At 32.4% G+C, this 288,358-nt stretch overlaps 11 protein-coding genes and 2 long non-coding RNA genes across 25 annotated transcripts in view; 6 read left to right on the top strand and 7 right to left on the bottom strand.

The window, feature by feature from the left end:
- Positions 1 to 6,167, bottom strand: part of LOC141457491 (NADH dehydrogenase [ubiquinone] 1 alpha subcomplex subunit 9, mitochondrial-like) — a 12,190-nt gene extending 6,023 nt beyond the window's left edge. Inside the window, exons 1-6 of the mRNA XM_074134560.1 lie at positions 5,868 to 6,167; positions 3,735 to 3,937; positions 3,356 to 3,649; positions 2,710 to 2,843; positions 2,101 to 2,262; positions 1,794 to 1,980 (exon numbers count right to left, since the gene is read on the bottom strand). Coding sequence (XP_073990661.1) covers positions 1,794 to 1,980; positions 2,101 to 2,262; positions 2,710 to 2,843; positions 3,356 to 3,649; positions 3,735 to 3,937; positions 5,868 to 5,922 — 1,035 coding nt within the window. The 5' untranslated portion in view covers positions 5,923 to 6,167. The remainder of the gene's footprint in view (positions 1 to 1,793; positions 1,981 to 2,100; positions 2,263 to 2,709; positions 2,844 to 3,355; positions 3,650 to 3,734; positions 3,938 to 5,867) is intronic.
- A 1,354-nt stretch (positions 6,168 to 7,521) lies between these two features.
- On the top strand, positions 7,522 to 17,252 carry LOC141457497 (uncharacterized). Its single transcript, XR_012460392.1, has 2 exons — positions 7,522 to 7,724; positions 14,021 to 17,252. It is a non-coding gene; the product is annotated as an uncharacterized lncRNA (long non-coding RNA).
- A 5,546-nt stretch (positions 17,253 to 22,798) lies between these two features.
- Positions 22,799 to 37,792, bottom strand: LOC141457495 (3'(2'),5'-bisphosphate nucleotidase 1). 2 transcript variants are annotated; one of them, XM_074134567.1, is made up of 7 exons: positions 37,536 to 37,792; positions 36,238 to 36,398; positions 35,126 to 35,253; positions 30,512 to 30,721; positions 28,230 to 28,278; positions 27,794 to 28,086; positions 22,799 to 23,901 (listed from the first exon to the last, which is right to left on the bottom strand). In XM_074134567.1, exons 3-7 carry the CDS (start codon positions 35,246 to 35,248, stop codon positions 23,653 to 23,655), a joined length of 924 nt encoding a protein of 307 aa, XP_073990668.1. In that variant the 5' UTR covers positions 35,249 to 35,253; positions 36,238 to 36,398; positions 37,536 to 37,792; the 3' UTR covers positions 22,799 to 23,652. The 2 variants fall into 2 exon arrangements, with proteins under 2 accessions (XP_073990668.1, XP_073990669.1); XM_074134568.1 differs by lacking the exon at positions 36,238 to 36,398 and having other exon boundaries at positions 37,536 to 37,566.
- Positions 37,793 to 38,747: 955 nt separating this feature from the next.
- On the top strand, positions 38,748 to 44,366 carry LOC141457496 (deoxycytidylate deaminase). The gene is made up of 4 exons (XM_074134569.1): positions 38,748 to 39,015; positions 40,859 to 41,082; positions 42,988 to 43,201; positions 44,043 to 44,366. The coding sequence occupies exons 1-4, from the start codon at positions 38,912 to 38,914 to the stop codon at positions 44,104 to 44,106; spliced, it is 606 nt and encodes a 201-aa protein (XP_073990670.1). The 5' UTR covers positions 38,748 to 38,911; the 3' UTR covers positions 44,107 to 44,366.
- Positions 44,367 to 45,677: 1,311 nt separating this feature from the next.
- On the bottom strand, positions 45,678 to 80,402 carry LOC141457490 (F-box/WD repeat-containing protein 9-like). Of its 5 annotated transcripts, XM_074134559.1 has the most exons (11): positions 80,183 to 80,318; positions 75,099 to 75,290; positions 71,925 to 72,132; positions 70,479 to 70,612; positions 69,181 to 69,404; positions 67,700 to 67,961; positions 67,473 to 67,592; positions 66,294 to 66,452; positions 57,596 to 57,726; positions 57,397 to 57,499; positions 53,597 to 57,318 (listed from the first exon to the last, which is right to left on the bottom strand). In XM_074134559.1, the coding sequence occupies exons 3-9, from the start codon at positions 72,079 to 72,081 to the stop codon at positions 57,646 to 57,648; spliced, it is 1,137 nt and encodes a 378-aa protein (XP_073990660.1). In that variant the 5' UTR covers positions 72,082 to 72,132; positions 75,099 to 75,290; positions 80,183 to 80,318; the 3' UTR covers positions 53,597 to 57,318; positions 57,397 to 57,499; positions 57,596 to 57,645. The 5 variants fall into 5 exon arrangements, with proteins under 5 accessions (XP_073990657.1, XP_073990658.1, XP_073990660.1 ...); XM_074134556.1 differs by lacking the exons at positions 53,597 to 57,318; positions 75,099 to 75,290 and adding an exon at positions 45,678 to 52,264 and having other exon boundaries at positions 80,183 to 80,402; XM_074134555.1 differs by lacking the exon at positions 75,099 to 75,290 and having other exon boundaries at positions 80,183 to 80,402.
- On the top strand, positions 78,859 to 83,931 carry LOC141457488 (uncharacterized). Of its 3 annotated transcripts, XM_074134553.1 has the most exons (5): positions 78,859 to 78,989; positions 80,568 to 80,747; positions 82,337 to 82,607; positions 83,576 to 83,696; positions 83,773 to 83,931. In XM_074134553.1, the coding sequence occupies exons 2-5, from the start codon at positions 80,705 to 80,707 to the stop codon at positions 83,878 to 83,880; spliced, it is 543 nt and encodes a 180-aa protein (XP_073990654.1). In that variant the 5' UTR covers positions 78,859 to 78,989; positions 80,568 to 80,704; the 3' UTR covers positions 83,881 to 83,931. The 3 variants fall into 3 exon arrangements, 2 of the variants coding, with proteins under 2 accessions (XP_073990654.1, XP_073990652.1); XR_012460391.1 differs by lacking the exons at positions 78,859 to 78,989; positions 80,568 to 80,747; positions 83,773 to 83,931 and adding exons at positions 80,844 to 82,163; positions 82,707 to 82,895 and having other exon boundaries at positions 82,337 to 82,611; XM_074134551.1 differs by lacking the exons at positions 78,859 to 78,989; positions 80,568 to 80,747 and adding an exon at positions 80,846 to 82,163.
- Positions 83,932 to 84,540: 609 nt separating this feature from the next.
- On the bottom strand, positions 84,541 to 95,119 carry LOC141457493 (ataxin-10). 2 transcript variants are annotated; one of them, XM_074134561.1, is made up of 6 exons: positions 94,397 to 95,118; positions 93,393 to 93,551; positions 91,805 to 92,124; positions 91,118 to 91,290; positions 88,891 to 88,954; positions 84,541 to 86,186 (listed from the first exon to the last, which is right to left on the bottom strand). In XM_074134561.1, the coding sequence occupies exons 1-6, from the start codon at positions 94,717 to 94,719 to the stop codon at positions 86,044 to 86,046; spliced, it is 1,182 nt and encodes a 393-aa protein (XP_073990662.1). In that variant the 5' UTR covers positions 94,720 to 95,118; the 3' UTR covers positions 84,541 to 86,043. The 2 variants fall into 2 exon arrangements, with proteins under 2 accessions (XP_073990662.1, XP_073990663.1); XM_074134562.1 differs by lacking the exons at positions 84,541 to 86,186; positions 88,891 to 88,954 and adding an exon at positions 90,150 to 90,369 and having other exon boundaries at positions 94,397 to 95,119.
- Positions 95,120 to 106,770: 11,651 nt separating this feature from the next.
- vri (nuclear factor interleukin-3-regulated vrille) lies at positions 106,771 to 198,869 on the top strand. 3 transcript variants are annotated; one of them, XM_074134490.1, is made up of 4 exons: positions 106,771 to 106,911; positions 123,915 to 123,968; positions 182,273 to 182,677; positions 186,115 to 198,869. In XM_074134490.1, exons 3-4 carry the CDS (start codon positions 182,289 to 182,291, stop codon positions 186,929 to 186,931), a joined length of 1,206 nt encoding a protein of 401 aa, XP_073990591.1. In that variant the 5' UTR covers positions 106,771 to 106,911; positions 123,915 to 123,968; positions 182,273 to 182,288; the 3' UTR covers positions 186,932 to 198,869. The 3 variants fall into 3 exon arrangements, with proteins under 3 accessions (XP_073990591.1, XP_073990592.1, XP_073990594.1); XM_074134493.1 differs by lacking the exon at positions 123,915 to 123,968 and adding an exon at positions 172,324 to 172,441 and having other exon boundaries at positions 106,794 to 106,911; XM_074134491.1 differs by lacking the exon at positions 123,915 to 123,968.
- A 1,748-nt stretch (positions 198,870 to 200,617) lies between these two features.
- Positions 200,618 to 252,455, bottom strand: LOC141457468 (uncharacterized protein KIAA2013 homolog). Its single transcript, XM_074134489.1, has 12 exons — positions 252,221 to 252,455; positions 251,714 to 251,817; positions 249,657 to 249,912; positions 248,757 to 248,993; positions 248,057 to 248,180; positions 207,090 to 207,203; positions 206,263 to 206,528; positions 203,416 to 203,503; positions 203,187 to 203,326; positions 202,133 to 202,282; positions 201,932 to 202,056; positions 200,618 to 200,826 (listed from the first exon to the last, which is right to left on the bottom strand). The coding sequence occupies exons 1-12, from the start codon at positions 252,274 to 252,276 to the stop codon at positions 200,639 to 200,641; spliced, it is 1,848 nt and encodes a 615-aa protein (XP_073990590.1). The 5' UTR covers positions 252,277 to 252,455; the 3' UTR covers positions 200,618 to 200,638.
- Positions 252,456 to 254,848: 2,393 nt separating this feature from the next.
- On the bottom strand, positions 254,849 to 257,673 carry p130CAS (Serine_rich_CAS and FAT-like_CAS_C domain-containing protein p130CAS). The gene has a single exon (XM_074134329.1). The coding sequence runs from the start codon at positions 257,519 to 257,521 to the stop codon at positions 255,992 to 255,994; it is 1,530 nt and encodes a 509-aa protein (XP_073990430.1). The 5' UTR covers positions 257,522 to 257,673; the 3' UTR covers positions 254,849 to 255,991.
- Positions 257,674 to 258,575: 902 nt separating this feature from the next.
- KrT95D (phosphofurin acidic cluster sorting protein KrT95D) lies at positions 258,576 to 275,780 on the top strand. Of its 2 annotated transcripts, XR_012460372.1 has the most exons (10): positions 258,576 to 259,397; positions 260,378 to 260,465; positions 262,753 to 262,842; positions 268,420 to 268,545; positions 269,263 to 269,416; positions 271,452 to 271,576; positions 271,658 to 271,766; positions 272,789 to 272,956; positions 273,053 to 273,258; positions 273,386 to 275,780. XR_012460372.1 is itself a non-coding variant. In XM_074134330.1 (9 exons), the coding sequence occupies exons 1-9, from the start codon at positions 259,291 to 259,293 to the stop codon at positions 273,064 to 273,066; spliced, it is 981 nt and encodes a 326-aa protein (XP_073990431.1). In that variant the 5' UTR covers positions 258,576 to 259,290; the 3' UTR covers positions 273,067 to 275,780. The 2 variants fall into 2 exon arrangements, 1 of the variants encoding a protein (XP_073990431.1); XM_074134330.1 differs by having other exon boundaries at positions 273,053 to 275,780.
- Positions 261,930 to 279,080, bottom strand: LOC141457402 (uncharacterized). 2 transcript variants are annotated; one of them, XR_012460373.1, is made up of 5 exons: positions 278,203 to 279,080; positions 264,937 to 265,134; positions 264,653 to 264,679; positions 264,159 to 264,522; positions 261,930 to 264,064 (listed from the first exon to the last, which is right to left on the bottom strand). It is a non-coding gene; the product is annotated as an uncharacterized lncRNA (long non-coding RNA). The 2 variants fall into 2 exon arrangements; XR_012460374.1 differs by lacking the exon at positions 278,203 to 279,080 and adding an exon at positions 265,205 to 265,449.
- A 408-nt stretch (positions 279,081 to 279,488) lies between these two features.
- On the top strand, positions 279,489 to 286,808 carry LOC141457401 (uncharacterized). The gene is made up of 2 exons (XM_074134331.1): positions 279,489 to 279,941; positions 284,006 to 286,808. Exons 1-2 carry the CDS (start codon positions 279,629 to 279,631, stop codon positions 284,107 to 284,109), a joined length of 417 nt encoding a protein of 138 aa, XP_073990432.1. The 5' UTR covers positions 279,489 to 279,628; the 3' UTR covers positions 284,110 to 286,808.
- The last annotated feature ends 1,550 nt before the right edge of the window (positions 286,809 to 288,358 follow it).

Below are 288,358 nucleotides of genomic sequence, written 5' to 3'. Positions count from 1 at the left end.
AAGTGTAGTTTACCAGGGGCTGGGAGACTGTTTTTTACCTAAACGTTGCTTTAAATTATAGTGATCGTACACAATATAGAAGTCAACTATCAACATTTAAATACAAATCAAATGAATAAACAAAATTTTTGAGTAAGAACTTTCAAAAATAAAAAGACAAATGAGAATTTTAGTCTACTTTTTTATATTAATTTACCTTAAAATTATTTTAATTCTGTACCTCTGTATGAACTATACAGGGTGACCTAAGTTATACGCTCCACCCACTTTTTTTTTTAACGGCGGGAAATTTCGAAAAAATAAAAAAACACGTATTTAATCATTTTTAGTTTAGTTTATTTTCAGTGATTGACCCATTTTTTTAAACCCTTGTATCTCGAGATACAGCATCCAACTTTTGTTTTTCAAATGGAACGTTATATTTTTTGTTGCATATTTTTGTAGTATTTGATCTCCTAAAAACAACAAATTTTTTTTTTGAAATCGGTTAGGTTTTTCAAAAGTTATGGGTATTTAAAATATGAAAAACAAATTTCAGTTTACTGTCAAAATTACGTTATTTTTTAAAGAATCTATTCCAACAGGGCACAACCAACGGATAGGCAAGCCAAAACTCTGGACGCCCACGCTTTGCTTGTAGCAGCACTTATCGTGGCGAAGTCAAGATCTAGGCAGGCTAGAAGTATTCGACGTTCAGGTTGCTTTTTCTACAAACGTTTAGGTGGAGTTATAGGAAATCAACTAATCGGCACGTACTTCTACAGAGAGAACTTAACTGGTGAAAGGTACTTTTTTTTCAGAGATATTTTGCCAGTTCCGCTTGAAGATGTTCATCTACAACGTCGGATAGATACGTATTTTCAACAAGATGGTTGCCCGGCGAGAGTGGTTCGAGGTTAGCTGGGCAGAAATTTCCATTAAAAGTGCGTAAGGACTCATTGTCCCATCCAATGGTCACCTCGATCTCCGGACTTGACCCAAGTGGACTATATTTTGTGGGGATACCTAAAAAATAAAGTGTAAAGTGTCCTTAAACCCGTGGCTTCAGTCGATGATCTGAAACGTCGAATTACTCTAGCCTGCCTAGATCTTGACTTCGCTACCATAAGTGCTGCTACAACCAAAGCGTGGGAGTCCAGAGTTTTGGCTTGCCTATCCGTTGGTTGTGCCCAGTTTGAACAGATTCTTTAAAAAAAATAACGTAATTTTGACAGTAAACTGAAATTTGTTTTTCATATTTTAAATTACCATAACTTTTGAAAAACCTAATCGATTTCAAAAATTTTTTTTTGTTGTTTTTAGGAGCTCAAATACTACAAAAATATGCAACAAAAAATATAACGTTCCATTTGACAAACAAAAGTTGGATGCTGTATCTCGAGATACAGGGGTTTAAAAAAATGGGTCAATCACTGAAAATAAACTAGACTAAAAATGATTAAATACGTGTTTTTATTTTTTCGAAATTTCCCGCCGTTAAAAAAAAAGTGGGTGGAGCATATAACTCTGGTCACCCTGTATACAAATATTTCATAAGAAAGATACATCTCCATTTTAGCAGTTTTCTTTAATTTTGCATAGTTTCGTAACTGTGATTAGTTGTGCAGAGAATTTGAAGAACCAATCTCTGAATAATCTTGAAAATCCGAAAGTGGGCAAAATTAATTAAAAAAAAAAAGTGAGTTATTTTCCAGCACTGTGGATCTGTGAATTTACACATGATTACGTCAAGAAGCATAATCGGTAAATGATAACTATAGGATTATGAACAATATATGGTGATCTGTGCTAACCCTTTCAACGCGTTCCCAGTGCAGATCAGCAATTGGATGTCCAAGCGTCAACAGTGGCATCAAGGAGACTCTAGCTTGAAAAAACGGATCATATTTGATGTCATATCTAAAATAACCCCATTTATTAGCTTTTCTTGTTAGGCGATGAAACCAATCTACTAATTCTGACAGAAGATATCTATTAGGACTGAAATGAACCAAGAAAAATAAAATATATTACTTAGATGTACTTATTATAATAACCACAATGGTTATACTAAAATTTTGTAAGCTTTTATATGGATAAGTTGCGTAAAAGTAGCATTACCCTACTGCTTGATAAATCTTTCCACTACAGTTACGATCTCTGCAAGCGGCTGCTATGCCGGCAGCTACATCGGACACAAAAACCGGCTGCTTTTCTGTAGTTTCACCTTTCTGATATAGCGGCATCCACTTCAAGTTGTGTCGCCAAACACTGCTGTAATATCTACAATAATTAAAAAATAAGTCATTAATGTAAAAACTTGTATTAGTCTTAAAAGTATTTACACAAGCTGCCAGAAATGTTGTTTTTGGCTGAACAGAAAAGTACGTGTGCCTTCCAAATGAGTACGCCCAAATGAAAAGAGAACACTTCTCTAATCCTCATCCTTAACCCTCACAAAAACAAAATGAGGCCTGAAGAGTCTCTTAGGTTAAAACATTCTTTAGCTCACTAACATCACTCACACAAAATGTCATTTTACCGACGACTGTCTATGTAAAAATGCTGACATTGATCTTGGGAGCCACAACAAATTTTGAGTTTAGATGCAATGGTTTTGGTATTGTAGCCACTCCCTTTACACATAATAGTTTTTGGGTGCATAATTGCATGAAAATACAAGAACAGAGTTAAGAAGCATTTTAAAGTAATTTATATCGAATAACTTACCTTAAAAACCTATCTTCCTGACCATATATGTCAGAAGGTCTAAATACTATTGCATCGGGAAACTCGTCCAATACAGCTGCTTCTCCTTCATATTTACTAGCCAACCACTTTGATCCATCTTTCAGCATGTAAGGCTGAAATATAATTATACATTTATTAGCAGCTTATTATCAGTAGCAATTTTAGAATGAAGGATAATAAAGAAATGTGGTCAAGTGCTATTAAAGTCGGAATGATATAAGTTGCAGAAAGAACGAGTGACAATCTAAGGCAGGTTAAAATAATTTTGGCTAATTCAGACTGAGGAAGCGAATAAGCCTGGTACATAGATAGCTTTTGCAGGTTTGAAAAAATACCACTGCCCGTCTAAGGTAGTGTAAAGGGTTTGGACGGTTGGTACAACCGATCTTCGAAGAAGTAAATTGAAGGTTGCAAAAGCTTTGGCCAGGGACCTATCTCGAGACTCATGATTAACTTAAGAGAACGGGAATAGGCATTCTATTTATGGATGCCTATAGACCCATAACTTATTGAGACGTTAGCAAAAGCTACTAGCTTACTAGCCAATTGACCGGAATTAAAGTTGAATTATACTACACCATTAGCACAATTATAATTTGGCAAATAATTTTTTGCTTAAACTTACCTCAGGCGTTGGATGTGCATTTAAGGAAGATACATGTATTAAAGTTTCTACACCAGCCTGTTTGGCTACCTTAGCAATCCGACGGGCGCCATCTACATGTACATCTTTAAATGTAAAATTTTTTGTCTCCCAGTCTCGTCCTACTAAATTTATAACTACATTTGAATATTTTAAACATTTATAAATAGATTTTTCATCGGCAAGATGATACGGTTGGAACAATACTTGTCCAAGATCTCCAACTAATTTTAGACGTAATACTTCGTAAGCGTCCCCACGGTATGGTATAACTAACTGAAAATAATAATTTTAAAATATCATTATTGTGGCGATTAGAGGAAAAAATGAAAATTAGCAACGTAACTGTAGTATCATTTACCTGCGAACCAATCTTTCCCAGCCTATTCGCTACATAACGCCCTAGAAATCCAGTAGCACCAAATATAGTAGCTACAATTCCATTAAAAGATGATCGTCCACCAGTTCCACGTTTCAAATCCGATGGTGATGTTCTTTTTAAGGCTTGAACATCAGTTGAATATCCACAACAGCTATGGTAGCGTGAATATAGCTGGGTTGTCCCTGTAAATAAATTGAAAATTTAAATATTAAACGTTCCCTTCGGGGGAATGTCGGCTAGTCCTTTTACAGAGATCCTAATTCCTAATAAGCATTATTGGATTAAACTCGAAGGGCATGCTTAATCTGACAATCAAAAGAACCATTTTACTAAATGTGGCTTAAGTTTTCATGAGTTTTCATAAAAATCAGAAACCATTTTTCGGTAGTTCGAGTTTAAAAAAGGGGACACAAAATTGACAAAGTTAGGATTTTTAAGTTCGTTTTTTCGTGCAGCTTTTGACCATCAACTGTAACCGGACAGTTTGGGTGCAGACTAGATCTCAAGAGTGGTGGCTTGCCACCACGGGGCTGAGACAAGCGAAGGAGTTCATAACGGGCTGTTCGGCAAGGCTGACTGCAGTATTAATCCCTCAAGGCCGTAGGGCTATAAGGATAATTACAGGCCTATTAACCGGGCCTGCAGGCTCAGAAAACACATGCATCGCATGAGCCTGGCGGATGATAGCCTTTGTAGGTTGTGTTAGGAAGAGAAGGAAACGGCACTGCACGTGTTGTTAGTGTGAGGGGCTTGTCTGGCTAAGGATGCTTCTCGGGGAGGAAAAACCGAGGCCTGTGAGCTTTACCCAAGAGTCGCTCTCTAGAATTAGAGCCTGATTAAAAACGGAAGGGTCTGGAGAACGAGCTCTAGAGTGGGGGAGCCACGACAGATCCAAAGGGGTCGCAGTGGCGTAGGCCTTGGGCCGCCCTACTAGAATCTTATCTTATCTTAACCGGACAGTTTTAAAACATACAAATATAATCCTATCACCTTAATTTGGTAACCTTCTTTTTATTTTTCAACAGATAAAAGCAGAAGCATTAAATGCCATCAATATAGAGTAAAATTTAAAAGAAGAAATTTATAAGCATAGATGCTCGAACAGAACATGCTTGACAAATATTTGCAAAAATTACGTATTGTGCAGCTGGAATATTACATTGGCACACTAGGTTAGAATTCATGTGTTATTAATTTCGACCAGATGTACGGACTGGAGACTAAAGCACTATGTACTATTTCTTAGGCGCGTTGAAGACGATGAAATATGGGTATAACCAGGGCCGGATTTTCCTATAGGCTAACTAGGCTTCAGCCTAGGGCCTCAAGATCATGAGGGGCCTACATTCAAATTGTTAGCAAAATTAAAACTACACTATTCTAAAAACAGTACAAATAACCATATGTTTCATTTAACATATTGATATATATCACGGTAGTGATGTATTTTATTATCTCTCATGTAATTTACAAACTTAAAAATGGTATGTGAAAGGGCCTCATAAGTGGAATAGCCTAGGGCCTCTTTACATCTAAATCCGGCCCTGGGTATAACGAAGGATATTAAAGGACTCATGGATGAGAAGAGTGATCTAACGCAGAAACAGTCTCTAAGTAGACAAGGTGATTTTATATCAAAAGGAGAAGAAATTTAAATGCTTAAGAAATATTCCCTGATACATTATCCTCTGGATCATATAATTTTTCTTCCACAGACTGAGCCAAACACACAACTCTCAGACGAAAGTACTGAGTTAATCAGGATAGCATAACCTTTTCACAGAAAACTGAGAAACACATTAATCTAACTATTCATCTTCATTTGTTACATTTAAGCCTATTCATGCAACTACTGTACAGTAGCATTTTCCAACGTAAAATGTCTGTTTCTCAACTTTTGTGGCACTCCCAAAACTGTTAAACATCTGATGATTGTACAAGACCTAAACTTAGATTAAAGCATAATATTGAAATTTAAGCAATAATTGAGAAAAAAATACAAAACTAAGATAATGTAATGCACAAACAAGGTTATTTTTAGACTATCTATAGAACTAATTAACTACAACAGCAGTATTAATTCTGTAATTAATTGTTTGAAATTATACGTACTAAATAACTGTTGGGACCTCATGACCCAGCAGATCACAGCACTTAACACTGGCATTTGGCACTGAGCATTATGACAACGAACCTCGTTGTGCAGACATTCGCCATTCGTCTCGGTACTTGACAACTTGATTTCTAAAACTCTTATGCAGAGAATATTTTAAACAGAACTTGAATAAACAGAAAAACTAAAATATAAGAAAGAATAATCAATAAAATATTTTTAATTTTTGAGTTTAATTTTAGTATATGAGGCCAACAAAAACAGAGCAATATTTAGATTTACTTTCACAGTTTCAACAGTTTGAGATTAATAAATTACTGTTGGTTATATGAATGAATATATGAATTAATGAAAAAAAAAAAATTGGCTTCCACAGTAGGTTTTTACCACCCATTGGTGGCAACATTGCTTTACCGCTTAATGCTGGGCAAGTTCTTATTAACATTTTTTTTTTTTTTAATACTCTCAGCATCTTAAATGATACTTTAGAAAAAAGTATCGGTATATTTCCCTAAGAAATTGTTTAAAAAAAAATCACAAAAATAATTAAATTAATAGTTACGGAAATATTTGTATTATAATTTATAACGAAGTTTAGAGCAAATTGTAGGAGTATTTTTGAAAAACTCTCAATAAAACCACTGCACAGTAAGTAGAGTACTTCCATTTAGGGAAATACTTCGCCAAGTTACTGTTAGGTCTCATGGAGGTACATAAACCAAATTTTGTACATTTGCATATTTAATTCTTATCACTTTTTAACGAATATCACCCCTCTCACAGATGTGATGTACGTTAAAGGAATAATAGGATAATTTTTAAGAAAGTTGTTGATGTATCTATTCGTAATCACTGGACACAGTTTAAATAAAATCTTTGGAGTCGTTCCCAATAAAATCTCAAATACGAAAAATCTATTCGTAAAGTGGTACATTTGATTTGCCGGTTTTCTTGAAATTTAGAAATTCAATCCCAAATTTGATTCTTATTAGTACTAAAAATAAATAAATAAACCGTAATGGCTTTAACAGAAAGCCTAACCACCAAAGTTCTCGGAAAAATGATTCAAATAAAAGTTAGAGGTGAATAGTTAATATACATGTAATTAGCATTCCAGTCTGAAGAAAATCGTGGCGGCTGTACAAAACGTGGCGATCGTTAGAACATAAAACACACCCACACAGTGTGAGAGGGTATAGAGAGTGAGTCAGAGGTGAGAAAAAACCAATTAATTTGTAAAAAACAATTTTGAAGCTTAGGCTTGAGGTGTTGTTAGAAGAGTTCGCACGCTCAATATGAACGCACCTTTATATCTTTAGAGTAGCTCCAGTACTGAGGATGTGCCCTCATTTTCAGCTCCTTCGCACTTCTACAAGAATGCTTAGGAGTTATAGTCGACGGTATCTTTCGATTTTGTACGTGGTAGGCAGATGGGTTACTACATGGGGAGGCATTTTTATGAGAATGTTTATTGCATTTGTTTGGGTTTGACATTAGCTATTTTAGGCTCGAGTCCTGCGCGTTTGGAGCATCCGTTAATAATATCTAATTATCTAATAGAAAATTATCTCTATCGATAAATATACAATCAATTAGTTAAAACTCGATTGTTTTAATATGAACATTTTATCATATTTGGAGTTCTGACTCCAAAGGTAAGGTTACATTGTTTCATTTCGTATTGTCAAGAAGCGAAGTTCAATACTTGACACACATTAGCACCAGTTTTTACTAGATTTAGAAAAGTTGATTTGCAATGCTGAACAACGTGAAATCTATATTGGCATATTGGTTTTTACAGTATGAATTAATTACTTGCACGTATATGTTTGAACCGTGGGAAAAAATATTATTTCGTATCCTTTACAATGCTAAATTTTGTCAGTTACTTGAGTTCTTTAAAATAATTTTTTTAAATGGATTGAGTAAGTAAAACCTCAGTTTCTTCTTAGTGAAGTCCGGGTTAAGTTGTATAGTTGTCAGTCAAAGGAGATTGTTCACGAAAAATAGAAATAACTGTCATTGACTATGCATTGTTCTCTTGGCAACCCTAAACGTTCACACGAAACCAAACGGCATGCACAGGTAGTTTCGGATCCTCATTCATATATATAATAAATAGGGCTTTTTAATTTAAGGGAAAGCTACGAAGCCCAATCTCCTGCATCCTATTTGATTTTTGATGGTTCTCTTAATTTACTGTTGGTTCTAGAATATGGCTTTTAATTTTTGTCAAGTACTACACATACAAGAGTGGTAGAGAGCTAACAGGCTGTGGATCTTAGCGGAGTTGGTTTCCACAACTTGGTATCACTCCCTTTCAACTTTTCTTTCAGTCCGAATCTTATTTCCACTAACTTAATACTTTTACATTCTACACCTACCTTCCACTAATTTGGTATCAGGTATTAAAGAATTACAAGTATAAAAGTATTGCTTATCCAAAATGTTAAGAAACCTGTAAACCAGGTAAGAAACTTAACGGAATAGGCATTTAAAGATTTGGAATATTTAGGAAATAGTTATTATCGATTATTTTTAAAGTTATAGCGATAATTAAAGAATTATTCTTGTATTACTTTGACTATTAAATTGATGCAAAGGTATGTAAGATTAGACTCATCTGAACTAAGTAAGATAAGGCTAGATCCACAAGGTATTGATAAAAACTTGCTAACTTCTAAACCCGGCGTAAATTAGGCTAATTATTCCCGATACCCGAATATTAAAAAAATCATTAGATATATCAATTTGTTCCAATCAAGGAACAAAAAGAAAAATGTATTCAAAAGGTACAAAAATCTCCTTAACAAAAACTTAAGTTTTAAAAGTGAAATATAAGGGTTGGTTAAACGCCAAAAGATACTCAAATCAGCAAATCACCAACATTTCATTCATGCATCTAGAATCACATTTTGTAGAATGTTTTTGATGTCACAGACTTTGTTACTATGTGTAATTTGTGCTCTTGTATTCTGCTGTTAGATGAATTCAAGACTGAACTTTAATTTTAACAGAGTTGAGTTTGAACTCTGTGATTCATATCACGCAAGTAATAGACCAACTCCAACTTCCCCAATTTCTTTTTAATGTGCGAGTGAATGTGATGATATTCAGAATAAAGATAAATCGCAAGAATAATTTGGAATTGAGTTAAAATGAAGTGCATTTTTAATACTAACTATGATAATGAGATACATCTTTTGTTATTCTAACAGAAAAATATTTGTTGATGAAGAAAGGCCAGCACAAGGGTCTGTGACATCTAAAACATTCTAAAAAATGTGATTAAAACTGTCCGGTAGGACAGTTGTATAAGGGTTGATCGTCAAAAACTGCACGAAAAAGTGTAACGTTGAAAAACACCCAACTTTGACAGTTTTTTTCTCTTTTTTATAAAAGATAAAATTCTCAAATTTTCTTTAAAATATACCAGAAATATGAATGAAATGTTGGGCATTTGCTGATTTGTGTACCTTTTGGCGTTTAACCAACCCTTATACTTTACTTTTAAAAGTTTTTGTTAAGGAGATAATAATAATAATCTGTACTTATTAAAACTGTCTGGTAGGACAGTTGTGTGAGGGTTGATCGTCAAAAACTGCACGAAAAAGCGTCAAGGAGAAAAACACCCAACTTTGAATGTTTTTTTTTTTTTCTATAAAAGACAAAATTCATAAATTTTCTTAAAAAAAAAAAAAAAAAAAAAAAAAAAATAGGGCAAATCTTCGTTTATAATAGTAATTTTTTTGGAACAACCCAAATCTAATAGATTTCGAGAAAAAACTTGCTAAAAATGAGCAAAAAAATTTTCAAAAATTCTTCTGGTTACTATTTTTGTAAACGTAGCGCCTAAACGCGTGAACCGATTTTCATTAACCGAATTTCATGTAGATGTGCCTTTTGGGGGTCTCGACGCTGTACATCGAATGGGAGAGGAGTTAGCCCCATGTATGTACGACCCTTCCAAAATTATTACCAATAACTCTGTAAATCTTAGCCCGATTTCGTTGAAATTTGGCAGGAAAGGGTTAGGGCCCCTTACGTAACATAGCGTTCTGCTCTTACACGTACTAAGCGGAAGTTTTGCAATCATTTCAAATTATCGTCACGTGACCGTTTTTCGTGAATGAAGTCTCATTTGATTCAAAATTTTATGTAGCTTTGCATTTTAGAGGTCTCGAAGCTGTGCATATTTAAGAGGGGAGTTAGCCCCACGCTAGTAAGGTTCCATGTAAAACAATTATTACTAATAACTATCTCCTTAACAAAAACTTACAGTTTAAAATGTTAAGTATAAGGGTTGATTAAACGCCAAAAGGTACACAAATCAGCAAGTACCCAACATTTCATTCATGCTTAGTTGATATAATTTAAATAATTTTGCTGCATTAACTTTTCCTTCACATTTTTTAGAATTTATTAGATGTCACAGACCCTTATGCTGGCCATTTTCATCTACAAAATATTTGTTCAAGTAGCACTGTAGATTGACTTTAATCTATAATAATCAAACTATTAATTACATGTTAAAAAGAAAACTATGAGGCTAAAAAAATTCACACATTTTTAAAAAATGCTTACACCAACATACATCAATGATTTTGTTTATTTTATTTATTTATTTTATTTTTTAAAAAAAATCGTCGGTTTAAGTTCATTCTTCGATTAAAGTAATTGTTATTTTATGTAGTAGTCAAACGTTTATTACAATAGGTAATAATTATCTGGCTTAAACGCAAATAATATAGTTTTCTTCAATTACATTCTCAATCTAGATGTTCTTCCCACAATGTTGTATGTATGTAATATAAAATAAATAAAATATGCATATTTTTAGGACAGTAATTATTCCAGTATTTTACTATAAGTAAAATTAGGGGGACTAAATTAAATTACAATGGAGAGATGAATGTTTAATAATCTACTTGTTATTAACTGTAAGTCATTTGTGCTCACGAATATTTCGGTAAGACGAATTCAAGACTGAAATATTGTTTTAGATCCTCCGTGATTCAAATTTAAACAGTAGCCGACTCTAACTTTGTCTTTTTTTACTTTTAACAAGCATGAATATGTGTCAGAATAAAGGGCATATTAAAGATAAATCAGAAGAATAATTTGGAATAGAGTTAAAATAAAGTACCTATTTAATAACGAAGATATAATAAACATTTTATCATAATTATAACAAAAAAATATTATAAACGAACTGGCCAGCATAAGGGTCTGTGACATCTAATAAATTCTAAAAAATGTGAAGGAAAAGTTAATGCAGCAAAATTATTTAAATTATATCAACTAAGCATGAATGAAATGTTGGGTACTTGCTGATTTGTGTACCTTTTGGCGTTTAATCAACCCTTATACTTAACATTTTTAACTGTAAGTTTTTGTTAAGGAGATTTTTGTACCTTTTGGATAGATTTTCATTTTTGTCTATTTTGCAAAGTTACATATCTGCTTTACAGATTTTTTTAAAGTTTGGAATAAGCAATTCTATCATTATAACCTGATAAGGTGACCGTAATTACCACCGGAGAGATCTTTCTAAAGAATGATTATAGTTGCGGTCCCTAAACCATCCTCAATAACAATTCTTTTTTAGAAAGCGTTTTGAATAAAATAGTAAGGTATTTGTACGTAAATAGCAAAATTAAACTGCGATTTCAGAACTTCCTTTATGAGGAGCAAGAAAAATAAACTGCGATTACAATACTTTTCCATCAAAGGCGAAGAGGGAAAGATTTTGAATCGAACGACAATTCATTGATGTAAATCGGTTCACTCATTGATAATTTTAACGATTGTAGTACTTCCTCTTAGTAGGTGTAAGAGCACGATGGCACTTCACAGCCACGTAGAGGAGCTTTAATCACTTCTTCGTGCTAAATTTTATCTAAATCGGACTAACCGTTATAGAAATATTGGTAATAATAGTTTTAGAAAGGGCCTTACTTGGTGGGGCAAACTCCCCTCCTTAAAAGGCATAGCATCGAGACTTTTACAGTGCAAATCTGTTCAAAATTTCGATTCGAATGACACTTCATTCATGAAAATCGGTTCACGTGTCGGTAATTTGAAACGATTTCTATACTTCCCCTTAACAAGTGTAAGAGCAGATCGTCGCTTTAATGTTACGTAGGGAAGCCATAAACCTATCATCCTACCAAATTTTATCAAAATCGGGCCAAGATTTACAGAGTAATTAGTAATAATAATTTTGGAGGAGGCCTTATATAAAGGGGGCTACTCCCCTCCCATTCGATGTACAGCGTCGAGACCCCCAAAAGGCACATCTACATAAATTCCTGAATCGAATGACACCTCATTCATGAAAATCGGTTCGCGCGTTTAGGCGCTACGCAGTTTACAAAAAAAGTTTACAACAACAATTTCTGAAAATGCCGTTTTTGCTCATTTTCAGCAACTTTTTTCTCAAAACCTATTAGATCTGGGTTGTTGCAAAAAAATTACAGTTATAAAGGAGGGTTTGCCCTTTATTTTAAAGAAAATTTGAGAATTTTATCTTTTATAGAAAAAGAGAAAAAAATTGTCAAAGTTGGGTGTTTTTCAACGTTACACTTTTTCGTGCAGTTTTTGACGATCAACTTTTATACAACTGTCCTACCGGACAGTTTTAATAAATCCTCTTAACCCGAGTTTGATAAAATTTAGCACGAAGGGTGATTAAAGCTTCCATAATTGCATTAAATTGTCATCATGCTCTTACACTTTCTAAGGGGAAGTACTGCAATCATTCAAATTGTTGACGTGTGAACTGAATGAATGAACTGTTAGTGAATTGTCATTCAATTTGAAATTAAATGGAGATACGGCTTTTTCAATCAAGTACTGATCGTACTTGGTGATTTGTATACCTTTTGGCGTTTAATAAATCCCTAATACTTTACTTTTTAGATTGTAAGTTTTTGTTAAGGATCACATACAGAGATATTAGATCATAAGCAAATCTATTAAACTGCCACTGCCGACTCGACACTATTGTGTAGGATACCATTTTAGCTGACTCGGTTTGCCCTTCCCGTTGCCTTCCGTTTGGTAGCAGTTACTTCGCCGAGACTTGACTCTTTTCCTACTTTACCCGCCATTGTGAATTTCCGGTATGTTTAATGCTTATTCCAAGCCTTGAGCGCAGCTGACAACTAGAATTCTCATCTCTGCAATCTCCAGTAAGACTTCTTTCGTAGGTACTGCATACATTTATAGAAACTCAGCTTGGAATAACTTGCACATATTTTCTAGTTCTCTTTTTTTCGTCGTTCTGCTTTTACACCTGATAAGGGGAAGTACGGCAATCCTTTCAAATTATGGACGCGTGTGCCGATATTCCATGAATGAAGTGTTCCTGTAGCCAAGGTCCAGACCGCCCCAATTCGTCCTGCTTGGAACCATCAGAGAAACAGTAAATTGCGGCTTTACTCTTCAACATCTCTTTGAAGGTCACCCTCCCTCAAACGAATGACGCTACCATAAGGTAGTGCCCTCTTAAACCCATTTCTTTATCATCATTTTGGTTTTGAGAATAGAAATTTGTTCTTTTTTCTTAACTTATCCCAATTTTAGCATTAACTCTTACGAATATTTTAAATAATTCTTCTTTGCAGATCTTAACGTTGTTGACTTAATGAGCTCAATTCCGAATTGGCTGTGAGTTGTTTCTCATTTTTAGCTCTTGCAATAATTAACTTGGTTGAGCTCAAACTGCTACATATTCTTTTTTCTTCCTCTACACTCGACCCTCAATCCCATTTTCCTCTACATTCTGAGATAAAGGCATTGGAAACGATTTAATAAGGCTGCTTGTGAGATTAATAGAACATCTGCTTCATTTGGAACAATTCAATGTAAATTTTAAACAATGACGGTGAAATCTGATACATGAACATCGCGTCATTGGCGCATGGAACGTTTCATGTATTGTTGATCTTCCGAAATTGTTCTCTCGCTACATTCAGCACTTTCAATTATTTTAATGGCTTGAATGAAGATATCTAAGGGCAACCAACTAGATTCGAGACCACTTCGTCCTGAGTCCAGTGCACTGCCACTTAGCTAATTTTGTACCCTTATTCAAAACAAAGTAGTTCTCATAAATGAAATTTGTATATTCCTTAATAATCATTGTCAGATACAATAACACTATTTCTAATATCACTAGTTATTTATTCTAGTATAACTTATTTACCAACATATACAGTTAGTTTATGGTCAAATATAAATTTATGGCTGAAAGCGTAACATGTGGTTTAATTATGTAATATTTTAGACTCAATTCATAAAAATATAAAATAAATGAAATATTTTTCTATGAAAACTTTTGTATTGTACTGTATAATATTTTTTAAAAAAAATCATAGTTATTATTATTCTTTTTGTTATATCTTCCTTGAGGTGCTAATTTTTACATTTAAATATAAGACACAGATTGTGATGTTATTTTGTCAAATTTATAAACTTTTAATTCTTTCAAATTACAAAGCTACATCTATAAATTTAGTATGTTTTATATGTACATTATAAAGTTATGTATAAGTGGGTGTCGTTACGTTTAAAAATTGTTAACAGCAAAGTATTAAACAAGATTAACTTGTTTTATTGTGTACTCATATTATTAACATAATGTGCATACAGCAATGTGCTGTAGAAGCCCTTTATGGTTGCAAATTAAAACTGTCCTCAGGACAAATGTATAAAGGTTGATAGTCAAAAACTGCACGAAAAAGCGTAACGTCGACACTAAACTTTGACAATATTTTTCTCTTTGTCTTTAAAAGATAATATTCACAATTTTTTTTTATAATATTGGGCAAATCCTCTTTATAACTGTAATTTTTTTTCCAACAACCCAGATCTGATAGATTTTATGAAAAGAAAATGAGCAAAAACGGCGTTTTCAAAAATTGTTCTTGTTGTTACCTTTTTTTTTTTTGTAAACAACGTAGCGCCTAGACGCGCGAACAGATTTTCATGAATCCGAATTGTCCGATTCAGAATTTTATGTAGATGTGCCTTTGGGGGGTCTCGACGCTGTTAATCGAATGGGAGAATATTTAGCCCCATGTATGTAAGGCCCACTCCAAAATTATTATTACTAATAACTCTGTAGATTTTAGCTCGATTTCTTTGAAATTTGGCAGGATGAAAGGGTTAGGGCTCCCCTACGTAACATTAAAGCGGCGATCTGCTTTTAAACCTGATAAGGGGAAGTATGGCAATCCTTTCAAATTATCGACGCGTATACCGATTTTCCATGAATGAAGTGTTTATAAATTTGCATTTTAGAAATCTCGATGCTGTGACTCAAAAGAAGGGGGGTTTTCCCCACGAAAGTGAGGGTCTCTCTAAAACTATTACTAATATTTCTATAACACTTAGTCTGATTTAATAAAATTTAGCACGAAGAAGTGGTTTAAGCTTCCCTACGTGACTCTAAAGTGCCATCGTGCTCTTACACCTACTAAGAGGAAGTACTGCAATCGTTCAAGTTATCGACGCGTGAACCGATTTACGCCAATCAATTAGATTCAAAATTTGTGAATCTCGATGTCTTCAACTTGAGAAACGGAGTTTGCCCCACTTGAGTAAGGCCCGCCCTAACAAACAATATCTACGACCAATTTTGATATTTGTCAGAAAGAAGTGGTTCGAGTTTTACTGCTTGACATTAACGTGCCATCCTATTCTACAGCTACTTAAGGGAAGTATTGCAATCGTGCGTATTTGAAGATTCATTTCTTTTTGCCTTTTAGGGAGAAGTACTGTAAACGCACTTAAAAAAGGAGTACTAAAATCGCAGTTTAATTTTGTTATACATACAAATACCTTCCAATTTTATTGAAACGTTTTCCCAAAATAATCGTTTATGTGGATTCCTTGGGGACCGCACCTCTAAGCATTCATTTAAAAGATTTCTCCAGTGGTAGTTACGGTTCAGACTTAACACCATTTCAGGTTGTAAAAATCATTGCTTATTCCAAATGTTGGGAAAATGGAGAAATGAGTAATTATTGTTGAATAATATATTTGTTATTGTGTGTTATTTGTACTTTCGAATACCTCTGTTAGATGAATTGAAGATTGAAATTTTGTTTTAACTCCATGATTCAAATTCCAACAATAACAAACTCTAACTTTGTATTTTTCTATTGTAATGTGCATGTGAAAGCGACTACTAAGAATAAAGTGCATAATAAAGATAAATCAGAAGAATAATTTGGAATAGAGTTAAGTTCATATTTAATTATGAAGATGTAATGTACGAAGATGTAATCCTCGTACATTTTATCATTATAACAAAAAATAATATTGTGAATGAACTGGCCAGCATAAGAGTCCGAGAAACAAAATATAATGAAAAGTTAATACAGTAAATTACTCAAATGATATCAATGAAGTATTAATGAAATGATGGGTACTTGCTGATTTGTGTACCTTTTGGCGTTTAATCAACCCTTATACTTAACTTTTTGGACTGTAAGTTTTTGTTTAGGAGTATATTATTATATTCATAGTGGACCTTCACATATAATTGAATGTAATGTATACTTACATATGTATATCGAATCTTTGATCGTTTTAATCGCTTCTTATTTCTTTTTTCCTCCCGTAGATCCAACTGTAATTGTCCTCAAACCTGGTATCAGAAGTTTGTAGTTGGTTGACTTTTTTTCCCCTGTCATCAAGAGCTAGTGATGTAAGCGTCTGGATATGTTGCGAATAGCCGCAAGTCATAGCTTGATTTATTTTTTCTTTCCCATACGTATGTTAATTAAATATTTTATCACCTCCATTAATAATGCTTCACTATCATTATTCTAATATTACTAACATAATGCGATTATTACCAGCGGAAAAATTCTATCACCAGCAGATGACGTACCATTGGTTGCCATGAAATACTTTTTTGTGTGTTTCAATGTTTCTTGCAAATCCTTTGTAAATGTAAAATATTATTTTACATATTATAATTTGGTGTAAGCATAAAACATTACTATTTATTTTATTTTATTCTGTTACAGTTAGAGACATACAGAAGGGGTTGGCCCGATTATAAGTATACATAAAACAAATTAATAAATGATATAAACATAAAGTAACATAAAAGAGTTATAATCAAAAGAAAATACATAAAAAGTAAACTGAAGAGTAATAATAAATAAAAATATTTCTCCATCAAATAAGAATCAAACAATGTTTACAAATTAGCATACCTATCTCGAGTAAATTGAAAGTTTTCTGAATTAAATGTGAACACTTAAAGAAATAAAAATAATGAAAATAAAGTAAAATAAATATATTAATAAAAAAAAAATTACCATAATACAAAATGTATAAGAAAAGAAAAATAATAGTAATAATAACAGTAACAAATTAAAAATAATGATAGAGCAATTTGCAAATAAACATTCTCCTAACAAAAAATTAATATTAATAATCATTGTACAATGCGACAATAAGAAAAAAGTAAATAAAATAAATGTGCAAATATATGCACAGAAAAACAATAAATTGTCAGTAATATCGTAATGAATATCAACTAATTAAGCTAAATAACAATTTTCTGTATTTCAACAAGTTAGTAAAAAAGAAGAAAATGTCATTTAATTTAGACAAATGCACTGGCTCCAAGGTCAATAAATTTATTAATTGTTGCTCATTACCAATAGAAGGCAGAAAATGTTTAATTATAAATTTATTTCTTATCGAATCAAATGCTGTAATGTTATGAACTAAATCATCAGACTGGTTCAGATTACAAAATTGAGTGGTGTCAAAGCGAAATTATAAAACATTATTATTACATCTCTCAACCAAGACTAAACTTCGTACTTATTTTCTACCAAATTTTTTTGAACTTAAGAAGATGCCTCATGATAGGATTCCAAGAGTGCGTGCTACTCCTAGTTTCCTCTCCTATTTTCCCCCATTTCGACTATGGTTGCTTAGTGTATGGCGGTCTTTCTGGTGATATTGAAGCTAAGCTCAAGCGCCTCATGAACTGCTTTATAAGATTTATTTTCAGCATTTCCAGAGACTCCCGCATTTCGCACTGCTACGATGAGTTGAAGTGGCTTTTCCCTGTCTATCGCCGCCAGTATTTTTTAGCTTCTTTCCTTTTTCAAGTCATCTAGTCTCAAAGACCAAAGACCATTTTTCAACTCTTGTAAGTTTAAATTCTCGATCCATTCCCGTAATGCTAGATCTCGCTCATCTGATCTCTATATTCCCTCACACCGTACCTCATCCTTTGACAAATCCTTCCTTATACGTGCTACCTCTCTCTGGAACTCCTTGCCATCATCTGTCCGCCATGCTCCTACCCTTTCTATCTTTAAATCTCGTCTATTCAGTTATCTCCTTTCTATCCAGCTTCCTCCGAAATTTTAGTTGTTTTAATTTCTATTGTTATTTTTATTTTCACATTTTGTATATACTTACGCATATTTTCTGTTTAATCACAGGCCAAACTATTAAGGCCTTTAATTGTACCTGTTTTTATTCTTGGCGACAATTGTCCCAGAATAATAAATTTATTTTCTATTCTATTCTATTCTACTACAGAGCCAGAAGGATGAAGTTTAATTGGTTGCGGCTTGGCTTGAAATACTAGACAACGAAGAGGAAGGCCCTCTATCAGTAGGAGTACGGAGGTGGTGCCGTAAGTTTAAGACTGAATTGAATGGAATTGAGACTGGTTTCAGGTCCTGCTTTATGTTATAAGGAATATCACAATTAAGTACAATTAATTTGGTTTGTAATAAAGTATATATTTTTTCAAACATCTAATTCTTCAACAATATTTATATATATATATATATATATTTCCTCTTTTAATTGACAATTCATTTGTAGAGGTAATAATACAAAACTGAGTACAAAGACTTCAGTACATCAACGTAATCAAATTTAAAATAAGTTTCTCATATATATATATGGCTTAACAAATATATTATAATTTATATTTATATATCGTCAATACAACCTTTGGCTTGTATACTCGTACATATAGTTTTAGGTAGAATTTACTCATTTGGTTTGTAAATTTGATCAATCAAGCAAATGCAAAATAAACGTAAAAATTTAGATAAAAATGATATGGTAGATTTAACTCACAGATAATTCAAAGATACTCAGCCAAATAAATGCAAAGCAATACTTTAATTGAACATTCATTTGTAGAGATAATAAATCAAAAACGAGTACCAAACCATGAACGCTTCCATGGTTATACCAAAATCATGATATTGAGTGATTAAACATGCGCTCCTAGGAAAAGACTACCATATTGTTTGTATGCTGATACAGTAGCACACAAAAAAAAAAAAAAATCATTTATTGTATATATCTTCTAATGTATCACAATGGAAAAATGGCCATTCAAATTAAGAAAGACAGTTTAATGGTTACTAAAATAGCATTCGCATTATCCTAAAGTACCTTTTAGGCGCTACTTATGCGTAATATAAACCCTTATACAACTGTCCTACCGGACAGTTTTAATTTCCTCAAATTGCGTCGTCATACACAGCGGAAGTATTAGTTATCTGGAAACTCGAGAGTGGCTTTACAGTCAATGATGAAGAAGTCGATGTCTTGACAAAAATCCATTAAATTTGATGAAAACGTTCCTAAATCTTCAACGACGACAACAAAACTTAAATATGCTGCATATATTCACTGGCTTAATGCTAAGACACATTCTGCCAATCAGTCAGAAGGATTTCTGTAAGTAGATTAGATTAAACTAGAGCGGCCTCATGGCCCCTTTGGATCTATTGTGGCTATTTCTGTAAGTATTTTGATCATGATAAATTTTTTAAACAAATTTCCAATGGCAATATTTGTTCAGAGGTCGATAATATCAAAATAGAATGCGGAAAGCTTAATTATGGCAATCCGTCTGAATGCCATCGTCGCCTCCGATGCTAAGATTGGGCTGCAATCCGTAGGATTACTTTACATCATCGCTTGTGTTCCAGTTAATCAAGATTTAACGGAAAGCAGCTACAAAATTATTTTCTTTTAACTTTCGAGGATTTTTCTTTCTTTTAACATGAAGGTCTGTCTGTCAGTTTTATTTGAAATATTTTCTGAGAGATTTATTTTTTGATTTCCCACAGAAGTATTCGTGTGAATTCTCATATCAGAAAAAAGTTCAGTTCTCTTAGGTGTATAAGATAAAGGTACATTTGAAATAATTAAAAAACAATAACGTAAATAAAAACGGTAGAACAGATTCTAGAGAATAACATTCAGAATTGTTTAGCAATTTTCAAGAGACCAGCTCCACCACATTTCTCTTTTTTTTGTCTTTATTTAAGAATTTTACAACCGTACAGTAAGAACGTATCATACAACAAAAAAGTATCATACATCATACAACTCCTTAACAAAAACTTACAGTTTAAAAAGTTAAGTATAAGGGTTGATTAAGCGCCAAAAGGTACACAAATCAGCTAGTACCCAACATTTCATTCAAGCTTAGTTGATATAATTTAAGTAATTTTGCTGCATTAACTTTTCCTTCACATTTTTTAGAATTTATTAGATGTCACAGACCCTTATGCTGGCCAGTTCGTTCATAATATTATTTGGTTATAATTATGATAAAATGTGTATTATATCTTCGTTTTTAAATAGGTACTTTATTTTAACTCTATTCCAAATTATTCTTCTGATTTATCTTTAATATGCCCTTTATTCTGAAGTTGTCACATCTTATACATGCATGTTAAAGTAGAAAAAGACAAAGTTAGAGTCGGCTATTGTTTAAATTTGAATCACGGAGGATTTAAAACAATATTTCAGACTTGAATTCGTCTTACCGAAATATTCGTGAGCACAAATAACACACAGTTAATAACAAGTAGATTATTCAACAACAATTATTCATTTCTCAATTGTAATTTAATTTTACTTATAGTAAAATACTGGAATAATTAGCTGTCCTAAAAGTATGCAATACTTATTTATTTTATATTACATAACATATATATAACATTGTGAGAAGAACAGCTACATTGAGAGTGTGATTGAAGAAAACTATATTATTTGCGATAGAGCCAGATAATTATTACCTATTATTATAAACGTTTGACTACTACATAAAATAACAATTACTTTAATCGAAGAATGAACTTAAACCGACGATTTTTATTAAAAATAAAATAATCGAAATCATTGATGTATGTTGGTGTAAGCATTTTTTTAAAAAAGTTTTTAAATTTTGTAGCCTCGTAATTTTTTTTATTTTTTATACCGTTTTCTTTTTAACCTGTAATTAATAGTTTGATTATTATAGATTAATAGATATTAAAGTCAATCTACAGTGCTACTTGAACAAATATTTTGTAGATGAAAATGGCCAGCATAAGGGTCTGTGACATCTAATAAATTCTAAAAAATGTGAAGGAAAAGTTAATGCAGCAAAATTACTTAAATTATATCAACTAAGCTTGAATGAAATGTTGGGTACTAGCTGATTTGTGTACCTTTTGGCGCTTAATCAACCCTTATACTTAACTTTTTAAACTGTAAGTTTTTGTTAAGGAGATTTTTGTACCTTTTGGATAGATTTTCATTTTTGTTTATTTTGCTAAGTTACATATCTGCTTTACTGCTTTTTTTAAATTAGGAATAAGCAATTCTATCATTATAACCTGATAAGGTGTTAAGTAGGAACCGTAACTACCACTGGAGAGATCTTTTTAAAGAATGATTATAGTTGCGGTCCCCAAACCATCCTCAATAACAATTTTTTTGAGAAAGCCTTTTTATATAAAATAGGAAGGTATTTGTACGTAAAAAGCAAATTTAAACTGCGATTTCAGACCTTCCTTTTAAGAGGAGTAAGAAAAATAAACGGGCGATTACAGTACTTCTCCCTAAAAGGCAAAGAGGCAAAGATTTTGAATCGAACGACAATTCATTAATGTAAATAGGTTCACCCATTGATAATTTTAACGATTTCAGTACTTCCTCTTAGTAGGTGTAAGAGCATGATGGCACTTCACAGCCATGTGGAGGAGCTTTAATCACTTCTTCGTGCTAAATTTTATCAAAATCGGACAAAGCGTTATAGAAATATTGGTAATAATAGTTTTAGAAACGGCCATACTTGGGTGGGGGAAACTCCCCTCCATATGAGGCGTAGCGACGAGACTTTTAAAGTGCAAATCTGTACAAAATTTCGATTCGAATGACACTTCATTCATGAAAATCAGTTCACTTGTCGATAATTTGAAACGATTGCTATACTTCCCCTTAACTAGTGTAAGAGCAGATCGCCGCTTTAATGTTACGTAGGGGAGCCCTAACTCTATCATCCTACCAAATTTTATCAAAATCGGGCTAAGATTTACAGAGTAATTAGTAATAATAATTTTGAAGGGGGCCTTACATAAAGGGGGCTAACTCCTCTCTAATTCGGTGTACAGCGTCGAGACCCCCAAAAGGCACATCTACATAAAATTCCGAATCGAATGTCACCTCATTCATGAAAATCGGTTCATGCGTTTAGGCGCTACGTAGTTTACAAAAAAGGTAACAACAACAACAACAACAACAACAAGAAGAAGAAGAACAAGAACAACAATTTCTGAAAATGCCGTTTTTGCTCATTTTCGGCAACTTTTTTCTCAATATCTATTAGGTCTGGGGGGTTGCAAAAAAATTACAGTTATAAAGGAGGGTTTGCCCTATATTTTAAAGAAAATTTGGGAATTTTATCTTTTATAGAAAAAGAGAAAAAAATTGTCAAAGTTGGGTGTTTTTTAACGTTACGCTTTTTCGTGCACTTTTTGACGATCAATCCTTATACAACTGTCCTACCGGACAGTTTTAATAAGTAAGTGGATTTGAATGAGGAGATAGTTTGGAATGAAATTTTAGGTAACGGATTTTTGCATTAGCCGAAATGAAAGGAATTTTCAAGTCGGTATGGATGGTGAGGTTTGATATGCAAAAGGCAGCATAAAGGGGACTATGGTACGTAGGATTTTGGACTGGAAGGACTGAATGCGATTGAGGTTTGTGCGTTTGATAGTCCCGTATAGTTCCAAGTCCGTAAGTCCATATTGGAGCTAGCAGAGTGTTGGATAGTTGTCATTTGTTTTGTAGAGTGAGTTTGGAGCGTTTGTCCAGTAGTTTCTTTAGCATTCTGTACCTGTGGTTCAATTCACTTTGTTTTAGTCTAGTATGACGGTTCCATGAGAGTTTAATTTTTTTTTTTTAGTTTACTGGTCTTAAAAGGAAACACTGCAGATTTTACAATTCATCGTACATTTACGTTAAAATCCCTGAATTCGAGAATGAGTTTTTAGTTTCTGGCTGAGTAAAGTGAGCACAACAAAAAGGATGAAAACACGGAGTACGATTGAAATGAAAAATTTCGGGGAACCCGAAAATAAAATTTTGATCAAAAACTATCACGTGAAAATGCTGCTTTACATGGAAGAACCACTTCAGTCGATTTGACCAGTAGCCAAAAACACTTCTTCATTTTTCTTCTGCAATTAATGATGGTATAGGTGACTTCTATGTAGGACCACTATTGAAGTTAAATCGTTAATATTTTAAACAAAAACTATGATTGTAATGCTAATTATAATTTCATATAGTTAAGTTTGATGATTATTGCGATAAATTCACAGAAACATTTTAAAATTAATATAAATCCCGGTCATTTAGAATAAATATACATTATAATCCTTATGTCCCAAATATATAAAAAATAATAATAACAGAAACAAAATACCGGTTTCATGTTTTATTCGTGAGGTTTAATATATCCAAACAGCGTTTATGTATTTTAGGATCTAATGCTGCTAGAACTCCATCATTGTTCAAATAATCTGTATCATTGGAATAACTATATTTTTTCCCAAAAATATCGGTTAAAATTCCACCAGCTGCTTCTAGGACAGCTTCAGGTGCGCAGGTATCCCATCTTTTACACCCAGGTGTTGGAAACACATAGCAGTGTGCCTTTCCTTCCAATAACAGTATAACCTGAAAATAAATAATCGTTAATTAAATGAAGCTTTAATGAGCTACAAGTGTGAAACCTAACTTAGTTGTGCTATAAAAGTTAGATTGCAAAGGTATTGTTGCATCTTGTTAGAGCCCTTCCTGCCTTATTAATACTGTCCGGTAGAATAATTGTACAAGGACTGATCGTCATAAACTGCACGTAAAAGTAATAATAATAATAACAATAATAATAATGATAATAATAATAAAAATAATAATAACAATAATAATAAAAATATAAGGGAAGGGATTAGCTATGCGGTTAGCATACTGGACTCCCACGCGGAGGTCCAGGGTTCGAATCCAGCTGCTGACCCTTAGATTTTCTGTTCCTAGGAGCTTCTTACACCACACTGTCCGGTGATGGACAGTGTTGTCTGTAACGAGAGAACACTGTCCGGAGGCCGGCAGTGCACTGGAAAAAGCTCCGAGCGCTAATAACCTCAGCTGTTGATGCGCCAAAAAAAAAATAATAATAATAAAATAATAATAAAAATAACAATAATAATAAAAATAACAATAATATTAATAACAATAATAATAAAAATAATGATTTTTTTTTTAATGGAGGGGGAAAAATGCATTATGCATCGTCGTGGAGCAATACCCATGGTATGTGGGACCCTCACCCACTAAAAAACCCACCTCCTCAACAGGCAGAGAAACCCACCCTGGAACCACTTACGCATTACTTCAGGGTAGTGCCTCACAATAGCTCATGCGAGCTCCCACCGGACTTGATTAGACTTTATTACGACAGGAGCAGACGGAAGTCCAGCTCCTGCTTCTTTCTTTTTAATACTACCTTGGCAAAGGTAGCCACCCGGTCCCAGCAATCTCTAAGGGAGAGCATAATCTCAACTATATTTTCGGGTGTGATTTTCTCGATCTCTTGCTCTAAGCTCTCTCTCTCCGGCACCCATCTATCACACAGAAAGAATGTGTGACGGGCGTCATCGAGGTCAGAGTCTCCAAAGACGCATGACAGGTCTCCAACTTTCCCCATCCTGTACAGGTACGAGGTGAAACACCCGTGCCCCGTAAGAAACTGGGTGAGGTAGTAGTCGACCTCGCCATGCTCTCTTCCGGCCCACACAGAAGGGTTGCCAATGAGCCGTGCTGTCCATCTGCCTCGGGTGTCCGTCCGCCACCTCTCATGCCAGGACCGAATTGAGTGGTCCCTGGCCACCACTTTCGCCTCCGATCTTCCAAGAACTTCCCTTAAATCATAAGCCATCTTACGTTCCTGGGCCATCAAATCTATGGGGATCACTCCAGCCACCGCCAGTGCTCCGAGACCGTTCGATAGGAAGAGGCGATCCTGAACGCTCCTCTTCTTTGTACCGAAGCCATCTGCTTCCGGTACTTTTCCTTTTTATGAGCGTCGGCCCAAACTTCACACCCAATAAAAATAATGATAACAATAAAAATAACAATCATAATAAAAATAACAATAATAAAAATTCTGTTTAACTCCATATTTGTGAGCTATTTTGATGAGGAATTTCGACAGCAAAGAACGCGGACAAGTCCCCTTGGAATAATAGCTAAATGTCTAATGGAAGCGGAGGGGTTGGAATTTTGTCCAGTTGTGGCGTGGAAGTTTAGTACTTCCCCACCCTGGCAATTACCCCGCGCTCGTGTTCGCATGGACCTGGCATTATTCAAAAAACAGGAAACTCTTCCCATTGTCTGCAGACAAATATTATTAGAAATTTTAAATTTTTACTGCAACTACCGACCTATCTTTACGGACGGGTCGAAGATAGACAATGGTGTAGGATTTGCTGTATACACAGAGGGCGTCACACTTACGTGGACTCTCCCTCCAAATAGTTTTGTGTACACAGCAGAGATGTGTGCAATAATGCCAGGCCCTAAAACTTGAGAAAAATTATAATAAAGTGCTTCTGCTGTCCGATTCACTAAGTACGCTAACGGCTCTCCGGATCCCATTCTCAGCTGACCCAATGATAAAAAAAATTTACGAGATTCTGCATCAATTAAGTACTGGTGATCAAGAAGTTATATTTATATGGGTGCCAGGACACATAGGAATAACTGGCAACGAAAAAGCGGACCAGGCAGCAAAGAGTGCCGCCTGCAAACACACAGCCGTTGCCATACCCATTCGCCCCACTGACCTGCGAAGCCACATTAAAGAAAGGTTAAATAGGAAATGGAAATGAAACTAGTACGATGCATACCAGCTGAGAGCTTCCCACGGCGAGAATCAGTAATATTGACGAGGCTTAGAATTGGGCACACATGAGCCACTCATGGGTACCTCCTTCTAGGAGCTAGAAAACCGAGGTGCTCGCGGTGCAGAGAGAGACTTTCAATTTGGCATGTGTTGGAAGGGTGTCAGGCACTTCGTCAAGTTAGAGAAGCAGTAGGCCTGCCACATGATTTGCGCGCAACGTTGCAAGAAGGGTCTTCATATACAAAAAGGTTATTTGCTTTCTTGAAGAGAATAAATATGTATCACACCAAATTTAGATTAGATTAGGTTTAAGTTTAAAGGGAAGAGGAATATCGAGTTCTCTTCCCAAAGTGTAAATGTAGAATGGAAGAATTTTATTGGTATGAATGTACTTATTGGCGTGTATGTATTTATTAGCATGTTTGCATTTATTAGCGTGAATGTATTTATTAGCGTGAATGTATTTATTGGCGTGAATGTATTTATTAGCGTGAATGCATAACTCAGAGTGAATTATTGTATGAGTAACTGTATAGCATTTAGTTGTAGGTATAGCTATTGTAGCGGGTGTAGGAATATTTATAAGAGTACTATACCCAGTTAGATTTAAGGCCATTAACAGAGGAAGGAATATTTATAAAAGTACTTCCCTTCAAGAGCAAATAACCTTTTGGCCAAGAAAGAAACAAAATGAACGAGTTGAGTCTACTTGATATACTATAGGGAAGCACTTCGAAAATTTACTTTCAATTATTTTAATTTTTCTTACTTATAAGAGTCATACCTGAGAATTTGGATAACTCCGGAATGAGGAAAATATAAGGGATGGCATACATGTATCCACCCTATCCCTTGTCGACGATATAAGAGGGGATGTACGGAGGCATTGTTCGTTACCTGGAGCTCCACTAACCTTGCTGGTCAAGGTTCAGCGTCGGATACGCATGGGTTACAAGAACATCTGCCATCCCAAGTAGTGGAGTAATATAATCGAGAAAGAACAGATATAAGAGGCGCTAATAACCTCAGCTGTTGATGCGCAAAAAAAAACAAAAACAATAATTATTATTATGGCACCAGCCTCTCTCTCTCTATATATACCTCCTTCTGGAGCGCGTCTGCCCAGATCTCAGCCCCGGATCTTTAGTAAGTTCTCTCAGACTAGATACAATCTTAGATTTTATCCCATGTAGTACGCATGTTTAGTGTATCCCTGACTGATATCGAACTTTCATCCATCATTAGAATTAAATTAATCAATTTGGTACAAAGATTTTCTCTGTGCATTTTTGCACAATATGTATATTCATGCCCGGCCATTGGCTTCAGACAAAATTAACTTTTGAGCAATAAAATTAACTCTCAATTTTTGTATAAATGGTATAAAATTGGTTTTAGGGGATTCTGAGGTAGCTAACACGTTTCGCTTCCCTCAAAAGTCCAATGTTATTGCTGTGAACGTAGGACTGAATTCAACTAACACTGAAAAAAAATATCAAGTTAGTAGAAACTTTAAGTTTTAAGAATTGTAGCAAGAGGAGACATGTTTCACACATGTTTATCATTTCAACTAAAGATAAAAGAGTCATTTATTTTATCTATTGGTGGTGATTTAAAAATGCAATTAAGAAAAGTAAAAACAATTATTAACAATAATGAACGACCAACCTTATGTCCGGCACCACCAACTCTGAGGACTTGAGATGCACCAATAGCTTTAATGGTTGTTTCAACTAATTCGTTACTATGGCTACGAGTTGTAGCTAGCACTAAATTATCGCTTGGAGGAACTTCAACTTTCAAACCACCAATATTTCCACCTCTGGTTCCCCAAATAGAGCGCCCGGTATGACTACTTTTATTATCTTTTTCAGAATTACAATATGGTTGGTGTATAACGCCTCCTACTGCTTCTCCATTTACAGCCAAACCGATCAATACTGTCACATGTTCCACCAGACCTAAAATGAGAGGACAAAAAAACTAAAGACAAATTAAAATCTTAAATTTTCTGGAATATAACAAATTTTGAAACTCTACTCAATCAATACTTTTCCTTAAGGGAAAGTTATTACTACTGCTCAAAAGCGAAATAAATCATTACCTTTAGTGAACTCATTTGTTCCATCCAAAGGATCTACCCAAACAACGATCTATAAAAATTATATTTTTAACATTTAGGAACCAATCCTTTTCGTTTTAATAGGGCACTTAGATGCAAATAAATAGATAAAATAAATAGATTTAGATTATTTCATATAACGATTTAATATATTGCTCTAATTTTTTGTTTTCCATTTATCACTGCAAAAAAATCTATCATACTGACTAAAAATGGTCTAATGGTGGCAAAAAGTCCAAATTATGAGTGACGTTCGTCTTCCAAAACTTTGCATGAACAAACTGTCGGAGCTAAGTGAAACTCACCGTAACAACACAGTACAACTGGCTTTTACAATTAACATAAGAGAGAAACTGGTCACAATCGGAGCAACTTTTATATTGGAAAATAAAAATAATAATTCTTTTAAATCTGGTTTAAAGTATATCTGAAAGAATCCGGAATAACACTGTCGGAAGATATAGATTTAGTTATCAACTCTCGCTTCAATAATAGATTATAATAATTATTTATATAATTAATAATAATTATAGGTTAATCAGTAGTCTGATAGAAAAAGAAAACAATTAAAAAATTAGAAGTAGTATCAGCAAACAAAATTTGATAATCCAGCTACGATTGTGCCAGCCTAAATTCTTCCGATATTTTTAATGATGAACTGTATCGTTTTAGTGAAGATTACTGCCAGATTTATAATTTTGAGACTGCAGGCGATCTTTATCTTTTCTATTTAATTGTTCCATTTATAATAGTGAAGAAAAAATATATTAGTAAATATATCTGTAACGAATGTTGCTCGATTTTTAGAAAGCAATGACTTGACCAAAATTAATTATATTTACTATTTTATTTGTCAAGGTTTAAAAATTAAAAACTTAATTATAGATATGCAACAAATAGTTGTTTGATTTCTAAAAACACAGATGGCCTACGCCCTTTAAATGAATGTAATATGTGCGCGACTATGCAACATTATATTTTGTTAATATTTTAATGAGGATGTTATTATTTTGATTCTATATGTTACTTTTGCTTTATTATTTTTACAGTTAATTATTATTGTTTCAGTTATCATTTTTATGTATAATAATGTGTAGTATTTCAGTTCTTAAATAACATGTAATTTCAGTTATTTATTGTCGGCTATTTTATTAGTCTTAATACTTTTTTCTTTATTAATAAATTTATTTAGACTGTTAGTTTCTTAATGTGTAATCTGTAATATGAATGTAATTTGTGGACCAGACTCACTGGAACTAAAATTTTGTATTTTAAAAGCCAAATAAATAGCTCTTATCTATCCATTGTGACTAACTTTTAATTGTGTTATTATGTAATTGACTGAATGCCTAAGGGTGCGAGACCTGTCTGATGTGGCTCTTATTCCTAATCCGACTTAAAAACCTGCCCTCCTCCAAAAGCAACCTGTCGGTCAGGTTGCATTATTATAACATGCCCCTGATCTTCTACAAGCATTCCATTGAGAGAATGGCTGAACCTAACGAATCCTAGCGAAAGCAATAATATCCCGTTTTCCTTAATCAATCATAATTCTGACTCTCTATTTTAAAGAAAAGGTTAGCCACCTAAGGGTAAGGAGCATACTACTAAAACTCATCATTGTATGCTACTTCTATATAACTCCCTGCCTACTTTTTTGGGTAACCTTTTTATCCTTGATCACCTTATAAGCCACTCCAGTGCTTTTCCACTTTTTAATTTCTCGGTCAAAAAATTGCTTCACCTTGGCAATCCCTGAATCAACATTACCTATGAGATATAATTTACAATAATTTTTTTTTATGGGGGTTTTGAGAGAGCTGTAAGATTATCTTAACTCTTCATGAGGTTCACAGAGTTCAGATCAGCAAATTGTTCTTGAAAATTCAATTGAATGAATCAAATTTCAGTCACCAGCCGGAAGCGTTAAGATTTTGGAGAAGGTCAGGAGAATGATTTACTCCGCACTTTTTCTTATAAACCCTTTGAACAAGGTTATAGGACATATAAGTGATTTTTTGTATAATATGATAGTGAAGTATAGTATGGTTTGCACTGTACATTCTTGGCCTTTAGATACATTAATAAGTTTTTATTTTATTTATTAATAATTTTTGTTTACTTTGATTTATTTGTTGTAGTTTTTGTTTTGTTTATGCCAGTTTCATTCCTTGCCTTGGACTAATGTGTTCAAAAAATTGAAAAAAATATTTTTTGCACCTAAGTACCACAGGAAACCACCAAATGTAGTTTTTATTACTTACGTCTTCTTCATTTAAACCAGTTAGATTTTGTGGACATTTTTCTTTCAAAACAAGTTCTGAAGGTATACAATCAGGTATATTAGCGTCTAACTTTCCAATATCATCACCTTCTTCTGCAATAATTTTGAGTTTTGGAAATCGTTTACTTAATATTGACGTTATTGTCACTTGTGCCGAACGATCGGCTGCTGTCTGTGGATCATTTACACCCTGCAAAGCAATAAAATAATAAATAAAAGTGTACTTGTAAGTCTCAAGGAAGGTAAGGGAGATCTCTTGTTCGAGAATGGAGAGTAACTATTAAATTTTATTTGTTAGAAAAGGTTTATAGTGTGTCCATCCGAGTACAGCCAAAATCAAAGAACCAAGGTCTACAACACAGAAAGCTGTTTTTTTTTTTTTTTTGCAACAACAAAGATTAAATAGATTTCGAGAAATACGTTGCTGAAAATGGGCAAAAACGGCATTTTCAGAAAATGTTCTTGTTCTTGTTCGTGTTATTCTTGTTGCTGTTGATGTTACCTTTTTTGTAAACAACGTAGCGCCTGAACGCGTGAACCGATTTTCATGAATGAGGTGTCATTCGATTCGGAATTTTATGTAGATGTGCCTTTTGGGGGTCTCGTCTATATAAATTGAATGGGAGAGGAGTTTGCCCCATGTATGTGAGGCCCCCTCTAAAATAATAGTTACTAATAACTCTGTAAATCATAGCACGATTTTGATAAAATTTGGCAGGGTGAAAGGGTTAGGGCTCCCCTACGTGCCATTAAAGCGACGTTCTGCTCTTACACTTATTAGGGGAAGTTTTGCAATCACTTAAGTAGACGAGTTTGCCCCACGCTGGTCAGGCCCTCCCTAAAACTATTATTACTAATCTTTCTACAACGCTTAATCTGATTTTGCTAAAATTTAGCACGAAGAAGCGGTTAAAGCTTCCCTACGAGACTCTAAAGTACCATCATGCTCTTACACCTACTAAGAGGAAGTTCTGCAATCGTTCAAATTATCGACGTACGAACTGATTAAAACTGTCCGGTAGGACAGTTGTATAAGGGTTGACCATCAAAAACTGCACGAAAAAGCGTAACGTTGAAAAACACCCAACTTTGACAATTTTTTTCTCTTTTTCTATAAAAGATAAAATTCCCAAATTTTCTTTAAATCTTACTCCAAACCCTCCTTCATAACTGTAATTTTTTTGCAACCACCCAGATCTAATAGGTTTCGAGAAAAAAGTTGCCGAAAATGAGCAAAAACCGCTTTTTCAAAAAATGTTCTTGTTCTTGTTCTTCTTCTTGTTCTTGTTCTTGTTCTTGTTCTTGTTGTTACCTTTTTTGTAAACAACGTAGCGCCTAAACGCGTGAACCGATTTTCATGAATGAGGTGTCATTCGATTCGGAATTTTATGTAGATGTGCCTTTTGGGGGTCTCGACCCTGTACATCGTATGGGAGAGGAGTTAGCCCCCTTTATGTAAGGCCCCCTCCAAAATTATTATTACTAATTACTCTGTAAATCTTGGCCCGATTTTGATAAAATTTGGTAGGATGATAGGGTTAGGGCTCCCCTACGTAACATTAAAGCGGCGATCAGCTCTTACACTTGTTAAGGGGATGTATAGGAATCGTTTCAAATTATCGACACGTGAACCGATTTTCATGAATGAAATGTCATTCGAATCGAAATTTTGTACAGATTTGCACTTTAAAAGTCTCGACGCCGTGCCTCATAAGGAGGGGAGTTTGCCCCACCCAAATAAGGCCCTTTCTAAAACTATTATTACCAATATTTCTATAACGCTTAGTTTGATTTTGATAAAATTCAGCTCGAATAAGTGGTTAAAGCTCCTCTACATTGCTGATGCTCTTGCACCTACTAAGAGGAAGTACTGCAATCGTTTAAATTATCAATGAGTGAACCGATTTAAATCAATGAATTGTCGTTCGATTAAAAAATCTTTGCCTCTTTGCCTAGAAGTTCTGCAATCGCAGTTTATTTTTCTTACTCCTCTTAAAAGGAAGTAATGAAATCGCAGTTTAATTTTGCTATTCACGCACAAATACCTTCCTATGTTATTCAAAACGCTTTTTCAAGAAAAGTTGTTACTGAGGATGGTTTGGGGGACCTTAACGATAATCATTCTTTAAAAAGATCTCTCTAGTGGTAGTTACGGTTCCGACTTACCATCTTATCAGGTTATAATGATAGAATTGCTTATTCCAAATTTAAAAAAATCTGTAAAGCAGATATGTAACTTTGTAAAATAGACAAAAAGGAAAATCTATCCAAAAGGTGCAAAAATCTCTTTAACAAAAACTTACAGTTTAAAATGTTAAGTATAAGGGTTGATTAAACGCCAAAAGGTACACAAATCAGCAAGCACCCAAAATTTCATTAATTCTTCATTAATATTTAAGTAATTTTACTGCATTAATATTCATTAATATTTTTTAGAATTTATTAGATGTCACAGACCCTTATGCTGGCCATTTTCGTCTACAAAATATTTGTTCAAGTAGCCCTGTAGATTGACTGTAATATCTAGTTATTTATAATAATCAAACTATTAAATACAGGTTAAAAAGAAAAACGTTATAAAAAATAAAAAAAAATTATGAGGCTAAAAAATTCAAAACTTTTTTTTATAAAAAAAAATGTAATATGTAAAATAAAGTAAATATCTTTTATAGAAAAAGAGAAAAAAATTGTCAAAGTTGGGTGTTTTTCAACGTTACACTTTTTCGTGCAGTTTTTGATGGTCAACCCTTATACAACTGTCCTACCGGACAGTTTTAATAAGATATGTTATTTTTAGGACAGCTAATTATTCCAGTATTTTACTATAAGTAAAATTAAATTAAAATAGAGAAATCAATAATTGTTGTTGAATAATCTACTTGTTATAACTGTGTGTTATTTGTGCTCTCGAATATTTCGGTAAGACGAATTCAAGACAGTAGCCTACTCTAACTTTGTCTTTTTCTACTTTAACATGCATGTACATATGTGTGATTTATCATAATTATAACAAAAAAATATTATAAATGAAGTGGCCAGCATAAGGGTCTGTGACATCTAATAAATTCTAAAAAATATTAATGAATATTAATGCAGTAAAATTACTTAAATATTAATGAAGAATTAATGAAATTTTGGGTGCTTGCTGATTTGTGTACCTTTTGGCGTTTAATCAACCCTTATACTTAACATTTTAAACTGTAAGTTTTTGTTAAAGTTTTAATGAATTAATTGTCTTTCAATTTGAAATTTTAGATACGATAGATACGGTTTTTTGGGGTTTCGATGGTATACTTAGGAGGGGAGTTTGCCCCACGTAAAGGAAGCCCCCTTTTAAACGGTTATCAATAATAACTGTAAATCTTCGCCCATCTTTGATCAAATTAATCAAGAAGAATTTAGAGTACGTGACATTTAAGTGTCATCCTGCTCTTACACCTACTAAAGGGAAGTATTTGCAATCATGCAGTATTCGCAGTTTAAATTCTCTTTGCTCGTTTGCGGAGAAGAATTGGGATTGCAAATAAGTTTTCGTTCCTCTCTTTAGAAGTTATTGTGATCACAGCATGTTTTCTCTTACACCCCTTAAGAGGAAGTAGTATTATCAATTTTTTTATATTTTTTATTGGAAGATACTGGTCATTGCAATTTTCTTTCTATTATCCCTCTTAATGGGTTGTAATTATTCAACACTTAACTCCTCAATATTTCTCCACTCTCCGTATTCTTCCGACCAACTTGTAAACATTCCCCCATAACTTGTGTCAGTTTTTTTTTTCATCCTAGATCTTCCAAGTAATTATTCCCGATACCTATATATTTAAAAAATCATTGGATGTATAAATTGGTTTCAACCAAGGAACAAAAAGAAAAATCTAACCAAAATTTGTGTACCTTTTGGCGTTAAATCAACCTTTGTACTTAACTTTTAAAACGGTAAGTTTTTGTTAAGGAGATTAATTATAATTGATATTTTCATCCGTTTTGGATGTGGAAAAGCGACCCCGGCGGTCATCTACTCCGACGTCTTCTTGGCCATCTTGGAAACGCTTGAACCACTCAAAAACTCGCGCACGTGATTAACATTCATCGCCAGAAACTTCTTTTAATAAAAGATAAGTTTCAGTAGCGGTTTTACCAAGTATCATGTGAAATTTCACGACAATTCGTTGCTCTACTACATGTGTAGTATCATGTTTTCGGCAAAACAAAACTAACACCTCTTATACAAACGACAGTTCTGGACAGACAGATTTCTCTACAGACACGTGAGGCGCTGCAATCGAAGAAGAAGGCTTTACGATGCACAGCTGTCGGTCGTTAGGATTAGGCACATGCATAGTTCTTCTGTAGCAGCATCAGTCTCGTTATTTAATAGCCACACCTCGTATTGGTGAGCTAAAAGTTCGTCTGTTGGCACGCTAAATCCCAGTAGTTTCACACTTCAGTTGCGTGAACGTTAGTGAGTTAAATGTTTTTGACTGGGATTCAAGAACGTTAAGAAGTGGCTATTACTTCTCCTCAAGAAGCACGTAAATCTTGTACTGATAAGCACAAATTTGTTTAAATTATTAACAAAATTAAGAACAATTACTTTAAGAACAATCTCTAGGTTACCGGAACTCATCACTTGACGAATTATTTCGCCGGCCTTTTCCGCAGCTGAAACAGCAGTGGCTAACACATTCAGGTACAAATGTTTTTTTTGAAAAGCCATTCCTCCTAGAACAGAAAACAAATATTACTTTGTAGAAAATAACTACAGCTGTGTGGCACGACAGAAAACTGAAAATCACGTGCCCTCTTATGTGCCAAAAAATAAAAAATGTATTATACTATGCATCTTGCAATAATCACATAGCGTAGAAACTGTAAGAGTCAAATCTCTCTTTCTTACTGAAAGCAAGACTTATTAGCGTAAAGTGCATAAAGCTTCTGGGTATCCATTCATTGCAGTCGCACAGTAGCGTCTAAAGATAACGTCAATCGACATATGTATGCATTCTGTGCAAAAATTAAAAAGGGGATCCAAGACAGAGATGCAAAAAAAAACACATTTTAGCAGGCCGCTAGGCAAATGAATATCAGCCAACCATCTTATGAAAAAGAAAGCATTATAGGCGCTTCAATCAAAGAATTGTCACATGTTTGACATGGCGACAAACTCAACTATAGTTGAATTTACTTCATAAACTCTGTCCGGAAAACCACCTTACAATCAATACAATTAAAACTTAAGTTCCTCATATTTCAAAAAGATGGGCGAACCGCGAAGTTAAAACTTTGTATATATAACAATGATGTAACAGAAACTGTAAAGAACTATTTGGGTGTTTCATTTTCTCCATCAGCCAAATTTAATCAAGGAGCAAATTATTTTCTATGTAAAAATAGTAAGGCTAAAGCTTCGTCATGAATTGATTGAAACAGTCTAAATCAGATCATATAAATCAGGTTTTTTTTTTTTTTAAATGATGCTTTAGCTTCTAGCACATAGTGTTCTATTGTATTGTATAAGTCGGAATCTGCGGGAGTAATTATGCAAATTTATTAGAAAGAGATCAATTAGGTTTTTTAAAAAGTCGATTTCAAAGCCAATTTCGACTCCTGATGCATTTGTTATAATTGAAGTTAATAGAATACACGCACAATGTTAAGTCTTTAAAAGAATATTAAAATGAAACAACTGGCAAAAAGAAGTCTTACAAAACCAATCACAATGAGTCCACAGATTTTCTCTTCCAAGGAGCTTCTTACAACTTACTGTCCGGTAATGGACTGTGTTGCTTGTAAAGAGAGAACACTGTACCCAGACGAACAGTGCACTGAAAATAAGCTCCGGGTGCCAATAACCTCAGATGACGCGCCTTAAATAACAAAAAAAAAATAAAAATAGATCAACTTCAAATTTCTCTTATTTATTTTAAGGTACGTATGTATGTGATGATTATTAAGAACAAAAGGCATAATAACAATAAATTCACAAGAATAATCTGGAATGTAGTTAAAATGATGTGCCCCTTTATTACTAATTATGACGATGTTACACACATGTTATTATTTTAATAGAAAAATTATGTATGAAAATGGCCAGCACAAGGCTGGCTGAAACAACTAATAAATTCTAAAAAATATTAATGAAAAGTTAATACAGTAAATTTACTTAAATGATATTAATAAAGTACGAATGAAATGTTGGGTACTTGCTGATTTACTTTTTGTCGTTTAAGTAACCCTTATACTCAACTTTTTAAACTGTAAGTTTTTGTTAAGGAGATTTATTTATTACAGTTGGAAGAGTCGATGGATCTTCTGCCATAATCACTTCGTGGGCCAATTACAGCATGTAACATTTAAACATTCATTAAGGTAATAAAAAAAACTTTTTTTTCTGCTCATTTAAAGAAATTATTTTGTGATTTTTGTTTTTTAAATCGAGATTCTACAATTTAAAAATTTGGTCATGACTTTGTATTACATTACTAAAAACAAATTTATAAATTACCTTTATGTTTTTGGAATAAATTTTAGTTTCATTCAATTATACAATCATAATCATCTTAATGTGAGAAGCTTTTACCTGATAAGGCTTACTTAAATTTTTTTCGAAGCAGAATATTCTTCTAAACTTCGTTTACAGCTAAATTCGCTGAATGGAAATGCTGTGTGGAAAACTGCATGCTCTCATTACTCAAAAGAAAGGTCACAAAACCACCAAGGTCCTTTCATTTCAAATTACAGTTTTACATATTGCAAGGTTTTGAGTTCAAAGGTAGAAAGTTTTCGTTTCTATTTAATTAGTACAAAATTTGAGTCGATAGTTGCTAGGTCATAGTTATTAATCTTATCACAAAGACCTTTAAAAGAAATATAGCATTCTACATTTGGTTATTATAAGAGTTGGTTTTCAGATGAGCTTTAAATTTATTTAGTCTAAAATTTACAATATTTTTTGAATACAATAAACTCTTATACCTATAAACTTATTAAATAAGCATACTTACTAAAACGGTATATGTGTACAAAACACGCCCAGGTAATATAACCTACTGTCGATAGACTGCAAATTTGAAAGTTGTGACTAGCACAGTGTAGCCAAGTTTTGATCAAAACAACTGGACAATCTGTGCTAATTTTAATTTTTATTAACAAAATTTATTCAGAATTAATATTTTACACTTAAATACTGCATTGAACACTGCCTTCAGTGTTTCCTCCCCAAACCTTTCCCCACATAAAAGTTTCCAGTCCATCAACCGTCATCCTCTTACCGCCTAATTTAGGGGAGGGTTGTGCCAGTTAGTTCCCTACGGGAATCCATTAGTAAAATATTAAACTCATTCTTCACTCAGCAGTTCCTGGACAGCAGCTTTTGTCATCGAACATTGTATTTTACTAGTTAACATTGTCAAGTAAAAAGAGATAAGTCGTAGCATCACGGATCTTGCGAATACCACAGCCTAATAACAAGAACAATATTTACAGTAACACCCGTTACACTCACAAAACAATTTGTTCAACTACAAGGTCCTTTCATTTCAAATTACAGTTTTACATTTTACAAGGTTTTGAGTTCAAAGGTAGAAAGACAGAAGAAAAAAACAGATGTAAACTTATGGCTTGTTTGCTGTGAGTTCTGTTTCTTTTAATTCGAAATCTTTTCGGGTTTTTACTGTATTAGCAGTAAAGAATACTTGTGATGCTAGGAAGATACAACAAATTTTAAGCGTTCCAAGATGCGAACTCCAAATTGCCACTTACCTATCATCGATTATATTACACTCACAAAAATTTTCATTCGAATGGTCTATACCAGTCACATAATCCTCTATTAGTCAATTATGAAATTCAGAAATCATTCATTCATCTGACTATTGGCCACTAACAAGTGAATGTCATCTAATTATCAACTCTAAGCTGTAGCAACCTTTTGTTCCTAAAAAACTGTTTAGATTAGCGTTAGTGTTTCCTATAATGTTTATTGAGCAAATGCAATTAACTGAATTCAAAAAATGGACAGGTGGGTTACAATTTCCGAATCTCCCCCGCCCAAGAATATTTAAATTTAAGGCAGACCAACCAAGTGTAAAAAAAGCATTTCGGAGCCTGATAAATTTTTTCGTGAGCCTAAAAATTCAATTAATGTTAATAACTTCTAATTTTACAACTATTGGAGATTGGCTGTTCATGTAGAAAGATGTTTTTTTTTTGGCTGGTAACCTAATAGTCCGCTCCTCCGCGCCAAAAACAGATGTAAACTTAAGGCGTGTTTGCTGTGAGTTCTGTTTATTTTAATTTGAAATCTCTCCGGATAGTTACTGTATTAGCGGTGAAGAATACTTGAATTTGTGCTAGGAAGATACCAAAAATTTAAACAAATATGAATGAAAATGTGCTGCAAAGAGAAAGCCTACGGAAAGAATTGATTTCAAACGGTGATGGTGAACATAATTTTTTTGAAGAATCAGGCGCCTTGCCTAATGGGTAAATTGTGTGCTTTGATTATAGAAGTCTCTAATCTAATTTAATTTACTGAATGTTTAGCCATTTGTTCCGGACGACCTTAGGCTAAAAAACTCACACAAAGTTAAGTTTCACATTGTGCTGAAACAAAATCCGCCTACTGGAAGTGTTTCGCATTAGATGTGCTATTATAACAGAAAGCATTCAGCAATCTATGACATCGATTCAGTGTGCTAGCTGAGGTAATAATCGCGATTAAACATATAAAATTCGCTTTGAAAGCAGGATGCTGGAAATATTTAGTTATAGCAGAGATGTTACTTTTGCTCGATGTTGACGCAATAGGCTATTTAACACGAAACCTTTGTGATGGCACATTACTTTTAGCCCAGTAGTCTTCAATCAGCCAATTCATCTTCTGTTTTGTCTTAGATAGATACTTTCTAGCAGGGCGGCCTTTAAAGGCCTACGCCACCGAGACTCCATGGATCTATTGTGGCTCCTACTACTCTAGAGCTCACCCTCCAGACCCGTCCGTTCAATAGACTCTTCATTCTGGAGAGCGGCCCCTGGGTGAAGCTTTCAGGCCTTGGTTTCTCTTCCCCGAGAAGTAACATCCTTAGCCAGACAAGCCCTTCGCAGTGACATAACACATACAGTGCCGTTTCCTCCTCCTGACAGAGCCTACAAAGGCTGTTATCTGCCAGGCCCATGCGATGCATGTGCTTTCTGAGCTTGCAGTGGCCAGTTAATAGGCCTACAATTATCCTAACAACCACACGGCTTTGACGGATTAAGTCTGCAGTCAGCTTTGGCGAATAGCCTCTACTGACCTCCTACGCCTGTCTCTGCCCAGTGGTGGCCAACCACCACTCCTGAGACCTCTTCTGCACCCATAGTTTAATGGCCGCACTCTTAAAGCATCTAGAAACCCCTAAATAGGGTTCCGGGCCAACGAAGTCTCCCGCAGCGCCTTCACGGGTCATCAAATCTGCTGCTTCGTTACCTTTATATCCTGAATGACCGGGTACCAACACCAAAAAAACCTTTCTCTTTTGTCTTATATTATTGACAACTAGGAGACCATTGGCAGATTGTATTGCATATGGCTAAAAAGCCAAATCTACTAGGACCAGAAAAAGCTATTTTGGTTCACTTTAAGTATCCCTGGTTGTTCATTGCACCATAATGAGTGTAGTGAGTAACTAAACCCAATAGTTTACACATCAACTGCATTTTCAGGCCTTAATTATACTTTGTGAGTGTGAAGTGTTAGCATAAGTGTTTTAGGCTGAGATACCTACAGCCACCAAGATTTTGAAGAAGTACCTGATCCAATTTTCGAATTGGTAGGTGATGGCTCATTCTTCACTCAACAGTTCTACGCCAGCAGTTTTTGTTGTATCATCGAGCATAGTACTTCTCTGGTTAACACTGACAAGTAAAAAGAGATTAGTCGTAGCATCAGGGATCTTGCGAGTTTCGCAGCCCCATAAAAGCACAATATTTACAGTAATCCTCGAGACATTCGGAGTGGTAGTTGATTTGTGCAATACCAGATTTATGTTTATCAAGATGCGAACTTTACCTTGCCATACCTTCTCATTCACATTTACATAAACTTCTGTACTTTGCAATCGATTATATTTTATGCTCAAATATTTTCATTAATATAGGCCCAGCGGTTTTAGAGCATTTGTTTTAAGGTAAAATCTTCTGTAGTATTGTAAAATTTTATGACAGAATCATTCTCGCTGACCTATTTGCTTATTAATAACTGATTTTAAGTAACTGTAAATCAGCTTATGCTCAGTTAATGGTTTAAAATAAAACACCAGGACCATTTATTTTTGTTTTGTTACAGAAATGGTCGGCAAGATTATTTAAAATGGGGCGATTACTTCATGGCCATCGCTCTACTTGCTGCAAAAAGAAGTAAGGACCCATGTACACAAGTAGGTGCTTGTATTGTTAATTCGGAAAAGAAAATAGTGGGGATTGGCTACAATGGGATGCCTAATGGTTGTGATGATAACAAGTTTCCTTGGGGCAAAGATGGGGACATTTACAATTGGAAATCAATGTACGGTATGTTGTTTATTATTTCTTTAAGTACATTTTAAGAAAACAAATATATATTTTTGTGCGAAATAGAGGAAAGTACACTTTTACCATAGCGCCAGAAATGTGAGTTTACTGTTTCAATGAATTGTACGATACAGTCATTGGAATTTTAAATCAGGACTAAATGTTACGTTTTACTGTAGAGTATTGTTCATTGTTTTTTAGTACATAAACCAACAGGATACAATACCAACCTTAAATATTACAATGTAAAAAAATGTTATGTATATTATAATTGTTTATAAGTACTAGGGATCACCAAGGGTGCAGTTAGTACGGCTCTCAGAAACTGGATCTGGAGAGAGCATGAAAAGAACTGGGTGATGTTTCCGGGGTCAAATACTGCAAGAGTATTATGCCCTGGCTGTGTAAACAAAGAAACGAAGAGACTCTGGGCTTGGGTAGAAATCAGATTACTCTGATTACAGGCCTTTTCACGCGGCAAGGTAGATTCAGGAAGCACCTGTACAAGGTGGGGCTTATTACCGTTGTGCAGATTGTGTCAGGAAGAGGAGGAAACAGCCTCTCACTTGTTGTTCGATTGCATGGCAATCGAGCGGCTGCGCTATTAAAAACTTTTGGAACTTTGAGACCAAAGGAGATAGTAGCGTAGAAAGAACTAGTAGGTGAAGTCCTCAACCTTTTTAAAAGGGTAGGTTTCGTCGTTCAAAAAGGGGTAGGCACAATAAGCCTCTTGTGGCTGCGGTGCCGTGGGTCCCGTCCCGTTTTTCAATTCTATTCAATAATTGTTTATAGCATAGGCTCTGAAAATGACCTAGTTATTCCCTAGATCAAAAGCTTCGCAAAAAAAAAAATGACTAAAATTGACTATATTCTTTCTTCCTGTTCAGTAAAAATGTTTGATCTGAGTGAATTCTGAATCATAATTTCCGTGTCTTAATTTTGTATTTAAATTTTCAGTGCTAGGAATTTCTTTTTTCTTCGTTGTTGTGGCACAAATATGTCACAGTGTAAGTTAGTAAGTAGGCTTATACTCTTTTTTTTTATCCATCGCATCACGCATTTTTTAAAAATAGTTTCTGACTGATATCGGTTTCTTATGCAGTTAATGAAGTGTTGATAAAATATGGCGGAAGTCAAATCTTTTCAATTAACTTGTTGGATAAATAACCTTTGATGATGGGTGAAAATCTGAAACCGATCAAATTGATAAGAACTTACGTCTACGACGGTTGAAATCGATATTATCCAGCAGTGCGGACCCAACCACATTTTTGACAGGCTTAAAACTCCTAACACAATTTTGTTGGAATAAATAGTAAAGTAATTCTTTTTTTTGGGGGGGGGGGCTGGCTTTACCTTCATCAAATTAGGTGTCGGGACGGAGGCGATTAGCTAAGCTAACGTTCATTATTTTAAAATTGTTTATAATCCTTAAATAAAATCCAAGACCTAGTCCGAGAATCAAAGTCGAATGAAAATACATGTTAGCTTTGCGGGACACTCCTCTTACCGCTCCGCTACCGAGCCACCTACTTTATCGGAACTGTTGTAAATAAAAATGAATTGCTCAACTTTTTTGTTACACAATTCTAAACAAAAATACATTTTTCTGTCCTATCCTACTTTGCCAGTCAGTAAGAGTAGATCTGGTTCGCATGGTCAAAGCTGAATTTACATGCAATGACATGTGGGACGACGTTATTTTCCGAAGGCAAATAAATTTTCTTACATCTATTGACCATTTTATTTTCTTAATGGGAAAAATTTACTTCACTGTTCGGTTATGAACAGTTTTTCCTTATCGATAGAAATTGTATGTAGGCTCCGGACCTCAGATGTTGACATCCCTCAAATTAAAAACAAAAGTAATAATAAGTTTACCTAGTGAAAGTTTTATTGTTACAGTTTGTCATGCTGAAATGAATGCTATTTTAAATAAAAACACTCTTGATTTAAAAAACTGTACGATTTATGTGGGACGATTTCCATGTAATGAATGTGCTAAAATTATTATCCAATCTGGTATACGTGAAGTTATATATTTAACTTGCAAAGACGAAAATGATGTTAAAATTCGAGCTTCCAAAAGAATGTTTGATTCAGCAAACGTTGAATATAAGTAAGTAAGCTAAGATTTTTTTTTTTGTTATTTGTTCTACAAAGTCATTGAGATGCAGCTTCAATAATGCAATTTGATTTTCATCGTTGTCTTCAGTTGCAAAGTATCTAGGAATCTTCTGGTAAGTTATAAATAACCCATAGTCAGCAGTTTCTTGGCAGCTTATTTTGTGTTTCTTTAAAAGTGATGTTTCTTTGGCCAGTGCTGACTGTCGCCGTGACAGTTGATTGGGATCGTAGGGTTAGCACACTTCTATAGCTATTGATCTTAGATTTTTATAAGATTCTTTGTAGTGACAGGAGTACATCGGCGTTACATCTACTGTAAGGTCACTAGAGAAAAACACAGCCAGCCACTTGGTTAAAGTAAACCATCAGCTCTTCCTATAGGGTAGTTTTTAGCAGTATTTAACCTTTCGTTCAACATCTAACGCTTAATTTTATTTGTGGGTCAGTATTGGACAAAGTGACATTCGAATTTTGGAGCGGCATTATCTACTGAAAGTCTGTTGTGAAGTTTTAAGGCGTACTGCAAGGGTTTGTTAATTGTTTTTATGGTTTTACTAATGTAGCTAATAAACAAAGAGGGGTCTGACTTAGGGTTGCATTGCGCCATGAAACTCCATTGCCACAATTGAAGTGTTTAACCTACAATTGCATTGTAGTCGGAGAAATTGTGAATAGTGCAGTCCGCACTCCAGCACTGATCTGACATAAGCTGTATATTATAATAAACATACAACTAATTTATTTTGGACAAAAAACTAATAATCCATCTAATCTAATCATCACCTTTTTATGATTTATTCTTTAAATTTAATTTGGTGTTTTTTAAATTGCAGGAAACATATTGCAGAAAGTCCAAAAATTGTGATTGAGTTCCCAGAAGATAAATTGACACACTAGAGGCTATTCCTAACTTGCTTCTTTGTTACTAAAATAAGTTTAGTAATTTATATGAGAAGTCGTTAAAGAAAAACTATTGACAAGAATAAAAAATTCTTTTTAATTTAAAAAATGAAAAGGTCTAGCTCTAGTGGCCCTTGTATAAGATGAAAAAAAGGGAAGTAGGCGCTAATGACTATAGACGTCGATGCGCAAAACAAAAAAAAACACTAGGATTTTATTTGTTATTATTATATTAAAAATCTTTGTCAAATTTCTAATTGCGTTTTAATGAACAAATTATTTCTTTTTTAATCTATAAAACTACAAATTTATAAAAAAATATATTTAAATATTTACTGATATAAACATTAAATTTTTAAAAGTTAAGTCTTTCAAATACAGATTTGATCACAGTACACATAATTAAAGCTTTCAGTTTAGTAATAACGCTTGTTCACAGATCAGTTTGCTTTAATCGCCTTAAACTTTTAATCTGACTGTTTTTATTAAGCAATTGGAATTTTTAACCTACGAAATAATTCTCTTGCAAAGATTTTAATGTTAATGATAGTAATTTCAAGAATGTATATATTATTGACATGAAAAAATAAAGCAAAAAATTGAGAGGTGAAGTAGTTTCTCAGAATCAACAACTCACTACAACAGAACAATTTGCGAGATAAAAAAGAACAAAAATTATTAATGTTCCCAAACAAGAAAACGAACAGGTTAGGATTATTATTAAACAAATAAGTGAGTCAATAGACTTAAATTCAATAAATTTAAAGTACGACACTTGTTATCGGATTAAAACCAAACTTTCGAATGGTCCAATTTTAATTAAATTATAGAAATTAAGATAAATTAGAATTTCTCAAAATAAAAACGTATGCAAAAAGACATTCACGATATCGGATTATCAGTAATACCGGATTTGCTGCATATGGCACCTTCTAGTACGTAACCACTGAATTTTTCAAATATTTTTTGCACCTTTAGCAAGATTTCTGCTAATAATATATTACGTTTCACCGTTTGTGCCGCAATATTAACCAAAATATTTACGTGTCAAGTTAGAATGCCAACTTTTTATTTATTATGAATCTTCAAAATTTCTGTTTACTACCATTCGTTTGTGCCGGCGATTCGCCAAATTTTCGCGTTTTTGCTCAAAAATTAAAGTATTAAAGAAAACTTTTCTTTGTACTTAAAATTTCTTGGACGGCGTCTGACCCACATCTAAGCGGCAATTAAATTAAACTGCTCGCTTTCTCCAAAAGTGTAATCGGTCAACATTTAAATTTATTAAAACACCATAAATACTGCAGATACTTAAATTTTCTTACACTTGTGATGAACAGACTGCGTTCTACTCTTAAGCTGCGATTAAAATGTTTGTATTATACATTATTATATTGTGTTTGCATTATAGTATTATTATAATACTATAGTGTAACATGTTCATTTACAAACTTAAACTTTTTTATAAATGAAATAGGGTGCACATTTATGAAGATAATAATTTTTATTCACGAATATATGCAAATCCAGGGTACAAGGGGTATTTCAGATCTGACCTATGAAAGTAATATTTTTGGCTTATTTACAAATTAGACATAAAAATAAAATTTAAAAAAACCTTAAGGTTAAAATTATAAAAAAGTGTGGTGAGAGAATGGATTTTTATTGACTAACCATCAATTCCATTGAAAAAACAAAAACTATCAGAAGAGTATGTTCCTGTTCTCTCTGTCGCTCTCTTATCAGACATTTAGTTACGTGTAACGGCAAAAAGAGGAAGAAATGGATTTTTTAAAAAGGATTGGGAAGAAAATAGAAGGCAAAACTGTGCCTATTGTGGTCGGTAAAACAACATACAGGAAAAAAATAAAGTTTTTCAAAAATACGGACAGAAATTAGTAAATGTTTTTAAAAGATCTCAATATAGATGTGGCTCCCAGATAAGCATGGAGGAGTGGCGAGCCCATTTCCAACAGTTGTATAACCCTTTAATTGATTTCTGTTTCATTTCGTACGCTGAACCGTGGATAGAGGTTGCGCAGCTTGACTGTCCCTTTCATTACAACGAGTTGATGCACGTAATAAATAAGGCAGGCTCAAATAAGGCGCCCGGTATCGACGGAATCCCGTTCGAATATTATAAGTATGCTCCTACGTGTTTCTTGGAACTTCTATTAAAATTATTTAATAAATATTTCGCGGAAGGTAAGGTGCCGGAAAAATTTAATGATGCGGTTATCTTTCCTCTTCATAAAAAAGGGAATTTAAATGACGTTTTAAACTATAGGGGAATATCGTTTTTAAATACAGTGCAAAAGTTATACACAGCTTTATTGGGTGAAAGATTGAGCCGGTGGATGACGCAAAACAATATTCTTTGCGAAGAGCAGGCGGGGTTCAGGCACGGTTTCTCCGCTCTGGATAATATTTTCATTCTAATTAATTCTATCCAGCTGAAATGGTACCAAGGAAGAAAGAAAATTTTTTGCTTCTTTGTAGACTTGAAGTCTGCTTTTGACTCTGTGAATAGAGAAGCACTCTTTTACAAGTTGTATCAGTGCGGGATCTCAACTACGATGGTTCGCGCAATCCAGAGTTTGTACAGGGATACCAAGTCAGCAATATGGGGTTGTAAGGGCATTTCACTTCCATTCCAAACATATTGTGGAGTTAAACAGGGGTGTAACTTAAGTCCATTACTTTTCTCCATATTTATAAATGATTTAAAAAAAGCTCTTAGAGGAGGGATATGGTTAAAAGATTACAATTTAAAGCTGCTTCTATACGCGGACGACATAGTGCTAATAGCCGACGATCCAAGAGTACTTCAGCAAATGATAAACCAGTTGGAAGTTTACCTGGAAAACTGGAACCTGGTTCTTAATTTGGCCAAATCCAAGATTTTAGTCTTCAGAGCGGGTGGTGGGAAGTTGGGAAGACTAGAAAACTGGAAATTCAAGGGAGAACCTATTGAAGTAGTCAAGGAATACAAATATCTTGGTATAAAAGTAACACCTTCTTTGCAATTGAAGTCACATTGGGATGACAGGGCAAGGCAGGCTGTGTTGGGATTGAACAGTGTTTGGGCTGGCCTAATTACGAATGAGTATGTACCGATTCCTGCAAAAAATGGGGTATTTAACTCGGTAACAAGAGCTGTCCTTACGTACGGTTGTCAAATTTGGGGTGCCCAGTACTCGGAAAGATTGGAGAAAGTACAGAGGCTATACATTAAGAGACTGTATCGTCTGCCAAAAAATACACCTAATTATGTTCTCTACTTAGAAACAGGTGCAAGCCCATTACATGTTTTTACCTTCTCAATATTTTTGAGATTCATTAAAAAGATTTTGGATTTGGATGGTAATCGTTTAATTAAACATTTGGCACTGGAAATAATTAGAAAACAAATTTTGTGGTCTAAAGATTTGGCCAATTGGCTTCAAAAGTTGGAATGTGATGTTAATTTAGATTTCCAGTCTCCTGACAGGTTTGGTGCTGAAATTAACAAGATTATTAATGCTTTAAATCAGTACTATATTAACTGTAACATTTCCAAAGCTCTTAATAATACGTACCATAAAATTTATAGCAAGTTATCTTTTAAAGTAAATTCCACTTATATTGGTTTGGATGCCTACAGCGTGGGTCTAATTATGAAGATAAGAGGAGAGCTACTTGACCTAAACTATAAGCCATACATTCAAGGAAGAAACTACACATGCAGTATGTGCAATATGGGCGTCAATGAAGATGTATTTCACTTTCTTGGTCATTGTAGAATACTGGGTTTTATAAGAAAGAAATTCTTTGAAAAGGTGACCTTAAAAGAAAGTGAAATGATTCTGCTGCTGAATGGTTCCAATTGGCTGCCATTAAAGAATATTGCCTATGTTAAAGAATCTATGGCATATAGAATGTTTCTAGTAGCAAATTTCAACTATTAAACAGTAATACCAACCCATGTCTCGGATGAAGTTTTGACTATTACTATTTTGATTATTATTAATATTATTGTTATTATTATTAACTAGTTCTTCCCTTTAGAGCCCGATTCCCATTCCTTAAATTAAAAAGATTTCTTTTTATTTAAAGTATTACAAGTTTTGAAAAAGTTTTTTCTTTAAAATGATAGCCACAATTTCCTGACAGACGATTGTACTCATGTCAGTATTCATACGATTCAAATGTGTAATTTTTATTTATTTTGTATGTAAATATGATAATAAAGTATGTTTTCTATCTATCTATCTATCTATCTATTATTATATTGTGTTTGCATTATAGTATTATTATAATACTATAGTGTAACATGTTCATTTACAAACTTAAACTTTTTTATAAATGAAATAGGGTGCACATTTATGAAGATAATAATTTTTATTCACGAATATATGCAAATCCAGGGTACAAGGGGTATTTCAGATCTGACCTATGAAAGTAATATTTTTGGCTTATTTACAAATTAGACATAAAAATAAAATTTAAAAAAACCTTAAGGTTAAAATTATAAAAAAGTGTGGTGAGAGAATGGATTTTTTTTGACTAACCATCAATTCCATTGAAAAAACAAAAACTATCAGAAGAGTATGTTCCTGTTCTCTCTGTCGCTCTCTTATCAGACATTTAGTTACGTGTAACGGCAAAAAGAGGAAGAAATGGATTTTTTAAAAAGGATTGGGAAGAAAATAGAAGGCAAAACTGTGCCTATTGTGGTCGGTAAAACAACATACAGGAAAAAAATAAAGTTTTTCAAAAATACGGACAGAAGATTTCCCCCAGAAGTGCTTTTTCAAAGGAAGGAATTAAAAGAAAAGGAGAGGAAGAATGGAAAATTTGCTATCTTAATTTACGACAAATTGATAGTAAGGAATAAAAAAAGAAAATAGTGGCAAAAGAAGAAGGGTTTCAAGTATTACTCCCAAAAGAGATAAGCGGAATAAAACGGAAGCAGAAAAGATAAAAGCCCCCTCTGCTGGGACAGAGGCTACAAGAGATATTGGCAGTTTTTTTTTTTTAAGGGATCGTGCTAACTTAGAAAGTAGTGCTTCTTCGGCTTATTCTAATAGAAATCCAGCAAATGATAATAAATAGGAATTACGTTGAATTAGGCTTCCACGACGGTAACAAGACAATGGCAGTTTTAGGAATGATTCAAATGGAACAACAATAACTTCCCAGAAAGGCTGGTCACCAAGGGAACGTCAGACCACATCCTCCCAAATACAGAAAAAACAAAACACCTTCAACATTTATTTAGGTACTTATAACGTTAGGGCACTGCTTGCAGAGGATCGATTAGTGAAAGTTAAAAATCATTAAAAAAAAAAAAAAATTGATATTGACCTCCTTGGGATATCGAAGAAGAGTTGGCGAAACTATGTTACGAAAAGTAGCTACATTCTCTACTATTATGGTACGAAGCAGGAAATAAATGGAGCTGGTTTTATAGTTACTTCAAATTTAAAGCTGACAGGATCGCTATATTAAGTAGGAACCGAATAATTCGAATAACACAATTTAATCCAAGTGCACACCCCAACATCCGTATCTTCAGAAAAGGAAATTCAACATTTACGACAAATTAGAAGAAACTATTGTGGAAGTAAAAAGGAAATCGCACAGTAAACTATTAGTACTTGAAGATTTGAATAGTAGTAGGAAGTGGGGAAAAAGAAGAGGTCCACATAGTGGGATCTTTATTTATGGGTATACTACCAATAAATGATATTTCTGTTCTTACGGATGGCTCAATGATGGATAGGGCCTCTGCATCTGGGGACCCCAGTTCGGGCTCAGATGGGAACGCACCAGCCTTGATCTTGGTCATTATGCATCTGTTTTTCAGGCGGAGTTGGCTGCCATTGTGATGGCAGCTACCTTACTCCACTGGAAAGGATTGGCCGGTACTGATATTAGGTTCTTCACGGATAGCCACGCTGCAATCAAAGCTCTGGCATCGCCTAATAAGAACCAAATTTAGGTTAATACTTGCCATGCTGCTCTCAACTTATTACGGGCTTTGAATACGGTTTCGGTGGCTAGGGCCCCTGGTCGCTCTGGGAGTCCGGGTAACGATCTTACTGATGAAACAGCAAAGGAAGGAGCTGCGTTGATTACAATGACTCCTCAGCCCATTATCCCTGCATCCTATTCTTGGCCTGTTGAAAACCGCTGAGGTTGGCTTCAGCAGGTCCCGGATCCTCCAGTTGGTTCAGGTGTTGAGTGGACATGCGAATTTAGTGTATCATCTTTTTTAATGTGGACTTACCCAGTCGCCAATCTGTGCTGGCTGTGGTGAGTCCAATGAGACTGCGTGGCTCTTTGTAGAGGAGTGTCCCGTTTATTCTAAAACTAGATTCCTTGTCTTCGGGAGGTTAAACGTTTCCCTCCCGGAGATTGTGACATCTGGTAAGCGTTATGAACTTTCTAGGTTTATTCAGTGCACTGGGCGATTGAGTTGCCATGTTCCCTAGTGTCCTGTTGCTACTCTATTAGTTTATTGTATTGACATCTGGCAATTTTCAATCGGATTTGTTGGTTTTGAAACCCCGGTACCTCTTGTATGGTGGTGGGTGGGCGGGGAACAATGGGCATTTTGGATTGCCTGTTTTCCTTCCTCCTTGTGGTGGGACCGCCCTTTGTCTCAATCTAATCTAATCTTGGGTTTACTACGTTTTTGACAATAGCAAAGATTTTAATCTTTGTTTAATGTTAATTAAATTAACTATTCTTAAATAGGGAATTCATGTTTTAAAAGAAAATGTGGAAAAAAATGGACATGGCATTTCTAATCACAGGCATTTCTAATCGTTTCTTTATAACTTCTTCAATTTTGAGTAAACACGCTGAAATCTGGTGAATCGCAGGCACAAACGAATGGTAAAAACAAGATCTTCAAAAATCTATAAAAATAAAAGGTGGCATGTCCAAACTGACTCGCGAATATCTCGGTTAATACGATGAAATTGGGTGAATCGCCGGGCATGAACAATTGGTAAAAAAAAAAAAATTGGAATATCTAAATAAATAAAAAATGGGCATTCTAATTGGCACATAAATAAGTCGGTTAAGACAGCAGCACAATCGGTGAAATTCTAAAGATTATTAGAAGATATCTCGATAAAGGTGTAGGTGAAACAAAAATGTTAATATCTGCAGTATTTATGGTGTTTTAATAAGATTAAATGTAGACCGATCACACTTCTGGTGTAAGCGAGCAGTTTAGTTTAATCGCCGCGTACATGTGGGTCAAACGCCGGCCAAGAAATTTCAAGTACGAAAAATGTTTTCTTAAAATACATTTTTTAATGTTTGAGCTAAAAGCTGAAACGTGGTGAATCGCCGGCACAATCGAATGGCAAAAAAAAAAAGAAAAAAAAAAAAGTAAAAAGTGGCCATTCCAACTTGACGTCAGTTCTTACGTTTACGTCTTGTTTTCTTATTAACTTTCCTAATTTAGCGGCACAGACGATTAAACTAAAGGAATCTCCAGCACAAACGATTCATGAAGAGTAAATTTTAAAGTTTAAAATAAATTGGTGGCCATTCAAACTTGACGTCAGGTTGGAATGGTCACTTACTTTTTTCAACAACTATCCTAAATTTGCGGCATAAACGATGAAATTCAGCAAATCAGCGGTAGAAACTATAAGCAAAAAATCTTTGAATACTTCGGTGGTGGCCAGTCACACTTGAAAGTCGCCCTTCTAAGCCAAAATATATTTTTCCGAGTTTTTGTCCCACGTAATGCATGGCTTTTCAAACCACTTAAAAGTATTCAGCACAAACGTAAACTAAATTACATTTGGATAAAAAACAACACAATTATGGCTAGAGAAAATGACCAACCACCAGTAATGATTATACGTTCAGTAAAAGATATAAATTATTAACTAAACATTCTGACGTAATGTCTCAGATTGATTATTTAGGAGATAATCGTCGAATAGAAACGGATATATCAGAAGCAAGCAAAAAAAAAGTGGAACTATAGTGAAGAAAAGTTGAAACTATGGGTACTTCATCACAGCAATCGTCGTAGCGCTCTTTTTTTAATGAAGTTGTGCGACCCGGCATCCCCTCGGGCACCCTAGAGCTGTTCAATAACATCATTAAAGGATTCGTCAGAATGTGGTACGTTTTCAGTGATGGCCTGAAAAGTAAACAAAATGGTAACAACAATTACTTATTATTTACTGCCACGTCATCGATATCAACCAGTTCTTTTAAAATTAGATTCGCTATTATATACTATTTGTCTCAGTTATATGGTGGAATATAGTTTATTTATTGGAAGTGACTTTAACTGTCGAGTTGCTATCTCCAATAACGGCATTTTGGAAATGTTAAAAGATATTTTATTCGCATAGGTTAGCAATGGATAGCACAGTAAGCAACAAAGGATTAAAACTGGTTGACTTAATGGAGATGTATGATCAATTTTAAATCAATGGTGACAAGGAAGAGAAATTCACATATTTTGGTAATACAGGAAACAGTGTAATTGATTTGATTTGGAGGAAAATATCAGGTCTATCGCTAATCGATAACATTTTTGTATGCGATAACATTGCTATTTCGGAACATTTTCCATGCATTCTAAGGATACATTTCTGAGGCTGGCTTAAATTATATTTTAAGGCTGTTTAACGTAATTTTGCAAGAGAGGAAATATCCACGTCATGTAGTAAAACAAATTTATTTTTCATTTTCAACAAAAGTGATCCACTATTACCAGAAAATTATCACGGAATACAACTTTTAAATTCTATCACTGAACTGTTAACACAATTAGTTACAGAATCGAATCACTAATTGGACAGAATATTGCAATCCTCCCTCGGCAGTTCAAAGTGGTTATAGGAGTGAAAGACGGTGTCCGGACAACTTATTTATTTTTTTATTCCATCACTAATTTTGTCTGTGGAAAGAACGGCAATTATATGTGAGTTTGTTGACTTCAAGAAAGTTTTTGGCTCTATTAATCACAATTTGCTGTGGAATAAATTACGTGAGTTTTGCATTAGCAGAAAAATTATAAAATTTTTGGAGAACTTGAGAAGTTTTAGTTACAATTTAAATAAATGACTTATCTCGGAACCTATAAAAATAACTCAGGGAGATGTTTTATCGCCTATTTTTTAACTTCAAAGTATACTATAAATAACGGTTTGGAAGTAAATATTGATAAAACAAAAATTATGATTGCACAGCCGAAAAAACACAATTTTATTATAATAATAAAAAATTGAACATAGTTTACTGTTTTAATTATTTTCCAAAGCAACAAGTGTAGAAATGATAAACTAATCAACTGCAGCCATAGTGAAGTTATAGGTATATTAACCAATTCTAAATTATCTATTTGGTTACGAAAGAAAAATTATTTGAGAGTTTAATACGATCTGTTCTCGTTTATGGTGCGGAAGTCACTTCGTTATTTATAAAATTAGAATCTGTGCTCACCAATTATTTCAAGTACGTATTTCATTGGCCAGCAATTCAATTATTTTATCTCTTTAACAAAAACTTACACTTTAAAAAGTTGAGTATAAGGGTTGATTAAACGCCAAAAGGTACACAAATCGGGAAGTACCCAACATTTCATTCATACTTCATTGATATCAATATCATTTAAGTAATTTTACTGCATTAACTTTTCATTAATATTTTTTAGAATTTATTAGATGTCACAGGCCATTATGCTGGCCATTTTCATCTAAAAAATATTTGTTCAAGTAGCACTGTAGATTGACTTTGATATCTATAATAATCAAACTATTAATTACAGGTTAAAAAGAAAAACGTTATAAAAAATAGACAAAATTATGAGACTAAAAAATTTAAAAACCTTTTTTAAAAAATGCTTACACCAACATAAATCAATGATTTTGTTTATTTTTATTTTTAAATAAAAATCGTCGGTTTAAGTTCATTCTTCGATTAAAGTAATTGTTACTTTATGTAGTAGTCAAATTTTATAATAATAGGTAATAATTAATCTGGCTGTATAGTAAATAATATAGTTTTCTTCAATTACATTCTCAATCTAGGTGTTCTTCCCACAATGTTATGTATATATGTAATATAAAATCAATAAGATAGGCATATTTTTAGGAGAGCTAACTATTCCAGTATTTTATTATAAGAAAAATTAGGGGGACTAAGTTAAATTACAATTGAGAAATGAATAATTATTGTTGAATAATTTACTTGTTATTAACTGTGCGTTATTTGTGCTCACGAATATTTCGGTAAGACGAATTCAAGAATCAAATATTGTTTTAAATCCGTGATTCAAATTTAAACAGTAGCCGACTCTAACTTTGTCTTTTTCTGCTTTAACATGCACTTATATGTGACTACTCAGAATAAAGGGCATATTAAAGATAAATCAGAAGAATAATTTGGAATAGAGTTAAAATAAAGTACCTATTTAATAACCTTTTGGACAGATTTTTCCTTTTTGTCTATTTTGTAAAGTTACATATCTGCTCTACAGATTTTTTTAAAATTTGGAATAAGCAATTCTATCATTATAATCTGATTATCCTACCGGACAGTTTTAATGAGTGAACTGGGCAAAAATAAAATCAGTAACGTTATACTTAAGTTAACTCTGCATAGGTGTGTCACAATTTCAAATATGCCAGCTAATAGACTGCCTAGACTTTGTTTTAATTAGAATCTGTGCTCACCAAGTATTTCAAGTTCGTATTTCATTGGCCAGCAATTATTCAATTATTTTATGAGTGAACTGGGCAAAAATAAAATCAGTAACGTTATACTTAAGTTAACTTTGCATTGGTATGTCACAATTTCAAACATGTCAGCTAATAGATTGCCTAGACTTTGTTTTAACCAGACAAATTAGAAAATAATTCTAATCCGAATGAAAGTTACAATTGGACACACCAATTAAAAAAACTGTTTATGTTTCCTGATCATGAATGGTAATGGTCGAATCTGAATCCCAGTACAGATCAGAACATATCAATGTGTTAAAACGTGTTTGAAAATAAATTAAGCTTTGCAGATTAGGGAGAACCAAAAATTCAACCAATATCCATTATATTTTTACTTGAAAACACTGCGGGAGTAGAAGAATATTTTAATTTTGGTGTTCCAATCAATAAAACAATAAAAATTAATGTGTATCAGGTACAAATTTCTTTATGTAAAAAGATAAAATCTGTAATCTAAACTACTACATTCATCTTTTGCAATTTTATCATACATTTTAATTCATGTATGCAGTGGACTCTTCGGTAATGGTTTATAGCTTATACACAGAATAAAAAAATAATAATGATAATCTTCTTATAATACTCTGATAAAGTTATAGTATTGTTCGAGAAAATCCTACACTTGAATTTGATGAGCATTACATGTCAATTAGTTAGTGGGGTGCCTAAAAGAAATTGCTGAATAAACCAAGAGATTTTAAGTTTTTACATAATAGCTTAATCAGTTAGAAGTTTCAGGTGTTCGTCCCTTTTCAGGATGTTACGCTCCAAACTATCCCCTAGAGCAGGGTGGCCAACCCAAATGATCCTGAGGGCCACTTTGGAAATTCATTATAAGCCTGCACAGGCCGCATATAAAATTATATGTAAATCTCTATTAAATTGGAACCACTACAAAAAATATTTGCAGTGAAAATTTACAACAGAATTTATAATTTTTATTGTTTTAATTATAATTTATACATATAAACATAGATAAAATAATAATGACAATTATGAGATGGTCGAATAATATTTAATTTATTTACTTAGTGAGATATTTGTTTCTCAACTCTTACACTTTACCTCTTACAAGTCGATCTCAATGTGCGTGTTTGCTCAGCGTAATTGATGTTGCAGGTTTTCATCCGTTAAGTTCGTGCGTGATTTATGTTTGGTAAAATTCATTTTCGAAAAAAAAGATTCGCAGGTGAAAGTAGATCCAAAAGAGCTTTTTGTGCCCAATTTCTCAAATTAGAAAATTTTGCGTTTGTGTTATAAAAATCTATTTTTGATTCTGATATTTCTAAAATGTGTAATAGTGTGCATTATTACAGAATTACAGGACATGTGAAGTTCCCAAAATTTATACCTTACATCTCCTTCAAAAATACAGCTAGAACGCTGCAGGGATTGCATTAATAGGACAGGAGGTACAACAATTCGAAATATGAAAAAATACAAAACACCCAAACTTTATCGCCTTATACTTTCTTCATAAATACAGCTAGAAAGCTGAAATTGCGCACAATTGTAGAGGTAAACGAGTACTATAATTGTCTCATTTTTCGCAGAGATTAAACCAATAGAATAGGAGGCACAACAGTTAGAAATATGAAAAAAATGTAAAGCACCCAAAATTTATCACCTTATAACTTCTTTATAAATACAGCTAGAAAACTGCATTTGTGACAGTCGTACAGGTAAATGAGTACTATCCATATAATAATTAATTTTCAGAATTTCTGCAGCGTAAGTTTATGTTTGGTAAATTTCATTTTTGAAAAAAACGATTAGCATGTCTAAGCTGATCCAAATGCGCTCACAACTTTTTGGGCTAGATTTCTCAAATTAAATAATTTTTTTTTTGTGCCATAAGTGTTATAAAAATCTATTTTTATTCTGATGTTTCAAAAAATGTGTTTTATAGTTCATTATTACATTGTAAGTCAATCAATTCCATTTGGAGATAATAAACAATTTTTTTTTAAATTTGGATGAATTTCGCGGGCCATAAAATTATTCAAGGCTGGCCGCGGGTTGGCGGGTTGGGGTCTGCCCTAGAGTTTAGAAGGAACAGCAGCGTCCACTAGCTGATCAGTGGAGAAGGGATTAGTTACAGGGAGGAAATATCAATTAAAAACAATCAATATAAAAGTAATAAATTAGGCGCTACTAATTTTTATAACAGAGAATTTACGAAACCCCAATATGTAATAACATTATTAATTTAGTAGTATTAATAATAATAATAATAATAATCGTGAAAGGGATTAGCTCACTGCTAGCGTACAGTGAATTCCAACGTGGAAATCCCGGTTTCGAATCCAACTGCTGACTTAGATTTCTCTTCCTAGGAGTTTTTTTTACAGCTCTAGCCCGGTTAGGGAAAGTGTTGTCTGTAACAAGAGAACACTGTCCAGAGGCCGGCAATACACTGAAAAAAAACTCCGGGCGCCAATGACCGCAGACGTTGACGCGCCTTAAATCATAAAACATAATAATAGTAATACTCTGAAATAAATAAAAATAAAGATAATACATAGACAAATTAACCTACCAACTAAGATTCGAACCTTTAATTCCTTAAAAAATAGTGCCTTCCCACAGAGACAAATAATAATAACTTTAGGCGCCTCTTGACTACCTCAATAGTCGATGCGCTGTTAAATAATAATAATTTTTCTAAATCTTAAAATCGAAGGTTTTGTTAAATTTATTCAATAGGAAATGAGTAGTACTTGGAATAAATTTGTTACCTTTACTGATTAGGGTTCGCCATGCAGCATAAATTTTGAAATAATTTAAATTATAATTGGTTAATTGGCTTATAAAGGTTCACAGATCCCAGTGCAGAAGATGCTGCTATCAAATCCTTATACTGATCAACCTAAGAACAAAAATATGGATTAATGATGTTATTTCATAATAATGTGACCGGCCAAATTAAATATGAATAGCTTTGGAGTCCTTTAGAAGTCAAAAATTTTGCTTCAGGAAATTGTACTCTTTAATATTTCTATTTTACAAACCATTAGTGCTGCCAATCTCGGAAATTTCAGCGTTTTAGCTGCATAGTTGAGGAAGTTAATAAATAAAGCACCTTACATTGGCGTCAAATTGGAGTACCATCTAAAAATATTAATCAAGATGAATCAAACAATTCATTTGACTTTTTCAAATTTTCTCATTACCAATGGACAGTGCCACCGACACGTAAATTTTCGACTTTTGTGCTGCAATACTAACGAAAAACTTCTGGCACCCCTCGAGTAAATTTCGCAGACAGCATAACTGGTAAACAAATAGCGAGTGTCTCTATTTTAAGCACTAAAACTTTAAACTTTTTTTCCCCCCCCATTGAACGTAATAATGATGTTAGATGCACAATATTGCAATAAATAAATAACCAATTTTCCAGTGAAAAATGTTACCAATATTTGTAAATTTGAATTTTTACTTTGTTTTGATTTAGATTAAATTGGGAACATTTTTCTTTGATGTTGATTGAATACTAAATATTATGGATGAATTATTATTTCAATGGTTTATACTCTTTTTTTTTAAAGATTCGCTTCTTTTTTTTAATTTTTTTAATTGGGTAATAATGAATTAAAAACAAAAAAATAAACATAGAATTCAAAAAGAAATGAGTAAGATTTTAAAACATCAAGTGTGAACACTATGCCGATTTTCTCTACCAATAGTTTGCGTAATTTAATTTTATTTAAACTTACAAATTTGTTCTAAAAAGTAGTTGACCCCAATAATATATACGTTCGCCTTAAAGGGAATCATAAACGCTAAATCTCAATTATTTCAATTAAATGAACTAGTTCTTCCAAGTTGGAATATTGGTTGCGTACTTATCCTTATTGATATTTAATTGTTGTTCAGTCCATACATTATAAGAAAGAAAATTTAGAAGAAAGCTCAACCAGTCCGTCGACCGTAGTATCTGCCCTTAATCGAATTTGTTTCAAAATGAAAATACATATTAAATAACCCCTTTAACAAAAACACAGTTTTATGTAAAGTATGAGGGTTGATTAAACCACAAAAGGTACACAAATCAGCTAGTACCCAACTTTTCATTCATACTTCTAGAATCATAATTTTTAGAATGTATTAGATGTCACAGACCCTTGCGCTGGCCTTTAATCACCCATAAATATTTTTTTTAGTATATGTACCGCCGAAGCGAATTTTTTTATTGTTTAAAAAGGAATTTTTTAAGTTCAAGTTTGACTATTTTGTATTGTATAGATGTGTACTAAATTATAATAAAGACAAAAATAAAATAAATAAATAAATAAATATTTTTTTGTAACAACAATAAAAGATGTATCCCATCATAACAGTTAGTATTAAAAAGGCATTTCATTTTAACTCTATTCCAAATTATTCTTGCGATTTATCTTTATTCTGAATAATCATCACATTCACTCGCATATTAAAAAGAAATTTCAGTCTTGAATTCGTCTTACGTGAGCACAAATTACATGGTTAGTAACAAATAAATAATACTTGTAATTATAATTCATTCATTTTCAAACTTCAATTTAATGTAGCCCTTTTACTTTTTTACTTTTTAACCCTTTTTAATGTATTGAGTACTTGTAAAGAACTTTTATAACCAACTAAAAATATGCATATCTATTTTATATTACACATATATTACTTAGTGGAGAGAACACCTAGATTAACAATGTAATTGAAGAAAACTACATTACCATTTAACAAACTAGATTAATTATTGATTACATATTATTATAATGCTTAACTACTGCATAAAGTAAAGTACCAATCAGTTTAATTTAACAATGAAATTAAACCGACGATTTTGACTTCTTTCTGCTGTGCTTAACTTCCGTTTAAATCAGTTGTCAAAAACAAAAACAAAATAAAATCGGTATATACGTTGGTATATGCATTTTTAATTTTAAAGTCAAAACAATTATATTTTTCATTAACCTTTTTTGTTTAGACCTGTGCATGAATAGTTTAGTACCTCCTATACAATCTAAATTAAATGGGTGCTACTCATTACTGAACAAATATTTTATGCATAAAAATGGTCAGCATAAGGGTTTGTGACATCTAATACATTCTAAAAATTATGATTCTAGAAGTATGAATAAAATGATAGGTACTTGCTGATTTGTGTACCTTTTGGCGTTTAATCAACTCTTATATTTAACTTTTAAGTATAACTAACTTTTTGTTAAAGGGGATTTTTGTACCTTTTGGATAGATTTTTCTTTTTGTTCCTTGGTAGAAACCAATTTATACATCCAATGATTTTTTAAATATATGAGAATAATTATTTGGAAGATCTAGGATGAAAAAAAACTGACACAAGTTATGAGGAAATGGTAACAAGTTGGTGGGAAGAAGACGGAGAATGGAGAAATGTTGTGGAATTAAGTGATGAATAATTACAACCATTAAGAGGGATAATAGAAAGAAAATTGCAATTACCAGTACCTTCCAATAAAAGAAAAAAGATAAATTTTGATAACACTACTTCCTCTTAAGGGATGTAAGAGAAAACATGCTGTGATCACAATAACATCTAAAGAGAGGAAAGAAAAATGATTTGCAATTACAGTTCTTCTCCGCAAACGGACAAAGAGTATTTAAACTGCAAATACTGCATGATTGCAAATACTTACCCTTAGTAGGTGTAAGAGCAGGATGACACTTAAATGTCACGTATTGAAAATTCTTCTTGACTAATTTTATCAAAGGCAGGCGAGGATTTACAGAATTATTATTAATAACCGTTTAAAAGAGGGCTTCATTTACGTGGGGCAAACTCCCCTCCTAAGTATACCATCGAGACCCCAAAAAACCGTATCTACCGTATCTAAAATTTCAAATTGATAGACAATTAATTCATTAAAATCAGTTCGTACGTCGATAATTTGAACGATTGCAGAACTTCCTCTTAGTAGGTGTAAGAGCAGAACGTCGCTTTAATGGCCTAAACGCGTGAACCGATGAATGAAGTGTCATTCGAATCGAAATTTTGTACAGATTTGCACTTTAAAAGTCTCGACGTTGTGCCTCATAAGGAGGGGAGTTCGCCCCACCCAAATAAGGCCCTTTCTTAAACTATTATTACCAATATTTCTATAACCCTTAGTCCGATTTTGATAAAATTTAGCACGAAGAAGCGGTTAAAGCTCCTCTACGTGGCTGTGAAGTGCCATCATGCTCTTACTCCTACTAAGAGGAAGTACTGCAATCGTTAAAATTATCAATGAGTGAACCGATTTACATCAATGAATTGTCGTTCGATTCAAAATCTTTGTCTCTTTGCCTTTTAGGGAGAAATTGTACTGTATTCGCAGTTTATTTTTCTTACTCCTCTTAAAAGGAAGTACTGAAATCGCAGTTTAATATTGCTATTTACGTACAAATACCTTACTATTTTATTCAAAACGCTTTTTCAAAAAAAGTGTTATTGAGGATGGTTTGGGGACCGCAACTATAATCATTCTTTAAAAAGATCTCTCCAGTGGTAGTTACGGTTCCGTCTTAACACTTTATCAGGTTATATATATATATATATATATATTTTTTTTTTTTTTAAAAAAATTTGGAATAAGAAATACTATCATTATAACCTTTATCAGGTTATAATGATAGTATTTCTTATTCCAAATTTTAAAAAAATCTGTAAAGCAGATATGTAACTTTACAAAATAGACAAAAAGGAAAATCTATCCAAGAGGTACAAAAATCTCCTTAACAAAAACTTACAGTTTAAAATGTTAAGTATAAGGGTTGATTAAACGCCAAAAGGTACACAAATCAGCAAGTACCCAACATTTCATTAATACTTCATTGATATTATTTAAGTAATTTTACTGTATTAATTTTCATTAATATTTTTTAGAATTTATTAGATACCCTTATGCTGGCCAGTTCATTCATAATATTTTTTTTTATAATTGTTATAAAATGTATATTATATATCTTTGTTATTAAATAGGTACTTTATTTTAGCTCTATTCCAAATTAACATATTCTTCTGATTTCTCTTTAATATGCCCTTTATTCTGTCACATATTCATGCTTGTTAAAGTAGAAAAAGACGAAGTTAGAGTCGGCTACTGTTTAAATTTTAATCACGGAGGATCTAAAACAATATTTCAGTCTTGAATTCGTCTTACGGAAATATTCGTGAGCCCAAATAACACAGTTAATAACAAGTAGATTATTCAACAATAATTATTCATTTCTCATTTTTAATTTAATTTAGTCCCCCTAATTTTTCTTATAATAAAATACTGGAATAGTTAGCTCTCCTAAAAATATGCCTATCTTATTGAAAGTTGCCGAAAATGAGCAAAAACGGCATTTTCAGAAATTGTTGTTCTTGTTCTTCTTCTTCTTGTTGTTGTTGTTGTTGTTGTTGTTACCTTTTTTGTAAACTACGTAGCGCCTAAACGCATGAACCGATTTTCATGAATGAGGTGACATTCGATTCGGAATTTTATGTAGATGTGCCTTTTGGGGGTCTCGACGCTGTACACCGAATTAGAGAGGAGTTAGCCCCCTTTATGTAAGGCCCCCTTCAAAATTATTATTACTAATTACTCTGTAAATCTTAGCCCGATTTTGATAAAATTTGGTAGGATGATAGAGTTAGGGCTCCCCTACGTAACATTAAAGCGGCGATCTGCTCTTACACTAGTTAAGGGGAAGTATAGCAATCGTTTCAAATTATCGACAAGTGAACTGATTTTCATGAATGAAGTGTCATTCGAATCGAAATTTTGTACAGATTTGCACTTTAAAAGTCTCGTCGCTACGCCTCATATGGAGGGGAGTTTCCCCCACCCAAGTATGGCCGTTTCTAAAACTATTATTACCAATATTTCTATAACGCTTTGTCCGATTTTGATAAAATTTAGCACGAAGAAGTGATTAAAGCTCCTCCACATGGCTGTGAAGTGCCATCATGCTCTTACACCTACTAAGAGGAAGTACTGAAATCGTTAAAATTATCAATGGGTGAACCTATTTACATTAATGAATTGTCGTTCGATTCAAAATCTTTGCCTCTTTGCCTTTTAGGGAGAAGTACTGTAATCGCCCGTTTATTTTTCTTACTCCTCTTAAAAGGAAGGTCTGAAATCGCAGTTTAAATTTGCTTTTTACGTACAAATACCTTCCTATTTTATATAAAAAGGCTTTCTCAAAAAAATTGTTATTGAGGATGGTTTGGGGACCGCAACTATAATCATTCTTTAAAAAGATCTCTCCAGTGGTAGTTACGGTTCCTACTTAACACCTTATCAGGTTATAATGATAGAATTGCTTATTCCTAATTTAAAAAAAGCAGTAAAGCAGATATGTAACTTAGCAAAATAAACAAAAATGAAAATCTATCCAAAAGGTACAAAAATCTCCTTAACAAAAACTTACAGTTTAAAATGTTAAGTATAAGGGTTGATTAAACGCCAAAAGGTACACAAATCAGCAAGTACCCAACATTTCATTAATACTTCATTGATATTATTTAAGTAATTTTACTGTATTAATTTTCATTAATATTTTTTAGAATTTATTAGATACCCTTATGCTGGCCAGTTCATTCATAATATTTTTTTTTATAATTGTTATAAAATGTATATTATATATCTTTGTTATTAAATAGGTACTTTATTTTAGCTCTATTCCAAATTAACATATTCTTCTGATTTCTCTTTAATATGCCCTTTATTCTGTCACATATTCATGCTTGTTAAAGTAGAAAAAGACGAAGTTAGAGTCGGCTACTGTTTAAATTTTAATCACGGAGGATCTAAAACAATATTTCAGTCTTGAATTCGTCTTACGGAAATATTCGTGAGCCCAAATAACACAGTTAATAACAAGTAGATTATTCAACAATAATTATTCATTTCTCATTTTTAATTTAATTTAGTCCCCCTAATTTTTCTTATAATAAAATACTGGAATAGTTAGCTCTCCTAAAAATATGCCTATCTTATTGATTTTATATTACATATATACATAACATTGTGGGAAGAACACCTAGATTGAGAATGTAATTGAAGAAAACTATATTATTTACTATACAGCCAGATTAATTATTACCTATTATTATAAAATTTGACTACTACATAAAGTAACAATTACTTTAATCGAAGAATGAACTTAAACCGACGATTTTTATTATTATTCATTTCTCATTTTTAATTTAATTTAGTCCCCCTAATTTTACTTATAGTAAAATACTGGAATAATTAGCTGTCCTAAAAAGTATGCATTTTTTATTTATTTTATATTACAATTGTGAGAAGAATACCTAGATCGAAAATTTAATTGAAGAAAACTATATTATTTGCGATAAAGCTAGATTAATTATTACCTATTATTATAAACGTTTGACTACTTCATAAAATAACAATTACTTTAATCGACGATTTTTATTTAAAAATAAAATAAAATCATTGATGTATGTTGGTATAAGCATTTTTGTAAAAAGTTTATGCATTTTTTTTAGCCTCATATATATGTATATATATATATATATATGTATATATATATATATATATATATATTTTATAACGTTTTCTTTTTCACCTGTAATCAATAGTTTTATTAATATAGATAAATAGATATTACAGTCAATTTAAGTTAAATGGTGTGGTACTTGAACAAATATTTTGTAGATGAAAATGGCCAGCATAAGGGTATGTGACATCTAATAAATTCTAAAAAATATTAATGAAAATTAATACAGTAAAATTACTTAAATAATATCAATGAAGTATTAATGAAATGTTGGGTACTTGCTGATTTGTGTACCTTTTGGCGTTTAATCAACCCTTATACTTAACATTTTAAACTGTAAGTTTTTGTTAAGTTAATAATAATTTTGGAGGGGGCCTCACATAAATGGGGCTAACTCCTCTCCCATTCGATATACAGCGTCTTAACCCCCAAAAGGCACATCTACATAAAATTCCGAATCGAATGACACCTCATTCATGAAAATCGGTTCACGCGTTTAGGCGCTACGTTGTTTCCAAAAAAAGTAACAACAACAACAACAAGAACACGAACAAGAACATTTTCTGAAAATGCCGTTTTTGCCCATTTTGAGCAATGTATTTCTTGAAATCTATTTAATCTATGTTGTTGCAACAAAATTACAGTTATAAAGGAGGATATTTGCCTTATATTTTAAAGAAAATTTGGGAATTGTATCTTTTATAGAAAAAAAAAATGTCTAAATTGGGTGTTTTTCAACGTTACGCTTTTTCATGCAGATTTTGACGATCAACCCTTATACAACTGTCTTACCGGACAGTTTTAATAAGTTTTCGAAGTTTAAAGAGAATTTTAGAGCAGATCCCGAAAAAATTCCAAAAAACTGCAAAATAGATTCAGTAGAGTGGCACTTACGGTTGATTCTGATCTAGTCCTAAAGCTTATTTTTGGATTAAATGGTAGCATTTTTCGTTTGAGTAAAGCTGACCACACACTTCCAGATAATTACCAGACCAACTATTTTGGATCTCTAAAAGAACCTAAAATTTGCCCTTAGTATATAATGTTAGTGACATAAACCAAAAATTACTAGTTCGAAAGCTAGCATTAAAATATAATATGCTTAACTGGAAAATACATCTTTTCTCAGAAAGCATATGTTTCAATAAGAATAAAGGTGCGACTGAAAAACGCCATTAAAATTAAGTTCATAGTTATATTGGTAGTTGGTCCAGAACAGCTAGCACTTCTTTCTTCTTGGTGGTACAACAACGAACTTTAATATCTTTGAGGGAAGGGATTAGCAATGCTACTCGGAGATCCCGGGTTCAAATCCAGTTGCTGGCCCTTAGATTTTCCCTTCCTAGGGGCTTTCTATAGCTCACTATCCGGAGATGGACTTAGTGTCTGGAGGCCGGCACTGCACTGATTAATGCTTTGGGCGCCAATAAACTCAGATGCTGACGCGCCTTAAATCAATTGGTCAATAACAGTTTATAGGATTTGGTCGATGTCTCATTAATATTGCAGACAAACTAAATATTGATAAAGAGAACATTTTAAAAAATCAAAGTATTAAATTCCAATTTTTCTTAGAGTTTTTCTCATATCATTTGACAGCGTTTGTGTCGCAAAACTGACCAGTTATTAGGAAAAAGAACAGCAGTATGAATGCTACAGCAGGAGACATAGGTTTCCTTAGATGACAATATTCACATCGCATCAAAATCTAGCAGTTGAAATAAAGATACGTATCAGCTAAATACAAGAGGACATCCAAGCTAACAACTCTGGCATCGGTTCTTGATGAGTCTGATGCAAGTATGCAGGCCTGGCACAAAGAGAATGGTGATAAACTTCCTCAGCATACAATTTAGTTATTTTGTTCATATTGGTAGGAGTATTCCTTTCGCCAGAAAAAATAATTATATATTTTTAACTTACGGAAGTGACTTGTCCGTTAATTGTCTGATCCCAAAGAAGAACTGGTGGAGTTGTACATGTACTAATGATTCTTATATGTGCATCAAAGCTTCCAACTGTAACACATGATACATGTGGAACTACTGATGTAATCAATCGAGTTGTTCCAACGTTCAGTACCTGAAGTTAGAACAATTAATTAGACAAATTGTATTTAGAATGCTCGTATGACATAACAGCTTACATACTAATCCACTAGACAAAAGTGAAACAATTATTACAAAATTATTCACTTTCAGTTTAGAGATAAGCCACAGACAGGCAGGCAAAGAGACTCTTTACTAACCCTTTTGTCAACAAATGTACAAGTAAAAGTGTCTTTCAGCTGGATAAATAAGTACACAGAATTTAATAAAAATCATTAAATTAATTAATTAATTTAAAATCAGGAGAAAGTGTAGTTGCTCTTCTGGTTAACAGATTTTTTTTTTTAACGTGGTATTCCATCAAAGTTTTTAAGGTTCGTAGATATAATAATTAAAAAACGAAAAATTAATTTTAAAAATCAGTTTTTTTGGGGCAATTCTTTCGATTAAAAATTAATTGGCACTTGCTTACTTAATAAATAATGTATGAAATTAAAAAAAAAAATGGTTGTATTCAATCACGGAAAATGAAAACAATCGCCAAATAAAGCCATTTATCCGTTTGGTGAATTTCAAACAACGAATTTCAAACAAAAATTTTATGGAGGGAAGAGCTAACTAATCAGAAAACCATGTTTGAACATCTGTTTTATTTATTTTTGAGTTTGACCGGCATACTGATTTTATTTATTTTATTACCAAAGTTATAAGATACATAACTGTGTTCCTCGCAATCTTGCCAAAGAAGAAAGACGGAAAGCAAGAGAGTTGGTTAGTGAGAAATTAGATATACGTATATATATATATATATATACTATATATACTAGATTGAGAGAAAGAGAGAGTGATAGTGAGGCTTCGCTAATTTTTTCACATTCAAGGAACCTCATATTATTTCCTATGAAAACACAATTCAAAAAATTTACTCATCACATACTTCCTCCTCTTACTAATAGTAAGATAATACTAATTTATAGTATGGGCTACATACTATAAATTAGTATTATCTTAGTATTAGTATGGACTATTTAGAGTACTGTATTATTTTACTCACTAAATTTTCTGAAGCGTCACTTCCTACAGAAGTCATGTGAATATTGCCACGACTGTCACCTATATAAATAAGTCCTCTTTTATGTGCAATGCACCTGGGAAAGGAATTATCACGGCTAATCTGAAAGAATTTAAATGTATTACAGCAAAACAATCATAGCGTTTACCATTTACTTGTTAAATAAGCAAAACTCTAGGGGAAAAAGTCACTTAACATCCTTTACATACTGTCACAGTTTTGTAGCGCTGTTTGTGGTAACGAATGTCAAAAAAACACAAACTTTTATCTTCAGAAGTACTAAGCAGTAGATTTTGTTCCGGAAGCAACAGTACATCTGTCACTGTGTGGCCATGCATATCAAAAGAAATTAAAGAGTTCTTAGCTTGTGCAAATCCTATTCTTGGATCTAGTAAAATAATTTTTGGCGAATGTAAGCCAGCTGCAACTAAACCTCTTGTAGTAGAGATAGCCATGACAGGTTTTCCACAACTATAATTAAGACATAAGGTTATTTAAAAATATGTTTTGTACTTAACTTATGAAATAAACATTTAGGGGCAAAACGTTGAAAAAAGATTGTGAACAATGAAGTCAAATGTAAAAGTAAATCAAAAGTCGTTAATTTAATAAATTAAAAGTAGCTTTCAGAGAAATAGAGTAAAAAATTTTTCTTTTCTGAAAAATAAAATAATAATAATAAAATAAAAAATCAATTTTTTATATTAAATGCGAGACGTATTTTTTAAAGTAAGTTTCGTTTTGGCTATTATGAAAACATTCGACCGTGTTTACGTTTCTTTGTGGGTATTTAAAAAGCCTCCTTCGATTAAGAATCCCGCCGACTGTGAAATACGCGCTATGATTCGTTTTCTTAGTGCTAAAGGTGTGAAAGCGGCTGAAATTCATTGTGAGATAAGAGAAGTTTATGGAGAAAACAATGGTACGAAAATGAGTTAAAGCTTCAAAGATGGCAGCACCAATATTCATGATATGGAACAAATTGGGTGACCTTCAGTCATCACTGAAAATGTGGTGCAGAAAATTGGCGAAAAAGTCAAAGAGCACAAACGCTTTACGATTTCAACGTTATAAATGAGATTCCTCAAGTGTCAAGAAGTGTTCTCTATGAAATTGTGACCGGACGCTTAAATTATCGAAAGTTGTGTTCACGCTGTGTACCGAAAATATTGACTGAAGATGCAACAACTTGGTCGCCCTCCGCACAGTCTCGATCTAGTGCCCAGTGCCTACAATCTGTTTCTTTATTTGAAGAAGCAAGTGGGCGATCAGTGCCACGACGATGATGATGACGTCAAAACGGCCGTGCTGCAGTGGTTGTCAAATCAGGTAGACTTCTATGAGGATGGGATTCAAAAGCTGGTTGTACGATACAAGAAGTGTATTAATATTAGAGTTATTTATGTAGAAAATTAGAATGACACAGGCTTCCATGCAAAAATAAAATTGTTAAAAAAAAGTATACTTGTTTTTCTTTTATTTAAATACGATACTTACTTTAAAAATACGCCTCGTATATCGTGGTTGTAAACATCCAACGTTAGGAATGGTTTTTAAAGTTCATTGAACTTCTTGAATTAGATTTTTTTATGATTATTTATTATTATGAATTATTTTTTTACACATTATTTTATATAAACTCCATTACACGTTATTGATGGATTTAATAATAATTTATAAATTTACTCACTTAAAAGAACAAAGGCGCTGCAAACCTTCAGTAGCCCACAGCACGACTTCGTGGTCCCAGCTACATGTGAAGAATGTATCGGGTTCGTAGAAATCAATATCCCAAATCCATCCTGTATGATTTCGGTCGGCAGAATAGATAGCTTCCAAGTGCAAACTATCAGCGTTAATTTTCCATAAGTTAACCATTCTATCTCTTCCCCCGCTAACTATAGTTGATCCGTTCTACTTATAAAGAAAAAATGTCCGTCTTTAGAACCAATGATTAAAAAAGACACAGGATGTAATGAATAGGGAGTAAAAATACTCAATTAGTAAACCTTAATGTAGAGTACTTAAATAATGTTATACATTCCATTAAAACAGACCGATTAATCACTTTACATTAACCCTTACAACTATCCTACCGGATTTTAATAATAACAATTTTAATTTTCCCCATTTAAAAAATAATTTTCTGCAGAATATATTTTTAAAATTAGTGATTTAAATAGTAATTAAATAATATTTTTTTCTTTGCCACATTATGACACTTTTTTAATAAAATGAATTTGTATTTAACCAATTACAAGAAAAACTAAAAGAGAAGGCACTAAAAAAAATAATGGTATTTTATTTATGCAGTTACAATTGAAAGAGAATGTATTTAATAGAATGAGAAAACAAAATTAATAATTGCAATGTTTAAGAAAGGAAAGGTAAAAAAAGTTTCCTTTATGAATTACTCCAATTTTTCTTTGCAACAAAAAACTCTTCACTCCAAAAACACATACACACACACATACAAGATTCAAGCACATTCTCTGCACATGTACATACTGCTATACGAAAGGTCTTTAATTTAGATTAAGAAGCTTTTTTTGACTTCGAAAATGCTAGCAATGTTTGAGGCTTACAGCTTCATGGTCGTGTGGCCCATTCTTCAGACGATTTAGCCTTTTTCTATTAGTAAAAAAAACTCTCTACATACACAATTTAAAATCTTTGCTAAATCAATTCCAATTCTCACTAGACATACTTCTTCTTTCTCAATACCAGTTTCAGAAGACAGAACTCTACTTGTGTAAGATCTAAAACTCTTGAGTTGTTATTCCCGTAATGAAGGCCGAATATGAAAACTTAAATAAGAACATGTTTTGTCTCGAATCGACAGTTAAAACTGGGGTATATTTCGATTGTTAAATTACTTTTTAATAAAAGTACGTTTTTCCTAAGTGTTATTATAAATCGCATCTAAATAAACAAAAATCGTTATTTAATAAATAATAAAACAAAATTCAAATACAGTAGTATACAAACCCCAATGATTTTAGTTGTGTCCACTGGTGCGAAGTGTGGTTGACGAAACAGTTGTGAACCAATTTTCTGAAACTGCCACTTCTTCTTTATTGAACTCAGGTTTACTGCTAAATCGCGCCAAAGTACGTCTCTTCCTGTTTAACAGATGTTAATATACAATAGATAATTTTATATTTCAATATTATAAATATTCGTTCTCTAAAAAAAAAAAAAAAATACTATATTTTAAGGTATATCGCAACTTCCCCAGAATCTTCCCTTAAATCAATAGTCTATGAATAAAGTGAGAATTTACTTATGACATAAATGAAGTTCTAAATACCCTGTGGCAATTTTGGCGTAGAAATGAAGTTAGAAAAAATAAATAAATAATTTCGCACTTTCGGGCTACTTCAATTTCGAAATAATGGCAATACATTTTGAAGTCAACAGTAATAACATTATCCTCCAAACAAAAACATCAAGTTTAAAAAGTCAAGTATAAATGAAAAAAGGCACACAAATCAACAAGTATCCAAATCATACTTCTCGTAATTTCAGTAGTTAAAAACGTTGGAAAAAGTTTGTGCACTTCATTTAATTTTGTTTCTATATTTTCACTATCCTTCTGAACTTATTTCTTATTACCAAAGGGGCTTTTTAAGCCTTTAACATTTCCCTTCAAACGATGTTTTCTTGAAACCTTACAATTGTACATTATGTAGCGCTCTGTCATGCCCAACCTTCTTATGCTTTTGTGAATAGTGCTGGGGCTAAGAGTTGGGTCACTTTTAATGTAATTTGGTTTCTCGGATTATAATGGAAACACACTAAACTCTGAAAATTGAAATTTTTCAGCTAATTCGACTGATTTTTAAAAATTCTGATCCTAATCGCCTTAAATCCAAAACTTTGGTCATGAAATAAATGGGTATTTCTTCCTTTAACTCACAAAACCTCACAAACGGGGTGTGAGATGGTTCCAATTTATTCCTTACACCGCTATGTCCAATCAGGGATCTAACAGAAATATGAACCAGAACCCATGATACACAAAATCAACTTAGTATCAATCCAGACCACATCCCCAATCACCATTTCAGAACGCAAACAACACACTAAATTTATCATTACGGATACTCTGAAGTCGACCATTCCTGGAAGATAAACAGAGACACAGGTAGCAGATTCGGGACCGATAATGGTGAGAGGACCTCGCCCAATTTATCAAGTCTATTTACATTCACTGGTAACCATATTAGAATCTCAATTGTTAGAAGATTCTTTTTCCAATCTTCTGGAACGTTCCGGCACAATTTAAAGGTTAATACACAAGAATTTAAGAAATAACTTCTAAAGTTAAATTCCGTACCCACTCAATAAAAATACAAAACTTAGGATACAAATCGGTCTGGGACACTGTACTTTTTGTAATTTAAAGGTAAATCATTTAGACTCAATACTCACCGCTAAGCCAATGATCTTCTAATCCAGCGTTAAAAGGATTTCTTATCATAGTAACATTTCCCTCCAAATGCTTGAAAATGATTATATTTGTTAACATCTTTTTCCAGAACAGTTCGTCGTGTAATATTTTAGTAAAACGTAAGCAAACTCTGGTCATATTTCTTGATAAAAACTGGGGATCCAGATAGTTAAAAATTTTAAGTAGTATCTACAAAAATAAAAAATTAATTAAAAAATCTGATGAGTTACACGGACACTTCTTCTTTTACTAACATTTTTCCTTTTAAGAAGCCATATTTTTAATGTTTAATTGATCTTTGCAACACTAAATTTAAGAGGTAAAGTATTATGAGTTAGGAGAGAAGAGGTACATTATGGCTTAAATTAGCTTGATTACATTGTGTGTAGTACAATTTCTTTTTTTCCCCAGAGCTTGGAACAAAAATTTAAAAATTCAGCTTACAAATTTATCAGAAATACCTACCTAAAAAACCATTTTTTTCGCAAAAAGGTTTAAAGTAAAAGTACAAATACATATATTATAATTGGAGTTTTAAAAAAATTACAAAAAACGCACTTATTTATAACCTGGAATTTAATAAATATTCTCAATATTTTGATATAATAATGTTCACGGGTGTTAATTTGTAAATTAGATTGATAAAAACTGCTTGCTTACAATTGAACTACCACTAAAAAATTAATTTTCATAGAAATTCTGCATATGAGAATCTGAAAATTCCATTCATTTAAAGTTCCACTTCCATATAACAAAACGAAGTAACAGCTACTTTTTTAGGAGGGCTTAACTACAATCTACTATCACGTGAAATTATTGGACCACATCTAATTATATTTATAGCAATTAGTAAATTTACAGTAAACCTTTGTGTGTCGAAATTTGGGGTTTTAATTTTAGATTTTTAATATCTTGGATAATAAAAGATCACTCTGTTATTGAAAAGGTTTACGTCGGCAAAAATTAGTGCTTATTTTTCGCCGAGACGTCAACCAATCGTCCTAAGAGATCAAGAAGTTCTCCTCCCGAGTTTCACATATGTTCAAAACAAATATCAATGCCAATTTCGTCACGAAGTATTAGCCAAAAGTCCATGAATGATCTTACTCAGGTCATGTCAAATCTTTTGGACTTAAAATTGTCAACTCTGGCTTCTGAGGAAGATATTAATCATCTCCGAGAGGATTAAAGAAGAAAAAAGAAAGCTCTTAAAGAAGAAAATCGCCTTCTAAGATCTGAATCAGACTCATTAAAATTAGTTAATAAAAAAAGTGTTAATACAATGGAAGAAATAGACTTTCGCTCAAGGCGGAATAATCTCATTTTCAAGGGCATTAGTACAGTTAAACGGATGATATGGTCAAGGTTACAAGGGATTTTTGTCAACAAGTTTTGAAATAAAATATAAACTGATTTTTTCCAAGTATTTCCTTTACTGGTTATATTTTTACATTTTCATGATAAGTTGGCCATCTTGAAAAATTGTGTCTGAAAAATACAGGTTTTGTAATCCAGCAAGACTTCCCACCGAACATAAGGCCAAGGCAAATGAGGTCAATGCTGCTTTTAATCAGAAGGGAAATTTTACGTAACAAATCTGGAGTCAGAGTGGCAATATTAAATGATACTTTACTGATTCAGAATGAAAGATTTGAGTGGTCCTTGGCAAAAGGTTTAATGTTTCAAAATGAGGAAGGCACTAGAAAACTGTCTGAACTTGTGGGTGCTGACTTTACCAATTTCATCAATGCGTTGGCTTCGAATTCACTCCCGGCGGATTACTTTTTTAAGAACCCCATTGGCAAATCTGCAGTAATGTCTACCCCGACTGCTCCATCTGCTGTTTAACCATCTCCATGAGTACACACCGTCAGTCGGACATCTATCACCATGGCTATGACCTCTGCATATGTATCACTTAATTCATTGTTAATAATTTCCTATAACATATCAGGTCTTAAAGGGAAAATTAATGATTCTATGTTCTTAAATATTATCAGGTCACTTGATGTTTTTATTCTTATCGAAACTTTTATTACAGAAGAAAATATATGTTCATATAGTAACTAATTCGCTGATTTTAATCTTGTCTGTGTTCCAGCTAGTAAAACTGCCAGACATGGTAGAGCTAAGGCTGCCTTGCTATTTGGTATAAGGTCTAGCTACCAAGTAACTTAGTTCACTTCTCACTAAGTGACAATAAACATTTAAAAGGCATTAAAGTTTTATCTCATAATGTGTTAATTATTCCAGTATATCTAAATTGTACTTCCTGGGGAGGAAATTTTCAAAATTGAATTACTTTCTTGGATGGTCATTCCTTTTTTAAATTTATTCTTATGGGTGATCTAAATGTTAGAGTTCGTCAAGCTCAGACTCTCCTCCGATGAACTGTTCATAAGTAATCATAAATGCAGACTAACTAGAAATTGTAAAGATGATGTTCTGAACAATAGGGGCCACAATTACTTGAGTTATGTGAGAATTTTGATTTAGTTATATTGAATGGACGTTTTCTTGGGGATTCGAATGGTGAATATGTTTATCAGTAGGTTAGGCTGTTCTGTCATCCATATTTGCTGCGTTCCTCTTGAATCTATTTCTCTAATAGAAGAATTTAATGTACTACCGGAACAGTTTTCTGATCATTTTCCTATTAAAGTTACAATTTCTCTTCCAACCTTTAATATTGTAAACACTTTACCTTTGATACCCCAGTTAGTTTGTGCTGATAATCTTTCTGATAAATATAAAGATAATTTGAATAATATTCCCTTATTTCCTTCTAGAGATACTCAAATATGGCTCAATCTGTGGATGGATGTCGTTAGGGCATCTTGCCCTTCATCTTCTTCTAATAACTTCATTAGGAATTCCAGAAAGAACCTTTGGTTTGATTCTTCCTGTCATCGGGCTAGAATAAAATCTTTTAGTTTGCTAAAATTATTTCTGTCAAGTAATTCGATCCTAATCAAGAAAGCTTACGTGGAAGCTAATTACTCTTATAATGCACTTTGTACTGAAAGAAAGAAACAATTCTACACTTCTCTGGCAAATAAGTTCAATAGTGCTCGAGATACAAAAGAAGTGTGGCATTTAATAAATTATTTTAAATCAAAAACATTTATAAGTCATTATCTGATCTGGTTTCTCACTTCAGTCAATTACTTAATCCTCATTCCGATTCTTCTTTGATACTCTACGCTGAACCCTTAATATTTTCAGGTTCACTTGACTCTCCTTTTTCTATTGAAGAACTCAATGCAGTCATCAATAACGCTAAGCGTAACAAAACCCCTGGTCTCGATAGAATTACTTACGAGTTCTACATGTTTTCTTCTGATACCCTGAAAGAGAGATTATCATTATTTAATTACATATATATTAAGGAATATCCGCCAGACAGTTCATCTAGATCTATTTAACAAGGTGATATGAACGATGTGACCAACTATAGAGGTATCTCATGCCTAAACGATTAGAGAACTTTGTAGCTGAAAATGATTCGCTAAGCGAATTCCAGGCTGGTTTTAGACGAGGTTACTCTACTAATTATAATCTTTTCAATTTAATGAATAATTTAATTAAATTTAATTGACTTTTAGGCTGCGTTCGACCATGTCAACCATAGAGCATTATTTTTAAAGTAATTCAATATGAGCATTTCCTCAAAATTTATTTCGATTCTAAAATCCATTTACTTAAATGCTACTGCTTTTGTCCGAGGCAAAGATGGAATTTCTGACCCCTTTTCAGTGCAGAGTGGAGTAAGGCAGGGCTGCCTTTGAAGTCCATTACTTTTTTCTCTCTTCCTGGATGACCTTCCTGCGTTACTTGAGGGCGGCATTCATATTTCTAACACTTCCATCAAAATTTTAATGCATGCTGATGATGTGGTACTTCTTGCCGACAACCCAAAGAGTCTACAGAGAAATAATTATATTCTAGCAAGTTACTGTGACTTATGGAATCACTATGTCAACCTTAATATATCTAAGGTTTTAATTTTCAGAAAGGGAGGCAGACTGGCCGCATCAGTAAAGTGGTATTACAAAAATCATCTGGTGGAGGTTAATAGATATACATATCTGACGCCTCGACTTTCTCTCAATACCCATCTTGCAGAGAAGGTTGCATCCTCGTAGAGAATGCTTAATCTTATCTGGTCTGGCTAATCTCTCGCAAGGTACCATACCTTTCCCATATAAATTCCAAGTTTTTAATTCCATTTTTTAGTTCAGTGATATGTTATGCTGCCCAGGTCTGGGGATTTCAAAAGTATGATGTAGAGAGTCTCCAAAGATTTTTAATTAGAAAATTATTTGCACTTCCCTCAGCTTCGCCTAATTATATGCTATACATTGAGACCGCTGTGGACCTTTTAGAGGAATTTTTTTTAAAAGTTTTAGAACTCCCCCAGTATCGCTTACCGAAAATCATAGCTTTGGAAATTATCAATAAACAAATTTTATGGTTTCGACGTTGGATAGACTTGGCTCAGAAGTATTCCTACGATTTTGTGCCTCTGTGGTGAATATACATGCGTGGAGAGATCAATTAGCCTCCCTGTTAATTAAGATGAAAGCAGCCCATCGACGGGGGTTTCTGGACCGTCTCTCTCTCTCTCTCTCTCTCGTCCTGCTTCCTTTTATATAAAGAACTTGACCATTCCTTCAATCTTTGTCACTTCAATGAGGATCATTCCTCGGGTCTAACTCTAACTGAACTCCGCTGGAACTTTAAGTTAAGATGTGAGCTAGTCTACCTGAACCATACGCCATAGCTCCCTAGGGAAACTGAACTTTGTCCTCTTTGTAATTCAAGGTGAATTGAGGACGTGGTGCACTTTCTTGGCGACTGCTCAATTCTTTCTGAGATTCGTAGACTGAATTTCGGACATTCAGTACTTACAAGAGCACAACTTATTTGTTGTCGACCTCTCATTAAATATACTCGCCACGCCTGGTCTAATCAGCTGGTTCAGGAATTTAATTTTTAATAATTTATAATTCTGTTATATATCGGTTATTTTGTTTTATTTCTAGCTCAGATATTTTGTTTTTTTTTTCTTTTCTCTCAGTAGGTACATGAATTATATTTTTGTATAAATGTATTGTAGTAACAACGACTCCGGCTGACGGATTCTTTAAGCCGTTCAATATTTGCACTTTATAAATATTATAATTATATTTATTATAATTATTATTATCATGTGAAGTAGACGAGAGTGAAAGCACACACTTGTCTGATATTTTTCCAATGAATATAAATTTTGAAAGTAAAACAGTGGTCTCAGCTGGAGACCCAACCTCATATTACTACACCAAACTCGCCCCTTTAAAACCTTAATCTAGGAAGTGCCATCAGTATCAAAACGGAATATAAAGTTGAGTTTCCTGTAATTTTTATTTTTCAGTTATTCTCAAATGTGATTTCTATAAGCCAAAATGCACACGTCCCACTGTTGTCCAAAATATACTTGCTTTAGTTTTATTAATTAACTAATTAAAACTATCCGCTGAAAAACACCTAACTTACGACAATGTTTCCTCTTTTTGCGCAAAAGTTAAGTATAATTCCTAAATTTGCTTTAAAATAATGCGCATATCCTCGTAATTTTTTTGCAACAACTCAGATTAATTAGTTTCCGAGAAAAAAGATGCCAAAAATGAGCAAGACGGCATTTTCAAAAATTGTTTTTTTTTGTTCTTGTTACCTTTTTTGTTTAAACACGTAAACCGATTTTTATGAATAAGGTGTCATTCGATTTAAAATTTCATTTAGATGTGGCTTTTGGGACTCTCGACGCTGTACATCGAATGGGAGAGGAGTTTGCCCCATGTAAGTAAGGACCCCTTTAATATTATTCTAATAAGAATTCAGTAAATATTCGTCCTACTTTGACAAAATTTGGTACGTTGAAGAGGTTAGAACTTCCCTACGTAACGTTAAAGTGCTATCCTGCTCTTACCCCTACTAAAAAGAAGTATTGCAATTGTTTAAAATAATCGACGAACTGTCATACTAAATTGCTATTATTATAAATAAATTGCGATTATTATACATATATGTACAAATACCTTCCTCATTTATCCTAAACATTTTCTCGCGAATTTTTTTTTATGGAATTCTTTGGGTATATCAAATCTAAACATTCTTTGAAAATATCTCTCGAGTGTTTATTAACTGTTGTGCCACTGCACCCTATCTAGTTATAATGAAAATATTGCTTTTTTCAAATGTTTAAAAAATCTGTAAAACAGATATCAAACTGTACAGAATAAACAAAAAGAAAAAATCAACCCAAAACTTACAAAAAAAAGTTTAGTACTAGTAAAAATTTAAATCTACAGTTTAAAAAATTTGGTGTAAGTGTTAATTAAACGCAAAAGGTAAATAAATCTGTAAGTACCCAAGGTTTCGTTCGTAAATCAGGTCGTACTTTTAGCTATATAGAAACGTTCGTAAAAGCATGTTTTAATTGAAATATGACGAGTGACATCATTTAAGTAATAGCACCAAATTTGCGTTAATATTGCTTAGAATTTATTGGATATCATAGACCCTTGAGCAAGCCATTTTCATCCACAAAATATTTGTTGAGTAAAGAGTATCAAACCATTTACCTTAGAGTGACTTCAATATCTATTAATCAATAGTAATCAAACTATTTAGGCTAAAATAAATCACCAAAAAAAAAAAAATGCATGCACCACGATTCATTAACGATTTTACTTTACTTTTTGGCATCAGATTTATGGGCAAGTTTAGTACAGCAATAGGAAGATAAGCATTGCCGATATAAGTTCATTCTTCGATTAAATTAAGCAATTTTGTTACCTACCGTACCATCAAAAGTGGAAATCAAGAACACCTCACATGTATATTTGACTAATAACTTATTTATTGTTCTAGTTTCGCACTAATTTGATGAAACGTTCATAGTTGATAATAAAAAATAATCAGCCATGTTGTTGATGTCGTTAAGAGGAATTTTCAGAGAAAAAACTCCACTTTATGTAGTAGTCAAGCTTTAAAAATAATAGGTAATAATTAATCTAAATAGTTCAATTTTAAATAATATACAATACCTTTCTTCAATTACATTCTTAATCTACATCTTCTCCTCACAAGTTAAAAACATACATACGTATGTGTAACATAAAACAGATATTAATATGGATATTTTTAGGATAGCCAATTATTAATAAAATACTCAACTACAAGTACTACTTTAAAGGATTTACCTTTACTTTTAATTGAGAAATGAATAATTATTGTTGAATAATTTATTTGTTATTAAGTGTGTGTAATTTGTGCCCTTGTTTACTTCTGTAAGATCAATTCAAGACTCAAATTTGTTTTAACTTTGTGAATTTCGAAAGTATCCAACTCTTACTTTCTCTTTTTCTATTATAAAGTGCGTGTCTGCAGACGGACATAATGTCCATGCATTGTGTTGTTTTTCTTAGTTTTCTGTTCTTTATTTTTTTATATTATTTTGTATCGTTATTTAATATAACAAACACACATTATTATTATAATGTGCGTGTTTTATGTGATCAACCCTTTTACAACTGTCCTACCGGACAGTTTTAATTATTCAGACTAAAGAGCAAAATAAAGATAAATTAGAAAAATAATTTGGATTAGAGATAGAATAAAGTGCCTATTTATTTATAAAGATGTAATAAACATTTTATCATTATTATAACAAAAAATTATTATGAATTGGTTAGTATATACAAATGTATCGTATATTAAGTATTACTGTATACTCTCATTGTGCAGATCCGTTGTGGGTTTGATTTTATTTGCTGGATTTCTCCAAGATAAAAGTAGAGCTGTGGAGGAACGTCCCTTTGAGTAAGACCTCTGTTTTGAGAGGATGGGTGGATGTAATTCAGACATTATTTTACTGTGGAATTTTGTTTTTCGTTTTATTGTGTGTACTCAAAAAATAAATTTCGCTCAGCATGAATTTTATTTACTTCTTAACGAATTAAACATTTACTCAGATGCTTTAATGAAGGAAACACAGAATTGACAGTTTAAGACTCAGTATAAAATACTGTTCGTTGACAACTGGTTTGACAGTTCACTAAACTGGTACTCTCCAAGTAAACAGACCAATTTGCAATATATTCTTTTAATGTACACAATGGTTACCTGCATTCATTAAATTTAATTTCTTAATAAAAATAAAAAATATAAAACAAAACAAAATAGTTATTATTACCTCTAGAGGCAACTGATCCATAGATAATCTATCATTTTGCGTTTCAGAAGTAATTTGGGAGTGTTCTGGATGTGCAGACACATTGGTATGTTTCAAATCTTTTTCAGCAACTCCATTGCTTAAATCTGCCATTGGCAATGTACTTTAAATAATAGCACGGAATGACCCCACACAATTTGAAGATTTGAACAAACATGAGGTTATAACATGTTGATATACAATCGATATGGTATATCTCGTAAATGAGATTATCGAAGATTGGTCTATAAGCAATAAAACACCTCATTTTACTCTCCTCCATTAAAAGCTGCAGTAAATGGAATGAGTCTTATTAAAATTGATATTGGAGTGCTCCAATTAATTTGAATTCTTTGTTCTAAAACAGACCTATGGTTGAATTGATTGATGGGGCATAGAAGCATTCATGGCAATGAATGTCTGGAGACTGGCAGTGCACTGAAAAAAGCTCTGGGTGTCAAATACCTCAGATATTGGCGCGCTAAAAAAAAATCCTAAGGTTATATGCCGCACAAAAACCAACATACACATACATGTATAAATTCAGGTTAATTAATAATTAATTTTAATTTGTCTTTATTATAATAGAAATAAATATTGATTTTTTAATCGATGTATGTATGATTTCGATTGACCATAACAAAAACCTAAATGGGGAGGTTTTAAAAGTATAAGGAGAAGTGCAATCAGCTTGTGCTAAGAGATTTCAGATAATTTCTAACAGTTAGTTGTCACAAGACAAATGACAGTTATAGAAGATGTAATAGTAATTGTTGTACTATGCATAATTGTTTTATGTTTTTTAAGTCGTTATGCAGCAAGTTTAAATTTGGATTGTGGAATAAATTGAAATTTTCAACTTCATCGTTTGCGTTAGCTAGGCATGAAGAAACATTTCAGTACAGTGTTCTTACAAAATTTAACACGTGTAAGAAGTTTCTTACCTGGGATTTTCAAAAAACCAGTTATACCGCTGATGTTCTAGAAATGAAAAAGATGCAACATTTGAACTGTGAAGATATTGCAAATATAATGTGGACATCTAAGAAAAGGGGTACACTTTCAAAAAAATTAATATTTCAAGTGGATGTTGCTGTCGGTAAAAAGTTGTCTATTGGAATTGTTCACGAAAACGATGTACTACCTTTATTACAGTGTTTTGCATCTGTTATGCCATCACATGTTGTAAAAACTGTTACTTATAAAAATGCTATTTCATTCCTGTTAAAAAATCCACCTTCATTACTCTATCACAAATTACAAGCTATGTATTACGCAAGTTTAGCCAAAAAGAAGGTAGCGTCAAGGAAACTTGTGGGTATGCTTATGAAGAAAATATCACTAGAAGAATTGCTTGAACTATCCACAACAGAACTTGGTATACTTTGTATTTCCTTATTTCAAAGTAGCATACCAATACGTGATATAAATGTTTTAAGATATTTTTCCGAAAAAATTAAAACTGATTTGCTACATTTGATAAAATATGAATCGTACATTTTTGTAAGTTTTATCAAGTGTTTTCGTTATTCTAGATATTATGATGATTTATTCTTATATATCACTGAAATCCCTGATGAGTTAATCATCCAAATGCCACTTATTTCAAAGATTCATTTGGCCGTGTACTTTAGTGATGCTCGTTATAGTGATATAGTTTTTGTGAATAAACTAATTAAAATGTCACTGTGGGAAATTAATGATAAATTAAAGGGTTGTGAAAGTGTAAGATTAAAAGACATCGATAACATTTTGTGGTGTGCAAAACAGTTTTCATTGAGCGAAATAACAGAAGAAATCAATAAATCACTTATACCAAAATATATCTTCCACTCGGCTAATGAAAGCACCAAAGATAACTTGATATTAATATTAAATTCATTTCTTTCTTTATGGATTCTGGATTGTAAGAAAGAAGAAATAATCTCATACTTGACGAACAAGAATTTGAGTGTCACTGATGGTGAGTATTTTTTTGTTTAAACCGAGGCGCATCATGTAAAAGAATGTAAATTCTATTGAGGACAGAAATCTTAGGACAGTGTTTAGAACCTGGGACTTCCCTTTGCGCTGTCATTGAACTATTATTGCTACTTTTTTATTCAGATAAAACATTGGAAATATCTTAATTTTTAGTTTCAGGTAACTTCAAGGATGAAGCGAGAATTAGCCTACTCCTATCATGTTGTAATATAGAAGGTGAAAAATTTTTGGATGGCAAGCCATATTTTGCAATTAGTAAGAAGCAAGAACCATCAATCTCTCAACAACTTGTTGTCCGACCTAAATTTGCTAAAGTCTTGCAGTATTTATTGTGCAATGGACATTTATTTGATCTTCATAATATACAGTTTTCATATCCAGTTCCTTGTCTGTACATAGCCAGCGTAACTGCTTTGTACAATGGGTAGGTGAGTTTTATTTATATAATTTTTTTAAGGTTTTATGTATTTTAGGAATAAATTTGAGGAAAATAATAGTGTTTAACATATCTGATTCATGACAGAGTGTCAAGGTTACTAGCTTCTAATGGGAAGTGGATTGGAGCACATTTTCAGGGAACTTTACTTTCTAAAATATATACATATATTCTAGTCCCACTGCACAAATAGCACGCACTGGCTTCTCTTATAGCAGCCATACAAAGTGGACTATAGTGGCGGCTGGCCCTTTAATTTTCGCTAAAATTGAACTTGTAGGTATCATTTTTATAATCGTTTGGAATTGACGTGCTTATGAATTTATTGACTTAGTTGAAATTTCTAGGAATCTGGCTAACAATTCTTTGGCCCACTCTGAAAATCTGGATAATTTTTTAGCTTTACTTTCTTAATTCTGGCATGCGATTTTATGATTCTGTGCACTTAAAATTTGTTTTTATTATTTTCAAAGGATATAATTTTTTTTTGTATGAAAAACAGAATTCTCTAGAAATAATACGATATATTTAGTCAAAGTTAATGATACAAAAATTTTACCTAAAAAGCAGTACAAAAATTCATTGTTGTTGGCTCTTCCATTAACTGTTAACACAAGAGTATAAATATGACTTACAATGTCGGATCGAGTTTGCATGTTATGTTTGTTATATGTATGTAACGAGAATTAGCTTCTTGTTTTAATTATTTTCAGTTTTACTCTAAATTTGTAATTTATGAAATTATGCAATTTAAGTCTAATTAAATTTTAAAATTTTCTCTAAATAAAATGAAATACATACTCAGAATTAATCAGTTACGAGGGAGACCAAAGACCGTTACGAAGTAGCCGTTTTAATATCTGTGCTGTACTCAGCAAATCTTTTATCTGCTAGTCGTCAGCAGATTGCTAGTTTGTAACTTACATGTGTATAATTTCTTTTCTCTCTCTGTCTAGAGTGTTAATAAGCGTCGAAGTGATTGATGAATTTGTATGTTTGCGCAATTCACAACATTTACATGGGAACATGAAGCTCAAACTGAGACTACTGGAGAAATTAAAAATTCCAACATTTATGGTAAGTTAACCAAAAGAAAATATAATGCATCGAGAACTTGTGATTTATTTTTTTTCATGCATTGTTTCTGGGTTAGGTGAATTTGTCCGGACAAAAAGCCACAAATGATGTGTTGAATGGAATCTTTGAAGAACTGTCACATAATTTTGCTGAAATTGACTCCTCTTCATCCTCCTCTAAGTGACAGTTTTGCTGTATTTAAAAATTAGCTGAAATAAATAAAAATGGTTTTACAGTTGTGGTATTTTTTTTTTTTTGAAGACTTTTTAAGAAAAGAAGCAAAATTCAAGTCGAGTTGGGTCCACAGTGCTGGATAAAAGCTCTAGAATGTAGTGTGAGACGGAAACAGGTGAAGACAAATTCTCTACACCAAACTGATTTAAAAAACTCTGATGAAGGATGAAAGCCCGATATCAGTCAGGGATATAAAGAAAATTTGTGTAAAGGGCATGGTTGATCCATAAATTTGGGCAAGAGCGTTGTGGTGAAGAAAACTGAAAGGGCTTAGGATTTCTTAGTGAAGGATGAGTTTGGGCAACGAGGTCAAATCTGTAATAAAGAATAATTGATTTGCAATGTACAGCATGTTCCGAAAAGCGCAGAAAATTTTCTGATGATGCTGGATCACTGAAAATCCTGAAATAGCTATAACGTGGGAAAGACTGAGAGAGGGCAGCAATAATATAAATTGGAAGAGCTGACCTGAAAGAAATACTGCCTCTATTTCCTGAAAATAATAAGTTGGGTGAGCAAACTGAAAATACTATTGAAACTAATAATTCTAATATTAAAAGCGGGGAATCTAGGGAGTAGGGACTCCACCTACACTCAGAATTCCATAAAGATTAGACAATAAATATTCTTATATTTACAATTAAGACAATAGTACAAAAAATAAAATAAGGAGGTCTAGACCAGAAAAGAATGATTAGAATGACTTAGTTATATCCCTTCATAATTAAACACAAAGTTACATTAGCAAGTGCTTGGCTTTACATTACAATACAATACACGTTCCCTTCCAGTTAAACCACAGATTAAAACTTTCGACAATTTGACATGGCTTTGGACTTAGCCTCGGACTGACAAAATTCATAATTTTAAGATATTGGCTACAAGATGGCTTTTGATTTATCCTTAGACTGACACTGTCTTCACAATAAAACACTGGTTGACACTTTAGACATTGACCGCGCGACGACACAAAGGGAGAATGATCGATAAGATTACGTTACAGTCTCATACTGGACAAAGACTGGGGGAATCTGCACCAGTGTTGACGGGACGACATAGTGTTCCCTAGCTAGGCTGGGCAGTAATGGCCGACTAACAAGCGAACGACGCTTGGGTTGGGCTCTCTCCTTTTACACTGTTTTCTGCTAACTGTTTAGGTGGAGACGACCTACAGGTAACATGGCGTGAACAAATTCAAACCTCTCTTCGAAAGTGGAAAGCAGGCCAACATTCGGCCTTCGAAGATTATATTTTTACGCATTACCCCAGTTCATACCGTTTATTTACAGATGTGTCCAAAATTAACAATTAAGTCGGAATTGCTGTAAATGATCCAGTTCGTAACTGTGTAACTAAAATAAATTAGAAGATGAGGCGTTCATCTACAGCAGAGCTAATTTCTATTTTAACGGCCTTGAAATGTATATATTTATACGTTGTCGGAGAAAAAAATACTCCATCATTAGTGATAGCCAGAGTGCGTTGTGTAAACTATTAAACCTACACAACCAGTCTGAAATGAACCATATTATTGTCAGCTTTAAAGAGAATAGGGTCTGCATTAATATTTTTTGGGTAAGGGGTCAGTTGGCTGGCTGTATGCCGAAAGCCAAGAAGAAAAGAAAAAAATATATATATTTTGTGAATATAATTTCAATTAATCCTTTGCTAAAAATTATAAATTTAGTATACCATGTGAACCCTCACACAACTTTATCTTACTACGATCTCGAGTTGTTGACTCTGTAAGACTTTGTAACTCACATCATAAAATACCCAAAATGAGTTTTCCCAGAAAAATCATTCAGATTAATAAATATAGTTGGGTTTGTCATGAAGGTATTGTTAGGCTGGGATACCCGCAGAGACGCCGAGATCCTACAAAAAGTGACTAGTCCACTTTTTCCAATAAAGACAAAATTTAGAAAGAAAAATCATTGCTACGGAGAGAGAGACCAACTAAGAAAGGATTTGCCAAATGGGGAAAGAGAAGGAGTAAAATGTAATATCAAATAATTAAATGCTACAAAAATGATTATAAGGTTTTCTTATAAATATTTTAATGCATTTGATATGTATTATCTTAAGTTTGTTCTTTTATTTTGAAGTTTTCTTAAATTTTTTCTAGGTGATTGCCAATTGTTTTATTTCTTATCAATTTAGAATAGTCAATTGGCATTGACATTATAACTTCTTGGTTTTTAGGGTTGTTGAAGCACAAATTAGCAACAGCCAAGATAGACCATTGCATTATGACTAATTGTGAGTTAAGGAAGAAAGAAAATTAAAGAACCATCAGAATAAAATGCAATTTTATATAGGTGTAGTTAGGGACAAATTATTTTGAATCTATGAACTCAGATGAAAATCCCATAAGAGGCAATTTAATTTAGAGATTAGGAATGACTTGCAGGTAACATACAATGGAAAAGTTGCTGTCCAAGCAACTTGTGATTGAAATGTAAACGAACTTAACCATTGTATTGTCTATGTCAAGACTAGAGATAAATTGATGTTAAATAAGAACGTTAAAAAGCCGAATAACTGAACTATAACAAACTTATAACTAAAAAAAAAATATATACATATATATACGAATTTTACGCTCACAAGTATATATAAAGTAATTGCCTATTTTTTCAGGCGGGCTTTACGTCCAACTACCAATACACAATTTATAAGGCGAGTTTTTAGGTACCGTTTTGAAATCAGGCAAATGCCGCTTGGTCGGCATTTGACGCATGCGCCCTGTGTACCTACATCTATCAGAAAGAAACCAGACGCTATTACGGAAAATTTGGCTGTGTTTAGGTTTGGTTATGAGCATTTAAAATGCTCCGCCGATTGAGAGTTCCACCGACTGTAAAAAAACGTGGTGTGATTCGTTTTCTTAATTCCAAAGGTGTGAAAGCGGCTGAAATTCATCGTGAGATCTGTGAAGTTTATTGAGAAAACATTATGAGCAGTGGAATGGTACGGAAATGGGTTAGAGTTTTTAAAGATAGCCGCAAGAATATTCATGATTTGGAACGATTTGAACGATCATCAGTCATTATTGAAGATTTTATGCAAAAAGCTGACAAAAAAGTGAATGAGAACAAACGCTACAGGTGACTAACACCTGTTTCTGCATTTGATGAAGCATCTGGGTGGTCAGTGCCACGACGATGATGATGTCAAATCGACCTTATTGCAGTGGTTGTCAAGTCAGGCGGCAGACTTCTATTTGGATGGGATTCAAAAGCTGGTTGTACGATACAATAAAGTCCTTAACATTAGTGGAAATTATTAGAAAAGTAGATTAAGGCTTTCATGTAAAAATAAAATAAGAAAAATATACTTGTTTTTATGTTATTTCAAACAGCACTTACTTAAAAAACACGTTCGTATTTCTTGATTCTCTACTTGTACCTATAAAAAGCACAACACTATGCTGGTACGCTGACTAGACTAAGTGGGTTTTTTTAAAAGTTCACAAAATGAGTAACATTTGAGACGAATGAATTATTCATTAACTTTTTTCATTAACTCCCTATGAGATTTCAAGTATTAATCTCTTTTAAAATGCAAGTCTAATCCTAATAGTTTCTAAGTTGACTTTTTTTTTTAAATTAGCGTTTACGTTATAGCAGTTTCCTCACTAGACATTTCTGTTTAATTTTTTTTCAGAACAGATTTTTTTGAATTAATGAAACTTTATTTATTTATTGTTTATTGGACGTCTCGACTTTCATCCGCCATCGTGATCTTTTTATTAAATTCTTTCGCTCATTTTTTTATTTTTTAATGATTTAAGGCGCGTCAATATCTAAGGTTATTGGCGCCCGGAGCTTTTTTTCAGCTCAACCACATATTTTTTAAATTGTTATTTCCACTATTTTATTAGCTTCAGCATTTTTGTTCTCGTTTTTATTCTTAAAATTACGTTTTAATAAGTTTTCATTAATATCTATGAAGTTCCACATCATTCATAACCCAAATCCGAATTATGTTTGTTGTTGTCTTTTTAGAAGGATTTTGGGATCGTGATTTTTTTTTTTTTCTTCAAGTATAACTGATATAACCAGCAAATTAGTACCAAAACCACTTTAGCAGACTGCTGAGTCACACTTTTTTTATATATCTTGAATATCACAATTAACTTATTATGTTTTATGTCTTTTAAAGAAAGTTTTACGACTTCATCGAGTGAATTCTTTCCATATTACCGTTATTATTATTTTCCAAATACACCTGAAATAGACCTTTATCCCAGAGCTTAAAAATGTCGCTCTTTTTATTTTTTCTTCAGCAATATTCATATTGAACTTTCCTTTTTATTACCTTCTTTAACTTAAACTTTATTTACGTTAAGGGGCTCTAGGCCCCCTTCTTCGCTCCAATATTAATGTAATACGAACGTATCAGTATCATTAACAAAAATTAAATCACTTAAAGGAAAATCAATTCTGGAGTATAAAAGAAAAAAGAAACAAAAGTTAAATAATAACTAAAATAAATTGAGCTAAAATATATAGGTTAGGAGGCTCAAAGAACTTCGACACGTACAGCGTGAAGGTTAGATAGACTGGACAATATAAGTGTTGAATACCAACAAGTATATATCGTAATGCAGAATAAAATAATCTAGATCAATTAAAGAAACTTTTAAATTAGATATTTCAAGATTCCTTAACAAAAGATTAGACTTGGTTAGAAACTGCATTTCTTTCGGGAGTCTTAAGTAAAGTAATCGCCTATTTTTTTCAGGCGGGGCTTAACGCCCAACTACCAATTAGGTATCGTGGGCGGGGGCGGGAGCTTATGAACAATTTTTTAACAAATAAAAATTAGCCATACGCGGGGCAAACTGGGGATCTTCCACTTACAAAGCCACACTAATGACCCCTAGACTAACACCCACCCCTCGAAAGTCCATATTTGCAAATAATGATCCAAGAAAATAATCAACAAAGGATACAAGGACTTCTTGAATCGTATTTACAACAATCAAGGATGACATAAATTCCATTCATCTCACGTACCTGCAAACAAAAACATAAATAAATAAAAAAATTAAAAAAAGTTAGTATTAATTTATTAAGGAGTTATTTGGTAAAATTCATAATTATCCTTAGGAATATTGAAGAGCGGTCAAACATTTTGTAGACAAATTTCTTTTTTTACCGACGTTTTGGCAAATTTATTGCCATCTTAAGTGTAATATAAATTTGAGGAGTTGTATGCAATTACATGATCATAACATACAGCTCTACAAATTTATATTACCCTGAAGATGGCAATAAATTTGCCGAAACATTGGTGAAAAAAGAAATTTGTATACAAAATGTTTGACTGCTCCTCAATATTCCTAAGGATAATCTATTAACAACGTTCGACAACGAAACCTAAATTCATAATGTAACTACTAGTTAAAGTTTGTATCTTTCAGCGTCTAGTGCAACACATGACTTTTTTCTTACCATAAATATTTTAAACTTATATAAACTTTTATTGGTAATTGTACTGTCCACAAGTCCTATAAAAGTAATTTTTCTGGAAAAATATTTTTATAACAAAAACTTATCAAAACAAATGGAACGGAATAGTCCACTTCAAAACAATACCAAAAAATCTCTGAAACACATTCTGTAAGTTGCAATTCTAATTTAACATAATATCAATAGGATGAAAAAATAAGTGCCATGTCAGTCGAGTAAAATGCTCGACTGAAATGGCAATTATTTTTTCATCCTATTGAAAATATGAATCAGTCACCAAAAAGAATGAACAACAATTAACATAATATATTATAAGTTAAAATTATTTTTTTATTGTCTGCTTAATTTTTGTGGATGACGGGCAGTGTTCTAAACGAGTATGATAGTTGAACGGTGTAAGCGTAGAGTATGGTTTTAATCCGCGGTCGCTCAACATCTCACCGGAAGCTGATCATAAAGCTCGTCTGAAGACGTAAGCACTACTTAAATATTATTTTAGAAAAATGATGCTCAGATCAATGCAGTTCCAAAACAATTTTCTTACAAAAATGTTTCAAACATTTCTCCAAAATTTTACACTTTTAGGAACCCTTCGAGCTCATGGTTTTCTTGAATGAACCTCATTTTAAGTAGCAGACAAAATAGTTTATCAGCTGTTTTCTACTCAAATTCCCAAAATTATTTTTGTATCTTTATTTAATCTTAATACATACAAACATCTTAATAAGACAATGAATAGTGAGGTAGCGAATCAGGTTTTATTTTATTTATTTTCTAGAATACATTTTATGAATAATTAACAAAAGGAACAATATTTTAAATTATAACAAATTAATTAAAGGAAATTCTTTCAATGACTTGGCTGTGCTTGTTTTCTATCGCAAGGCATTTTTACATCGGCAATAATTGTTGAAATCTGCAACCTAATGACATTTCAGCATCCAATCTATTTCTATATTCTGTTATTGTGGCAGTGTACAAAAAAAAAGAAAAAAAAAGAAAAAGATTTTTCGCATATATAGGTTGAAACAAATGACATTAGATATTTTACACACTTTTGGCAATTTCAGGATATTCATTTCTAATGTCAATCCAAAATTTGTATTTGAAGCACGTGCCTTTTACCGAATTTCAAGATTTTATTTTATCCATAAAATATTTATTTTTTACCATCAACTGCCTCGTTCCCACATGAAAAATTCTTTGTATAGATTATTTCCATTTATTTGCTTTTGGCTGAGCAAACAGTGGTCACTTGTGGAGCCCCTGTCAACGTTCCAGGGAACCCCAGGTTGAAAACCCCTAGATTAGAGAAAGTAAAAGTTTACTTTTGCTAAAACTAGTAACCCTTATGTATGTTTTGCCAACAGTAACCCTTATGATTTGATTGTACGTCGCATACTTTGTTTGCAAGTGAGATGGACTATAACTAATGGGAATTTTTGACATAAAAGGCTGAATTTTCACACTGGGCAAGTCCGGGTTTGTGCCATTTGCAACATGTTTTCAATTGGGACCAATTTTCTGCCGTAAATCAAGATTCTAGCAATGGCGACAATGCCTAATCGGGGGAAAATACGCTAAGATGTCTCATAAGCAAATATCAGTATGAATAAATTATATTAATTGGATTCTGTTTACTCTTGAATTAACTAGTACCCATGCCATAAAATATACTGGAATTATTGCTTACAAAATTAAACTTACCGTGTCTTGGATGATTTTACTTTTATAACATAAATTTCCAATGATTCTGATTAATAAACCTTTGATTAAATGCAGCGGATGGTTATCAGTTGATTCCATTTTTTCCAATTGTGTAACTGGTGCAAAAACGTTGACACTTTCAAGTCCCATTTTATGCACAGCACTTAGTTTAGCTAAAAATAAGATATATATAAAAAAAAAAATGAAATTCAAGCATATGTTGAGCTTCAATCTATATGTACCAAACTTATGACAGAGAAAGATAAGGAAATCCTTTTAAGGAAATATTGAAAAATGTATCTTTCTCTGCCGATTCACCTTAAAAACGCGCTTCTCTAAACAAGATTTTCTGGCCCCATAAATTGGACGTTGAACTGAGAAATCGGGAAAAAGGTCACATAACCAAAAAAGTAAAAGAGTGAGGTATAATGATTGTATAACCAATCATTTGAGGATTTCATTGCCGAAGGTGCTCCATCTTTAGTGCAAAATTATCGTCTACTTATCACAGAACAGGCAAGACATATTTACACAATTGAGAAGTTTAAACGCCTAATGTTAAATAACATTTCTTGTGTGACCTTCGATTAGCACTAGTTTAGAGGAAAATCAATTCAGGATTTATATTGGAAAAATGAAAATGCTCGTCAAATTCTCAAATACACAAGAAAAAAATATTGTACAAACCTAAAATAAATGTAATAAATGGTGAATCACTTTGCAGCAAGGATTTATATTGAGGATTATATGACAGGTTACTAGTCATCTTTAAAAATTCTGCTGCAATATTTGCTTCAATAAAGGGTACAGCATCAATTTTAATAACTTTTTCCAAATATTGTTGGGTTGTTTCTTTAATGAAACTAACTGCATTGATTGATAAATACGAATGATTCTCCGTTAAACATTTGTTAACAATTTGTAATAATCGTAGACATTCATCGTTAGTTATATTCTCATATATTATTTGTAGATTATTTGCAATGATTTTTTCCATAATAAAACACCTAGAAGCAGAGAAAAAAATTAAAAATTATTTTCGACCATCTTACTTTATATCAGTGAGAGATAATAAAATAATTCTCTGCGCTGTCCAATACATTTCAAGCTCTTTTAAATAGGATCAGTAGTTGAAATGGTACATCATTAGGGCTGTTAAATAGCCGGTATATCATTAATTTTATTTGTTAGTTGGGTGTCCGTTGGTATTAAAAATTATTGTTGTGACTGTATTTTAAATAAAGTGAAATAATCCTTTGCAGGAAAGTAATTATGGTACCTATCCCATCAGGGAAAGTTATCAAGTTACACTTTTTATATTAAAGATCCTGTAAGTACTCAAGCCCAACATGTTCTGGCAGTTTCAACATTCCCAATGTACATGATCCTAAAAAAAATATAGCACACTTTGGATTTCACAAACCCACAGGCCTCAACTGGGGCTCATTCCTTCTCTTTCCCGATTCTGTTTAAGCCCTTAAACTGTATTGTGCTTATCTCTTAAACTAACATACTTGTAATTTGAAGTTAGACTAAACAAAATTTAAGCACAATAAGAACTTTCTATTTAGTTTTCAACATGTGCATTGGTGCGGAGGTCTTAAATAAACCTGATTGCAATAACACAACACTTAAGCAAATGTAGACAATTTCATGGTGATAAGTCAATATATTTACATTTCCCTTAAGTTTAGGGTTAAAACTATTAAAAAACATATCTCTCAGAAAAGACTGGCAATTTGTAATTTAGGATTAGAAAGCACTAAACCTTTTATAACTAAATTTTGCTAATGTCTGAGCTTTAAAACATTCTTTTGGTGGTTAAATCTAATCTCTTCGCAATATATTTAGAAACGAAAGTGTTTCTTTAACTGTTTCACAAAATCTACAAAAGCTATATTTAATCTAAACCTAGATAATAGTCCTAAATAAACCCTGGTGCAACAAGAGGCAGCACTATATTTCCAGTCATGATTTATGGAGACATAACACATAAGTAAAATCGCATTTAAACAGTATGCGGCAAGATTTAAAATAATGACTTTTTTTTGGAAACCTTCCGAGTTAGGGTGTAGGTGTACGCCTATACATACTTCATTTTTCATTTATCACCCTAAAGATAGACGGACTCTCTTCGGTGTAGTATGAAAGGCTTCTCTTATGGGTAAACGCCTTACGCTAAATATTTTAACAAAACTATGTTAAAGGCTCTCGAAGATCTATTTTTATTTTATGGTTTTTCAATGGGACCTTAATCATAATTTAAACAACTTACGCAAATTCTAATTCGTTGGTTGCATCTAATATGAATCGTTCCAATAACTCCGTATCTTTGCAGATATGCTCTTCAACATCTTCTATGTCCAACATTAAATTGTAAATTATCATTTCACAATAATTCCTAGTTTTTAAGTTTTCATTAAATGTCCAATTTCTGAAATAAACAAAATAAATTTCTTTATGAAGATACGTAAAAAATCAAGTCTGCTCTCAATTCACTGAAGAACCTATGCGCTATCAAAAAAAGAAAGCGCAAATTAAAGTTGAGCGTCGAGCTATCATATTATGAAGCTTAGGAGGAAGATTATGATGAATCTCTATCCATAACTTTAGAGCAAATACTAAATATGTATCTAAATAGACTGATTTAAATATTATTTCGAATATATACTAGATATACATTTTCTTGGCTAAACATCTGACCTTTTGAGAAGTTATTATCCTTTCCAATGTTGTATGGTCATAATGATGGATTCCATATTAAAGTAAGGCACAATTATAAGAGAGGACGTACTAGAAAGCCAAAAAGAAGCTGTACCACTTTTATATTATAATTATGTAATTCCCTTGCATTATTCCTCAGAACGAAGCCAAGGAGTTTTAGATATTAATCCGTAGGAGTACATTAATGGGATACAATAGTAGTTCGTGTCAAAAAGTACGTCTAGATCTTTCAATGGTCGTTATTCAAATTTACTGATTCAACACGATAACTAAAGAAATAAGGTTAGTGTTCCTGCAGAATATTATTGAACATTTATCTATATTAACATCTAGTTTATGTTGTACACTCAGAGAATGAATTTTTACTGAAATTTAGAAGTTTATCGCAATCGTAATCGTCATATTTAGAAAAATTATAAAACATTTTCATATCATTGGCATACATAAGAAAATTCATATTTCCAAGAGCTAGCTCAACAATTGCGCTCATGTTTAAAGAAACAAAGTTATTCTGAGAAATCACTGAAATTTAATAAAACTGACTTAATTCGTTACCTTAAATCATTAAAATATTTGATCCAGATGTTCGCTTTATTTATACTGTGTCCAACTAATAAATTTCCAATGAATTGAATACCTATATTAAACGGTTTCTGATATTTTTCAACATCACTATTAAAATATAACGTTCGCATGATATTCAAACAGATTTCAACTAATCCAGGACAACTGGCAATATCACTTTGTGCTTTAAAACCTTTTGTAGCACATAAATTTCTTAAATCTCTAAAATTAGTAGTGATCAACTCTAAATCCATTAAATTTATTTCCAGACTATGTTGACTTTTAAAAAAATTCAAGCACTGTTCTGCGTCCATGTCTGTTGCGCAATGCAAAAATGCAATAATAACCTGACTTTTATTACCTACCAGTTAGTTTTAAATCAAAGTGCCAACATCAAAACAGTTAGAAACTTTTTTAGGATAATCACATTTGAAAAATGCAAGCAATTTTCAAAATACTTCTTCACTGCCATTTAACTGTTTGCCTTCAACATCTTTTAGAAATAAGTAACTAAAATTGGAGGGGACCCGGTAAACACGCACATAATTTGTAAAAAATTACTGTAACAGACCATTAACGTTCTTATTTTCATATTTTGCATGAGTGTAAGTAAAGATAATTTAAATTATTTCTAAATAATTTAGACATAATACAATTTATTAAACGATGTTATCAATAGTAGAATTTGCATTTTTGTTGTATTTAATTATGGAAAATAAATGTTTTGTGATTAAAATAAGTATTTGGTTATAAATTATAATTTTCATCACGACTTAACTCGTATTTTCCTACTCTTCGCTTTATGTGTTATGAAAATTTAATTAAGGTTTATATTAAACGCGTTTTCTAAATAATAAAATAATCGAATTGGTAATTTTAAAAAGTAAATGGACATAACATGTAAGTTATTATACTAAGAATTTATATTATCTCTTAGTGACAGTAACCTATTCATATTTAGGATTGAAATAACGAGGATTCGGTCAGAATAAAAAGCAACTCCGTCTTTACGCCACTCAACCAAGTCACATAATTATGCCCTGAGGAAGACAATAAATTTGTAAAGGCGGAGTTGTTTTTTAGTTTGATTGAATCCTCGCTATTTTAATCATAAATATTTCGGCTAAGATTTTAAGAATAATTGTTTGGTAGCGTCCTATTGGATTGAAGCTCAGATCTAACTCAAATTTTCCTGGAACTCCATTAAGATCCATTTCTCCTTTCTCTTATTCACAGCGTCAAATTTTCTAATGCCTGAATTGTTATTTAACTGGAAGTACAGTTTTTGAGGCCCTGAAATAAAAAAAGGAATGTTGTTAGCGCATGGTCGGTTTGAGGGAGGGTCGTACATATGTGAACATCGGAGAAGCTTTTCACTTTTTTCTATTTCCTCAAAAATGGTTCCAACGATTTTCGCCAAACTTCGTGTATTTATTGTGCTTAGGTTGATCCACAACTTTAATTTAAAATATTTTTTCGGGAAAATTTTATTAAAATCACTTTAGGAAAGGAGGTGGTGTGGTTGGTCAGCCTTCCCTTTGAAGTACTTTTCGTAATGGTGTCCGTCTCAACCTCTTCTCCATCATTTATAAGAGGTAAATTGTGTTAGAGGCGTACGTGTCGAAAGCACGGTGAAGTGGGAGGCGCCCGACTGGAGTGGGAAGGAGACGCCGCTGCGAGCAAGATTCAGCCTGATAGTGTTGGGCGAAACTGCTAGCCAGCGTGAAAAATTGCGGCTGAATCAAAACATGTTGATGAGCATCGTTCAATAATTCAGTAATTGCTTATACCTTAAATCATCTTTTAAAATAAAAAATTAAAGAATATTTCAATTTAAAGGCAAGTAATTTGAGATTAGTAAGAGGCAGCATTCCCGAGAAACAGTACTTTCAGTGATTTTTATTTTAATTGCTTTCCTTTTATTTAATTATTTTTATTACTTCTAACGGAACCTAACTACTAATTGATTGTTTATATTGTTTAAAAAATATGAATACTTTTAGCTAACCGTGGTTATAATTTTTTATACCAACTATTTTTTTACTTCTTTAATTAAAAATTATTTTTCTCTTTATTCTAATTTCAAACAACTAGATTGGAAAGGTATCATTTTGTTAAGATATCCTATCATTTTTATGCACATGACTCAATTTTTAAATTAAAATTTAGTTTGTACAGGGTGTGTACGGAGGAGTGGTCGAAACTTCGGAAGGTGATTCAGCAGCTCAAATGCAACAAAAAATATTCTATTCTCTTTGGCCCGATTCTCAATAGTGTCCAAGATATTTGCATTTTTAACTTTTCCGTCGATATTCTCGTTTTTCACCATAAAAACGGCCGTAACTTTTCTATACTTTATCCTACAACAAATCTGATTATTCCAAACGAAAGAGCATTAAATTTCCTATAAATTTGCTCAATACAGAGCCTCAAAACGTTTCTTGTAACATGAATATATTACAGTTTTCGTGACCGCAAATTATTAAACTTAGGATGGAAGATTTGCGAGGAATCGGTCAAATAAAACAACTCGTCTTTTTGCCAACGTTTCGACGAATATATATAGTTTAGTTTCTGTAACTCAACCAACCCGCATAGCCACGCCCTGAAGAGGACAATATATTTGTCGAAACGTTGGCAAAAAGAAGTGTTGTTTTATTTGACCGATTCCTCGCAAATCTTCCATCCTAAGTTTCTTATAACAATGAAATTTTTACTTTGTCTAAAAAATTCGTTCTCGTTGATTTTTGTTAAAATTTGCTTTCAATTTTTTATTCAAATTTTATTCAAGGAGTCACATAATTTCAGAAAAAGTTGCGCATTTATTGAGCTTCAAGATCATATGGATTTTTTTGGTTTTTAACAAAACCCTGCCCCCGAACAGAGGGGTGTAAATGCAGAAAACTGGGATTTTGCGTAACCGACTTTTCACTACTAATTTACTCAAATGTCAATTTTTGGAGAAGGAACAAAAAGAAAAGTAACCATTTTAGTTTTTTGCATTTATTATTTAATAAAACGGAAGTAAAAAATAAAGTAGCAATAAAACGCAGTCGTTGACTACAATTGTTTGTGCAACTTATTTTAATGACATAATGGAGGTTTTTTTATCAAAGTTAATTAAGAATAATTCAAAAATAAAATGGTAATATTCTTTTTGTTCCTTCTCCAAAAATTGATTAGTTTTGAATTATTAAAATCCAAAAAAATCCATATGATCTTGAAGCTCAATAAATGCGCAACTTTTTCTGAAATTATGTGATTCGTTGATTCGTTAACCATTGAGAAAATGCAGTTGAAAATTTTAACAAAAATCATCGAGAACGAAATTTTTAGACATTCAAGTAACAATTTCATTGTTATAAGAAACGTTTTGAGACTCTGTATTGAGCAAATTTATAGAAAATTAAATGCTCTTTCGTTTGGAATAAGCAGATTTGTTGTAGGATAAAGGATAGACCAGTTACGGCCGCTTTTATGGTGAAGCGAATATCGACGGAAAAGTTAAAATGCAAATATCCTGGGCACTATTGAGAATCGTGCCAAAGTGAAGAGAATATTTTTTGTTGCATTTGAGCTGCTGAATCACCTCCCGAAGTTTCGACCACTCCTCCGTATACACCCTGTATATTATAATTGTAGATAAATAGATAAATATTCAGTATACAGGGTGATCCATTTAAAACGCACCAATCGCTAATAACTTTTTAGGAAAGCGGAATTTCGAAAAAACCCACGAAGTAAACTATGTTTTTTGGGGTCTAGTTTTCAAATTTTCCACCCCCGAAGCTGTAACTTCATTTTTGGCGGAGTTACGATCAAAAACCTGATTGAGGTTTCATAAGGACCACTGATTTTGACGATTATAAAAACTACATAACAAATTGTGAAAAATGACGTTGACCTCGTTTTGGGATATCCCTAATATTAGGCGAGATATTTAAGATGAAAGTTATAATTTTATCTTTCGTAATCGGTTTTCAATATTAATTTACCATCAGAAATACACGTGTCGGGAGATCCTCTGACTGCAAAAAATGTTATTTGTGACGCTAAGAACAAAAATAATAATAATTGAAGATTTTAAAAAATGTGTAGTGTAATGGTTTTGGGTGAATTAGAGATAAATTTGTTTTATCATCAAATAAAAGTAACCATCACATCGTTTTAATGCACCCCGTACGCAAGACTTCTTGACCTATGATTACGGTAAGAATATCTTTTCAGGGAGGGGTAGGAGTTGGTCTAGTGGTCAAGAGCGTGGCTTTGTAAGTGAGAGATCTCCAGTTCGAATCCCACGTATGCAGTCATTCATATTGCTTAATACTCATAATACTTTTTTAGATAAAATGTAGTCATTCACGGGATTCGAACTGGGGATCTTCCATTTACAAAGTTACGCTCTTAACCACTGGCCTAACATCCTGGCAAGATATTCTTACCGTAATCATAGTTTAAGAAGTCTTGCATACAGGGTACTTTAACATGGTGTGATGGTTGCTTTTATTAGATGACAAAACAAATTTATCTCTAATTCACCCAAAACCATTACACTACACATTTTTTAAAATCTTCAATTATTATTATTTTTGTTCTTAGCGTCACAAATAACATTTTTTGCAGTCAGAGGATCTCCCGACACGTGTATTTCTGATGGTAAATTAATATTGAAAACCGATTACGAAAGATAAAATTATAACTTTCATCTTAAATATCTCGCCTAATATTAGGGATATCCCAAAACGAGGTCAACGTCATTTTTCACAATTTGTTATGTAGTTTTTATAATCGTCAAAATCAGTGGTCCTTATGAAACCTCAATCAGGTTTTTGATCGTAACTCCGCCAAAAATGAAGTTACAGCTTCGGGGGTGGAAAATTTGAAAACTAGACCCCAAAAAACATAGTTTACTTCGTGGGTTTTTTCGAAATTCCGCTTTCCTAAAAAGTTATTAGCGATTGGTGCGTTTTAAATGGATCACCCTGTATACTGAATATTTATCTATTTATCTACAATTATAATATACAGGGTGTATACGGAGGAGTGGTCGAAACTTCGGGAGGTGATTCAGCAGCTCAAATGCAACAAAAAATATTCTCTTCACTTTGGCACGATTCTCAATAGTGCCCAGGATATTTGCATTTTAACTTTTCCGTCGATATTCGCTTCACCATAAAAGCGGCCGTAACTGGTCTATCCTTTATCCTACAACAAATCTGCTTATTCCAAACGAAAGAGCATTTAATTTTCTATAAATTTGCTCAATACAGAGTCTCAAAACGTTTCTTATAACAATGAAATTGTTACTTGAATGTCTAAAAATTTCGTTCTCGATGATTTTTGTTAAAATTTTCAACTGCATTTTCTCAATGGTTAACGAATCAACGAATCACATAATTTCAGAAAAAGTTGCGCATTTATTGAGCTTCAAGATCATATGGATTTTTTTGGATTTTAATAATTCAAAACTAATCAATTTTTGGAGAAGGAACAAAAAGAATATTACCATTTTATTTTTGAATTATTCTTAATTAACTTTGATAAAAAAACCTCCATTATGTCATTAAAATAAGTTGCACAAACAATTGTAGTCAACTACTGCGTTTTATTGCTACTTTATTTTTTACTTCCGTTTTATTAAATAATAATTGTTATAAACTAAAATGGTTACTTTTCTTTTTGTTCCTTCTCCAAAAATTGACATTTGAGTAAATTAGTAGTGAAAAGTTAAATTATGGTGAAAAACGCGAATATCGACGGAAAAGTTAAAAATGCAAATATCTTGGACACTATTGAGAATCGGGCCAAAGTGAATAGAATATTTTTCGTTGCATTTGAGCTGCTGAATCACCTTCCGAAGTTTCGACCACTCCTCCGTGTACGCCCTGTATACACTCAGTGACAAAAAAAAACCGAACACTTATATTTATAATAAAAAATGCCTCCCACTTGTATTTATTTGTTTAATTCCAATTTTTTATCTATGTATTAATTATAACGCATGTAACAATTTGTCGTTTGAAAAGTCCGTGCGAAGTCAGAGAGATAGCACTACTGGCGCGTATCGAGGTTATGTTTAGTTAGTAGCATCTCTTGGAAGAACACACACCAAGTTTCAGCCAGATCGGTCTATTTCTTTGTGTGTGGCATTCGTTTGAATCGAGGAAGTCGAGTGATTTTCAAAAAATGGACGAAAAAGAATTTTGTGTGTTGATTAAACACTACTTTATGAAAGGCAAAACGCCTCAGGAGACTAAAGAGAAGCTTGATAAACATTATGGTGACTCTGCACCTTCGATTAGAACAGTTTATAAGTGGTTTCAAAATTTTTGGAGTGACCATATGGGCACAAGTGACGCTGAACGTTCTGGACGCCCTGTTGAGGTTACTACTCCAGAAATCATTGATAAAATCCATGATATGGTGATGGATGACAGAAGAGTGAAGGTGCGTGAGATTGCTAGTGCTGTGGGCATCTCGAATGAACGGGTACATAATATTTTGCATCAACATTTGGACATGACAAAACTATCCGCAAGATGGGTGCCGCGATTGCTCACGCTTGACCAAAAACGAAATCGTGTGAAGTGTTGCAAGGACGGTTTGCAGCTGTTCCAGAAGAATCCGCAGGACTTTAAGCGTCGTTTCGTCACTGTGGATGAAACATGGATACATCACTACACTCCTGAGACCAAAGAACAATCTAAACAATGGGTTACCAAGGGGGAATCTGCGCCAAAAAAGGCGAAGACCGTTCCTTCGGCCGGAAAGATTATGGCGACTGTCTTTTGGGATTCGCAAGGAATGATCCTCATCGACTATCTGGAAAAGGGTAAAACTATTAAAGGTGCATATTATTCATCGTTATTGGACCGTTTGAAAACCGAGCTGCAAGAAAAACGCCCACGATTGGCCCACAAAAAAGTCCTTTTCCATCACGACAACGCACCAGCTCACACCTCAGCAGTTGTGGTCGCAAAATTAATGGAAATAGGGTTCCAACTCGTTTCACATCCCCCCTATTCTCCAGACTTGGCTCCCTCGGACTACTATTTGTTCCCCAATATGAAGATATGGCTGGCGGGAAAAAGATTTTATTCAAACGAGGAGGTGATTGCAGAAACGAATGGCTATTTTTCAGACTTGGACAAATCCTATTATTCGGAAGGGATCAACAAACTAGAGCAGCGTTGGACGAAGTGTATCTTATAAGCCTAAAAGGAGACTATGTTGAAAAATAAAAAAGGTTTACCCCAAAAAATTAAGTAGTTTTTATTTTTGCACGGACTTTTCAAACGACCCACTCTGACGGTCCAAGAGACCAAGAGTTAAGTCTTTAGTTAAAAAATAGAATAAGCATTCTAAGTATTTATTTATTTTATATTGTAAGTTTATAATTTTATGTTATTTATGAAGATAAATGTAAATATCAATTAATAAAGACAATTATTATTATTAATAATTTATTGAATAAGTTAATTTTAATGCAATCAGATCAGAAATTCATAAGTTACAGAAAAATTATGTAAACACCGGAAAATCTTTATAGCGATAAATTGAAATTTAAGTAACAATTATTACCTTGTTGATTTCTAATACCGCGTATTACCTCCTCTGGCCCTTCGGAGGGCTTCCAGTCTCCTAGGCATCGAGTAAATAAGCGACTGAATTTCATCTTGTGAAACAGCATCCCATAACTCACCAACAGCAGTTTCTAGCTGATGAACATTTGTTGGGGGTGACGGAAGTTGCCTCTTTAACATGTCCCATAAGTTTTCAAAGGGATTCATGTCTGGAGAATGTGCTGGCCAATTCATTGTAGTAATTGAAACATCCTCCAAGTAATGGGTAACAATTCGAGCAACATGCGGTCGAGCATTCCTGCATTAACACGAAGTTATCCCCAATAAATGGAGCAAATGGGACCACAGCTTCCTGAAGAATCTCTTCAATGTACCGTCGAGCAGTCAAAGATCCATTCTGTATAGTAATTAGTTCGGTACGGGCTTGGGTGTTGATTCCACCTCATACCATAATTGACTGCCTTTGAAAAGGTTGGGATTTTTGTATGGTACATGAAGCATAGCGCTCACCAGGTCTTCTCCACATACGGTCCCGGTCATCTGATTGCCACAAAGCAAACCGGCACTCATCTGTGAAGAGAACAGCCCCCCCATTGCTCAAGTGTCCAATGGAGATACTGCTTTACAAAAAGTCTCCTTTCTACTCGATGCCTCTCCAGTAGAAAAGGACCTGATGCGAGACGTCTAGAGACTAAGTTATTCTCTTGAAGCCTTCTAATGACTGTCCGAGAGCTCACCCTGACATTGCAGACCGTTTGTAGTTCGCTACGTATCTCGGGAGCGGTCACATGACGATTTCGCAGTACTGTAAGAGTAATAAAACGATCGTCTCTAGGCGTCGTACATCGCGGTCGACCGCTACCTTCTCTTCGATCGAGACTTCCGGTGGCCCTAAGTCGTTGAAGGCCATCTTGGATGGTAGAGCGCGGCTCACCTATGACTTGAGCGATGTACCGTACGCTATGCCCTTCGTTGGCCAAAGCATCTGCCCGGGCAAGGTCTTCACGACTTAAAACCATCCTTTTAGGGGAAAAAGTCAATTTAATTAAATTTTTGCAAAAATTTATGTTTAATCAAAGAATATAATTTGAAAAAATTAAAAAACTCACTTGATAAGCTGACTCAAGAAAAAAATGAAAAATCTGTTAACCCGTTTTAAACACTTTAAAAGAATAAGTATCACTGATAAATGGTAAACAACTAGTCTGCAATGATTAGTTTGAGCTCAAAGATCATTGCTAACATTTGTACCTAATTATTAAAGAAGATAAACAAATAAATGCAGGAGTCCGTTTTTTTTTTGTCACTGAGTGTATGTAAATAATTCATATCGGTCTCGTTCACATTCACAGGGATCATCGTTCACAACCAGCCAGTGGGTGTACTTTTACTAATTTTAACTTAACAAAAATTCAATGTGAACGTTTGGTCATTTACTCAACACCTACATTTAAATTTTAATGGGAAATTTTGTGTTTATAAGTATTTTTTGACTTTAGGTCCCGGAATATTAGTATCGTATTTCATGCATGGAAGTATAAGTTCATTATAAGTTTTTTCTTCAATATTGTTATTGCTGTTCTACTTTACGCTATTCGTGCATTTTTTTTCATTTTTGTAAGTGGTGCAGTTTATAATCTTAAATTTGTTTTTTAAAGAGGTAGTCTCAGAAACACGAACAATTTCTATATCTTATCTACCTAAAAAATTTGTAAATGTATTACATTTTATTTGTAAACCTTATCGTTCCAATTTACGAAGTATAACATTCAGATATTCGTTAAAAAGATTCATATTTTATTATGATATACCAGGAGTGGCTAACTTCTGTACATAACTATAGGATGGACTTTTTCTCTGAAAAATTTGTCGCGATCTTCATATTAAAATCAGACAATTCTGTCCATCACCGTTCAGTGAGCTGTAAGAAGCTCCTAATGAAGGGCCAGCAGCTGGATTCGAACCTGGGGGCTCCTCTTGAAAATCCAGTATAAGAAAAACATTAAGATAATCCCTTCCCTGTAGTGTCTGTTTTTAAAGAAATTATGAAAATCATGAACTCGATTGCAGAGTATATTTTGCTTAATATAGATTCATGTTTGACAATTGTTTTGATATCTAGAGAATTTCATGGCAGGTAAGTAAATGTTCAGCAGCACTTTGAATAAATATTGATCTTGTTAAGACAGAACTCCGGAGGCCAGTAGTGCACTGAAAAAAACTGTCAGAGTTGTTGCGCCTTAAATATGAAAAAAATGTATTAGCCGTATTTTTACTTTCTGAACCTCAATTAGGTTTCGGAGTTTCCATTACCTTCATCTAAAGAGAAAAGTATGAATCTGCTTAAAGGTGTAATAGAGAATTCAGACCATTCGTTTTACCTTTAGGAGGACCTTTCTATTAGTTTGCTCAGTGAATACAGTTTCCATGTCAGCTGATCATTGGTGGCGAATAGCTGCTTGTTCTTTTTGTTTTCAATCGTAAAATTATTTCAAGTGTTTTAAAGCTAGTTCTCAGGTAAGGGAATGTAACTTATCTCAATACCAGCACCAGTTTTCAGTTATTTAAGAGTAAGATTAAAGAAAGATATGGTTTTTGATAAAGACACATCTCAAAGAGAGGAGGAGTACTGCACCTGCGCGCAAAGCGGGTCCTCTGGTCCAAATAAATAACCACAAATAATTGTGTTTACTGCAGCTATGGAAAAATATATCTGCCATTTCTGAGTGCATTTTCTTCATCTGGTTAAAAAATCACGTCGGATTTATAGCATTTCCTTTTCTGATGAAAAACATTTCTATTAAGTAGAAATTAAGGAGAATGATCTTTGAAAAACATCTTCAAAAGAGGACCGTGGGTTGGGGCAGCCAAGGCCCACTCTGCCCTGTACAGTCTTTGAAAGCTCTATATTAACATTAATTTTTAAATCATTTTAAAGCATTCTATCCCTATCTCCAAATTTTCTGAAGATGACCGGTGTAGATTTTTGGGGGAAAAATTAAAAAAAAGAATGTTTTCAAAGATTTGTACAATCCTATTAACCAATAGCAAAGCAGTTATTGAGAAAATTTAAGATCAACGACCAACAACATATAGTCTCTTAGAATTACCAACGTTTCGATAAATCATGTCCTAATCAGTGTTGTAATGGAATGTTTTTTCCAGTAAAATATTGCTAATGAACGCATGCATCTGTAGTTATAATCTAGCTTTGTTTCAAACAACCGGGTAAGTGTTGCGAAGAAATAGATTTTAGAGGTAATGACAGAATTTCAATAACTGAATTGTTTCCAACAATATTTTATTATTAAATCTATTAAGTTTAATGTTTTTAGCAATACTTAGTTTATTATTTTTAATTAATTTTAATAAACTACATTCTTATAATGATTGTTACATCTTAACAAACATTTTTGGTGAATGTACACTCGGAATCTGAGCAAGAGAATTCCATTCCTTATTTTGACATTAAATCAATCTTTGTAGCGAGGATTGTATGATACTTCTCTTCTGTATTTCCATATACAGGTGTCCGTACAATTACTGCGTGCGGTGCAGAGGAAATCAATCCTGTGTGAAAACCAACACAATGCTTACAATGTGGTACGTAACCATTCGAGCTCATTTAATTTGGCGAATCCACAATTTGAAGACTGGTTTTGTTAATGCCCTAGGGGCATCAGAATGCCTAGGGGTTTTGGACCAATTGCTTTCATTTTGCGATCATATCTTGGATGAAGTAAGCTTATTGGAACCTACCTTTCTTCCTTCCTACATAGCTCGGTTAGGGACTGAATGCAGTATCATATCAGCCTAGAATTCACTTGGTAGATACCAATTACCACCTGACTAACGGAATGGAGTATAATCTCCTTAGCACATTAGATCTGGCGACCATATCTTCCGCTTGGATGCCTAGGCACACCCAGATATGGGGTTTCAGCCGGTGGCACTAAATATGAAAACCTTTCAAGGGTACAGCTGCTCCGGCGTTCGGGTCCACTCTAACCTGTCTGTTATAACGGTTTGGAAATTACTCCCAAAGTTATTACTCTGAATCGGACCATTTGTGATCCGTAGGCAAGCCTACAATCGAGTCCAAGGGTCCTTGGACATATAACACCTTACATCCTTTAATGAAGTGATGAGAGCGTCCTTGTTATAGGCACATACGATTGCTATGAGCCATCTACCAGCTTCATCTTGTATGTATATTTGGTATGATGGGTTGGCAGGTTGAGTAAGACTTCATACTTGCGTTAAGAGAGTGCTTATGGGAGACATGTTACCGAGACTCGCAAGTCGTTGCACCCTGCCGAGGACTCTTATAGATGTCTCTTGCAGAGACTTAGTCCTCCAATACAACATAAGATTTTATGGGTATGGCATAGAAAATGTCATGTTAAGAAAATACAATAGGGAATGCAAGCAAAGAAGTAACAGGAAGGATTGGGCCCTGAAGAAGGCTCCAGTTGCTGTTCACTCCAAATGACGCGCCTTACCTTCACAAAGAAAGGAAGTAAAGTGCATTTCAAAAATTCCAAGTTTTCGCAAAATCTGTTTAATGCGTCTCCACTGAGAAGTTTTTTCAGCGATTTTCAAAATAAAATTACAGTTTTAGTTTTATTGGTGTGTGCGATGTTGTCTCCTTGATTTTCTAATACTGCTAATTTATTTATTTTTATTATAATTGTATTTATTTCTTCATCCCTTCTCCCATATACAATATAATTATTAGTAGAGCTGTCCCCCACCAGCGCAACTTGAGTCCGTGGCAGAGTTACTCCCTCTTCTAAGCCCGAACTCCGACATCAGTTCAGTGCACCTTCGACAGTGTTTAAGTATATGTATCGTTGTGGAATAGTGTACAGTGTGCAATTCGTTTTATAAAAAATTATTTTTACTTTTTTTTGTGCATCACTGGTGAGTTAATATTTTTTTGTTTCAAATTTATTTATAGAGCCAATTTTTGGGAAAACAATTAAAAAAAAGAAAGAAATTTATTGCTTTTTTGTTTATTTTTATCTTAATCACTGTTTATCAAATATAAGGTTGATAATCTTTTAAAATTTGTAATCTTTTTAATACGATTATAAGAATTGATATTATTTAATTTCTTTAAATATTAATTACAATTTAAAAATAATGAAACATATTATTTATTTTGTATCGGGGACGGTACATGAGTTACTCAGGTCGGTGCCCTATTTCCGGACTGGAGTTGGCAGCCATGTTTGATTATCCTTCCTTTTTAGCAGTTTCTTTGTATTTAATTTTTTTTGTTAATCAAAATTTTGAATGAATTTTTGATAATTAATTTAATTTAAATTTGATGTGGTCTGACAAAATGCACTCTCGTCTGTCTCTAATGTCGCTATGCACATTGTCTGCTTTTTTACAACTGACAATTTTTAGTCGATGTTTATTGGCTTTCGGCAATTATGTTAAACTGGCCCTGAACCTTCCCCTTGAAATAAATGATCTGAAGAAAAAAGAAAGCTTTTCACTAAAATTGAATCCCCTGCATACTTTTAGTTAGTTTTTGAGGCTATTAAAAAAAACATGTCGTTATATATATGTATTTGTATTTATATAAAAGTGAAGAAACCGCTCGGTAGTCACACTTTTGGTCAACCGATTATTTCTTATCGATTAGTGCTATAAAGGAGTTAAAAACGCCCAAAAAAGTAAAGTGACATTCAGAACAGATGCTGACCAGAACTATGCTTAAAATGGTATTTTCCCGAAAAACTGATTGAAATGAAAGAGATAGACGTGAGTAGTACCGGTACTAAGTTTTCAATTAAAAGTGAGTGTAAAACTTATTTTTTCTGAGGAAATCGCAAAAATTCTATACAGTAAAAATACTTTCTGTTGCGAGATCTTGACTAGTTGCCAGGTTTCCTGTCGGTGCTTAAAAGTAAACTGTCAAATTTGAATTTCCTGCAAATTCGAGTATTGTACTATTGAAACACTATTTACAATTCCTAACAAAATTTTTTTGGGGTGCTCATTATAAGGTTATAGGGCAAAATAAGTAAAAAATAAAATCATTTTTATGAGATATAAGAGAAAATAACCTAAAAAAAATCTAATATTTTTTAGGTTACTAGGATGATAGGTTGTTAGTATTGCAAATAATAAAGAAAATGAATCTTTAAATGATCATTTAAACTTTTCAACAATAAATTTCAAAGACAAGACTTATGCCCTACATGAATAGATCACTTATTAAAAATAAAACATACTGGCATGAAATACTATAAAAAATAATATATCGAAAGACCAGGTTAACAAGATTTGTGACTATCATAAAGAAAACCCATGGATAAGAAAAATAAATTTCAAATAGAAGGCTACCTTCCTTGCTTTAAATAAGTCAGTAAGGCTAATAATACGGACTTATTTAAAACAAGCATATGATGGAAATTATATATTGAAGCAAACATCAATAGATGGCTCCCTAAAATGCCACAGAAAACAATAGAATGACGATTGATGAAGGCAAAAACGAAAAACTCATCATTTTCAATAAAAAACTTGTGAAGATGGCTTAGCAGGTAGGTCGGAGGGCAAAAATAAAGGAAATGGAAAACAGGCATTCAATTTAGTTAAAAAGAATCGAATGATAGACATCCATTCCTAGTTTTTAGTATTTAAAATGAGGTGGCGGAGATAGTGTATATTGGGTAATGATGCAACTTCGTACAACTGGCCTTGGATGTCCATTCTATACAGATTTGCTCTCTTGAACTTCGGTACTATTTCATTTTTTAAAATTATTTATTATATATTTTTTTACAATTTTTATTATTAAAAGCACATTACCCGCTACACAAACACCTATATCATTTCAACACCATACAGGTAAACCCAATAACATAATCATACTTATTAAGAGACATAATAATTTGGCTATTTGCTAAGTTCATAAGGTCAAATATATCACCTACACTTTAGTTGGTAAGAAGTAAGATTTTAGAGTTGAAATGTTTCCCGGAAGTACATATCTTTTTGGGCTGGGTAAGAGGAGAAAGAATTAAGAGATCACAAGATCTCGAGATCACACTCACACGTATGCAGTGATCATTTCTTCTGCCTATACACAAGTTTATTTTAATTACTTTTTAATTATTTAATTAAACAAACCTGTATTTTACTTTCTTAGATTTGGGCTTAATACAAATTTCAAAAGTTGCAATTGTAAAAGAACCTGTACATAGGATAAATAAAAGGGTCTACCTAGCAAGTAAAGTACAACCTTTGTCATAGTTCTAGAACTAGCTACAGAGCAAAGCTACATACGCTATAAAAAAAATTTATTGAATTTTTGGTCAAGTGCACTTTGTAAGTGTTGACTGTGCTTGCTGTAAGAGTTAACCCAATTTCGAGACATTCATGACCAATAATTCCTTTTAAAATCTACCAAACACAAAGAATTTAGGATGGTAGTTAAGCAGCGTTATTGTCTTTACAAAGACAATAGGCATGTTCAGTATATTTAGTCGTTTAATAGTTGGCGAGAATTTTCTTAATTATTTGGTTTTAAACTTTTTAGGACATCACCTGGTTCAATAAAATTTAATTTTTAGATGAAAATTTCGTAATTTGAATTGTATTATTGCAGCACTAGCACGCTTCTAGCAAGTCGGGAATATCTGGGTATTCGCACTGGTTTTTTTAAAAAATTAATTGCTATGAAATGTAAACTGGCAAGTATCTCCCCACTTTCCTTGCACAAACTAACTGATAACCGCTGATAACAGATATTTCTTAACCCATAATTGCTACTGGTAACTGTTTAAAAATTTAAAATAAATTTAATTATGCGTAATATTTTTAAAAATAGCAATGACCTAGATTTATCTATGAACAATTTTGTCTGCAATGGTAATAGTTGGTATTGCTTTTGTAGCTCGTGATATCTGTGGTCTGGCAGAATGACAAGTTTAAGAACTGAGCACTTGCAAAAGGAAAAATTTCACTAGAGGAGTATAAAAAGTCTTTTCAGTTGCAAGGGTACTTATTCTCCCTTATGGTGGCCTCTCTAAAGTGCATTATGCATATGAGCTCGAGTTCGCCGGAGGGTTCTCCAGACCCAGATACTGCACACATCAACTATCTTTGGCTGTGTGCATTATGTATCAGTGTGAGTGTGGTCGTTGTGTTGAGGAGGTAGTCTGAGGAACCCCAAGTTCCTCGTCTGTCCCATATGTATTTATATTTATATCCTTAAACAGTCATTATTTCTAAAATGAACTGTTTAACTGACTCTTTATAGGGGACAGACTCTCTTCAGAGTCTGAAGTTTATAATGTCGTGCCCTTAACAGGAGTGAAGAAAAGGAGGTGAACTTTTTGGTTCTGGTCACTTTTCTGTATTGATACTTCCAGCAGTTTTGGCGAGTTCGCCCAATCGCCGTAAATATTCTCATCCTACAACTTCCACATTGTTCTGCAAAAAGTAAACAATATTCTTTAAGTAATGTAATAAATTTTGTTAAACAACTCCTTTCACAAGTTTTGATCATTGGAAAGTGACCTTTCTTTGTGTAAGGTTATAGTGTAACAAAATGGGTGTCATTTTGTAAACATCAATTGTAATGCAAACCAAGAAATAACAAAAAATCGCATTGTATAAACAAAATATACTTTACTGTGAGAAGTAATATTGCATGCGCTATTGTTATAACACCTGTGTGTATCAATTACAGAGCTTTGTTTTTATTATTACGCTTAGAGCACAGGTAAGTTTCTTTTAATAACAAGTCTTTCTTTGAAATAATGTCTTACTTAAATAGTTACAAAAATGGTTACATTTAATCAAGGACTGTTTAAACTATCTGGAATTACTGCAAGATTTAGTGATTAAATTTAATTATTCGTCAAAATATTACATAAAAATTTATTAATCATTCAGATTACTATATTGCTTCAATTTTTCTTTTTAGAATTCTTTTTTAATTTCTGTTGCTTCTCGTCAGAAGTGAGTTTGGTCATAGGTCAGATCTTTGATCCAGAGTGCACCTTAGCAGCGCCGAAAAATTACAAAAAGTTTAAATTTCATTAAATATGATTGGATAAATACAGAGCACATATAAACGTAACGAAACTAGCCATATTATAATAGATAATTCCACGGAAGCCGAGCGGTTAGAGGCGAGGACCGCAAAGATACGATTTATGGTGGTACTGGGTTCGATTCCCGGTTTAGGCTTTGGATTTTATTTAGTGGTTTATATGAGAAATCTATAGTAAAGTATGTTGGCTAGTCGTCTTCGTCCCGGTCACCTAATTTTGGATATTCCAGCAGATCTACCGCTCGAAGCCACCTCTCTTCGCTATTTCACCTATATTATATGTAATATAATATTCCTATATTACCATCTTTTAAGAACTCAGGACACACTTTCAGGACACAAAGTTGGGAAAAAATTGGCGCCAAAGGCCAAGCATTGTGTTGCTTTTCAAGCAGGATTCATTTCCCTGCACGGCATTCAGTAGTCGTGCAGTCTAGAAGCACAAAAAGTCGAGTTTTACAGAATAAAATAAACCTTTCCTACAAGGATAGATTTATTGTCCAATAAGGAATAGAATTCTGTGGAATAATCATTAACTTTGCTGTATTTATTATACATTTATAAATATGTTTGTTAATCTATTAGAAATATTAAATGTAGTTAAAAAAAAAAATTCAGCTTTTTTTGGGGTTTTCAAATCAAACTTGTTAAATGTAATAGAATATGATCGGTTACTTATAAATCCATTTCATAGTTATCCACATCTAAAATTGTTTTAAAGAAAACTTTGTGTTATAACCAAAGAGATTCATTGACTTTATTTTTTAAGAAAAAACATTTCATAACAGCCTAAAGAAAAACAGAGTATTTGTCGAATCGTTGGCAATTTTAAATTATATGTAAACAAATTAAGTCTTTTTATTTGACCAATCCTCATTATTTTGGACAAAGTAACCAGCCCGCTAAGTAATCATAAACCAAGTGGTCATCTGATATCAAATTGCCTGATGGAAAGAACCAATTAGGGATTCTTTTCATCAAACGCAATTATTTCGCACGTACTCAACCATACAGTAATCGTTAGAATCACATTTTGCTATTTTTAAATGTAAAAAGTAAAAATGACAGCATGAGAAAGTCGTATCAGTTTGTCTGTTTATACCAAGTTATTTATAGATTTTAAATAATAGAAAAGATTGTATTGCAAGTGTAATGTATTTAGTTGGAGATGATAGTTTATTGTAATTTTGAAATCTTAAATTTAAATCTGTTACATACAATATTCAGAACTGCCTGTAGACTTGCATAGAAAATAAAATTCAGTGACCTTTCTAGAAAATTATCTACAAAACAAGTTCTTTAAATTGTTTTCTTCTAGGATGTAAAGAAAAAAGATCAGGTTAGGGACGATCCCATGGCTTTATCTGACTACAATGTTTCTAATGCTAATTTGCAAAATGTTGTTAAATCTAATTATAAATAGTGTATCACATAAAGATAGGTGTAAGGATTGCAGTTGGTTAAACGTGTCTGGCTGAAAGTGATGATTAAGGTTGATTTGAATTGCCAGATATTACGATCCACAGATCCTTCTCTTGGACAGTACTTAATAATAACAGCGGTAGTGTTCTCAGTGTGGTTCTTATCCTCTCCAAAACAAAATACCCCAAGATCCCTTACGTAGAAATAACCGAACGATATAGTGCTGAAAAACTTTCCTGAAACCAACACTTATGTAAATCGTTGTCATAACCTGCTTGAGAACATGTTGATGTTCCTGTAAAATGTTAATTTAGCAGTCAATAAAAATATTTTTGTTTTTTAATTTCCCGACAAAGTAATGCGAAATGGTTTTCCGGAAATGACAAACTTCCGCTCGAGCTTCCTTAAAGAGAGGTTGCAAGGAAATATTTTAGTTTTAGGTCTCCAAATCTTCCAAGCGTTCTCTTGAGAGTATGCTTTTCTCCCGGACACAAAAAACCAGCGTTATTGGCGAATTGCGCTCACAGACCTAGGCATTGGTACACCGTTCCTCCGATTCTGTCGTTATGTTTCTGACATTAAACACCAGCTGGCCTGTTTTTTTTAAGTTAAAATTGGGAACCATTCCCTTAAGAAAACTCATTGTCCATGACACTAAATTTTTCTGTGATGGCAACTACCGGCTCAGCCTAGTCTTTCGCTTTTTCTCCTACGTCGGCATGTCAAGGTACCTAGAAAAGAGTTACATTCTCTCTCTAAGCAAATCAAATTGTTCTCCTACAATCTCCCATTTGGTTTGAACTCCATTCACAGTCTGACAGTACGAAAATATTTTTACCTCTTTATTAATTTTCCTGCCACTTTTCCAACAGCGTTCTATTACCCCAATGAGCCACCTTTATCCAAACCCTGCTACCTTCTCCAGCTCCAGACCACAAAAGAATAATACAGAAATTTACACTCTAAAGCAGTTAAAAAATTCGAACTAAGCGAGCCGAAACAGTGAAAACCAATGGAACAAATACTGTGCTACATATTTTCACCAAAACGGCTGCATCGATTTTTATAAAAGTTTGTGTACTATTTTTTTAAGTGATTTTTTAAGAGAGTTCCGGACTCAGAATGTATGATTTCAAGTGTAAAGAGGGCGTAGTTTTGACTACTCGTCTGCAGTATTTATACATTTATACCCTTCATGCCTGCGAAGAAAGCACACCATTCCATATTTACAAAACTGGGTTTACTGTTTGGCTTAATTAGATTGTTTGCTGGAATAGTGGGTGAGTAAACATGTGAGACGAAGCGGGGCAGCGGCAGGAGGCGGTCTAGATAACAGTTATGTAACCAGCTATAGAATGGGAAAGACGCCCCATGTGGACTGAACTCACGTGCTGCTCCACTCTGACCTTGTGCTTCATTGTGCAACAGACCGTCGTACGCGCCCCTAACGCCACCCAAATTACGCGCCATTTTCATTACATATATACCATTCACACACAAATACTATTTATTTAAATTTATTTTTAGTTTTATTTATTTATTTTTTATCTTCATAAAGCAATGTATACAGTGTCAAAACACTTTATTAATTTAGGTGTTTCTTATCAGTTATACTATAAAGTTGACTAATAAGTTTATTGTAAACTAACCCATAAATGTGTATAAACAAGTGCGGATACAGAACCTATGAATTATATGTTTATTAAAGTGTAAATCAGCATACCACAAGTAATTATTATTTTTCTAGTTAACATTTCAGAAACGGACTCTCCCTGCCTCTCTAATGACTTCCCGGAAAAATCTGGTGTGAAGAGTCCACCGCTGTTGTGTAATTGAATTTCTTTCAAAATTAAATGTTTTACTAAAAAGTGGTTGACATTAATAATACAATTTCAGTTTTAAGATACCCCTTTTGTGGTTTAATTTCTCTTTCTCTTTTAAAAGCACTAAATGTATGGAGTTACATCGGAAAAGAACTCCAAATATATGGAGTTACACCGGAAAAGCACTCCAAATATATGGAGTTACATCGGAAAAGCACTCCAAATATATGGAGTTACATCGGAAAAGCACTCCAAATGTATGGAGTTGCATCGGAAAACATGTTTTGAGGTCCACAGATATAGGAGGGAATATTTTAGTGCATGGATCTGCGCTTATGTGTGAGCAGAATATCTCAACCTTGAAGATTCATTTGGTATTACATTTTGGTACCCAGGAGGGTACCAAACTTACCACAAATAGCATGGCTATGCAAATAGTCACAGATATCGTCCTTAGAGGTAAATTAAGGATGTTAAATTGATAAGAAATCGTTGTGCTCAGCTCACATAATTTCCTGCTGAGCCGAAGCTGTGATTATAGTAAGCCGCGGTCGTGAATGAAATCACGACAATATATAGAGGGTAACAGTTGCCCATTTTGGGAATGGTCTCCAAAAGCGTATTTATGGTATCAAGCTTCTCAATTTTCATACCGCATTGTTTGGCTAAATAGTCAATGAAATTGCTTATTATACAGCATTCCTTAGGGACGTAAATAAATTTAATAATTTGCAGTAACTATTGCTAGAGATGCATCACTATCCTAGCTAACGAGAGAAAAATTGTTCACAGAGACTGTTGGCAATCGAAGGCCAGTAGCCAAAAAATATTACAGGCGGAGAGATAATGCTAACATCGTGGAAACGATCCTGCATGGAAAACTGGCACAATATTCTGCATGCTGAAAATGAGTCCTTTTAGAAAACGGCCCACAGCCACACGTTAAAGACACTAAGTGACTCACCACGAGATTGCAATACTCGACCAAACATATGCTGTGATAAATTACCCAAATGTAGACCATCAGAGTTCTTGTCGAGGTAATCACAAGTGTAGAGGTTAGTGCGCTAATTATGTCTCGCTCATGCCACATTCTCTGCCAAAGTCGGGTCTAAGAAAAACACTGAATGCAGTTTTCCATTCTTGCCGTATCTTTCAAGATCTTGTAAGAGATCACTTACAGCGGCTCTTACATATTAACACAACCTGCTAATTATTAGGGTGCTTCCCTTGCAAACAAGCCATAAAAAAAAATAATAATATATGAATTTTGAGAAATAAAAGATACTTTAGTCTGATAAAGTGTATTAATATATCAATAATAATAAAAAAAAAAAATTACCAACTTATTTTTATTAATTGAATTTGTAGAAAACAGTAGATGTTTTGTATTTTGGTGATAAAAACCATAATTTGGAAACCTTTCTCTACAATTAAAACTAAAGATTAATTAATTTGATAAGGAAAAGGAGAAAACCAAGTTAATAACTATAGCTAGCCTTTTATGAATTATTGGGCTTAGGTAGAGGATGTTAAAGAATATGATACATGTATTTCCTTTATTGGTCGGACAGTTACTCCATTGTGGTAAATATATTTTATTATGCAGGCGCCACGGTAGCCGAGTTGTTTGAATCGAGACCTGCGAAGCTAATGTGTATTTGTGGTAATTGGTTCGATTTCCGGTCTAGGTCTTGGATTTTATTTAGTGGTTAACAATAGGAATTTGCAGTAAAGCGCGTTTGCTAGTCGTCTCCGTCCACGATACCTAATTGGTAGTTGGACGTTAAAGCTCGCCTTAAAAAAATAGGCATTCTTTACTTATTTTATAATGACAAATTAGCGTCTGACATCAGTGGAGAGCAGTTTGAAACTGAAAATATACCAAGATAACGATGTAAATACAACAACACGTCCAGGATAAACATTCGATACTACTGAATACAGGTTGGCCACAAAGATCTACAAAGCTACAGGCAGGTTTGCCCACTGTATAAGTGGGCCGCATAAAATTGAAATAATAAAAATGAACATATAATAATAATATTATCTTGAAATGGTATGAAACAATATTGAGGCTCGTAGAGGTGACGTAGTCAGCATACTTGTGTAGGATACTTTATTCTTCGACTCACTCATCGCGTGACGTCATTATAAAAACATGTTTCAATTTGTGAATCATTTAGCTTTTAGCGTCTCTCAATGTAATACTAAATTTTATTTATTGAATGTTGGCAAGTTAGAAATTTTAAAATTTAGTGCAGCTATTGAACAAAGAACGTTCTGTAAACTTATAATTGTACAATAGTAAGAAGTGCTTTTTAACCGTGCTAATTACCCTTGAATTAAAGCTCGCTATGTGCTGAATTTACGAGTAAGCAGTGAAGTGTGGTATTTGGCATTCAAGCAATTAACTGTTTCTGCGACAATGACTATTTTTAGTCAACATTACTAGTTAATCGACAGGGTCTTATTCCGTGAATAACTAGTATCTATCTCTGAATATAGTACTCAACTATTTCTCTCTATGACATTCTACGCATAGTATACCTGAGGACCATCAAAAGACACTCAGTCCATTGCAAGGCATAAGCTTGAACCGCTGACTAAACTATTCTTGTTGAGTTACTGTAGTGGCCCTTGCAGGAGTCATTTTTTATAATCTATAATCTATTTCCTCCTTATCAGTACCTGATGAAATGGCAGCTACATCTGTTAAGAACACTGGTTAATAAACAATCTTAAATGTTACCGATCTACGCGAAAGACCTAGAGAGCTGCAGGAATATTGGGCATTTCTGAAAGGTAACAAAGGTGATTAGCACAGCTACCAGCTGGAAGCCGAAGAGGCCTGTCGAGTAGTAATTTGCTATCTCCACCAAAACTCGCCTCATAAATAAAAAAAGGCCGAACTAGCGCAACTGGGACACGCAATGTGACTCCGGTAATTCAATATCTCACAAAACCGCTCATCTTCCTGGACTTAAAGCCAAGCTCCAACAGTCGTTTGCTACTACAATTGTACATATTTTCATAAAGTTACGAGTACAACGTAACTTTTTGTTTTGTAAATTTCATTATCGAAAAAAAACTGTTCGCAAGTGTAGGTCGATCCAAATGCGCTCACATGGTTGATTCTGATGTTCCTAAAATGTGTTTCTGATCTTTATTACACTGTAAGTCAATCACTTCCATTTGGAAGTAATAAACATTTGGTAAAATTAGGACGAATCTCGCGGTCCATAAAATGATTAAAGGCGGGCCGCGGGTTGGGCACCCCTGCTGTAGATAGTTATAAACTTAAGTGCAGCGGGTCCTGACTTTAGGTTGGCAATGTTATTAAAATTGAATTCAAAATCTGAGCTGCAACTTTTCGTTTTAATGTTTAGTTCTGTAACATACATACGCTGTGAGGCCTGAAAATTTTTAGTCCCGATGAAGATTCGATTTCACAACGGAAACAGTACTTCTAGAAATTGCAGCGAATGCCGTCAGTTTGATTTTTGTGAGGTTTAAATGTGTTTATGCTGGGATGTCGACTCCCGCTACCTCTTATTTTTAAATATGCAGTAAAAAATAAAACCTGCGTTTTAAGTGTATGGCAGTGAATGTGACGGTAGAAATGAGTATTTCTTCTTCTTCAGAATTATCATAGGAGTGTATCACAACGGCTAAAATTATCCCATGTTATGTAATCTGTCCTTGGTTACATATCAGACTCTCTGAAGTTGTTCACTCATACCTCTTGTTCACTAACAAACCAAAATATTATTCAACGCATCATTGCGTTCAGTAAATAATTAGTAATTCGTTACTTTGTCTCATCTCTACTTAAAGAAGTGTTGTATTCGAGCAGATTTTGATAAACAGCGTCCCCAGAAGAAGTGTTTTTAACTCAGGAGGATAAAGAAACTGGTCTGAACACTCACATGACCTTCTCTTACCGCAGTGTGACGTAATAAAAGTTTCTTGAGACTTTTTCCTCAAAAGTAGCTGATTTCAATATTTCAATATGCTTCACGAGGTACCATTTTCGAAAACATCGCTGCCAGTCTGTTGAGTGATGAAATGCATTTGCGGCAGGCGAATTTCCTTCAAATTGGAAATTTCTCGTTGAATGTTCGGTTCGATGGGTCAACATTTTTGTAAACAATCAGTAATTGCTTGGAAAATAGATTTCCTCTATTATTGTTAAAGAACCAAGTTTTAGATCGTGAATTTGAATCATACTAATCAAATCACTGATATATAACTATAAATATAGACATTTTGCAGAAAGATACAGTACTTATTAAAAGTTTAGTTTTTTCTGTTTAGTCGCTTTAAATCGAACAAATAGACGGACGTAGCAGAGTTGTAAGTAGAGCCCGCACGTTCATATCGTTGTAAAAGTTGCTAAGTAGTACAGAGAACTGTTGACACACTTCGGCCAGTTAACTCTGCAGCACACTTAAAAAAAAGTCTTTATATTGTTATAAACGACTATTTAATCACTTGGTAATCCGAAAAATATACTCATAAATTATTATTATTATTTTAAATATTTAAAACGAACTTGAGAATAATATTAATGTTTTGTGGAAACAAAATTAGAATGAATAAAATCAGGTCGGAGGTAGGCCACTTGGTGAAAGTTTCCATTTCTACTGGCCTGCTTTCTAAAAAAAGTTATTTTTTTTTAACCTAATAAAAAATGTATTGAAAGATATAATGAACTTATATTTAGATATTATTTTTAGAACGCCTAAACAGATCTATCACTCTGTTTTAGAACCAGAATAGGTACAGTTTTGCCTTCTTACCCAAACTTTAAGTTGGCACTCTTTCATTTGGTTAATGTTATTAGAGAGATGCCTAAGGGTACGAAATCTGAGCATAATGGCGCTAATTCCTCCAGCCATTCCGTTAGTCTGCAATGTCGTATCATTGAATAATGATTTTAGTGGGTTTCTTTGAAGTTGTGGCGTCACTTCAGTAGAATAAGTTTGTTAAGTAAACAGGTACAGTATTTAAAGCCAATTATAGATTAGTAGATAGTTTGAACGAGGGTTTGCCTGATAGAGACCTGCTCTGGCAGTTGTACTTTTGTGAACAAATTCTAAATTCGAACAAAATTTAAATGCGGTTAATTACTGCAGTTAAAAGGCGCCACGGTAGCCGAGCGGTTAGAGGCGAGACTTGCAAAGCTAATATGTTTTGTGGTACTGGTCTGATTCCTGGTCTTAGGCCTTGGATTTTAATTAATGTTTAACGTGAGAACTCTGTAGTAAAGTTTGCTAGTTGCCTCTGTCCACGACACCTAATTTGGTAGATGGACGCAACGCCCGCATTACTTTACCGCTATTAGAGAAAGGCATATCAGTTTTCGTACCACATTTTTATTTCATAAACAGAGCAGAGTGGAAGCAAGTGCAAGAAGTAGCAAAAAAGTGTCAAATATAACCTTATAGATAGAGAAAATTGATAATTTGGCGAACTTTTGCTTATTTATATTTGTATTTTGGCGGGTAAACATTGTTGTGTAGGATATTGGAAAGTTAAGTAAGGTAGTGGGATGGTGTGACCCATATATGATCAGTGGGGAACAGATTCATGTGTGCAAACGGGGGTACCGTGAAGGGCATTCAGGAGCCTTGACTGTTTAGGTCTGCTGTGTTGAGTTCCGTGTCTCTCTAGGTCGCATTTCCTAGCCATGACCCCCTTACCGGGGCCGCATCAACACACACACTACGCTTCTCTTTTAAATATTCAATCATAATGTAATATAATATGTAACATCCTATGTCCTTATTTACTCAAATAATTATTCTTAACGATGCAGGCACTCTCTAAGTGCAGATAAGAGGTTGTATTTTCGCGCTCATTTTTCCTCTCGCTGCGTATTCAGCTCACATAATTTGATTAGTTCAAATTTTATTTTAGGCGCCATTTCGGGATCCTTCAATGAGGTTTTCATCAAGATTTGTCTAATAGAAAATACCTCTGAGCTTAATAGATTTCCTTTAAAACCTTCAAACTACATTCATGATGTTATTTTTCCTTTTCCCCTCTTTTAACATTTATCCGGATACACTAATTTAGGAAAACATATCTATAATAGAAGCGATCTTAGCTTTTCCCTTGCTCCATCCGAGTTCCTTCTTGCAAGAGTTATAACTTTCCTTAAACACTACATTTTCTCTTCACCAATTGATTTTGTTTGATTTTTTGCTGCCTCATTTATTCGCTAGTTTTTATTGTTAACCTACATAATAGTGGGATCAATTGAGATTTAGTTAAAGTTCAAGTACGTAAGTTACACTGTTGATTAAATTAAGACCAAGAAATGCGGCAAGTTTGACATGGAGTAAGAGAGTGTGGGCAGTTTGCTCCGGAAGCACATGTGCTTTGAGTCACCTGTTGAGACCAATGGTGAATTGAAGACAAATTTATTTATTTATCAGGGCAGGCGCGGTTCCTGTTAGCAGTTTGTCATGGTACAGAGAGTTTTGTCTCCCCTCTTTGCGAGATTCAGGGTTATACCCACTAGTTGCTTTTGCGGTCTGATTTCTGGTCTTAACATGCCGATCGTTTCATACCGCAACCTAGTATTGCAATGCCGTCACTTCTCTTTCTGTCACAATGTAGTAGAGGCTCTGGGTTAGTTAACGCTGCTTAAAGACTTATTCTGCTACCCCTTCTCATTTGCAATACCTCGCCTTTCACCCGGTCCAGTGGTTTTTGAGCATTGTCTTTTCAGCTCTCCAACTGCTGAAGACACCTACAGCGGAACACTCTGGAGTTGGTTTTGCTCTGTAGGAAGGCATCAGGTCTGATTAAGTCGGCTTGGCTTAATCTGGGTCAAGACCTGCGGATATATTTCAGGCGGGATCACGAGAGGTGTGCCGTTTGCCTTGACCAGCAGCGGCTAGTGGAATGAACTGGTATAACGCATGCTGCTTTTATGTAAGCTCCGAATCCAGAGTTGAAGCACATAATAAAGCTTTATCAAAAGCCGCTGTTTCTGTCTGAGTTCTGTATTATTATTATTGAGAGTTCCACTTCTCTTAGCTTTTTCTAATTATTCTCTTTGGGGCTTCTTCTTCATTCCAAAAGAGTATTCTTTTCTTTCCACAGGGACTAGAACGAAGAGGGCATCCCATGATGTTCTGAGCAAATTCCTTTGACTGATTTCAGCATTTATGTTGGTAATGGTTTCGTTCGTTATCCCTTCCAATTCGTCGAATTTGGCTATTCTTGAATTGGCTAATGCCAACTTTTTGTGGACTTACTAAAACATGTGAAATACTGTGTCCATGACCACTTCGTGATAATAATAATTTTAACTTCTTTTTTTAATGGAAAAAAGCTTAATTGCACAAGCGCTAAATATGACTTTGACTATTCCTCTGCAGTAGAAATGAATCATTAGTCAGTAATACTTCAGTGGGGGGCCTTCTTGGTGCTACAGCGATACTTGAAGCTATTTAGCCGTTTTAGGAAGTACCTAATATCCGTTAATTTTAAATTGCTGTTTTCTCGTATTCTAAGATTTCGCGGGAAATATCCGTTTTGAGATGCTCTCGGTCCGAAGATTTCCACAAAATGGTCTCCCTTCCTTCCCCACCTACCCACTCTTCGTATCCACTCAACACTAAAACTACTGAACCACAATCACCAATATTACCTGATGGGTTAAGCATTTATTTGGCAAACTATTCCGGAAAAGATTATTTTAATGGAGTTTTGGAGAATCCGAAAAGTTCGACTCTTGAATTATTTATGAGGAAGTCAGGTGGGTGTCAGACAATTTAGACCCATTCGTCAAAAACCACCCCCACGTATTTATTTAATGTTAATTTAAAAATAACATTTTATGGAATTCGTGGCTCAGAAAAATGGCGTGATTACGTTAAATCCATGACTTTAAGAAACAACGTTGAGGAATTATAAGAAATTTTATGGCTGAATTATTTATTTATTAGTACAAAAAAGTAACCATTTAGATACAAGCGATATCTAACCTTGGTCACTTTTATATAACCTTCCTATATTCTGTTGTCCTCTAAGACAAGTTTATTTGCTTTTAACATTTCATCTACTAGTTCTGATATAAATGAAATCTTCCTTCACGTTACTTTGGAATTTCTTTACGTTGAAATATTGTTTAGAATGTTATCTCTTGCAAGTGTTGTATTCGTGCAAATTCCCGATTTTCATTTTTACCGAAAATATGCGTTTTAAGGCAATCTAAAAAATATTAATGAAAATTTAATGCTGTAAAATTACTTAAGTGATATCAAATGATTGACTTACTTTTAAGAAAATGTAATTAGATAAATACGTCCAGAGAAATTGGTTGGAGCGTTAAAATCATATTTTGAATTTATTTGACCACAGTGTGGAGATGATAGGATACACCGACTGCTCTGCACCAAGTACTTGAAGTTAGGAATTTGTATAAATAGCTTCTCGTGACTTATCAACAACATCTTCTGATGGCAGTTCTGAAACTATCTTTCTAAGGTCGTGTCACCTATATTAAATTGCCGACTCCAAAGTCCGGCATTCGCTGAGAGCAGACTAGCTTCAGCAGCTGTGCAGTTTTTTTCAGTAGTGATGTAAAATTACAAAAATACAGAAATCATTAGATACAGAATAAAAAACTCACTATTGAACTGACTATTTGACGGTACGTTGTAAGTATACTAACAATTTATAAAGCCGTCGTGTTTGATAAATCAGACGTTGGTAGTTAGGTTTTACCCAATTAGTAGGCTGAACGAACTAAATTCATAATTGTCAAGGATTGCCGAGTGATTGTGCAACATAATCCAATATTTATTTATCATCTTCAATAAGGATAGAACAAGTTGTGCGAGTGGCCATGCGAATAAAAGAAATGAAAGTTGCTTATTGTAGTTGCTTACATAAGTGATCGCGTCTCCAGGTGCTCCTACAGGGCTAATTATATAGAAAAAATCTGCCTTTCCTCAGCTTCCTCTCGGTGAGTAACCCAGCTCTTCGTACGCCGCCAAAAATGAAAATATTTGTCCATCAAATAGTACATTTATTACTTGGTTTTACTGCTCGTAATGGGAATTGTAAGAATTTTCACAGGAAATAAATAGCGATTAGAGATTTTCTATGAAAAGGAACAAACCTGGTGTGAACACTCTACAAAACTTTCTCTTTCATTCTCGACATTCTAAACTCACAAATTTTCTTCAAACTATGAAGTTTTTGAAACCATACATTACACTGAAATGTGAACTTACAGGGAAGGCCCTTCCCCCGTAGCGGCTCATCGCAGACTGTCCAAGAAGTAAACGGAAGTCGTAGAGCCTTTTTCGAGAAAAGCCTGTAAAACTAGAGAATTGATTTGGTGAAGTAGTACTAGCGGTAGCCAAAACATTGTAGCGTCTGCCGCCTTCCTTTGACTTTTCGTTTTGGAGTTATGGTAGTAAGAGAGAGATAGTAAAAAGCACTTTTGCAAATTCCACAAAGGCAAGATTTTAGGATTTACGTTAAGAAATATCCTTTTTTGATTTTTTTTTACATTTTAAGTAAGAATAATCTCTAATAACAATGAATTATTTTTAGTTTCTTCACTATTTTTGCAGGTAGTATTGACCATCCCAGTTGTCTTGAAGAGTTAGACCATGTTACCACCTGAGGTATGTCCACAAATAATATAATTGTGAAAAAAGTAAATAATAAATGTCTAGTGTCTTAGAGTTACACCAAATTTGATTTCCCCAGCTTTCATGTGACAATATTCAAAATTTGGACTGTTTATACTGGAAATTGTGTTTAATGTTACGTTGTAGATAGAAAGTGTAGGATATTTGGTTGATTGGTTGATTTTGTGATTTAGTTAAGCGGATAATTGCAGAATTTACTTGGTATTTTATCAGTTGGCTCTATTATGTTTGTTCACTACAATAAAGCGGCAGAAGAAGGATTTTAGGTTTTGTGTAGTGCTTGATAATGGAAGAACCTGGCTCTTCTGATTACTTTATAAACAAAAACTTCAATATTTATTGTAAAAGAAATAAAAAATTAACAATCACAGTATATTTTAATGTTTTCAAGGCTAAATTTATTTAGTGTTATCAACTGATAAAATCTCTCATACTATAGTTCCAAAATAAAAGAACTCATTTTAATAGCGCGCTGTGTTTATTTTCTTCATTTCTTCATCTGTCTGCAGGCCTTAGAGGACAGTTCAAAAGAATGTGTATTCAAACTTAATGGTAGCTTTTCATTATATAAATCGCATATCTCGCCTTTGTTAGTAGATCTCCTTTCTCCAATCAGAAACAACCTCAAGATATTGAAAATAGAGAAATCTCAAATGTCGAAATTGGCAAAATATCAGCTCGTTTTCGCCAAAAATTGTTAAGTATCCAAAAAATGAGTTGTGACTGGAGTTCATTACGCGATTCTTATTCTTACTTTTTAGACTGTTGGACCTCTTAAAGTATGCTTAACCCGTAGCAGAGGTTCAGTCCTATTGAAGAGAGACACCATCGCTACCGGTTTGATGTTGTGGTAAAGCAACCAATGATTTTCTGAGTCGATCCGCTAAATAGTTGATAATCACATTTCCATGAGAAATACTTCCGCATTCGTTTGGTGAAATACTTCCGAACATAGAATCAACGACACCTACCTCATACCTTTACACCCAGTTTCAATTCGAATTGAAATGGGACGGTGTATTGAATGGCAAATGGTTCAGTTGTTTGAATTAGCAATCTTATCAGTGAGTTCAAGTGACAAAGTGGCCTAAAGTTCCACGACGAAGAGAGGTTCAAACATTCTGATTTCATATTTCAGTTGCCATCTGAAAATCTTTACCTCCCACCACCTTCCTCCCCCTGCCCAAGCTTTCTGTCATTTTTTTAAGAACTTTTCAGACGCAGAACTATGTCATCCATTCAACTAAATGGCACACCCAGATAATTAAAGTTTTTCAACATACTTTGTTATAATATTTTAATTAAATGTATCTACCGAATTCCGAAGATGACCGATATCCCTCACATTAGTGTTCACCAGTAAGCCGTTCACTTTGCGAAATTCCACGAGTCATCCTGATTGATAAGAGCGTTCTAATGGGAATGTGCAAAAATTAAAAATTTCGCCTGCAAACAGGAGGCACCATAAACCATTTTCATCATCGTATATTGGTCCATTCAAACGTCACGAACTCAGAGAGAAACATGGAAAAAAGCAGTGGAAAGACTGGATTCGCCTTGAACAACACCTTTACTGGTCGTAATTAAATGTGAAAGTTGCGTTTAATTTGGAAATTAAGTGTTGCCTTACTGATGATGTTTCAGAGTTTTTAGTGAATGGCAGAATCGACAGCCTTTTGCCGATGTACCAATGCCAAAAAGTCTCTTTTATTATTTTGTATATGTAAGTGATGCAGGAGAGCGTGAACTAATAGTGTGTTCGAGGACGACCATTCCCGAATTCTGATTATTAAAATCATGATTGTTGAATTCTCATTCAACTCACCATAAGAATAATCACTTGTAGCAGAAATGGTTGTAAACCGTAAATGTTTGAAAACCGAAAAAGATATGTAACAAATTATTTTCCAATAAAACATTTATAATAATAATAAATGGTTGTGATCAGTTTAGCACAGGTATTAAATTAAGCAATACTTCTGCAGTGGCTTAGAGCCTCTTTAATCTTTCTTGAGTGAGTGGACGAGTAAGTATGCTTCCAGACCATTATCTTTTCTCTTGTTAATACATTAGTCATTGCAGCAGATGGTGCAGCCTTGAAGGAGTGTGATTTTCGGGACTGCAAACGGTATTCAGTCATCGTTGGGCTCTATTTATTTTTGCGAACTGAAGTTTTTTGAGTGGTATCTCTCAGTTAAGCAGCGGATCACCAACGTTAACGTTGTATCTGACAGGAAAATAAACGTTATAGAAATAACGGAAATAAGTTATCATTCTTCCGCCATAAATGTTTTATTAGCAGTTTTAAAAGGAGACTCTAATGTTTTCTGCATACACGTTTACAGAAATCCATGAATTATTCCTCTAAAAAATTTAAAAAAACATTTTGTGAACACACAGACGACTCTGCCTACAATTATCAAGTTAGTGGTAGCGACGTTTATTGTAGAATTCTCAAAAAATGCAATTGTAAATGCAAAAATAAATAAAATAAAATTAATGACGTTTATAAACGTCTGTCAGGAGAATTCTTGTACACAAATGTAACACAAAAATTTAAATTCAAAAATTACTTAAATACTTTGCATAAATCAATCAATAACTATTAATTCCAGACTTTTTAATTAAAAGGTTACCAACGAGGTTTTTTATAATTAGTGACTAGAGAATATTTGTCAAAACGTTCCAAATTATTAAAAAATTAAATCCTTTATCTAAAAAACATCTATATTTGTTGGTTGCTTTTATATATAACACTAACTAAAGCAATTAGAGAGAGTTCCAAAATACATCACTCTAAACTCTTCAAGTACATACGTGGCAAAATGCGAGAAAATTTTTATGAGTATTGTATTTACAAGAAACATTTATAGTAACATTTTGTAACCAAGGGGTAAAATTTAAATTAAGTAATTCGCCGTGAATTTGATTGATTTCAAACTTAAATAATCATTTCCACAGATAAGAGTTTTATGTAGTAAATGAATAGGATTGTAGGACACGAATAAGTTATTCTTGCTCTTCAATCAAAGTTATTCTTTAATAAAATTTCCTCAACATTCCTCAATGATCTAGAAAGCATGATCACAATATAGGTCTAACGTTAAATCACATAAATTAGCAATTGTAAGGCAACTTCTATACTAGACTGTAGATTCTCTAGAGCAAATTACCTGACGAGCCAAGCATTTTATCAACATCTCCATAGCCTGATTTACACTCTTTACTGCATAATGGAAGTGCCAACTCGAAGTAACACCAAAAAAGGGTGAAACGTCAGGCCGACTCCAACAGCAAAAAGCTTGAGGGTAATAAACCAAGCCCAAACAGCTTTTACGAACAAAATAGTAGGAATTTTTTTTGCTTCCTCGTGCTGCATGTGCACGCAGCCCCATAGCTGGCAAGCATAGCATGTGCATGCAGCCCCATAGCTGGCAAGCATAGCATGTGCATGCAGCCCCATAGCTGGCAAGCATAGCATGTGCATGCAGCCCCATAGCTGGCAAGCATAGCATGTGCATGCAGCCCCATAGCTGGCAAGCATAGCATGTGCATGCAGCCCCATAGCTGGCAAGCATAGCATGTGCATGCAGCCCCATAGCTGGCAAGCATAGCATGTGCATGCAGCCCCATAGCTGGCAAGCATAGCACATTATTGATGCTATGCTTTAAACGCCGAAATTGATGTATGCTTGGAGGTAAATTGAGAGTATTATCATGAAACCATATTTCAATCAAACGAAAAATAATTTTTGTTCACCAAATTATTTATTTATTTATTTTATTAAAATCTACATTGTAAAGGTTTTTAATGGCTGCATTATTTAAAAAATAATAGATATTTGTGTATTATGATCATTAACCAGCTGTAATTATGTAGATTCACTGCAATGACAAGTATCACATCAGGAATAGTCCTATAGCTTCTACTGAATAACAGTCAACTGCATCGGTCGCCGTCTAACTCTTGAATAATTGCTTCAGCACTCTTCCAATGCATAATTTTTATAATTTAAAGTAATAAAGCTCTTGCAGATTGCAATCTGTTTCTATCTATTTCCTTCATTTTCTGCAAACACATGTACAATTATCTTCTGCTCTCTGCATCTTCACATGTACGATCAGATGCAAACAAACCAGGATAGAAGTATTGGTCCGTGAGCTTCACCCTATTCTATACAGGAGTCATTAGATCTGAATAAACTTGGGAGCAAACAGAAACAGTTTCAAAAGCATTAGTTCCTTCACAATTGCCACCCTACAGGTATAATATAAGAAACTGAATCATTTCTTTTTCGATTGAAGCTTCACAAAATTTTCTATTGCTGCAGCTACCATTTTTTCAATTTCATCATTTTTAGATTTCAACAAGCGTCCTACAAAAAATTATCGATAGCTGATTGCCAACTTTTATATTAATTTTTTTTTTTTTAAAGTTTCTTCAGTATTTAGTTTAACGACGTTGAAAATTAACCAGTACTGCGGACCTAACCACATTTTCAAACAGCATATACGATACTTAGAATAATAAGTTTATAAACTGGTAGTAACTAGTTTGAATTTACTTTTTCTTTTTTCTTGACAAGAAAAACTCCAGATTGTTTAAAACAGCTTTTACTAATCACAAAGCGTTTACTGATAGCATTTCAGAATTGAGCACAGACTCGATGTGAACACTATACTACTACATCGAAGAGTGTGGATATTCGCTAACAAATATTTTTTGAGACTCAGAGTCTCCCAAAACATGTGTATCTGGTAACAACTGATATTTTAAAATCAAGTTTCTCTCATTTCTGTAAAACCTTCAATTTATTTCCTTCGACCTCAGTCTATGATAAAATCCATTCATATTGAAATAATTTCAATTTAATGTGGCCGCAGGCAAATTTAAATTTTCAACACGTCTACGATGTATTTTTATTCATTTGTCTTAAAATAACATTAAAATATGGCAGTTACTAGTTTGTTGATCGGAGCGTACCCAGTGACCTAGTTAGTCAGCGAATATGGGCATGCAGGACAATTACCAAACTTCAACCGGATACCGGAACAACGAGATCATTTAGACTTGTATTTAATGATCTGTTGTCGTAACACTTATCTGGGTATTAAATAATGTTTAGCAAATAATTTCTTGACAGAGGCAGGTTCTGTAGAATTGTTAACTGTGCATAATGTTAAGGAAAGCTAGTGGGTAACTTTTTTTATTAATGTTTGCTACGAACAGTAGTTCTCTTAGATATTCTCTTATAAAATAAATAAGATCTGGTGAGAAAACTCATGACTTTCTCTTATTTCAAATTCAACAAATTTTTGACGTTGTTACTCTATGTGGCTCCACATATTTATCTAAATATTAGCAACAGTCGTACGAAATGGTGTCAAAAGAAGCCTCTATAAAATGATTATCACCATCAGAAGGGAGTAAACTGGTTCTGCAATCTATCTCTCGCAAAAATGAGAGAAAGAGAAAATAATAATTAGGATGCGATTGAAGCATGCGATAAGCGAAGCATATCTGCAAAAATCCGCTGTAATCAGTCATACGCAATTTATCAAAAGGAAATAATTCTGGTGTGAACACTCAGGCGAGTTTCTCTTACCCCAGTTTAGGCGATTAAATTTGCCTGAAAGTTAGAACTGGCTCTAGTGAGATAGTTGATAGTTCTACAGGTTCACGTTAACAAAATATTACAATTGATGGCCAGTTGACACAGCTCCCTCATTCCATGAAAAAAGGTTTCGAACCAAACCGGTAGACAGGCCTACCTCACGTTTCATCCCTTCCAAATGAAGTCTTTTCAAAACTTCTTAAAAAATTATTAGTTTTTTTGGGATTTTCTGAAAACTTCGTACATCATTGCACACATACACATATAAGTTGAACTGTGGGGTAGATTCCCTATAACGTTTTAGAGTAATGGTTAGCAAACTTTATTAGAATTAAATACAAAATATTCATAGTTTGGAGAATATTAATGAGTTAGAACCTTGAGAATAGCAGTAAGAGAAAGTCGTGTGAGTGTTCACTCCAGATTCCCAGTTTGGAGAATATTAATGAGTTAGAACCTTGAGAATAGCAGTAAGAGGAAGTCGTGTGAGTGTTCACTCTAGATTCCTAGTTTGGAGAATATTAATGAGTTAGAACCTTGAGAATAGCAGAGGGAGAAAGTCGTGTGAGTGTTCACTCCAGATTCCCAGTTTGGAGAATATTAATGAGATAGAACCTTGAGAATAGCAGTAAGAGGAAGTCGTGTGAGTGTTCACTCTAGATTCCTAGTTTGGAGAATATTAATGAGTTAGAACCTTGAGAATAGCAGTAAGAGAAAGTCGTGTGAGTGTTCACTCCAGATTCCCAGTTTGGAGAATATTAATGAGTTAGAACCTTGAGAATAGCAGTAAGAGAAAGTCGTGTGAGTGTTCACTCCTGATTCCCAGTTTGGAGAATATTAATGAGTTAGAACCTTGAGAATAGCAGTAAGAGGAAGTCGTGTGAGTGTTCACTCCAGATTCCCAGTTTGGAGAATATTAATTAGTTAGAACCTTGAGAATAGCAGTAAGAGGAAGTCGTGTGAGTGTTCACTCCAGATTCCCAGTTTGGAGAATATTAATTAGTTAGAACCTTGAGAATAGCAGTAAGAAAAAGTCGTGTGAGTGTTCACTCCTGATTCCCAGTTTGGAGAATATTAATGAGTTAGAACCTTGAGAATAGCAGTAAGAGAAAGTCGTATGAGTGTTCACTCCTGATTTCCAGTTTGGAGAATATTAATGAGTTAGAACCTTGAGAATAGCAGTAAGAGAAAGTCGTGTGAGTGTTCACTCCAGATTCCCAGTTTGGAGAATATTAATGAGTTAGAACCTTGAGAATAGCAGTAAGAGAAAGTCGTGTGAGTGTTCACTCCAGATTCCCAGTTTGGAGAATATTAATTAGTTAGAACCTTGAGAATAGCAGTAAGAGAAAGTCGTGTGAGTGTTCACTCCTGATTCCCAGTTTGGAGAATATTAATGAGTTAGAACCTTGAGAATAGCAGTAAGAGGAAGTCGTGTGAGTGTTCACTCCTGATTCCCAGTTTGGAGAATATTAATGAGTTAGAACCTTGAGAATAGCAGTAAGAGAAAGTCGTGTGAGTGTTCACTCCTGATTCCCAGTTTGGAGAATATTAATGAGTTAGAACCTTGAGAATAGCAGTAAGAGGAAGTCGTGTGAGTGTTCACTCCTGATTCCCAGTTTGGAGAATATTAATGAGTTAGAACCTTGAGAATAGCAGTAAGAGAAAGTCGTGTGAGTGTTCACTCCTGATTCCCAGTTTGGAGAATATTAATGAGTTAGAACCTTGAGAATAGCAGTAAGAGAAAGTCGTGTGAGTGTTCACTCCTGATTCCCAGTTTGGAGAATATTAATGAGTTAGAACCTTGAGAATAGCAGTAAGAGAAAGTCGTGTGAGTGTTCACTCCTCATTCCCAGTTTGGAGAATATTACGGTTTGAAGAAGAATTTTGGAGAGATAATAATGTGTATTGAAAGGATTGTCTGAAGCTCACAATTCTCTTTGGAATGTCCGTGCAAGTTCTACATAGTAGATTTAGATCTTAGGATCTGGCTGGTTGTGCGTCTTCTCCTTTCTTGGTCGGTTCCACACTACTGGAATTTCTGCGTAGAATACTAGGTTAGTAGTTATGCGGAAAAAGATATTTTTATTTTTGCTGGTAGGTATTTGATGGTTTCCACGTGAATCAATAATTATTAGATTGAACCAGGAAAATCTGTTTTGGCCCTGGTTCAATAATTCCAATATTTCAATAATGGAACATTTAATGAAAATTTAAGTGTAAATGTCTTGAGAGAATTAAAATTATCTATGCCTCTCAAGTCGCAAAAAGGCTCATTCTGAAAGCAAAATTAATTTTTTCATCAATTTTTTATTTTGTGTACTTTCATCAATTCATTTATATTATTTGCATGTTCGACCAAATTAAATTCTCGTTGTAGAATGGTTAATGGCTTCCATTGACACCATGACCTAGAACTTCCCAACGTCCTTTTCTGCTGTCCCAGTTTCATCCAAGGCTTTTCATTTGGTTTATCAATGAGTTGATAACCTTACAGGTTAATGCATGCCTTAAAAAAGTCAAGAGATTGCGGATTGACCAGAGGAAAAGTATGGTATATAGTAAATACAAAAAGGCGACCAGCCGTCAAAAAAGGACACAATGCGACAATTCTAATGCAGATAGAAGCAGTGTCTAGGATGGTGCTGGGTGTGATATTACTGTAGTACTGTCCAGCAATAGCCGACAGATACTACTCTAAATTACGGCATCAAGGCGACTAACGTCACCAATGCACCTGAATAGGTTAAAGTGTTTTTAAATGATTATCATTTTGAGTTAATGGCTGTGAACAATTTACGTTAGATATCCACAATGAGATTGGATTTTTTTTCTTTCAATAAGGTAAGGTAAATATTTAGTCCCAGTTTAGTTAGAGTTTGCCATCGAATGACTGAAACAGGTTCAGTTACAAAGGTATTGTAGGTACTATTATTTCTACTAGAAATAGATTCCTAGTTCAGATGGCCTTAATTATTTCTCCCAAATTAACAATTTTAACGGTGAAAATATCTGCAATGAAATAATATATCTATTTTGCAAATGAATAAAGTAGTGATTCGAGTTCCTAGTGTTGTTTCTCGAGTGCAGCGAGTAAATTGACTGAGAAGAAAGCAATAACAAATTTATTCAGATGTTAAAGTTTAGGTTCTTTTTTTTGGCAACACAATAAAGTGGATAGAAAGAAAGCATAAGATGCGACTTTTGCTACTTCATTTTCTATCGGGATAATTTGAAACTAAGGGGCACCATCCAATAGATATTTTCAACTAGTTGATAAACATTTGTATGTATTTAAAAATGTGTCTTTAGTGTAAAAGATAATAATTATTTCAACTTAAGATTTTTGGCATTTATCTTCTGTAGCAAAAAAAAAATCCAAATTTAAATAACATTGGCTAATACTTTCGTTTGTCAAAAGTAACAGAAAGTAAAAAAATAAAAAATACAGATCTTCCATTTTATAATGGGCCGAAGAGGGTGTGAATTGATATTCATGAAAGGTAGGCGTGGTTTAATAAACAGTTCTCGCTTCTGATTGGCTCTTCAACCAACCTACTTTTCACACTTCCATTCTTCACTGAGATTGGCCAATTCTTTATTTCTCCTAAAAAAAAGTAAAAGTTTAATTTTTTTACTAATTTTTCTTCTGTAGGTATTTTAATGAAGTATCAAACTATGCAATAAAAACATAAATAATTAAAGATTTTTCTTGCTTAATGTCTTGTATTCTATACTACGAGAATGTGGTGATAAACAGAAAATTGGGAATAATGGCTATTTTCTGTGGAAGCAGGTAAAAGAAAATTGTGGCTCATGTTTCACCTTTTCTCCTCCATTTTATATGTTTATTGGCATTGGGCTGTTATTTAACGATTTTTAAAGATGTAATGATAATTAGTTTGATACATTTTATTATAATCAATGTAAGTTAAATGGTGTGCTACACTTTACTGAACAAATATTTTGAAAATGGCCTGCTTAAGGGTCTGGTATATCTAATAAATTCTAAACAACAATAATGAACATTTAATATAGTTAGATTAAAATTAAAATTTATTGATATAAAATTTAAATAAAACACACGCTTTACTGTTCATTATTTTTGGTGACTGAATCATAGTTTCAATAGGATGAAAAATTAATGCCAGTTTCAATCATTATAAACTTTATTATGCCGAGCTTTCGACCTAGGGACTAGGTCGAATACACTGTAAATATGTTCCACAGCCCTGAAGATGACCTAGTCCCTAGGTCGAAAGCTCAGCATAATAAAGTTTACAATGACTGAAACTGGCATTAATTTTTCATCCTATTGACACACGCTTTATTGTACGTTTCTAAATGGCTGAAATTACGAGCTGAAGTATGAATGAAATGTTGGGTACTCGAAAACGGCTTTACGCTTTCCTATGAACTTTTCAAGTACAATATAACTACATTAATACATTCTAAATATATTACAGCTTTTACTCCTACCCTTACAGCAGTAAGGGAAAGTCGAGTGAGTGTTTGCAAGAAAAATATAATATATAAACTTGTGTGTATTAAAATGAATGTTTGTAATAAGTAAATAACATTCATCTAAACGTTGAAAGCATGAAATGAGGACGATTTGGGCGTTTTGAAAGTATGGCAAGAGAAGAAGGCATGTAGGTCGGATGTTAAATATTATTATGTAGTGAGAGCATGTTATGTGTTACGTTGAACTAAGATATACTCACTAAATTAGCTTCATATGTTAGCGCACAAACACTAACGCTCTCTGAGGCATTTTTCCCTCTGTTAGTAGCATTATAGATACATTCTTTTTGATGACGTATTCTAAAAGTTTTATTAAAAGTCAGCTTTTGAGGGAGGCGAACAACTGAATGTAGGAGAAAGAGTCAAGATTGTAGTGAGAACAGTTCCGGCCCGCTTTCCAATCTCGTCGATAGCACCTACTGGCCCACTGGCCTCATGCCCTCAACGCTCTACAATCTTCCATCCTACTTATTTATTTTACATGGATTATTAGCTTTTATTCTTTCTTTTCTTTTTCTTTTACGACTTCTTTTCAACTATAAAATATATTCAGCTGGGACAACAATTACATTACCATTTGTCTTTTAACTCTCATGAAAAGAACTATCCTATCGATTTCCTGTTTTGACTGTTATAGAAATTGCATTTTTCGAAATTGTTCGAGGAGCCCTGGATATAAGTTTTTTGCTTAATCATTAATTTTGGATTCCCTTCCTCTACTATAGTAAGAGAAGTACTAATTGGTCTGTGGGTGTTTGTAGCATAGTTGCTAAAAAATACAGTTATAAAGATTTGCCCTATATTATAAAGGAAATTTGGGAATTTCATCTTTTATAGGAAAAGAGAAAAAAATTGTCAAAGTTGGGTGTTCTTGAACGTTACGCTTTTTCGTGCAGTTTTTGACAATCAACCCTTATACAACTGTCCTACCGGACAGTTTTAGTTAATATATGGTATACAAATTGAAAATTTAGACCTAATCATTACTGGATAATACAATACCTATCGTTCATTGTGAGGGTCAGGAAGTGCGAGACGGTAACGTATGTGAAGTCGAAATCTCTTCAGCAAACTGGTTAATCTACACCTGATAATGGGTGAAGGTCCGAAACCAGTCAGGAATGCATTGCGGATAAAATCAGTCACCTATATAATGTTAATAAGTATCAAATTTAGGGCTAAATTTCCAAATTCAAAGATAATAAAGATTTAAAGATGGAAGAAACAATTTTTAACATTGGAAAATTGAACTAAATTTCTTTAAATCATAACTTTAGTATCATTCCATTACAAATTGTGTGCATTATTATCAGCGTATATTAAGATGAGTAGTAACAGGTACTCTTCAAAGTTATTCAGAATGAGTAGTAACTGGTACTCTCCAAAGTTACTCAGAATGAGTAGTAACTGGTACTCTTCAAAGTTACTCAGAATGAGTAGTAACTGGTACTCTCCAAAGTTACTCAGAATGAGTAGTAACTGGTACTCTCCAGTTATTCAGAATGAGTAGTAACTGGTTCGGAGTCAAATATCCAAACTCCTCTTACTGGAGTTTTTTACTATTTTTCTAATTTATTAGAAACTGCTAATACCATTAATAATTTTTTCCTCTTTTTCTATGAAATATGAAAATCTGAAATTTTCTTTGAGATGAAAGGCATAGGTGTTTGAGAATCATTTTTGACAACGTAGATCAAAAATGTTTCCCAAAATAAAACGGATTTTTTTTGTAAACAATGAAGCGCCTAAACCTATCTCCACGCTGTAGATCAAATATGGCAGGATAAAGAGGATAAGAGTACTATACTTAAGTTCGACGGACCATCCTGCTCACTCATATTAAGAGAAAGCATTGCGATCACGCTGTAGACGCACTTTAATTTCTCTTACATCCCTTAAAAGAAAAGTTCTGTAAACCCCAGTTTAATTTCTTTTATATTACTTTCAACTGACCAAATAACCAATTAAAGTTGGTGCTTAGGTGGTATCTTTATACTAGAGTAAACGAGTACCCGAGTACTTCCTACACTTCAAAATCTCAATAAATTATCATTGATAATTAAATTGTCTTCTTCTTCAAACCAACTTGATACCATTCCCCCGCGGCTACTATGGTCAGCAAGCAATAATCCTACCTCAGGAGACCTTGAGGGGTTACGAAATTGCTACTGCACTTCCCCTCGCCGACTAGATCGATGTGATAAAAAGGGACGTGTTAAGAAGCCTGGCAAGCCTTGCACAAGCCTCCACACTATCTTACTGCACAAGCCTCCACACTATCTTACTGCACAAGCCTCCACACTATCTCACTGCACAAGCCTCCACACTATCTCACTGCACAAGCCTCCACACTATCTCACTGCACAAGCCTCCACACTATCTCACTGCACAAGCCTCCACACTATCTCACTGCACAAGCCTCCACACTATCTCACTGCACAAGCCTTTACACTATCTCACTGCACAAGCCTCCACACTATCTCACTGCACAAGCCTTCACACTATCTCTCTGCACAAGCCTCCAAACTATCTCACTGCACAAGCCTCCACACTATCTTACTGAACAAGCTATTATGTGCGACGCCAGAACGTTACATGTGGCATCCCAGCTCAAGCGGCATCAGAAAAGAGACAAGAGTAAATACAATTGGGACGCTAATGACCGCAGTAGTCGATGCGCCGGGAAAAAAAAATTATGGTCAGTAACTCTAAACATTTTTTACAAATATCTCTCCGGAGGCAGCAATAGTTCCGCCGCCTAAACTATATCCTGTTATATTGCAAACATTGCTTATACCAAATCTCCATAACAAAAGCTTTCAGTTTAAAAAGTTAAGTATAAGGGTTGATTAAACGCCAAAAGGTACACGAATCAGCTAGTACCCAACATTTAATTCATACTTCAGCTCGCAATTTCATCCAGTTAGAAATGTTCAAAACACCTTATGAGTTTTATTCGAATTTGTTTTTAATTTTTCCCTATTTATCTGAACTGATATCTGATTCTACTTTAAAGACTTCGTTAAATTTTCAATAATATTTTAAACGATTTTGATAATGCAGTAGTTAAGATATATAGCAGCTAAACCTAACACAGTTTAAACCACAACCTAAATATAACTTTTAATTTGTTACTCCACATTTATAAGAATATTATAAAATCTTAAACAATTATGTTTTATGTAAAATATAAACTCTAAGGATGTATTAGTGTAGGAGATGTTGGCAGCCAAACTCTTCACTGTTCAAAACACAAGCTACATTTGACATGCAGTATCTGGACCCACATGCATCAGAACATTATGGAATCCCTAATTCTCTTAGATAATATGACTCCTTATGTAAACGTAAAATATAAAGACTTTCCATGTATTATTTTAGGAAATAATCGCTGCTAAATGTTTGACTAAAACATGCTCTCAATTTATATCTCAGTATCTCGTTACTCTTTCATAAGATCGTATGGTTAAGATTTTGTAGATTCAAAGTGGTTTAGCAACAGTTAAACAAAGCGAAAACATTGCTTTATATTAAGAGGGGTAAGTTAAATTTTACTTTGCTTACGTTACTGTTCTTAATAGAGTGTAAAGAGCTTGAAAACAATAACTTCTTCTAACCACGGGAAAGAGGAATTTCACTGCGATTACTTTTTCACGATAGAGAATGCAGCATTTTCTCTGACTGGAAGTAAGAACAGGATTGCCTTGAATTAGGTAATCATTGAATAGAATCCTTTCTGTCCTGCCAAATTTTATCAATCCTGCTAGGATGATTGTTACTTTTAGAGGAGGCTGTTCACACGTGCGGCAAACTCTTACTTAAAGAATGTTCAGGGTCGAGATTCCCAATAAGCACATCCACTTACAATTTCGAATCGAATTTCACATTAATCATGAAAATAGTAATATAAATTCTTCGTTGATTAATAAAGGTGATAACTATTTCTGAAAACTCGTTTCCCATTGTTTGCAAAGTTTTTCTCGAAATTTATTGAACTGCGAGGTGAGGCGAGAACTTTATAGGGGGACTTCAAAACATATGTTTTCAGTGACATCTCAATTTTAAAAATTTGCTGCGATCGCAACATTTCCTTTTACTTAGAGGAAGAGAACATTAACAAAGTTGACTTAATGGAGCGCCCCTGTTGGTAGGAATTGGGACACTTTCTTCTTGTCTTTCACCATATTTTTCAACCCACCCACTAACGTTAAGTAGTCCACTGTGCACTAATAGAAACTCACTGGCAACTTTTGACGGACGTGCAGCACTAGAAACTATAGGAGTTGAGAACTGCATTATTGGTCTAACTTTTTTAACTTTTAAGCTGCTCCGAGGTATTTATGTAGGTATTGAAGATTTCCAGCTGACCCATCATCTCATAGATAATAATTAGAATATAGTTAACTCTTCCGTAGAGACAAGTTGTCCAGCAAGGAATCAAGATAAAAAGGCAGCATTCATTATTGGAACGATTGGATATTGGCAAAGTTGATTACACCATTGGAACGGTTATCAAAGGAGGTTTTTATGTAATTCGACAGTTTCTAAGATTACTTGCGAGAAATGTTAAAATGCCCAATTTACAAAAAATTTATGTTTACATTGTAATAAATGAATTTTATCCATGTTAGGTAGGTATGAGAGTGGTCTAATGAGAGAGTGAATTCGATGCTGGATCCAAAACTGACGCCATAATCGGAACTAAATGAGTCAGAAGGCGAAAAATAGTGATTTTTAAGGGGTAAGGTCTTGGTTTTAAGGAGAAACAACGCAAAAAATTGTGACTTGAATAGATTGAGTTAGGAAGCCAATTCTAGCGGGTTTTTGCTTCATTTTTCCAGGTTTTTTTTCGAAATTTTATTCGTACTCGCCCTGTATTTTAATGTGCTGTAAGAAGTTCCTAGAAAAAATAAATCTAAAGGCCGCTAGTTGGATTCATACTTAGGATCTCCGCTTTGGAATCTAGTATACTCTAACCACTGAGGTAATTCATTCCCTATGTACTATAGATTATTATTACATATTGAAGTGTTAGGCCGGAATACCCGTAGGGATGCTAAACCCTTGCGGGCAATAATAATATCTTTATTATGTTAATTTAGAAAATAAATAAAACAAAACATAATCATTGACAACATAAAAGTAATATTCTTGGTTTTATAAACCATCAGAGAGAGCTGGCATTAATAAAAAACAATTAACATTCTTTATACAAATTATAGACAGTACTTCTGACTTGATATTTTACATGGATACATTTTGATACTGAACAAACAAAAATAATAAATAAATGTAACATTAATAAACCAAACTTCTTTCTTTTTTTTTTAAATTATTTTTACTATTGACAGGGAACGTATAAGGTTCACTACAGTAAAGATTAATAATTATATTCTCGTACTAGGAAATACCTGTACTGCCAGGCCGTTTTGCAATAATTGATTAGTGTTTTTTAATCAGCACCATTTAATTCTTCCCGTGTAAGAGTAGCTTTTTTATAATTGTATTTTTTTTTTTTGGCAACAACCCAGATCTAATAGATTTCGAGAAAAAAGTTGCCGAAAATGAGCAAAAACGGCATTTTCAGAAATTGTTGTTGTTGTTGTTTTTACCTTTTTTGTAAACTGCGTAGCGCCTAAACGCACGAACTGATTTTCATGAATGAGGTGTCATTTGATTCAAAATTGCTTGTAGATGTGCCTTTTGGGGGTCTCGACGCTGAATATCGAATGGGAGAGGAGTTAGCCCCATGTACGTGAGGCCTCCTCTAAAATTATTATTACTAATAACTCAGTAAAACTTAACCCTGTAGTGATGAAATTTGGTAGGATGAAAGGGTTAGGGTTCCCGTACGTACCATTAAAGCGACGATCTGCTCTTACACCTACTAAGAGGAAATGCAGCAATCGTTTCAAATTATCGACGCGTGAACCGATTTTCATAAATAAATATTCGCATCGAAAATTTGTACAGTTTTGAACATTAAAAGCCTCGACACTGTGCCACTTAAGAAGGGGAGTTTGTCCCACTTAAGTAAGGCCCGCATTAATCATCAATAACTACGATCAATTTTGATAAGTTTTGGCAGGAAGAAGTTGTTCGAGTTTTACTGCATGATATTAAGGTGACATCCTACTCTTACAGCTACTAAAGGGAAGTATTGTAATCGGGCATATTTGAAGTTTAATTTCTCTTTGCCTTTTAGGGAGAAGTATACACTATAATTTTTCTTACTCCTCTTAAAAGGAAGTACAGAAATCGCAGTTTAATTTTGTTATTTACGCACAGATACCTTTCAATAATCGAAACGTTTACCGAAGAAAACTGTTGTTGTGGATTCTTTGGGGACCGCAACTCTAAGCATTCATTTAAAAGACCTCTCCAGTGGTAGTTACGGGTCTCACTTAACACCACATCAGATTATAATGAAACTATTGCTTATTAGAAATGTTAAGAAAATCTGTAAAGCAAAAAGGGAAATCTATCCAAAAGGTACAAAAATCTCTAACAAAAATTTACAGTATAAAATGTTAAGTATAAGGGTTGATTAAACGACAAAAGGTACACAAATCAGTTTGTGTACCTTTTGGCGTTTAATCAACCCTTAACTTAACATTTTAAACTGTAAGTTTTCGTTAAGGAGATATTTTAATTTATTTATTTAGTTTTTAAATAAAAACCGTCGGTTTAAGTTCATTCTTCGATTAAAGTGATTGTTACTTTATGTAATAATAAAACGTTAAAAATAATCGGTAATAATTAATCTGGGTTAATATTAAACAATGTAGATTTTTTCAACTACATTCTTAATCTAGGTGTTCCCACAAAATTATAGTTATGTATATAAGGAATATAAAATAGTTAAGATATGCACATTTTTAGACCAGTTAATTATTAAAGTATTTTACTGCAAGTACTAAATTAAAGGACTGCATTAAATTACAACTGAGAAATGAATAATTTACTTGTTATTAACTGTGTGTTATTTGTGCTCTCAAATACTTCTGTTAGACGAATGGAAGATTCAAATTTTGTTCTAACTTAGAGATTAAAATTTAAATAGCAATAATTGTATAAAATATCGTAAAAATCTATTGAGCAGAAAACTAGATATATGGCGTTAAAGTTTGCTATCGTTTTACAGACTGAAAATTTTAAATTCAAATATCTAGTAAAACACAATAGATTTTGTTCAAATTTCCTCTTTAGAGAGAGAACTCTAGTGTATAATCGTATAAAATTTCGTAAAAATCTATCGAGCAGGAAACGAGATATTTATGGTTAAAGTTTCCTTTAGTTTTACAGACTGAAAAGTTTAAATTCAAATATCAAGTAAACTACTCAATAGATTTTGTTCAAATTTCCTCTTTAGACAGAGACAACTCTAGTGTATAATCGTATAAAATTACGTCAACATTTATCGTGCAGAAAACGAGATATTTAGGGTTAAAGTTTGCTATCGTTTTACAGGCTGAAAACTTTAAATTCAAATATCTAGTTAACCACTCTATAGATCAGAGTTGGGCAAAAATTTAATCAATTAAAAAACAATTGAATTGAACCGAAATTTAATTTTAATCATGATTAAAATTAAAAAATTTAATCGGCCAAAATTAGTTGATTAAAATTAAATTCACTTTTAATTTAATCGGAATTAAATTAATTAAAATTTTTAATCATAACTAAAAATTAAGATTAAAATTAAATAATCATAATTTTAATTGATTGAATTAAATTCCAAATTTAGTTTTAATCACTTTGGACGATTAAATTTTTTAATTTAATCAAAATTTGAGAGATTAAATTTTTAAAACCAAACATTGCCAATGGTTAAACCAGAATCGGACCAATGCATCTTTATTCCGCCTAGCTGGTGCCTCTTCTCTATCAATATTATCACCTTTTCCCAAACTTGGCACCTTCATTCTACCAGTCTGGTGTCTCATATATACCATGTTTACCACTCACAATACTTAGATAGGACCACCTTACATTTAACCATGTTTACCACTCACTATACTTAGATAGGACCACCTTACATTTAACCATGTTTACCACTCACTATACTTAGATAGGACCACCTTACACTCACATTTAACCATGTTTACCACTGCTCTAGACGTATATAGGACCACCTTACTCTCACATTTAACCAAGTTTACCACTCACTATACTTAGATAGGACCACCTTACACTCACATTTAACCATGTTTACCACTGCTCTAGACGTATATAGGACCACCTTACTCTCACATTTAACCAAGTTTACCACTCACTATACTTAGATAGGACCACCTTACACTCACATTTAACCTAGATAGCGACTCAATAGACTTATGAACAGGGTGACCAGAGTTGTGTTCCACCCACTTTTTTTTTAAACGGCGGGAAATTTCAAAAAAATAGAAAACACGTATTTAATCAAATCTAGTTTTTTTCAGTAATTGACCCATTTTTTAAACCCCAATTTCCCCAGATACAGTATCTAAGGTTTTTTTCAAATGGAACGAACCAGATCTAGGCAGGCTAGAGCTATTCGATATTCCAGATCTTCGATTGAAGCCAAGGGATTAAGGTTACTGTACACTTTATTTTTTAGATATCCCCTCTGAAAATAGTCTATTGGGGTTAAATCCGTAGTTCGAGGTCAAAATCGAGCTCTTCTTGAACCGGATGATAACTGGGGATGAAAAGTAGATTACCTACGAAAACATCGTAAGGAAAAGGACATATTGTGATCACGGAAAACCTAGCCCTTCCACCTGTAAACCTAATTTCACTCTGAATAAGAGAATGTTGTGTATATCGTGGGACATTCGAGGACCTACACATTAAGAGCTTTTAAAACCGAACGAAAAGCTAAATTCGGAGAAGTATTGTTAGCAAATGCATAATTTAAAGACAGCAGTCCAAAAAAAAGGCCGGCGATGTTCAATAGGAAGAACATCATACTGCATCATGATAATGCCAGGCCAAATGCTGCTTTAAAGACTCGTCAAAAAATTGCAGAACAAGGCAAGAAATTTCTGTCGCATCCACCATATTCCCCGAACTTAGCACCCTCCGACTATCACTTGTTTTTGTCCTTACAAAATTTGTTGAAGGGCGAAACATTTAAAAATGAAGTAGATATCAAACAAGTACTGGTTCAATTTCTCGCATCAAAAAATAATACATTTTTCAAAAATGAAATACATAAATTGCGCTCACGCTGGCGAGATATCATTAATAATAATGGCAATTATATTATTTAATAATGTTTATTTATAAAGTTTATTGGTAAGAAAACTTTGTATTTTGTTTTATTCCAAAAACGGACCGAACTTTCCGGTAGACCGTATATAAGTCTAGTGAGTGGTAAACATGGTTAAATGTGCTTGTAAGGTAGCCCTATATAAGTCTAGTGAGTCGCCAACATGGTTAAATGTTAGTGCAAGGTGGTCATATCTAAGTCTAGTGAGTGGTAAACATGGTTAAATATGAGTGTAAGGTGGTCCTATATACGTCTAGAGCAGTGGTTCTTAACCGGAATATGGTCCAAGTGTTCCGCGAAATTTCAATTTTAAATGTATTGAAATTTAGAAACTTAGGAAAGATACGAAATCAAAAAATTGTTCCTTTTTTTTTTTAATTTGAATTTAATTTTAAGTTCTTGCAAAATACGGAATTTCAAAATATTTAATGTTAGGGTTCCGCGAGAAAACTATATACATATAATTGTGTTCCGCGTCTATGAAAAGGTTAGGAACCACTGGTCTAGAGACTCGTGTAGAAGTCCAAGTCTACAAAAATTAACCGAAAAGTATTAATTGGAGACGCTTAGAAATAGGCCGTACTATATCTCCCACTGTGAACCACATATTGATATGGAATTTTGTTCTCTTATACACTTTGTTTTTCTCAATTATAAACTAAAGTTATTTTGTGCACAGATCTAAAAAGGTAGATGATATAAATGGTTGAATATTTTTTGGGTCATGAAATTCTGTAAAATTATGGCCGTTTTATATCTCCCACTGTGAACCACGTATTGGTATGGAATTTTGTTCTTTTATATACTTTGTTTTTCTCAATTATAAACTAAAGTTATTTTGTGCACAGATCTAAAAAGGTAGAAGATATAAAGGGTGGAAAATTTTTTGGGTCATGAAATTCTGTAAAATTATGGCTGTTCTATATCTCCCACTGTGAACCACGTATTGGTATGGAATTTAGTTCTCTTGTATACTTTGTTTATCTAAATTATAAACTATAGTTATTTTGTGCACAGATCTAAAAAGGTAGAAGATATAAAGGGTTGAAAATTTTTTGGGTCATGAAATGCTGTAAAATTATGGCCGTTTTATATCTCCCACTGTGAACCACGTATTGGTATGGAATTTTGTTCTCTTATACACTTTGTTTTTCTCAATTATAAACTATAGTTATTTTGTGCACAGATCTAAAAAGGTAGAAGATATAAAGGGTTGAAAATTTTTTGGGTCATGAAATTCTGTAAAATTATAGCCGTTTTATATTTCCCACTGTGAACCACGTATTGGTATGGAATTTAGTTCTCTTGTACACTTTGTTTTTCTCAATTATAAACTATAGTTTTTTTACGCCCAGATCTAAAAAGGTAGAAGATATAAAGGGTTGAAAATTTTTTGGGTCATGAAATTCTGTAAAATTGTGGCCGTTCTATATCTCTCACTGTGAACCACGTACTGATATGGAATTTTGTTCTCTTATATACTTTGTTTTTCTCAATTGTAAACTAAAGTTATTTTGTGCACAGATCTAAATAGGTAGAAGATATAAAGGGTTGAAAATTTTTTGGGTCATGAAATTCTGTAAAATCATGGCCGTTTTATATCTCCCACTGTGAACCACGTATTGGTATGGAATTTAGTTCTCTTGTACACTTTGTTTTTCTAAATTATAAACTATAGTTATTTTGTGCATAGATCTAAAAAGGTAGAAGATATAAAGGGCTGAAAATTTTTTGGTTCATGGAATTCTATAAAATTGTGGCTGTTCTATATCTCCTACTGTGAACCACGTATTGATATGGAATTTTGTTCTCTTATACACTTTGTTTTTCTCAATTATAAACTAAAGTTATTTTGTGCACAGATCTAAAAAGGTAGAAGATATAAAGGGTTGAATATTTTTTGGGTCATGAAATTCTGTAAATTTATGGCCGTTTTATATCTCCCACTGTGAACCACGTATTGGTATGGAATTTAGTTCTCTTGTACACATTGTTTTTCTCAATTATAAACTAAAGTTATTTTGTGCACAGATCTAAAAAGGTAGAAGATATAAAGGGTGGAAAATTTTTTGGGTCATGAAATTCTGTAAAATTATGGCCGTTTTATATCTCCCACTGTGAACCACGTATTGGTATGGAATTTAGTTCTCTTGTACACTTTGTTTTTCTCAATTATAAACTATAGTTTTTTTGTGCACAGATCTAAAAAGGTAGAAGATATAAAGGGTGGAAAATTTTTTGGGTCATGAAATTCTACGAAATTGTGGCCGTTATATTTCTCTCACTGTGAACCACGTATTGATATGGAATTTTGTTCTCTTATACACTTTGTTTTTCTCAATTATAAACTAATGTTATTTTGTGCACAGATCTAAAAAGGTAGAAGATATAAAGTGTTGAAAATTTTTTGGGTCATGAAATTCTGTAAAATTATGGCCGTTTTATATCTCACACTGTGAACCACGTATTGGTATGGAATTTAGTTCTCTTGTATACTTTGTTTTTCTCAATTATAAACTAAAGTTATTTTGTGCACAGATCTAAAAAGGTAGAAGATATAAAGGGTGGAAAATTTTTTGGGTCATGAAATTCTGTAAAATTGTGGCCGTTTTATATCTCCCACTGTGAACCACGTATTGGTATGGAATTTAGTTCTCTTGTACACCTTGTTTTTCTCAATTATAAACTATAGTTTTTTTGTGGACAGATCTAAAAAGGTAGAAGATATAAAGGGTTGAAAATTTTTTGGGTCATGAAATTCAACAAAATTGTGGCCGTTATATATCTCTTACTGTGAACCACGTATTGATATGGAATTTTGTTCTCTTATACACTTTGTTTTTCTCAATTATAAACTAAAGTTATTTTGTGCACAGATCTAAAAAGGTAGATGATATAAATGGTTGAATATTTTTTGGGTCATGAAATTCTGTAAAATTATGGCCGTTTTATATCTCCCACTGTGAACCACGTATTGGTATGGAATTTTGTTCTTTTATATACTTTGTTTTTCTCAATTATAAACTAAAGTTATTTTGTGCACAGATCTAAAAAGGTAGAAGATATAAAGGGTGGAAAATTTTTTGGGTCATGAAATTCTGTAAAATTATGGCTGTTCTATATCTCCCACTGTGAACCACGTATTGGTATGGAATTTAGTTCTCTTGTATACTTTGTTTATCTAAATTATAAACTATAGTTATTTTGTGCACAGATCTAAAAAGGTAGAAGATATAAAGGGTTGAAAATTTTTTGGGTCATGAAATGCTGTAAAATTATGGCCGTTTTATATCTCCCACTGTGAACCACGTATTGGTATGGAATTTTGTTCTCTTATACACTTTGTTTTTCTCAATTATAAACTATAGTTATTTTGTGCACAGATCTAAAAAGGTAGAAGATATAAAGGGTTGAAAATTTTTTGGGTCATGAAATTCTGTAAAATTATAGCCGTTTTATATTTCCCACTGTGAACCACGTATTGGTATGGAATTTATTTCTCTTGTACACTTTGTTTTTCTCAATTATAAACTATAGTTTTTTTACGCCCAGATCTAAAAAGGTAGAAGATATAAAGGGTTGAAAATTTTTTGGGTCATGAAATTCTGTAAAATTGTGGCTGTTCTATATCTCCTACTGTGAACCACGTATTGATATGGAATTTTGTTCTCTTATACACTTTGTTTTTCTCAATTATAAACTAAAGTTATTTTGTGCACAGATCTAAAAAGGTAGAAGATATAAAGGGTTGAATATTTTTTGGGTCATGAAATTCTGTAAATTTATGGCCGTTTTATATCTCCCACTGTGAACCACGTATTGGTATGGAATTTAGTTCTCTTGTACACATTGTTTTTCTCAATTATAAACTAAAGTTATTTTGTGCACAGATCTAAAAAGGTAGAAGATATAAAGGGTGGAAAATTTTTTGGGTCATGAAATTCTGTAAAATTATGGCCGTTTTATATCTCCCACTGTGAACCACGTATTGGTATGGAATTTAGTTCTCTTGTACACTTTGTTTTTCTCAATTATAAACTATAGTTTTTTTGTGCACAGATCTAAAAAGGTAGAAGATATAAAGGGTGGAAAATTTTTTGGGTCATGAAATTCTACGAAATTGTGGCCGTTATATTTCTCTCACTGTGAACCACGTATTGATATGGAATTTTGTTCTCTTATACACTTTGTTTTTCTCAATTACAAACTAAAGTTATTTTGTGCACAGATCTAAAAAGGTAGAAGATATAAAGGGTTGAATATTTTTTGGGTCATGAAATTCTGTAAATTTATGGCCGTTTTATATCTCCCACTGTGAAACACGTATTGGTATGGAATTTAGTTCTCTTGTACACTTTTTTTTCTCAATTATAAACTAAAGTTATTTTGTGCACAGATCTAAAAAGGTAGAAGATATAAAGGGTGGAAAATTTTTTGGGTCATGAAATGCTGTAAAATTATGGCCGTTTTATATCTCCCACTGTGAACCACGTATTGGTATGGAATTTAGTTCTCTTGTACACCTTGTTTTTCTCAATTATAAACTATAGTTTTTTTGTGGACAGATCTAAAAAGGTAGAAGATATAAAGGGTTGAAAATTTTTTGGGTCATGAAATTCAACAAAATTGTGGCCGTTATATATCTCTTACTGTGAACCACGTATTGATATGGAATTTTGTTCTCTTATACACTTTGTTTTTCTCAATTATAAACTAAAGTTATTTTGTGCACAGATCTAAAAAGGTAGATGATATAAATGGTTGAATATTTTTTGGGTCATGAAATTCTGTAAAATTATGGCCGTTTTATATCTCCCACTGTGAACCACGTATTGGTATGGAATTTTGTTCTTTTATATACTTTGTTTTTCTCAATTATAAACTAAAGTTATTTTGTGCACAGATCTAAAAAGGTAGAAGATATAAAGGGTGGAAAATTTTTTGGGTCATGAAATTCTGTAAAATTATGGCTGTTCTATATCTCCCACTGTGAACCACGTATTGGTATGGAATTTAGTTCTCTTGTATACTTTGTTTATCTAAATTATAAACTATAGTTATTTTGTGCACAGATCTAAAAAGGTAGAAGATATAAAGGGTTGAAAATTTTTTGGGTCATGAAATGCTGTAAAATTATGGCCGTTTTATATCTCCCACTGTGAACCACGTATTGGTATGGAATTTTGTTCTCTTATACACTTTGTTTTTCTCAATTATAAACTATAGTTATTTTGTGCACAGATCTAAAAAGGTAGAAGATATAAAGGGTTGAAAATTTTTTGGGTCATGAAATTCTGTAAAATTATAGCCGTTTTATATTTCCCACTGTGAACCACGTATTGGTATGGAATTTAGTTCTCTTGTACACTTTGTTTTTCTCAATTATAAACTATAGTTTTTTTACGCCCAGATCTAAAAAGGTAGAAGATATAAAGGGTTGAAAATTTTTTGGGTCATGAAATTCTGTAAAATTGTGGCCGTTCTATATCTCTCACTGTGAACCACGTACTGATATGGAATTTTGTTCTCTTATATACTTTGTTTTTCTCAATTGTAAACTAAAGTTATTTTGTGCACAGATCTAAATAGGTAGAAGATATAAAGGGTTGAAAATTTTTTGGGTCATGAAATTCTGTAAAATCATGGCCGTTTTATATCTCCCACTGTGAACCACGTATTGGTATGGAATTTAGTTCTCTTGTACACTTTGTTTTTCTAAATTATAAACTATAGTTATTTTGTGCATAGATCTAAAAAGGTAGAAGATATAAAGGGTTGAAAATTTTTTGGTTCATGGAATTCTATAAAATTGTGGCTGTTCTATATCTCCTACTGTGAACCACGTATTGATATGGAATTTTGTTTTCTTATACACTTTGTTTTTCTCAATTATAAACTAATGTTATTTTGTGCACAGATCTAAAAAGTTAGAAGATATAAAGGGTTGAAAATTTTTTTTGGTCATGAAATTCTGTAAAATTGTGGCCGTTATATATCTCTCACTGTGAACCACGTATTGATATGGAATTTTGTTCTCTTATACACTTTGTTTTTCTCAATTATAAACTAAAGTCATTTTGTGCACAGATCTAAAAAGGTAGAAGATATAAAGGGTTGAATATTTTTTGGGTCATGAAATTCTGTAAATTTATGGCCGTTTTATATCTCCCACTGTGAACCACGTATTGGTATGGAATTTAGTTCTCTTGTACACATTGTTTTTCTCAATTATAAACTAAAGTTATTTTGTGCACAGATCTAAAAAGGTAGAAGATATAAAGGGTGGAAAATTTTTTGGGTCATGAAATTCTGTAAAATTATGGCCGTTTTATATCTCCCACTGTGAACCACGTATTGGTATGGAATTTAGTTCTCTTGTACACTTTGTTTTTCTCAATTATAAACTATAGTTTTTTTGTGCACAGATCTAAAAAGGTAGAAGATATAAAGGGTGGAAAATTTTTTGGGTCATGAAATTCTACGAAATTGTGGCCGTTATATTTCTCTCACTGTGAACCACGTATTGATATGGAATTTTGTTCTCTTATACACTTTGTTTTTCTCAATTACAAACTAAAGTTATTTTGTGCACAGATCTAAAAAGGTAGAAGATATAAAGGGTTGAATATTTTTTGGGTCATGAAATTCTGTAAATTTATGGCCGTTTTATATCTCCCACTGTGAAACACGTATTGGTATGGAATTTAGTTCTCTTGTACACTTTTTTTTCTCAATTATAAACTAAAGTTATTTTGTGCACAGATCTAAAAAGGTAGAAGATATAAAGGGTGGAAAATTTTTTGGGTCATGAAATGCTGTAAAATTATGGCCGTTTTATATCTCCCACTGTGAACCACGTATTGGTATGGAATTTAGTTCTCTTGTACACCTTGTTTTTCTCAATTATAAACTATAGTTTTTTTGTGGACAGATCTAAAAAGGTAGAAGATATAAAGGGTTGAAAATTTTTTGGGTCATGAAATTCAACAAAATTGTGGCCGTTATATATCTCTTACTGTGAACCACGTATTGATATGGAATTTTGTTCTCTTATACACTTTGTTTTTCTCAATTATAAACTAAAGTTATTTTGTGCACAGATCTAAAAAGGTAGATGATATAAATGGTTGAATATTTTTTGGGTCATGAAATTCTGTAAAATTATGGCCGTTTTATATCTCCCACTGTGAACCACGTATTGGTATGGAATTTTGTTCTTTTATATACTTTGTTTTTCTCAATTATAAACTAAAGTTATTTTGTGCACAGATCTAAAAAGGTAGAAGATATAAAGGGTGGAAAATTTTTTGGGTCATGAAATTCTGTAAAATTATGGCTGTTCTATATCTCCCACTGTGAACCACGTATTGGTATGGAATTTAGTTCTCTTGTATACTTTGTTTATCTAAATTATAAACTATAGTTATTTTGTGCACAGATCTAAAAAGGTAGAAGATATAAAGGGTTGAAAATTTTTTGGGTCATGAAATGCTGTAAAATTATGGCCGTTTTATATCTCCCACTGTGAACCACGTATTGGTATGGAATTTTGTTCTCTTATACACTTTGTTTTTCTCAATTATAAACTATAGTTATTTTGTGCACAGATCTAAAAAGGTAGAAGATATAAAGGGTTGAAAATTTTTTGGGTCATGAAATTCTGTAAAATTATAGCCGTTTTATATTTCCCACTGTGAACCACGTATTGGTATGGAATTTAGTTCTCTTGTACACTTTGTTTTTCTCAATTATAAACTATAGTTTTTTTACGCCCAGATCTAAAAAGGTAGAAGATATAAAGGGTTGAAAATTTTTTGGGTCATGAAATTCTGTAAAATTGTTGCCGTTCTATATCTCTCACTGTGAACCACGTACTGATATGGAATTTTGTTCTCTTATATACTTTGTTTTTCTCAATTGTAAACTAAAGTTATTTTGTGCACAGATCTAAATAGGTAGAAGATATAAAGGGTTGAAAATTTTTTGGGTCATGAAATTCTGTAAAATCATGGCCGTTTTATATCTCCCACTGTGAACCACGTATTGGTATGGAATTTAGTTCTCTTGTACACTTTGTTTTTCTAAATTATAAACTATAGTTATTTTGTGCACAGATCTAAAAAGGTAGAAGATATAAAGGGTTGAATATTTTTTGGGTCATGAAATTCTGTAAATTTATGGCCGTTTTATATCTCCCACTGTGAACCACGTATTGGTATGGAATTTAGTTCTCTTGTACACTTTGTTTTTCTCAATTATAAACTAAAGTTATTTTGTGCACAGATCTAAAAAGGTAGAAGATATAAAGGGTGGAAAATTTTTTGGGTCATGAAATTCTGTAAAATTATGGCCGTTTTATATCTCCCACTGTGAACCACGTATTGGTATGGAATTTAGTTCTCTTGTACACTTTTTTTTCTCAATTATAAACTAAAGTTATTTTGTGCACAGATCTAAAAAGGTAAAAGATATAAAGGCTTGAAAATTTTTTGGGTCATGAAATTCTGTAAAATTATGGCCGTTTTATATCTCCCACGGTGAACCACGTATTGGTATGGAATTTAGTTCTCTTGTACACTTTGTTTTTCCAAATTATAAACTATAGTTATTTTGTGCACAGATCTAAAAAGGTAGAAGATATAAAGGGTTGAAAATTTTTTGGGTCATGGAATTCTGTAAAATTGTGGCTGTTCTATATCTCCCACTGTGAACCACGTATTGATATGGAATTTTGTTCTCTTATACACTTTGTTTTTCTCAATTATAAACTAATGTTATTTTGTGCACAGATCTAAAAAGGTAGAAGATATAAAGGGTTGAAAATTTTTTGGGTCATGAAATTTTGTAAAATTATGGCCGTTTTATATCTCCCACTGTGAACCACGTATTGGTATGGAATTTAGTTCTCTTGTACACTTTGTTTTTTTCAATTATAAACTATAGTTTTTTTGTGCACAGATCTTAAAAGGTAGAAGATATAAAGGGTTGAAAATTTTTTGGGTCATGAAATTGTGTAAAATTGTGGCTGTTCTATATCTCCCACTGTGAACCACGTATTGATATGGAATTTTGTTCTCTTATACACTTTGTTTTTCTCAATTATAAACTAATGTTATTTTGTGCACAGATCTAAAAAGGTAGAAGATATAAAGTGTTGAAAATTTTTTGGGTCATGAAATTCTGTAAAATTATGGCCGTTTTATATCTCACACTGTGAACCACGTATTGGTATGGAATTTAGTTCTCTTGTATACTTGGTTTTTCTAAATTATAAACTATAGTTATTTTGTGCACAGATCTAAAAAGGTAGAAGATATAAAGGGTTGAAAATTTTTTGGGTCATGAAATTCTGTAGAATTGTGGCCGTTCTATATCTCTCACTGTGAACCACGTACTGATATGGAATTTTGTTCTCTTATATACTTTGTTTTTGTCAATTATAAACTAAAGTTATTTTGTGCACAGATCTAAAAAGGTAGAAGATATAAAGGGTGGAAAATTTTTCGGGTCATGAAATTCTGTAAAATTGTGGCCGTTTTATATCTCCCACTGTGAACCACGTATTGGTATGGAATTTAGTTCTCTTGTACACCTTGTTTTTCTCAATTATAAACTATAGTTTTTTTGTGGACAGATCTAAAAAGGTAGAAGATATAAAGGGTTGAAAATTTTTTGGGTCATGAAATTCTGTAAAATTATGGCCGTTATATATCTCTTACTGTGAACCACGTATTGATATGGAATTTTGTTCTTTTATATACTTTGTTTTTCTCAATTATAAACTAAAGTTATTTTGTGCACAGATCTAAAAAGGTAGAAGATATAAAGGGTGGAAAATTTTTTGGGTCATGAAATTCTACAAAATTGTGGCCGTTATATTTCTCTCACTGTGAACCACGTATTGATATGGAATTTTGTTCTCTTATACACTTTGTTTTTCTCAATTACAAACTAAAGTTATTTTGTGCACAGATCTAAAAAGGTAGAAGATATACAGGGTTGAAAATTTTTTGGGTCATGAAATTCTGTAAAATTGTGGCCGTTCTATATCTCCCACTGTGAACCACGTATTGGTATGGAATTTAGTTCTCTTGTATACTTTGTTTTTATCAATTATAAACTATAGTTATTTTGTGCACAGATCTAAAAAGGTAGAAGATATAAAGGGTTGAAAATTTTTTGGGTCATGAAATGCAGTAAAATTATGGCCGTTTTATATCTCCCACTGTGAACCACGTATTGGTATGGAATTTAGTTCTCTTGTACACTTTGTTTTTCCAAATTATAAACTATAGTTATTTTGTGCACAGATCTAAAAAGGTAGAAGATATAAAGGGTTGAAAATTTTTTGGGTCATGGAATTCTGTAAAATTGTGGCTGTTCTATATCTCCCACTGTGAACCACGTATTGATATGGAATTTTGTTCTCTTATACACTTTGTTTTTCTCAATTATAAACTAATGTTATTTTGTGCACAGATCTAAAAAGGTAGAAGATATAAAGGGTGGAAAATTTTTTGGGTCATGAAATTCTGTAAAATTATGGCCGTTTTATATCTCCTACTGTGAACCACGTATTGGTATGGAATTTAGTTCTCTTGTACACTTTGTTTTTTTCAATTATAAACTATAGTTTTTTTGTGCACAGATCTTAAAAGGTAGAAGATATAAAGGGTTGAAAATTTTTTGGGTCATGAAATTGTGTAAAATTGTGGCTGTTCTATATCTCCCACTGTGAACCACGTATTGATATGGAATTTTGTTCTCTTATACACTTTGTTTTTCTCAATTATAAACTAATGTTATTTTGTGCACAGATCTAAAAAGGTAGAAGATATAAAGTGTTGAAAATTTTTTGGGTCATGAAATTCTGTAAAATTATGGCCGTTTTATATCTCACACTGTGAACCACGTATTGGTATGGAATTTAGTTCTCTTGTATACTTGGTTTTTCTAAATTATAAACTATAGTTATTTTGTGCACAGATCTAAAAAGGTAGAAGATATAAAGGGTTGAAAATTTTTTGGGTCATGAAATTCTGTAGAATTGTGGCCGTTCTATATCTCTCACTGTGAACCACGTACTGATATAGAATTTTGTTTTCTTATATACTTTGTTTTTCTCAATTATAAACTAAAGTTATTTTGTGCACAGATCTAAAAAGGTAGAAGATATAAAGGGTGGAAAATTTTTTGGGTCATGAAATTCTGTAAAATTGTGGCCGTTTTATATCTCCCACTGTGAACCACGTATTGGTATGGAATTTAGTTCTCTTGTACACCTTGTTTTTCTCAATTATAAACTATAGTTTTTTTGTGGACAGATCTAAAAAGGTAGAAGATATAAAGGGTTGAAAATTTTTTGGGTCATGAAATTCTGTAAAATTATGGCCGTTATATATCTCTTACTGTGAACCACGTATTGATATGGAATTTTGTTCTTTTATATACTTTGTTTTTCTCAATTATAAACTAAAGTTATTTTGTGCACAGATCTAAAAAGGTAGAAGATATAAAGGGTGGAAAATTTTTTGGGTCATGAAATTCTGTAAAATTATGGCCGTTTTATATCTCCCACTGTGAACCACGTATTGGTATGGAATTTAGTTCTCTTGTACACTTTGTTTTTCTCAATTATAAAGTATAGTTTTTTTGTGCACAGATCTAAAAAGGTAGAAGATATAAAGGGTTGAATATTTTTTGGGTCATGAAATTCTGTAAATTTATGGCCGTTTTATATCTCCCACTGTGAACCACGTATTGGTATGGAATTTAGTTCTCTTGTACACCTTGTTTTTCTCAATTATAAACTATAGTTTTTTTGTGGACAGATCTAAAAAGGTAGAAGATATAAAGGGTTGAAAATTTTTTGGGTCATGAAATTCTGTAAAATTATGGCCGTTATATATCTCTTACTGTGAACCACGTATTGATATGGAATTTTGTTCTTTTATATACTTTGTTTTTCTCAATTATAAACTAAAGTTATTTTGTGCACAGATCTAAAAAGGTAGAAGATATAAAGGGTGGAAAATTTTTTGGGTCATGAAATTCTGTAAAATTATGGCCGTTTTATATCTCCCACTGTGAACCACGTATTGGTATGGAATTTAGTTGTCTTGTACACTTTGTTTTTCTCAATTATAAAGTATAGTTTTTTTGTGCACAGATCTAAAAAGGTAGAAGATATAAAGGGTTGAAAATTTTTTGGGTCATGAAATTCTACAAAATTGTGGCCGTTATATATCTCTCACTGTGAACCACGTATTGATATGGAATTTTGTTCTCTTATACACTTTGTTTTTCTCAATTATAAACTAAAGTTATTTTGTGCACAGATCTAAAAAGGTAGAAGATATAAAGGGTTGAATATTTTTTGGGTCATGAAATTCTGTAAATTTATGGCCGTTTTATATCTCCCACTGTGAACCACGTATTGGTATGGAATTTAGTTCTCTTGTACACTTTGTTTTTCTCAATTATAAACTAACGTTATTTTGTGCACAGATCTAAAAAGGTAAAAGATATAAAGGCTTGAAAATTTTTTGGGTCATGAAATTCTGTAAAATTATGGCCGTTTTATATCTCCCACGGTGAACCACGTATTGGTATGGAATTTAGTTCTCTTGTACACTTTGTTTTTCTAAATTATAAACTATAGTTATTTTGTACACAGATCTAGAAAGGTAGAAGATATACAGGGTTGAAAATTTTTTGGGTCATGAAATTCTGTAAAATTGTGGCCGTTCTATATCTCCCACTGTGAACCACGTATTGGTATGGAATTTAGTTCTCTTGTATACTTTGTTTTTATCAATTATAAACTATAGTTATTTTGTGCACAGATCTAAAAAGGTAGAAGATATAAAGGGTTGAAAATTTTTTGGGTCATGAAATGCTGTAAAATTATGGCCGTTTTATATCTCCCACTGTGAACCACGTATTGGTATGGAATTTAGTTCTCTTATACACTTTGTTTTTATCAATTATAAACTATAGTTATTTTGTGCACAGATCTAAAAAGGTAGAAGATATAAAGGGTTGAAAATTTTTTGGGTCATGGAATTCTGTAAAATTGTGGCTGTTCTATATCTCCCACTGTGAACCACGTATTGATATGGAATTTTGTTCTCTTATACACTTTGTTTTTCTCAATTATAAACTAATGTTATTTTGTGCACAGATCTAAAAAGGTAGAAGATATAAAGGGTTGAAAATTTTTTGGGTCATGAAATGCTGTAAAATTATGGCCGTTTTATATCTCCCACTGTGAACCACGTATTGGTATGGAATTTTGTCCTCTTATACACTTTGTTTTTCTCAATTATAAACTATAGTTATTTTGTGCACAGATCTTAAAAGGTAGAAGATATAAAGGGTTCAAAATTTTTTGGGTCATGAAATTCTGTAAAATTATGGCCGTTTTATATCTCCCACTGTGAACCACGTATTGGTATGGAATTTAGTTCTCTTATACACTTTGTTTTTATCAATTATAAACTATAGTTATTTTGTGCACAGATCTAAAAAGGTAGAAGATATAAAGGGTTGAAAATTTTTTGGGTCATGGAATTCTGTAAAATTGTGGCTGTTCTATATCTCCCACTGTGAACCACGTATTGGTATGGAATTTAGTTCTCTAGTATACTTTGTTTTTCTAAATAATAAACTATAGTTATTTTGTGCACAGATCTAAAAAGGTAGAAGATATAAAGGGTTGAAAATTTTTTGGGTCATGAAATGCTGTAAAATTATGGCCGTTTTATATCTCCCACTGTGAACCACGTATTGGTATGGAATTTTGTCCTCTTATACACTTTGTTTTTCTCAATTATAAACTATAGTTATTTTGTGCACAGATCTTAAAAGGTAGAAGATATAAAGGGTTCAAAATTTTTTGGGTCATGAAATTCTGTAAAATTATGGCCGTTTTATATCTCCCACTGTGAACCACGTATTGGTATGGAATTTAGTTCTCTTATACACTTTGTTTTTATCAATTATAAACTATAGTTATTTTGTGCACAGATCTAAAAAGGTAGAAGATATAAAGGGTTGAAAATTTTTTGGGTCATGAAATTCAACAAAATTGTGGCCGTTATATATCTCTTACTGTGAACAACGTATTGATATGGAATTTTGTTCTCTTATACACTTTGTTTTTCTCAATTATAAACTAAAGTTATTTTGTGCACAGATCTAAAAAGGTAGAAGATATAAAGGGTGATAAATTTTTTGGGTCATGAAATTCTATAAAATTATGGCCGTTTTATATCTCCCACTGTGAACCACGTATTGGTATGGAATTTAGTTCTCTTGTACACTTTGTTTTTCTCAATTATAAACTATAGTTTTTTTGTGCACAGATCTAAAAAGGTAGAAGATATAAAGGGTTGAAAATTTTTTGGGTCATGAAATTTTACAAAATTGTGGCCTTTATATATCTCTCACTGTGAACCACGTATTGATATGGAATTTTGTTCTCTTATACACTTTGTTTTTCTCAATTATAAACTAAAGTTATTTTGTGCACAGATCTAAAAAGGTAGAAGATATAAAGGGTTGAATATTTTTTAGGTCATGAAATTCTGTAAATTTATGGCCGTTTTATATCTCCCACTGTGAACCACGTATTGGTATGGAATTTAGTTCTCTTGTACACTTTGTTTTTCTCAATTATAAACTAAAGTTATTTTGTGCACAGATCTAAAAAGGTAAAAGATATAAAGGCTTGAAAATTTTTTGGGTCATGAAATTCTGTAAAATTATGGCCGTTTTATATCTCCCACGGTGAACCACGTATTGGTATGGAATTTAGTTCTCTTGTACACTTTGTTTTTCTAAATTATAAACTATAGTTTTTTTGTGCACAGATCTAAAAAGGTAGAAGATATAAAGGGTTGAAAATTTTTTGGGTCATGAAATTTTACAAAATTGTGGCCTTTATATATCTCTCACTGTGAACCACGTATTGATATGGAATTTTGTTCTCTTATACACTTTGTTTTTCTCAATTATAAACTAAAGTTATTTTGTGCACAGATCTAAAAAGGTAGAAGATATAAAGGGTTGAATATTTTTTAGGTCATGAAATTCTGTAAATTTATGGCCGTTTTATATCTCCCACTGTGAACCACGTATTGGTATGGAATTTAGTTCTCTTGTACACTTTGTTTTTCTCAATTATAAACTAAAGTTATTTTGTGCACAGATCTAAAAAGGTAAAAGATATAAAGGCTTGAAAATTTTTTGGGTCATGAAATTCTGTAAAATTATGGCCGTTTTATATCTCCCACGGTGAACCACGTATTGGTATGGAATTTAGTTCTCTTGTACACTTTGTTTTTCTAAATTATAAACTATAGTTATTTTGTACACAGATCTAAAAAGGTAGAAGATATAAAGGGTTGAAAATTTTTTGGGTCATGGAATTCTGTAAAATTGTGGCTGTTCTATATCTCTCACTGTGAACCACGTATTGAAATGGAATTTTGTTCTCTTATACACTTTGTTTTTCTCAATTATAAACTAATGTTATTTTGTGCACAGATCTAAAAACGTAGAAGATATAAAGGGTTCAAAATTTTTTGGGTCATGAAATTCTGTAAAATTGTGGCTGTTCTATATCTCCCACTGTGAACCATGTATTGATATGGAATTTTGTTCTCTTATACACTTTGTTTTTATCAATTATAAACTATAGTTATTTTGTGCACAGATCTAAAAAGTTAGAAGATATAAATGGTTGAAAATTTTTTGGTTCATGGAATTCTGTAAAATTGTGGCTGTTCTATATCTCCCACTGTGAACCACGTATTGATATGGAATTTTGTTCTCTTATACACTTTGTTTTTCTCAATTATAAACTAATGTTATTTTGTGCACAGATCTAAAAAGGTAGAAGATATAAGGGGTTGAAAATTTTTTGGGTCATGAAATTCTGTAAAATTATGGCCGTTTTATATCTCCCACTGTGAACCACGTATTGGTATGGAATTTAGTTCTCTGGTACACTTTGTTTTTCTCAATTATAAACTATAGTTTTTTTGTGCACAGATCTAAATAGGTAGAAGATATAAAGGGTTGAATATTTTTTGGGTCATGAAATTCTGTAAATTTATGGCCGTTTTATATCTCCCACTGTGAACTACGTATTGTTATGGAATTTAGTTCACTTGTACACTTTGTTTTTCTCAATTATAAATTAAAGTTATTTTGTGCACAGATCTAAAAAGGTAGAAGATATAAAGGGTTGGAAATTTTTTGGGTCATGAAATTCTGTAAAATTGTGGCTGTTCTATATCTCCCACTGTGAACCATGTATTGATATGGAATTTTGTTCCCTTATACACTTTGTTTTTATCAATTATAAACTATAGTTATTTTGTGCACAGATCTAAAAAGGTAGAAGATATAAAGGGTTGAAAATTTTTTGGGTCATGGAATTCTGTAAAATTGTGGCTGTTCTATATCTCCCACTGTGAACCACGTATTGATATGGAATTTTGTTTTCTTATACACTTTGTTTTTCTCAATTATAAACTAATGTTATTTTGTGCACAGATCTAAAAAGGTAGAAGATATAAGGGGTTGAAAATTTTTTGGGTCATGAAATTCTGTAAAATTATGGCCGTTTTATATCTCCCACTGTGAACCACGTATTGGTATGGAATTTAGTTCTCTGGTACACTTTGTTTTTCTCAATTATAAACTATAGTTTTTTTGTGCACAGATCTAAATAGGTAGAAGATATAAAGGGTTGAATATTTTTTGGGTCATGAAATTCTGTAAATTTATGGCCGTTTTATATCTCCCACTGTGAACTACGTATTGGTATAGAATTTAGTTCTCTTGTACACTTTGTTTTTCTCAATTATAAACTAAAGTTATTTTGTGCACAGATCTAAAAAGGTAGAAGATATAAAGGGTTGGAAATTTTTTGGGTCATGAAATTCTGTAAAATTGTGGCTGTTCTATATCTCCCACTGTGAACCATGTATTGATATGGAATTTTGTTCTCTTATACACTTTGTTTTTATCAATTATAAACTATAGTTATTTTGTGCCCAGATCTAAAAAGGTAGAAGATATAAAGGGTTGAAAATTTTTTGGGTCATGGAATTCTGTAAAATTGTGGCTGTTCTATATCTCCCATTGTGAACCACGTATTGATATGGAATTTTGTTTTCTTATACACTTTGTTTTTCTCAATTATAAACTAATGTTATTTTGTGCACAGATCTAAAAAGGTAGAAGATATAAGGGGTTGAAAATTGTTTGGGTCATGAAATTCTGTAAAATTATGGCCGTTTTATATCTCCCACTGTGAACCACGTATTGGTATGGAATTTAGTTCTCTGGTACACTTTGTTTTTCTCAATTATAAACTCTAGTTTTTTTGTGCACAGATCTAAATAGGTAGAAGATATAAAGGGTTGAATATTTTTTGGGTAATGAAATTCTGTAAATTTATGGCCGTTTTATATCCCCCACTGTGAACTACGTATTGGTATGGAATTTAGTTCTCTTGTACACTTTGTTTTTCTCAATTATAAACTAAAGTTATTTTGTGCACAGATCTAAAAAGGTAGAAGATATAAAGTGTTGGAAATTTTTTGGGTCATGAAATTCTGTAAAATTGTGGCTGTTCTATATCTCCTTCTGTGAACCATGTATTGATATGGAATTTTGTTCTCTTATACACTTTGTTTTTATCAATTATAAACTATAGTTATTTTGTGCACAGATCTAAAAAGGTAGAAGATATAAAGGGTTGAAAATTTTTTGGGTCATGGAATTCTGTAAAATTGTGGCTGTTCTATATCTCCCACTGTGAACCACGTATTGATATGGAATTTTGTTTTCTTATACACTTTGTTTTTCTCAATTATAAACTAATGTTATTTTGTGCACAGATCTAAAAAGGTAGAAGATATAAGGGGTTGAAAATTTTTTGGGTCATGAAATTCTGTAAAATTATTGCCGTTTTATATCTCCCACTGTGAACCACGTATTGGTTTGGAATTTAGTTCTCTTGTACACTTTGTTTTTCTAAATTATAATCTATAGTTGTTTTGTGCACAGATCTATAATTTTAGAAGATATAAAGCAGTCGTTCTTAACAGGTGTTCTGCGAATATGGTCCATGTATTCCACGAAATTTTAATTTTAAATGTAGTGTAACGAAGTTGACCTGGGCAGAGAAGAAAGGCCTAGATTGTTCTAGGTGTTAAGCGACCAAAGCCGGTAACAGGCCACCACTGTGTTGACAAAAGTGCCGGTCTCTACCTGAACTAGAAAGGAAAGGGCTAGATTGTTCAAGGAGTTTAGTGACCGTAGCCTGTAATGGTCCACCTCCGTGTATAAGCCAGCTAAGAGAAAGGCCTCAGTTGGGGTGGTAGCATATGTGTTTTCCCAGCCAGTGATTGACAGGTGAGAGTGAGACAGTCGGAGTTGGAGAGAGACAGAGAATTGGAGGAGGCGGCCCTAGTTGTGAATGTGGCAGTATGTGTTTTCCTGCCAATGAGCGGCCGGTGGGAGCAAGACAGGCGGAGTTGGAGTGTGACGGAAGGTTGGAGGAGGGCGGCCCCAATTGGGGTGGTGGCAGTATTTGTTTTTCTCAGCCAGTGACTGGCCGGTGGGTGTGACACAGACGGAGTGGGGCAGTCGCAGTTAAAAGGAGGCAGACACAGCTGGAGAAGTCAGTTTTTAATCGAGTTCTAAGAGTTTTACAGTCTTGTAGTTTCTAGTCAGTCAGTGAGTTTTGGAGTTAGTCTTGGAGAGTCAGTGTTGAGACATAGTTCGAGAGAGTCAGTGTTGTGGAGTGCTTTAGTGATAGCTAGTTGGGCAATTAGTCAGTTGATGAGTAGAGCTGTGTTAGTGCAGCTGAGACTAGTGCAATTAGGTGCAGTGCGGACCAGGGGTCAGTCGTGGAACAGTTTTGTGGCGTTACGTAGTGAGTAAGTAACATTAAACTGTTGTGACTGTTGTAAATGGTGACTGTAATGAATAGCGTTAGTTGCTAGTAAATGTTCATGTTAGTTAATGTTAATGTGTGAATAAATCAGGTTATTACTTACAAATTTAGTGAGTTTTATTATTTATCAAACCCACATATTATTAAATTAACTAGTGGCAGGCATTAGTTATAGGTAAAGTTTTTTTAGTAAAAAGGTAGAAAAACTTTACATTGGTGTCAGAAGTGGGATATATGATAAAGCCGCTAAACGAGTAAGTGTGATTTTATTAGTTCGGGTGAATTGCCGGAAAGTTTTGGAAGGCAGACTAGCGTTATATGCCTGTGAGTACTACGAAGCAGAAACATGGAAGAGTTATTGTCACTGATGAGGGAATGAAAGAAGATCTGAAGGAGGTGAACAAGGGCCTAGACGAAACAAGAAAGGGCCAGGAAGAGATGAAAGAAGAAATAATAAGGAAAATAAGAAGGGAAATAAGCAAGAAACCAGAAGACATTAAGGCATTAGTTATAGGTAAAGTTTTTTTAGTAAAAAGGTAGAAAAACTTTACATTGGTGTCAGAAGTGGGATATATGATAAAGCCGCTAAACGAGTAAGTGTGATTTTATTAGTTCGGGTGAATTGCCGGAAAGTTTTGGAAGGCAGACTAGCGTTATATGCCTGTGAGTACTACGAAGCAGAAACATGGAAGAGTTATTGTCACTGATGAGGGAATGAAAGAAGATCTGAAGGAGGTGAACAAGGGCCTAGACGAAACAAGAAAGGGCCAGGAAGAGATGAAAGAAGAAATAATAAGGAAAATAAGAAGGGAAATAAGCAAGAAACCAGAAGACATTAAGGCATTAGTTATAGGTAAAGTTTTTTTAGTAAAAAGGCAGGAAAAACTTTACATTGGTGTCAGAAGTGGGATATGATAAAACCGCTAAACGAGTAAGTGTGGTTCGATTAGTTCGAGTGAATTGCCGGAAAGTTGTGGAGAACTGGCGAGTGTTATATGCCCGTGAGTGCCAGGAAGCAGAAGATGGAGGAGTTAATAGCACTGGCGACGGAGATGAGAGAAGATGTGAGAGAAATGAAAAAGGTCCAAGATAAAATGTTAGAAGGTATGAGAAACTGGCAGGACGAGACGAAAACAGGCCCTGACGGAATAAAAGGAGAAATAAAAAGGGAAAAAGAGATACCAGAAGAAATGAAGGCCGAAACAGAGAAGGTCCAAGAAGAAGACGAAGACAGCAAGGATGCCGCAGGTAGCAGGTCGGACTTTAGAGGTAAACGTGACCTGGGTAACGGAAGGCATAGCCGTGTGGAAGCTCGAGAAGCTGCGTGGGAAGAAGAAAGCATAGGAGCGCTAGAAATCTGCAGCGGACAGGAAGAGCAAGTCCAAGGTAAGAGAACCTTTGTTCAACCAGGAGTGAAAGGGAGCCTTGAAGCGTGGACAGCGAGGAAAGAAGAGGGAGTTCAAGAACTCCTGCCAGGATCGCAAAGGGACGAAGGGCTATCGGACATCCACGGAGGTAACACCGGGATCCATCTTGCAGTGAAGAGGGCATTGGCCAAGCGAAGGCAGCGGTTCTCTTTGGTAGGCTACCACGAGGACGGTGTAGACTGGGGTAGTCGTAGCACCGAGTGGGTAGCAATGAAGAGAACCAGCCGAGGAACCAATGGCGCCCTGAGGCAGGACAAGGTAGGAACTCCGTGCAAGAGGATAGCCAGCGATATGGCAGGACCCTCTCCTGATTCCAGAAGAGAGAGGCGCTACATTTCGGTTGCGATGGACCACTTCAGTGAACGGGCAGAGGCCCACGACGTAGCAGATCAGGACGCGTCAACGGCAGCTGCAGCATCGACGGTCTACCAGAACCTCGGCGTCAGCAGAACAAGGACAACGCCGCTACACCCTCACTCTGACGGCATGGTGGGGCAAATTAACAGGACCCTAGAAGACCATCAGAGGTCTTTGGGGAATGAACATCAGGAGGACTGGGTTGTACATACACCTCCCATAACGATGGCGTACAGATCGGCAGTTCAGGAGACCACTGGCCGGACACCTGCTAGCGATGTGTTCGGTAGGGAGCTTCCACTACCCAGTGACATTTTATTTGGCAGCCAAGAGACGGACGAATCGGACGTGGATAGCTGTACTGCTATCCACTATTAATGTTAATGTGTGAATAAATCAGGTTATTACTTACAAATTTAGCTAGTTTTATTATTTATCAAACCCACCGATTATTAAATTAACTAGGGGCAGGCATTAGTTATAGGTAAAGTTTTTTTAGTAAAAAGGTAGAAAAACTTTACAGTATTGAAATTTTGAAACTTAGGAAAGATACGAAAACAAAAAATTCTTCCTTTTTTTTAATTTGAATTTAATTTTAAGTTCTTGCTAAATACCGAATTTCAAATTATTTAATGTTAGTGTTCCGCGAAAAAAATATATACATATAATTGTGTTCCGCGTCTATAAAAAGGTTAAGAACCACTGGTCTAGAGACTCGTGAAGAAGTCCAAGTCTACAAAAATTAACCGAAAAGTATTTATTGGAGACGCTTAGAAAAAGGGCTTCGCCAAAACGTGGTTCGAACCATTGGTTGAAAAGGCATAAAAGTGGATGATTAAATAAATTAGTTTCATTAACGATTGAAATTGAACTAATTCGGTGATTAAAATGAAAGTTCAATTTAATTCTCAGATTTAATCATAATTTTTTTAGTTTGATTAACGATTAAATCTGAAATTTAATTGATTAAATAATTGTCATATGATTAAAATTTCGATTAAATTCGCCGATTAAATTCTGATTAAAATTAAAAATAAATTTAATCAATAAAAAAATTTAATCAATTAAATTTAGAATTTAATTTTTTTTTTAATCAGTGCCCAACTCTGCTATAGATTTTGTTTAAATTCCACCTGTATATGGATTCAACTCTAGTGTATAATCGTGTAAAATCTCGAAAAAATTTATCGAGCAGAAAATGGGATATTTAGGGTTAAAATTTGCTTTCGTTTTGCAGACTGAAAAATTTAAATTCAAATATCTAGTAAACCACTCAATAGATTTTGTTTAAATTCCACCTGTATATGGAGTCCACTCTAGAGTATAATCGTATAAAATCTGGAAAAAATCTATAGAGCAGAAAACGAGATATTTAGGGTTAAAGTTTGCTTTGGTTTTACAGGCTGAAAACTTAAAATTTTAAATATCTAGTTAACCACACTATAGATTTTGTTTAAATTCAACCTGTAAATGGAGTCAACTTTAGAGTATAATCGTATAAAATCTCGTAAAAATCTGTCGAGCTGAAAACGAGATAATTAGGGTTAAAGTTTCCTTTTGTTTTACTGGCTGAAAACTTTAAATTCAAATATCTACTTAACCACTCTATAGATTTTGTTTAAATTCCACCTGTATATGGAGTCAACTCTAGTGTATAATCGTATAAAACCTCGAAAAAATCTATCGAGCAGGAAACGATATATTTAGGGTTAAAATTTGCTTTTGATTTACAGGCTGAAAACTTTAATTTCAAATATCTACTTAACCAGTCTATAGATTTTGTTTAAATTCCACCTGTATATGGAGTCCACTCTAGTGTATAATCGTATAAAATTTCGTAAAAATCTATCGAGCGGAAAGCGAGATATTTAGGGTTAAATTTTTCTTTTGTTTTACAGGCTGAAAACTTTAAATTCAAATATCTAGTTAACCACTCTGTAGATTTTGTTTAAATTCCACTTGTATATGGAGTCAACTTTAGTGTATAATCGTATAAAATCTCGAAAAAATCTATCGAGCAGAAAACGAGATATTTAGGGTTAAAGTTTGCTTTGGTTTTACAGGCTGAAAACTTTAAATTCAAATATCTAGTTAACCACTCCATAGATTTTGTTTAAATTCCATTCAAAGATATATAATCTGTATATCTCCATATACAGATGAAATATAATACAAAGTTGTCTCTACAATAGTATATTAGTGTTTAAAATTTTAAAGCTTTTTTCTATTTTAATGTGCATGTGTATGTGATTACACAGAACAAAGGGCATAATAGAGATCAGTCAGAAGAATAATTTGGAATAGTGTTAAAATAAAGCTCTATTTAATTAAGAAGAGGAAATACACATTTTATTATTTTCACAAAAAAATTATTTTAAATGAAGTTGCCAGCATAAAGGTCTGTGACATCTAATAAATTCTAACAAATTTTAATGAAAAGTTAATGCAGTAAAATTACTTAAATAATATCAATGAAGTACATTAAACCTGTCCGGTCAGCATAAGGGTCTGTGACGTTTAATAAATTTTAAAAAATGTGAAGGAAAAGTTAATGCAGCAAAATTACTAAAGAATACTAATAATTTTTCCACATCATTAAATTTTTGGCCCCCCAAACTTGAGCTCCATAGCAGATACTTGCTCTAGATATAGAATTGAATATTTGTAATGTACTTTCAAGGCCAATATCTTTGTTTAAAATAAAACTTTTCCAAACAGAAATTAGACACGACTTTGAAATTTTTTAATTTATTTTTAAAATTATTATTTTGACAAAGGGTTGGCGTGATATTTATTCCAAGATATTTTTGTTTACTTACAATTTCAATTTGTTCAGCACCATAACACCACTTGTTATTTGAAGGGATTTTACCGCTGTTTCTAAAAACAATGATTTTTGATTTTGCAAGGTTATTAACCAAATTCCAAGTACTACAATAACTGTGCAATGAATTTATCATTTTTTGTAGTGAAATGGGCGACGTTGCAAGCAAGACAATGTCATCGGCGTAGGCTAAAAGTTTTACATTAGATGCACCAATATTCACACCCTCATCTAAATACTCTTCCAGATCATTAATAAATAGAGAAAATAGGAGAGGACTCAAAAGTGCACCCTGTTAACTCCCATCGCGATTTTAAATGAGTCTGACAAACCTTCCCTAAACCATACCCTGCCATAAGTATTATGAAGGCCAAAAATAAGCTTAATTATTTTATAAGAGAGCCCAGTACTATATAATTTATAAATTAGTCCATGTCGATCAATTCGATCGAATGCCGCGCTGAAGTCGACAAAAAAGGCCTTGCGGAGAATATTATTTCATTAATGTTTATGATACCATACATTCATATAACCTAAATTATCATATAAAATTATTATGTTAAACCAATACTTCCGGTTTAAAAAATATTCAATAAAATCATCATCTGTTTTTTAAGAATTCTTGTAACTCTTTAACTGATTGCATATATGTGGCAACAAGTTTCATCTCTAATACATTAGAGGTATGTGAAAGGTATCAAAGTCTAGAGAGCTACTTAGAGTTGGTCATTTTTTCTGTACGTTCAGTCAATATTCCTCTTCTTATAACAGTGCAAATTGCTGCTACAAAAGACCTTGTATCACCAGATTTATTAAAAGTGTAATAAGTGATAAATAAACTAAATAGATTAAAAATACGCATGAAACAAGTTGCCAAGCACGTGCATGGACATGTGTGCGTGCACGTGGTGGGCAAGCGCATGTTGCACGTGAGTGACCTAACTATTTCGTGTAAAAAGTACCACACAGTTATGCAACCAATATAACTTCATTCCATACAATCCAACTAACAAACAACATAATTTATATTTAAATAAATATTTGCATTATAGAAGAAAATTTCTCCATTTTTAATTCTGTATGTATTCTTTATTTTTACCGGACATCAAGTTTTAATGCCAAAGCTCTCGAAATGTAAACTAACAATACTAAACAAACGGTTAATTATTCTTTCAACTCATCTGGGTCTACGGAACAGAACTGTTTGGTTCAGCCATGCGTATAAATCCGTCTCTCCCGTTCAGAATCAAAAACTGCTAAACATGGAACACTTCACGTTCAACCACATCCCATTACATCCCATCCCATTAATAGCTGATTCTTCTGCTAACTCTTCGCTTAGCTCAGAAATTTCTCTTCTCCAATTCTCCGGATGAACCCAATTCCAATGCCTCAAGCATCATTGACCTTGAGATTTAGCAACTAAGTGATTTTTTTTTTTCTTCAATGGTTTTTATTGCTTCAGATTTTGTTTGTTGCCCCACTTAATAATCAGTGACTACCGATCAAATTTGTCAGGAAGTAGTTTGAGTTTTACTGCGTGACGTTAAAGTGCCATCCTACTCTACAGCTACTTAAGGGAAGTATTGCAATCGTGCATATTAGAAGATTCATTTCTCTTTGCCTTTAAGGGGGAAGTACTGTAAACGCATTTTTAATTTTTCTTACTCCTTTTAAAAAGAAGTACTAAAATCGCAGTTTAATTTTGCTATTTACATACAAATACTTTCCAATTTGATTGAAACGTTTGGCCAAAAAAATCTTTTATGTGGATTCCTTCCGGACCTCACCTCTAAGCATTCTTTTAAAAGATCTTTCCAGTGGTAGTTACGGTTCTGACTTATCACCATTTCAGCTTATAATTAAAGTATTGCTTATTCCAAATGTTAAGAAAATCTGTAAAGCGGATATGTAACTTCTTTACAGAATAGACAAAAAAGAAAAGCTATCCAAAAGGTACAAAAATCTCATTAGCAAAAACTTACAGTTCAAAAAGTTAAGTAAAGGGATGATTAAACGTCAAAAGGTTCAAAAAATCAGCAAGTACCCGAAAATTTTGTACATGTATTACTAAATTAGTTATTGCTTGCTATAATAAGCGTATTTATTTGGAGAGCCGAAAGTTACAAAAATAATTAATTAGATTAGCGAAAGCAGCCAAAGCACCTGTATCCGTCTCCGGAAGAGCAAACTTTGAAAAAAAGGAATGCTGTAGAAAACGGTGGTACTACGTAAGCATATTCATTTTGAACTGATTCCAAACAGTGGCCCGGATTCTTCCGAAAAAGTGTTTATTTACTCATCTAGTACCGATCATGCCGTAGTCGTTGAAAAATAACGACCTATGAAGGTCCTTCAATTGGAAGAGTTCAAGATACTGAATGATATATTTTAAATAATATTTATTAGATGAGTAAATAAACACTTTTTAATTGCGAGGGGAAAAACAAAATTTGGCTAAACTTTATTTACACATTCTCTAAAAAGTCTAAAAACTTAGTAATATAAGAACATTGTGGACATCTCTTGTGGGCTAGCCGACAACCCTGGTCATCAAATAAAGTACGAAATCAACAAATCGGCACAACAAATGAAGACTCAATCTACCTGTATGAGCTTAATCAAGCATTCCCTAAAGTCTTAGTGCAAAAAGTGGCACCTGGCCATAGAGGTCATCCTAAAACTCTTGGTTTAGTTTCACTAAATTGCTCACTCCCCCCATCCCGTAAGAGAGATGGACCAACCACTTTTTTAGGGATGTAGGCGCCCTGCGGGTATACCAGCCTATCAGCTCGGTACATAATTAAGTAAAAACGCATAAACAAATTTCGGTACGCAGAGCCTTCGCTCACACATTGTGGGCTTCACAAGTCTAGAATATGTGAACAAACTTCAGGTAAGCACACTTTCAAGTTGTGCTCTTCGCTTTGCTGCCACTCCCAAAAAATGGAACTAGTGAAAATTACTACTTTTTGATGCCGGTTTTTAACCTTTCTGACCAGTTTAATATATTGCCCAGAAGTATCACTTATTAGTCCGAAAAGAATTGCGTAATACTATGTGAGGTGAAGTTACCCAAATAATTTCATTATTACTAATTCTTGCTTCAACCTACAAAAATTGTATGTACTAATAGTATGTATACTTCTGTGGACATACATAATGAACGGTTCTCTTTTAGGGTTACCTAAAGGGGGGGACCTACAAAAATAGATCAATTAAAAATTCTTTTAAAAAATTGTCCATCTTTTCGCTTTGTTGAATAATAATTTGATTATTAGGTTCATAAATTCTCATGATGTTAGCGAAATTGTTTTTTTTCTTACTTTCTTTATTTCGTTTGTTGTTACAAGAACCAATCATGAAAGTGTAGTATTAATTGCATACGTAGTGAGTTTCCACTCATGAGAAGTGTTAACGAACCTGAAGCTATTGCTGATACTGCCTGATTACTCTACACAGGCCTCATTTGCAAATATCACTAATTAAATACATTCAGATGCAAAAATATATACTCCTTAATTATTTTTGATGTTGGTTAATAACTCTCTGAACGTCGTGTTTTTTCATTCGTTCCTCCCAAGTTCTATTACCACTATTTTGTTATACTTTGGTAAGATTTTTTAAAACTATTTTAAGAGGGAAGAGTTGAACACGGTTTAAATATAGGCTACAGCAGTGTGGCTAACGTCCAATTTGTCCTCAGTTTCCCAAAATATTTGAACTTGTTCGGTTAGCGTAGCTCGACGGCACATGAGCAATCTTCCAGGTAAAAACTGCAGACCGCAGTTTCTAGAACCATGTCACCCTGTCACTAACACTGTTGGTGCTCCAGACAACATTAATTTTTCGCGGAGTCTCAGAAGGAAGATGGAAAAAAATCTGTTTCTTGAACATGTCGCAATGGTGGTGAAGAGATATGGAAAACGGTTGTTTAAAAAACAGAAATCCTTAGCAAGCAGAAACTTCACAGTAAGATCAAAAGTATTTCACTTAGAACAACAGTTTGAAAAGTGCGCGTGTAAAACCCGCTAAACTTTCCTTCCATCTTTCTAGAAGGCAGGAAAGGCAAGATAGGCAACTTCTCTAGTATTTCATTCGGCAAAGGGATCAACACTGGAAGACAACGGATATAGTTGGTCTCGGACAGGCTCGAATAAATATTACAATAATGTCGGCGTGGGTTAAGAATTTAGAAAATAATAGCGGATTAAAAAAGCAGAGGTTTACTACCAAACCATTTAATTCATCTAAAAGGCTTTACTCGAGGATGGTGATTTTTTTTTTGGAGGATGAAATTTTTGCATCATCTTTGAAGTGTTAACATGATTCTAAGATTTGAAACTACATATTCTTTGGAACTAGGGGCGCCACGGTAGCCGAGCGGTTAGAGGCGAGACCTGCGAACCTAATATGTATTGTGGTACTGGGTTCGATTCCCGGCCTAGGCTTGGATTTTATTTAATGGTTAATGAAAGAAATTTACAGTAAAGTATGTTTGCTAGTCGCCTCCGTCCACGACACCTAATTGGTAGTTGGACGTTAAGCCCCGCCTGAAAAAATAGGCGATTACTTTACTTTACTTTTTTTCTCTGGAACTGTCCGAAGGGAACCTCCTCGAAGATACAAGCGATCAAATCTTAAACGCCCTCCCCTTGGATTGGAAGTCTAGTTGCCACAGTAGATAAGTAATGGCTACCACACTGGTTTGTCGCCTTCACCTTACTACGCTAGAGCATGCGTCTGTTACAGTTCTTTGTATAGATGGACCTGAGTGTGTAAAATGCTATTTTTCATCACTATTTTTGCATTATTTTATGCAGTTTTTAGAATAATATTTCAATAAAAAAGAGAAAAAAATGAGAATGCGTTTACGCCAAAAAGTCTGAGGCATGTTCTTCCTTATTTTCAATTATTCTGTTTAATTTTGTATAAGACTAAAATTGGAGGAGTTTATGGGTAAGCGAGTGGCTTTATTAGAGGGAGTCGGTGGAGCTATTGTTCAGCAGTCGGGGGCAATGCTCGCCAGGGCAAACACCTCACGCTGGCAGAGGCCGTCCATCCATCGCACACTCAGTTATCTACATATTTACTGTACTAACTTAATATCTTATCTTCTCAACCTGGAAATAATATAGGGCAGGAAATTGTGTGGAAATTATTTCAGACGAAAGGAAGGGACACTTTTGCCATTTCTCACTGTAAATAAGGCGAATTTATTTTTTAAAAAAGTTAAAACTTGGAATTATTCACCTTTCTACAGTCAACATCGCATGTTCCACTTTCTCAATTATTACAATTAATTAGACAAATGTCGTTATAACATTGACTTTTACTGAATACAGTTGTTCGTAGGTGTCTAAAAGAAGAAGAAGGAGCTACCATACCACAAGGAGCAGTGAAGTTGATGTGACTCCCGCCGGAAGCGCCGTCACCTCCAGGAAATATGATTTCTCCAGCACTCTCCTTTATCGTAAAGTTTAAAATGTTTTAAGTATGAGCTTCCGCCCCCGTACACGATACCTAATTGGACGTTAGGCCCGTCTGAATAGGCCATTACTTTACTTTTTACTCACTGATTTTTGTCTTTTTGTCGTTTAAACTAATTCTTATATTTGACTTTTAAATCTGTAAGTTTTTGTTGAGGAGATTTGCGTACCGTTTGGATAGATTTTTATTTTTGTTCCTTGATTTGAACAACTTTTTACATCTAGTGATTTTTAAAATATTCGGATGTCGGATAAGGCTAGTTGATTCCGGGAAGTTGTTTTACTGCGAGAAACGTTATGGGGGAGTGGTACCTAGTTGGTGGGAAAAATATGGAGACTGAGAGAAATGTTTTGGGATAAACTGATGATTAATTACTTTCCATTAAGAGGGTAATATAAAAAAAATTGCGATTACATTGCCTTCCAGTAATAGCGGTGAGATAAATTGTGATAACATTACTTCCTCTTAAGGGATATAAGAAAAATTAAGCTGTGATCACAATAACTTCTTCTAAAAAGGGAAAGAAGAATTATCTGCAATTACAGTTCTTCTCCCAAAAAGGGCAAAGAGAATTTAAACTGCGAATACGGCCTGATTGCAACACTCCCCCTGAGTAGGTCTAAGAGCAGAATGGCACTTAAATGTCACGCATTCTAAATTCTTCTTCTTGCTAAATTTCATCAAAATCTGGCGTAGATTTACAGAGTTGTTAGAAGTAATAGTTTTAGTGGGGGGCCTTACATACATGGGGCTAACTCCTCTCACATTGAATGTACAGCATCGAGACCGCTAAAAGGCACATCTACATGAAATTCCGAATCAAATGACACCTCATTCATGAAAATCGGTTCGCGCGTTTAGGTGCTACGTTGTTGAGATACGAGTAGTTAATCGGACTATTTTTTAAGTTTTTCTCGAAAAAGTGTATTTTTTACTTTTCTTCAGGAAATAAGATCAGGGGATTCCTGAGTGTTTGGGAATTTTATCGTTTATATAAAAAGAATAAAATTATAAAAGTTGGGTGTTTTTCAACGTTACGCTTTTTCGTGTAGGTCAACCCTTACACAAATGTCCTACCGTACTGTTTGAATGTAACTGATAAAACCGTTTGTAGTTCTGACATGGTATTTATAGGGTACCTGCGATTGCACTTCACTCAGGAATCCCCTGATCTTATTTTCCTGAAGAAAAGTAAAAATACACTTTTTCTAGAAAAACTTAAAAAATAGTCCGATTAACTATCTCCTCCAATAAAAATAATTGTGAAAAAGGGATAATGCGCCTAGGATGGAACTGTTTAGGTCATTCATTATTGCCGACGGTGGTGCAAACTCTAGGGTACTATACATAAAATAGATAATGAAGTGTAATGTATATACATTTTAACCTTCATAGCAAGTGAGGAACGAGAAAGGTTAAATGAGCAGGATAGGAATGCAGGGAAAAAGGGAGAGGAAAAACCTGCTGCTAGTGTAGAAAGTTAGAGGAGAATATGTTTTAGTCTTTTGTGTCTGTATGTTGTAGAAGGAGTTTTGGAATATTCTGTTTCGTCACTCACCTCCATTTGTATGAGGAATTCCTCAGAACAAAATAGATAATAATATAAATATAGAAGGATCGTAGGAGGCTATGTCGCGGCAGAGTGGATTAGGATGGCAGTCTAGAATGGAAAGGAGTTTGAGCAGACGATTTTTGGATATAGGAGTGTACGGGGATAATGGACGCTGTCTCGTGGAGTGAGTCAATTCTAGTACGTCGTGGAGAGTCTGTTGCGAGTCTGAGAAATTTGTTTTGCGTTAACTGAAGTTGCTTGATGTTGCTACTACAAGTCAGGCTCCAGGCGGAGCAGGCGTAGAGCAACATCGGCCTAATGACCACTTTGTAGAGGAGGAGTTTGTTGGTCACAGTCATTTTGGAGTCACGTGAGGGAAGAGGAAATAATAGTCGTGTAGTCCAGTTTGCCTGCGTTTACTTTGTCCTGTACGTGCGTAGTGAAAGTCAGTTTGTTGTCTAAAGTTAGCCCTAAGTACTTCACGTGGGTAGACCACGGAATGAGAGTATTATTATGTCTGATAATTTTGTTAGTCTATTGCAAGAGTAAGTCTGTTGGTGGTAGTGTCCATTCTCCAAGATGACGTGTAAAAGGAAATTCATATAAATTCGACCAGCTAAATCGGAAATGTTTAGAACTTTTTCTTCAAAGATAGCGAATGGTATCGGCATGCATTTTGTTGGATTTCAAGCAGCTTAAGGAGCATTCATTAACTGCTTAAGATAATGATAATATTAACTTCTTTATATGAGTAAGTGATTAATTTTTCGGGCAACTAGTTTAAAAGATAATAACAATTACACTTTTCATAGTTCATTACGCGCCCTAAATTTAAGACATATCGTTCGCCACATTCATTAGATCGTTAGGGATTATTGAACTGAAAATAAACGCCCTAAAATAATTTGTACAGCTCGCCCTACATTTATCGGGTCATTTTGAAATCCTAATACTTACAGACTAAAAGTGTGAAAATATACATTACTATTTCTTAAAAGGGGTAAGGGAATTTACACTATCATTATAATAATAATAATAATAAACCTTTATTTGTGTAAAAAATTATACAATAAAATTATACGAACTTTTTTGCATTATTCAGAAATTAAAAATATATTCTTTTCCCTTTTTATTTACATTCTAAATGTTAGTAATATTATTATTTTTTAATATTTACACAAAATCAGCCTTAGCTGAGGTTTTATTTAGTTGTAATTCAATGACTTTATGTGTCTTAGAAAAACAATTAGGCACAAAAACGAATAATATATAAAACAGAAACTAAAAAAAAAACTGAATGTGAATTTAATCTATGAAAATTCGTTTGCCCATACTCCGCAAAACACTTCGTCATTCACTTCCACTCTGTTCTGCCTCTAGCTACCCTAGGCCAGGTCGCTCCGCCACAAATCTTTTTCATTTCCTGATCCCAAACGGTAGTTGGACGTCCTCTTCATTTTTCCCACAACCTAGGAGTCCACTCTATTAGCATCTTCGCCCACCTTACCTCTCCTCACATAATGTGTCCTGCCCATTTCCACTTCATTCTCGCCACTTTCAATTCTCTCTATTATCTCAGTTCTCTCAACTCTCTATTATGTGAATCATTTCCGTTATGATTCTAACCCAAATGTTCCTTTTCCGATGCCTCTTTGTTATGCCCAGCATATATCTCTCCATTGCTCCTACAGTTATTCTCAATTTATTCATTGTTCTTGCAACTAAGGTCCAGGCTTCACAGCCATAAGTTATTACGGGCAATACAAGTTTTTCCCAAAGCTTAACCTTAAGTTTAACATCAGCATGGGATTTGAAGAAGTGTTTAAGGGCACACATTTTTTCCAATCTAGAATGCATCTTCTGGATATTTCAGGAAACTGACCTTCTGAACTTATCTTGTGACCGAGATAACATTTCAACTCTCTTTATCTGGATGTTATTCACAACCAGATCTTCCGGTGGACAGCCAAAAGTGATGAGTTGGGTTTTAGACGGGTTTACAGTCAAACCAATCAGTTTACATTGATGCATTAATTCCTTAGCCATTTTTTCCAATTCTCTTCCATCTTTAGCAATTAGAACGACGTCATCTGCAAAGTCTAAGTGATTCAACCAAGAACCATCTACTCGAATTCCTTTACCAGTCCAAGTAGATTATTTTTAATGCTTCTCTTACACTTTAGTTTACCCTAACCCTGCAAAGCCTCCACTATATTGTTATAATACTTTTTAATAAAACATTTCAATAAATTATCTGTGCGTACATACGAGTATACTGTGCATGCAAGCGGTGTATGAGAAATTAAGCTGCGATAACTAATACTTATCCCCGAGAAGGGCTAGAGAAATTAAGCATAATTACAACACTTTCCGTAACAGAAATGCACCGTAGCAGTATTTTCTCTGAATAGAAGTCAGAGTGAGATGGTATGACGTTCTGAATTAGTATTCTTTTTATCAAAATCATGAGAAGATTTAGAGAGTTATTATTAATAACAGATTTAGAAGAAACCTAACGTATCTAGGGCTAACCCTCTCCAATAGTGTGAACAACGTCGAGACCTCCAAAAGGCATGAAATTTCGAATCGAATGACATTTTATTCATGAAAATCAGTTCACGCCTAATTTCTGAAAATGCCATTTTTTGTAACATTTTTCGAAATTTATTCGGTCTGTATTGTTGTATAAAATTTCTCTTTTAAACGACATGCTCTTTAATTTGATGAAAATTTAGGAATTGTAACTTTTATTGGAAAATAGGAAAACATTTTCAACTTGGCTTCTTTTTTAATATTACGCTTTTTCGTGCAGTACTATACGATCAACTCTCATACAATTCAGTTTACAGTTGTACAACTGTTCTAGAACAGATTTAATGCAAGCCATTAAAAACTCCGTTGTTGCTGGAATAAATAACAGCCATTTACATATGTCTATTAATTGATTTGCTCATCTTCCGACGTTTTTAATCCGTTAACGTTTGAAATATAACTTTTTGTAATAACCTGGCTGCCTTCAGTTTTGATACGAAGGAAGCCGTTTTCATTTTTTTACTTTTCCTTTTAAATATTGTAGTATCCTTGACAAGTATATTGACAAAAATTTTAATATTTCACAAAATCTTAAATTTGTTATGTAAACTACCGAGAACATTTTTATTTGTATTTTGTTTTAATTAAAGTATGTTTGCTAGTCGCCTCCGTCCACGACACCAATTGGTAGTTGGACGTTAAGCCCCGCCTGAAAAAACAGGCGATTACTTTACTTGTTTTAATTAAGAGCATGCATTAACAACTAACTACAAATACCGTTGTAACTATAACAAAAAATAGCAAAGTAATGCCAATTTTAATATATGTAATGTAATTATGGGCAAACATACTCATTTCTCATCAAAAACCATTAGACAAAAGCCAAGGCAATCGAATCCGGCACCAAAATACATCTTAGATCTGCGGGCTCACTCTCCGTTGATGGACAGGTGGTATCTTAAGAGGCAGTGCACTGGAAAGAGTTCCGGGTGCCAATTAACGCAGACGTAGGCGCGCTTTAAATTCAAAAGTAAATAAATAACAGTAAGAAACAAAGAAGAGAAACACTGGTAACAAGAATCGAATGCAGACAATACCAAGTCGTCAGGCCCAGCGCCACAAGACTTAATAGGATGATTAGATGACTTATTGTGGCTAAGGCGCTATTATATTTTATTAAATTCATGCTTCTAAAAGCTTCGGTACCTCTTGCACAGAAAGAAATCAAAATGAAATAAATAATTCCGATGATATCATTCGATCAAATAGTGGTGACCTCACTAAGTAGATTAGTTGATTTGTGATTTTAAAGTATGCGCATAAATTTACGTGAGTTTAAATCAGATATCAAACTTCATTAGTTGATTATGATTTTTTTTTTTTACCTTGCGCTATTATACTTGACCTTAATAACTTACTTCAACGATTCAATATCTCTGCAATTGGTTTCGAATTTGATTCGAACGTTGTTTTTAAGGCAAACTTAATTGCATCGTTTAAAAATTTTAAAGTGGCATTATCATCTGAAATAAATCTTTAGAAGAGGCTAAAAGATCTTGAGAGGGGTGTAAGTTGTTCTTTCAGGAAAATTTATTGTGGTCGTGGTGGTTGCATGTTGAACTACACATGGACCGCATATTGCGTATTTCAATTAAGAGCAGGTTAGTTTCAATAAGATCTCGCTAGCTCTGAACAGTTTAGACCAGTGGTCCTCAATCTCGAATACCAAATTAAGGAAAGCTTACCGAGTCGACATCATATATCTAAGGATTATATCAGTATTGTCGTTCATAAAACTCTTAAACAATAAAGGACCTAAATTGAATCTCTATTTATTAACAAGATGGACCATTCCTCTTAAACTGGTCAATAAGAATTATAACATTCCTATCCAGTATATTATAATTACAATAATATAATAGTATTGTTTTTTAAAGATGCAACAATAAATAAATAAAACAATTTTATAATATACGTTGAAGGAAGATGCATTAAATATTTACTTTTAAGTGAGAAATTGGATTAGAATTACATAACGTTGCGAGGTATAAATAAGTGAGGGCACATTCTAATTGTAGCCTCCCCCTTCTCCAAACGTCTTCAAAAAAAAAAGAATGAATCATCTCTTGACCACTTCCAACTATGAACACATACAAACAATAGTATATACCCCCAACACAACGTATACTAAGAAGGATACGCAGTGGGGGCATGTAGATACCGACCACTACCATACAACATTCTACCATACTAAATCTTACTTAAATACAATACGTATTCGTTATATAACGGGTCCATTATTGTAATAAATTTAGTAAACTAAGTTTCAAAAGTAGGCAAGAGTCAGAATCTGGATACGCTTTATTCTCTAGAACAGGGGTGGGCAAAGTGCGGCCCTTTTAACATTTTCCTGCGGCCCGCGGCACAAAACGGCAAATAATAAACATTGAAATCATAAAATATTTCAAATTTTATGTTAATAAAGTTTGGTAATTTTCGCTAGTACAATTATTGTCTCAGCGTTCAAATCTTATATTAGTAATCCGCGCTCTTTCTTTGTATGATCACTCGACTTTTAGTACGCCATTTTTACACCCGCACAAAGCGTGTTGTCGCCCACGAAGTGCGGATTTTCGCTTCTTCTCTAGTTATTTGTTTTATGGGGATATATAAATGTGAATGCAATCGCATTATTTTTATCTCGTCTGGCTTTTAATAGAAAAAATGATGAAGCAATTTCGTAGAAGTAACTAATGCCGTTTTTTTGTTGATTTGTTAATAAATTTCATTTTAATTAATAATCTATATTATAAATAGATAAAAACAATTACTTAATAAGAACCCGAAATAAATATAAAAAGAAATATATATATATACTGCGGCCCTCCCTCGGTAATAAACCAATAACCTTTTACGGCCCTCGGTAATAAACCAATACCCCTGTGTGGCCCTTTACAGAAAAAGATTGCCCACCCCTGCTCTAGAATATGATTCATCTTTCAGACAAATATGAGCTGACCCGATCTATCATGGACCTGGCGGGTGAAAGACCATGTAGCTGTTAAGAACCTTATGGCACTTTTTATAAAAGTTTCCTTGTTTAATGGGCTTTCAAACGGTATATCATTTTCCAGGATTCCTTTTACCTTCGCATGAGAAATTACGCTTGTTTTACAAGAAAACGTGTTCACGAGCCCTCAACAGTGTTAGTTATCAAGTTGTTTAATTCATTGAAAACTCTTTTAGATGGACCAGTAGGCAATTTTTACAGTAGATTGTCTTAAAATAAGAAAGTCTAAAGTCACAAATGGCACTTAAAAAAAAAAAAAAGGTTTAAGGTTTATTCACTTTCTTTTCTTTTTCAACAGTTTAATTGTGTGTGAAATTGTAATTTGGAGTAAATACAAACTATATGAATTTTTGTTTATAAAAATAGTACTTGTTTAAAATATTTTTTAACATTTTCTCAAATATTTCAGAGAGATCAGAAGTAACTTTTCTTTTTTTTTAGTGCAATTTGTAACCTTTGACTTCCTTATTTTAAGACAATCTACTTTAAAAATTGACTACTGGTCCATCTAAAAGAGTTTTCAATGAATTAAACAACTTGATAACTAACACTGTTGAGTGTTCGTGAACACGTTTTCTTGTAAAACAAGCGTAATTTCTCATGCGAAGATAAAAGGAATCCTGGAAAATGATATACCGTTTGAAAGCCCATTAAACAAGGAAACTTTTATAAAAAGTGCCAGCACCTAGGTCAGATAATGATCACATAAGGGCCTAATGAGTTTTCTTAAAAATTTCGATTACTTTTATTTTTCCAGCATTCGGAGGAAGATTGAGGCTGTTTTGAGAATAACTTATGCTTCGAAATAGTATCAATTTTTAGAAAATTTATCTGTCTTTCTAACCGTGTCATCAAAATCGAATTCGGACTAAAACTTTCTGAGTAATAACATTTTTATTGGAAAAAAGTAATAATTTTAGAAAAAAAAATTAAAGTGACGTCACTCAAGAACAGTGGAAAATATGAAGTTGGTCAATACCTCATTGAACTTCACTTTAGATGTACTACAGACAGTAGGCCTATGGACAATACTTACTGGTTCAACCTGTATATATAAATTTTTTTATAGGACATTTGGGTGGGTAGGCTTTCCTTTAAAGCAGTACTTTTTCTAAGAGCCTTGCAATTAATCGAAATCATGACGGCCTTACCAAAGTACGCCTCAACTCCTCTTGTACGAAAAAAAACTTTCACTGATATATAACAGAGAGAGTAGAAGTTAGTTTTCCTGATAATATTTCCGAAATTAGTCATCATTTATTTCATCACTATAACCTTACGTGACGCTACAATCTGGAGAAAAATGTTTGCATTAAACAAATGTTAAATTAGAAGAAAAAGAAATGGTGTTTCCAAAATTTCCTTGGTGATATAATCAATGAGTGAAATAAAATAAAGACATCCATCTATCTACTCAATGAGAGGGGTTATTTGAATTTTGTACTAGGCTTTGGTGCACCTCCAAGAGTCGTTCACTTATAGCAAGGACTGGAATGGATGCTCCTCTGGTCATCAGATCAGTAATTTCGTTACAACGGATGCGAGCATGACCCGACACCCATTCAGAGATTACCTTATTGCCTCTCTCTGCATTCCCAAACACAAGGGCCGAGGTAGTTTTCAAGCCTCTAGCTCTACTCTTTTTCATTACGAAAAATTGAGAAGCTTCTTATCATTAAGGCATCTTGGCAGGTATTCCAGAGCGTAGGTTTTTAATTCCAGTCATAAATGTCAGCCTAAAAGACTGAAGTAACTTCCAGAGAAAATCTCTGATTTAACCCAAAGATCCTGGCTCTGTAGCCACAAACCATCTTGGCAATCAGTCAAGAAAGGGCATTTAATCTGTAGATCTGTATAAACCTTTTAAGTGCAGAACAAGACAGGAGCAATCGAACTAGAATACTGGAGACAACTTCTTACGAATATCACAATTTTCCGATACTGCGTTTGATGGATCACCATTTGAACGTAGGCTAGGCAGGAAGTTCTTAGATTTTGAAATTGAGAACCTTAGAACGTAGATAGTGTAAAGAAATAGCGTATTGAAGCTGCTAATGGTTTTGTTAGGAGAATCAAGCTGGAGATAATGAATGTATCAATAACAAAGGATACGAAAACGTTTTCGTTGAGTATATCAACCGTTTGCAAATCATTTTAACACATGATGGCACTCTAATGAAGAAGTTTCCCCTCTCATTTAAGTATTCCGTTGAAATCGTCGTTTGGTTTATCTTAGAATCAACATGACTAGCATATCAAACTATCCTGTGACACTAAAGTCCGTTTTGTCCTTATTCCATGCTTTTCGTTGTTATTAATATTAATTTTCAGTTGCGAAAAAGTTCATAATAATTGAATGTTTTCGCGGTATCCCTAACGTTTGAAATTATAGACTTGTGCATAAAGTACTCGCATTCAATTGAGATAAAACAGAAGATTTAACGTTAGCAAGAAGCCGCAGGTATAGCCATAGATATGAACATCATTCTTAATGCCATGCCAAATCAAAATACAGTTTTTATAGTCAGGAAATCGCAGTGTCATTCACAAGCATATATCACAGGTCTGGCAGGATTCTTTGGTGGAGATACCTCTAGCTAATTTTTAAATCAAATTATTGATGTTAATTTACTCCATTTTATTTAATTTTTCTGTTTCAGTTGCGAACCGTTCCAGATGATGGTAGCAGAGTACATGGAACGGCAAAGTAGCTCACCGCTGAATGGTGAAACTCCAGTGCTAAATGGTTCCACACCATCAAGTTCCAACACGGGAAGCATGGCTCTGCCAACTGGTTATTATGTTATCGATGGTCCTGGCTCTGTGGAAATGAGCAGCAATGGTCCAGCTGCTACCACCACCGCCAGTGCAGAACATGATGGCGTCCAGGGTACTGGTGAATACTGCCAAAATGGATCCTACGAAATGAACTCCTTAGCTAGAAAGGATTTATTTTCACATAGAAAGCAAAGGGAATTCATCCCAGACAATAAGAAAGATGAGAGTTACTGGGATCGGCGAAGGAGAAATAACGAAGCGGCCAAGCGATCTAGGGAGAAAAGAAGGTTAGCTCCCTTCTGATTCTTAATTTTCCTTAAAGTAGAAATATTGCGATCTTAGAGGTCCCCTAAGTACGACAATTAATGTTTTTAAAGATTTAAAAAAATCAGTTCACAGCCACTAACTTTTTTTCTCTACAATTCTCTAAGTTACCTCTCAAGTAATATTTTAGATAGATGAGCGTTCATATCACTTATTAGATAGTTTTTAATGATTTGATAAATTTTAATATTGATATTTTTAATCACATTCTTGATGAATGTACATTTGGCTAAGACAGAGATCTCAGAATAACATTTTGGAAAAAAGTTTACTTGTAAATGAAAATTAGAAAGATGAATAAAAAGGGGAAAGAGTAAACATAAAATCAAAATAAATAATAAAAGTTTAGAAAAGTAGTCAAATTCAAAACCTGGCAGTGGAAATGCGCACTCTACATTACCAGTGAGTGGAGAGGCATCGCATTCTGAAAGCGCACGCGCAATTCGGACGCCACAGTATTCTGATAGAAGTGCAGCAATTAATAAAAATCAATGCCCCTTTGCTTTCAAATGTCACTAAGCAAATCTCTGATTCCCCATCCACGCAAGAAACGTACTTTATAAGTACAATATTTGCCTCTTTTAACCAGTGGTTTTTAAGAGTTGTCATGTGTATGTATCCACCAAAAACAAAGTCAAAAACGAAAATCTCAGAAAGTTAAAATTTTATTTTTCGCCTTTAGAGACGTGGCTATAAGGTTTAGATTTAAATCAATTTACCAGAACCGAATAAGGCACACATTGACAATGGGACTTCCATTAACGTGCCGCTTCAGTGTGGAATTAACAATTAAGGGTTAGTTGGGAATAAAAACTTAGCAAAAATTTCAAATTTGAAGAAAATTAGCAGATCGAAACTGCAGTTTTGCTTTCGAAAATGGTTTCGCTAAAGTGAATATGTATTACAAAACAGTCCGGTACGACAATTTAATACGAATTGATCGTGAAAAACTGCACGAAAAGGTTTTGAATTTTCCAACTCTACCAATTTTTTTCTCTTTCCAACAGGAGATGCAATCCTCAAATATTCTTTAAAATAAAGAGTATATCCATCTTTATAAGTGCCTTTTTGTAATAGAATAAAATTCCTAGATTTTAGTATTTTCGAAGCGGCTGTGAACATTTTATTTCTATTTTGGAAAAAAAATATAGGTACATGAAACTGTCCATCAAAAGGTACTATGATATCTAAAAAATAAAAAAAAAATTAGCGTAATTACTTAAAAGATATCAATTGTTATACAGTTTCCGAAAGTGCAATGGATTTTTATTTGGTATTAATATCTTCTATAAGGATTATGCCTTCGCCTTAGAACATATTTAAGTTAAAATACACAGAAAGCCCCAATAGGTAACCAGAAATCAGTTCAGAAAAATGAGGAAATTTAAATAAAAAACACATGCTTTTTCAAACGTTTCTAAATGGCTGAAATTACGACCTGAAGTACTATGAATGAAATGTTGGGGAACTTGCTGATTTGTTTACCTTTTATCGTTTAATCAACCATTATTCTTCAAAACAAAATGTTTTCGCTAGAATAAAATTATAGATATATGTGAATGAAGTTATACAAGAAGTTTAGAGCGAAAATTGCCAAAAAGAAAACTGGAAAACCCTTTCAGTAAAGAAATAGTTCTGGTTGAGGAATTTTCTTCAAAATTTTCTTGTAAAACTCAAAATCGAAAAATTTTTATGATCGCAATACTTTCCTTAATCTATGTTGAGACTAAAGAAAGACACCTGGGGAAGGGTCGGACTTGTAATCGAAACACAAAAGAAGCTTATTTTTAAGCAAATTGGCAGAAATAGATCTAACATAACATAATGCTGCAGCGGTACTTGTATGATCCTCACAGAGAGATTATGTTTTTAGTAGCTCAAACTCCAATTTAAAGAAATCAAGATGGACAACAACTGAATTAAATTACGGTTTGGTGGGTCACGAATATTTTGAGACAAAAAAATTATTTTATTTTGGGAAAGGTCTTCACACTGTAGGAAAAATGACCGCGAGATATTATAACTCATTTGGAAAACTTTAAAAGAGAAGTTTTTTAAACATTCATTAAGAGATTCAACCATCTCCACCACCAGTTATCAAAAAGATGCCTACTCTAGAACGGCAAAGATCAGTGGCCGATCCCAAATTCTAATCGGGTAGACGAATATAATATACATCTATACATTTATAAACGATATAAATATTTATTCCAGTACTGATAAATCCGTGCCTTTGGTGATATTTCCGGTCGGTTGATTATATTCAAATTAAGAAATGCATTTTTTGGAGGGTCGCTTAAACTACGGCGGTTGTTAGCGCCTCACAACCCTTTTTCGGTACATACTGGTTAACACACTCGAGCTGGGAGCATGCTAAATCCACTCAGTGCTCTGTTCAACAAAGCAGGTTGGTGACCCTGATTTTTTGGACGCATTGGCTGCCTTACATTTTGAATTCCACCAGAGACGGATGGATTTGTGAGTCTCCAACCAACCCTCATTAACCCACATATGCGAGCCAATCTGCCCTTTTGATGTCGTATCGCCAGAAAATTACAAATTCTGGCCAGGAGATCACTAAAACATTGCAATTTATACCAGTTGTACAGTTAACTTTCCTCCACAATTCGATAAAGTATTCATTGAATTCTGATAAATGAAAAAAGAGATACAAACATTTGAAATTTGAACAAATTTCGAAAACACCTAATTTTACCCTTCAAAAACAACAACATTTTCGGAGAATGCCGTTTTTCCCATTTCTGGCAACTTTTTTCTCGAAATCTATTAGATCTGGGTAGTTGCTTACCTACCTATGAGAATGACTGGGATAGATTTTTTGTAGTTTTCATTTATCAACGAACGCTCCTTCAAGCTTTTATATCCCTCTTTATATAGCTGAGTTCAATGAATTCTTTTCCGAATTGTAGAAAAAAGTTAGCTAAATAACTATTATCAATGGCAATGTTCTAGTGACTACCGTTTATGAGATATAGAACGGTTAATATTAGTGGTTTTCAAACAGAAATAACACGCAATTAATAACAAGTAAATTATTCAACAATAATTATTATAGTACTAGTAGTAAAATACTTAAATAATTGATTGGCTGTCCTAAAAATGTGCACATCTTTATCTACTTTATAGTGCATTCTCGTACATCCAACATTGTGGGAAGAGCTCCTAGATTAAGAATGTAGTTGAAGAAAACTATATTAACCCAGATTAATTATAACCTAATATTCATAAAAAATTCATCATGCTTCCCTCAAGTGTAAATATTGTGTATAGAATGTGGTCGTCGTAATGTGTGGGGTCTCTAATAAAATTTTACCAATAAAAAGGTGTGTTGTAAATATGTTTTCTTGATAAACTTTAATAAAAACAATTATTGTTTCAGATTCAATGATATGATATTAGAGCAGAGAGTGGTTGAATTGAGTAAAGAAAATCATTTTTTAAAAGCACAACTAGCTGCTATCAAAGATAAATATGGTATCAGTGGTGAGGCCGTGGTAAATGTGGAACAAGTGATGGCCACATTGCCTACAAATGATCAAGTACTTAGTATTACAAAAAGGGCCAAAATAAACAACAATATATCACCGCCAATAATATTCCAACCGAATTCTGTACCAATACCCACGCCAGTTATACACAAAGCTAATCCATCTCCACCACTGGCCTTGAACATGTATCCAGAAGATCAGTACTCAGAAGAAAGGTATCCATTTCCATTCCCACCAGTTCTGCCGCCACTGAATCCACCCGTCTTGGAAGCGGCTAGTAATTCTGTATTGAATTTAAGCAGACGTGCCAATAGTAATGTCAACGTTGGCGTAACAACTCCAGTTGATATGGTCTCATTGCCGCATAAATTACGCCATAAAAGCCATCTTGGTGATAAAGATGTGGCCGCAACAGCACTGTTATCTTTACACAATATTAAACAAGAAGCCCGAGCAAGCCCTCCATGGGACACTGAAGGCTCCAGTGATGAGAGAGATTCAGGCATATCGTTGGGCGCTGAATGGATAATGCCAGCTACAACCCTACCTGAACAACCATCAACGTCTCCTTTAGAAGAACCAATTGAGACGGAAGATAATTTGGACGATACCCATCTAAAGTCAGAGGTTGCCAGACTTGCTTCAGAAGTGGCAACATTGAAGAGCATGCTGACAAGAAAAAAATCTGCAGCAATTAATATAAATTAGGTTTTTTGGTTGTTTTCCCTTTATTTTATTTTGTTTTTGTAAATTAATATTTTATTAAGCATGTAAATGATTTTTTGTGATTATTGTTGTACAGTATTTATTAGTAAAGTAAAATGGAGTGCGGGCATGATCATCTTATTAAATTATTACAAAAACAAAAAATTGAAAAGGTATAAATAAAACTTTTGTTGCATTTACAGAAAAACCCGGCGCGCTTGAACTTTCTAAATTCCATGAAAACATTAATAAAGAATTAGAGCTAAAATCTTTTTGAAATTTATGGTAGGTTGAACCTCGCACGCCAGAGATCCTAGGGGTTCGAGTCAGTCGTTGTCACGGTTTTTTTTTTTTAAATTAATTTCTCAATAAAAATATTAACGACTCCTATTCTTTCTTTCTCTTTGGGAACAAAAAATTATGCTACAGTTAAAATATATGTATATATTGAAGTTTTATTAAATAAAGTACTTCGGGTAATTAAAAAAAGAAATGAGTTTCGACGGAGGATTTTTTGTTTATAAACTGTTATACCTTTTTTTTAGTTAACTAATTAACGCTAACAAATTTAATCATTTAAAACTACTGCTTCGAAAAGCAATAGCACCTTTAAAAATACTATCAACCCATTTTACTTGTTCGAATTACTTTTTGAACTCATTGTACAATTTTTTTTAATGAACATTTTTTGGAGTGCTCAATAATGTTATATTTCAAATTTCCTGCGTGACTGTAGTTAACATTTGGATATACTTAATAGCTATATTTATATATATATAAATTTTGTCTTGTTGATATTTTTCATAACATATCATTTCAATGTTTACAAAACATTAAAACCTTTATATGAAAATTAGAGATTGATTATTTTACAGACAAAAAACTATGAGCGTTTCTAGACTTTATATAAAAAAATTTACTTGAAAAATCGCATATTTTCATGGGAAAAAATGTAGTTTTAAACATTTATAATTTTGAACAAAAAAATATTTTACTGCATTTATTAAACATGAAAGCCTTTGAAATCGAGATGATGTTCTTGTTAAAAAATTCGTTTTATAAATTCAGGTGAATTTATTACAGCAAAATTCTTTACAGAAAAAAGTTTTTTTCTTTACCATAATTTTGATCGGTTTCAAACTTTCCTCCATCGTCAGAGTGGTATTGAGACTTCCATTATTGCAATGTGAAACTGGAGACTGCATTACATCTTAACAAAATTGCTAATTTAGCCTACTCCTTAAAAAGTAAGTGGACTCGCAGACCCGCTATAAGGCAGTTACTACTAATCGAGCATACACGGATCTCTGGGAGGTGGAACGGATAAAGATGGGCAGATAGTTAAAGTGCTATAGAAAAAAATGAGAACAGAGGATCAAAAACTGCACGAAAAAACTTAATGTGGAAAAACATAAAAACATCAAACTTTGACCATTTTTTCTACCTTTTCTATAAAAAATGTTCTTTTCTTAATTTTCCTTTTAGACAAAGAGCATATGTATTCTCGATACTAAGAATAATTTTTGCTACAACGCACATCAAATTGATTTAAAAGAAAAATGGGAAATAACGAAGTTTACAGAAATAGTTCTTGTTTGTTGTTACGTTTCTTTTTGTAAACAACGAAGCACTTAAACGCAGGAATCGGTATCATGAATGAGATAGAAATTTCATTTAAATGTGCTTTTTGGTGGACTCGAAGCTAAGATATTTTGGAGAAGAGTTAGCTCCTCCATATGTGAGGCTCCATCTAAAATAATTGCTCATAATATTAATTACTCTGTCCGCTCTCAGAGGAAGTATTATAATCGCAGTGCATTTTCTCTTATCCCTCTTAAGGAGTAGTACTGTAATTGCAGTTTAATTTATTTTATACCCTTTGAACCGGACTTACCCGGTGTTACCCGTTTAGCACGATTCCGATTGGGGTTCAGGTAGCGTCAACTTCTCACTCATAATTCTCCCATAACTTTTCTCACGGTCCGTATCTTTTTCCTACCATCTTAATTACACTCTCTCTCTCAAATTTTAGCAACATTCTCATACTAAGTGATATTTACTTACATTCGAGGAATTCTTGGGGGCAATTTTAAGCACCCTTTTGGAAAGCACCCAAAGGTAGTTACAGTTCCGTGGCCTATTCATACATAATCATGATTAAAAGGTATTGCTTATTTCAAATGTAAAGAAAATTTGTGTACCGTAAGGACTACTGTAATAAGACATTTCAAGGATTTAGAATTCTGTGATAAACAATCTTATCGATTTTTCCTAAACTTATAATAATAATAATAATAATAATCAGTTTTAAGATAAAAAGTTAGAAATAATTTTTTATTTCTTATTATTTATTTTTACGAAAAAATTTTTAAAAAGATATGTTTAAAATAATTGGATTTGTATTTCCAGGAAACCAATCACTTTAATTTCAAATTTATATGCGAAGGCTGTCTAGAACTAAAAAGCATAATAAAAAAATTCTATCTCTCTGTTCCTGGCAAGAAGCAGCCTAATTACTCCCGATATCCAAATATTTAAATAAGTTTAAATATTACTTACAAACCAACCAAAGGACAAAAAGAAAAATCTATCCAAAAGTTCACAAATCTCCTTAACAAAAACTTGCCGTCTGTAAAGGGTAGATTATAAGACAAAAAGCACACAAATCAGCCTAGTTCCCGATATTTCATAAACACCAGCTCGTAATTTCAGCCAGATAGAAAAGTTCGAAAAAACTGATTCAATTTTGTTTCTAATTTTTCCCTATACTTTTCTTATTTGGACTTCAAGTGCATTTGAACAATGTTTTAATGAATATTTTCAGAAAATATTTAAAAAACTTGAAAATCCATTATTCTTTTGGAAACTTAATAACAATTGATCTCATTTGAATAAATATACTACACATGTTCATTAATATTTTGTAGAATTTATTAGACGTTATATACCCTTTGTTAATCTACAAAATATATTTGTTCAGCGAAAAGTAGCGCTTGTCATTTAACTTCGATTGATTTACAAGGAAGAAAGAATAATGCCAATTTCAATCTTTATTTTTGCCAAGATTTCGACCTAGGGGCTGGGTCATCTTCAGAAATGAACAATATTTAGATTGATTGTAACAGGAGATATCTAACTGATTCACATGTTTTTAATGAAACGCTATTATTAGAAATAATCAAGTAATAAACACTTTTTTTTTTGACATCAGATTTAACTGCAGTGTGAAGCTTGATAACGTCTGTTAAAGTTTATTCTTTCAATAAATTAATAGGTACTACACTTTATCAGGTAGTTAACCGAAAAAAATAACATAGTTACACATTTTAAATATTAATACAGTCTTCTTGGATTACATTCTTAAAATATAATGTATATCTATACAAATAATATAAAAGCTCTAATAAATACATTTTCAAAAATATGCAATGCAGTATAAATATTTAAAGGATATCAATCGTTATAAAGTTTCCAAAAGTACAATGGATATTTGTGTTTTTAAATCTCTGTAAGGATTCTTCAAGACATAGTGATATGTTAAAGGACTTAAAAATCTCTTAAGTACTATGATAAGGACTGGGAAAAATTTGAGACAGATTTGAATAAAACACATTAGCTTGTCCGAACTTTTCTAACAGGCAGAAATTAGGATCTGAAGTATGAATGAAATTTCAGCTGATTTGTGTATTTTTTTGTAGGTTAATTGACCGTTATACATAACTTTTCAACCATACATTTTTGTTAAGAAATATAGGTGTGTCTAAGAGGATTCTCAGACTTTGTGGCCTCTGCATTAAGGAACAGGTGGATGAGTTGATTAGCTCTGGAGCCATACATCAAAAACCGTAGTTTTTCTACTCAACAAAACATATTATTAAATCAGCGCCTCAAATAAGGCAACCGCATTTCTTCTCATTAACATGTTTTTAATTTTGGATACGTATTCGCAGCGCTCATAAATAACATTGCTGTTGTTTCTTGTAATTAATCTTTTGGAAAAATAGACGAATAAATTGTATTAGTGATACTACGTAATTGATAACAGAAAATTTTTGTCATTGGAATACATTTCTTTAGCTATTATCTCTGAAGATAGATTTGATTTACAATAGCAACACTATATTTATTACTAAGTAATGTGTATATATATATATATATATATCCCAAGTTTTGTCTTTACTATTTTTGTTTTGTAGTGTTTTAAATAATTACAAAAGAGAATTAAGGTAATATAAAATATATTTGGTCTTATCTTATTATCTCGTTTGTATGTCTCTTCCAGAGATCATGCTTGTCATTTAGCGCTGATTCAATCTTGATCTCATATCCTCAGTAATTTCGCATTTCCAGTTCCGATCCTTTCCTCAAAGTCCCTTGTTGTTCAAAGTCCCTATCTCATCCGTTACTAAATGGCTGGCCTCTTCTCCTTCTGTAGTTCTTTACTTGCCCACAAAGATTTATTCAATTGCTGAAGTGAGGGACCTTTGATTTTGTCCGAGCAGAAACCCTCTATTGATGAAGATAATGTCCATAGTAGTACGATTTTTTTTAAAAAAAATAATATATGATGGAAACTGTTCTGTACTTAAGTAATTTGTATATCTGTAAGAAAACAGATATGTATCTATAACTTGATGAATGGAACGACCTTTTTTCCCCTTTAAAAGCTTCGATAATGCTGCCTGGAAAGACTTTACTGTATTTTCCGTTATTCTATTACTAGAAGGGTAATAAGAGAAAAATATTAAGTGTCTAATTCCGTTCTGTTCACAAAACCCTTGAATTCGTTTGAAGTAAGTTGTGCTCCATTATCACTCACCAACACTTCCGGCACCTAAATCTCGCGTAAGATTCTTGTAGTCTTGTCGGCTGAACTGACCAGAAAAACATCTGTCCATTTGCCATAACAATTAGACAATATCAGGAAAGATTTCAAAAAAATAGGCCCCGCGTCACTATCACCGGACAGTGGGCAAGAAGTGAAGACAGTGTAAGAAGCTCCTAGGAAGAAAAAATCTAAAGGCCAGCTGCTGGATTCAACCCGTGATCTCCGCGTTGGAATCCAGTATTCGCTAAACACTAAGCTAATCTCTTCCCCATCCTCTCACTAGTGTTTACAATTTCGTTACTCCGAAATGTAAGGCAAGCAACATTTACTACCCGATAACCGCTCAATTAAACATTATAATGGGTAGCTATTTCACGTGCTTTAATGAATAGGGTTTCACTATTTCCTTAAATTCAATTTTATTTTTAATATTTTTTTCCCCCAGGTAGTGGGCCATTCTAATTTTGTACTTCTAATTGTAGCATATTAAATAATTATTCGAGAGTTGAGGTATAGCCCTTTATATCACTACTTATTATAAACTGAAAACATATGATTTCCTAAAATTAACTATGTAACTCTTCCCTTTCTTTTTTTTTATTTTCACCGCAAACCACCACCATTTTAGGGCTAACCATTGGACAGAAAACAACGTACTTATAATCCGATTTGAATATTTTTAGTTTAATGTATTATTGTTATTATTATTTTACGTTTTCATTAATAATTAGATTTAATAGATTCTTTTTTTTTAAAAAAAAAAAAAAAACTTGCTACTTTAGCAAAATATTTGAAAAAACTGAAGTTCACACTTGAAATGAATGTTCACACTTTCATCAGTATATTATTTCATTTAATATCGTTCAAACTTCACTCAGACATAAGAAAATAATAATAAACTATAAATACGTTAAAACGGTTGGATGGAGCTTGGAAAAAGTTAATTAAACATGTTTACTTTTCAATGAGATTTTTCAAATGGCACCTTCCCTTTTAAAACCGTTCAGTAGGCATCCTCCGACTAGTCACTATATACAGTTTGAAAAAATTATTTGGTTTGAAACATAAGTATGATATCAAAACGAAACTAATTAATTATATATATATATAATTAATAATTACATATTATAAATATAACATATTTATAATTACGCATTTATATATTATATATTTACATATACGTATATAAATATTTCTTGTAAATTATAAATTTAAAAATCATTATTTTGCTAAATAAAGTTATATTTTCTTAAAATGTAAATGGAAAAAAAATTGTAAAATAAAATTCATTTGTAATATAAAAAATAAATGTAAATAGCACTTAGGAATTTAAAAATATTTACATATAATTAACATAAATGTTTATAAAAACCAATTCTTAAAACAGAATTTGTTATTTTTTGTTTTAATTTTGTGAATATTTTTAGGATTGGTGATGTCTTCCAACATATTGTTCTCTTTTACTCCTTGTTGATTTTTTTAATTTTATTTTATACTTGTATTTTTTTATTTGTTCTTACAGTAAAACATGTTAATATTCCAATTAGCCGTGTTTTCATTAAGTTTAACTGCTTAGAAACGTTTCCTTTGTTTAATTGAATAGTTTAAAAAAAAGAGATAGAATACATAATTTCCATGTTGTACTTAGATTTTCAATAAATTTGCAAAGATTAATTTATTCTAATTAGCGCTGTAAGAAAATAAAAATTTTAAACAGTCTGTGAAAGAATGAAAGGAGTTGACAAAGTTGATAAAATAAAAAAAGGTGACCATAATCCAAAACGGCAGTTTTTTTGAACTGAACTTATAAATGCCCAATTTTACCGTCCAAAATACGCTCTAAGCCAGTTACATCAAACTGTGTAGGGAACAAAAAATAATCACTTTATAAAAAATCAGGCTGCACTTTGAAACGTATTCTACTGGTATATTTCTTAATTCATCGGTTACACATTCATCATTTTCAATCTTAGGTTTCTTTGCCCTTACCTTAAAAAAAAGTAAAGTTAGTGAAGTATGGCCTCGCGTTCTATCACGTGCTGAATCGCTACATCTAGAAAGAAGTTGTTTAATAACAGAATGTGTATAATGTTTAAAAAAAAACAAAAAAAACCCGAATGACTGTAAATATTAAAACTCCCTTAAACATGAAAGTGAGTACAAATTAAAGAAATAAATTTATACAATCATTTAAATATAAGAAACTTTACAGCCCGTTTCATGGGGCTGGGAGATTGTCTATTTGAGATCCTCGCCATAATCTATTATTACTCGTACAGGAAGGAGTAATACTAACTCTCATGTTCAAATCACCTACCAATTTTAACAATGGCATGTATTATATACAAACTAAGATAGCCTGTGTTAACCACTGAAATAGTTGCATACAACTACTTCTCAGCAGGGCACTGGGTATATCAGTTAAGGTTGTTTGTGTAGTTAACCAACCTGAATACTTTTTTATCTATACCTTGTAAATAAAAACTTATTTGCTATAACCATTGCTGAATAAATACTTTGATGTAACGTTGAAAGTAGTCTAGTATTCCTGGGGGACTTGGCTGCCGTATTTAAGCCTAGAAACAGCAACTAGAAGGCAACTGGAAAGTAAAAGAGGTGTCCAGTTAATTTTCTTCAAAGACAATCTGAATCCAATTACAATTTCTATTCTATAGATCTTTCAATTCATGGGTATTTTCAAGTTTTAGAATTTCTGTCCGAGGCTACCTCATCAACAACGTGTAAACAACCTTTTTAGAAACAGAAATACAGACTCGCCAGAAAAATATAATTCTGAACTTTCTACAGTGTTGAGAGACGCAGAACATCACGAACATGCCCTCGTAGTGAAAATTAAATTTTTGTATGAGTTCCTTGTATTTATTTGTATAAAAATTATTTTTCTTTTGTTTATTTTCAATGCAATATGTTATTCAGCATACACGATTGCAGTAATATTCTTGTTACTTGTTAAAAAACAAGATAACACACATCTTCCTGCTATGGAAATTAGTGTCATAAATAATTTTATGAAAAATCAAAAGTTTTCCATTCCTGCAGACGTAACCACATTTTCAAAAGTTCAGAATAGTTTAATACAGATACCCTCTTACCAGAATATGAAAAATTAGGAATGTCCTAAGTCGCTTCTTACAAGGATATATTGTGAGCCGTGTGCACTAGCAGGCCCCAAAGCTGCCTATGAACCACCTTCGTAAAGTTTATCGTTGCGGCCGATGCAAAGCCTAATATGAAAAGTATCTCGCTCTTGCTAAGTCCTTGCAATGGAGCGGTGCCTGTTGCTTAGCAAAATCTGGATTGACAACTACCGCCTAGACCTCGTAAGCTGATACTTTCTCCAATCCTCCAATAATTTCTTAAATAGCTTTTATAATCTAGCAAAACCTATAAACTCTTATTAAATACAACCAGTTTTTACTTAAAGCATAAAATTATTCAACGAGAATCTAATTTTTTTTGAGGAAAATATCAAAGTAAAGCTCAAAATACAATTCCTTTGTGAAAGTACCAACCAGTTAACAGGCTTACCCAGTCCTAGACTTAAATGCGCAAGTAGCATGTATGCTGCGCTATCGGGTTATAGTCATCTTTTCTGTTTATATTTATGTATTTATTTATTTTAATATTTTTACTATTATTACTATTTGAAGAGGCAAAAAAGAGAAAGGACATTTTAATTGTTTAAAAACAGTATCATCAAATAGATTACAATAAGTTATTACTTACAAAAGCATGTAAGAAGTAAACTGTTTTAATCATAATAAAAATTCCCTCTTAAAGAATACAGTGAATTTAGAAGTTAATTGATTCTTTAAGGAAATAAAGGAATCTTAAATTGGACTGTTACCCAAAACATGTAAATAAATAAATAAGAAATTGCAACTTTTATATTAATATATTTGGGACATTATAATCGATTTTATATATTTTGTTTTAATATAAGACGAGAGTGCTGTTTTAGTGAAGCTCAAAATTAAATAAATAAATATATAAATAAGTTTATAATAATAAAATTAGGGTCATCAGTGAAGTTAAGAAAATTACAAAAATCAGACAATAATGATTGTGCAGCATATTTCTGTAACAATAATATAATATTTTTTTTAAAAAAAATTTTTAAGGGGTATTTTACTAAAAAAAAAAATCAATTTACAAGATATATTGCTCAAGTTAAAAAAAAATCTTAATTTTTTTTAATCATTATTACATTCTTCCTACTAATAAAATCTGGTGTCAACAACAATTGATAAAAAACAGTATCGTAGAATGTTGTTCACAGTTTTTGGTGGCTGAATCATTGATCCAAAAAAGAAAAAAAATTATTGCCAATTTCAGTCCTAGTTTTATAATCGACCACACTCAGTACCGAAACAGTCAGAACTGAAAACACACCAACCTTAGATGTTAAAATTGTAAAAAACACCCTGACTACAAGCACAAGGCATATAATTTTCGTAAACTGTTTTAATTAACATAATCTGGCACCGTAAAATATGTTCGTTCCACAACTCTAAAGATGACCTAGTCCCTAGGTTGAAAGTCTGACAAAAAATATAAAAAAAGTACGACTGAAATTGGCAATATTTTTCTTCCTTTTACCCCAATATCCCATGCTACTATTCTCGAAGTCCTAACTCACAAAGTTTCTTCAAACTCCAAAAGTTTGAGTCAAATTGAATTATTATAAGGAATCTACTACCCATCCCCTCTCACACGAGTACTTAATTAAGTTTCCCGGGAAATGTTTTCAGTAAGTTGTAGACTTATACTTTACGCACTACGGCTGGAAGTAAATATGTTCTCTATAACTACTGTTTTTTATCAAGCGCCAAATCTTGGCAATTCAGAGCTTCGTTAGACTACTCAATTTAAATCATGCATTAATGACATTGTTATGACCTCATAACAATCCACCTGGATTCGTGTAGTAGAAATAGACAAAACTCTTCTGGACCGCCCTCTGCCGATATTGTTCATTTACTTACTTATGTTACTTACTCGCTGCCTCATCTACCGTCAGGTGTAGAGGTGATATTGTTCATACAAATGTAAAAATGCGAATGTGTCTGTGATGATAAGCTAAATCATAGTAGTTGCAAACCTCAGCTACCTCTACAGGAACCAACATCCAATGTTAAGTTTCTAACAGCCATTTTTTACATGATGCTCCCCATCCTTTCATTTTTCTTAATCAATGGAATGATTAATCACAACCAGCCACAGATGAAGTTTTCTACATAGCTGTATCATTTCAATGAAATATGAAATGTTTTATATTTCCACACGTTTTCAGATTACAAATCAGATGCTTGCCATACTTTCTCCACATTAGCGCAAAGAACCTCTTCTAGTTCACTTGTAACTTACGCTGATGGGCTAAACAAAGCGTACATAATCTCTCATAGGTAAATGGAAAAATGAAAGGTAAATGAAATAAAAATAAAGAATACCTAACAGAATACCCATAAATAAAATCAGACTGAGAAATAAATTTCTACAATGTGGCGCAACACAAAGTTAAATAGTTGACATAACGTCTGAAAAATTGAAGAAATTTACAAGATCAGTTACGACAGACATTATTATAATACGTTATTATCTTTGTTTTATAGATAGACAATGTAACATGAATGCAAAATTTTCAAGATAATTGTACTTATATTCAAATAAGTGTTAACGCAAAAACTTATGAGTGTTTGAAATGCTTAATAAACTGTCTTAAGGATTAGGAAGTATGACAGCAAAATAAAATGCTTTTATTAAAGCCAGATAAAATATTAACAATATGTGATATGGCAGCAATAATTTGTTTATATGAAAATTTAAAAAAAAACTAGGTCTTCTATAAATAATGATTTACACAAACAAATTTTGTTGATACGGGAACTGAAGGAAAATATTAAATATATTTTTACATCTGCAATATATTATAATTTTATAAAGTAGCTGTAAAACGTAAGAATTTTATTCCAACAAATAAAAATTAGCTACAAATGGGATTCGAACTGGAGATCTTCCATTCAAAATTACTATTTCAAATTTTTTTAGATTCAATGGAGTTTAAATAGTAATAATAATGTTAAGGAAAAATGTTAACACTAATATCCAAAACTTATTTTTGGTTGGTTAATCTTTAAGAGCAATATTTCAGGGTGAGCCTTTTGAGGTTATTTTTTTTTAGTTGTAATTATTTAAAAAAAAAAAAGAAAAAAAAGTTGCTTCTGAAGTTCTGTTTTCTGCACATAACTTTTGCATTTAAATGTCCAAACGTATCAGCAATTTTTCCAAATCCATCTTTAACTTATTCTAAGCCTTGCTGCCCGTTAGGCGAGTATCACAACTTGGCAATGTCCCAGCTATCCTCGTCATCCCTTTACAGCTGTCTAATGCAAACATTACCATCTATCTTTTTTTCCCTAAGCCTTCCACTGTTTTAAAAAGGTATTTATTGTATCGTACTTCCACTCAAGATTTCTGCCGCCATTTATCAGTGCCGCCGTTATTTATAATCAGGGATAATTCTTGACTGTCAGAAGCTTGATTATGCACTCACCTAGAACAGATGGAGAGCTTTTGGGATCTCATTCAATTTTAAAGAGGCGAACCTGCAGTAAATTATGCAGCGTTGTCACGACTTCTAGAGGAGTGCCTGGCACTTAATCTTCCAGAATGGCCGCCCATCTTTTGGTGACCATTATTAATAGGTGACGGGTAGTTTGCTTTCTTCGCCATTTTATCAGCCAACTCGCTTTATTTTCTAAAATGACTGGCAACCAACTGGTAGACATCCTGCTAATCAATTAAAGCTCATAATATCTGATACCCCATTAAGCAGGGAAATCAAGTAAGGGAAGGAGAAAAACCTTACTAAAATGGCTGCCCGGATGTCTATAAAGAAGAAACTTTTTTCTTGTGTAGCATTTCCTGCTGATGGACTTAACGTCTATCAAAGGTCAGCCTATGGTTTCTACCCTAGGATCAAAATTGGTAAAGTTATTTCTTATTAAATGTACACACACACACACACACATATATATATATATATATATATATATATATATATATAGCAATATATATATATAGCAATATATAGACCGTAAATCTAAAAATATTTAAAAGGAAAAATATTTTTTCATCATGTAAGATGTTTTCTTTCAATTAAAATATTAAGAATATTATAATCAAGATGTATTTATATAAAATTATTTAATATAAACCAAACTCTGTGATGAATGCCTCCAAATGTGATATAGTTATTCTTTTATTAGATGTATTTTGTCTTTACTATTTTTTCTTTTATTTAAGTAAAATTAAAAAAAAAAAACTGCTAATTTAAAAGAATATACATCTATATTTATTTTAAAAAAAGTGATGTTTATTATATAAATTAACAGTTAATTATTTTTAATACACCAATATTTCTTTCCTGAATGTATCTGAAATTCAGACGAAAATATAATTTGTTAATTTTACAAAATGTTCTTTTTCTATCTTAAAATTCCTAATTTTTTCACCACTTCAGTATTAGATTAAAAAGTTGCACTGGGTAAGCAAAATATTTTTCACACTTGATGAGTACGCAGGCAGTTGGAGCAAATGCATCTGAGGGTCTGACAACGGCCAAGGGATTTCTAGTATGAGGGCCAGATTTTTTTTAATAACTCTTTTAATTTTTCAGCATAAACGCTGAAATTTGGTGAATCGCCGGCACAAACACAGAGTAAAAATTGGCAAAAATAAGTATTGAAAAATTTTAAAAACAAAGTAAATAGCCAATGTCCCTCAGATTGCACTGGTCAATTCCTTTCTTTAATAACTTCTACCACTTTTCAGCGCAAACACTGTAATTTGAAGAATCGCTGGCACTAATGATTGGTAAAAAGAAATGTTTAAAAATTATAAAATAAAGTGGTCAGTATAACTTAATAATGGGCATTTTGGATTGCATGCGTTCCTTCCCCCTAATGGAAGGAACGCTCTTTGTCACAAAACCTAATCTAATAACTTCACTTAACAAGTGAATATCTTTATTAATGAAATAGCAAAAACGATTAAACTTCTAAATTTTTAAAAATCTCAATTGGCTAGAAAAACTTAATTTGGAAGCCCAACAACGAAATTTTGCCGATTGACGGAACCAACGCAGCACAAACTATGTGAAAAAAATCTTCAAAATATTCAGAAAAGGCCAGCCCTACTTGACCATAACTAGCTCTTCTTTTTAACCATGATAGAAGAGTATTAGATAAATAATTTTGTCAAAAATATATAATATGCTTGTGATATTTTTTTATAAAATGCTGCTCTCAAAAACTTTGTCATAGTTTGATAAAATTCATTACAAAGCGTGTTTCTCTAAGCGTCATGACACCACACCTACAAACTATATTTGGTTGAAACTTAAGTTATGACTTTATGTTTAAGAAGTGAACAGTCGATGCGCTTATCATTTGCTTATAAAGAATACATCTATATCTTCTTAAAAGAATACATTTCTGGGTATTCTCCGTTTTTTCGAAAACGGCTTCTTAGATTTTCTCTTTTTTAATAATCAATAATATCATTTTTCTGAAACAGTTAACACTTATTGAAACCGTGACAATACGCTAAAAAATTAATGTTTACAAATTCTAATAGCGAATAGAAGAGAATGGCAGAAGTATAGTCATAAAAGTAGCACAACTCAGGTGAATAATAAGCCATTCTAGAAATCAACATTAAACACGAAATTATTTTGTGACATCCTTATTATTAAAAAAGAAAAGATTTGAAAATAATAATAAGTGAATGATCTTAGATTTTGATGTGCCTTAAATTAAAAAAATAAATAAAAACTAAACAACAAGTGAAAGATAAGTTTATTAAATTTTGCCATATCTGTTTCTATGCTTATCTTGTTTATCACAATATTCATTAAAAATTAGTTTAAACAAGAAAAGATGAAATATAACAATAAGGAAACAGATTGATGCCCAAAACAGAGTTGGCAACCCACCCAAGTGGTGTCCATGTCTGTGAAGGGCAATAACATGATGATCATACGCAGGTGCTGAAAAGAATCAAAAATTTGCAGTCAATTTTCAAATGCTATCACAAATACTTATAAAAATGTATAAACCAATTATATTTAAACTAGCTACAGAAATGAAAGATATTAAGTTATCTACCCAAATACCTTATATCTAATTAGTCATTGTAGCGGTGAAACCATATGAACTTAAAGTTTACGATAAATCCAGTAACTGCCCACGAGGCAAGGTCTAGCTAGCCAATACTAAATGTTCCTCACTACATTAGAACAGATTGGCAGATTAGCCCGGACCTAAATTCTCTGAGTTAAAAGTATTTGGTCATATCTTGTAAGAATAGCTGTCTCAGACGTCATTCCAGTCTGTACCTATAAAGCAATTTAATTCGAACAGAGCAATTCCCCACTGGAAATTCTGCTTATTGAAAGGATAATTAGGCAAGACGTCTTTAAGAATGCTGAAAGACAAAGTCTAGATGTAGAAATTTTAAATATTTTTTAAAAAAATTGCTCTGAGAAGTTTCTTTGCCGTATAAAAGTTTAAAATTAGTCAGTTTCATTTCTTACTCCCAATCAGTAGGGGGAAGTGGACTAGCCACTAGTTAGGAATCTTTTCATTCCTACAGGTATCCCAGCCTAACAACATGAACACTCACTCTCACAATACACACAGGGTCCTCGAGGTCATAGATGTGCAATTACGACTTTGAATCACTCGTACTTTGATTTACCACACCCTTAGATCGCTCACTACTCTGAGCACTTCTACAGATACCTATGTATGTTGTATGAACACTGAAGCAAAGGAAACTGCAATGGTACTTTTAGATCGCAATGATCTTGAAAACATCAAAAATTGGCAGTCAACTTTCAAATGCTATCACAAATACTTATAAAAATGATTGAATAACAGCTATTTATGTCTAAACTATTCAAAGTGCTGAAAGATATCAAGTTATCTACGCCAAATATCTTATACCTCACTAATCAGTGTAGTGATGAAACCATTCACTCCCTAACAAATTTGTCCCCTAATTTTAACTGAACTGTATCAGTATTTACTGGCGGTACTAGGAAGTCCGACAAAAAAAAAAAGAAAAAAAAGTAAAATAATAATAACATATACCTTCAACTATTTTATGAACATGCAATGTATCTTTTATTAACTCCATGTGGTCTTTATCTGGAGTCACATACAATATGGAAGTGATCGGTTCTGTTAGTTTAACCGGGAAATATGTCATCTCACTTCTAAAACAGAAAATTATAAAGAAATTTTGTAAAACTGAAGGAAAAAGATATAATAAAATTTTGATTTTAATTATACCCTAATTGGACTGGGTCCTCGTTGCAACCTCCATCACAAGCGTAGTACGGCCGATCACTTTTATCTAGAGACACTCCTAACTGTGCCTTATTATCGTCTTGTAATGTCACACTCACGTTAATAGATGTCATGTCGTCATAATGAATTCTCCTAGCAATGGAGAACATGGTTAATAGAACATTGAAAAACAGAAACAGTAAGTCCATATTGGTAAAGAATTATTCATATGAATATACTTCCTTCAAGCAGCTACAAAACGCTTATACAGGGTGTTCATTTTAAGACGGCTCAAATTCATTTCATGCTTAAACGGTTAATCTGAGCAAAAAATGGTAGCCTTGGCAATATTTTTAGTAGAAAGGGAATGAAAAAATGCATAAAAATGATCTTCGCATGCTCTACTTTCTCTTTGATAACAAGTTAAAAAATTGAGGTATGATTAATACATAACAGATTTTGAAATGGCCTAGCACCTTTATTTTGAAGATATCGAATTGCGGTTTCCGGTTTCTTTCATAACTTTTTATACTCTTTAAAACTGTGTATATGAAAATGGGGGTCAACAGCGAACCCTCACTTTTGGTCGCGCGTCAGCCGCGTATGCGGGCAGGAATCTAAAATCAAGTAACATATACTGAAACTAGAGGTGACGGGCAACAAATGTTTCCTCTGCCATTTTTCGCTCAGATCAACCGTTTAAGCATGAAATGCATTTGAGCCGTCTTAAAATAAACACCCTGTACATATAATGCTAAATTCTGCTATTTGAGGGAGAATATGCCCTTCAATGAATATCAATTTCCAGTTTTTTATTTGATAGAAGATATAAGATAAAAGCAAAGAATTGCTGAGTCATTTGAGACTCTGCTAGTGATATTTGGAAATGGTTTAAAAAAATAATTCACAGAGATGCAGGAGATAAGAGCCAAATTATGGAGGCCTTCTATTTGAACTAGCTATATTTCTCTCACTTCTTGCTTCTTTGCAAACATTCTAACTCACAACACACCAACATTATTAATATATTACAGGGAAATGTAAACTGATTACTTACCTGAATATATAGTCTCTATGTAGAAATTTTGGATCTATTTTGAACTCTAAATGTTGACCACTAAATCGAAATCCACCGAAACTTAGCACCATCGCCTGACCAACACCCATTGCACCGGTCTTAATTAATTTATGGCATCCCTAAGACATTAAAAGAGATTCATTAGAAATAATGATTCAGTTGTATGGATAAGATATCTGGCTGTTGTATATGGCCGCAAAATACTTACCTGTTTCTCTAACGTTAACAACCATAAAGACACAATATCGTTCACTTCTTCAATAACTTTTAATGACTTCCATAGATTTACTGCCTGCCTGCAAATTTATACAATTTAAAACAGAATAACAACAAAATTATGAAAGGATACTGTTCCTTTAATCAAATTTGATTAATTTACATATTTGGTAAAAGTAAAATTATTGTAGGTCTAAGTTAGAGTTTCATTTTCATTTTCTGTGTAAACAGAAGAAGCCTTGTGTTTTGGTGCTGATTTTAGAATTTCACCGTAAATTTACGTTTTATATAGGGTGTTCAATTTACGACGGCTCAGATGCATTTCATGCTTAAACGGTTGATCTGAGGAAAAAATGGTAGAGGAAAAATTTGTTGCCCGTCACCTCTAGTTTCAGATTATGTGAGTTGATTTTAGATTCCTGCCCGCATACGCGGCTGACGCGCGACCAAAAGTGAGGGTTCGCAGTTGACCCCTATTTTCATATACATAGTTTTAAAGAGTATAAAAAGTTATGAAAGAAACCGGAAACCGCAATTCGATATCTTCAAAATTAAAGGTACTAGGCCATTTAAAAATCCGGTATTTATTAATCATATTTCAATTTTTCAACTTGTTATCAAAGAGAAAGAAGAGCACGCGATTGCTCATTTTTATGTATTTTTTCATCCCCTTTCTATTAAAAATATTGCCAAGGCAGTAAAGCTAGTATTTTTCTTAATATCGGGAAATAAGTCGTTTTCCGAGTGATTTTTCTAAGAAAAATCAAATGTTTAGAGCTTTAGATGTTCTCAAGCATGCACAAAATGGCTAAAAATTAATTTTACATGTGTTACAAACAAGAAGAATTAATAATTATTTGGTAATTTTGGGAGAGTTGCATTTAATTACCAACTTGTGGAGCATCTACTGTGCCTTCAAAGGTGCCTCTTCAGATACAGAGAGCAGTTGATAACCTCCTGGCTAACCTGGCTTGTGAGCCAGAGGAGGCACCTTTGTAGGCACAGTACATGCTTCACAAGTTGAGTAAAGTGCATTATTTGATAAATTAAGGAATAAGTTTGATCCTTTACATGAAAGATATTGATCACTTAAATACATGGCAGGAGGTTTCCAATTTTTTTGGTAATTAAACGCAACTCTCCCAAAATTACCAAATAATTTTTAAACCTTCTTGTTTGCAACAGATGTAAAATTATTTTTTAGCCATTTTGTGTGTGCTTGAGAACATCTAAAGCTCTTAACATTTGATTTTTCTTAGAAAAATCACTCGGAAAACGACTTATTTCCTGATAATAAGAAAAATAACAGCTTTACTGCCTTGGCAATATTTTTAGTAGAAAGGGGATTAAAAAATACATAAAAATGATCTATCGCATGCTCTTCTTTCTCTTTGATAACAAGTTAAAAAATTGAAATATGATTAATAAATAACAGATTTTGAAATGGCCTAGCACCTTTATTTTGAAGATATCGAATTGCGGTTTCCGGTTTCTTTCATAACTTTTTATACTCTTTAAAACTGTGTATATGAAAATGGGGGTCAACCGCGAACCCTCACTTTTGGTCGCGCGTCAGACGCGTATGCATCTAAAATCAAGTAACATTTTCTGAAACTAGAGGTGACGGGCAACAAATTTTTCCTCTACCATATTTCGCTCAGATCAACCGTTTAAGCATGAAATGCATTTGAGCCGTCTTAAAATGAACACCCTGTAAATCCTGCCTGTCTCTGTACGTCTATTTTTCATCAAAAATGGTAAATTTGGTTTCATTTAGTTGCTTCAGGAGACCCGAAAATGAAGTGTTTTAAAAATTATTCTACTTACGGAAGCAGTATTACTTTACTGGATTAATTTTTTCAGTTGTTTGTAAATTTATAGAAAATGGTTTTCACAATTTTGTTTATAAACTTGTAACACCTGCACATTTAAGTTTATTCACTTTTTTGTGGTAAGATTCATTTTAGGGAAGTTCTGAGGGAAGAAGTACTCTGAAGTGCTACTATAGTAGGGCAATAATTTTGCCCTAGTTAATAATTAGTATTAACAAGAATCAAATTTAATGCCAAAATTCCAAATTCGTAAAAAATTCTATTGCTAGGAAGCGCCTCCTAAGGTAAGTAGTGTATTGTAACTTTGAAGATAGTTCTGCATATTTCCTCCTTCCTCTCTTTCTTTTTTTTAAACTTCCTTTTTCTTCCTCTCTCCTTAATTTTATTTTTCAGTTTATTCGTTTTATTTACTTGATTATTATTGTTTTAATATTTCCACTCCTTGAAACCTACTCCTACCCGTCTCGACTAGCTAATTATATCTGTAGCTTCTACAGAGGTTGTGGGGGAGTAACAGAATGAAAAAATGCGACTGACTGAAACAGCGAGAAATCGTTTCAACCATTGAGGAAGTACTATTTGTACAAGTATCAACTCGGCACATTAGCAACACAACTAATTTTTGCAATATTAAACTTGTGGAGACAAAATTACACAAAAATGACACTTCAGAAGTAGGTCTAAACTAACCCTTTCTAAGGATTTCAAAGGATATGATTTTTTGTAAAGATAATCCAATAATAATTATAAATGAACACCTATGTAATGTATATTCGTAGTTTTCACAAAAATTGATTCAATAAAAGGTACTTCTAGTTAAGAAATATGTCGTTATAACTCAAGGTCGGATCCCTGGCAGTATATAAACGTAATTTAACATTTAAAATTTAACATTGCTGCTTCCGGTATTTTTTTTTTAATTATTTTGTTTTTACACAGACTATTTTCTAGAAAGAGAAACTGCTAAAAATTTCTCCATCAACAATTTTGAGATTAATCTAACTTACAAAGTATGATGGTAACCTCCATAACACCCTTCGGCATAAGAATTATATGAGCGAGTAGCGGTTGTCCCATTACTTCTATCCATCAAAGGGTTCAATAAGGTGTTAGATAGGACATAATAGAGTGTAGCGTTTATTTTATCGCCGTTTAGTGCTCCAGCGGCCTTTGATTTGCTAATGTATAGTCCTGCATTCCAAAGGTTGTACCATGCATCAATATGTTCCTGTTTCAGTCGACTGCTGCTGATACCCGTAACATTTTTCATAATCTAAAATAAATCATCACTCAGTATGTAATGGGACAATACAATTAATCGTGTTAATTAAACATAGGAGGCTATATTTCCCCAATTTCGTTACAAATATTGAAGCTATCATATAATGGGGAGTTAACGAAATTAGAGTTTTTCAAGTTAAAAAAAAGTTAATATGAAAATAGTATAATGTTTAAATTCATCAATTGGCTGCCATAATCAATCTAAGTTGTTGGATCCCTAGATGACAATATTCTTTATTTCACCACACCGCTTAAGTTTTATATTTTTTTAGCAAAGCGTATCAAAGCAGAAACATATGATAGCCGTATGCTACACTTGAATGGTGTGGTTATAAAAGTAAATGTCATAAAGTTCTTCAATTTTTGTCTTCAGTCAGTCTGAACCTAGCAAAACCTGTTTGCATTTGACCAAAGTTGGATAACTTTTCAAGTCTACTGAACTTTTTAAGCAAGAAAATTATCAATTTTTTCATGGAAAATTTTTTCTGTCACCAGGTATTCTGCTTTTATAGAAAGAATTTACATTTTTAAAAAATATATATAATTTGCTTACATCAATGCATTTATTCTCTAATAAAGTCTTCTTGTTATAAAATTCTCCTTTTTTCATAAAATCAGAGCAGACAACTGTTGGAACGTATAAACTTGTAGTTCGATGTGGTTCAATCTAGAAAAATGGAAAAATGTATAAAATGTTTAGATCAAATGACGATTTTTTACCTAGAACATTCAAGCACTCTGCATAGTACTTTCATAACTACTGCTACACAGTGAATTACAAGAAGAGTATTTCAAAAAAAGACCTTTGAACTCCTCCAATGATAATATCCACTTAATAATACTTCAAGCTATTTTTAACACCTTTATATATCACCAAACCAAAACGATTATGATGCCATCTTTTTTTAACTTTAATAACTACTTTCAGTTTGGTCAATCACTTATAAGATTACGCCGAATTTCGAATGGACTACCTCACAAAACTCATTTTCGGTACTCGAAATATAATCAATAATGGCGAACATAAAAATTAAAAAAAAAAAAATCATAAAAATATCATAGAAACGTGTTTCCCTATAATTCTTAAAAATTATTTTAATTAAATATTTTACAGTAAAGTTGATAATACGTACAGGAATAAAGTAAGTCTGTCTCAAGACATACGAGAAAATAAAATAGCACATTTAACAGGATTAAAATTGTCATTAACGGAGTATTTTCCAAAACTCGAAAACACAATTGATAATTGGATTTCAAACCCCTTCAATAAAGAAAATTTAGCAAAAGCTGCGTCATTATAAATAAAAGAAAAAAAAAATTGATTGAATTATCATTTAACAGAACTTAAATGATAACTAAGTAAAAATCTACTTAAATAGACTGATTGTAATGAGTAAGCTCTATCCAAGCAACATTAAATTTAATTGGTACTTACAGGTAGTTGAATGCTTAAAGGAAATTGATTTACAAGAATTGGGCTCAATGGAATGCTTATAGTACAAACCTAATACATATTTCAATAATTCTAGACAGGTGCAGGGAACACTTGCACTCAACTGATTTAAATAAAGTAAGCAACGTTATGTTAGATATATTTTGGAATTTTCTAAATTTATTAAAAAATGTTGGTCAACAATATTTATATAAATTCATTTCTTTTCGTTATAGGAATTCTTTCTGAAATAAAATTAGATGGCCCTTATGTTATGAAATTAAAAATCAATACTGTAATTTATTCAATCTAACCCAAAAATCATTGTTTATGAGTAATAAGAACGAACCGGAAACATTACTTCACCAGTTTATCAGCTGCTCAGTCAATGAAAGTTTTAGAATCCCATTCCATAAAAACAAATAAAATAATCCAAAAGAAGAACATTGATCAGAATCATTTATAAATAGTTTTAAAACTGAGATCTAACTTTTCTCTACAAATCGGTAAAGAATTCATAGTAATCCTGATATTACGGAAAGAGATATAAAAGGTTGAATTTCGAACGAATTCGATAACTTAGATCGAAAATTTAACCTTCTATAACTCGTTCAATATTATAACTAGAAAAATGGAATTAATATCAGTTACACAGCTAACTTTTCTCAATATTTCAGTAACGAATTCATTGCAATCTGATAAATAAGAAATAAGATATAAAATTCTGAACTTTTGAACGAATATGGAAACCTTCAAATTATAACCTCCCATAAAACGATAACTATTATGACTAGAACCTTGCAATTCATTTCTGTTGTAGAACTAACTTTTCTCCAAAAATCGGTAAAAAATTCATTGAAATCCGAACAATACGAAAAGAGATATAAACGTTTGAATTTGGAACGAATTTGCAAATTTTGATCGAAAATTTAACCTTCTATATCTCGTGCACTATTTATAACAAGAGAAATACAATTTATACCAGTTATACAGCTACCTTTTCTATACATTTCGGCACAGAATTCATTGATTGAGATAGAAAGCTGTAGTATTGGACAAATGTTAAGGTAAAAGAGTACTATAATTCTACAGATTATCGCAGGTCTATCATTAATAAGACCGGAAATACAGCAATTTTAAATATAAAGAAAATGAACAAAATCTCAAAATTTCCTACCCTATATCTTTTTCAAAAATTGAGATAGAAAACTGTAGTTTTGCAAAAATGTTAAGGTAAAAGAGTACTATAATTCTACAGATAATCGCAGGTCTATCATTAATAAGAACGGAAACACAGCAATTTTAAATATAAAGAAAATGAACCAAATCTCAAAATTTCCTACCCTATATCTTTTTCAAAAATTGACATAGAAAGCTGTAGTTTTGGACAAATGTTAAGGTAAAAGAGTACTATAATTCTACAGATTCTCGCAGGTCTATCACTAATAAGACAGGAGATACAGCAATTTTAAATATAAAGAAAATGAACAAATTCTCAAAATTTCCTGCACTTTATCTTTTTCAAAAATTGAGATAGAAAGCTGTAGTATTGCAAAAATGTTAAGGTAAAAGAGTACTTTAATTCTACAGATTCTCGCAGGTCTATCACTAATAAGACAGGAGATACAGCAATTTTAAATATAAAGAAAATGAACAAAATCTCAAAATTTCCTACCCTATATCTTTTTCAAAAATTGACATAGAAAGCTGTAGTTTTGCACAAATGTTAAGGTAAAAGAGTACTTTAATTGTACAGATTATCGCAGGTCTAACAATAATAAGAGCGGAAATACAGCAATTTTAAATATAATGAAAAAGAACCAAATCACAAAATTTCCTACCCTATATCTTTTCAAAAATTGAGATAGAAAACTGTAGTTTTGCACAAATGTTAAGGTAAAGGAGTACTAAAATTCTACAGATTATCGCAGGTCTACCACTAATAAGACCGGAGATACAGCAATTCTAAATATTAATAAAATCAACAAAATCTCAAAATTTCCTACCACATATCTTTTTCAAAAATTGAAATAGAAACTGTGGTTTTGCACAAATGTTAAGGTAAAAGAGTACTATAATTCTACAGATTCTCGCAGGGCTATCATTAATAAGACCGGAGATACAGCAATTTAAATTATAAAGAAAATGAACAAAATCTCAAAATTTCCTGCCCTATATCTTTTTAAAAATTGAGATAGAAAGCTGTAGTTTTGCACAAATGTTAAGGTGAAAGAGTACTTTAATTGTACAGAATTTCGCTGGTCTATGACTAATAAGACAGGAGATACAGATATTCTAAATATTAAGAAAATGAACAAAATCTCAAAATTTCCTGCCCTATATCTTTTTCAAAAACTGAGATAGAAAGCTGTAGTTTTGCACAAATCTTAACGTGAAAGAGTACTTTAATTGTTCAGATTATCGCAGGTCTATCATTAATAAGACCGGAAATACAGCAATTTTAAATATAAAGAAAATGAACCAAATCTAAAAATTTCCTACCCTATATCTTTTTCAAAAATTGAGACAGAAAACTGTAGTTTTGCACAAATGTGAAGGTAAAAGAGTACTATAATTCTAAAGATTATCGCAGGTCTATCATTAATAAGACCGGAGATACAGCAATTTTAAATATAAAGAAAATGAACAAAATCTCAAAATTTCCTGCACTATGTCTTTTTCAAAAATTGAGATAGAAAGCTGTAGTATTGCACAAATGTTAAGGTAAAAGAGTACTTTAATTGTACAGATTATCGCAGGTCTATCATTAATAAGACCGGAAACACAGCAATTTTAAATATAAAGAAAATGAACAAAATCTCAAAATTTCCTACCCTATATCTTTTTCAAAAATTGAGATAGAAAGCTGTAGTTTTGCACAAATGTTAAGGTAAAAGAGTACTTTAATTGTACAGATTATCGCAGGTCTATCATTTCTAAGACCGGAAATACAGTAATTTTAAATATAAAGAAAATGAACAAAATCTCAAAATTTCCTACCCTATATCTTTTTCAAAAAATGAGATAGAAAACTGTAGTTTTGCACAAATGTTAAGGTAAAAGAGTACTATAATTCTACAGATTATCGAAGATCTATCATTAATAAGACCGGAGATACAGCAATTTTAAATATAAAGAAAATGAACAAAATCTCAAAATTTCCTGCACTATATCATTTTCAAAAATTGAGATAGAAAGCTGTAGTTTTGCACAAATGTTAAGGTAAAAGAGTACTTTAATTGTACAGATTATCGCATGTCTATCATTAATAGGACCGGAAATACAGCAATTTTAAATATAAAGAAAATGAACAAAATCTCAAAATTTCCTACCCTATATCTTTTTCAAAAATTGAGAAAGAAACCTGTAGTTTTGCACAAATGTTAAGGTAAAAGAGTACTTTAATTGGACAGATTATCGCAGGTCTATCATTAATAAGACCGGAAATACAGCAATATTAAATATAAAGAAAATGAAAAAAATCTCAAAATTTCCTACCCTATATCTTTTTCAAAAAATGAGATAGAAAACTGTAGTTTTGCACAAATGTTAAGGTAAAAGAGTACTATAATTCTACAAATTATCGCAGGTCTATCATTAATAAGAGCGGAAAAACAGCAATTTTAAATATAAAGAACATGAACAAAATCTCAAAATTTCCTACCCTATATCTTTTCAAAAATTGAGATAGAAAGTTGTAGTTTTGCACATATGTTAAGATAAAAGAGTACTATAATTCTACAGATTCTCGCAGGTCTACCACTAATAAGACCGGAGATACAGCAATTCTAAATATTAATAAAATCAACAAAATCTCAAAATTTCCTACCACATATCTTTTTCAAAAATTGAAATAGAAACTGTGGTTTTGCACAAATGTTAAGGTAAAAGAGTACTATAATGCTACAGATTCTCGCAGGGCTATCATTAATAAGACCGGAGATACAGCAATTTAAATTATAAAGAAAATGAACAAAATCTCAAAATTTCCTGCCCCATATCTTTTTAAAAATTGAGATAGAAAGCTGTAGTTTTGCACAAATGTTAAGGTGAAAGAGTACTTTATTTGTACAGAATTTCGCTGATCTATGACTAATAAGACAGGAGATACAGATATTCTAAATATTAAGAAAATGAACAAAATCTCAAAATTTCCTGCTCTATATCTTTTTCAAAAATTGAGATAGAAAGCTGTAGTTTTGCACAAATCTTAACGTAAAAGAGTACTTTAATTGTTCAGATTATCGCAGGTCTATCATTAATAAGACCGGAAATACAGAAATTTTAAATATAAAGAAAATGAACAAAATCTCAAAATTTCCTACCCTATATCTTTTTCAAAAATTGAGACAGAAAACTGTAGTTTTGCACAAATGTGAAGGTAAAAGAGTACTATAATTCTAAAGATTATCGCAGGTCTATCATTAATAAGACCGGAAATACAGCAATTTTACATATAAAGAAAATGAACAAAATCTCAAAATTTCCTACCCTATATCTTTTTCAAAAATTGAGAAAGAAAGCTGTAGTTTTGCACAAATGTTAAGGTAAAAGAGTACTTTAATTGGACAGATTATCGCAGGTCTATCATTAATAAGACCGGAAATACAGCAATTTTAAATATAAAGAAAATGAAAAAAATCTCAAAATTTCCTACCCTATATCTTTTTCAAAAAATGGGATAGAAAGTTGTAGTTTTGCACATATGTTAAGATAAAAGAGTACTATAATTCTACAGATTCTCGCAGGTCTATAACTAATAAAACAGGAAATACAGCAATTTTAAATATATAGAAAAAGAACAAAATCTCAAAATTTCCTACCCTATATCTTTTTCAAAAATTGAGATAGAAAACTGTAGTTTTGCACAAATGTTAAGGTAAGAGAGTACTATAATTCTACAGATTATCGCAGGTCTGTCATTAATAAGACTGGAGATACAGCAATTTTAAATATAAAGAAAATGAACAAAATCTCAAAATTTCCTGCCATATATCTTTTTCAAAAATTGAGATAGAAAGCTGTAGTTTTGCACAAATGTTAAGGTAAAAGAGTACTTTAATTGTACAGATTATCGCAGGTCTATCATTAATAGGACCGGAAATACAGCAATTTTAAATATAAAGAAAATAAACAAAATCTCAAAATTTCCTACCCTATATCTTTTTCACAAATTGAGATAGAAAACTGTAGTTTTGCACAAATGTTAAGGTAAAAGAGTACTATAATTCTACAGATTATCGCAGGTCTATCATTAATAAGACCGGAGATACAGCAATTTCAAAAATATAAAGAAAATGAACAAAATCTCAAAATTACCTGCCCTATATCTATTTCAAAAATGGAGATAGAAAGTTGTAGTTTTGCACATATGTTAAGATAAGAGAGTGCTATAATTTTACAGATTCTCGCAGTTCTATCACTAATAAGACCGGAAAAACAGCAATTTTAAATATAAAAAAAAATGAACAAAATCTCAAAATTTCCTACCCTATATCTTTTTTAAAAATTGAGATAGAAAGCTGTAGTTTTGCAGAATTGTTAAGGTAAAAGAGAACTTTAATTGTACAGATTATCGCAGGTCTATCATTAATAAGACCGGAAATACAGCAATTTTAAATATAAAGAAAATGAACAAAATCTCAAAATATCCTACCCTATATCTTTTTCAAAAAATGAGATAGAAAACTGTTGTTTTGTACAAATGTTAAGGTAAAAGAGTACTATAATTCTACAGATTATCGCAGGTCTATCATTAATAACACCGGAAACACAGCAATTTTAAATATGAAGAAAATGAACAAAATCTCAAAATTTCCTGCCCTATATCTATTTCAAAAATTGAGATAGAAAGTTGTAGTTTTGCACAAATGTTAAGGTAAAAGAGTACTATAATTCTGCAGATTATCGCAGGTCTATCATTAATAAGACCGGAGATACAGCAATTTTAAATATAAAGAAAATGAACCAAATCTCAAAATTTCCTACCCTATATCTTTTTCAAAAAATGAGATAGAAAACTGTAGTATTGCACAAATGTTAAGGTAAAAGAATACTTTAATTGTACAGATTAGCGCAAGTCTATCATTAATAACACCGGAAACACAGCCATTTTAAATATAAAGAAAATGAACAAAATCTCAAAATTTCCTACCCTATATCTTTTTCAAAAATTGAGAAAGAAAGCTTTAGTTTTGCACAAATGTTAAGGTAAAAGAGAACTTTAATTGGACAGATTATCGCAGGTCTATCATTAATAAGACCGGAGATACAGCAATTTTAAATATAAAGCACATGAACAAAATCTCAAAATTTCCTACCCTATATCTTTTTCAAAAATTGAGATTGAAAACTGTAGTTTTGCACAAATGTTAAGGTAAAAGAGTACTATAATTCTACAGATTCTCGCAGGTCTATAACTAATAAAACAGGAAATATAGCAATTTTAAATATATAGAAAAAGAATAAAATCTCAAAATTTCCTACCCTATATCTTTTCAAAAATTGAGATAGAAAACTGTAGTTTTGCACAAATGTTAAGGTAAAGGAGTACTATAATTCTACAGATTATCGCAGGTCTACCACTAATAAGACCGGAGATACAGCAATTCTAAATATTAATAAAATCAACAAAATCTCAAAATTTCCTACCACATATCTTTTTCAAAAATTGAAATAGAAACTGTGGTTTTGCACAAATGTTAAGGTAAAAGAGTACTATAATTCTACAGATTCTCGCAGGGCTATCATTAATAAGACCGGAGATACAGCAATTTAAATTATAAAGAAAATGAACAAAATCTCAAAATTTCCTGCCCTATATCTTTTTCAAAAATTGAGATAGAAAGCTGTAGTTTTGCACTAATGTTAAGGTAAAAGAGTACTTTAATTGTACAGATTATCGCAGGTCTATCATTATTAAGACCGGAAATACAGCAATTTTAAATATAAAGAAAATGAATAAAATCTAAAAATTTCCTACCCTATATCTTTTTCAAAAATTGAGATAGAAAACTGTAGTTTTGCACAAATGTTAAGGTAAATGAGTACTATAATTCTACAGATTATCGCAGGTCTATCATTAATAAGACCAGAGATACAGCAATTTTAAATATAGAGAAAATGAACAAAATCTCAAAATTTCCTGCCCTATACCTATTTCAAAAATTGAGATAGAAAGTTGTAGTTTTGCACATATGTTAAGATAAAAGAGTACTATAATTCTACAGATTCTCGCAGGTCTATCACTAATAAGGCCGGAAACACAGCAATTTTAAATATAAAGAAAATGAACGAAATCTCAAAATTTCCTGCACTATATCTTTTTCACAAATTAAGATAGAAAGTTGTAGTTTTGCACATATGTTAAGATAAAAGAGTGCTATAATTCTACAGATTCTCGCAGTTCTATCACTAAAAAGACCGGAAAAACAGCAATTTTAAATATAATAAAAATGAACCAAATCTCAAAATTTCCTACCCTATATCTTTTTCAAAAATTGAGATAGAAAGCTGTAGTTTTGCAGAATTGTTAAGGTAAAAGAGTACTTTAATTGCACAGATTATCGCAGGTATATTATTAATAAGACCAAAAATACAGCAATTTTAAATATAAAGAAAATGAACAAAATCTCAAAATATCCTACCCTATATCTTTTTCAAAAAATGAGATAGAAAACTGTAGTTTTGCACAAATGTTAAGGTAAAAGAGTACTATAATTCTACAGATTATCGCAGGTCTATCATTAATAAGACCGGAGATACAGCAATGTTAAATATAAAGAAAATGAACAAAATCTCAAAATTTCCTGCACTATATCTTTTTCAAAAATTGAGATAGAAAGCTGTAGTATTGCACATATGTTAAGGTAAAAGAGTACTTTAATTGTACAGATTATCGCAGGTCTATCATTAATAAGACCGGAAATACAGCAATTTTAAATATAAAGAAAATGAACAAAATCTCAAAATTTCCTACCCTATATCTTTTTAAAAATTGAGATAGAAAACTGTAGTATTGCACAAATGTTAATGTAAATGAGTACTTTAATTGTACAGATTATCGCAGGTCTATCTTTAATAAGACCGGAAATACAGCAATTTTAAATATAAAGAAAATGAACAAAATCTCAAAATTTCCTGCCCTATATTTTTTTCAAAAATTGAGATAGAAAGCTGTAGTTTTGGACAAATGTTAAGGTAAAACACTACTATAATTCTACAGATTCTCGCAGGTCTATCACTAATAAGACAAGAGATACAGCAATTTTAAATATAAAGAAAATGAGCAAAATCTCAAAATTTCCTGCCCTATATCTTTTTCAAAAATTGAGATAGAAAGCTGTAGTTTTGGACAAATGTTACGGTAAAAGAGTACTATAATTCTACAGATTCTCGCAGGTCTATCATAATATGACCGAAGATAAAGCAATTCAAAATATAAAGAAAATGAACAAAATCTTAAAATTTCCTGCTTTATATCTATTTCAAAAATTGAGATAGAAAGCTATAGTTTTGCACATATGTTAAGATAAAAGAGTACTATAATTCTACAGATTCTCGCAGGTCTATCACTAATAAGACAAGAGATACAGCAATTTTAAATATAAAGAAAATGAACAAAATCTCAAAATTTTCTGCCCTATATCATTTTTAAAAATTGAGGTAGAAAGCTGTAGTATTGCACCAATGTTAAGGTAAAAGAGTACTTTAATTGTACGGATAATCGCAGGTCTATTATTAGTAAGACCGGAAATACAGCAATTTAAAATGTCAAGAAAATGAACAAAATCTTAAAATTTCCTGCCCTATATCTATTTCAAAAATTGAGATAGAATGCACATATGTTAAGATAAAAGAGTACTTTAATTGTACAGATTATCGCAGGTCTATCACTAATAAGACAGGAGATACAGCAATTTTAAATATAAAGAAAATGAACAAAATCTCAAAATTTTCTGCCCTATATCTTTTTCAAAAATTGAGATAGAAAGCTGTAATATTGCACAAATGTGAAGGTAAAAGAGTACTTTAATTGTACAGATAATCGCAGGTCTATTATTAGTAAGACCGGAAATACAGCAATTTCAAATATAAAGAAAATAAACAAAATCTCAAAATTTCCAACCCCATATCTTTTTCAAAAATTGAGATAGAAAGCTGTAGTTTTGCACCTATGTTAAGATAAAAGAGTACTTTAATTGTACAGATTATCGCAGGTCTATCACTAATAAGACAGGAGATACAGCCATTTTAAATATAAAGAAAATGAACAAAATCTCAAAATTTTCTGCCCTATATCTTTTTCAAAAATTGAGATAGAAAGCTATAATATTGCACAAATGTTAAGGTAAAAGAGTACTTTAATTGTACAGATAATCGCAGGTCTATCATTAGTAAGACCGGAAATACAGCAATATTAAATATAAAGAAAATGAACAAAATCTAGAAATTTCCTGCCCTATATCTATTTCAAAAATTGAGATAGAAAGCTATAGTTTTGCACATATGTTAAGATAAAAGAGTACTTTAATTGTACAGATTATCGCAGGTCTATCACTAATAAGACAGGAGATACAGCAATTTTAAATATAAAGAAAATGAACAAAATCTCAAAATTTCCTGCTTTATATCTATTTCAAAAATTGAGATAGAAAGCTATAGTTTTGCACATATATTAAGATAAAAGAGTACTTTAATTGTACAGATTATCGCAGGTCTATCATAATATGACCGGAGATACAGCAATTCTAAATATAAAGAAAATGAACAAAATCTCAAAATTTTCTGCCCTATATCTTTTTTAAAAATTGAGATGGAAAGCTGTAGCATTGCACAAATGTTAAGGTAAAAGAGTACTTTAATTGTACAGATTATCGCAGGTCTATCACTAATAAGACAAGAGATACAGCAATTTTAAATATAAAGAAAATGAACAAAATCTCAAAATTTCCTGCCCTATATCTATTTCAAAAATTGAGATCGAAGGCTATAGTTTTGCACATATGTTAAGATAAAAGAGTACTTTAATTGTACAGATTATCGCAGGTATATCATAATATGACCGGAGATAAAGCAATTCAAAATATGAAGAAAATGAACAAAATCTCAAAATTTCCTACCCTATATCATTTTCAAAAATTGAGATAGAAAGCTGTAGTTTTGCACTAATGTTAAGGTAAAAGAGTACTTTAATTCTACAGATTCTCGCAGGTCTATAACTAATAAAACAGGAAATACAGCAATTTTAAATATATAGAAAAAGAATAAAATCTCAAAATTTTCTAACCTATATCTTTTTCAAAAATTGAGATAGAAAACTGTAGTTTTGCACAAATGTTAAGGTAAAAGAGTACTATAATTCTACAGATTATCGCAGGTCTGTCATTAATGAGACCGGAGATACAGCAATTTTAAATATAAAGAAAATGAACAAAATCTCAAAATATCCTACCCTATATCTTTTTCAAAAATTGAGATAGAAAACTGTAGTTTTGCACAAATGTTAAGGTAAATGAGTACTATAATTCTACAGAATATCGCAGGTCTATCATTAATAAGACCAGAGATACAGCAATTTTAAATATAGAGAAAATGAACAAAATCTCAAAATTTCCTGCCCTATACCTATTTCAAAAATTGAGATAGAAAGTTGTAGTTTTGCACATATGTTAAAATAAAAGAGTACTATAATTCTACAGATTCTCGCAGGTCTATCACTAATAAGGCCGGAAACACAGCAATTTTAAATATAAAGAAAATGAACGAAATCTCAAAATTTCCTGCACTATATCTTTTTCACAAATTAAGATAGAAAGTTGTAGTTTTGCACATATGTTAAGATAAAAGAGTGCTATAATTCTACAGATTCTCGCAGTTCTATCACTAAAAAGACCGGAAAAACAGCAATTTTAAATATAATAAAAATGAACCAAATCTCAAAATTTCCTACCCTATATCTTTTTCAAAAATTGAGATAGAAAGCTGTAGTTTTGCAGAATTGTTAAGGTAAAAGAGTACTTTAATTGTACAGATTATCGCAGGTATATTATTAATAAGACCAAAAATACAGCAATTTTAAATATAAAGAAAATGAACAAATTCTCAAAATATCCTACCCTATATCTTTTTCAAAAAATGAGATAGAAAACTGTAGTTTTGCACAAATGTTAAGGTAAAAGAGTACTATAATTCTACAGATTATCGCACGTCTATCATTAATAAGTCCGGAGATACAGCAATGTTAAATATAAAGAAAATGAACAAAATCTCAAAATTTCCTGCACTATATCTTTTTCAAAAATTGAGATAGAAAGCTGTAGTATTGCACATATGTTAAGGTAAAAGAGTACTTTAATTGTACAGATTATCGCAGGTCTATCATTAATAAGACCGGAAATACAGCAATTTTAAATATAAAGAAAATGAACAAAATCTCAAAATTTCCTACCCTATATCTTTTTAAAAATTGAGATAGAAAACTGTAGTATTGCACAAATGTTAATGTAAATGAGTACTTTAATTCTACAGATTATCGCAGGTCTATCTTTAATAAGACCGGAAACACAGCAATTTTAAATATAAAGAAAATGAATAAAATCTCAAAATTTCCTACCCTATATCTTTTTCATAAATTGAGATAGAAAACTGTAGTTTTGCACATATGTTAAGGTAAAAGAGTACTTTAATTGTACAGATTATCGCAGGTCTATCTTTAATAAGACCGGAAACACAGCAATTTTAAATATAAAGAAAATGAATAAAATCTCAAAATTTCCTACCCTATATCTTTTTCATAAATTGAGATAGAAAACTGTAGTTTTGCACATATGTTAAGGTAAAAGAGTACTTTAATTGTACAGATTATCGCAGGTCTATCATTAATAAGACCGGAAATACAGCAATTTTAAATATAAAGAAAATGAACAAAATCTAAAAATTTCCTGCCCTATATTTTTTTCAAAAATTGAGATAGAAAGCTGTAGTTTTGGACAAATGTTAAGGTAAAATACTACTATAATTCTACAGATTCTGGCAGGTCTATCACTAATAAGACAAGAGATACAGCAATTTTAAATATAAAGAAAATGAACAAAATCTCAAAATTACCTGCCCTATATCTATTTCAAAAATGGAGATAGAAAGTTGTAGTTTTGCACATATGTTAAGATAAGAGAGTGCTATAATTTTACAGATTCTCGCAGTTCTATCACTAATAAGACCGGAAAAACAGCAATTTTAAATATAAAAAAAAATGAACAAAATCTCAAAATTTCCTACCCTATATCTTTTTTAAAAATTGAGATAGAAAGCTGTAGTTTTGCAGAATTGTTAAGGTAAAAGAGAACTTTAATTGTACAGATTATCGCAGAACTATCATTAATAAGACCGGAAATACAGCAATTTTAAATATAAAGAAAATGAACAAAATCTCAAAATATCCTACCCTATATCTTTTTCAAAAAATGAGATAGAAAACTGTTGTTTTGTACAAATGTTAAGGTAAAAGAGTACTATAATTCTACAGATTATCGCAGGTCTATCATTAATAACACCGGAAACACAGCAATTTTAAATATGAAGAAAATGAACAAAATCTCAAAATTTCCTGCCCTATATCTATTTCAAAAATTGAGATAGAAAGTTGTAGTTTTGCACAAATGTTAAGGTAAAAGAGTACTATAATTCTGCAGATTATCGCAGGTCTATCATTAATAAGACCGGAGATACAGCAATTTTAAATATAAAGAAAATGAACCAAATCTCAAAATTTCCTACCCTATATCTTTTTCAAAAAATGAGATAGAAAACTGTAGTATTGCACAAATGTTAAGGTAAAAGAATACTTTAATTGTACAGATTAGCGCAGGACTATCATTAATAACACCGGAAACACAGCCATTTTAAATATAAAGAAAATGAACAAAATCTCAAAATTTCCTACCCTATATCTTTTTCAAAAATTGAGAAAGAAAGCTTTAGTTTTGCACAAATGTTAAGGTAAAAGAGAACTTTAATTGGACAGATTATTGTAGGTCTATCATTAATAAGACCGGAGATACAGCAATTTTAAATATAAAGAACATGAACAAAATCTCAAAATTTCCTACCCTATATCTTTTTCAAAAATTGAGATTGAAAACTGTAGTTTTGCTCAAATGTTAAGGTAAAAGAGTACTTTAATTCTACAGATTCTCGCAGGTCTATAACTAATAAAACAGGAAATACAGCAATTTTAAATATATAGAAAAAGAATAAAATCTCAAAATTTTCTACCCTATATCTTTTTCAAAAATTGAGATAGAAAACTGTAGTTTTGCACAAATGTTAAGGTAAAAGAGTACTATAATTCTACAGATTATCGCAGGTCTGTCATTAATAAGACCGGAGATACAGCAATTTTAAATATAAAGAAAATGAACAAAATCTCAAAATATCCTGCCCTATATCTTTTTCAAAAATTGAGATAGAAAGCTGTAGTTTTGCACTAATGTTAAGGTAAAAGAGTACTTTAATTGTACAGATTATCGCAGGTCTATCATTATTAAGACCGGAAATACAGCAATTTTAAATATAAAGAAAATGAACAAAATCTCAAAATTTCCTACCCTATATCTTTTTCAAAAATTGAGATAGAAAACTGTAGTTTTGCACAAATGTTAAGGTAAATGAGTACTATAATTCTACAGATTATCGCAGGTCTATCATTAATAAGACCAGAGATACAGCAATTTTAAATATAGAGAAAATGAACAAAATCTCAAAATTTCCTGCCCTATACCTATTTCAAAAATTGAGATAGAAAGTTGTAGTTTTGCACATATGTTAAGATAAAAGAGTACTATAATTCTACAGATTCTCGCAGGTCTATCACTAATAAGGCCGGAAACACAGCAATTTTAAATATAAAGAAAATGAACGAAATCTCAAAATTTCCTACACTATATCTTTTTCACAAATTAAGATAGAAAGTTGTAGTTTTGCACATATGTTAAGATAAAAGAGTGCTATAATTCTACAGATTCTCGCAGTTCTATCACTAAAAAGACCGGAAAAACAGCAATTTTAAATATAATAAAAATGAACCAAATCTCAAAATTTCCTACCCTATATCTTTTTCAAAAATTGAGATAGAAAGCTGTAGTTTTGCAGAATTGTTAAGGTAAAAGAGTACTTTAATTGTACAGATTATCGCAGGTATATTATTAATAAGACCAAAAATACAGCAATTTTAAATATAAAGAAAATGAACAAAATCTCATAATATCCTACCCTATATCTTTTTCAAAAAATGAGATAGAAAACTGTAGTTTTGCACAAATGTTAAGGTAAAAGAGTACTATAATTCTACAGATTATCGCAGGTCTATCATTAATAAGACCGGAGATACAGCAATGTTAAATATAAAGAAAATGAACAAAATCTCAAAATTTCCTGCACTATATCTTTTTCAAAAATTGAGATAGAAAGCTGTAGTATTGCACATATGTTAAGGTAAAAGAGTACTTTAATTGTACAGATTATCGCAGGTCTATCATTAATAAGACCGGAAATACAGCAATTTTAAATATAAAGAAAATGAACAAAATCTCAAAATTTCCTACCCTATATCTTTTTAAAAATTGAGATAGAAAACTGTAGTATTGCACAAATGTTAATGTAAATGAGTACTTTAATTGTACAGATTATCGCAGGTCTATCTTTAATAAGACCGGAAATACAGCAATTTTAAATATAAAGAAAATGAACAAAATCTCAAAATTTCCTGCCCTATATTTTTTTCAAAAATTGAGATAGAAAGCTGTAGTTTTGGACAAATGTTAAGGTAAAACACTACTATAATTCTACAGATTCTCGCAGGTCTATCACTAATAAGACAAGAGATACAGCAATTTTAAATATAAAGAAAATGAGCAAAATCTCAAAATTTCCTGCCCTATATCTTTTTCAAAAATTGAGATAGAAAGCCGTAGTTTTGGACAAATGTTACGGTAAAAGAGTACTATAATTCTACAGATTCTCGCAGGTCTATCATAATATGACCGAAGATAAAGCAATTCAAAATATAAAGAAAATGAACAAAATCTTAAAATTTCCTGCTTTATATCTATTTCAAAAATTGAGATAGAAAGCTATAGTTTTGCACATATGTTAAGATAAAAGAGTACTATAATTCTACAGATTCTCGCAGGTCTATTACTAATAAGACAAGAGATACAGCAATTTTAAATATAAAGAAAATGAACAAAATCTCAAAATTTTCTGCCCTATATCATTTTTAAAAATTGAGGTAGAAAGCTGTAGTATTGCACCAATGTTAAGGTAAAAGAGTACTTTAATTGTACGGATAATCGCAGGTCTATTATTAGTAAGACCGGAAATACAGCAATTTTAAATATCAAGAAAATGAACAAAATCTCAAAATTTCCTGCCCTATATCTATTTCAAAAATTGAGATAGAATGCACATATGTTAAGATAAAAGAGTACTTTAATTGTACAGATTATCGCAGGTCTATCACTAATAAGACAGGAGATACAGCAATTTTAAATATAAAGAAAATGAACAAAATCTCAAAATTTTCTGCCCTATATCTTTTTCAAAAATTGAGATAGAAAGCTGTAATATTGCACAAATGTGAAGGTAAAAGAGTACTTTAATTGTACAGATAATCGCAGGTCTATCATTAGTAAGACCGGAAATACAGCAATTTTAAATATAAAGAAAATAAACAAAATCTCAAAATTTCCAACCCCATATCTTTTTCAAAAATTGAGATAGAAAGCTGTAGTTTTGCACCTATGTTAAGATAAAAGAGTACTTTAATTGTACAGATTATCGCAGGTCTATCACTAATAAGACAGGAGATACAGCAATTTTAAATATAAAGAAAATGAACAAAATCTCAAAATTTTCTGCCCTATATCTTTTTCAAAAATTGAGATAGAAAGCTATAATATTGCACAAATGTTAAGGTAAAAGAGTACTTTAATTGTACAGATAATCGCAGGTCTATCATTAGTAAGACCGGAAATACAGCAATATTAAATATAAAGAAAATGAACAAAATCTAGAAATTTCCTGCCCTATATCTATTTTAAAAATTGAGATAGAAAGCTATAGTTTTGCACATATGTTAAGATAAAAGAGTACTTTAATTGTACAGATTATCGCAGGTCTATCACGAATAAGACAGGAGATACAGCAATTTTAAATATAAAGAAAATAAAGAAAATCTCAAAATTTTCTGCCCTATATCTTTTTCAAAAATTGAGATAGAAAGCTGTAGTATTGCACAAATGTTGAGGTAAAAGAGTACTTTAATTGTACGGATAATCGCAGGTCTATCATAATATGACCGGAGATAAAGCAATTCAAAATATGAAGAAAATGAACAAAATCTCAAAATTTCCTACCCTATATCATTTTCAAAAATTGAGATAGAAAGCTGTAGTTTTGCACAAATGTTAAGGTAAAAGAATACTATAATTCTACAGATTCTCGCAGGTCTATCATAATATGACCGGAGATAAAGCAATTCAAAATATGAAGAAAATGAACAAAATCTCAAAATTTCCTACCCTATATCTTTTTTAAAAATTGAGATGGAAAGCTGTAGTATTGCACATATGTTAAGATAAAAGAGTACTTTAATTGTACAGATTATCGCAGGTCTATCATAATATGACCGGAGATAAAGCAATTCAAAATATGAAGAAAATGAACAAAATCTCAAAATTTCCTACCCTATATCATTTTCAAAAATTGAGATAGAAAGCTGTAGTTTTGCACTAATGTTAAGGTAAAAGAGTACTTTAATTCTACAGATTCTCGCAGGTCTATAACTAATAAAACAGGAAATACAGCAATTTTAAATATATAGAAAAAGAATAAAATCTCAAAATTTTCTACCCTATATCTTTTTCAAAAATTGAGATAGAAAACTGTAGTTTTGCACAAATGTTAAGGTAAAAGAGTACTATAATTCTACAGATTATCGCAGGTCTGTCATTAATGAGACCGGAGATACAGCAATTTTAAATATAAAGAAAATGAACAAAATCTCAAAATATCCTGCCCTATATCTTGTTCAAAAATTGAGATAGAAAGCTGTAGTTTTGCACTAATGTTAAGGTAAAAGAGTACTTTAATTGTACAGATTATCGCAGGTCTATCATTATTAAGACCGGAAATATAGCAATTTTAAATATAAAGAAAATGAACAAAATCTCAAAATTTCCTACCCTATATCTTTATCAAAAATTGAGATAGAAAACTGTAGTTTTGCACAAATGTTAAGGTAAATGAGTACTATAATTCTACAGATTATCGCAGGTCTATCATTAATAAGACCAGAGATACACCAATTTTAAATATAGAGAAAATGAACAAAATCTCAAAATTTCCTGCCCTATACCTATTTCAAAAATTGAGATAGAAAGTTGTAGTTTTGCACATATGTTAAGATAAAAGAGTACTATAATTCTACAGATTCTCGCAGGTCTATCACTAATAAGGCCGGAAACACAGCAATTTTAAATATAAAGAAAATGAACGAAATCTCAAAATTTCCTGCACTATATCTTTTTCACAAATTAAGATAGAAAGTTGTAGTTTTGCACATATGTTTAGATAAAAGAGTGCTATAATTCTACAGATTCTCGCAGTTCTATCACTAAAAAGACCGGAAAAACAGCAATTTTAAATATAATAAAAATGAACCAAATCTCAAAATTTCCTACCCTATATATTTTTTCAAAAATTGAGATAGAAAGCTGTAGTTTTGCAGAATTGTTAAGGTAAAAGAGTACTTTAATTGTACAGATTATCGCAGGTATATTATTAATAAGACCAAAAATACAGCAATTTTAAATATAAAGAAAATGAACAAAATCTCAAAATATCCTACCCTATATCTTTTTCAAAAAATGAGATAGAAAACTGTAGTTTTGCACAAATGTTAAGGTAAAAGAGTACTATAATTCTACAGATTATCGCACGTCTATCATTAATAAGTCCGGAGATACAGCAATGTTAAATATAAAGAAAATGAACAAAATATCAAAATTTCCTGCACTATATCTTTTTCAAAAATTGAGATAGAAAGCTGTAGTATTGCACATATGTTAAGGTAAAAGAGTACTTTAATTGTACAGATTATCGCAGGTCTATCACTAATAAGACAGGAGATACAGCAATTTTAATTATAAAGAAAATGAACAAAATCTCAAAATTTCCTGCTCTATATCTTTTTCAAAAATTGGCATAGAAAGCTGTAATTTTGCACAAATGTTAAGGTAAAAGAGTACTATAATTCTACAGATTCTCGCAGGTCTATCAATAATAAGACAGGAGATACAGCAATTTTAAATATAAAGAAAATGAACAAAATCTCAAAATTTCCTACCCTATATCTTTTTCAAAAATTGAGATAGAAATCTGTAGTTTTGCACAAATGTTAAGGTAAAAGAGTACTATAATTCTACAGATTCTCGCAGGTCTATCACTAATAAGACAGGAGATACAGCAATTTTAAATATAAAGAAAATGAACAAAATCTCAAAATTTCCTGCTTTATATCTATTTCAAAAATTGAGATAGAAAGCTATAGTTTTGCGCATATGTTAAGATATTAGAGTTCTTTAATTGTACAGATTATCGCAGGTCTATCATAATATGACCGGAGATACAGCAATTCTAAATATAAAGAAAATGAACAAAATCTCAAAATTTCCTACCCTATATCTTTATCAAAAATTGAGATAGAAAACTGTAGTTTTGCACAAATGTTAAGGTAAATGAGTACTATAATTCTACAGATTATCGCAGGTCTATCATTAATAAGACCAGAGATACACCAATTTTAAATATAGAGAAAATGAACAAAATCTCAAAATTTCCTGCCCTATACCTATTTCAAAAATTGAGATAGAAAGTTGTAGTTTTGCACATATGTTAAGATAAAAGAGTACTATAATTCTACAGATTCTCGCAGGTCTATCACTAATAAGGCCGGAAACACAGCAATTTTAAATATAAAGAAAATGAACGAAATCTCAAAATTTCCTGCACTATATCTTTTTCACAAATTAAGATAGAAAGTTGTAGTTTTGCACATATGTTAAGATAAAAGAGTGCTATAATTCTACAGATTCTCGCAGTTCTATCACTAAAAAGACCGGAAAAACAGCAATTTTAAATATAATAAAAATGAACCAAATCTCAAAATTTCCTACCCTATATATTTTTTCAAAAATTGAGATAGAAAGCTGTAGTTTTGCAGAATTGTTAAGGTAAAAGAGTACTTTAATTGTACAGATTATCGCAGGTATATTATTAATAAGACCAAAAATACAGCAATTTTAAATATAAAGAAAATGAACAAAATCTCAAAATATCCTACCCTATATCTTTTTCAAAAAATGAGATAGAAAACTGTAGTTTTGCACAAATGTTAAGGTAAAAGAGTACTATAATTCTACAGATTATCGCACGTCTATCATTAATAAGTCCGGAGATACAGCAATGTTAAATATAAAGAAAATGAACCAAATATCAAAATTTCCTGCACTATATCTTTTTCAAAAATTGAGATAGAAAGCTGTAGTATTGCACATATGTTAAGGTAAAAGAGTACTTTAATTGTACAGATTATCGCAGGTCTATCACTAATAAGACAGGAGATACAGCAATTTTAATTATAAAGAAAATGAACAAAATCTCAAAATTTCCTGCTCTATATCTTTTTCAAAAATTGGCATAGAAAGCTGTAATTTTGCACAAATGTTAAGGTAAAAGAGTACTATAATTCTACAGATTCTCGCAGGTCTATCAATAATAAGACAGGAGATACAGCAATTTTAAATATAAAGAAAATGAACAAAATCTCAAAATTTCCTACCCTATATCTTTTTCAAAAATTGAGATAGAAATCTGTAGTTTTGCACAAATGTTAAGGTAAAAGAGTACTATAATTCTACAGATTCTCGCAGGTCTATCACTAATAAGACAGGAGATACAGCAATTTTAAATATAAAGAAAATGAACAAAATCTCAAAATTTCCTGCTTTATATCTATTTCAAAAATTGAGATAGAAAGCTATAGTTTTGCGCATATGTTAAGATATTAGAGTTCTTTAATTGTACAGATTATCGCAGGTCTATCATAATATGACCGGAGATACAGCAATTCTAAATATAAAGAAAATGAACAAAATCTCAAAATTTCCTACACTGTATCTTTTTCAAAAATTGAGATAGAAAGCTGTAATATTGCACAAATGTTAAGGTAAAAGAGTACTTTAATTGTACAGATAATCGCAGGTGTATCATTAGTAAGACCGGTGATACTGCAATTTTAAAAATAAAGAAAAATGAACAAAATCTCAAAATTTCGTGCCTTATATCTTTTTCAAAAATTGAGATAGAATGCTATAGTTTTGCACATATGTTAAGATAAAAGAGTACTTTAATTGTACAGATTATCGCAGGTCTATCACTAATAAGACAGGAGATACAGCAATTTTAAATATAAAGAAAATGAACAAAATCTCAAAATTTTCTGCCCTATATCTTTTTCAAAAATTGAGATAGAAAGCTGTAATATTGCACAAATGTTAAGGTAAAAGAGTACTATAATTCTACAGATTATCGCAGGTCTATCATTAGTAAGACCGGAAATACAGCAATTTTAATTATAAAGAAAATAAACAAAATCTCAAAATTTCCTACCCCATATCTTTTTCAAAAATTGAGATAGAAAGCTGTAGTTTTGCACAAATGTTAAGGTAAAAGTGTACTTTAATTGTACAGATTATCGTAGGTCTATCATTAATAAGACCGGAAATACAGCAATTTTAAATATAAAAAAAATGAACAAAATCTCAAAATTTCCTACCCTATATCTTTTTCAAAAATTGAGATAGAAAACTGTAGTTTTGCACAAATATTAAGGTAAAAGAGTACTATAATTCTACAAATTCTCGCAGGTCTATCACTAATAAGACAGGAGATACAGCAATTTTAAATATAAAGAAAATGAACAAAATCTCAAAATTTCGTGCCCTCAATTTTTTTCAAAAATTGAGATAGAAACCTGTAGTTTCGGACAAATGTTAAGGTAAAACAGTACTATAATTCTACAGATTCTCGCAGGTCTATCACTAATAAGACAAGAGATACAGCAATTTTAAATATAAAGAAAATGAACAAAATCTAAAAATTTCCTGCCCTATATCTTTTTCAAAAATTGAGATAGAAAGCTGTAGTTTTGGACAAATGTTACAGTAAAAGAGTACTATAATTCTACAGATTCTCGCAGGTCTATCGCTAAAAAGACAAGAAATACAGCAATTTCAAATATAAAGAAAATGAACCAAATCTCAAAATTTCCTGCCCTATATCTATTTCAAAAATTGAGATCGAAAGCTATAGTTTTGCAGATATGTTAAGATAAAAGAGTACTTTAATTGTACAGATTATCGCAGGTCTATCATAATATGACCGGAGATAAAGCAGTTCAAAATTAGTAAGACCGGTGATACTGCAATTTTAAAAATAAAGAAAATGAACAAAATCTCAAAATTTCGTGCCTTATATCTTTTTCAAAAATTGAGATAGAATGCTATAGTTTTGCACATATGTTAAGATAAAAGAGTACTTTAATTGTACAGATTATCGCAGGTCTATCACTAATAAGACAGGAGATACAGCAATTTTAAATATAAAGAAAATGAACAAAATCTCAAAATTTTCTGCCCTATATCTTTTTCAAAAATTGAGATAGAAAGCTGTAATATTGCACAAATGTTAAGGTAAAAGAGTACTATAATTCTACAGATTATCGCAGGTCTATCATTAGTAAGACCGGAAATACAGCAATTTTAATTATAAAGAAAATAAACAAAATCTCAAAATTTCCTACCCCATATCTTTTTCAAAAATTGAGATAGAAAGCTGTAGTTTTGCACAAATGTTAAGGTAAAAGTGTACTTTAATTGTACAGATTATCGTAGGTCTATCATTAATAAGACCGGAAATACAGCAATTTTAAATATAAAAAAAATGAACAAAATCTCAAAATTTCCTACCCTATATCTTTTTCAAAAATTGAGATAGAAAACTGTAGTTTTGCACAAATGTTAAGGTAATAGAGTACTATAATTCTACAAATTCTCGCAGGTCTATCACTAATAAGACAGGAGATACAGCAATTTTAATTATAAAGAAAATGAACAAAATCTCAAAATTTCCTGCTCTATATCTTTTTCAAAAATTGGCATAGAAAGCTGTAGTTTTGCACAAATGTTAAGGTAAAAGAGTACTATAATTCTACAGATTCTCGCAGGTCTATCACTAATAAGACAGGAGATACAGCAATTTTAAATATAAAGAAAATGAACAAAATCTCAAAATTTCCTGCTTTATATCTATTTCAAAAATTGAGATAGAAAGCTATAGTTTTGCACAAATGTTAAGGTAAAAGAGTACTATAATTCTACAGATTATCGCAGGTCTATCATTAATAAGACCGGTTATACTGCAATTTTAAAAATAAAGAAAATAAACAAAATCTCAAAATTTCGTGCCCTATATCTTGTTCTTAAATTCAGATAGAAAGCTGTAGTTTTGGACAAATGTTACAGTAAAAGAGTACTATAATTCTACAGATTCTCGCAGGTCTATCGCTAAAAAGACAAGAAATACAGCAATTTCAAATATAAAGAAAATGAACCAAATCTCAAAATTTCCTGCCCTATATCTATTTCAAAAATTGAGATCGAAAGCTATAGTTTTGCAGATATGTTAAGATAAAAGAGTACTTTAATTGTACAGATTATCGCAGGTCTATCATAATATGACCGGAGATAAAGCAGTTCAAAATATGAAGAAAAGGAACAAAATCTCAAAATTTCCTACCCTATATCTTTTTCAAAAATTGAGATAGAAATCTGTAGTTTTGCACAAATGTTAAGGTAAAAGAGTACTATAATTCTACAGATTCTCGCAGGTCTATCACTAATAAGACAGGAGATACAGCAATTTTAAATATAAAGAAAATGAACAAAATCTCAAAATTTCCTGCTTTATATCTATTTCAAAAATTGAGATAGAAAGCTATAGTTTTGCGCATATGTTAAGATATTAGAGTACTTTAATTGTACAGATTATCGCAGGTCTATCATAATATGACCGGAGATACAGCAATTCTAAATATAAAGAAAATGAACAAAATCTCAAAATTTCCTACCCTATATCTTTTTCAAAAATTGAGATAGAAAGCTGTAATATTGCACAAATGTTAAGGTAAAAGAGTACTTTAATTGTACAGATAATCGCAGGTCTATCATTAGTAAGACCGGAAATACAGCAATTTTAAATATAAAGAAAATAAACAAAATCTCAAAATTTCCTACCCCATATCTTTTTCAAAAATTGAGATAGAAAGCTGTAGTTTTGCACAAATGTTAAGGTAAAAGAGTACTTTAATTGTACAGATTATCGCAGGTCTATCATTAATAAGACCGGAAATACAGCAATTTTAAATATAAAGAAAATGAACAAAATCTCAAAATTTCCTGCCCTATATCTATTTCAAAAATTGAGATAGAAAGCTATAGTTTTGCACATATGTTAAGATAAAAGAGTACTTTAATAGTACAGATTATCGCAGGTCTATCACTAATAAGACAGGAGATACAGCAATTTTAAATATAAAGAAAATGAACAAAATCTCAAAATTTTCTGCCCTATATCTTTTTCAAAAATTGAGATAGAAAGCTGTAGTATTGCACAAATGTTAAGGTAAAAGAGTACTTTAATTGTACGGATAATCGCAGGTCTATCATTAGTAAGACCGGAAATACAGCAATTTTAAATATAAAGAAAATGAACAAAATCTCTAAATTTCCTACCCCATATCTTTTTCAAAAATTGAGATAGAAAGCTGTAGTTTTGCACAAATGTTAAGGTAAAAGTGTACTTTAATTGTACAGATTATCGCAGGTCTATCATTAATAAGACCGGAAATACAGCAATTTTAAATATAAAAAAAATGAACAAAATCTCAAAATTTCCTACCCTATATCTTTATCAAAAATTAAGATAGAAAACTGTAGTTTTGCACAAATGTTAAGGTAATAGAGTACTATAATTCTACAAATTCTCGCAGGTCTATCACTAATAAGACAGGAGATACAGCAATTTTAATTATAAAGAAAATGAACAAAATCTCAAAATTTCCTGCTCTATATCTTTTTCAAAAATTGGCATAGAAAGCTGTAGTTTTGCACAAATGTTAAGGTAAAAGAGTACTATAATTCTACAGATTCTCGCAGGTCTATCACTAATAAGACAGGAGATACAGCAATTTTAAATATAAAGAAAATGAACAAAATCTCAAAATTTCCTGCTTTATATCTATTTCAAAAATTGAGATAGAAAGCTATAGTTTTGCACAAATGTTAAGGTAAAAGAGTACTATAATTCTACAGATTATCGCAGGTCTATCATTAATAAGACCGGTTATACTGCAATTTTAAAAATAAAGAAAATAAACAAAATCTCAAAATTTCGTGCCCTATATCTTGTTCTTAAATTCAGATAGAAAGCTGTAGTTTTGGACAAATGTTACAGTAAAAGAGTACTATAATTCTACAGATTCTCGCAGGTCTATCGCTAAAAAGACAAGAAATACAGCAATTTTAAATATCAAGAAAATGAACAAAATCTCAAAATTTCCTGCCCTATATCTATTTCAAAAATTGAGATCGAAAGCTATAGTTTTGCAGATATGTTAAGATAAAAGAGTACTTTAATTGTACAGATTATCGCAGGTCTATCATAATATGACCGGAGATAAAGCAGTTCAAAATATGAAGAAAATGAACAAAATCTCAAAATTTCCTACCCTATATCTTTTTCAAAAATTGAGATAGAAATCTGTAGTTTTGCACAAATGTTAAGGTAAAAGAGTACTATAATTCTACAGATTCTCGCAGGTCTATCACTAATAAGACAGGAGATACAGCAATTTTAAATATAAAGAAAATGAACAAAATCTCAAAATTTCCTGCTTTATATCTATTTCAAAAATTGAGATAGAAAGCTATAGTTTTGCGCATATGTTAAGATATTAGAGTACTTTAATTGTACAGATTATCGCAGGTCTATCATAATATGACCGGAGATACAGCAATTCTAAATATAAAGAAAATGAACAAAATCTCAAAATTTCCTACCCTATATCTTTTTCAAAAATTGAGATAGAAAGCTGTAATATTGCACAAAATGTTAAGGTAAAAGAGTACTTTAATTGTACAGATAATCGCAGGTCTATCATTAGTAAGACCGGTGATACTGCAATTTTAAAAATAAAGAAAATGAACAAAATCTCAAAATTTCGTGCCCTATATCTTTTTCAAAAATTGAGATAGAATGCTATAGTTTTGCACATATGTTAAGATAAAAGAGTACTTTAATTGTACAGATTATCGCAGGTCTATCACTAATAAGACAGGAGATACAGCAATTTTAAATATAAAGAAAATGAACAAAATCTCAAAATTTTCTGCCCTATATCTTTTTCAAAAATTGAGATAGGAAGCTGTAATATTGCACAAATGTTAAGGTAAAAGAGTACTTTAATTGTACAGATAATCGCAGGTCTATCATTAGTAAGACCGGAAATACAGCAATTTTAAATATAAAGAAAATAAACAAAATCTCAAAATTTCCTACCCCATATCTTTTTCAAAAATTGAGATAGAAAGCTGTAGTTTTGCACAAATGTTAAGGTAAAAGAGTACTATAATTCTACAGATTATCGCAGGTCTATCATTAATAAGACCGGTGATACAGCAATTTTAAATATAAAGAAAATGAACAAAATCTCAAAATTTTCTGCCCTATATCTTTTTCAAAAATTGAGATAGAAAGCTGTAGTATTGCACAAATGTTAAGGTAAAAGAGTACTTTAATTGTACGGATAATCGCAGGTCTATCATTAGTAAGACCGGAAATACAGCAATTTTAAATATAAAGAAAATGAACAAAATCTCTAAATTTCCTACCCCATATCTTTTTCAAAAATTGAGATAGAAAGCTGTAGTTTTGCACAAATGTTAAGGTAAAAGTGTACTTTAATTGTACAGATTATCGCCGGTCTATCATTAATAAGACCGGAAATACAGCAATTTTAAATATAAAAAAAATGAACAAAATCTCAAAATTTCCTACCCTATATCTTTTTCAAAAATTAAGATAGAAAACTGTAGTTTTGCACAAATGTTAAGGTAAAAGAGTACTATAATTCTACAAATTCTCGCAGGTCTATCACTAATAAGACAGGAGATACAGCAATTTTAATTATAAAGAAAATGAACAAAATCTCAAAATTTCCTGCTCTATATCTTTTTCAAAAATTGGCATAGAAAGCTGTAGTATTGCACAAATGTTAAGGTAAAAGAGTACTATAATTCTACAGATTCTCGCAGGTCTATCACTAATAAGACAGGAGATACAGCAATTTTAAATATAAAGAAAATGAACAAAATCTCAAAATTTCCTGCTTTATATCTATTTCAAAAATTGAGATAGAAAGCTATAGTTTTGCACAAATGTTAAGGTAAAAGAGTACTATAATTCTACAGATTATCGCAGGTCTATCATTAATAAGACCGGTTATACTGCAATTTTAAAAATAAAGAAAATAAACAAAATCTCAAAATTTCGTGCCCTATATCTTGTTCTTAAATTCAGATAGAAAGCTGTAGTTTTGGACAAATGTTAAGGTAAAACAGTACTATAATTCTACAGATTCTCGCAGATCTATCACTAATAAGACAAGAGATACAGCAATTTTAAATATCAAGAAAATGAACAAAATCTCAAAATTTCCTGCCCTATATCTATTTCAAAAATTGAGATAGAAAGCTATAGTTTTGCACATATGTTAAGATAAAAGAGTACTTTAATTGTACAGATTATCGCAGGTCTATCACTAATAAGACAGGAGATACAGCAATTTTAAATATAAAGAAAATGAACAAAATCTCAAAATTTTCTGCCCTATATCTTTTTCAAAAATTGAGATAGAAAGCTGTAATATTGCACAAATGTTAAGGTAAAAGAGTACTTTAATTGTATAGATAATCGCAGGTCTATCATTAGTAAGACCGGAAATACAGCAATTTTAAATATAAAGAAAATAAACAAAATCTCAAAATTTCCTACCCCATATCTTTTTCAAAAATTGAGATAGAAAGCTGTAATATTGCACAAATGTTAAGGTAAAAGAGTACTTTAATTGTACAGATAATCGCAGGTCTATCATTAGTAAGACCGGAAATACAGCAATTTTAAATATAAAGAAAATAAACAAAATCTCAAAATTTCCTACCCCATATCTTTTTCAAAAATTGAGATAGAAAGCTGTAGTTTTGCACAAATGTTAAGGTAAAAGTGTACTTTAATTGTACAGATTATCGCAGGTCTATCATTAATAAGACCGGAAATACAGCAATTTTAAATATAAAAAAAATGAACAAAATCTCAAAATTTCCTACCCTATATCTTTTTCAAAAATTGAGATAGAAAACTGTAGTTTTGCACAAATGTTAAGGTAAAAGAGTACTATAATTCTACAAATTCTCGCAGGTCTATCACTAATAAGACAGGAGATACAGCACTTTTAATTATAAAGAAAATGAACAAAATCACAAAATTTCCTGCTCTATATCTTTTTCAAAAATTGGCATAGAAAGCTGTAGTTTTGCACAAATGTTAAGGTAAAAGAGTACTATAATTCTACAGATTCTCGCAGGTCTATCACTAATAAGACAGGAGATACAGCAATTTTAAATATAAAGAAAATGAACAAAATCTCAAAATTTCCTGCTTTATATCTATTTCAAAAATTGAGATAGAAAGCTGTAGTTTTGCACAAATGTTAAGGTAAAAGTGTACTTTAATTGTACAGATTATCGCAGGTCTATCATTAATAAGACCGGAAATACAGCAATTTTAAATATAAAAAAAATGAACAAAATCTCAAAATTTCCTACCCTATATCTTTTTCAAAAATTGAGATAGAAAACTGTAGTTTTGCACAAATGTTAAGGTAAAAGAGTACTATAATTCTACAAATTCTCGCAGGTCTATCACTAATAAGACAGGAGATACAGCAATTTTAATTATAAAGAAAATGAACAAAATCTCAAAATTTCCTGCTCTATATCTTTTTCAAAAATTGGCATAGAAAGCTGTAGTTTTGCACAAATGTTAAGGTAAAAGAATACTATAATTCTACAGATTCTCGCAGGTCTATCAATAATAAGACAGGAGATACAGCAATTTTAAATATAAAGAAAATGAACAAAATCTCAAAATTTCCTGCTTTATATCTATTTCAAAAATTGAGATAGAAAGCTATAGTTTTGTACATATGTAAGGATAAAAGAGTACTTTAATTGTACAGATTATCGCAGGTCTATCATAATATGGCCGGAGATACAGCAATTCTAAATATGAAGAAAATGAACAAAATCTCAAAATTTCCTACCCTATATCTTTTTCAAAAATTGAGATAGAAAGCTGTAGTTTTGCACAAATGTTAAGGTAAAAGAGTACTATAATTCTACAGATTCTCGCAGGTCTATCACTAATAAGACAGGAGATACAGCAATTTTAAATATAAAGAAAATGAACAAAATCTCAAAATTTCCTGCCCTCAATTTTTTTCAAAAATTGAGATAGAAACCTGTAGTTTCGGACAAATGTTAAGGTAAAACAGTACTATAATTCTACAGATTCTCGCAGGTCTATCACTAATAAGACAAGAGATACAGCAATTTTAAATATAAAGAAAATGAACAAAATCTAAAAATTTCCTACCCCATATCTTTTTCAAAAATTGAGATAGAAAGCTGTAGTTTTGGACAAATGTTACGGTAAAAGAGTACTATAATTCTACAGATTCTCGCAGGTCTATCGCTAAAAAGACAAGAAATACAGCAATTTCAAATATAAAGAAAATGAACCAAATCTCAAAATTTCCTGCCCTATATCTATTTCAAAAATTGAGATTGAAAGCTATAGTTTTGCAGATATGTTAAGATAAAAGAGAACTTTAATTGTACAGATTATCGCAGGTCTATCATAATATGACCGGAGATAAAGCAGTTCAAAATATGAAGAAAATGAACAAAATCTCAAAATTTCCTACCCTATATCTTTTTCAAAAATTGAGATAGAAATCTGTAGTTTTGCACAAATGTTAAGGTAAAAGAGTACTATAATTCTACAGATTCTCGCAGGTCTATCACTAATAAGACAGGAGATACAGCAATTTTAAATATAAAGAAAATGAACAAAATCTCAAAATTTCCTGCCCTATATCTATTTCAAAAATTGAGATAGAAAGCTATAGTTTTGCACATATGTTAAGATAAAAGAGTACTTTAATTGTACAGATTATCGCAGGTCTATCACTAATAAGACAGGAGATACAGCAATTTTAAATATAAAGAAAATGAACAAAATCTCAAAATTTTCTGCCCTATATCTTTTTCAAAAATTGAGATAGAAAGCTGTAATATTGCACAAATGTTAAGGTAAAAGAGTACTTTAATTGTATAGATAATCGCAGGTCTATCATTAGTAAGACCGGAAATACAGCAATTTTAAATATAAAGAAAATAAACAAAATCTCAAAATTTCCTACCCCATATCTTTTTCAAAAATTGAGATAGAAAGCTGTAATATTGCACAAATGTTAAGGTAAAAGAGTACTATAATTCTACAGATTCTCGCAGGTCTATCACTAATAAGACAGGAGATACAGCAATTTTAAATATAAAGAAAATGAACAAAATCTCAAAATTTTCTGCCCTATATCTTTTTCAAAAATTGAGATAGAAAGCTGTAATATTGCACAAATGTTAAGGTAAAAGAGTACTATAATTCTACAGATTATCGCAGGTCTATCATTAGTAAGACCGGAAATACAGCAATTTTAAATATAAAGAAAATAAACAAAATCTCAAAATTTCCTACCCCATATCTTTTTCAAAAATTGAGATAGAAAGCTGTAGTTTTGCACAAATGTTAAGGTAAAAGTGTACTTTAATTGTACAGATTATCGTAGGTCTATCATTAATAAGACCGGAAATACAGCAATTTTAAATATAAAAAAAATGAACAAAATCTCAAAATTTCCTACCCTATATCTTTTTCAAAAATTGAGATAGAAAACTGTAGTTTTGCACAAATAATAAGGTAAAAGAGTACTATAATTCTACAAATTCTCGCAGGTCTATCACTAATAAGACAGTAGATACAGCAATTTTAATTATAAAGAAAATGAACAAAATCTCAAAATTTCCTGTTCTATATCTTTTTCAAAAATTGGCATAGAAAGCTCTAATTTTGCACAAATGTTAAGGTAAAAGAGTACTATAATTCTACAGATTCTCGCAGGTCTATCAATAATAAGACAGGAGATACAGCAATTTTAAATATAAAGAAAAAGAACAAAATCTCAAAATTTCCTACCCTATATCTTTTTCAAAAATTGAGATAGAAATCTGTAGTTTTGCACAAATGTTAAGGTAAAAGAGTACTATAATTCTACAGATTCTCGCAGGTCTATCACTAATAAGACAGGAGATACAGCAATTTTAAATATAAAGAAAATGAACAAAATCTCAAAATTTCCTGCCCTATATCTATTTCAAAAATTGAGATAGAAAGCTATAGTTTTGCGCATATGTTAAGATATTAGAGTACTTTAATTGTACAGATTATCGCAGGTCTATCATAATATGACCGGAGATACAGGAATTCTAAATATAAAGAAAATGAACAAAATCTCAAAATTTCCTACCCTGTATCTTTTTCAAAAATTGAGATAGAAAGCTGTAATATTGCACAAATGTTAAGGTAAAAGAGTACTTTAATTGTACAGATAATCGCAGGTCTATCATTAGTAAGACCGGTGATACTGCAATTTTAAAAATAAAGAAAATGAACCAAATCTCAAAATTTCGTGCCCTATATCTTTTTCAAAAATTGAGATAGAATGCTATAGTTTTGCACATATGTTAAGATAAAAGAGTACTTTAATTGTACAGATTATCGCAGGTCTATCACTAATAAGACAGGAGATACAGCAATTCTAAATATGAAGAAAATAAACAAAATCTCAAAATTTCCTACCCCATATCTTTTTCAAAAATTGAGATAGAAAGCTGTAGTTTTGCACAAATGTTAAGGTAAAAGTGTACTTTAATTGTACAGATTATCGCAGGTCTATCATTAATTAGACCGGAAATACAGCAATTTTAAATATAAAAAAAATGAACAAAATCTCAAAATTTCCTACCCTATATCTTTTTCAAAAATTGAGATAGAAAACTGTAGTTTTGCACAAATATTAAGGTAAAAGAGTACTATAATTCTACAAATTCTCGCAGGTCTATCACTAATAAGACAGGAGATACAGCAATTTTAATTATAAAGAAAATGAACAAAATCTCAAAATTTCCTGCTCTATATCTTTTTCAAAAATTGGCATAGAAAGCTGTAATTTTGCACAAATGTTAAGGTAAAAGAGTACTATAATTCTACAGATTCTCGCAGGTCTATCACTAATAAGACAGGAGATACAGCAATTTTAAATATAAAGAAAATGAACAAAATCTCAAAATTTCCTGCTTTATATCTATTTCAAAAATTGAGATAGAAAGCTATAGTTTTGTACATATGTAAGGATAAAAGAGTACTTTAATTGTACAGATTATCGCAGGTCTATCATAATATGGCCGGAGATACAGCAATTCTAAATATGAAGAAAATGAACAAAATCTCAAAATTTCCTACCCTATATCTTTTTCAAAAATTGAGATAGAAAGCTGTAGTTTTGCACAAATGTTAAGGTAAAAGAGTACTATAATTCTACAGATTCTCGCAGGTCTATCACTAATAAGACAGGAGATACAGCAATTTTAAATATAAAGAATATGAACAAAATCTCAAAATTTCCTGCTTTATATCTATTTCAAAAATTGAGATAGCAAGCTATAGTTTTGCACATATGTTAAGATAAAAGAGTACTTTAATTGTACAGATTATCGCAGGTCTATCATAATATGACCGGAGATACAGCAATTCTAAATATGAAGAAAATGAACAAAATCTCAAAATTTCCTACCCTAACCCTATATCTTTTTCAAAAATTGAGATAGAAAGCTATAGTTTTGCACAAATGTTAAGGTAAAAGAGTACTATAATTCTACAGATTATCGCAGGTCTATCATTAATAGGACCGGAGATACAGCAATTTTAAATATAAAGAAAATGAACAAAATCTCAAAATTTCCTGCCCTCAATTTTTTTCAAAAATTGAGATAGAAACCTGTAGTTTCGGACAAATGTTAAGGTAAAACAGTACTATAATTCTACAGATTCTCGCAGGTCTATCACTAATAAGACAAGAGATACAGCAATTTTAAATATAAAGAAAATGAACAAAATCTAAAAATTTCCTACCCCATATCTTTTTCAAAAATTGAGATAGAAAGCTGTAGTTTTGGACAAATGTTACGGTAAAAGAGTACTATAATTCTACAGATTCTCGCAGGTCTATCGCTAAAAAGACAAGAAATACAGCAATTTCAAATATAAAGAAAATGAACCAAATCTCAAAATTTCCTACCCTATATCTTTTTCAAAAATTGAGATAGAAAACTGTAGTTTTGCACAAATATTAAGGTAAAAGAGTACTATAATTCTACAAATTCTCGCAGGTCTATCACTAATAAGACAGGAGATACAGCAATTTTAAATATAAAGAAAATGAACAAAATCTCAAAATTTCCTGCCCTCAATTTTTTTCAAAAATTGAGATAGAAACCTGTAGTTTCGGACAAATGTTAAGGTAAAACAGTACTATAATTCTACAGATTCTCGCAGGTCTATCATTAATAAGACCTGTTATACTGCAATTTTAAAAATAAAGAAAATGAACAAAATCTAAAAATTTCCTGCCCTATATCTTTTTCAAAAATTGAGATAGAAAGCTGTAGTTTTGGACAAATGTTATAGTAAAAGAGTACTATAATTCTACAGATTCTCGCAGGTCTATCGCTAAAAAGACAAGAAATACAGCAATTTCAAATATAAAGAAAATGAACCAAATCTCAAAATTTCCTGCCCTATATCTATTTCAAAAATTGAGATCGAAAGCTATAGTTTTGCAGATATGTTAAGATAAAAGAGTACTTTAATTGTACAGATTATCGCAGGTCTATCATAATATGACCGGAGATAAAGCAGTTCAAAATATGAAGAAAATGAACAAAATCTCAAAATTTCCTACCCTATATCTTTTTCAAAAATTGAGATAGAAATCTGTAGTTTTGCACAAATGTTAAGGTAAAAGAGTACTATAATTCTACAGATTCTCGCAGGTCTATCACTAATAAGACAGGAGATACAGCAATTTTAAATATAAAGAAAATGAACAAAATCTCAAAATTTCCTGCTTTATATCTATTTCAAAAATTGAGATAGAAAGCTATAGTTTTGCGCATATGTTAAGATATTAGAGTACTTTAATTGTACAGATTATCGCAGGTCTATCATAATATGACCGGAGATACAGCAATTCTAAATATAAAGAAAATGAACAAAATCTCAAAATTTCCTACCCCATATCTTTTTCAAAAATTGAGATAGAAAGCTGTAATATTGCACAAATGTTAAGGTAAAAGAGTACTTTAATTGTACAGATAATCGCAGGTCTATCATTAGTAAGACCGGTGATACTGCAATTTTAAAAATAAAGAAAATGAACAAAATCTCAAAATTTCGTGCCCTATATCTTTTTCAAAAATTGAGATAGAATGCGATTGTTTTGCACATATGTTAAGATAAAAGAGTACTTTAATTGTACAGATTATCGCAGGTCTATCACTAATAAGACAGGAGATACAGCAATTTTAAATATAAAGAAAATGAACAAAATCTCAAAATTTTCTGCCCTATATCTTTTTCAAAAATTGAGATAGAAAGCTGTAATATTGCACAAATGTTAAGGTAAAAGAGTACTTTAATTGTACAGATAATCGCAGGTCTATCATTAGTAAGACCGGAAATACAGCAATTTTAAATATAAAGAAAATAAACAAAATCTCAAAATTTCCTACCCCATATCTTTTTCAAAAATTGAGATAGAAAGCTGTAGTTTTGCACAAATGTTAAGGTAAAAGAGTACTTTAATTGTACAGATTATCGCAGGTCTATCATTAATAAGACCAGAAATACAGCACTTTTAAATATAAAGAAAATGAACAAAATCTCAAAATTTCCTGCCCTATATCTATTTCAAAAATTGAGATAGAAAGCTATAGTTTTGCACATATGTTAAGATAAAAGAGTACTTTAATAGTACAGATTATCGCAGGTCTATCACTAATAAGACAGGAGATACAGCAATTTTAAATATAAAGAAAATGAACAAAATCTCAAAATTTTCTGCCCTATATCTTTTTCAAAAATTGAGATAGAAAGCTGTAGTATTGCACAAATGTTAAGGTAAAAGAGTACTTTAATTGTACGGATAATCGCAGGTCTATCATTAGTAAGACCGGAAATACAGCAATTTTAAATATAAAGAAAATGAACAAAATCTCTAAATTTCCTACCCCATATCTTTTTCAAAAATTGAGATAGAAAGCTGTAGTTTTGCACAAATGTTAAGGTAAAAGTGTACTTTAATTGTACAGATTATCGCAGGTCTATCATTAATAAGACCGGAAATACAGCAATTTTAAATATAAAAAAAATGAACAAAATCTCAAAATTTCCTACCCTATATCTTTTTCAAAAATTAAGATAGAAAACTGTAGTTTTGCACAAATGTTAAGGTAAAAGAGTACTATATTCTACAAATTCTCGCAGGTCTATCACTAATAAGACAGGAGATACAGCAATTTTAATTATAAAGAAAATGAACAAAATCTCAAAATTTCCTGCTCTATATCTTTTTCAAAAATTGGCATAGAAAGCTGTAGTTTTGCACAAATGTTAAGGTAAAAGAGTACTATAATTCTACAGATTCTCGCAGGTCTATCACTAATAAGACAGGAGATACAGCAATTTTAAATATAAAGAAAATGAACAAAATCTCAAAATTTCCTGCTTTATATCTATTTCAAAAATTGAGATGGAAAGCTATAGTTTTGCACAAATGTTAAGGTAAAAGAGTACTATAATTCTACAGATTATCGCAGGTCTATCATTAATAAGACCTGTTATACTGCAATTTTAAAAATAAAGAAAATAAACAAAATCTCAAAATTTCGTGCCCTATATCTTGTTCTTAAATTCAGATAGAAAGCTGTAGTTTTGGACAAATGTTACAGTAAAAGAGTACTGTAATTCTACAGATTCTCGCAGGTCTATCGCTAAAAAGACAAGAAATACAGCAATTTCAAATATAAAGAAAATGAACCAAATCTCAAAATTTCCTGCCCTATATCTATTTCAAAAATTGAGATCGAAAGCTATAGTTTTGCAGATATGTTAAGATAAAAGAGTACTTTAATTGTACAGATTATCGCAGGTCTATCATAATATGACCGGAGATAAAGCAGTTCAAAATATGAAGAAAATGAACAAAATCTCAAAATTTCCTACCCTATATCTTTTTCAAAAATTGAGATAGAAATCTGTAGTTTTGCACAAATGTTAAGGTAAAAGAGTACTATAATTCTACAGATTCTCGCAGGTCTATCACTAATAAGACAGGAGATACAGCAATTTTAAATATAAAGAAAATGAACAAAATCTCAAAATTTCCTGCTTTATATCTATTTCAAAAATTGAGATAGAAAGCTATAGTTTTGCGCATATGTTAAGATATTAGAGTACTTTAATTGTACAGATTATCGCAGGTCTATCACTAATAAGACAGGAGATACAGCAATTTTAAATATAAAGAAAATGAACAAAATCTCAAAATTTCCTACCCTATATCTTTTTCAAAAATTGAGATAGAAAGCTGTAATATTGCACAAATGTTAAGGTAAAAGAGTACTTTAATTGTACAGATAATCGCAGGTCTATCATTAGTAAGACCGGAAATACAGCAATTTTAAATATAAAGAAAATAAACAAAATCTCAAAATTTCGTGCCCTATATCTTTTTCAAAAATTGAGATAGAAAACTGTAGTTTTGCACAAATGTTAAGGTAAAAGAGTACTATAATTCTACAGATTATCGCAGGTCTATCATTAATAAGACCGGAGATACAGCAATTTTAAATATAAAGAAAATGAACAAAATCTCAAAATTTCCTGCCCTATATTTTTTTCATTAATTGAGATAGAAAGCTGTAGTTTTGGACAAATGTTAAGGTAAAAGAGTACTATAATTCTACAAATTATCGCAGGTCTATCACTAATAAGACAGGAGATACAGCAATTTTAAATATAAAGAAAATGAATAAAATCTCAAAATTTCCTGCCCTATATCTTTTTCAAAAATTGGCATAGAAAGCTGTAGTTTTGCACAAATGTTAAGGTATATGAGTACTATAATTCTACAGATTTTCGCAGGTCTATCCCTAATAAGACAGGAGATACAGCAATTTTAAATATAAAGAAAATGAACAAAATCTCAAAATTTCCTACCCTATATCTTTTTCAAAAATTGAGATAGAAAACTGTAATCTTGCGCAAATGTTAAGGTAAGAGAGTACTATAATTCTACAGATTATCGCAGGTCTATCATTAATAAGACCGGAGATACAGCAATTTTAAATATAAAGAAAATGAACAAAATCTCAAAATTTCCTGCCCTATATTTTTTTCAAAAATTGAGATAGAAAGCTGTAGTTATGGACAAATGTTAAGGTAAAAGAGTACTACAATTCTACAAATTCTCGCAGGTCTATCACTAATAAGACAGGAGATACAGCAATTTTAAATATAAAGAAAATGAACAAAAGCTCAAAATTTCCTGCCCTATATCTTTTTCAAAAATTGAGATAGAAAGCTATAGTTTTGCACAAATGTTAAGGTAAAAGAGTACTATAATTCTACAGATTCTCGCAGGTCTATCATAATATGACCGGAGATACAGCAATTCTAAATATGAAGAATATGAACAAAATCTCAAAATTTCCTACCCTATATCTTTTTCAAAAATTGAGATAGAAAGCTATAGTTTTGCACAAATGTTAAGGTAAAAGAGTACTATAATTCTACAGATTATCGCAGGTCTATCATTAATAAGACCGGTGATACAGCAATTTTAAATATAAAGAAAATTAACAAAATCTCAAAATTTCCTGCCCTATATCTTTTTCAAAAATTGAGATAGAAAGCTGTAGTTTTGGACAAATGTTAAGGTAAAAGAGTACTATAATTCTACAAATTCTCGCAGGTCTATCACTAATAAGACAGGAGATTCAGCAATTTTAAATATAAAGAAAATGAACAAAATCTCAAAATTTCCTGCCCTATATCTATTTCAAAAATTGAGATAGAAAGCTATAGTTTTGCACATATGTTAAGATAAAAGAGTACTTTAATTGTACAGATTATTGCAGGTCTATCATTAATAAGACCGGAGATACAGCAATTTTAAATATAAAGAAAATTAACAAAATCTCAAAATTTCCTGCCCTATATTTTTTTCAAAAATTGAGATAGAAAGCTGTAGTTTTGGACAAATGTTAAGGTAAAAGAGTACTATAATTCTACAAATTCTCGCAGGTCTATCACTAATAAGACAGGAGATACAGCAATTTTAAATATAAAGAAAATGAACAAAAGCTCAAAATTTCCTGCCCTATATCTTTTTTAAAAATTGAGATAGAAACCTGTAGTTTTGCACAAATGTTAAGGTAAAAGAGTACTATAATTCACCACATTTTCGCAGGTCTATTATTAATAAGACCGGAGATACAGCAATTTTAATTATAAAGAAAATGAATAAAATCTCAAAATTGCCTGCTTTATATCTATTTCAAAAATTGAGATAGAAAGCTATAGTTTTGCACATATGTTAAGATAAACGAGTACTTTAATTGTACTGATTATCGCAGGTCTATCATTAATAAGACCGGTGATACAGCAATTTTAAATATAAAGAAAATGAACAAAATCTCAAAATTTCCTGCCCTATATCTTTTTCAAAAATTGAGATAGAAAGCTGTAGTTTTGGACAAATGTTAAGGTAAAAGAGTACTATAATTCTACAGATTCTCGCAGGTCTATCACTAATAAGACAGGAGATACAGCAATTTTAAATATAAAGAAAATGAACAAAATCTCAAAATTTCCTGCCCTATATCTATTTCAAAAATTGAGATAGAAAGCTATAGTTTTGCACATATGTTAAGATAAAAGTGTACTTTAATTGTACAGATTATCGCAGGTCTATCATAATAAGACCGGAGATACAGCAATTCTAAGTATAAAGAAAATGAACAAAATCTCAAAATTTCCTGCCCTATATCTTTTTCAAAAATTGAGATAGAAAGCTGTAGTTTTGGACAAATGTTAAGGTAAAAGAGTACTATAATTCTACAAATTCTCGCAGGTCTATCACTAATAAGACAGGAGATTCAGCAATTTTAAATATAAAGAAAATGAACAAAATCTCAAAATTTCCTGCCCTATATCTATTTCAAAAATTGAGATAGAAAGCTATAGTTTTGCACATATGTTAAGATAAAAGAGTACTTTAATTGTACAGATTATTGCAGGTCTATCATTAATAAGACCGGAGATACAGCAATTTTAAATATAAAGAAAATTAACAAAATCTCAAAATTTCCTGCCCTATATTTTTTTCAAAAATTGAGATAGAAAGCTGTAGTTTTGGACAAATGTTAAGGTAAAAGAGTACTATAATTCTACAAATTCTCGCAGGTCTATCACTAATAAGACAGGAGATACAGCAATTTTAAATATAAAGAAAATGAACAAAAGCTCAAAATTTCCTGCCCTATATCTTTTTTAAAAATTGAGATAGAAACCTGTAGTTTTGCACAAATGTTAAGGTAAAAGAGTACTATAATTCACCACATTTTCGCAGGTCTATTATTAATAAGACCGGAGATACAGCAATTTTAATTATAAAGAAAATGAATAAAATCTCAAAATTGCCTGCTTTATATCTATTTCAAAAATTGAGATAGAAAGCTATAGTTTTGCACATATGTTAAGATAAACGAGTACTTTAATTGTACTGATTATCGCAGGTCTATCACTAATAAGACCGGTGATACAGCAATTTTAAATATAAAGAAAATGAACAAAATCTCAAAATTTCCTGCCCTATATCTTTTTCAAAAATTGAGATAGAAAGCTGTAGTTTTGGACAAATGTTAAGGTAAAAGAGTACTATAATTCTACAGATTCTCGCAGGTCTATCACTAATAAGACAGGAGATACAGCAATTTTAAATATAAAGAATATGAACAAAATCTCAAAATTTCCTGCCCTATATCTATTTCAAAAATTGAGATAGAAAGCTATAGTTTTGCACATATGTTAAGATAAAAGTGTACTTTAATTGTACAGATTATCGCAGGTCTATCATAATAAGACCGGAGATACAGCAATTCTAAGTATAAAGAAAATGAACAAAATCTCAAAATTTCCTGCCCTATATCTTTTTCAAAAATTGAGATAGAAAGCTGTAGTTTTGCACAAATGTTAATGTAAAAGAGTACTTTAATTGTACAGATTATCGCAGGTCTATCATTAATAAGACCGGAAATACAGCAATTTTATTTATAAAGAAAATGAACAAAATTTCAAAATTTCCTACCTTATATCTGGATAATAATGATAAAATAACACACTCAGAATGACAAATTTCACGAAATACAATTAGTTTTACGAAGTGATACAATTTAGTATGATGTACTACCAATTGGTAGGCGAACCAAAAAAGGTTTGGAGAAGGTGAATTAAATGATAATGTAGCAGCATAATCTTTGCTATCTTTGATTGAACTTCTGTTGCATCATTTATGAATGGCGACAGTTTGGCCGGTCAAAATGAATTACATTTACCTTAATTGAAGTAGGAATATTCTTCATCAAAATGGCGATGCCAATAACTTCTTGCTCTTTATTAACGTTAATAACTCCAGATATAATATTGTATAATGAACCATCACTTTTTTCTTCTTTTAATCTGTAGCAATAAATCAAAAGACCTCAATAAATCAATTATATTTAAAACCCGAATTCATCATTGTAAGCGTTTTAATCTATATTAAAAAAAAGAAGTCAATTTTCCCAAAAATCAAGGTAGCTATTTCAACATTTATCTTTCTAAGTAATTTTTTTATTTTGAGGCAAATTATAGTATACTACAATACTAATATACTATATTTAATATCACTAAGATTTGGTAAAAAGAAAAATTTGCTGGTTATTGAAATGATGAAAATGTTTATTTAGAAAGAGACTCAAGTCCAATTTTGAGAATTTCAAATGAATATGGAGAATTTTATGCAATAAAATTTTATGTGATCACAGTTTTATGTTTTATTATCAAAGTAATATTGTTTGTTTCTATTAAATAACTGCAGTTTAAAATAAAGGTACAGAAAGGATGAAATTTGATAAAATGGTACTTGTAAGGCGAATCTACTTTGGGAAAGACTGTTATAAAAGGTAGTGGTTTGTGTATGTGTGCTGGAGAGGCTACAGCGAGCTCACAGAATCTACTAAAACCAAATAAACAAAATCAAAATGGATTCCTTACCTCAGAATTCTATGCTTAGCTTCTTGCAACAGTTTGTCCGGTGATCGGACCTGAATATCTAACGTTAAAACAATTGGCGCTGCCGTTGGATTTGCAATTTTCATTTCTTGAATGAGGACCTCCTTCCTTGATCTATGGCTGTATATCAAATGACTAAGGTACAGTCCAGATCCGTAGCATTGGTAACGTGATACAATTCCTGACGGGAAATGGGTAGCAACAGCCTCCCGCTTGGTTCTAAAATATTAACAAACGCAAATCAAACATGCAAATATCATATGTGAAAGACTTTCACTTGCAATCATTACAATAATTCTAATTTACACATTTTCTTAAAAATAAACTACACAAAGGACCATTGTTGAGAGTTTTTGGTCAATGTAATACTTGGGTCTGTATTAAGTTAGAGAAATGGCTTCTGCCTTCTTCTCCACCAGAACTTTAATAAATTAAACATAAAAATGCAGATTTCAAAGAACTCCCTAAAGAAGTTTTTTCAAATAAATGTTACAAAGAAAAGTTATAGGTTTTTACCGGTATGTTACGTTTAGCAAACTCGATGGAAACGTTTAAAAAAAAAATTAAAAAATACAAAAATGAAATTGTGTAAAAACACACTTCGGGCTAACTAATTTTCTACCAACATGGTATTCATTTCATTGTTGGAGCTATTTTCGAAAAAAAAGTCCATGTTCAGTAAAATTTGTTGCTTAATCCTTAGCTTGATAATCCAAGACACCAGGGGGAAAACAACAATAAGTCACATAACTTCTTTTTATCTAATTATTACAATTGACAACTTGCAAACAATTTTACTGAATGTGTTGATTCTCAGTACCTAACCTACCATAAATAGATTAAATCTAAATTTCGAAAATCTGGCAGGACCACAATACTTACCCATGGGCTATTGGAACAATTAGCGGAGACCATCCAATTGGAAGACTTAGCGATTTAGCATCAGGATGTTTGATATACACTGAAGATCTAGGAAGAACAGCCAGTCCTAAGTGACCATTTCCAATCCAAGGAAGATATGAATTATCCTCTTCATTAGAATCTTTCCAATTATGTAATCGGCGTACATTTGCATTGCCTTCAAGAGACTCAAGGTCATAGGGGGTAATATGATCATCAAGACATCTCTCCGCGTGATCTACAATTTAATAAAGTGTACTTTAGCTTCAACCAGTGTGCCCATAAATTTATTTCTTTATTTCAATAAAATAGCATGAAGATATGTCTAAGGGAAATAAAGGCAAATGGAGGTGAGGTCAAAAATATTGGGATTATAGTATTGTGATAACAGTTCTAAATAAGCCTGTTATTTTCATCAAGATATATTGATTAGGCATTCATTTAATAAAGAATGTTTAAAAAAATGAATGTTCTTTTATAATACAAATTTTCCAAGAACAAAATCCATTTACACAGTCTGATTTTTAAAAAAACGATATTACGATATTAAACCTTAAGCTGTGGAGAGTTTGTATACATCTCACATGGCCTTGTCGAAAAATGAGTTCAGTTATAAAACCAAGTCTACGCCTCAAGATATATAGATAGTTTGGTATAACTACCATACGAAAATGGAAACTATGCGACCCCTTAATGAAATCAAAGATACAGATCTCTTGATCAGTGAAAGATCAGTGCAACAATGTTACATTTTATAAAATTATAAAAACAAATTTTAAAAAAAATTATAAAAATGGTGCGACCTTAAAAAAAAATGACACATTAAAAAGACACATTAAGGGCGGCCATCTTCAAACGCTAATGAAGGTTCATGGGAAGCTATCAAGCTAAAACGAATTACAAAGACTATGGTCAATCGCAAACCAATTTTGTTCCAGGAAAAAATGATCGGCCTCAAACTAAAGAAAATATTTAAGAACATATTGACACTGAACTTTTTTACACCCATCCTATGGTTCAGCTCTATCTACCTATTTCTTTTGGTCTGTGGCACATATTCCTTGTGAGAACAAAATTTAACTACACCGACGTTTAAAACATTCTAACCTATAATCTTATCAGCGAATTCCGTCTTAAGGCATCTAGCAGTCCAGTACAAAATATCGCAGATTTTATAAACTTTACCTCAGAAAATCGTCTGGTATAAAGTTTTAGGGGAAATTAAATCTCCCCAATCATAATAACTTCTGAAAGTAGAGAAAACTCCAGGATGTAAGTTAGGCTAATTCCTTGCAAGGCAGGTAGTCAAGCGATTACCCTCAACATGGCTACAGAATCTTTCATCTCAGGGTCTTGAAAGATTCTCCTGTTGTTGCTAGGAGTGGCTCCCATTGTTAGCCCTCGGCTGTTTTTTTCTGGCGCACCTTATCTTTTTCTTATTGGCTTTTAATAATTCTTTTTGTTCCTTATATAGTTAGTTTTGGGAGGTCTGTGAGCACCATTTTTGAAGCAAGTTCGGCCAATGTACCTGCCTCCTCCTTCTGACTCAGTTCAATATTTGTAAATACATGATTGGGGGATTAAGACTGAGATCAAAATTATTGTAGGCTACAAACAAGAATTTTCGCTGTCACTCTTCTTTTTTTTTTTTTATTCTCTAGCTTAACATTCATTTCTTCAAAATAATTTCAATTATTTTCATTTATCTGTATGTTATAATGCTCACAATTTCCACCCTGTCTAATAAGGATTCCTTTCCCCACATGTATCTTTATGTATTTTACTATTTTACACGATTTTAAAGCACTGTACTAATAAATTTTCAAATTAATATTTCTATTTTTATGTTTATTATGTTATCTATTTTGTGATGGTTGTAACTTGAAAGCAATAAATTTATTATTATTCAAGCATTAAAACAAAACACTCAAGAGGTAGATAATTATTTTTAGTAGATAGATAGATCGTTAGTTTTTAAATTAAAACAAGGTTACCAGTTTTATATACGCCATTAATATAATAAACAGATTTAAAAGTACCGGTATCAGTTGGCTGCTTCTTTTCGTATACTTCATGAAAAGATGGGTACAAGTACAGCATCAAAACCAATACTATTATGAGAAAGAAATACGATCTCCTGTACCTAAGAATAAATGAGTAAATTTATTATTAGTTAAAATAAAATTGGTATTAAAATCAATCAGTGCATCTGAATCAGAAACTATGCAAATACAGTAACATTTAAACATGTATTACTTTTACTGAAAAATACATATACAATAAATATATATAAAGACACCTCCATCAATAATGAAGGTAATGCTGCTATTGACAAAAAAATGTTTTTTCCTAATATAATTCAATATATCCTCTAATTGAGCAGTAATTTTAAAGAAAATAATTGTTTTTTAACATTATACTTAGAAGCTGTACTAATCACTATTTACAATGATAAAAATTACACTAAATTTGAGCATTTTAGTCGATTACCTATCAGATTTCAGTATAAAAAAAACTTCATTATTAAAAATAAATAAATGCCTTACATCAAGTAATTTTCTATCAATCGTTTCCATTTTTTCAAAGTATCTATTATCCCCATTTCATTGTTAATAGTATATTCGTAATTTTGCAGACCATTAGGAAATTTAAATCTGATTCCCACTCAAACAATTCAATTTTATATAAATATTTATGTTCAAAACTAGGCCCTATCTGTATATTAAAATATAACCATTCGAATCTTAAATCATAACGAAAATCAGCTGCGATAGGAAGATAAAAGAAGGTAATAATAGCATGACTTGAAATCGATTGTTGAAAATCGATAAGTAGAAAGCGTTGATACACAGAACGCTTAAAAAAATATATACGAAAAATGAAATATATATTATTTTAAAAACATTAACTAATTCGCTCATATATTTGTTTGTTTTTTTTAAGTCATACATTTAGCAAAATAATAAAGCAAGCCACTTGTAGAATTCCAGATGTAAAGCCTTACCTCGAAGGCAACTTACCAATTTAGAGACGTTTAAAAAATTCTTACATAAATTAATCAAATTTTTACTTTCTCTTACTGCTAGTAAGACAAAGTAATTTTTTTTAAGCAAATTTTTGAGTTAGAGTATTCATTAGATATACACACTTTGTGATCCCTTTCATACGGAAAAGTGGTTTTTAGAAATTTACCTGTATACCTTTGGTTAACACAACAGAAAAAAGATGACTGCAATAAAATCATATTTTATATCTAGTTAAAGGAAGGACGTTAGGTCCTCCTAGATGCCACTAAAGCCTATTGTATTATCAATTGTTTTAAGCATGTAATGCTTATTTTTTCTGGTGGGATTAGTGTTTCACTTCCTACCTCGATGTAGGGAATGGAGGAGGATAGCCTTCATTGCAAATTACTCTTATTGCATTAAACGTAATTAAAGGTTACGACCCGAAAATCGTGTCTGGTGCAACAACACATCTCAGCTTTCCGGTCCTCGCCTTTAACTCGTGTATTGTCAAAATTCGAAGTTTGAACCATTCGGTTTCCCAGAAGGGTTACTTATTGGAATCGATGGTACTGTTTTTAGCAATTAGAAAGGTTTGCTTAAGACTGAGTTAATACTCTTAACACTTGTTAATCAATCAGATATACCCTGGAGAACTATAGAAATAGAAAACTACTTTTATAGGCCTAAAGGTCACTGAAGGGAAAAAAATTGACAAAGTATTAATTCTAATTAAATAAACTTCTATTATTTGAGTAAAGCCTGTTTAAATTTGAGGAGCGTGTAGAAGATTAAAAGTCAAAGATTATTTGTAATCTTCTATCCGCTCCCCTACTACGTAACGGTAACATTTCTGGCAGGTCTTTACAATTAAATAGCAACATATTTATGGTTAAGATTAAGGGTTCAGGCATAGTTATACCTTTCCGGTAGGACAAGGTGAAGAAGAGGCTGCCTTAAATTTTAAAGAGAATATGAATAATTTAATGCAAAATACTCAGATATTCCAGATGATCCACAAGATGCAGTGAATCTGTTTGTTAATATTATTAAGAGAGTTGCGTATTTGGGGAATTCTAATCAAATTGAAAATAATTTAAATGCCACTTCAAAGAGAAATGGTTTGATTTTCAGTGTGTAGTGTTGAGGAAGAAAACGTTTATCCTGTTGAATTTATATGTTTAGGAAACCAAATTGTGATTTAAATTAAAGATCTTTATTTACAGTCTAATCAAAATGTTAAGATATTGTGTCAAAATAGAAAAAGAGAATTTTATCTAAGAATTATTGATAAATTTTGAACAGTTAAGGATTCGAAAGGTTTTTGGTAGTTGATAAATTTTATGTAGAACAGAAAATTCGTTTGTTTTCCAAGCATAACTTGTAACCAATGGTTTGCTATTTCAGTCAGTTTTTGAACCCTCTTGTGTAGGCCTCGCCAATTTTCTATGCCCCTCCATATATTTTGAATGAATCTTAAGATAAATCTTTTCAGTTTTAAGTATCTAAACAAGGCTAAGAGTAGTAAAGCTGCTGGAAACGACGGTATTCCATTTGAATTCTTTAAAGACTGCCCGGATGTTTTTTTTGGAAAAACTTTTGCACTAATTTAATTTGATTTACAATAATCCCCATATTCCAGACACCTTCTCAAAATTAACTAATTTCCTGCTGTTAAAGAAAGGAAAAATCAATATTGTTAGTACATAATAAAGAATATCCTTTATCGATTGAATTGCCAAGGCTTTTTCTACATTGCAATTATGAATGGAGGAAAATGTTTTAAATGAATGTCAGGCGGGTTTCCGGATAGGACATTCCACTGTAGATAATATCTTTAGCTTCCTGTTTAATTAAACTACAAACTCGTAAAAAACGACACAAAATGTACTGCTGTTTCATTGATTTTAAGGCAGCGTTTGATTCACCAGATAGAAACTCATTATTTTATAACCTTTTTACATTAGATGTGTCAAATTAATTTATAAATGCCCTTTAGGCTTTGTATAAAAACATGGAATCATCTGTTTGGACCAGTAAAGGACTATCGGAAACTTTACGTCAGTAGGGCATTTACTCTCTCCTAGTGTTTTATCTTTATTTATAAATGATTTTTATGACTTCAACAAAGGTAGTATGTATTAGGATAGGGGTGTGAATATCCGTTGCCTTGTTGTTATTTAATTTTTATTGCACATGGTAATACTTATTTTATCAATGATTTACCTTACGATTACACATTTATATTAAAAAATATATTCTAATTAATAAACCTTGAAGTAAAAGCAATGTAAAATAAACAGGTACAAACTATTAGAAAATTTCCACAAACAGAATTTATCATAATAAAAAGTATTCGCATACACAAAATTAAAATTCTAAAAACATTGCATAATTCGAGGTCTCATTATTTTACAGAATAACATACTATAAAAAAATAATTAATGAAGGAAACTAGACTAAATAAATGAACAATTAGAATTAAATTTGTAGGGGGCTACTAGAAATTATTCGTTCGGTTAAAAAAAAGTATTATACATAATTATGAATGAAAAAAAAACTTGTCAAGTTTCTAATGAGTTATTAATACTCTGTTGGTGGTTATCTCAAAGCAGAAGTTCCACATCGCTGAATTGGGCGTGTTGACAAGGGGTTACGCTGCTCTATTAGCGTGGCCACCAAGGAAGCCTCCTGATCTCACACCCTGCGACTTCTTCCTTATTAGGGGATCATAAAGATCCATAAGAATATCATAGACACTGGCCCAGCAACAAAGTTGGTGTGATGATTACTAAGACCTGACACTCGTTCAAGCTCACGTTCGAGTTCATATTATACAATAAAAACATTTCCCTTATGGCTGTGTAAGTACAGGCATAGATCCTATTCTCACGTCTTAAGTAATAATGGTAGAGTGAACGCGCAGGAGCCCTAGTCATACAAACAAAACTAGGACCTCCCTAATTTGTTTGTGGCCCTCTCAAGGTAGGTCTTCATTGAAGTAGCAGCAAGGTTCTTCTTTGACAATAGCGATTTTGAAATGATTAAATACGTGCTGGTGAGCCAGTTTCTTCTTTCTATGTTTCATTCATAATTATTAGTACAATAATTTGTAAAACACATTCTTGAATCTCTTATAACAGTCCTGTGCCATAAAAATGTATTAATTAAAAGAACTTAAAGGATGTAAAGCACTGTTTTCCACGAAGCACTTGAACCACTCAAGTTATTAAGACAGCCAATTAAATTTTACCAATCCATTTAAAAATATTCACTGCCATAATTTAAGTGCAACCACTCTTAAATAAATGTTTAATGTACTAATATAGCCTGCCGCAGTCTAGAGGCAGAATCAGCTAAATCATCTACAGAATTAACCATAAACTGAACAGCTGATACAGACGGGAAATGTACAGCTGCGGTTCTTGTCTTGTGACCAACTGTATTCATAGCTTCACAAAGCCGTTGTGTAGAGAATTCTATGTCTCTTTTTATTGCCGGTGAACATAATGATCGTTCAACTGTGTCAGCGAGTTGAATAACACGCTGACAAGAAGTCACTACACATTTTGCCTGTAAGAGAAACACTTTTGGAGGCCTATTCTGAGTCACAGTAGACAATAGTAGTTGGATTTCCTGCATAAGCAGTCCAACATGCTGTAAAATTATGGCTGAATAAAAGTCTAAAACTGTCTTATCATTTTCTGAAAGTGGTTCTTGTATTTGTTCTTCTTTATTAGATGATTCCAGTATCTTAACAATAACATCTTTTTCTCTAGTAGATTTATCTTCTAGATTGATATAAACTGATTCCTGACCTGTAGGTGCATTCTTTTTAAACAACAACGTGGCATTACCTTGAATAAAAGAAGTCACTTGTCTAATATCATCGGTTAATGCAGCAGCACATGAAACTAATGCATCCAGTGCATCCGGCTGATGAATATCAGGATCTTCAACAGCCAACAAAGTAGTACTCCATCCGCTAAATTCCAGACTCTGACAACATTCTTTGACTAAAAGGTCAGCTTTTGTTAAACTGGCAACCAGAGGTCCTAACTTGCCTCCCAAACCCTTGTCATGATGAGCGGCTCTAACAGATTGGCAGAACAAAGTAAGATCATGAAGTGAAGATGAGAGTCTGGATACAGACCACCTTAGTTCAGAGAGTCGAGGTTCCAGATTGGCTCTTGAACGCCAGCCTATAGTAGCAACACCTACTAGTCCAGAAATACCGCTAGTAACATCAGATTCCAGCCTTCCAAGCCATTCAAGGGCCGAGTTCATCTCTAACATCTCACCACCACCCTTTGGAACATCATACAAACACTGGGGATTTATATGAGGTCTAGCTGGCCTTGGTATATCGTAATCTTGTTGGATTAAGGATGAGCGATTAGAATCTGTTGTAAGGGAACTAACTGATGAACTTGGAGTCAAGCTTCCTGCACCGCCCACAGGTTTTGGAACATCATAACTCTCACCAACAGTTAACGATTGTATACTCAGCTGGGGCACATCGTACTGTAAGTTGTCTTGCAGACCGATTGGTTGTGGCATATCATAGAGATAACTTTGCTCGATAGACTTTGTGACTAAACGTTTATTCTCTCTTATGGTATCTTGTTCGATTTCCGTTAACATTCTCAATCTGTTTCTCGGACAAATTCCTTTTTTACCTTTTATAGAGCATACAATCCAACCTTCGTGTCCAACTGATTCTTGTTCCACTAACAGTAAAACATCACCAGTTTTAAAGCTAAGTTCGTCGAAACTGTCCGCAACATTATCATAAAGGGCAACACAATACTGTGGCATATCTGTTTCGCGTAACTGTGGCATATTCACTCATAAAATGTTGCAATTAATTTGTAATATTAAATTGTCAGAATCTAAACTTTTGAACCCAATTTAATACATTAACATACGCTCTAACCATCAGCTCTTAAGATACAAATGCAACCGTGAACTTCCACTTCATCAGTGTTGTTGCATTGTTTACCAAACCAAGTAAACCAAAGTCCCAATTTCTAATTTTAATATAATATTCCATTTTTAATTATTTCCAAAGCATTTTATTAATTTAAACCTGATTTTATTAATCACAAAATATGGAAGGGGTATTTGTCTAAATGTTTCATTCATAATTATTAGTACAATAATTTGTAAGACACATTCTTGAATCTCTTATAACAGTCCTGTGCCATAAAAATGTATTAATTAAAAGAACTTAAAGGATGCAAAGCACTGTTCTCCACGAAGCATTTAAACCACTCAGTTATTAAGACAGCAAATTATATTTTATCAAGCCATTTAAAAATATTCACTGCCATAATTTTTTGCCTAAAAATAGTTAATTTCAGAAGCATTGTCTAATGCCAATTGGCGGAGCTGTTTCTTCTACTCCATAAATATGAGGCCATAAATATCCATTTACAAGTATGAAGATCATAAATAAATAGAGGCCATTTATGGAGGCTGAAATATCAGGTTTGTTTTTTAAAAAGTAATTCTTAATGTAACATACATATAGTAGTATTTGAAAAGAATGTCTACCGCTCCCTCGGATTCTTTGTACGTTCGTATAAGAAGATTTATATGCATATATATTCTAGTAATTGATGAGTGCACCTCTAAATGAACCCTCTAATTTAATGGAAGTAAGCAATTATTTCAACCGTCATAGAGTTCTCTTTACTTACATTCCGACCAGTTTCGGATTTTCATCCATCTTCAGAGGTGAATTACTGATGTGGTTTCCTAACGGAGCGCTACAGACCAGATTAAGGCAAGTTCTTTTAGGTCAATACTGATAATTATCTGCTGATATAGTCTTCAAATAAGCCTTCGATCTAGTCTTACTATTATTGAAGGAAAAACCAAATATTTTATAAAATAGCCTCCGAATCAATAGGACTAGCTAGTTTTGCATATAAGACGACTTAAAAACAAAATGCTCAAAAAAGTGGTGATATCATATTTATCCGGTAAAGAAGAAAAAGTCGCCAGATAAAAGATGGATAGAAAACCTTACGTTAGGAGGATCTGAAGAGGTTGGAGGTGACTAACTGGAGAATAGGAGAGTTGATGAATAGCTGAAATTGGCAGTTATTTTTCATCCTATTAAAGCAGTTTTAAACTTTTAATATTAAATATAGGATAACGATAAAGGACAGTAATCAAAGGGTAATGATGAAAAATACGAGAACAGAAGAAAATAAAAGTAAATATAAAATGATAAAAAATGCATGCAAAAATTAACAAAATTGTAACTGAAATTATATTAAAGCTAAGGCACTGGACTTTATAAAATGTCATTAGAATTAATTCTATATTAAAGTTATGTTTTATGAATATGCATTGTATAGTTGTTTTTAGTTGTGGGAAATTATAATTTTTGCGTAACCATTCTGAAATTATGTTTTATTTACAATTTTAAATATACTGTTGAATTGGTTAACCTGCGTTCTAAATTTACCTCTCTGAGGAAGACTATTTTACGGTTACATGGTCCAATGTTAAATTCCAAATTGTTGAAGTTATTTCTTTTCTTCAGAATGTGATAGGTGATTAATAAAATTAATTTATCAGACTTTTATCTGCCCGCTAGAATGGCAGACAAATCGAAAACAACGCCAATTATTGGCATAAAACCTGTGCCTATGAAGTTGTTCGCTACATGGGAAGTTGACAGAACCCCTCCGAATTGTATTCCAAGGTGATAAAGTTTACTTATAGTTTATTAAAAAAAATTGCATTTTTTATAAGTAGACAAATAGAGGAATAATTCTAAAAGTGCTCAATGCTAAAGATATATAGGAGAAAAGATAAAGGTATACATATGACTAAAATTGGCAATAATCTTACTCCCCTTTGATGGTATGCGTTTGGAACTAATCTCAGAAAATTGAGTTTTATTTCTACATCTTCTCTTTCACATTAAAGAGGTGGAAATAGTGATCCTGGCAGATTGCTCTTGGGAATTAATTAAAAATCCTTTAAAGTCAAGAGCGTTTTGCTTGCTCTTATGCTATTTATGATTTAGTTTTCGATTAATATTGTATTAAATTAATGATCAGTGTTCAAACTAAAACCTGTTTGATTAAAACATGTATCAGGGCTGGTACTCAACGGAAAGGGGAAAACATTACAACCCATCCCCTCAGCAACTACTGGTATCGTGTTACGATAGGAATCAATGAAAAAAGAGACGAAAGTCTCTTGGATCTGTTGTTGCATTGTACCGTATTTTGATTTCAAATTAACCGACGTTTGCAGTATTCATTGATTCCTTGAGCGTGCTGCTTTGTAAATTTACTTAGGCGCCCAGTAGCGAGCGGTTAGAGGCGAGGCCCGCAAAGCCAAGATGTAATGTTGCAATGGGTTCGATTCCTGGTCTAACCCTTGGATTTTGTTTAATGATTAATAAAAAACATTGATAGGAAAGTATGTTTACAAATAGTCTCCGTCCACGACCCCCAATTCCCGTGGGACGTAAAACCCGCCTGAATAAATATTCTACATTACAATATAAAATTAGTGTCATAATGATGGCAATTTTATTACGATAAAAAAAGTATGTAGTAGATTTTGGTTGAACGTATTCATTTTTATTTTATAACTTTATTTTCCAGTAAATAATATTTACTATAGGAATACATTGATTTTTTAGTTTATTGAAAATTCTTTATTTTACAGACTTTGTTCTCTGACTTTAACTAGGCTGGTACTCTTAAAAACGTATGGCTCTGATATTTCTTCAATATCGTTAGCGGTGAAAATGCAGGTAAACTCATTTATTGCTGCGCTTTTCTGAGGCTCTTCATGATAAATTAATATATTACTTATTAATATTTGCAATGCGCTTATGAGATTTTAAACACAAAAAATTACTTTTTTTAAATAATTGTATGGACTTTTATATCTTATATTATCTTTCATATCTTATAAAATCACGATATTTTAATTTTAAGACCGCATAGAGTGTTTCTTTACATATGTCCGTTTCAAATAATAACATTATTAGTGAGCTGTTATGGGAAACCAGTTTCAGTCACTCCCTGATTGTATTTACAGGTGTATTAATTATTTTACATTTAATATAAACAAAAATACTACTGTAAAAATCGCTGCAGCTATACGAGGGTCGTTTGAAAAGTCCGTGCAAAAATAAAAACTACTTAATTTTTTGGGGTAAACCTTTTTTATTTTTCAACATAGTCTCCTTTTAGGCTTATACACTTCGTCCAACGCTGCTCTAGTTTGTTGATCCCTTCCGAATAATAGGATTTGTCCAAGTCTGAAAAATAGCCATTCGTTCCTGCAATCACCTCCTCGTTTGAATAAAATCTTTTTCCCGCCAGCCATTTCTTCATATTGGGGAACAAATAGTAGTCCGAGGGAGCCAAGTCTGGAGAATAGGGGGGATGTGAAACGAGTTGGAACCCTATTTCCATTAATTTTGCGACCACAACTGCTGAGGTGTGAGCTGGTGCGTTGTCGTGATGGAAAAGGACTTTTTTTGTGGGCCAATCGTGGGCGTTTTTCTTGCAGCTCGGTTTTCAAACGGTCCAATAACGATGAATAATATGCACCTGTAATAGTTTTACCCTTTTCCAGATAGTCGATGAGGATTATTCCTTGCGAATCCCAAAAGACAGTCGCCATAATCTTTCCGGCCGAAGGAACGGTCTTCGCCTTTTTTGGCGCAGATTCCCCCTTGGTAACCCATTGTTTAGATTGTTCTTTGGTCTCAGGAGTGTAGTGATGTATCCATGTTTCATCCACAGTGACGAAACGACGCTTAAAGTCCTGCGGATTCTTCTGGAACAGCTGCAAACCGTCCTTGCAGCACTTCACACGATTTCGTTTTTGGTCAAGCGTGAGCAATCGCGGCACCCATCTTGCGAATAGCTTTGTCATGTCCAAATCTTGATGCAAAATATTATGTACCCGTTCATTCGAGATGCCCACAGCACTAGCAATCTCACGCACCTTCACTCTTCTGTCATCCATCACTATATCATGGATTTTATCAATGATTTCTGGAGTAGTAACCTCAACAGGGCGTCCAGAACGTTCAGCGTCACTTGTGCCCATATGGCCACTCCGAAAATTTTGAAACCACTTATAAACTGTTCTAATCGAAGGTGCAGAGTCACCATAATGTTTATCAAGCTTCTCTTTAGTCTCCTGAGGCGTTTTGCCTTTCATAAAGTAGTGTTTAATCAACACACGAAATTCTTTTTCGTCCATTTTTTGAAAATCACTTGACTTCCTCGATTCAAACGAATGCCAAACACAAAGAAATAGACCGATCTGGCTGAAACTTGGTGTGTGTTCTTCCAAGAGATGCTACTAACTAAACATAACCTTGATACGCGCCAGTAGTGCTATCTCTCTGACTTTGCACGGACTTTTCAAACGACCCTCGTACTTGCTCCTTGTGATCGAAGGGGAAAATTTGCTTGGTCAATGTTGGTTTCGAAACTTCAATGTCACTTATGTGACTAGTCAAATCCAGTCAGTGTGCTCGTTTTGTAGAATTGGCAGTGTTACACCTATAGCTGCCACGGCCAAGTAAAAGGAGTTATAAGCATAGTGCCGACTTACACAGCAACTAGCCACCAGCGAAATGGATACTTACTAACTTCTTTTAAAAAACCCATCCAACATTTGTTCCAATAAAAGAATAATGAAAAGACTGAATTTACAGGCTAAATTCTGAGAGAGGATGGGCAAAGTTTGGATTACGGTCTAACGAAATTTTCGGTTGTCCTCCATACAGTGTGTAAAAGTGCTTGGCTAGTAGATATATTGTTTGGAGTATAGTTTTTGAAGAGATTTTTTTCAATGTTTACCTAATTTTTGACCAGCTGGTCTTGATAGATTCGTCAATCTTCTGGACTGTGGGATATCACATGCAGGGTTGGGCGCATAGTTATAATGCTGCTGTGTTGTAGCAACCTAATATATTTAGGCAACATCCCATTTTATTGTAATTGTTTATACTAGAATGACTTTCACTCTGTCTCTAACTTGATGTTTTCACAATATTGTCATGTTGATTTCAGGGCTCCAAAAGAACTCTTCGCTCAAATGAAATGGTGCTACCTTCCAATGGTCTTCTTGAAACAGAACTACAACTCAATTTTTCATTACAGGTAATTATTATCGTTGCAGAAATCCCAATAGAAAGAATTACATACAACACAATACCAATTACAAGCCATTTTATATTTTACTAACAACATATTATAGCAGTTGGTGAAGAAGTTCTGTAACACTCACAGTTCTAATATTAACCGTTTTAATATTTCGTTTTTATCAATTCCAGCATACTTTTACTGATTCTGATCGTAAAATTTGTTGTACAGATATTTTAGTGAATTTGATTTGGAAAAAGAATCTTACCTATCTGTTAATTATCTTATTGTTGACTTATAGCTCAGTTATAGATGACTTTTAAATTTTATTTATTTAAACTATGGCGTATATTCAACTTCTAAACATCACTCTTTAAGTAATCTGAACCATGTAGCCCAGTGTATTGTCAATTGTCCTTCATTGTGTTGCAGTAGTAACCATTCTTAAAATTACTTTATTGCTTTCTTGGGTGTTGATCAATCTATTGATCATGCTCAGGGTATATACTGGGTGATCCATTTAAAACGCACCAATCACTAATAACTTTTTAGTAAAGCGGAATTTCGAAAAAAACCCCTAAATAAACTATTTTTTTTTGTCTAGTTTTCAAATTTTTCACTCCCGATCCTGTATCTTAATTTTTGGCGGAGTTACGGCCAAAAACCTGATTGGAGTTTCATAAGGACCACTGGTTTTGACAGTGATTATGAAAACTACATAAAAAAAACTGTGAAAAATGACGTTGACTCCGTTTCGATATCCCTAATATTAGTTGAGACATTTAAGATCAAAGTAACAGTTTTATCTATTCGTGAACGGTTTTCAATATTAATTTTCCACCACGAATACACGTTTTGGGAGGTCCTCTGACTGCAAAAAATGTTATTGGTGACGCAAAGTAAAAAAATAATAATAATTTAAGATTTTAAATCATGTAGTGTAATGTAATGGTTGTGGGTGAATCAGGATAAATTTGTTTTATCATCAAATCATTTCAAATCAATTAAAAGCAATCATCACATCATTTTAATGCACCCAGTATGCAAGTCTTCTTGATCTATGATTACGGAAAGAATATCTTGTTAGGGTGTTGGTCTAGTGGTCAAGAGCGTGGTTTTGTAAGTGGGAGATCCCCACAGTTCGCATCCTGCGTGTGACTACATTTTATTAAAAAAAGTATTATGATGTATTAAGTATTATGAATGACTGCATACGCGGGATTTTATAGTATTTGAGCTCCTAAAAAAAAAAAAAAATTAAATCGGTTAGGTTTTACAAAAGTTATGGTAATTTAAAATATGAAAAACAAATTTCAGTTTAATGTCAAAATTACCTTATTTTTTTTTAAAGAAGCTGTTCAAACTGGGCACCATGAACGGATAGGCAAGCCAAAGCACTGGACTCCCACGCTCTGCTTGTAGCAGCACTTATGGTGGTAAAGTAACATCTAGGCAGGCTAGAGTTATTCGACGTTCAGGTTGTTTTTTCTATAAACGGTTGATGTAGAGTTTTAGGAAATCGATTAGCTGATACTTCCATACTTCTATAGAGAAAACTTAACTGGTGAAAGGTATCAAATTGTTTTAAGAGACATTTTGCCAGTTCTGCTTGAAGATGTTCCTCTACAAAGTCGGCTAGATTTGTATTTTCGACAAGATGGTTGCCCGGCACATAATGCGAGAGTTGTTCGACATTACCTGGACAGAAATTTCCATGAAAAGTGCTCAGGAACTCATTATCCGATTCAATGGCCACCTCGATCTCCGGACTTAACCCCAATGGACTATTTTTTTGTGGGTATATCTAAAAAATTAAGTGTATAGTTACCTTAATCTCGTCGCTTCAGTCGAAGATCTGGAACAAAAAAAAGTACTTTTAGAATTTATAATAAAAAATAGGGGTTCCCATTTAAAAAAAAAAGTTTGTTTCTCTAACCTGCATATCAGCAGCAGAATTTCGTTTTTTATAATATCATTAGATAGATACTACTCAAAAAATAAAGGGAGTTACGATTTGAAATTTTTTTTCCATCATCAATAATTACCGTGAAAAAGGGGGTGGACAACTTAGCCCGGACACCCTGTATATATATATACTGAATATATACTTACATTCATTTAGGCGCCACGGTAGCCGAGCGGTTAGAGGCGAGACCAGTAAAACTAATATGTATAGTGGTACTGGGTTCGATTCCCGGTTTTAGGCCTTGAATTTTATTTAGTGGTTAATAAAAGAAATTTACAGTAAAGTATGTTTATTAGTCGCCTCCGTCTACGACACTTAATTGGTAGTTGAACGTTAAGCCCCACCTGAAAAAATAGGCGATTACTTTACTTTTTTTTTATTTTTATACATTCATTTAGAACAGTGGTTCCCAACCTGTGGTCCTCAAGAACTAAAGTATGGTCCGTGAAACACTTAACATTTTTAAAATAATAATATATTTATTTGACATGCGGCCACGTGTGCAGCGACGGCGCGGTGAGTGGGACGTCGGGCGAGCTTAGAGAGCCTAAAAACAAGTCCAGGAGTCGACTAAAAGCAAATGATGGTGTGCGCGTCGCTTTGAGTAATCTCATCAATCCCAGGATTACCCATCTTGTTGAGAAAATGCAAGCTCAAAAAGCACATTAATATAACTGAAAACATAATCACAACGTTAATTAAAGTTTATATTTAAAATCTAAAAGTAGTTTATTGTGATATTGAACCTGTAGTCCCTGATAACCAAAAAATATTAAAATGGTCCCTGGTCATAAAAACGTTGGGAACCACTGACTTAGACTGACAAGGTTTTTTAAAAATTAAATTTTCAATTAACAATGTAGAACAGAAGTATAACCAGTGGTGGATTTCCGGAAAGGCGAATGCGTGTGCATAGAGCCTCTTATTAGAATCTTTGAGACCTTAAATCTCAATTCTATAAAGAAGATAACTCTATCACTGACATAAATTGCATTGTTTCCTTGATAACAGTTTTTGAGACATAGGTTAAATTTTGAAGGATTTCATTTCCATCTAAATTTTAAATCTTTATATCTCTTCTCCTATTCATTCGATTTAAATGAAACCTTTACCAAAATGTTAAGAATAGATAACTCTATAACTGATATGAATTGCTTTGTATTCTTGATTATATTTATTGGGATATAAGAGGTTAAAATCAGAAGGATTTCATTTCTATCGAAATTTATATCTCTTCTCCTATTCATTCGATTTCAATGAAACCTTTACCAAATGGTTAAGAATAGATAACTCTATAACTGAAATAAATTGCATTTTTTTTCAGTGTAGTTTTTCAGATAGAAGAGGTAAAAATTGGAAGGATTTCATTTCCATCGAAATTTCACACCTTTATATCTCTTCTCCTATTCATTTGATTTCAATGAATCCTTTACCAAAATGTTAAGAATAAATAATTCTATTTCTGAGATAAATTGCATTGTTTTCTAGATTACAGTTATTGAGATATAAGAGGTTAAAATTAGAAGGATTTCATTTCCATCAAAATTTTAAACCTTTACATCTCTTCTCGTATTCATTAGAATGCAATGTAACCTTTACCAAAATGTTAAGAATTGTTAACTCTATAACCGGTATAAATTGCTTGGTTATCTTGATTATAGTTATTAAGATATAAGAGGTTAAAATTAGAAGGGTTTCATTTACATCGAAATTTTTGACCTATTTGAAAATTTTTCACCTATTTATTCCATTTCAATAAAACCTTTACCAAAATGTTAAGAATTTTTAACTCTATAATCGGTATAAATTGCTTTGTTTTCTAAATTATAGTTACTGAGAGATTAAAATTTTAAGGATTTCATTTCTATCGAAATTTTAATCATATATATCTCTGCTCCTATTCATTCGAATTCAATGAAACCTTTACCAAAATTTAAGTAAAGTGAACTCTATTACTGATATTAATTGCATTGTTTTCTAGATAATAGTTATTGAGATAGAAGGGGTAGAAATTTGAAAGGTTTCATTTCTATCGAAATTTAAATCCTTCATATTTTTTCTCCTATTCATTCGATTTAAATGAAACCTTTACCAAAATGTTAAGAATTGTTAACTCTATAACCAGTATAAATTGCTTTGTTTTCCAGATTATAGTTATTGAGATATAAGAGGTTAAACTTGGAAGGATTTCATTTCCATCGAAATTTCAAACTTTTATATCTATTCTCCTATTCATTCGATTTCAATGAAACCTTTACCAAATGGTTAAGAATAGTTAACTCTATAAATGAGATAAATTGCTTTGTATTCTTGATTATATTTATTGGGATATAAGAGGTTGAAATTAGAAGGATTTCATTTCCATCGAAATTTCAAACTTTTATATCTCTTCTCCTATTCATTCCATTTAAATGAAACCTTTACCAAAATGTTAAGTAAAGTGAACTCTATCACTGATATTGATTCCATTGTTTTCTATATTATAGTTGTTGAGATTAAAGAGGTTACAAGTTGAAGGATTTCACTTCCATCGAAATTTCAAACCTTTATATTTCATCTACATATCATTCGATTTCAATGAATTCTGTACTAACATTTCGAGAATAGCTAGTTCTATAACTAATGTACTTTGCATTGTTTTTTTGAATATAGTTATTGAGATAAAGGAGATTACATTTTGAATGATTTCTTTTCCATCGAATATCAAACCTTTAGGTCTTTTCCTATTCATTCGATTTCAATGAATACTTTACCAAATGTTTAAGAATAGTTAACTCTATAACTGATATAAATTAAATTGTTTTCTTGATTATACTTATTGTGATATACGAGGTTACAATTTGAAGGATTTCATTTCAATCCAAATTTCAAACCTTTATGTTTCTTGAAGAGATTCTCCGCCGGCGAATGAACTTAAACTGACTATTTTTATTTAAAAATAAAAGAAACAAAATCATTGATGTAAGCATTTTTTTAAAAAGTTTTTGATTTTTAGCCTCATAATTTTCTTGATTTTTTATAACGTTTTTCTTTTTAACCTGTGAAACGCCAAATGGTACACAAATCAGCAAATGCCCAACATTTCATTCATATTTCTAGTATCATATTTTTTTAGAATATATTAGATGTTACAGACCCTTATGCTGGCCATTTTTGTGCATAAAATATTTATTCAGTTAATTTAGCACCCATTTACTTTAGATTGATTGTAATAGAAGGTATTAAACTATTCATGCACTGGTTTGAAAAAAATGTTAATGAAAATACTCGTATTATTATTTTGACGTTAAAAATTACAAATGCATATACCAACGTACATACCGATTTAATTTTATTTTTTGTCATCTGATTTAAGTGCAAATTTAGCGCAGCAGAAGGAAGTAAAAATCGTCGATTTAAGATCATTGTTCAATTAAACTGATTGGTACTTTACTTAAATAGTAGTTAGGCAATCATAATAATATCTAATTAATAATTAATCTACTTTGTTAATGTTAAATTTTAATTTAGTTTCCTTCAATTACATTCTAAATATAGATGTTCTCTTCACAATGTTTTTGAACTATTCTGAAATATTGACACTAAAGGTGGAAAACACTTGCCTGTTTAAAAGTCACTTTGTGTTTCAGTACCCTCATTTCTTGAAGAGGGATGGTAACAAGCTGCATGTGATGCTCCAGAGACGTAAACGCTACAAAAATAGGACGATCCTTGGCTATAAAACACTGGCCCATGGTGTCATTAATATGGCGCAAGTAAGATTTTTTTCCTACTTCTTTTAGGTTACGAGATGTCCGTTTTACTTATTTTTGTACCGTATGAAATAAAACATCATTGTGATTGTATGCGCAGTGTTGGAAAAGCAGACTTATTTTCTCAAAAGAAGTTGTTTAACTTTTTTAAACATTTGTTTTTGGGCGTTCGCCTATCTTCAGGAGATCTGATAAATGTGTAATATACACTACCTAGCAAATTCACAACGTCGTCCAGATCTGGACGAACTTCCAGCTAATAAATCAAGTTTCAGTTAAGTAATGGAGTCCTGGTGAATTCCAAGAGGTAATCTTAGGATGGATGAATGGAGTAAGAATTGACGATATAAGAAAAGAGATGTGGGTTCAAGAGAGCAGTTCAATAAGGTTAGTTAGTTAAGTTAGTACGCTCTCGTGTAAAGGATAAGCTCAAAGAGATGGCCTAAGAGAGTATTGCGCAGAGCGAAGAAAAGAGGTTAGAGCAGCGTGTTGGTAGGTTTAGAGTGAGAATCCTGAAAGTGAAGTTGATTTGTTGTTATCTTCTTACCGGAAATTGTTACAAATCTTGGATCTAATGGGTTATTTCGCATTGAATTAACTTTTGATAGTTTCGGAAACAATTTTAAGATAAAATTGATGTTTTCTCGCTAAAAGCGGACATTTCATGTAGTACAATTAGATGCTACGCAATTCATAAAAAGTAAAAATATAAAATTACAGGTATTACAAAAGCAGATGGAGTTAGAATTGGATCTAGTGAACGACATAAAAGAAGCTAAAGGTAACAATGGCGTTGCAGCGAGGGTTTCAGTATGTGCTCTCAACAGCCAACCTGTTGATTATGAAGGCTCCACTAAAACTATTCAGCATTCACGTAATTTTATAGTGTTTCTCAAAAAAAAAAATAGTTTATCATTATTATTATTAGTATTTGATTAAGGCTCGTCAACATCTGATATATGTTGATGCCATATTTTGTTATTACTATTAAGAATGATAGTAGGGAAGGGATAGTTCAGTGGTTAGCATATCCCCAGTGCTTAGATTTTCTTTTTCTAGTAGCTTCCTACAGCTTATTGTTTGTGATTAATAGTGTTGCCTAACGAGAGGCCGGCAGTGCACTGAAAAAAGGTCAGTGACCTCGGATATTGACGCGCCATTGAAAGGAAAGGAGAAAAAAAAGAGAATGATAGTTTATATGTACATAGAGTTTCCTGGGTTTCGGAAAAAATGTTGATGATCACGTTTAAAAAAAAAGGGATTGGCTTGTCGATTCCCTCTACAAAGGAAGTAAACATTATGTTTCTGGGCTAGAGTCACTCGCAGAAACTTGACAGCTACTGACCAAGTCAGCACTGACCCCTGAAACTGAAGCACTGGTTTGCGCTTTGTGCAAAAAAGTAGCCTCACTCTTGGATGTATTTAACTCTATCTTGTGTAGGCTTAAATAGATGGCGTTGTACAGATTCGACTATTTTTGTATACTGTTTCTTATCTAAGCTTACAAGGAAGACTCACTGATTTTCGTTAGACTAAGCTTGCGTACTACATGAATTCAGCGCCTTTAACTAACTATCCGAACCGATCGAACTCTAATACTGCCTTAGCTACCCCTCCTGTACTGAATATCTTCCTTTTTTACTTTCTCACACACTCTCTCTCATCCCTAACCTATTAACTATAACTTACAAAATCCGGATGGAAGATCCTACCAACCTAGGAAGAATCAATCATACGATCTCCCTCCAGTGAGTAAACAATAAAACCTGGGTCTTACCGTGGATTAATCGAAAAGCCCTTGTTCAGTTTACAATTTATAATCACATTGAATGCACATTGCATCACATTAAGTCTGAATGAGTATTCGGGCATCGTTCTAACAATAGAATTGTAACCGACTCTAGCGGTTACGGGGCAGAAGGATTTTAACAAAACTTTGATTCTTATATCTCAGTTGGTTTATTTACAAATTACAATACTACATACAGCTTCATACATACTGGGTTAACCAGCTACAAACACTTATACTGCCTTAACCGACAGACACACTCTCGTTCACACCACGGACCCTAACTAACTAAACTACTTAATTCCTACGTGTTAATCATAATTGAAATATTTAATAACCATACATTTAATAATAACTGAAAAACTATCTCTTAAAATATTAGGCTACAATAACTACTACTAGTACAGTACAATAATAGGCGAAACTTCTTGAAATGCAAGTCTCTCCCGCCAATCCTACACCCCCATACAAAACTCACCCACCGCGGCCGAGAACGCCTCCTCAAGTAGGATGTCAGTGCGGGACTTTCACTCAACCTCTTTCTCTAATCTTTATCTCTTTTTGGTCTCTACGGACACATACTACATGTAGTGCACCACTCTCTGGCCTAGGCCTCTCTGACTAGCCACCTGGTTGACCACACTCTCTCACCATACGCACGTGCCCCCACTACTTCTCTATTCGCTGTGCTTGTGATGCTACATATATCGATTACAGAATTACACTATCATTGCCATACATTTGAAAATAGAACCCCAATCAGTTCAATCTGGTCAACAGATTATCCATGATAGCCTCGGCAACCCTCTTGGGGAAGCCTTTCCCCGATAGTACTACTAAAGTTATGCTCAGAAGTTAAGTTCAGAAAAACAATTTAAAACTGGCATTATATATTATTGTCCAAGCCGTAGGGAATCTTCGACGTTGATTTGATGTGCTTTCATGTCGTGATGTGACTGCCAAACTAAGAGTTATCACTTTTGACCTTTCTACACCTGTGAGTCAAGCAATCTTATCCTCAATACATTTATATTTAGAATAAAACGGAGAAAATGGTATCAATAATAATTTCAGTGCAGGGAAAGTCGTGTGAGTGCTTATCGGATTTTTTTTTTTGCAGCTAGAATAGGTGAATTCTCTGATGATGAAGAAGAATTTAGTAGCAATGATGAAGGCTCAGACTCAGAGCCGATGCTGGAAGATAGGAGAGTTAGGAAAGATAGTATACAGCCTAGTACTGTCAGAGTGAGTCTTCTGATAATAGATGAAGTAGTTTCAGAATTTTAAAGTTCCGTTAATAATTTTTGTGTTACTTCAAATTTTCAGCAAAGAAACCTAAAACAAAAGTTTATATCTTTACTGAAACGATTTAGAGTAAATGAAGATTTACACGGCTTGGATACAGACAGAGAAGTGATAAGCAGCAAGCTTGCAGGTGCATATGCACTTACTTATGTTAACACCAACCTTAATCTCATCAAAACAAAAAAATCCCTAATCTGATATTCAGTTGTTCAAATCAAACTTTCTCATTCCGAAAGTATTACGTTTGTAGCAAATTTTACAAAAATTAGCTTTCCACTGGAAATTTACGTTTTGAGGTTCTTTGATAAAAAAATTATGGACAGTAAGAGAGTAGTAATTGTGTTCGTGAGTAGAGTATCCATTAAATTTTGCATTACTTGAACTTCGTGCAATAAATTTACGAATATCTATAATTTTATTTCGAAAATATCTTCAGCTAACTTTTTGAGATTTTCTAAGTGATTACAACTTAAACAACATATCTCTGCAGTAAGTACACCAAATTAGAAGAAAATCGGTTAACCGAAAGTACGTATTTACCAAGTGTAATGGTCTACAAAATTTTATAGTCTGAAAAGAAAGGTTTTGGTCAAACCTACCAACCGGAAGTTCCATTTTACAGATTGATTTTCTCTGTTTTATCTGTTGCGATTTTTTTTTAACAAACGACTCAACGATTCTTAAGGGTGTTGTGCAGTGGATATAGAGCGTGGATTTGCCAGTGGGAGATTCTCAGGTCGAATTCTGCGTGTAGCTACTTTTAATTTGTTAAACAAAAAATGTAGTGTAAAATAATAGTAATGTATGGGCTTCCGCTCTCGTCCATGACAGCACCTAATTGTTAGGTAGTTGGGCGTTAAATTTTAAAAAAATAAGCGATAATTTTACTTACTTTCCTTAGACTGTTGATTTGTTTCTTCGTCTCTATGGACAAAATTATCTCCAAATAACTTAAATCTATATTTAAAAATTTATCCTTATTTCTCATAGATTAAAGGTTTTTTAAACTCTGATAGAAAGTGTTTAATAAAAGGTTCTGGTTTGTATTAATTACTGTTTCCTTCCGGTTAAACTTATTAATATCCCATAAAATTAATAAGAAATAATGTGTTGTCAATATTCTGTGTTTGAAAACTATTTCTTTTGTATCAGGTGGTGAAATGGATCCAACTGAAATTGAAGATTTATTTGAAGAACTTGACTTAAGTGACTCTGGCCCTGAAGTAGACACCATGAGCATTTCGTCCACACCAAAACCATCGCTTCGTCCATATTTTTCTTCATCCCGATCTTTAGTTAATGACAATCTCAACCCTCAAGGTAAAGCAATTCGTTTTGTTTTTACTCTTCACTCCTAATTAATAATTTATTAATTCCTAAGAAAATATTATTGTTTTATTGTTACTTATTTTGCAGGAGTACAGGAATAAACAGAACCTCTACAATATTTGTATTTCTAAATGGCAGAGATTGCCTATTTTCTATCTGTCAGTTGTTTTTTTGTGTTTTAAATATATGTTTACCAATGCCCTTGACACATTACAATGAAACCATTACTTAGTTGGAATCTAAAGAATAGAACAAAATTATCCATTAAATCCTAATCTTCGTCAATTCAACAGGTAATCTATGAACATGTACAAGGGTTTTTAATTCTACTAGCCAACTTAGACATTGTTAATTGAAGTTTTTTTTTGTTGTCTTGTAAACAATGAAAATAATGTGGTCAAAGTGGATTTTTGTTTTCAGTTATATTTTCATAAAAATTGATCATTGGTTGTCTCAGCACTTAATGACTATTAAAAATACAAATATTTAGATGAAGTAAATAACCAGGTGATGTCTAATTTGTTATTTCTTGTTGTAATTATAAAAAAAAAGTTAACAGAAAATAAAGAAGTAAGCAAAGAAAATAACAGAAGTTATCATCGGTTTGTTCAACATAGCATACTCATTTTTCTTTAATTCTGTTCGGTTCTTTCGCATTTTATCCTGTAATTTAACTTATAATTTGAAATGCACGGAAAAATACTTTTCAAAAAGTGTCACAATAGGATAGAATTGTGGCAACTCATAAAAAGTGTCACATCATAAATAGTATTGTGTCAACTCTGCTTTGTTGATGAATTGCCAGTTATTTTAGAATATTATGTGAAATCTAAAACTTTTAGAAACCGGTTACACAGTTTCCACGTTCTTCGCGGATGGCAATTTGTTCCTTTCTCCTCATTGTTATCAGTTTATAATTTTTTTTTTCTTATTGTGCCTCATCATGTTGTACATCATGTGAAGTTTATCTGAATAAACTCTCAGAATATTCACTTTCTAAACGTGACCATTGTCGTTCTCAAATTCGTATTTTTGTGAAATTTGTATTTTAGGTTTAATAAAAAAATCATAAGATCCAAAATCTCAAAAGATAAAAAAGGCCTTTCGCTAAATGAAATTTCTACTTTGAAATTTCCACAATTTTCCATACGCTCATTTTGTCGGACACAAACGGACAGAGAACAATTCCCAAAAAACTGCTTTTTCTGATTCTGGGCCCCCAAAATGTTCTCTCTTACCAGCACAATATCCAACTTCTGTAACATTATTTGAATTATACTTTTTAAGAATTTCATTTTAAGAAAATAGTTTTTATTTCTAGGTTTGTAATAAATATGTTTTCAGACAGTTCTGGTTTAATAAGAAAAAATTATTTTTCTTCCAAGAATTCCGTATAATTGATGCTATACATTGGAAAAAAATTTTAATAGTGTCCAAAATACAGAAGAGAAAGTGATGTGTCAGTATCTTTGTCAGATAAGTTGGGTGGCTCGTATTAAACATTTTATCACTGTGAAACTTTTATTGGATACCTTGTCACTTGTGATGTCCACCCAACATCTGAATATAACTTTAAAATATATTATTACAAATGGTTATGTGTGGTTTGTTTTACACGCGTATTTCTTTTCTAAATTCAAATAATACGAAAAAAAAAGATTATGAAATTTTTGATTCCTCACGTTTAGTAGCATTTTGTTTGGGGATTTTATTTTTAAAGTACGATAAGAAGTAAGTAAGTGCTGAAGTGAGTGAGTAATACAATTTTCAAGTGTAAAAATCTTAGGATTTGAATTTATAAAAAACCTTAAAAAATTACCTACCAGCCATACACATCCAAGTTACTGTTTTGCATATTCCACTGACCGGATCGAGAAAATTCGAAGTCTTGAGGTCAGGAGTCACGTTTTAATTCAAGAAAGCTCATAAATTTTAAAATTTGATATCTTATGAATTAATAATTCAATTTTTATGTTTTCGCTCACCATTTGCTTTTAAAAAATTCCTTTAAAATATTAGCAAAAAAAAGAGTAAAATGCTTTCAAATGCAGGTGATTGCACATGGATTAGAAAAAAATATTGCATCATATCACTGATTTTTTTTGTTTTTGTTTACTTGATGAAAGTCTGTTTTAAAAAATAATCTGAAAATGGAAAGTTCAAATATAGTGAATTTAATCAAACAAACCACTGCTGAACATTTCATAAAATAAAATTACCGAGGAGGAAGTGATTGATATTTGATTTATTTTTACCAAATCTGGGCTAACTTGGATTCAATTTTGTAGATTATTAAAATAACAGTTTTAGAATAGGTAAAATAGATAATTTACCTTAGTAAAAGAGTCATCTTGGTAAAAAAAAAAAAAACTTGATCTTTTGAATACTAGTTAATAGGTTTTATATTATTTTTTGACTGTTATTTTGTTTATCATTATTATCTATTATTGTTTTCACGCTTTAATTTACATATTAAGAGACTGTATGCATAATATTTTCTGCAACGGTTGTACTATAAACTGATATGTGTGTCATTGTTTATATTGTTTAGGAGACCTCTACTTAAAGAAAGGGTTAATTAAAGTGAACTCTGTTGTAAGATTCAATTGAACTAAAAAAATGAGAGTGTAATAAAACAAATATTTATTTATATTATTTATTATTACGTTCATAAGTGTTGAGTAGTTTTTACATTTGTGTTACAAGTTGATTTTAAAGATGTACGTAATAATTGAAAGTTATCACTTTATTTATAATTGAAATTTTAATTATTCTGATTTGTGGAAATTATATAGACTTTATGATTTTCCCCGTGTATCTTTTTTTTTGTACTTAACGTTCACAAATAAATTTAAAAATGGGAAACACGTTTTCATATATGGCAATAACAACTTAATCTGATCACACAGATTCTCCACAACTCCTCCAAAATGATTTTTCATTGAAATATTTAAAAAAATAGGTGTTTTCAGTGAAAAGAAAAACGGAAAAATTCGAGAACCCTATTCTGTGAAGTTGCCCTTTTAGTTGACCAATTTTCTTCAACACAGTTTACTAGAAGAAGAATATATTTATTGCTATAAGAATACACCCCACGAGAACATATGATCGTTTGAATAGTGAAATTGTTTGATTTGGCTCTCTTAAATAATCAGTTCTATTTAAGTGATTTAATAACTATTTAAAGGCGAAAAATAAGGCATTTGTCGACGGAACGACCCCCGAAAAGGGAAGAAAAATCAAATCCAGTTTTTTGATCTTTGAACATTTAAAATCGTGTTAAGAAGTGTTGCAAGTGCTTTTGCTACATAAAATAGCTGTAAATTAGTGAGGAGTGAAATTACTGAAGATTTAAGCCTGGTTAAGATGTCAGCCAACAGCGGGGGCTTCGAGCCCCCGCCAACAACTAAAGAACCAGATAAGTCTAGCGTTAATCCTATGATTTTAAATAACATAGACGTAAACAAAGATATTAATGTGAGTAATATAGTGGCGGAGCAATCGATTTCTACATCTGCTAAATCAAACCCAGCTAATTCTATTTCGCATGAAACATCTCGAGGTCATAAAAGATCTAGTGAGATTATCCCAAATACCATAAATAAAGTTCAAGTACATGAGGTTAAACCCGAGGCTAAAAAGTATCTACCTCCTAATAAGTCTGAGTATATTAGCAAAGCAACAAAAAATCGCTATCGCAACTCGGATAAGGGTCCTTTCGTCGTTAACCTAGAGGGTAATCGGGGTAATCTAGGTAAGATCCATAGAATGACTCTGGGAAAGTGGCTCATAAAGTCCTCTAGTGCTCAAAAGGACGCTATTGTTGAAATATCAGTGTCAGGGTTGAACAGGATGAAAATTATCGCAAGTAGTGCTGAGGCGGCGAATGCTCTATTAAATTTGCATATCCTCAGAGAACGCGAAATTGTGGCGTACATTCCTAATTTTCGCGTGCAAAGCACTGGAGTGATCAGAGATATTGATACGGATTTAGAGGACAATGAAATTATATCGGAACTCGTATCACCTTTCACACCTATTAGCGTCAGGCGTCTCACTCGAGAAAAATATATAAATGATAAAGTATTGACGGAAAAATTGCCCATTTAACTGTTAGCCTGGAGTTGACATTCTCAGTATTTCAATTAAAATAATAACTTTTGCAAAATAAAAAATAATTAAATAATGTACTTACAAAATAATAAGGTACATGATAGAAAAATAAATTAAAATTTAGCTCTAAAAATTTCGCATATTGCACAAAAAAGGAAAGAACACAAAACAAATCTCCTAAATAATGGAAACAGAGTTCCTCAACTTTTCAAAATATTGATTATTAATATTGAAAATGTACACAAGGTATGTTATACTGGAGAAACCCGAAGTATAAATTGTCATAAATAATTTACAAAATCTAAAATGGATTGAAGTTAAACGAGCGTTGAAGCATTTCAAGGCGTAGTAGTTTCTAAATCTGCAACAATTTTCTCGTGAGTAGCATGCTGACATTGACTATCAATTTGAAAACCAATTTGCTTCAGGACATTTGAAAAAAATCTCACTTGTGTTCAAAATTCACCCAATGAGGAAATCAACTTATTGAAAACGCAAAAAAAAAAACTTTCCAAATGGAAGTAAAATTATTTTTCATCATTTCAACCAATTAATACTTAGTCTAAAAACAATCCCAATTTTCCAATCCCTCCAGTAAAGAAACCTAATATTTTGAAAGTTAGCTGGGGTACACGCAACACCATAAGAAAGCTGGGTATTGCGTTAAATGACCTTTGTAAACGGCAATTGTAACTAATTCTGTGAGCTCTGATCAACTTCCAGTTCTGATATGCTTGTGATAAGTCTAACTTGCTGAAAACTTTACATCACTGAACTGCATTTAACCCATCAAAGCCTAAGTTGAATTTTGCCACATTTAATAGAATTCTGTTCATTCTAGACAATCAATTTAGATTTTCTCTTTTCTATTGTGTACGTTAGTGTATGCTATTCGTAATAAGGGACGGAAAATCATAATAACTAGTGTTTTCAGTTAGTTACGCTTTTTTGAAAAAACCTGTTCCAATCAGCTTGGACACTAGTTTATTGTTAGCAATTTTTTAGTTTATTAACTATGTCATAATTTTTGTTTTTTATATGAAACACAATAACCAATAGTTGTTATAAATTATGTATCAATAACAAATTTCAAGGCTTAAATTTATACTTATAAAATCACTTACAAAGGCTGTGTTACCATTTGGTCACATCAGGTCTTTGGACTACTATTTCATTTTTTTTGTTTTTCCAATAATGCACATTTCAAAGTCAAAGATGGGCTAATATTCGAGGAGGTCTTAAACTTACTACAATAACAACGAATCCGATGATGAATTTGTTGGTGAGCCGGAATTTTTTATTGTTCCACCTGAAGCGGCTGTAATTACAGTGATGACGAAATGGGTGGGGGGAAGCACATTAGATTGGAAACGCGGAATTGAGGTAGTCCGTTGGAATGACCATTCCGCAATTACTTTAGCAAGGATATTTCCACTTGGAACAGTCAATAGGTATTGCCATGTGAAACAAAAATATATGCATTTCTCGCCCGAATGTTACAGTAACATGGGCGGAACTGATGGATGAAGATATAATGGCTTACTGAATAAATATACGTGGTAAGAAATGGTGGTGGCCCATATTCACGTGGCGAGTGGGTGCAGTGCTTCACAATGCTTGGGTGTTTTATAAAAATCACTTCATGTAATGTACCAAATTATCAATGTAATGTACCAATAGAATTCCGAGGACGGTTGTGATGAGTTACCTAACAAATTATAAAACGGCTTCAAAAAAACAGGACTTCCTTCAATATACACATTAGATGAAGATCTGAGATATGATCTGATGATCTGGGACACTTTGTGATTCTGGTGCCAAATGATAAAAGAAGATGTATAAATGGAGGATGTTCATCTGTGGGCACAATGTAGAAAAAACGAAGTACGCTTGTGAATACCTTGTTTTGAAACACACCGAACAAATAGGTGCAATTTTTATGTTAAACATTTTTTTAAATAAGGAAAGTTTTTTCAGTATTTATAATCAAGTAAATGAGGCATTTTTGTTGAAAAAAAAGATGGCGTATACCAGTACCCTATTGACCTGATGCAACCATATGGTCACAGGCCATTAACAGAGATTGGCGAATAATATCTTAATTAATTTACGTTTTCTATATTATTAGCAACCTATTTGATAGATAAAATAAAAAAGTTTTGAATAATTCAAAAAAAAAAAAACTCCGGCTTTGAAGGGTTAATGTTTCAATTAATGATCCATTTTCAAAACAGGATTAATCATTATTTATAATCGCCGTTAATACCAACCTTCCTTTCAAATTGCGAAAATGGATTAGTTTGTGCAAGGTTTATTGCAGAACAAAAATTAAAAAGGACATTTTATCGTTAAAAATATAAATATAAATACGATAATTTTGCCTACTGTTACGTGAGCGGCAATATACTTAAGTGGGGGAATTGCGTCTCGCGATGCTCATACTACCTTAGCGTGGTCTGTGTTACTGTGCCGTTGAAGTGTGGTCGATGAGTTAGAATTACTTTATTAAACTCGATAAAACTTAACAGTTTTTTTAATTGATAATAATAAATGGGTGCTAACGTATTCAATAAGTTTACAATGATTGAAATTGAGCGCCGCCTCAAGTATCACAAAGAGAAAGCTCGCTCAAGGAACAGCGATGCGGCCATGATTGCCAGTGTTAAAAGAAATTTATTTGGCACGCGTGCTGGTGAAAATAAAAATCAAATTCAACATGAGATGGCTGTGATTGCTCAACATGATATAAAAAGATGGAATTTTGACTTCAATAAGGAAAAACCTATTTATACGGATGCTCAGTTTGATTGGAAATTTTCATATGAAACGAAGGAAGCCCAATTACGTCAGACTAAAATTACTGGTGGGTTTTATTTATTTTTCTTTATAGTAAGCATGTATTATTTAAGTTATCCAGAAATAGAGATTAATTACTTGTCGCAGTTAACAACTATTTGTAACTTCATGATCCCCATCATTTTTACCATGGTTAAACATTGCTAAACATTTTTTTGAATAAGTACTTCATGGAAATTTTAACAATTCCTTATTTACTGATACATTAAGTTGAGTAGTATCCATTGCAGTTATTATTTAGTAATGAGAAGAAAATTTTCCCTGAACACCGTCAGAGAATTGTTACAATACGTTGTTATAAATTAGATCTTCACTGAAAGTGGACAATTGTCTATTAATTTCAAAATGGCTGCCGTTATTATGTCACGTAAACACCTTTGGTCGCAATGTTTACGTATATGTGTTATTTTTCCTACTTATCATAATTTTCTGTGTATTGTTTACTTCGATTTTTTGACAGAAATACTTGTATTAGCCCAAAAATTATGGTCGGTATGTACTTTTACATAACTCGTACAATTTTCAAGGTTTTAACTTGATGGTTCCAAACCATTTTATTTACTCAAATTAAGACGTACTCCTTCAAAGCAAAATATTGAAATCTTACCCTCCCTGTCTATCTTATTTTATCGACGTGAAAATGTTGGAAACTTCAATTTCGTCTCTATTACGATAAATGTACCTTCTTCCATCTACACTGAACTAGGATAAATAAATCGTAAGTTAACTCTTAGGAAATGTAATTATTGTACTAATATATGTATGTTTATTCCTTTTTCCTATTTTAGTTAACCCAATTTGTAAATAATTTAAAAAATAAATATTCCCAGACCACTTATTTGGTTTAAGAGTGGCCTACCCATTTTAGGCAATTTACCAGTCTAAACTGAACGATTCTATATATATATATATATATATGTATATTCTATATATATTATAAGCTTTTTTCACTTTCATTAAATTTCACGTTTGATTTTTTTTACTAGTAGGATCCGTTAGGATTGATTGGAAGCGCTTTATAGTCAGATCAGAACTAAAGCTACGTATATATATTTATTTTCTTATAAAAAGATTTAACGAACTGAATTTTAAAATGTCTGTGGAAACTGTTTCAATCGCTCTAATTTTTGCATCTTTTGTAGCCAACTGCAGGGCCGTATAAATACTTATTTGCTTCACTATACCATCGATTACTATGTTTCGTATGCTCGTATACATATAGTATGTATCGTATGTAGTATGCTCGTATGTTTACGAGCGGTTAGAGGCGAGGCTTGTAAAGTTTATCTGTGGCCCCCTAGGTTCAATTCTCGATCTGGCCCTCGAATTTTATTTAAAAATTAGTAAAAAACATGGATAATAAAGAACTTTTGTCTAGTGGTCCTGAGCGTGGCTTTGTAATTGGGAGTTCCCCAGTTCGAATCCCGCGTATGACTGCTTTTTATTTGTTAGAAAAAATAGTTAATAATAAAGTATGAGCTTCCGCTCCCGCCACGACACCTAATTGGTAGTTGGACGTTAATCCCTGCCTGGAAAAATAGGCGATTGCTTTGCTTTACTTAATTAATGAAGAACTCTTGCTTATCGCCTCCGTCCGAAACACCTAATTTGCTAGTTGGGCTTCAAGCCCGTCTAAGAAAAACCTTTTTTATTTTATAAAGTGCTGGTAAAATCCGGCATACTTCAAGTATATTATCCGCAACACACGGCACTGCTATCTTATTTCTACTTCTAGAGTAATTCTTTCGCTGTTAAAAGCAATAATTGCTTTTATCATAGTAATTTTCAGCAAACTTAAGAATCAAGAACTTTACCACCATTCATAATATAAAACACGAAAAGTCGTCCATTATACAGAAATGGTATCCATTTACAAGGGAGAATAACCCCATTTCCCTAGAGTCCCTTTATTCGATTGCAAAATTTATCAAAAACTAATTTTTAAACCAATTCTAGTATAGTGAAAATAAAAAATAGAGAAAGAAAATAGTTAAATGTACCTTTGAGAAAGTAAATAATTCTTTCAATAAAGAAGTAGTTCCGGTGGTGCAATTTTCATGAAATTTGTAATTTTAATAAAACAGTTAACTCTTCTCTAATATGTAGCACACACATTTTAGAATATATATTAACTGTTACTATTGTAAAGTAATGCCAATTATTTCAGGCGGGCTTTACGTCCAACTACAGATCAGGTGTCGCGGACCGAGAGAGATAACAAACATACTTCACCATGAATTTCTTTTATTAACCATCAAACAAAATCTAAAGCCTAGGCTGGGAGTAGGACCCAGAACCACAACACATATTACCTTTTGCGGGTCTCGCCTCAAACCGCTCGGATACCGCAGCGCCTATATAAATATTTTAAAGCGATCATTATAACATATTTAACATGGTTTTATGGAGGAAAGGTCAACCTCTCCCCTTTTTGAGTAGTGTCCTTCATCAAGTTTTTCTAAGAGATTTTGTCAAACAACAATGGTAGACCATTATTTTTTCCATTAAATACGAGGGTCGTTTGAAAAGTCCGTGCAAAAATAAAAACTACTTAATTTTTGGGGGTAAACCTTTTTTATTTTTCAACATAGTCTCCTTTTAGGCTTATACACTTCGTCCAACGCTGCTCTAGTTTGTTGATCCCTTCCGAATAATAGGATTTGTCCAAGTCTGAAAAATAGCCATTCGTTTCTGCAATCACCTCCTCGTTTGAATAAAATCTTTTTCCCGCCAGCCATTTCTTCATATTGGGGAACAAATAGTAGTCCGAGGGAGCCAAGTCTGGAGAATAGGGGGGATGTGAAACGAGTTGGAACCCTATTTCCATTAATTTTGCGACCACAACTGCTGAGGTGTGAGCTGGTACGTTGTCGTGATGGAAAAGGACTTTTTAGTGGGCCAATCGTGGGCGTTTTTCTTGCAGCTCGGTTTTCAAACGGTCCAATAACGATGAATAATATGCACCTGTAATAGTTTTACCCTTTTCCAGATAGTCGATGAGGATTATTCCTTGCGAATCCCAAAAGACAGTCGCCATAATCTTTCCGGTCTTCGCCTTTTTTGGCGCAGATTCCCCCTTGGTAACCCATTGTTTAGATTGTTCTTTGGTCTCAGGAGTGTAGTGATGTATCCATGTTTCATCCACAGTGACGAAACGACGCTTAAAGTCCTGCGGATTCTTCTGGAACAGCTGCAAACCGTCCTTGCAACACTTCACACGATTTCGTTTTTGGTCAAGCGTGAGCAATCGCGGCACCCATCTTGCGGATAGCTTTGTCATGTCCAAATGTTGATGCAAAATATTATGTACCCGTTCATTCGAGATGCCCACACTACTAGCAATCTCACGCACCTTCACTCATCCATCACCATATCATGGATTTTATCAATGATTTCTGGAGTAGTAACCTCAACAGGGCGTCCAGAACGTTCAGCGTCAGTTGTGCCCATATGGCCACTCCGAAAATTTTGAAACCACTTATAAACTGTTCTAATCGAAGGTGCAGAGTCACCATAATGTTTATCAAACTTCTCTTTAGTCTCCTGAGGCGTTTTGCCTTTCATAAAGTAATCAACACACGAAATTCTTTTTCGTCCATTTTTTGAAAATCACTCGACTTCCTCGATTCAAACGAATGCCAAACACAAAGAAATAGACCGATCTGGCCGAAATTTGGTGTGTGTTCTTCCAAGAGATGCTACTAACTAAACATAACCTCGATACGCGCCAGTAGTGCTATCTCTCTGACTTTGCACGGACTTTTCAAACGACCCTCGTAAGAGGGTTTGTTTGGGACTTCATCGACGGCATGAAGACGATACAATTGTACCGCGAATAAAGTTCAGATGTGATAGTCCTTTTATACCTGATCTAAACGGATTGGTCATGCTTCTTCTCCCTTACCACTTAACTTCGTATGTTGCCGGAACCTGATTTCGAGTTAACGCTATTAAAAAAAACTTTTGCGAACTTAGATAATTTCGAAATACTTGCTCTAACGAAGGATGAGAGAAAGTAAATATTTTTACAAGAACAAAATCATAATCCAAATTTTGATTTTATTGTTACAGATTTTTTTATTGGAAAGCGCAAGGCGAATACTTCAATTGGCAGAAAAGCTAAGCAGCCTAGATTATCGCTTGGAGTACTGCCTCAGGTGTTAATACCTAAATAAAAGAGTAATCAAGTTTAAGAAGATTTGAAGAGTGAATTGTTTAATAAAGAGCCTTAAATTTCGTAGCTTTATAGGGGCAAATCGTACTTCTACTATATTTTGTTGCGGATTTATTTTGCAATAATTTATGTTTTTACTTCAAATAAAACAAAATCATATGTATACAACAATAAAAACAATATCAAGAGCTTTATATGTTATTGTATATACAGTCCACTTGATGTAACTTTTTTAGCTTAAAGTAACTGAAAGATTTTTTTTTTTTTTTTTTTAATGTCGGTAGTCTGTACCGAAAATATATTTTAATTTTATACAGGGGTGACAATTTTTTCAACTACTTTTTTTGAGTGGTACAAGTGCAATAAAAATGAAAAATAATGATCCTTTTCTACTAAAACTTCATTTTTCAAATTGTACCAGAAAGTTGGTATTTAATGGATAAAAAAAGAAACCGTTCAATATTCTGAAAAATTCTTTGCTACTTGTGGTCCAAATCTGTTTTATTTTCTTTCCACGGCCCTGTGAGGTTTTTTTTTTGGCTCTTCTCGTTGAGACAAAAAACAATTTATTTTAATTAGCGAAAGGTTGCGCAACTTCTTTACCCCCGCAGCTTTAAATGTTGAGGTCGTTATTTAAAGTAAAATTTACACTGATGGAGTACTTTTTTAAGAAAAAGTGGTTGCCCAATTTTGGAATATTGTCATTCCTGTGTAAAATTCGGCTAAGTAAGATTTTTCAGTCAAATTTTAAATCTTTTTTTAAAGACAAAAAATTTATTATTTTTTTAATTAAGTATAATGTAAAAAGAGATACTTAAGCAATTTGACTTGTGAATATTCTATTTTATAAAGATTTAAAACTTTGCCCATATATAAAATTGCCCATAATGTAAAAAGTTCAGTATTTTTGATAAAATATCTTTTTAATGTTTCATTTTATTTTAATTAAAAATAATGCCGTTTTCCTTCTCTATTAAAAAAATTAAATAAAATAAAAAATAAATGTTTTAAAAGAGAAATAATGACTTTTTAACAGTATTAGCCTGTTTATTTTTCATTATATATATATATATATAATATATATATTATATATATAAATATAATAAAAAGTATTTATTATAAAACAGAGTTTAAAAAACAGTTCCTTGGCAAATCAATGTTTTTACTTACATCGAGGTTTATTTTAATTGTTATGTACTAATTGAATTATTCTATTAACTATATTTGTTATACATGCAACTGTATGTATTTTGATTTTTTTTTAATTTTATTTTGTAAATTAAGAATTGAGATCTCATATCACATTTCCAAAGAGTATTTTTTTATTATTATTACTTTTATTAATTTACTTCTCACCAAAGTGATATTGGTTTGTTCAGTAAATAAATGAGGTCTGATCAATGAACGTTTCTAGGCTTGATTAAGGCGCCAACGAGGCTATGTTAGTGACTCCGTGCTTTCCGTGAAACTCAAGAAACTTGCAAGCTAGGTAACGAAATTATATTAGAACCACTAAGATCTAACCACTACACTGCGACCGTCCGATAGTCTGCAGCCTGTTCACACTTCCTTTTTTTGTCCAAGGTATTCGGGCTCCTGTGCTTCTGATGAACTCTCATTCATTGTTTTCGTGTGCGAGCATCTTTTTACGTAGCCATACTATCTCAGCTTACTTTTTTGTATTTTCTCCCAAATGTTTTTCCCATACCTTTATTTTATCCCCTAATTTTTAATTAGTTAATGCCTTCATTTATTTTTGTTTGTTATTTTCTCAGATATTGTTTACATGAGTCACATTAGCTGAAAAGGATTTTATATCTCCAGATCGAATCATTCTAATTCTTTCCGGACAAAGTTCCCTTCACATATTTTCTCCTCCGTAGGTTCCCATTGCAATGTACACACATCCCTTGCTGGTGGATGTTTAATTCTCAGGCTCCCTATTTTTAATATATATCTTTAAGTGTTCTCACGTGCTTATTTTCTTTAGGATCTCCATTTATTTTACTTACTTAATTTAGCTTTTTTGGTGGAAATACTTGCATATTATTTCTGATTCTGAATTAAAGTGTGTTAGTAGACTGTTGTGAATCAAGTTTGAACAACGGGCTTAAAGTGCATTGTTACCTTATAATTAGATTGGAGTTTTTTAAAAATATAATCGCTAACATTAGTCTCAATGGTTTCTCTTCTCTCACAGTTTTAGGAGAATTACAAGCCTGTACTGTTTTTGAACAGCCCGAAAAAACAAATTTGTACAAAAATTTAAAGAAAACATCACGAAAAAACCATCACATAAAATGTTGCTTCAAAGAGATGGGCCTTGTATTCGAAGTTTTGTTTTGTTTATTGATTCTTTTAAGTTATTCTATTATACTCTATACTGTGATTTAATTATTCATGATCTCAGAACAAACCCTATTTTTTTAAGAACTTTTGTTTCTCGGTTACTATACCAAGAGAAAATTTAAAAAATTTTGGGGCCAATTCAAAGGCTGATATGTTTTTCTTTTCTTTATTTTTTTTAAATTTTTATTATTTTTTTTATCTGAGTAGCGTGCATTTGGAGGGAAAAAGTTTGTGGCCATTTTAATTTTAAATATGTTGGTTAAAAAGAAAATTAACGAACTTTAAATACAAAATATATCTTATTCTTAAGTAACTTTTCTTAAGAAATAAAAAAATGTTTTGCTTTTTTTATTCGTTTTGTTTTTGTGTTTTGTTATTTTACCTATCGCAGAAATTTTACCCTTATTCATTGTTGGCGGAAGAATTGCTATGCCTGAATAAATATAACTGACACTCAGCTACTTGAATAGTGTTTAAGTTGGATACCAACCAAAATGTGTTAAATCAGAAAAAAAACGGCATCAAAAGAGCATGCCATTAGTTGAAAGGCGGGTGTGAAACACTCACTCTCTAAAAAAAAGGGTTATTTTTTAAAGAACAAATCTTTTAATTCAATCTCAAGATGAGGTAGTGTCATGGAAAACATTTCTGAGAATGAATGTTTACTAGTGTTAAAATTTCGTTAGCAGAACTAAATTATTTTGTTTTTAACAAAAAAAAAGGCATTTAACAAAAAAAAAAATTCTAATTGTGTGATGTTCGGAAATGAGAGGCTATGCTGTTTTAGTAGTTCTGAAAAGTGCCGCTACAATATATATATATATATATATAAATAGATGGCTGAGTGGATTGACCATTTCAGTAATCTATATAACCCACCTTTACTCTCTGCTCGTTTGTCTTATGCGCCACCATTTATTAAAAATGAACTTTTGGATAAACCTTTTGCTCTTAAGTGTTGAATAATTCAAAAAATAATAAAGCGCCGGGTACTGATAAAATCCCTTTCGAATTTTACAAATTTGCTTCAGAGAATTTCTATGAAATTCTTTTGGAGGTTTATAACGATATTTTCGAAGTTGGTTATGTGCCGGTTGATTTCAAAAAAATCAATTATATTCCCCCTACACAAAAGCGGAGATATAAACGCTGTCTCAAATTTGCATTTGAAAATACTGTGGGAAAATTTTTTTCAGGCTTGCTTTTACAACGGCTGTCATGCTGGATAGAGCAAAATAAGATTTTGAAGGAATTTCAAGCAGGTTTCCGGCATGGATATTTTACTTTAGACCACATTTTTACCCTTTCTAGTATAATTAATATAAAGCTGATGCAGAAAAGACAGAAAGTTTATATCTTTTTTGTAGATTTGTCCATGGCATTTGATCGGATAGACAGGCACGCTTTGATCTATAAATTACATGAAATTGGAATCTCAACTAAGATAATACAGTTAATAAGGGAGCTGCATGAAAATACTGAAGCGACAGTGTGGTGTAAAAATGCTTATTCTGATGTATTTCAAACAACTATGGGTGTAAAACAGGGTGCGTTATTAAGTCCATTATAATTTACTCTTTTTATAAACGATATTGATGAAGATTTATTAGGTGGAATTAATATAAATGGAACAAGAATTAAGTTACTGGCTTTTGCGGATGACTTGGCACTGATTAGTTCAGATCCGACTGAGTTACAATATAACATTAGTGTTCTTAAAAAATACTGTCAGAATTGGAACCTTAAAATTAACTTAACAAAATCCAAAATAATGGTGTGTAGAAATGGCGGTAAACCGTCCAGGAGAGAAAAATGGCTATTTGGCGATGAAAAGATAGATGTAGTGAATTCGTATTAATATCTCGGCGTTAATCTGACTCCGCAACTAAGTGTAGATAAAT

Source organism: Rhodnius prolixus, unplaced genomic scaffold (assembly GCF_049639745.1).
Source record: "Rhodnius prolixus isolate KJV_2025 unplaced genomic scaffold, Rpr scaffold_16, whole genome shotgun sequence".
Lineage (NCBI taxonomy): Eukaryota > Metazoa > Arthropoda > Insecta > Hemiptera > Reduviidae > Rhodnius > Rhodnius prolixus.
Note: the sequence above shows the minus strand (reverse complement) of the source record. Positions and strands in the feature narration are given on the sequence as shown.

What these genes read in the sequence shown, in the direction of transcription:
- vri (XM_074134491.1), top strand. Translation starts at nt 182,289, where the DNA reads ATGATGGTAGCAGAGTACATGGAACGGCAAAGTAGCTCACCGCTGAAT. An exon ending in CGATCTAGGGAGAAAAGAAG is followed by an intron (nt 182,678 to 186,114) that starts GTTAGCTCCCTT and finishes TTATTGTTTCAG; the next exon opens with ATTCAATGATATGATATTAG.
- LOC141457401 (XM_074134331.1), top strand. Translation starts at nt 279,629, where the DNA reads ATGGGTGCTAACGTATTCAATAAGTTTACAATGATTGAAATTGAGCGC. An exon ending in ACGTCAGACTAAAATTACTG is followed by an intron (nt 279,942 to 284,005) that starts GTGGGTTTTATT and finishes TTATTGTTACAG; the next exon opens with ATTTTTTTATTGGAAAGCGC.
- LOC141457468 (XM_074134489.1), bottom strand. Translation starts at nt 252,276, where the DNA reads ATGGGGATAATAGATACTTTGAAAAAATGGAAACGATTGATAGAAAAT. An exon ending in TGTTAACGTTAGAGAAACAG is followed by an intron (nt 203,327 to 203,415) that starts GTAAGTATTTTG and finishes TTAATGTCTTAG; the next exon opens with GGATGCCATAAATTAATTAA. An exon ending in CATAGAGACTATATATTCAG is followed by an intron (nt 202,283 to 203,186) that starts GTAAGTAATCAG and finishes CTCCATTGCTAG; the next exon opens with GAGAATTCATTATGACGACA.
- KrT95D (XM_074134330.1), top strand. Translation starts at nt 259,291, where the DNA reads ATGGCAGACAAATCGAAAACAACGCCAATTATTGGCATAAAACCTGTG. An exon ending in CGTTAGCGGTGAAAATGCAG is followed by an intron (nt 260,466 to 262,752) that starts GTAAACTCATTT and finishes TGTTGATTTCAG; the next exon opens with GGCTCCAAAAGAACTCTTCG. An exon ending in AACTCAATTTTTCATTACAG is followed by an intron (nt 262,843 to 268,419) that starts GTAATTATTATC and finishes TTTGTGTTTCAG; the next exon opens with TACCCTCATTTCTTGAAGAG.
- LOC141457495 (XM_074134567.1), bottom strand. Translation starts at nt 35,248, where the DNA reads ATGGCTTTTCAAAAAAAACATTTGTACCTGAATGTGTTAGCCACTGCT. An exon ending in CTGGTTTAAATGAAGAAGAC is followed by an intron (nt 28,279 to 30,511) that starts GTAAGTAATAAA and finishes TAATTTTTATAG; the next exon opens with ATCGTTGTTTGGGTAGATCC. An exon ending in TTGGTGGTGCCGGACATAAG is followed by an intron (nt 23,902 to 27,793) that starts GTTGGTCGTTCA and finishes ATTTATTTTCAG; the next exon opens with GTTATACTGTTATTGGAAGG.
- p130CAS (XM_074134329.1), bottom strand. Translation starts at nt 257,521, where the DNA reads ATGCCACAGTTACGCGAAACAGATATGCCACAGTATTGTGTTGCCCTT.
- LOC141457493 (XM_074134561.1), bottom strand. Translation starts at nt 94,719, where the DNA reads ATGGACGCAGAACAGTGCTTGAATTTTTTTAAAAGTCAACATAGTCTG. An exon ending in ACCAACGAATTAGAATTTGC is followed by an intron (nt 92,125 to 93,392) that starts GTAAGTTGTTTA and finishes CTCTGCTTCTAG; the next exon opens with GTGTTTTATTATGGAAAAAA. An exon ending in ATACGATTCAAGAAGTCCTT is followed by an intron (nt 86,187 to 88,890) that starts GTATCCTTTGTT and finishes ACTCACAATTAG; the next exon opens with TCATAATGCAATGGTCTATC.
- LOC141457488 (XM_074134551.1), top strand. Translation starts at nt 80,981, where the DNA reads ATGCATAATTGTTTTATGTTTTTTAAGTCGTTATGCAGCAAGTTTAAA. An exon ending in GAATTTGAGTGTCACTGATG is followed by an intron (nt 82,164 to 82,336) that starts GTGAGTATTTTT and finishes CTTAATTTTTAG; the next exon opens with TTTCAGGTAACTTCAAGGAT. An exon ending in GTAACTGCTTTGTACAATGG is followed by an intron (nt 82,608 to 83,575) that starts GTAGGTGAGTTT and finishes CTCTCTGTCTAG; the next exon opens with AGTGTTAATAAGCGTCGAAG.
- LOC141457490 (XM_074134556.1), bottom strand. Translation starts at nt 80,314, where the DNA reads ATGGCAGATTTAAGCAATGGAGTTGCTGAAAAAGATTTGAAACATACC. An exon ending in AGAAGATCATTGGCTTAGCG is followed by an intron (nt 70,613 to 71,924) that starts GTGAGTATTGAG and finishes TCTGTTAAACAG; the next exon opens with GAAGAGACGTACTTTGGCGC. An exon ending in GTGACGCTTCAGAAAATTTA is followed by an intron (nt 66,453 to 67,472) that starts GTGAGTAAAATA and finishes TTCTAACTTCAG; the next exon opens with GTACTGAACGTTGGAACAAC.
- LOC141457496 (XM_074134569.1), top strand. Translation starts at nt 38,912, where the DNA reads ATGAATGAAAATGTGCTGCAAAGAGAAAGCCTACGGAAAGAATTGATT. An exon ending in TCAGGCGCCTTGCCTAATGG is followed by an intron (nt 39,016 to 40,858) that starts GTAAATTGTGTG and finishes GTTTTGTTACAG; the next exon opens with AAATGGTCGGCAAGATTATT. An exon ending in TCAGCAAACGTTGAATATAA is followed by an intron (nt 43,202 to 44,042) that starts GTAAGTAAGCTA and finishes TTTAAATTGCAG; the next exon opens with GAAACATATTGCAGAAAGTC.